Source organism: Podarcis muralis, chromosome 12 (assembly GCF_964188315.1).
Source record: "Podarcis muralis chromosome 12, rPodMur119.hap1.1, whole genome shotgun sequence".
NCBI classification, from domain to species: domain Eukaryota; kingdom Metazoa; phylum Chordata; class Lepidosauria; order Squamata; family Lacertidae; genus Podarcis; species Podarcis muralis.
Window position 1 is genome coordinate 50,929,017 of NC_135666.1, and position 288,358 is coordinate 51,217,374.

General features: G+C 43.0%; 2 protein-coding genes across 5 annotated transcripts; both read right to left on the reverse strand.

The window, feature by feature from the left end:
• Positions 1 to 58,007: 58,007 nt before the first annotated feature.
• Positions 58,008 to 64,592, reverse strand: EIF1B (eukaryotic translation initiation factor 1B). 2 transcript variants are annotated; one of them, XM_028750269.2, is made up of 4 exons: positions 64,288 to 64,592; positions 60,186 to 60,349; positions 59,214 to 59,315; positions 58,008 to 58,426 (listed from the first exon to the last, which is right to left on the reverse strand). In XM_028750269.2, the coding sequence occupies exons 1-4, from the start codon at positions 64,316 to 64,318 to the stop codon at positions 58,337 to 58,339; spliced, it is 387 nt and encodes a 128-aa protein (XP_028606102.1). In that variant the 5' UTR covers positions 64,319 to 64,592; the 3' UTR covers positions 58,008 to 58,336. The 2 variants fall into 2 exon arrangements, with proteins under 2 accessions (XP_028606102.1, XP_028606103.1); XM_028750270.2 differs by having other exon boundaries at positions 58,008 to 58,381; positions 64,288 to 64,583.
• Positions 64,593 to 82,830: 18,238 nt separating this feature from the next.
• MYRIP (myosin VIIA and Rab interacting protein) lies at positions 82,831 to 236,251 on the reverse strand. 3 transcript variants are annotated; one of them, XM_028750615.2, is made up of 18 exons: positions 235,747 to 236,250; positions 216,433 to 216,583; positions 162,954 to 163,175; positions 129,863 to 129,999; positions 125,980 to 126,063; positions 125,097 to 125,194; positions 123,884 to 123,964; positions 121,516 to 121,668; positions 111,094 to 111,271; positions 107,902 to 108,548; positions 102,650 to 102,883; positions 100,058 to 100,120; positions 92,549 to 92,743; positions 90,701 to 90,862; positions 90,186 to 90,290; positions 89,795 to 89,855; positions 86,930 to 87,051; positions 82,831 to 85,461 (listed from the first exon to the last, which is right to left on the reverse strand). In XM_028750615.2, the coding sequence occupies exons 2-18, from the start codon at positions 216,540 to 216,542 to the stop codon at positions 85,429 to 85,431; spliced, it is 2,685 nt and encodes an 894-aa protein (XP_028606448.2). In that variant the 5' UTR covers positions 216,543 to 216,583; positions 235,747 to 236,250; the 3' UTR covers positions 82,831 to 85,428. The 3 variants fall into 3 exon arrangements, with proteins under 3 accessions (XP_028606448.2, XP_077772552.1, XP_077772553.1); XM_077916426.1 differs by lacking the exon at positions 100,058 to 100,120 and having other exon boundaries at positions 235,747 to 236,248; XM_077916427.1 differs by lacking the exons at positions 82,831 to 85,461; positions 86,930 to 87,051 and adding an exon at positions 87,066 to 87,128 and having other exon boundaries at positions 235,747 to 236,251.
• Between the last annotated feature and the right edge of the window lie 52,107 nt (positions 236,252 to 288,358).

Below are 288,358 nucleotides of genomic sequence, written 5' to 3' on the forward strand. Positions count from 1 at the left end.
AATTTCTTGTCCTGTTATAAAAAGCCTTCTGTTTCGACTCCCAAACCTTTCAGGGGAGCGTTTGCAAGCTTCTGGCATCATCTTTGAGTGAATCGCCAAAAGTCAGATTTTTGCTGAAATTGTGACCCCGGGGCTTAGGGATTTTTTCAAAAAAAATATTTTCTGCCGGTTAAGTTGTTGAAGGCTGATTTCTTGTCCTGTGATAAAAAGCCTTCTGTTTCCATCGACAATGCTTTCAGGGGAGCATTTGCAACCGGTTGGCAGCATTTTTGAGTGCATTGTCAAAAGTCAGATTTATGCTGAAATTGTGACCCCTGGGCTTAGGGATTTTTTCAAAATATATTTTCCGCCGGTTAAGTTGTTGAAGGCTGATTTCTTGTCCTGTGATACAAAGCTTTCTGTTTCCATCACCAAAGCTTTCAGGGGAGCATTTGCAAGCTTCTGACATCATTTTTGAGTGAATTGCCAAAAGTCAGATTTTTGCTGAAATTGTGACCCCGGGGTTTAGGGATTTTTTCAAAAAAATATTTTCCGTTGGTTAAGTTGTTGAGGGCTGATTTCTTGTCCTGTGATAAAAAGCCTTCTGTTTCGACTGCCAAACCTTTCAGGGGAGCATTTGCAAGCTTCTGGCACCATTTTTGAGTGAATTGCCAAAAGTCAGATTTTTGCTGAAAGTCTGACCCCGGGGCTTAGGGATTTTTTCAAAAAGATATTTTGCGCCGGTTAAGTTGTTGAGGGCTGATTTCTTGTCCTGTGATAAAAAGCCTTCTGTTTCCACCGCCAAAGCTTTCAGGGGAGCATTTGCAAGCTTCTGGCATCATTTTTGACTGAATCGCCAAAAGTCAGGTTTTTGCTGAAATTGTGACCCCGGGGCTTAGGGATTTTTTCAAAAAAATATTTTCCGCCGGTTAAGTTGTTGAAAGCTGATTTCTTGTCCTATGATAAAAAGCCTTCTGTTTCCATCGACAACGATTTCAGGCGAGCATTTGCAACCGGTTAGCACCATTTTTGAGTGAATTGCCAAAAGTCAGATTTTTGCTGAAATTGTGACCCCGGGGCTTAGGGATTTTTTCAAAAAAATATTTTCCGCCGGTTAAGTTGTTGAGGGCTGATTTCTTGTCCTGTGATAAAAAGCCTTCTGTTTCGACTGCCAAACCTTTCAGGGGAGCATTTGCAAGCTTCTAGCATCATTTTTGAGTGAAGTGCCAAAAGTCAGATTTTTGCTGAAAGTCTGACCCCGGGGCTTAGGGATTTTTTCAAAAAAATATTTTAAGCCGGTTAAGTTGATGAGGGCTGATTTCTTGTCCTGTGATAAAAAGCCTTCTGTTTCGACTCGCAAACATTTCAGGGGAGCATTTGCAAGCTTTTGGCATCATCTTTGAGTGAATCGCCAAAAGTCAGATTTTTGCTGAAATTGTGACCCCGGGGCTTAGGGATTTTTTCAAAAAAATATTTTCCTCCGGTTAAGTTGTTGAGGGCTGATTTCTTGTCCTGTGATAAAAAGCCTTCTGTTTCCATCACCAAAGCTTTCAGGGGAGCATTTGCAACCGGTTGGCACCATTTTTGAGTGAATTGCCAAAAGTCAGATTTATGCTGAAATTCTGACCCCAGGGCTTAGGGATTTTTTCAAAAAAATATTTTTCGTTGGTTAAGTTGTTGAGGGCTGATTTCTTGTTCTGTGATAAAAAGCCTTCTTTTTCGACTGCCAAACCTTTCGGGGTAGCATTTGCAAGCTTCTGGCGTCATTTTTGAGTGATTTGCCAAAAGTCAGATTTTTGCTGAAATTCTGACCCCGGGGCTTAGGGATTTTTTTCAAAAAAATATTTTCTGCCGGTTAAGTTGTTGAGGGCTGATTTCTTGTCCTGTGATAAAAAGCCTTCGGTTTCCATCGACAATGCTTTCAGGGTATCATTTGCAACCGGTTGGCATCATTTTTGAGTGAATTGCCAAAAGTCAGGTTTTTGCTGAAATTCTGACCCCGGGGCTTAAGGATTTTTTCAAAAAAATATTTTGCGCCGCTTAAGTTGTTGAGGGCTGATTTCTTGTCCTGTGATAAAAAGCCTTCTGTTTCGACTCGCAAACCTTTCAGGGGAGCATTTGCAAGCTTCTGGCATCATCTTTGAGTGAATCGCCAAAAGTCAGATTTTTGCTGAAATTCTGACCCCGGGGCTTAGGGATTTTTTCAAAAAAATATTTTCCTCCGGTTAAGTTGTTGAGGGCTGATTTCTTATCCTGTGATAAAAAGCCTTCTGTTTCCATCGCCAAAGCTTTCAGGGGAGCATTTGCAACCGGTTGGCACCATTTTTGAGTGAATTGCCAAAAGTCAGATTTATGCTGAAATTCTGACCCCGGGTCTTAGGGATTTTTTCAAAATATATTTTCCGCCGGTTAAGTTGTTGAAGGCTGATTTCTTGTCCTGTGATAAAATGCCTTCTGTTTCGACTCCCAAACCTTTCAGGGGAGCATTTGCAACCGGTTGGCACCATTTTTGAGTAAGTTGCCAAAAGTCAGATTTTTGCTGAAATTGTGACCCCGGGGCTTAGTGATTTTTTCAATAAAATATTTTTCGTTGGTTAAGTTGTTGAGGGCTGATTTCTTGTTCTGTGATAAAAAGCCTTCTTTTTCGACTGCCAAACCTTTCGGGGTAGCATTTGCAAGCTTCTGGCATCATTTTTGAGTGAATCGCCAAAAGTCAGATTTTTGCTGAAATTGTGACCCCGGGGCTTCGGGATTTTTTCAAAAAAAATATTTTCTGCCGGTTAAGTTGTTGAAGGCTGATTTCTTGTCCTGTGATAAAAAGCCTTCTGTTTCCATCGACAATGCTTTCAGGGGAGCATTTGCAACCGGTTGGCAGCATTTTTGAGTGCATTGTCAAAAGTCAGATTTATGCTGAAATTGTGACCCCAGGCGGGGCTAAGGGATTTTTTCAAAAAAATATTTTCCGCCGGTTAAGTTTTTGAAGGTTGATTTGTGTCCTTTGATAAAAAGCCTTCTGTTTCGACTGCCAAACCTTTCAGGGGAGCATTTGCAAGCTTCTGGCATCATTTTTGAGTGAAGTGCCAAAAGTCAGATTTTTGCTGAAAGTCTGACCCCGTGGCTTAGGGATTTTTTCAAAAAAATATTTTAAGCCGGTTAAGTTGATGAGGGCTGATTTCTTGTCCTGTGATAAAAAGCCTTCTGTTTCGACTCGCAAACATTTCAGGGGAGCATTTGCAAGCTTCTGGCATCATCTTTGAGTGAATCGCCAAAAGTCAGATTTTTGCTGAAATTGTGACCCCGGGGCTTAGGGATTTTTTCAAAAAAATATTTTACTCCGGTTAAGTTGTTGAGGGCTGATTTCTTGTCCTGTGATAAAAAGCCTTCTGTTTCCATCGCCAAAGCTTTAAGGGGAGCATTTGCAACCGGTTGGCACCATTTTTGAGTGAATTGCCAAAAGTCAGATTTATGCCGAAATTCTGACCCCAGGGCTTAGGGATTTTTTCAAAAAAATATTTTCCGTTGGTCAAGTTGTTGAGGGCTGATTTCTTGTCCTGTGATAAAATGCCTTCTGTTTCGACTCCCAAACCTTTCAGGGGAGCATTTGCAAGCTTTTGACATCATTTTTGAGTGATTTGCCAAAAGTCAGATTTTTGCTGAAATTGTCACCCCGGGGCTTAGGGATTTTTTCAGAAAAAGTATTTTCCGCCGGTTAAGTTGTTGAAGGCTGATTTCTTGTCCTGTGATAAAAAGCCTTCTGTTTCGAGTGCCAAAGCTTTCAGGGGAGCATTTGCAACCGGTTGGCACCATTTTTGAGTGAATTGCCAAAAGTCAGATTTTTGCTGAAATTGTGACCCCGGGCGGGGCTTAGGGATTTTTTCAAAAAAATATTTTCCGCCAGTTAAGTTGTTGAGGGCTGATTTCTTGTCCTGCGATAAAAAGCCTTCTGTTTCCATCGCCAAACCTTTCAGGGGAGCATTTGCAACCGGTTGGAACCATTTTTGAGTGAATTGCCAAAAGTCATATTTTTGCTGAAATTGTGACCCCGGGGCTTAGGGATTTTTTCAAAAAAATATTTTCCGCCCGTTAAGTTGTTGAAGGCTGATTTCTTGTCCTGTAATAATAAGCCTTCTGTTTCCATTGACAACGCTTTCAGGGGAGCATTTGCAAGCTTCTGGCATCATTTTTGAGTGAATTGCCAAAAGTCAGATTTTTGCTGAAATTGTGACCCCGGGCGGGGCTTAGGGATTTTTTCAAAAAAATATTTTCCGCCCGTTAAGTTGTTGAAGGCTGATTTCTTGTCCTGTGATAAAAAGCCTTCGGTTTCCATCGACAATGCTTTCAGGGTATCATTTGCAACCGGTTGGCATCATTTTTGAGTGAATTGCCAAAAGTCAGATTTTTGCTGAAATTCTGACCCCGGGGCTTACGGATTTTTTCAAAAAAATATTTTCCGTTGGTTAAGTTGTTGAGGGCTGATTTCTTGTCCTGTGATAAAAAGCCTTCTGTTTCGACTGCCAAACCTTTCAGGGGAGCATTTGCAAGCTTCTGGCATCATTTTTGAGTGAATTGCCAAAAGTCAGATTTTTGCTGAAAGTCTGACCCCGGGGCTTAGGGATTTTTTCAAAAAAATATTTTGCGCCGGTTAAGTTGTTGAGGGCTGATTTCTTGTCCTGTGATAAAAAGCCTTCTGTTTCCATTGCCAAAGCTTTCAGGGGAGCATTTGCAAGCTTCTGGCATCATTTTTGACTGAATCGCCAAAAGTCAGGTTTTTGCTGAAATTGTGACCCCGGGGCTTGGGGATTTTTTCAAAAAAATATTTTCCGCCGGTTAAGTTGTTGAAAGCTGATTTCTTGTCCTATGATAAAAAGCCTTCTGTTTCCACCGACAACGATTTCAGGCGAGCATTTGCAACCGGTTAGCACCATTTTTGAGTGAATTGCCAAAAGTCAGATTTTTACTGAAATTGTGACCCCGGGCCTTAGGGATTTTTTCAAAAAAATATTTTCCGCCGGTAAAGTTATTGAGGTCTGATTTCTTGTCCTGTGATAAAAAGCCTTCTGTTTCAACTCCCAAACCTTTCAGGGGAGCATTTGCAAGCTTCTGGCATCATCTTTGAGTGAATCGCCAAAAGTCAGATTTTTGCTGAAATTGTGACCCCGGGGCTTAGGGATTTTTTCAAAAAAATATTTTCTGCCGGTTAAGTAGTTGAAGGCTGATTTCTTGTCCTGTGAAAAAAAGCCTTCTGTTTCCATCGCCAAACCTTTCAGGGGAGCATTTGCAACCGGTTGGAACCATTTTTGAGTGAATTGCCAAAAGTCATATTTTTGCTGAAATTGTGACCCCGGGGCTTAGTGATTTTTTCAAAAAAATATATTCCTCCGGTTAAGTTGTTGAGGGCTGATTTCTTGTCCTGTGATAAAAAGCCTACTGTTTCAAACGCCAAAGCTTTCAGGGGAGCATTTGCAACCGGTTGGCACCATTTTTGAGTGAATTGCCAAAAGTCAGATTTTTGCTGAAATTGTGACCCCGGGGCTTAGGGATTTTTTCAAAAAAATATTTTCCGTTGGTTAAGTTGTTGAGGGCTGATTTCTTGTCCTGTGATAAAAAGCCTTCTGTTTCAACTGCCAAACCTTTCAGGGGAGCATTTGCAAGCTTCTGGCATCATTTTTGAGTGAATTGCCAAAAGTCAGATTTTTGCTGAAAGTCTGACCCCGGGGCTTAGGGATTTTTTCAAAAAGATATTTTGCGCCGGTTAAGTTGTTGAGGGCTGATTTCTTGTCCTGTGATAAAAAGCCTTCTGTTTCCACCGCCAAAGCTTTCAGGGGAGCATTTGCAAGCTTCTGGCATCATTTTTGACTGAATCGCCAAAAGTCAGGTTTTTGCTGAAATTGTGACCCCGGGGCTTAGGGATTTTTTCAAAAAAATATTTTCCGCCGGTTAAGTTGTTGAAAGCTGATTTCTTGTCCTATGATAAAAAGCCTTCTGTTTCCACCGACAACGATTTCAGGCGAGCATTTGCAACCGGTTAGCACCATTTTTGAGTGAATTGCCAAAAGTCAGATTTTTACTGAAATTGTGACCCCGGGCCTTAGGGATTTTTTCAAAAAAATATTTTCCGCCGGTAAAGTTATTGAGGTCTGATTTCTTGTCCTGTGATAAAAAGCCTTCTGTTTCAACTCCCAAACCTTTCAGGGGAGCATTTGCAAGCTTCTGGCATCATCTTTGAGTGAATCGCCAAAAGTCAGATTTTTGCTGAAATTGTGACCCCGGGGCTTAGGGATTTTTTCAAAAAAATATTTTCTGCCGGTTAAGTAGTTGAAGGCTGATTTCTTGCCCTGTGAAAAAAAGCCTTCTGTTTCCATCGCCAAACCTTTCAGGGGAGCATTTGCAACCGGTTGGAACCATTTTTGAGTGAATTGCCAAAAGTCATATTTTTGCTGAAATTGTGACCCCGGGGCTTAGTGATTTTTTCAAAAAAATATATTCCTCCGGTTAAGTTGTTGAGGGCTGATTTCTTGTCCTGTGATAAAAAGCCTACTGTTTCAAACGCCAAAGCTTTCAGGGGAGCATTTGCAACCGGTTGGCACCATTTTTGAGTGAATTGCCAAAAGTCAGATTTTTGCTGAAATTGTGACCCCGGGGCTTAGTGATTTTTTCAAAAAAATATTTTGCGCCGGTTAAATGGTTGAGGGCTAATTTCTTGTCCTGTTATAAAAAGCCTTCTGTTTCGACTCCCAAACCTTTCAGGGGAGCGTTTGCAAGCTTCTGGCATCATCTTTGAGTGAATCGCCAAAAGTCAGATTTTTGCTGAAATTGTGACCCCGGGGCTTAGGGATTTTTTCAAAAAAAATATTTTCTGCCGGTTAAGTTGTTGAAGGCTGATTTCTTGTCCTGTGATAAAAAGCCTTCTGTTTCCATCGACAATGCTTTCAGGGGAGCATTTGCAACCGGTTGGCAGCATTTTTGAGTGCATTGTCAAAAGTCAGATTTATGCTGAAATTGTGACCCCTGGGCTTAGGGATTTTTTCAAAATATATTTTCCGCCGGTTAAGTTGTTGAAGGCTGATTTCTTGTCCTGTGATACAAAGCTTTCTGTTTCCATCACCAAAGCTTTCAGGGGAGCATTTGCAAGCTTCTGACATCATTTTTGAGTGAATTGCCAAAAGTCAGATTTTTGCTGAAATTGTGACCCCGGGGTTTAGGGATTTTTTCAAAAAAATATTTTCCGTTGGTTAAGTTGTTGAGGGCTGATTTCTTGTCCTGTGATAAAAAGCCTTCTGTTTCGACTGCCAAACCTTTCAGGGGAGCATTTGCAAGCTTCTGGCACCATTTTTGAGTGAATTGCCAAAAGTCAGATTTTTGCTGAAAGTCTGACCCCGGGGCTTAGGGATTTTTTCAAAAAGATATTTTGCGCCGGTTAAGTTGATGAGGGCTGATTTCTTGTCCTGTGATAAAAAGCCTTCTGTTTCGACTCGCAAACATTTCAGGGGAGCATTTGCAAGCTTCTGGCATCATCTTTGAGTGAATCGCCAAAAGTCAGATTTTTGCTGAAATTGTGACCCCGGGGCTTAGGGATTTTTTCAAAAAAATATTTTACTCCGGTTAAGTTGTTGAGGGCTGATTTCTTGTCCTGTGATAAAAAGCCTTCTGTTTCCATCGCCAAAGCTTTAAGGGGAGCATTTGCAACCGGTTGGCACCATTTTTGAGTGAATTGCCAAAAGTCAGATTTATGCCGAAATTCTGACCCCAGGGCTTAGGGATTTTTTCAAAAAAATATTTTCCGTTGGTCAAGTTGTTGAGGGCTGATTTCTTGTCCTGTGATAAAATGCCTTCTGTTTCGACTCCCAAACCTTTCAGGGGAGCATTTGCAAGCTTTTGACATCATTTTTGAGTGATTTGCCAAAAGTCAGATTTTTGCTGAAATTGTCACCCCGGGGCTTAGGGATTTTTTCAGAAAAAGTATTTTCCGCCGGTTAAGTTGTTGAAGGCTGATTTCTTGTCCTGTGATAAAAAGCCTTCTGTTTCGAGTGCCAAAGCTTTCAGGGGAGCATTTGCAACCGGTTGGCACCATTTTTGAGTGAATTGCCAAAAGTCAGATTTTTGCTGAAATTGTGACCCCGGGCGGGGCTTAGGGATTTTTTCAAAAAAATATTTTCCGCCAGTTAAGTTGTTGAGGGCTGATTTCTTGTCCTGCGATAAAAAGCCTTCTGTTTCCATCGCCAAACCTTTCAGGGGAGCATTTGCAACCGGTTGGAACCATTTTTGAGTGAATTGCCAAAAGTCATATTTTTGCTGAAATTGTGACCCCGGGGCTTAGGGATTTTTTCAAAAAAATATTTTCCGCCCGTTAAGTTGTTGAAGGCTGATTTCTTGTCCTGTAATAATAAGCCTTCTGTTTCCATTGACAACGCTTTCAGGGGAGCATTTGCAAGCTTCTGGCATCATTTTTGAGTGAATTGCCAAAAGTCAGATTTTTGCTGAAATTGTGACCCCGGGCGGGGCTTAGGGATTTTTTCAAAAAAATATTTTCCGCCCGTTAAGTTGTTGAAGGCTGATTTCTTGTCCTGTGATAAAAAGCCTTCGGTTTCCATCGACAATGCTTTCAGGGTATCATTTGCAACCGGTTGGCATCATTTTTGAGTGAATTGCCAAAAGTCAGATTTTTGCTGAAATTCTGACCCCGGGGCTTACGGATTTTTTCAAAAAAATATTTTCCGTTGGTTAAGTTGTTGAGGGCTGATTTCTTGTCCTGTGATAAAAAGCCTTCTGTTTCGACTGCCAAACCTTTCAGGGGAGCATTTGCAAGCTTCTGGCATCATTTTTGAGTGAATTGCCAAAAGTCAGATTTTTGCTGAAAGTCTGACCCCGGGGCTTAGGGATTTTTTCAAAAAAATATTTTGCGCCGGTTAAGTTGTTGAGGGCTGATTTCTTGTCCTGTGATAAAAAGCCTTCTGTTTCCATTGCCAAAGCTTTCAGGGGAGCATTTGCAAGCTTCTGGCATCATTTTTGACTGAATCGCCAAAAGTCAGGTTTTTGCTGAAATTGTGACCCCGGGGCTTGGGGATTTTTTCAAAAAAATATTTTCCGCCGGTTAAGTTGTTGAAAGCTGATTTCTTGTCCTATGATAAAAAGCCTTCTGTTTCCACCGACAACGATTTCAGGCGAGCATTTGCAACCGGTTAGCACCATTTTTGAGTGAATTGCCAAAAGTCAGATTTTTACTGAAATTGTGACCCCGGGCCTTAGGGATTTTTTCAAAAAAATATTTTCCGCCGGTAAAGTTATTGAGGTCTGATTTCTTGTCCTGTGATAAAAAGCCTTCTGTTTCAACTCCCAAACCTTTCAGGGGAGCATTTGCAAGCTTCTGGCATCATCTTTGAGTGAATCGCCAAAAGTCAGATTTTTGCTGAAATTGTGACCCCGGGGCTTAGGGATTTTTTCAAAAAAATATTTTCTGCCGGTTAAGTAGTTGAAGGCTGATTTCTTGTCCTGTGAAAAAAAGCCTTCTGTTTCCATCGCCAAACCTTTCAGGGGAGCATTTGCAACCGGTTGGAACCATTTTTGAGTGAATTGCCAAAAGTCATATTTTTGCTGAAATTGTGACCCCGGGGCTTAGTGATTTTTTCAAAAAAATATATTCCTCCGGTTAAGTTGTTGAGGGCTGATTTCTTGTCCTGTGATAAAAAGCCTACTGTTTCAAACGCCAAAGCTTTCAGGGGAGCATTTGCAACCGGTTGGCACCATTTTTGAGTGAATTGCCAAAAGTCAGATTTTTGCTGAAATTGTGACCCCGGGGCTTAGGGATTTTTTCAAAAAAATATTTTCCGTTGGTTAAGTTGTTGAGGGCTGATTTCTTGTCCTGTGATAAAAAGCCTTCTGTTTCAACTGCCAAACCTTTCAGGGGAGCATTTGCAAGCTTCTGGCATCATTTTTGAGTGAATTGCCAAAAGTCAGATTTTTGCTGAAAGTCTGACCCCGGGGCTTAGGGATTTTTTCAAAAAGATATTTTGCGCCGGTTAAGTTGTTGAGGGCTGATTTCTTGTCCTGTGATAAAAAGCCTTCTGTTTCCACCGCCAAAGCTTTCAGGGGAGCATTTGCAAGCTTCTGGCATCATTTTTGACTGAATCGCCAAAAGTCAGGTTTTTGCTGAAATTGTGACCCCGGGGCTTAGGGATTTTTTCAAAAAAATATTTTCCGCCGGTTAAGTTGTTGAAAGCTGATTTCTTGTCCTATGATAAAAAGCCTTCTGTTTCCACCGACAACGATTTCAGGCGAGCATTTGCAACCGGTTAGCACCATTTTTGAGTGAATTGCCAAAAGTCAGATTTTTACTGAAATTGTGACCCCGGGCCTTAGGGATTTTTTCAAAAAAATATTTTCCGCCGGTAAAGTTATTGAGGTCTGATTTCTTGTCCTGTGATAAAAAGCCTTCTGTTTCAACTCCCAAACCTTTCAGGGGAGCATTTGCAAGCTTCTGGCATCATCTTTGAGTGAATCGCCAAAAGTCAGATTTTTGCTGAAATTGTGACCCCGGGGCTTAGGGATTTTTTCAAAAAAATATTTTCTGCCGGTTAAGTAGTTGAAGGCTGATTTCTTGCCCTGTGAAAAAAAGCCTTCTGTTTCCATCGCCAAACCTTTCAGGGGAGCATTTGCAACCGGTTGGAACCATTTTTGAGTGAATTGCCAAAAGTCATATTTTTGCTGAAATTGTGACCCCGGGGCTTAGTGATTTTTTCAAAAAAATATATTCCTCCGGTTAAGTTGTTGAGGGCTGATTTCTTGTCCTGTGATAAAAAGCCTACTGTTTCAAACGCCAAAGCTTTCAGGGGAGCATTTGCAACCGGTTGGCACCATTTTTGAGTGAATTGCCAAAAGTCAGATTTTTGCTGAAATTGTGACCCCGGGGCTTAGTGATTTTTTCAAAAAAATATTTTGCGCCGGTTAAATGGTTGAGGGCTAATTTCTTGTCCTGTTATAAAAAGCCTTCTGTTTCGACTCCCAAACCTTTCAGGGGAGCGTTTGCAAGCTTCTGGCATCATCTTTGAGTGAATCGCCAAAAGTCAGATTTTTGCTGAAATTGTGACCCCGGGGCTTAGGGATTTTTTCAAAAAAAATATTTTCTGCCGGTTAAGTTGTTGAAGGCTGATTTCTTGTCCTGTGATAAAAAGCCTTCTGTTTCCATCGACAATGCTTTCAGGGGAGCATTTGCAACCGGTTGGCAGCATTTTTGAGTGCATTGTCAAAAGTCAGATTTATGCTGAAATTGTGACCCCTGGGCTTAGGGATTTTTTCAAAATATATTTTCCGCCGGTTAAGTTGTTGAAGGCTGATTTCTTGTCCTGTGATACAAAGCTTTCTGTTTCCATCACCAAAGCTTTCAGGGGAGCATTTGCAAGCTTCTGACATCATTTTTGAGTGAATTGCCAAAAGTCAGATTTTTGCTGAAATTGTGACCCCGGGGTTTAGGGATTTTTTCAAAAAAATATTTTCCGTTGGTTAAGTTGTTGAGGGCTGATTTCTTGTCCTGTGATAAAAAGCCTTCTGTTTCGACTGCCAAACCTTTCAGGGGAGCATTTGCAAGCTTCTGGCACCATTTTTGAGTGAATTGCCAAAAGTCAGATTTTTGCTGAAAGTCTGACCCCGGGGCTTAGGGATTTTTTCAAAAAGATATTTTGCGCCGGTTAAGTTGTTGAGGGCTGATTTCTTGTCCTGTGATAAAAAGCCTTCTGTTTCCACCGCCAAAGCTTTCAGGGGAGCATTTGCAAGCTTCTGGCATCATTTTTGACTGAATCGCCAAAAGTCAGGTTTTTGCTGAAATTGTGACCCCGGGGCTTAGGGATTTTTTCAAAAAAATATTTTCCGCCGGTTAAGTTGTTGAAAGCTGATTTCTTGTCCTATGATAAAAAGCCTTCTGTTTCCATCGACAACGATTTCAGGCGAGCATTTGCAACCGGTTAGCACCATTTTTGAGTGAATTGCCAAAAGTCAGATTTTTGCTGAAATTGTGACCCCGGGGCTTTGGGATTTTTTCAAAAAAATATTTTCCGCCGGTTAAGTTGTTGAGGGCTGATTTCTTGTCCTGTGATAAAAAGCCTTCTGTTTCGACTGCCAAACCTTTCAGGGGAGCATTTGCAAGCTTCTAGCATCATTTTTGAGTGAAGTGCCAAAAGTCAGATTTTTGCTGAAAGTCTGACCCCGGGGCTTAGGGATTTTTTCAAAAAAATATTTTAAGCCGGTTAAGTTGATGAGGGCTGATTTCTTGTCCTGTGATAAAAAGCCTTCTGTTTCGACTCGCAAACATTTCAGGGGAGCATTTGCAAGCTTTTGGCATCATCTTTGAGTGAATCGCCAAAAGTCAGATTTTTGCTGAAATTGTGACCCCGGGGCTTAGGGATTTTTTCAAAAAAATATTTTCCTCCGGTTAAGTTGTTGAGGGCTGATTTCTTGTCCTGTGATAAAAAGCCTTCTGTTTCCATCACCAAAGCTTTCAGGGGAGCATTTGCAACCGGTTGGCACCATTTTTGAGTGAATTGCCAAAAGTCAGATTTATGCTGAAATTCTGACCCCAGGGCTTAGGGATTTTTTCAAAAAAATATTTTTCGTTGGTTAAGTTGTTGAGGGCTGATTTCTTGTTCTGTGATAAAAAGCCTTCTTTTTCGACTGCCAAACCTTTCGGGGTAGCATTTGCAAGCTTCTGGCGTCATTTTTGAGTGATTTGCCAAAAGTCAGATTTTTGCTGAAATTCTGACCCCGGGGCTTAGGGATTTTTTTCAAAAAAATATTTTCTGCCGGTTAAGTTGTTGAGGGCTGATTTCTTGTCCTGTGATAAAAAGCCTTCGGTTTCCATCGACAATGCTTTCAGGGTATCATTTGCAACCGGTTGGCATCATTTTTGAGTGAATTGCCAAAAGTCAGGTTTTTGCTGAAATTCTGACCCCGGGGCTTACGGATTTTTTCAAAAAAATATTTTGCGCCGCTTAAGTTGTTGAGGGCTGATTTCTTGTCCTGTGATAAAAAGCCTTCTGTTTCGACTCGCAAACCTTTCAGGGGAGCATTTGCAAGCTTCTGGCATCATCTTTGAGTGAATCGCCAAAAGTCAGATTTTTGCTGAAATTCTGACCCCGGGGCTTAGGGATTTTTTCAAAAAAATATTTTCCTCCGGTTAAGTTGTTGAGGGCTGATTTCTTATCCTGTGATAAAAAGCCTTCTGTTTCCATCGCCAAAGCTTTCAGGGGAGCATTTGCAACCGGTTGGCACCATTTTTGAGTGAATTGCCAAAAGTCAGATTTATGCTGAAATTCTGACCCCGGGTCTTAGGGATTTTTTCAAAATATATTTTCCGCCGGTTAAGTTGTTGAAGGCTGATTACTTGTCCTGTGATAAAATGCCTTCTGTTTCGACTCCCAAACCTTTCAGGGGAGCATTTGCAACCGGTTGGCACCATTTTTGAGTAAGTTGCCAAAAGTCAGATTTTTGCTGAAATTGTGACCCCGGGGCTTAGTGATTTTTTCAATAAAATATTTTTCGTTGGTTAAGTTGTTGAGGGCTGATTTCTTGTTCTGTGATAAAAAGCCTTCTTTTTCGACTGCCAAACCTTTCGGGGTAGCATTTGCAAGCTTCTGGCATCATTTTTGAGTGAATCGCCAAAAGTCAGATTTTTGCTGAAATTGTGACCCCGGGGCTTCGGGATTTTTTCAAAAAAAATATTTTCTGCCGGTTAAGTTGTTGAAGGCTGATTTCTTGTCCTGTGATAAAAAGCCTTCTGTTTCCATCGACAATGCTTTCAGGGGAGCATTTGCAACCGGTTGGCAGCATTTTTGAGTGCATTGTCAAAAGTCAGATTTATGCTGAAATTGTGACCCCAGGCGGGGCTAAGGGATTTTTTCAAAAAAATATTTTCCGCCGGTTAAGTTTTTGAAGGTTGATTTGTGTCCTTTGATAAAAAGCCTTCTGTTTCGACTGCCAAACCTTTCAGGGGAGCATTGGCAAGCTTCTGGCATCATTTTTGAGTGAAGTGCCAAAAGTCAGATTTTTGCTGAAAGTCTGACCCCGTGGCTTAGGGATTTTTTCAAAAAAATATTTTAAGCCGGTTAAGTTGATGAGGGCTGATTTCTTGTCCTGTGATAAAAAGCCTTCTGTTTCGACTCGCAAACATTTCAGGGGAGCATTTGCAAGCTTCTGGCATCATCTTTGAGTGAATCGCCAAAAGTCAGATTTTTGCTGAAATTGTGACCCCGGGGCTTAGGGATTTTTTCAAAAAAATATTTTACTCCGGTTAAGTTGTTGAGGGCTGATTTCTTGTCCTGTGATAAAAAGCCTTCTGTTTCCATCGCCAAAGCTTTAAGGGGAGCATTTGCAACCGGTTGGCACCATTTTTGAGTGAATTGCCAAAAGTCAGATTTATGCCGAAATTCTGACCCCAGGGCTTAGGGATTTTTTCAAAAAAATATTTTCCGTTGGTCAAGTTGTTGAGGGCTGATTTCTTGTCCTGTGATAAAATGCCTTCTGTTTCGACTCCCAAACCTTTCAGGGGAGCATTTGCAAGCTTTTGACATCATTTTTGAGTGATTTGCCAAAAGTCAGATTTTTGCTGAAATTGTCACCCCGGGGCTTAGGGATTTTTTCAGAAAAAGTATTTTCCGCCGGTTAAGTTGTTGAAGGCTGATTTCTTGTCCTGTGATAAAAAGCCTTCTGTTTCGAGTGCCAAAGCTTTCAGGGGAGCATTTGCAACCGGTTGGCACCATTTTTGAGTGAATTGCCAAAAGTCAGATTTTTGCTGAAATTGTGACCCCGGGCGGGGCTTAGGGATTTTTTCAAAAAAATATTTTCCGCCAGTTAAGTTGTTGAGGGCTGATTTCTTGTCCTGCGATAAAAAGCCTTCTGTTTCCATCGCCAAACCTTTCAGGGGAGCATTTGCAACCGGTTGGAACCATTTTTGAGTGAATTACCAAAAGTCATATTTTTGCTGAAATTGTGACCCCGGGGCTTAGGGATTTTTTCAAAAAAATATTTTCCGCCCGTTAAGTTGTTGAAGGCTGATTTCTTGTCCTGTAATAATAAGCCTTCTGTTTCCATTGACAACGCTTTCAGGGGAGCATTTGCAAGCTTCTGGCATCATTTTTGAGTGAATTGCCAAAAGTCAGATTTTTGCTGAAATTGTGACCCCGGGCGGGGCTTAGGGATTTTTTCAAAAAAATATTTTCCGCCAGTTAAGTTGTTGAAGGCTGATTTCTTGTCCTGTGATAAAAAGCCTTCTGTTTCCATCGCCAAACCTTTCAGGGGAGCATTTGCAACCGGCTGGAACCATTTTTGAGTGAATTGCCAAAAGTCATATTTTTGCTGAAATTGTGACCCCGGGCGGGGCTTAGGGATTTTTTCAAAAAAATATTTTCCGCCCGTTAAGTTGTTGAAGGCTGATTTCTTGTCCTGTGATAAAAAGCCTTCGGTTTCCATCGACAATGCTTTCAGGGTATCATTTGCAACCGGTTGGCATCATTTTTGAGTGAATTGCCAAAAGTCAGATTTTTGCTGAAATTCTGACCCCGGGGCTTACGGATTTTTTCAAAAAAATATTTTCCGTTGGTTAAGTTGTTGAGGGCTGATTTCTTGTCCTGTGATAAAAAGCCTTCTGTTTCGACTGCCAAACCTTTCAGGGGAGCATTTGCAAGCTTCTGGCATCATTTTTGAGTGAATTGCCAAAAGTCAGATTTTTGCTGAAAGTCTGACCCCGGGGCTTAGGGATTTTTTCAAAAAAATATTTTGCGCCGGTTAAGTTGTTGAGGGCTGATTTCTTGTCCTGTGATAAAAAGCCTTCTGTTTCCATTGCCAAAGCTTTCAGGGGAGCATTTGCAAGCTTCTGGCATCATTTTTGACTGAATCGCCAAAAGTCAGGTTTTTGCTGAAATTGTGACCCCGGGGCTTAGGGATTTTTTCAAAAAAATATTTTCCGCCGGTTAAGTTGTTGAAAGCTGATTTCTTGTCCTATGATAAAAAGCCTTCTGTTTCCATCGACAACGATTTCAGGCGAGCATTTGCAACCGGTTAGCACCATTTTTGAGTGAATTGCCAAAAGTCAGATTTTTGCTGAAATTGTGACCCCGGGGCTTAGGGATTTTTTCAAAAAAATATTTTAAGCCGGTAAAGTTATTGAGGTCTGATTTCTTGTCCTATGAAAAAAAGCCTTCTTTTTCGACTGCCAAACCTTTCAGAGGAGCATTTATAACCGGTTGGCACCATTTTTGAGTGAATTGCCAAAAGTCAGATTTTTGCTGAAATTGTGACCCCGGGGCTTAGGGATTTTTTCAAAAAAATATTTTCCGCCGGTTAAGTTGGTGAGGGCTGATTTCTTGTCCTATGAAAAAAAGCCTTCTTTTTCGACTGCCAACCCTTTCAGGGGAGCATTTGCAACCGGTTGGCACCATTTTTGAGTGAATTGCCAAAAGTCAGATTTTTGCTGAAATTGTGACCCCGGGGCTTAGTGATTTTTTCAAAAAAATATTTTGCGCCGGTTAAATTGTTGAGGGCTGATTTCTTGTCCTGTGATAAAAAGCCTTCTGTTTCCATCGCCAAACCTTTCAGGGGAGCATTTGCAACCGGTTGGCACCATTTTTGAGTGAATTGCCAAAAGTCAGATTTTTGCTGAAATTGTGACCCCGGGGCTTAGGGATTTTTTCAAAAAAATATTTTCCGCCCGTTAAGTTGTTGAAGGCTGATTTCTTGTCCCGTAATAATAAGCCTTCTGTTTCCATTGACAACGCTTTCAGGGGAGCATTTGCAAGCTTCTGGCATCATTTTTGAGTGAATCGCCAAAAGTCAGATTTTTGCTGAAATTGTGACCCCGGGGCTTAGGGATTTTTTTTTAAAAAAATATTTTCTGCCGGTTAAGTTGTTGAAGGCTGATTTCTTGTCCTGTGATAAAAAGCCTTCTGTTTCGACTCGCAAACATTTCAGGGGAGCATTTGCAAGCTTCTGGCATCATCTTTGAGTGAATCGCCAAAAGTCAGATTTTTGCTGAAATTGTGACCCCGGGGCTTAGGGATTTTTTCAAAAAAATATTTTCCGCCGGTTAAGTTGTTGAGGGCTGATTTCTTATCCTGTGATAAAAAGCCTTCTGTTTCCATCGCCAAAGCTTTCAGGGGAGCATTTGCAACCGGTTGGCACCATTTTTGAGTGAATTGCCAAAAGTCAGATTTATGCTGAAATTCTGACCCCAGGGCTTAGGGATTTTTTCAAAAAAATATTTTCCGCCGGTTAAGTTGTTGAGGGCTGATTTCTTGTCCTGTGATAAAATGCCTTCTGTTTCGACTCCCAAACCTTTCAGGGGAGCATTTGCAAGCTTTTGACACCATTTTTGAGTGATTTGCCAAAAGTCAGATTTTTGCTGAAATTGTGACCCCGGGGCTTAGGGATTTTTTCAGAAAAAATATTTTCCGCCGGTTAAGTTGTTGAAGGCTGATTTCTTGTCCTGTGATAAAAAGCCTTCTGTTTCGAGTGCCAAAGCTTTCAGGGGAGCATTTGCAACCGGTTGGCACCATTTTTGAGTGAATTGCCAAAAGTCAGATTTTTGCTGAAATTGTGACCCCGGGCGGGGCTTAGGGATTTTTTCAAAAAAATATTTTCGGCCAGTTAAGTTGTTGAGGGCTGATTTCTTGTCCTGCGATAAAAAGCCTTCTGTTTCAACTCCCAAACCTTTCAGGGGAGCATTTGCAAGCTTCTGGCATCATCTTTGAGTGAATCGCCAAAAGTCAGATTTTTGCTGAAATTGTGACCCCGGGGCTTAGGGATTTTTTCAAAAAAATATTTTCCGTTGGTTAAGTTGTTGACGGCTGATTTCTTGTCCTGTGATAAAAAGCCTTCTGTTTCGACTGCCAAACCTTTCAGGGGAGCATTTGCAAGCTTCTGGCATCATTTTTGACTGAATCGCCAAAAGTCAGATTTTTGCTGAAAGCTTAGGGATTTTTTCAAAAAAATATTTTCCGCCGGTTAAGTTGTTGAAAGCTGATTTCTTGTCCTATGATAAAAAGCCTTCTGTTTCCATCGACAACGATTTCAGGCGAGCATTTGCAACCGGTTAGCACCATTTTTGAGTGAATTGCCAAAAGTCAGATTTTTGCTGAAATTGTGACCCCGGGGCTTAGGGATTTTTTCAAAAAAATATTTTAAGCCGGTAAAGTTATTGAGGTCTGATTTCTTGTCCTGTGATAAAAAGCCTTCTGTTTCGACTGCCAAACCTTTCAGAGGAGCATTTATAACCGGTTGGCACCATTTTTGTGTGAATTGCCAAAAGTCAGATTTTTGCTGAAATTGTGACCCCGGGGCTTAGGGATTTTTTCAAAAAAATATTTTCCGCCGGTTAAGTTGTTGAGGGCTGATTTCTTGTCCTATGAAAAAAAGCCTTCTTTTTCGACTGCCAAACCTTTCAGGGGAGCATTTGCAACTGGTTGGCACCATTTTTGAGTGAATTGCCAAAAGTCAGATTTTTGCTGAAATTGTGACCCCGGGGCTTAGTGATTTTTTCAAAAAAATATTTTGCGCCGGTTAAATTGTTGAGGGCTGATTTCTTGTCCTGTTATAAAAAGCCTTCTGTTTCGACTCCCAAACCTTTCAGAGGAGCATTTGCAAGCTTCTGGCATCATTTTTGAGTGAATCGCCAAAAGTCAGATTTTTGCTGAAATTGTGACCCCGGGGCTTAGGGATTTTTAAAAAAAAATATATTTTCTGCCGGTTAAGTTGTTGAAGGCTGATTTCTTGTCCTGTGATAAAAAGCCTTCTGTTTCGACTCGCAAACCTTTCAGGGGAGCATTTGCAAGCTTCTGGCACCATTTTTGAGTGAATTGCCAAAAGTCAGATTTATGCTGAAATTCTGACCCCAGGGCTTAGGGATTTTTTCAAAAAAACATTTTCCGCCGGTTAAGTTGTTGAGGGCTGATTTCTTGTCCTGTGATAAAATGCCTTCTGTTTCGACTCCCAAACCTTTCAGGGGAGCATTTGCAAGCTTTTGACACCATTTTTGAGTGATTTGCCAAAAGTCAGATTTTTGCTGAAATTGTGACCCCGGGGCTTAGGGATTTTTTCAGAAAAAATATTTTCCGCCGGTTAAGTTGTTGAAGGCTGATTTCTTGTCCTGTGATAAAAAGCCTTCTGTTTCGAGTGCCAAAGCTTTCAGGGGAGCATTTGCAACCGGTTGGCACCATTTTTGAGTGAATTGCCAAAAGTCAGATTTTTGCTGAAATTGCGACCCCGGGCGGGGCTTAGGGATTTTTTCAAAAAAATATTTTCCGCCAGTTAAGTTGTTGAGGGCTGATTTCTTGTCCTGCGATAAAAAGCCTTCTGTTTCAACTCCCAAACCTTTCAGGGGAGCATTTGCAAGCTTCTGGCATCATCTTTGAGTGAATCGCCAAAAGTCAGATTTTTGCTGAAATTGTGACCCCGGGGCTTAGGGATTTTTTCAAAAAAATATTTTCCGCCAGTTAAGTTGTTGAAGGCTGATTTCTTGTCCTGTGATAAAAAGCCTTCTGTTTCCATCGCCAAACCTTTCAGGGGAGCATTTGCAACCGGCTGGAACCATTTTTGAGTGAATTGCCAAAAGTCATATTTTTGCTGAAATTGTGACCCCGGGGCTTAGGGATTTTTTCAAAAAAATATTTTCCGCCCGTTAAGTTGTTGAAGGCTGATTTCTTGTCCTGTGATAATAAGCCTTCTGTTTCCATCGACAACGCTTTCAGGGGAGCATTTGCAAGCTTCTGGCATCATTTTTGAGTGAATTGCCAAAAGTCAGATTTTTGCTGAAATTGTGACCCCGGGGCTTAGGGATTTTTTCAAAAAAATATTTTCCACCGGTTAAGTTGTTGAAGGCTGATTTCTTGTCCTGTGATAAAAAGCCTTCTGTTTCCATCGCCAAAGCTTTCAGGGGAGCATTTGCAAGCTTCTGACATCATTTTTGAGTGAATTGCCAAAAGTCAGATATTTGCTGAAAGTCTGACCCCGGGGCTTAGGGATTTTTTCAAAAAAATATTTTCCGCCGGTTAAGTTGTTGAGGGCTGATTTCTAGTCCTGTGATAAAAAGCCTCCTGTTTCGACTGCCAAACCTTTCAGGGGAGCATTTGCAAGCTTCTGGCATCATTTTTGAGTGAATCGCCAAAAGTCAGATTTTTGCTGAAATTCTGACCCCGGGGCGTAGGGATTTTTTCAAAAAAATATTTTCCGCCGGTTAAGTTGTTGAGGGCTGATTTCTTGTCCTGTGATAAAAACCCTTCTGTTTCCATCGCCAAAGCTTTCAGGGGAGCATTTGCAACCGGTTGGCACCATTTTTGAGTGAATTGCCAAAAGTCAGGTTTTTGCTGAAATTGTGACCCTGGGGCTTAGGGATTTTTTCAAAAAAATATTTTCCGCCGGTTAAGTTGTTGAAAGCTGATTTCTTGTCCTATGATAAAAAGCCTTCTGTTTCCATCGACAACGATTTCAGGCTAGCATTTGCAACCGGTTAGCACCATTTTTGAGTGAATTGCCAAAAGTCAGATTTTTGCTGAAATTGTGACCCCGGGGCTTAGGGATTTTTTCAAAAAAATATTTTCCGCCGGTTAAGTTGTTGAGGGCTGATTTCTTGTCCTATGAAAAAAAGCCTTCTTTTTCGACTGCCAAACCTTTCAGGGGAGCATTTGCAACCGGTTGGCACCATTTTTGAGTGAATTGCCAAAAGTCAGATTTTTGCTGAAATTGTGACCCCGGGGCTTAGTGATTTTTTCAAAAAAATATTTTGCGCCGGTTAAATTGTTGAGGGCTAATTTCTTGTCCTGTTATAAAAAGCCTTCTGTTTCGACTCCCAAACCTTTCAGGGGAGCGTTTGCAAGCTTCTGGCATCATCTTTGAGTGAATCGCCAAAAGTCAGATTTTTGCTGAAATTGTGACCCCGGGGCTTAGGGATTTTTTCAAAAAAAATATTTTCTGCCGGTTAAGTTGTTGAAGGCTGATTTCTTGTCCTGTGATAAAAAGCCTTCTGTTTCCATCGACAATGCTTTCAGGGGAGCATTTGCAACCGGTTGGCAGCATTTTTGAGTGCATTGTCAAAAGTCAGATTTATGCTGAAATTGTGACCCCTGGGCTTAGGGATTTTTTCAAAATATATTTTCCGCCGGTTAAGTTGTTGAAGGCTGATTTCTTGTCCTGTGATACAAAGCTTTCTGTTTCCATCACCAAAGCTTTCAGGGGAGCATTTGCAAGCTTCTGACATCATTTTTGAGTGAATTGCCAAAAGTCAGATTTTTGCTGAAATTGTGACCCCGGGGTTTAGGGATTTTTTCAAAAAAATATTTTCCGTTGGTTAAGTTGTTGAGGGCTGATTTCTTGTCCTGTGATAAAAAGCCTTCTGTTTCGACTGCCAAACCTTTCAGGGGAGCATTTGCAAGCTTCTGGCACCATTTTTGAGTGAATTGCCAAAAGTCAGATTTTTGCTGAAAGTCTGACCCCGGGGCTTAGGGATTTTTTCAAAAAGATATTTTGCGCCGGTTAAGTTGTTGAGGGCTGATTTCTTGTCCTGTGATAAAAAGCCTTCTGTTTCCACCGCCAAAGCTTTCAGGGGAGCATTTGCAAGCTTCTGGCATCATTTTTGACTGAATCGCCAAAAGTCAGGTTTTTGCTGAAATTGTGACCCCGGGGCTTAGGGATTTTTTCAAAAAAATATTTTCCGCCGGTTAAGTTGTTGAAAGCTGATTTCTTGTCCTATGATAAAAAGCCTTCTGTTTCCATCGACAACGATTTCAGGCGAGCATTTGCAACCGGTTAGCACCATTTTTGAGTGAATTGCCAAAAGTCAGATTTTTGCTGAAATTGTGACCCCGGGGCTTAGGGATTTTTTCAAAAAAGTATTTTCCGCCGGTAAAGTTATTGAGGTCTGATTTCTTGTCCTGTGATAAAAAGCCTTCTGTTTCGACTGCCAAACCTTTCAGAGGAGCATTTATAACCGGTTGGCACCATTTTTGAGTGAATTGCCAAAAGTCAGATTTTTGCTGAAATTGTGACCCCGGGGCTTAGGGATTTTTTCAAAAAAATATTTTCCGCCGGTTAAGTTGTTGAGGGCTGATTTCTTGTCCTGTGATAAAAAGCCTTCTGTTTCGACTGCCAAACCTTTCAGGGGAGCATTTGCAAGCTTCTAGCATCATTTTTGAGTGAAGTGCCAAAAGTCAGATTTTTGCTGAAAGTCTGACCCCGGGGCTTAGGGATTTTTTCAAAAAAATATTTTCCTCCGGTTAAGTTGTTGAGGGCTGATTTCTTGTCCTGTGATAAAAAGCCTTCTGTTTCCATCACCAAAGCTTTCAGGGGAGCATTTGCAACCGGTTGGCAGCATTTTTGAGTGAATTGCCAAAAGTCAGATTTATGCTGAAATTCTGACCCCAGGGCTTAGGGATTTTTTCAAAAAAATATTTTTCGTTGGTTAAGTTGTTGAGGGCTGATTTCTTGTTCTGTGATAAAAAGCCTTCTTTTTCGACTGCCAAACCTTTCGGGGTAGCATTTGCAAGCTTCTGGCGTCATTTTTGAGTGATTTGCCAAAAGTCAGATTTTTGCTGAAATTCTGACCCCGGGGCTTAGGGATTTTTTTCAAAAAAATATTTTCTGCCGGTTAAGTTGTTGAGGGCTGATTTCTTGTCCTGTGATAAAAAGCCTTCGGTTTCCATCGACAATGCTTTCAGGGTATCATTTGCAACCGGTTGGCATCATTTTTGAGTGAATTGCCAAAAGTCAGGTTTTTGCTGAAATTCTGACCCCGGGGCTTACGGATTTTTTCAAAAAAATATTTTGCGCCGCTTAAGTTGTTGAGGGCTGATTTCTTGTCCTGTGATAAAAAGCCTTCTGTTTCGACTCGCAAACCTTTCAGGGGAGCATTTGCAAGCTTCTGGCATCATCTTTGAGTGAATCGCCAAAAGTCAGATTTTTGCTGAAATTCTGACCCCGGGGCTTAGGGATTTTTTCAAAAAAATATTTTCCTCCGGTTAAGTTGTTGAGGGCTGATTTCTTATCCTGTGATAAAAAGCCTTCTGTTTCCATCGCCAAAGCTTTCAGGGGAGCATTTGCAACCGGTTGGCACCATTTTTGAGTGAATTGCCAAAAGTCAGATTTATGCTGAAATTCTGACCCCGGGTCTTAGGGATTATTTCAAAAAAAAATATTCCGTTGGTTAAGTTGTTGAGGGCTGATTTCTTGTCCTGTGATAAAATGCCTTCTGTTTCGACTCCCAAACCTTTCAGGGGAGCATTTGCAACCGGTTGGCACCATTTTTGAGTAAGTTGCCAAAAGTCAGATTTTTGCTGAAATTGTGACCCCGGGGCTTAGTGATTTTTTCAATAAAATATTTTGCGCCGGTTAAATTGTTGAGGGCTGATTTCTTGTCCTGTTATAAAAAGCCTTCTGTTTCGACTCCCAAAACTTTCAGAGGAGCATTTGCAAGCTTCTGGCATCATTTTTGAGTGAATCGCCAAAAGTCAGATTTTTGCTGAAATTGTGACCCCGGGGCTTCGGGATTTTTTCAAAAAAAATATTTTCTGCCGGTTAAGTTGTTGAAGGCTGATTTCTTGTCCTGTGATAAAAAGCCTTCTGTTTCCATCGACAATGCCTTCAGGGGAGCATTTGCAACCGGTTGGCAGCATTTTTGAGTGCATTGTCAAAAGTCAGATTTATGCTGAAATTGTGACCCCAGGCGGGGCTAAGGGATTTTTTCAAAAAAATATTTTCCGCCGGTTAAGTTTTTGAAGGTTGATTTGTGTCCTTTGATAAAAAGCCTTCTGTTTCGACTGCCAAACCTTTCAGGGGAGCATTTGCAAGCTTCTGGCATCATTTTTGAGTGAAGTGCCAAAAGTCAGATTTTTGCTGAAAGTCTGACCCCGTGGCTTAGGGATTTTTTCAAAAAAATATTTTAAGCCGGTTAAGTTGATGAGGGCTGATTTCTTGTCCTGTGATAAAAAGCCTTCTGTTTCGACTCGCAAACATTTCAGGGGAGCATTTGCAAGCTTCTGGCATCATCTTTGAGTGAATCGCCAAAAGTCAGATTTTTGCTGAAATTGTGACCCCGGGGCTTAGGGATTTTTTCAAAAAAATATTTTACTCCGGTTAAGTTGTTGAGGGCTGATTTCTTGTCCTGTGATAAAAAGCCTTCTGTTTCCATCGCCAAAGCTTTAAGGGGAGCATTTGCAACCGGTTGGCACCATTTTTGAGTGAATTGCCAAAAGTCAGATTTATGCCGAAATTCTGACCCCAGGGCTTAGGGATTTTTTCAAAAAAATATTTTCCGTTGGTCAAGTTGTTGAGGGCTGATTTCTTGTCCTGTGATAAAATGCCTTCTGTTTCGACTCCCAAACCTTTCAGGGGAGCATTTGCAAGCTTTTGACATCATTTTTGAGTGATTTGCCAAAAGTCAGATTTTTGCTGAAATTGTGACCCCGGGGCTTAGGGATTTTTTCAGAAAAAGTATTTTCCGCCGGTTAAGTTGTTGAAGGCTGATTTCTTGTCCTGTGATAAAAAGCCTTCTGTTTCGAGTGCCAAAGCTTTCAGGGGAGCATTTGCAACCGGTTGGCACCATTTTTGAGTGAATTGCCAAAAGTCAGATTTTTGCTGAAATTGTGACCCCGGGCGGGGCTTAGGGATTTTTTCAAAAAAATATTTTCCGCCAGTTAAGTTGTTGAGGGCTGATTTCTTGTCCTGCGATAAAAAGCCTTCTGTTTCCATCGCCAAACCTTTCAGGGGAGCATTTGCAACCGGTTGGAACCATTTTTGAGTGAATTGCCAAAAGTCATATTTTTGCTGAAATTGTGACCCCGGGGCTTAGGGATTTTTTCAAAAAAATATTTTCCGCCCGTTAAGTTGTTGAAGGCTGATTTCTTGTCCTGTAATAATAAGCCTTCTGTTTCCATTGACAACGCTTTCAGGGGAGCATTTGCAAGCTTCTGGCATCATTTTTGAGTGAATTGCCAAAAGTCAGATTTTTGCTGAAATTGTGACCCCGGGCGGGGCTTAGGGATTTTTTCAAAAAAATATTTTCCGCCAGTTAAGTTGTTGAAGGCTGATTTCTTGTCCTGTGATAAAAAGCCTTCTGTTTCCATCGCCAAACCTTTCAGGGGAGCATTTGCAACCGGCTGGAACCATTTTTGAGTGAATTGCCAAAAGTCATATTTTTGCTGAAATTGTGACCCCGGGCGGGGCTTAGGGATTTTTTCAAAAAAATATTTTCCGCCCGTTAAGTTGTTGAAGGCTGATTTCTTGTCCTGTGATAAAAAGCCTTCGGTTTCCATCGACAATGCTTTCAGGGTATCATTTGCAACCGGTTGGCATCATTTTTGAGTGAATTGCCAAAAGTCAGATTTTTGCTGAAATTCTGACCCCGGGGCTTACGGATTTTTTCAAAAAAATATTTTCCGTTGGTTAAGTTGTTGAGGGCTGATTTCTTCTCCTGTGATAAAAAGCCTTCTGTTTCGACTGCCAAACCTTTCAGGGGAGCATTTGCAAGCTTCTGGCATCATTTTTGAGTGAATTGCCAAAAGTCAGATTTTTGCTGAAAGTCTGACCCCGGGGCTTAGGGATTTTTTCAAAAAAATATTTTGCGCCGGTTAAGTTGTTGAGGGCTGATTTCTTGTCCTGTGATAAAAAGCCTTCTGTTTCCATTGCCAAAGCTTTCAGGGGAGCATTTGCAAGCTTCTGGCATCATTTTTGACTGAATCGCCAAAAGTCAGGTTTTTGCTGAAATTGTGACCCCGGGGCTTAGGGATTTTTTCAAAAAAATATTTTCCGCCGGTTAAGTTGTTGAAAGCTGATTTCTTGTCCTATGATAAAAAGCCTTCTGTTTCCATCGACAACGATTTCAGGCGAGCATTTGCAACCGGTTAGCACCATTTTTGAGTGAATTGCCAAAAGTCAGATTTTTGCTGAAATTGTGACCCCGGGGCTTAGGGATTTTTTCAAAAAAATATTTTAAGCCGGTAAAGTTATTGAGGTCTGATTTCTTGTCCTGTGATAAAAAGCCTTCTGTTTCGACTGCCAAACCTTTCAGAGGAGCATTTATAACCGGTTGGCACCATTTTTGAGTGAATTGCCAAAAGTCAGATTTTTGCTGAAATTGTGACCCCGGGGCTTAGGGATTTTTTCAAAAAAATATTTTCCGCCGGTTAAGTTGTTGAGGGCTGATTTCTTTTCCTATGAAAAAAAGCCTTCTTTTTCGACTGCCAACCCTTTCAGGGGAGCATTTGCAACCGGTTGGCACCATTTTTGAGTGAATTGCCAAAAGTCAGATTTTTGCTGAAATTGTGACCCCGGGGCTTAGTGATTTTTTCAAAAAAATATTTTGCGCCGGTTAAATTGTTGAGGGCTGATTTCTTGTCCTGTGATAAAAAGCCTTCTGTTTCCATCGCCAAACCTTTCAGGGGAGCATTTGCAACCGGTTGGCACCATTTTTGAGTGAATTGCCAAAAGTCAGATTTTTGCTGAAATTGTGACCCCGGGGCTTAGGGATTTTTTCAAAAAAATATTTTCCGCCCGTTAAGTTGTTGAAGGCTGATTTCTTGTCCTGTAATAATAAGCCTTCTGTTTCCATTGACAACGCTTTCAGGGGAGCATTTGCAAGCTTCTGGCATCATTTTTGAGTGAATCGCCAAAAGTCAGATTTTTGCTGAACTTGTGACCCCGGGGCTTAGGGATTTTTTTTTAAAAAAATATTTTCTGCCGGTTAAGTTGTTGAAGGCTGATTTCTTGTCCTGTGATAAAAAGCCTTCTGTTTCGACTCGCAAACCTTTCAGGGGAGCATTTGCAAGCTTCTGGCATCATCTTTGAGTGAATCGCCAAAAGTCAGATTTTTGCTGAAATTGTGACCCCGGAGCTTAGGGATTTTTTCAAAAAAATATTTTCCGCCGGTTAAGTTGTTGAGGGCTGATTTCTTATCCTGTGATAAAAAGCCTTCTGTTTCCATCGCCAAAGCTTTCAGGGGAGCATTTGCAACCGGTTGGCACCATTTTTGAGTGAATTGCCAAAAGTCAGATTTATGCTGAAATTCTGACCCCAGGGCTTAGGGATTTTTTCAAAAAAATATTTTCCGCCGGTTAAGTTGTTGAGGGCTGATTTCTTGTCCTGTGATAAAATGCCTTCTGTTTCGACTGCCAAACCTTTCAGGGGAGCATTTGCAAGCTTTTGACACCATTTTTGAGTGATTTGCCAAAAGTCAGATTTTTGCTGAAATTGTGACCCCGGGGCTTAGGGATTTTTTCAGAAAAAATATTTTCCGCCGGTTAAGTTGTTGAAGGCTGATTTCTTGTCCTGTGATAAAAAGCCTTCTGTTTCGAGTGCCAAAGCTTTCAGGGGAGCATTTGCAACCGGTTGGCACCATTTTTGAGTGAATTGCCAAAAGTCAGATTTTTCCTGAAATTGTGACCCCGGGCGGGGCTTTGGGATTTTTTCAAAAAAATATTTTTGGCCAGTTAAGTTGTTGAGGGCTGATTTCTTGTCCTGCGATAAAAAGCCTTCTGTTTCAACTCCCAAACCTTTCAGGGGAGCATTTGCAAGCTTCTGGCATCATCTTTGAGTGAATCGCCAAAAGTCAGATTTTTACTGAAATTGTGACCCCGGGGCTTAGGGATTTTTTCAAAAAAATATTTTCCGTTGGTTAAGTTGTTGAGGGCTGATTTCTTGTTCTGTGATAAAAAGCCTTCTTTTTCGACTGCCAAAACTTTCGGGGGAGCATTTGCAAGCTTCTGGCGTCATTTTTGAGTGATTTGCCAAAAGTCAGATTTTTGCTGAAATTCTGACCCCGGGGCTTAGGGATTTTTTCAAAAAAATATTTTCCGCCGGTTAAGTTGTTGAGGGCTGATTTCTTGTCCTGTGATAAAAAGCCTTCGGTTTCCATCGACAATGCTTTCAGGGTATCATTTGCAACCGGTTGGCATCATTTTTGAGTGAATTGCCAAAAGTCAGATTTTTGCTGAAATTCTGACCCCGGGGCTTACGGATTTTTTCAAAAAAATATTTTGCGCCGCTTAAGTTGTTGAGGGCTGATTTCTTGTCCTGTGATAAAATGCCTTCTGTTTCGACTCCCAAACCTTTCAGGGGAGCATTTGCAACCGGTTTGCACCATTTTTGAGTGAATTGCCAAAAGTCAGATTTTTGCTGAAATTGTGACCCCGGGGCTTAGTGATTTTTTCAAAAAAAAATTTTGCGCCGGTTAAATTGTTGAGGGCTGATTTCTTGTCCTGTAATAAAAAGCCTTCTGTTTCGACTCCCAAAACTTTCAGAGGAGCATTTGCAAGCTTCTGGCATCATTTTTGAGTGAATCGCCAAAAGTCAGATTTTTGCTGAAATTGTGACTCCGGGGCTTAGGGATTTTTTCAAAAAAAATATTTTCTGCCGGTTAAGTTGTTGAAGGCTGATTTCTTGTCCTGTGATAAAAAGCCTTCTGTTTCCATCGACAATGCTTTCAGGGGAGCATTTGCAACCGGTTGGCAGCATTTTTGAGTGCATTGTCAAAAGTCAGATTTATGCTGAAATTGTGACCCCAGGCGGGGCTAAGGGATTTTTTCAAAAAAATATTTTCCGCCGGTTAAGTTTTTGAAGGTTGATTTGTGTCCTTTGATAAAAAGCCTTCTGTTTCGACTGCCAAACCTTTCAGGGGAGCATTTGCAAGCTTCTGGCATCATTTTTGAGTGAAGTGCCAAAAGTCAGATTTTTGCTGAAAGTCTGACCCCGTGGCTTAGGGATTTTTTCAAAAAAATATTTTAAGCCGGTTAAGTTGATGAGGGCTGATTTCTTGTCCTGTGATAAAAAGCCTTCTGTTTCGACTCGCAAACATTTCAGGGGAGCATTTGCAAGCTTCTGGCATCATCTTTGAGTGAATCGCCAAAAGTCAGATTTTTGCTGAAATTGTGACCCCGGGGCTTAGGGATTTTTTCAAAAAAATATTTTACTCCGGTTAAGTTGTTGAGGGCTGATTTCTTGTCCTGTGATAAAAAGCCTTCTGTTTCCATCGCCAAAGCTTTAAGGGGAGCATTTGCAACCGGTTGGCACCATTTTTGAGTGAATTGCCAAAAGTCAGATTTATGCCGAAATTCTGACCCCAGGGCTTAGGGATTTTTTCAAAAAAATATTTTCCGTTGGTTAAGTTGTTGAGGGCTGATTTCTTGTCCTGTGATAAAATGCCTTCTGTTTCGACTCCCAAACCTTTCAGGGGAGCATTTGCAAGCTTTTGACATCATTTTTGAGTGATTTGCCAAAAGTTAGATTTTTGCTGAAATTGTGACCCCGGGGCTTAGGGATTTTTTCAGAAAAAGTATTTTCCGCCGGTTAAGTTGTTGAAGGCTGATTTCTTGTCCTGTGATAAAAAGCCTTCTGTTTCGAGTGCCAAAGCTTTCAGGGGAGCATTTGCAACCGGTTGGCACCATTTTTGAGTGAATTGCCAAAAGTCAGATTTTTGCTGAAATTGTGACCCCGGGCGGGGCTTAGGGATTTTTTCAAAAAAATATTTTCCGCCAGTTAAGTTGTTGAGGGCTGATTTCTTGTCCTGTGATAAAAAGCCTTCTGTTTCGACTGCCAAACCTTTCAGGGGAGCATTTGCAAACTTCTAGCATCATTTTTGAGTGAAGTGCCAAAAGTCAGATTTTTGCTGAAAGTCTGACCCCGGGGCTTAGGGATTTTTTCAAAAAAATATTTTAAGCCGGTTAAGTTGATGAGGGCTGATTTCTTGTCCTGTGATAAAAAGCCTTCTGTTTCGACTCGCAAACATTTCAGGGGAGCATTTGCAAGCTTCTGGCATCATCTTTGAGTGAATCGCCAAAAGTCAGATTTTTGCTGAAATTGTGACCCCGGGGCTTAGGGATTTTTTCAAAAAAAAAAATATTCCTCCGGTTAAGTTGTTGAGGGCTGATTTCTTGTCCTGTGATAAAAAGCCTACTGTTTCAAACGCCAAAGCTTTGAGGGGAGCATTTGCAACCGGTTGGCACCATTTTTGAGTGAATTGCCAAAAGTCAGATTTTTGCTGAAATTGTGACCCCGGGGCTTAGTGATTTTTTCAAAAAAATATTTTGCGCCGGTTAAATTGTTGAGGGCTAATTTCTTGTCCTGTTATAAAAAGCCTTCTGTTTCGACTCCCAAACCTTTCAGGGGAGCATTTGCAAGCTTTTGACATCATTTTTGAGTGATTTGCCAAAAGTCAGATTTTTGCTGAAATTGTGACCCCGGGGCTTAGGGATGTTTTCAGAAAAAGTATTTTCCGCCGGTTAAGTTGTTGAAGGCTGATTTCTTGTCCTGTGATAAAAAGCCTTCTGTTTCGAGTGCCAAAGCTTTCAGGGGAGCATTTGCAACCGGTTGGCACCATTTTTGAGTGAATTGCCAAAAGTCAGATTTTTGCTGAAATTGTGACCCCGGGCGGGGCTTAGGGATTTTTTCAAAAAAATATTTTCCGCCAGTTAAGTTGTTGAGGGCTGATTTCTTGTCCTGCGATAAAAAGCCTTCTGTTTCCATCGCCAAACCTTTCAGGGGAGCATTTGCAACCGGTTGGAACCATTTTTGAGTGAATTGCCAAAAGTCATATTTTTGCTGAAATTGTGACCCCGGGGCTTAGGGATTTTTTCAAAAAAATATTTTCCGCCCGTTAAGTTGTTGAAGGCTGATTTCTTGTCCTGTAATAATAAGCCTTCTGTTTCCATTGACAACGCTTTCAGGGGAGCATTTGCAAGCTTCTGGCATCATTTTTGAGTGAATTGCCAAAAGTCAGATTTTTGCTGAAATTGTGACCCCGGGCGGGGCTTAGGGATTTTTTCAAAAAAATATTTTCCGCCAGTTAAGTTGTTGAAGGCTGATTTCTTGTCCTGTGATAAAAAGCCTTCTGTTTCCATCGCCAAACCTTTCAGGGGAGCATTTGCAACCGGCTGGAACCATTTTTGAGTGAATTGCCAAAAGTCATATTTTTGCTGAAATTGTGACCCCGGGCGGGGCTTAGGGATTTTTTCAAAAAAATATTTTCCGCCCGTTAAGTTGTTGAAGGCTGATTTCTTGTCCTGTGATAAAAAGCCTTCGGTTTCCATCGACAATGCTTTCAGGGTATCATTTGCAACCGGTTGGCATCATTTTTGAGTGAATTGCCAAAAGTCAGATTTTTGCTGAAATTCTGACCCCGGGGCTTACGGATTTTTTCAAAAAAATATTTTCCGTTGGTTAAGTTGTTGAGGGCTGATTTCTTCTCCTGTGATAAAAAGCCTTCTGTTTCGACTGCCAAACCTTTCAGGGGAGCATTTGCAAGCTTCTGGCATCATTTTTGAGTGAATTGCCAAAAGTCAGATTTTTGCTGAAAGTCTGACCCCGGGGCTTAGGGATTTTTTCAAAAAAATATTTTGCTCCGGTTAAGTTGTTGAGGGCTGATTTCTTGTCCTGTGATAAAAAGCCTTCTGTTTCCATTGCCAAAGCTTTCAGGGGAGCATTTGCAAGCTTCTGGCATCATTTTTGACTGAATCGCCAAAAGTCAGGTTTTTGCTGAAATTGTGACCCCGGGGCTTAGGGATTTTTTCAAAAAAATATTTTCCGCCGGTTAAGTTGTTGAAAGCTGATTTCTTGTCCTATGATAAAAAGCCTTCTGTTTCCATCGACAACGATTTCAGGCGAGCATTTGCAACCGGTTAGCACCATTTTTGAGTGAATTGCCAAAAGTCAGATTTTTGCTGAAATTGTGACCCCGGGGCTTAGGGATTTTTTCAAAAAAATATTTTAAGCCGGTAAAGTTATTGAGGTCTGATTTCTTGTCCTGTGATAAAAAGCCTTCTGTTTCGACTGCCAAAACTTTCAGAGGAGCATTTATAACCGGTTGGCACCATTTTTGAGTGAATTGCCAAAAGTCAGATTTTTGCTGAAATTGTGACCCCGGGGCTTAGGGATTTTTTCAAAAAAATATTTTGCGCCGGTTAAATTGTTGAGGGCTGATTTCTTGTCCTGTGATAAAAAGCCTTCTGTTTCCATCGCCAAACCTTTCAGGGGAGCATTTGCAACCGGTTGGCACCATTTTTGAGTGAATTGCCAAAAGTCAGATTTTTGCTGAAATTGTGACCCCGGGGCTTAGGGATTTTTTCAAAAAAATATTTTCCGCCCGTTAAGTTGTTGAAGGCTGATTTCTTGTCCTGTAATAATAAGCCTTCTGTTTCCATTGACAACGCTTTCAGGGGAGCATTTGCAAGCTTCTGGCATCATTTTTGAGTGAATCGCAAAAAGTCAGATTTTTGCTGAAATTGTGACCCCGGGGCTTAGGGATTTTTTTAAAAAAAAATATTTTCTGCCGGTTAAGTTGTTGAAGGCTGATTTCTTGTCCTGTGATAAAAAGCCTTCTGTTTCGACTCGCAAACCTTTCAGGGGAGCATTTGCAAGCTTCTGGCATCATCTTTGAGTGAATCGCCAAAAGTCAGATTTTTGCTGAAATTGTGACCCCGGGGCTTAGGGATTTTTTCAAAAAAATATTTTCCGCCGGTTAAGTTGTTGAGGGCTGATTTCTTATCCTGTGATAAAAAGCCTTCTGTTTCCATCGCCAAAGCTTTCAGGGGAGCATTTGCAACCGGTTGGCACCATTTTTGAGTGAATTGCCAAAAGTCAGATTTATGCTGAAATTCTGACCCCAGGGCTTAGGGATTTTTTCAAAAAAATATTTTCCGCCGGTTAAGTTGTTGAGGGCTGATTTCTTGTCGTGTGATAAAATGCCTTCTGTTTCGACTCCCAAACCTTTCAGGGGAGCATTTGCAAGCTTTTGACACCATTTTTGAGTGATTTGCCAAAAGTCAGATTTTTGCTGAAATTGTGACCCCGGGGCTTAGGGATTTTTTCAGAAAAAATATTTTCCGCCGGTTAAGTTGTTGAAGGCTGATTTCTTGTCCTGTGATAAAAAGCCTTCTGTTTCGAGTGCCAAAGCTTTCAGGGGAGCATTTGCAACCGGTTGGCACCATTTTTGAGTGAATTGCCAAAAGTCAGATTTTTCCTGAAATTGTGACCCCGGGCGGGGCTTTGGGATTTTTTCAAAAAAATATTTTCGGCCAGTTAAGTTTTTGAGGGCTGATTTCTTGTCCTGCGATAAAAAGCCTTCTGTTTCAACTCCCAAACCTTTCAGGGGAGCATTTGCAAGCTTCTGGCATCATCTTTGAGTGAATCGCCAAAAGTCAGATTTTTGCTGAAATTGTGACCCCGGGGCTTAGGGATTTTTTCAAAAAAATATTTTCCGTTGGTTAAGTTGTTGAGGGCTGATTTCTTGTTCTGTGATAAAAAGCCTTCTTTTTCGACTGCCAAAACTTTCGGGGGAGCATTTGCAAGCTTCTGCCGTCATTTTTGAGTGATTTGCCAAAAGTCAGATTTTTGCTGAAATTCTGACCCCGGGGCTTAGGGATTTTTTCAAAAAAATATTTTCCGCCGGTTAAGTTGTTGAGGGCTGATTTCTTGTCCTGTGATAAAAAGCCTTCGGTTTCCATCGACAATGCTTTCAGGGTATCATTTGCAACCGGTTGGCATCATTTTTGAGTGAATTGCCAAAAGTCAGATTTTTGCTGAAATTCTGACCCCGGGGCTTACGGATTTTTTCAAAAAAATATTTTGCGCCGCTTAAGTTGTTGAGGGCTGATTTCTTGTCCTGTGATAAAATGCCTTCTGTTTCGACTCCCAAACCTTTCAGGGGAGCATTTGCAACCGGTTGGCACCATTTTTGAGTGAATTGCCAAAAGTCAGATTTTTGCTGAAATTGTGACCCCGGGGCTTAGTGATTTTTTCAAAAAAATATTTTGCGCCGGTTAAATTGTTGAGGGCTGATTTCTTGTCCTGTTATAAAAAGCCTTCTGTTTCGACTCCCAAAACTTTCAGAGGAGCATTTGCAAGCTTCTGGCATCATTTTTGAGTGAATCGCCAAAAGTCAGATTTTTGCTGAAATTGTGACCCCGGGGCTTAGGGATTTTTTCAAAAAAAATATTTTCTGCCGATTAAGTTGTTGAAGGCTGATTTCTTGTCCTGTGATAAAAAGCCTTCTGTTTCCATCGACAATGCTTTCAGGGGAGCATTTGCAACCGATTGGCAGCATTTTTGAGTGCATTGTCAAAAGTCAGATTTATGCTGAAATTGTGACCCCAGGCGGGGCTAAGGGATTTTTTCAAAAAAATATTTTCCGCCGGTTAAGTTTTTGAAGGTTGATTTGTGTCCTTTGATAAAAAGCCTTCTGTTTCGACTGCCAAACCTTTCAGGGGAGCATTTGCAAGCTTCTGGCATCATTTTTGAGTGAAGTGCCAAAAGTCAGATTTTTGCTGAAAGTCTGACCCCGTGGCTTAGGGATTTTTTCAAAAAAATATTTTAAGCCGGTTAAGTTGATGAGGGCTGATTTCTTGTCCTGTGATAAAAAGCCTTCTGTTTCGACTCGCAAACATTTCAGGGGAGCATTTGCAAGCTTCTGGCATCATCTTTGAGTGAATCGCCAAAAGTCAGATTTTTGCTGAAATTGTGACCCCGGGGCTTAGGGATTTTTTCAAAAAAATATTTTCCTCCGGTTAAGTTGTTGAGGGCTGATTTCTTGTCCTGTGATAAAAAGCCTTCTGTTTCCATCGCCAAAGCTTTAAGGGGAGCATTTGCAACCGGTTGGCACCATTTTTGAGTGAATTGCCAAAAGTCAGATTTATGCCGAAATTCTGACCCCAGGGCTTAGGGATTTTTTCAAAAAAATATTTTCCGTTGGTTAAGTTGTTGAGGGCTGATTTCTTGTCCTGTGATAAAATGCCTTCTGTTTCGACTCCCAAACCTTTCAGGGGAGCATTTGCAAGCTTTTGACATCATTTTTGAGTGATTTGCCAAAAGTTAGATTTTTGCTGAAATTGTGACCCCGGGGCTTAGGGATTTTTTCAGAAAAAGTATTTTCCGCCGGTTAAGTTGTTGAAGGCTGATTTCTTGTCCTGTGATAAAAAGCCTTCTGTTTCGAGTGCCAAAGCTTTCAGGGGAGCATTTGCAACCGGTTGGCACCATTTTTGAGTGAATTGCCAAAAGTCAGATTTTTGCTGAAATTGTGACCCCGGGCGGGGCTTAGGGATATTTTCAAAAAAATATTTTCCGCCAGTTAAGTTGTTGAGGGCTGATTTCTTGTCCTGTGATAAAAAGCCTTCTGTTTCGACTGCCAAACCTTTCAGGGGAGCATTTGCAAGCTTCTAGCATCATTTTTGAGTGAAGTGCCAAAAGTCAGATTTTTGCTGAAAGTCTGACCCCGGGGCTTAGGGATTTTTTCAAAAAAATATTTTAAGCCGGTTAAGTTGATGAGGGCTGATTTCTTGTCCTGTGATAAAAAGCCTTCTGTTTCGACTCGCAAACATTTCAGGGGAGCATTTGCAAGCTTCTGGCATCATCTTTGAGTGAATCGCCAAAAGTCAGATTTTTGCTGAAATTGTGACCCCGGGGCTTAGGGATTTTTTCAAAAAAAAATATTCCTCCGGTTAAGTTGTTGAGGGCTGATTTCTTGTCCTGTGATAAAAAGCCTACTGTTTCAAACGCCAAAGCTTTGAGGGGAGCATTTGCAACCGGTTGGCACCATTTTTGAGTGAATTGCCAAAAGTCAGATTTTTGCTGAAATTGTGACCCCGGGGCTTAGTGATTTTTTCAAAAAAATATTTTGCGCCGGTTAAATTGTTGAGGGCTAATTTCTTGTCCTGTTATAAAAAGCCTTCTGTTTCGACTCCCAAACCTTTCAGGGGAGCGTTTGCAAGCTTCTGGCATCATCTTTGAGTGAATCGCCAAAAGTCAGATTTTTGCTGAAATTGTGACCCCGGGGCTTAGGGATTTTTTCAAAAAAAATATTTTCTGCCGGTTAAGTTGTTGAAGGCTGATTTCTTGTCCTGTGATAAAAAGCCTTCTGTTTCCATCGACAATGCTTTCAGGGGAGCATTTGCAACCGGTTGGCAGCATTTTTGAGTGCATTGTCAAAAGTCAGATTTATGCTGAAATTGTGACCCCTGGGCTTAGGGATTTTTTCAAAATATATTTTCCGCCGGTTAAGTTGTTGAAGGCTGATTTCTTGTCCTGTGATAAAAAGCCTTCTGTTTCGACTCGCAAACATTTCAGGGGAGCATTTGCAAGCTTCTGGCATCATCTTTGAGTGAATCGCCAAAAGTCAGATTTTTGCTGAAATTGTGACCCCGGGGCTTAGGGATTTTTTCAAAAAAAAATATTCCTCCGGTTAAGTTGTTGAGGGCTGATTTCTTGTCCTGTGATAAAAAGCCTACTGTTTCAAACGCCAAAGCTTTGAGGGGAGCATTTGCAACCGGTTGGCACCATTTTTGAGTGAATTGCCAAAAGTCAGATTTTTGCTGAAATTGTGACCCCGGGGCTTAGTGATTTTTTCAAAAAAATATTTTGCGCCGGTTAAATTGTTGAGGGCTAATTTCTTGTCCTGTTATAAAAAGCCTTCTGTTTCGACTCCCAAACCTTTCAGGGGAGCGTTTGCAAGCTTCTGGCATCATCTTTGAGTGAATCGCCAAAAGTCAGATTTTTGCTGAAATTGTGACCCCGGGGCTTAGGGATTTTTTCAAAAAAAATATTTTCTGCCGGTTAAGTTGTTGAAGGCTGATTTCTTGTCCTGTGATAAAAAGCCTTCTGTTTCCATCGACAATGCTTTCAGGGGAGCATTTGCAACCGGTTGGCAGCATTTTTGAGTGCATTGTCAAAAGTCAGATTTATGCTGAAATTGTGACCCCTGGGCTTAGGGATTTTTTCAAAATATATTTTCCGCCGGTTAAGTTGTTGAAGGCTGATTTCTTGTCCTGTGATACAAAGCTTTCTGTTTCCATCACCAAAGCTTTCAGGGGAGCATTTGCAAGCTTCTGACATCATTTTTGAGTGAATTGCCAAAAGTCAGATTTTTGCTGAAATTGTGACCCCGGGGTTTAGGGATTTTTGCAAAAAAATATTTTCCGTTGGTTAAGTTGTTGAGGGCTGATTTCTTGTCCTGTGATAAAAAGCCTTCTGTTTCGACTGCCAAACCTTTCAGGGGAGCATTTGCAAGCTTCTGGCATCATTTTTGAGTGAATTGCCAAAAGTCAGATTTTTGCTGAAAGTCTGACCCCGGGGCTTAGGGATTTTTTCAAAAAAATATTTTGCGCCGGTTAAGTTGTTGAGGGCTGATTTCTTGTCCTGTGATAAAAAGCCTTCTGTTTCCATCGCCAAAGCTTTCAGGGGAGCATTTGCAAGCTTCTGGCATCATTTTTGACTGAATCGCCAAAAGTCAGGTTTTTGCTGAAATTGTGACCCCGGGGCTTAGGGATTTTTTCAAAAAAATATTTTCCGCCGGTTAAGTTGTTGAAAGCTGATTTCTTCTCCTATGATAAAAAGCCTTCTGTTTCCATCGACAACGATTTCAGGCGAGCATTTGCAACCGGTTAGCACCATTTTTGAGTGAATTGCCAAAAGTCAGATTTTTGCTGAAATTGTGACCCCGGGGCTTAGGGATTTTTTCAAAAAAATATTTTAAGCCGGTAAAGTTATTGAGGTCTGATTTCTTGTCCTGTGATAAAAAGCCTTCTGTTTCGACTGCCAAACCTTTCAGAGGAGCATTTATAACCGGTTGGCACCATTTTTGAGTGAATTGCCAAAAGTCAGATTTTTGCTGAAATTGTGACCCCGGGGCTTAGGGATTTTTTCAAAAAAATATTTTCCGCCGGTTAAGTTGTTGAGGGCTGATTTCTTGTCCTATGGAAAAAAAAGCCTTCTTTTTCGACTGCCAAACCTTTCAGGGGAGCTTTTGCAACCGGTTGGCACCATTTTTGAGTGAATTGCCAAAAGTCAGATTTTTGCTGAAATTGTGACCCCGGGGCTTAGTGATTTTTTCAAAAAAATATTTTGCGCCGGTTAAATTGTTGAGGGCTAATTTCTTGTCCTGTTATAAAAAGCCTTCTGTTTCGACTCCCAAACCTTTCAGGGGAGCGTTTGCAAGCTTCTGGCATCATCTTTGAGTGAATCGCCAAAAGTCAGATTTTTGCTGAAATTGTGACCCCGGGGCTTAGGGATTTTTTCAAAAAAAATATTTTCTGCCGGTTAAGTTGTTGAAGGCTGATTTCTTGTCCTGTGATAAAAAGCCTTCTGTTTCCATCGACAATGCTTTCAGGGGAGCATTTGCAACCGGTTGGCAGCATTTTTGAGTGCATTGTCAAAAGTCAGATTTATGCTGAAATTGTGACCCCTGGGCTTAGGGATTTTTTCAAAATATATTTTCCGCCGGTTAAGTTGTTGAAGGCTGATTTCTTGTCCTGTGATACAAAGCTTTCTGTTTCCATCACCAAAGCTTTCAGGGGAGCATTTGCAAGCTTCTGTCATCATTTTTGAGTGAATTGCCAAAAGTCAGATTTTTGCTGAAATTGTGACCCCGGGGTTTAGGGATTTTTTCAAAAAAATATTTTCCGTTGGTTAAGTTGTTGAGGGCTGATTTCTTGTCCTGTGATAAAAAGCCTTCTGTTTCGACTGCCAAACCTTTCAGGGGAGCATTTGCAAGCTTCTGGCATCATTTTTGAGTGAATTGCCAAAAGTCAGATTTTTGCTGAAAGTCTGACCCCGGGGCTTAGGGATTTTTTCAAAAAAATATTTTGCGCCGGTTAAGTTGTTGAGGGCTGATTTCTTGTCCTGTGATAAAAAGCCTTCTGTTTCCATCGCCAAAGCTTTCAGGGGAGCATTTGCAAGCTTCTGGCATCATTTTTGACTGAATCGCCAAAAGTCAGGTTTTTGCTGAAATTGTGACCCCGGGGCTTAGGGATTTTTTCAAAAAAATATTTTAAGCCGGTAAAGTTATTGAGGTCTGATTTCTTGTCCTGTGATAAAAAGCCTTCTGTTTCGACTGCCAAACGTTTCAGAGGAGCATTTATAACCGGTTGGCACCATTTTTGAGTGAATTGCCAAAAGTCAGATTTTTGCTGAAATTGTGACCCCGGGGCTTAGGGATTTTTTCAAAAAAATATTTTCCGCCGTTTAAGTTGTTGAGGGCTGATTTCTTGTCCTATGAAAAAAAAGCCTTCTTTTTCGACTGCCAAACCTTTCAGGGGAGCATTTGCAACCGGTTGGCACCATTTTTGAGTGAATTGCCAAAAGTCAGATTTTTGCTGAAATTGTGACCCCGGGGCTTAGTGATTTTTTCAAAAAAATATTTTGCGCCGGTTAAATTGTTGAGGGCTGATTTCTTGTCCTGTTATAAAAAGCCTTCTGTTTCGACTCCCAAACCTTTCAGAGGAGCATTTGCAAGCTTCTGGCATCATTTTTGAGTGAATCGCCAAAAGTCAGATTTTTGCTGAAATTGTGACCCCGGGGCTTAGGGATTTTTTTTTAAAAAAATATTTTCTGCCGGTTAAGTTGTTGAAGGCTGATTTCTTGTCCTGTGATAAAAAGCCTTCTGTTTCGACTGCCAAACCTTTCAGGGGAGCATTTGCAAGCTTCTGGCATCATCTTTGAGTGAATCGCCAAAAGTCAGATTTTTGCTGAAATTGTGACCCCGGGGCTTAGGGATTTTTTCAAAAAAATATTTTCCGCCGGTTAAGTTGTTGAGGGCTGATTTCTTATCCTGTGATAAAAAGCCTTCTGTTTCCATCGCCAAAGCTTTCAGGGGAGCATTTGCAACTGGTTGGCACCATTTTTGAGTGAATTGCCAAAAGTCAGATTTATGCTGAAATTCTGACCCCAGGGCTTAGGGATTTTTTCAAAAAAATATTTTCCGCCGGTTAAGTTGTTGAGGGCTGATTTCTTGTCCTGTGATAAAATGCCTTCTGTTTCGACTCCCAAACCTTTCAGGGGAGCATTTGCAAGCTTTTGACACCATTTTTGAGTGATTTGCCAAAAGTCAGATTTTTGCTGAAATTGTGACCCCGGGGCTTAGGGATTTTTTCAGAAAAAATCTTTTCCGCCGGTTAAGTTGTTGAAGGCTGATTTCTTGTCCTGTGATAAAAAGCCTTCTGTTTCGAGTGCCAAAGCTTTCAGGGGAGCATTTGCAACCGGTTGGCACCATTTTTGAGTGAATTGCCAAAAGTCAGATTTTTGCTGAAATTGCGACCCCGGGCGGGGCTTAGGGATTTTTTCAAAAAAATATTTTCCGCCAGTTAAGTTGTTGAGGGCTGATTTCTTGTCCTGCGATAAAAAGCCTTCTGTTTCAACTCCCAAACCTTTCAGGGGAGCATTTTCAAGCTTCTGGCATCATCTTTGAGTGAATTGCCAAAAGTCATATTTTTGCTGAAATTGTGACCCCGGGGCTTAGGGATTTTTTCAAAAAAATATTTTCCGCCCGTTAAGTTGTTGAAGGCTGATTTCTTGTCCTGTGATAATAAGCCTTCTGTTTCCATCGACAACGCTTTCAGGGGAGCATTTGCAAGCTTCTGGCATCATTTTTGAGTGAATTGCCAAAAGTCAGATTTTTGCTGAAATTGTGACCCCGGGGCTTAGGGATTTTTTCAAAAAAATATTTTCCACCGGTTAAGTTGTTGAAGGCTGATTTCTTGTCCTGTGATAAAAAGCCTTCTGTTTCCATCGCCAAAGCTTTCAGGGGAGCATTTGCAAGCTTCTGACATCATTTTTGAGTGAATTGCCAAAAGTCAGATATTTGCTGAAAGTCTGACCCCGGGGCTTAGGGATTTTTTCAAAAAAATATTTTCCGCCGGTTAAGTTGTTGAGGGCTGATTTCTAGTCCTGTGATAAAAAGCCTCCTGTTTCAACTGCCAAACCTTTCAGGGGAGCATTTGCAAGCTTCTGGCATCATTTTTGAGTGAATCGCCAAAAGTCAGATTTTTGCTGAAATTCTGACCCCGGGGCGTAGGGATTTTTTCAAAAAAATATTTTCCGCCGGTTAAGTTGTTGAGGGCTGATTTCTTGTCCTGTGATAAAAACCCTTCTGTTTCCATCGCCAAAGCTTTCAGGGGAGCATTTGCAACCGGTTGGCACCATTTTTGAGTGAATTGCCCAAAGTCAGGTTTTTGCTGAAATTGTGACCCTGGGGCTTAGGGATTTTTTCAAAAAAATATTTTCCGCCGGTTAAGTTGTTGAAAGCTGATTTCTTGTCCTATGATAAAAAGCCTTCTGTTTCCATCGACAACGATTTCAGGCGAGCATTTGCAACCGGTTAGCACCATTTTTGAGTGAATTGCCAAAAGTCAGATTTTTGCTGAAATTGTGACCCCGGGGCTTAGGGATTTTTTCAAAAAAATATTTTCCGCCGGTTAAGTTGTTGAGGGCTGATTTCTTGTCCTATGAAAAAAAGCCTTCTTTTTCGACTGCCAAACCTTTCAGGGGAGCATTTGCAACCGGTTGGCACCATTTTTGAGTGAATTGCCAAAAGTCAGATTTTTGCTGAAATTGTGACCCCGGGGCTTAGTGATTTTTTCAAAAAAATATTTTGCGCCGGTTAAATTGTTGAGGGCTGATTTCTTCTCCTGTTATAAAAAGCCTTCTGTTTCGACTCCCAAACCTTTCAGAGGAGCATTTGCAAGCTTCTGGCATCATTTTTGAGTGAATCGCCAAAAGTCAGATTTTTGCTGAAATTGTGACCCCGGGGCTTAGGGATTTTTTTAAAAAAAAATATTTTCTGCCGGTTAAGTTGTTGAAGGCTGATTTCTTGTCCTATGATAAAAAGCCTTCTGTTTCCATCGACAACGATTTCAGGCGAGCATTTGCAACCGGTTAGCACCATTTTTGAGTGAATCGCCAAAAGTCAGATTTATGCTGAAATTCTGACCCCAGGGCTTAGGGATTTTTTAAAAAAAATATTTTCCGCCGGTTAAGTTGTTGAGGGCTGATTTCTTGTCCTGCGATAAAAAGCCTTCTGTTTCAACTCCCAAACCTTTCAGGGGAGCATTTGCAAGCTTCTGGCATCATCTTTGAGTGAATCGCCAAAAGTCAGATTTTTGCTGAAATTGTGACCCCGGGGCTTAGGGATTTTTTCAAAAAATATTTTCCGCCAGTTAATAATAATAATAATAATAATAATAATAATAATAATAATAATAATAATAATAATTTATTATTTATACCCCGCCCATCTGGCTGGGCCTCCCCAGCCACTCTGGGCGGCTTCCATAAAAACCAAAAATACAATAAAATATCACATGTTAAAAACTTCCCTGAACAGGGCTGCCTTAAGATGTCTCTTGAATGTCAGGTAGTTATTTATCACTTTGACATCTGCTGGAAGGGCATTCCACAGGGTGGGCGCCACTACCGAGAAGGCCCTCTGCCTGGTTCCCTGTAGCTTTGCTTCTCGCAATGAGGGAACCGCCAGAAGGCCCTCGGCGCTGGACCTCAGCGTCCGGGCAGAATGATGGGGGTGGAGACGCTCCTTCAGGTATACTGGACCGAGGCCGTTTAGGGCTTTAAAGGTCAGCACCAACACTTTGAATTGTGCTCGGAAACGTACTGGGAGCCAATGCAAGTCTTTCAAGACCGGTGTTATGTGGTCTCGGCGGCCGCTCCCAGTCACCAGTCTAGCTGCCGCATTCTGGATTAGTTGTAGTTTCCGAGTCACCTTCAAAGGTAGCCCCACGTAGAGTGCATTGCAGTAGTCCAAGCGGGAGATAACCAGAGCATGTACCACTCTGGCGAGACAGTCCGCAGGCAGATAGGGTCTCAGCCTACGTACCAGATGGAGCTGGTAAACAGCTGCCCTGGACACGGATTTGACCTGTGCCTCCATGGACAGCTGTGAGTCCAAAATGACTCCCAGGCTGCGCACCTGGTCCTTCAGGGGCACAGTTACCCCATTCAGGACCAGGGAATCCTCCACACCTGCCCGCCTCCTGTCCCCCAAAAACAGTACTTCTGTCTTGTCAGGATTCAACCTCAATCTGTTAGCCGCCATCCATCCTCCAACCGCCTCCAGACACTCACACAGGACCTTCACCGCCTTCACTGGTTCTGATTTAAAAGAGAGGTAGAGCTGGGTATCATCCGCATACTGATGAACACCCATCCCAAACCTCCTGATGATCTCTCCCAGCGGCTGCATGTAAATGTTGAAAAGCATGGGGGAGAGGACAGAACCCTGAGGCACCCCACAAGTGAGAGCCCAGGGGTCTGAACACTCATCCCCCACCACCACTTTCTGAACACGGCCCAGGAGGAAGGAGCGGAACCACTGTATAACAGTGCCCCCAGCTCCCAGCCCCTCAAGACGGTCCAGAAGGATGCTATGGTCGATGGTATCAAACGCCGCTGAGAGATCCAGCAGAACTAGGAAACAGCTCTCACCTTTGTCCCTAGCCCGCCGGAGATCATCAACCAGTGCGACCAAGGCAGTTTCAGTCCCATGATGAGGCCTGAATCCCGACTGGAAGGGATCCAAATGGTCCGCTTCTTCCAGGCGTGCCTGGAGTTGTTCGGCAACCGCTCGCTCAATCACCTTGCCCAGGAATGGAAGATTTGAGACTGGGCGATAGTTGGCCATCGTGGCCGCATCTAAAGATGGTTTTTTAAGAAGCGGTTTAATAACCGCCTCTTTCAGCGGGTCTGGGAAGGCTCCCTCACGGAGGGAAGCATTCACCACCCCACGAAGCCCATTGCCCAGTCCTTCCCGGCTAGCTTTTATAAGCCAGGATGGGCAAGGATCCAGGAGACAGGTGGTTGGTTTCACTCGTCCAAGCAGCCTGTCCACATCCTCGGAGGTAACAGGTTGGAATTGATCCCACTCAACTTGACTAGACAGAACTCTAGCACTCTCCCGCCCCGGCCCTGCTCCCACGGTGGAGTCTACTTCTTCCCGAATCTGAGCGATTTTATCTGCAAAAAACTTTGCAAAATCATTGCAGGAGAACATGTGGCCCGTACTGGGCCCCGATGTTGCAGGTGGTTCCGCTAAATTGTGAACCACCTGAAAAAGTCTCCTGCTGCTGTTTTCTGCAGATGCAATAGAGGCGGTGAAGAAATTCTTCTTCGCCGTCGCTATCGCCACTTGGTAGGCTCGACGTTGAGCTCTAACCTGTGTCCGGTCAGATTCAGAATGAGTTCTCCGCCACCGGCGCTCTAGCCGTCTCAACGATTGTTTCATTGCCCTCAGATCCGTGGAAAACCACGGGGCTGTCCGGGCTCCATGCAATCGGAGAGGGCGCTTCGGAGCCAAACAGTCAATAGCCCTGGTTAACTCCACATTCCAGCGGGCCACCAGGGAATCAGCTGAAAGGCCATCAACATGGGATAAAGCATCCCCTACCACTCTCTGGAAGCCATTTGGATCCATTAAGTGGCGGGGGCGGACCATCCGAATTGGTCCCACCTCCCTGCAGAGGGGATGGGTCGCAGAGAAGTCCAGTTGCACCAGGAAGTGATCTGACCATGGCACTTCTTTCGTTTCGCTTTTACTTAGTGTCAGATCACCAACATCCATAGAGGTAAACACCAGGTCCAAGGCATGTCCACGGCTATGGGTTGGGCCAGACTTATTCAGGGACAGCCCCATGGAGGCCATGCTTTCCACGAAGTCCTGAGCGGCCCCTTGTAAAGTCGTGTCGGCATGGATGTTAAAATCCCCTAGGACGACCAAGCTAGGTGTCTCCAGGAGAACATCCGCCACGACCTGAAGCAGCTCGGGCAGGGAATCCTTGGTGCAGCGGGGAGGTCGGTACACCAAAAGGAATCCTGTACTGCCCCTATTGCCCAACTTCCAGAACATGCACTCATGTTAAGTTGTTGAAGGCTGATTTCTTGTCCTGTGATAAAAAGCCTTCTGTTTCCATCGCCAAACCTTTCAGGGGAGCATTTGCAACCGGCTGGAACCATTTTTGAGTGAATTGCCAAAAGTCATATTTTTGCTGAAATTGTGACCCCGGGGCTTAGGGATTTTTTCAAAAAAATATTTTCCGCCCGTTAAGTTGTTGAAGGCTGATTTCTTGTCCTGTGATAATAAGCCTTCTGTTTCCATCGACAACGCTTTCAGGGGAGCATTTGCAAGCTTCTGGCATCATTTTTGAGTGAATTGCCAAAAGTCAGATTTTTGCTGAAATTGTGACCCCGGGGCTTAGGGATTTTTTCAAAAAAATATATTCCTCCGGTTAAGTTGTTGAGGGCTGATTTCTTGTCCTGTGATAAAAAGTCTTCTGTTTCCATTGCCAAAGTTTTCAGGGGAGCATTTGCAACCGGTTGGCACCATTTTTGAGTGTAATGCCAAAAGTCAGATTTCTGCTGAAATAGTGACCCCGGGGCTTGGGGATTTTTTCAAAAGAATATTTTTCGCCGGTTAAGTTGTTGAGGGCTGATTTCTTGTCCTGTGATAAAAAGCCTTCTGTTTCGACTGCCAAACCTTTCAGGGGAGCATTTGCAACCGGTTGGCACCATTTTTGAGTGAATTGCCAAAAGTCAGATTTTTGCTGAAATTGTGACCCCGGAGCTTAGGGTATTTTTCAAAAAAATATTTTCCACCGGTTAAGTTGTTGAAGGCTGATTTCTTGTCCTGTGATAAAAAGCCTTCTGTTTCCATCGCCAAAGCTTTCAGGGGAGCATTTGCAAGCTTCTGACATCATTTTTGAGTGAATTGCCAAAAGTCAGATATTTGCTGAAATTCTGACCCCGGGGCTTAGGGATTTTTTCAAAAAAATATTTTCCGCCGGTTAAGTTGTTGAGGGCTGATTTCTAGTCCTGTGATAAAAAGCCTCCTGTTTCGACTGCCAAACCTTTCAGGGGAGCATTTGCAAGCTTCTGGCATCATTTTTGAGTGAATCGCCAAAAGTCAGATTTTTGCTGAAATTCTGACCCCGGGGCGTAGGGATTTTTTCAAAAAAATATTTTCCGCCGGTTAAGTTGTTGAGGGCTGATTTCTTGTCCTGTGATAAAAACCCTTCTGTTTCCATCGCCAAAGCTTTCAGGGGAGCATTTGCAACCGGTTGGCACCATTTTTGAGTGAATTGCCAAAAGTCAGGTTTTTGCTGAAATTGTGACCCTGGGGCTTAGGGATTTTTTCAAAAAAATATTTTCAGCCGGTTAAGTTGTTGAAAGCTGATTTCTTGTCCTATGATAAAAAGCCTTCTGTTTCCATCGACAACGATTTCAGGGGAGCATTTGCAACCGGTTAGCACCATTTTTGAGTGAATTGCCAAAAGTCAGATTTTTGCTGCAATTGTGACCCCGGGCCTTAGGGATTTTTTCAAAAAAGTATTTTCCGCCGGTAAACTTATTGAGGGCTGATTTCTTGTCCTGTGATAAAAAGCCTTCTGTTTCGACTGCCAAACCTTTCAGAGGAGCATTTATAACCTATTGGCACCATTTTTGCGTGAGTTGCCAAAAGTCAAATTTTTGCTGAAATTGTGACCGCGGGGCTTAGGGATTTTTTCAAAAAAATATTTTCCGCCAGTTAAGTTGTTGAGGGCTGATTTCTTGTCCTGTGATAAAAAGCCTTCTGTTTCGACTGCCAAACCTTTCAGGGGAGCATTTGCAAGCTTCTGGCATCATTTTTGAGTGAATCGCCAAAAGTCAGATTTTTGCTGAAATTGTGACCCCGGGGCTTAGGGATTTTTTCAAAAAAATATTTTCCGCCGGTTAAGTTGTTGAGGGCTGATTTCTTGTCCTGTGATAAAAAGCCTTCTGTTTCCATCGCCAAAGCTTTCAGGGGAGCATTTGCAAGCTTCTGGCATCATTTTTGAGTGAATCGCCAAAAGTCAGGTTTTTGCTGAAATTGTGACCCCGGGGCTTAGGGATTTTTTCAAAAAAATATTTTCCGCCGGTTAAGTTGTTGAAAGCTGATTTCTTGTCCTATGATAAAAAGCCTTCTGTTTCCATCGACAACGATTTCAGGGGAGCATTTGCAACCGGTTAGCACCATTTTTTAGTGATTTGCCAAAAGTCAGATTTTTGCTGAAATTGTGACCCCGGGGCTTAGGGATTTTTTCAAAAAAGTATTTTCCGCCGGTAAAGTTATTGAGGTCTGATTTCTTGTCCTGTGATAAAAAGCCTTCTGTTTCGACTGCCAAACCTTTCAGAGGAGCATTTATAACCGGTTGGCACCATTTTTGAGTGAATTGCTAAAAGTCAGATTTTTGCTGAAATTGTGACCCCGGGGCTTAGGGATTTTTTCAAAAAAAATATTTTCCGCCGGTTAAGTTGTTGAGGGCTGATTTCTTGTCCTATGAAAAAAAGCCTTCTGTTTCGACTGCCAAACCTTTCAGGGGAGCATTTGCAACCGGTTGGCACCATTTTTGAGTGAATTGCCAAAAGTCAGATTTTTGCTGAAATTGTGACCCCGGGGCTTAGTGATTTTTTCAAAAAAATATTTTGCGCCGGTTAAATTGTTGAGGGCTGATTTCTTGTCCTGTTATAAAAAGCCTTCTGTTTCGACTCCCAAACCTTTCAGAGGAGCATTTGCAAGCTTCTGGCATCATTTTTGAGTGAATCGCCAAAAGTCAGATTTTTGCTGAAATTGTGACCCCGGGGCTAAGGGATTTTTTCAAAAAAAATATTTTCTGCCGGTTAAGTTGTTGAAGGCTGATTTCTTGTCCTGTGATAAAAAGCCTTCTGTTTCCATCGACAATGCTTTCAGGGGAGCATTTGCAAGCTTCTGGCATCATTTTTGAGTGAATTGCCAAAAGTCATATTTTTGCTGAAAGTCTGACCCCGGGGCTTAGGGATTGTTTCAAAAAAATATTTTAAGCCGGTTAAGTTGATGAGGGCTGATTTCTTCTCCTGTGATAAAAAGCCTTCTGTTTCGACTCGCAAACCTTTCAGGGGAGCATTTGCAAGGTTCTGGCATCATCTTTGAGTGAATCGCCAAAAGTCAGATTTTTGCTGAAATTGTGACCCCGGGGCTTAGGGATTTGTTGAAAAAAATATTTTCCGCCGGTTAAGTTGTTGAGGGCTGATTTCTTATCCTGTGATAAAAAGCCTTCTGTTTCCATTGCCAAAGCTTTCAGGGGAGCATTTGCAACCGGTTGGCACCATTTTTGAGTGAATTGCCAAAAGTCAGATTTATGCTGAAATTCTGACCCCGGGGCTTAGGGATTTTTTCAAAAAAAAATATTCCGTTGGTTAAGTTGTTGAGGGCTGATTTCTTGTCCTGTGATAAAATGCCTTCTGTTTCGACTCCCAAACCTTTCAGGGGAGCATTTGCAAGCTTTTGACATCATTTTTGAGTGATTTGCCAAAAGTCAGATTTTTGCTGAAATTGTGACCCCGGGGCTTAGGGATTTTTTCAGAAAAAATATTTTCCACCGGTTAAGTTGTTGAAGGCTGATTTCTTGTCCTGTGATAAAAAGCCTTCTGTTTCGAGTGCCAAAGCTTTCAGGGGAGCATTTGCAACCGGTTGGCACCATTTTTGAGTGAATCGCCAAAAGTCAGATTTTTGCTGAAATTGTGACACCGGGGCTTAGGGATTTTTTCAAAAAAATATTTTCCGCCAGTTAAGTTGTTGAAGGCTGATTTCTTGTCCTGTGATAAAAAGCCTTCTGTTTCCATCGCCAAACCTTTCAGGGGAGCATTTGCAACCGGTTGGAACCATTTTTGAGTGAATTGCCAAAAGTCATATTTTTGCTGAAATTGTGACCCCGGGGCTTAGGGATTTTTTCAAAAAAATATATTCCTCCGGTTAAGTTGTTGAGGGCTGATTTCTTGTCCTGTGATAAAAAGTCTTCTGTTTCCATTGCCAAAATTTTCAGGGGAGCATTTGCAACCGGTTGGCACCATTTTTGAGTGAAATGCCAAAAGTCAGATTTCTGCTGAAATAGTGACCCCGGGGCTTGGGGATTTTTTCAAAAGAATATTTTTCGCCGGTTAAGTTGTTGAGGGCTGATTTCTTGTCCTGTGATAAAAAGCCTTCTGTTTCGACTGCCAAACCTTTCAGGGGAGTATTTGCAACCGGTTGGCACCATTTTTGAGTGAATTGCCAAAAGTCAGATTTTTGCTGAAATTGTGACCCCAGAGCTTAGGGATTTTTTCAAAAAAATATTTTCCACCGGTTAAGTTGTTGAAGGCTGATTTCTTGTCCTGTGATAAAAAGCCTTCTGTTTCCATCGCCAAAGCTTTCAGGGGAGCATTTGCAAGCTTCTGACATCATTTTTGAGTGAATTGCCAAAAGTCAGATATTTGCTGAAATTCTGACCCCGGGGCTTAGGGATTTTTTCAAACAAATATTTTCCGCCGGTTAAGTTGTTGAGGGCTGATTTCTAGTCCTGTGATAAAGAGCCTCCTGTTTCGACTGCCAAACCTTTCAGGGGAGCATTTGCAAGCTTCTGGCATCATTTTTGAGTGAATCGCCAAAAGTCAGATTTTTGCTGAAATTCTGACCCCGGGGCTTAGGGATTTTTTCAAAAAAATATTTTGAGCCGGTTAAGTTGTTGAGGGCTGATTTCATGTCCTGTGATAAAAACCCTTCTGTTTCCATCGCCAAAGCTTTCAGGGGAGCATTTGCAACCGGTTGGCACCATTTTTGAGTGAATTGCCAAAAGTCAGATTTTTGCTGAAATTGTGACCCCGGGGGTTGGGGATTTTTTCAAAAGAATATTTTCCGCCAGTTAAGTTGTTGAGGGCTGATTTCTTGTCCTGCGATAAAAACCCTTCTGTTTCGACTCCCAAACCTTTCAGGGGAGCATTTGCAAGCTTCTGGCATCATCTTTGAGTGAATCGCCAAAAGTCAGATTTTTGCTGAAATTCTAACCCCCGGGGCTTAGGGATTTTTTCAGAAAAAATATTTTCCGCCGGTTTAGTTGTTGAGGGCTGATTTCTTGTCCTGTGATAAAAAGTCTTCTGTTTCCATTGCCAAAGTTTTCAGGGGAGCATTTGCAACCGGTTGGCACCATTTTTGAGTGAAATGCCAAAAGTCAGATTTTTGCTGAAATAGTGACCCCGGGGGTTGGGGATTTTTTCAAAAGAATATTTTCCGCCAGTTAAGTTGTTGAGGGCTGATTTCTTGTCCTGCGATAAAAACCCTTCTGTTTCGACTCCCAAACCTTTCAGGGGAGCATTTGCAAGCTTCTGGCATCATCTTTGAGTGAATCGCCAAAAGTCAGATTTTTGCTGAAATTGTGACCCCGGGGCTTAGGGTTTTTTTTTCAAAAAAATATTTTGCACTGGTTAAGTTGTTGAGGGCTGATTTCTTGTCCTGTGATAAAAAGCCTTCTGTTTCCATCGCCAAAGCTTTCAGGGGAGCATTTGAAACCGGTTGGCAGCATTTTTGAGTGAATTGCCAAAAGTCATATTTTTGCTGAAATTCTGACCCCGGGGCTTAGGGATTTTTTCAAAAAAATATTTTTCGCAGGTTAAGTTGTTGAGGGCTGATTTCTTGTCCTGTGATAAAAAGCCTTCTGTTTCCATCGCCAAAGCTTTCAGGGGAGCATTTGCAAGCTTCTGACATCATTTTTGAGTGAATTTCGAAAAGTCAGATTTTTGCTGAAATTCTGACCCCGGGGCTTAGGGATTTTTTCAAAAAAATATTTTCCGCCGGTTAAGTTGTTGATGGCTGATTTCTTGTCCTGTGATAAAAAGCCTTCTGTTTCCATTGACAACGCTTTCAGGGGAGCATTTGCAAGCTTCTGGCATCATTTTTGAGTGAATCGCCAAAAGTTAGATTTTTGCTGAAATTCTGACCCCGGGGCTTAGGGATTTTTTCAAAAAAATATTTTCCGCCCCTTAAGTTGTTGAAGGCTGATTTCTTTTCCTGTGATAAAAAGCCTTCTGTTTCGACTGCCAAACCTTTCAGGGGAGCATTTGCAACCGGTTGGCACCATTTTTTAGTGAATTGCAAAAAGTCAGATTTTTGCTGAAATTGTGACCCCGGGGCTTAGGGATTTTTTCAAAAAAATATTTTCCGCCGGTTAGGTTGTTGAGGGCTGATTTCTTTTCCTGTGATAAAAAGCCTTCTGTTTCGACTGCCAAACCTTTCAGGGGAGCATTTGCAACCGGTTGGCACCATTTTTGAGTGAATCGCCAAAAGTCAGATTTTTGCTGAAAGTCTGACCCCGGGGTTTAGGGATTTTTTCAAAAAAATATTTTCCGCCGGTTAAGTTGTTGAGGGCTGATTTCTTGTCCTGTGATTAAAAGCCTTCTGTTTCCATCGCCAACGGTCTCATGTGAGCATTTGCAACCGGTTGGCACCATTTTTGAGTGAATCGCCAAAAGTCAGATTTTTGCTGAAAGTCTGACCCCCGGGGCTTAGGGATTTTTTTAAAAAAATATTTTCCGCCGGTTAAGTAGTTGAGGGCTGATTTCTTGTCCTGTGATAAAAAGCCTTCTGTTTCGACTGCCAAACCTTTCAGGGCAGCATTTGCAAGCTTCTGGCATCATTTTTGAGTGAATTGCCAAAAGTCAGATTTTTGCTGAAATTGTGACCGCGGGGCTTAGGGTTTTTTTTTGCAAAAAAATATTTTGCACTGGTTAAGTTGTTGAGGGCTGATTTCTTGTCCTGTGATAAAAAGCCTTCTGTTTCGAGTCCCAAAGCTTTCAGGGGAGCATTTTCAACCGGTTGGCACCATTTTTGAGTGAATTGCCAAAAGTCATATTTTTGCTGAAATTCTGACCCCGGGGCTTAGGGATTTTTTCAAAAAAATATTTTTCGCCGGTTAAGTTGTTGAGGGCTGATTTCTTGTTCTGTGATAAAAAGCCTTCTGTTTCCATCGCCAAAGCTTTCAGGGGAGCATTTGAAACCGGTTGGCACCATTTTTGAGTGAATTGCCAAAAGTCATATTTTTGCTGAAATTCTGACCCCGGGGCCTAGGGATTTTTTCAAAAAAATATTTTCCGCCGGTTAAGTTGTTGAGGGCTGATTTCTTGTCCTGTGATAAAAAGCCTTCTGTTTCCATCGACAACGGTTTCAGGGGAGCATTTGCAACCGGTTGGCACCATGTTTGAGTGAATTGCCAAAAGTCAGATTTTTGCTGAAATTGTGACCCCGGGGCTTAGGGATTTTTTTTTATTTTTTATAAATATTTTATTGATTTTCCAACACATAATAAAGACAATACAATGTACAATACACAAACTAACAAACACATAAACACGTATAATTTCAATACCTTCTTTTCATAAATCTTACTTCTCCGACTTCCCCATACCTCCCCTTTCTGCATCCCTACTTCAAACTTTCTTCAGCAAGTCCTCAGGTAATTTATCTAATTACTCATTTTTTCCCTCCTTTCTCTTACATAGTCGTTTACAGCTGTAATCCTCATTTTCCTGTACCCTTGACATTTTAGCACTCATTAATTTTACAACAGTTCTTAAGATACTTTTTAAATTTCTTCCAATCATTCTCCACCGTCTCTTTTCCCTGGTCACGGATTCTGCCTGTCATCTCAGCCAGTCCCATATAGTCAATCACCTTTGTCTGCCATTCTTTCAACGTGGGTAGTTCTTGTGTCTTCCAATACTTTGCTATAAGAACCCTTGCTGCTGTAGTAGCATACATGAAAAACGTCCTGTCTCTCTTTAACACCAATTGGCCGACCATGCCCAGGAGAAAGGCCTCTGGTTTCTTATGAAAGGTACATTTAAGTACCTTCTTTATTTCATTATAAATCATTTCCCAGAAGGCCTTAATCTTCGGGCACGTCCACCAAAGGTGATAAAAAGTACCTTCAGTTTCATTACATTTCCAGCATTTATTATTGGGCAAATGATAATTTTTTGCAAGCTTGACTGGGGTCATGTACCACCTGTAAATCATTTTCATAATGTTCTCTCTTAAGGCATTACATGCCGTGAACTTTATACCGGTGGTCCATAACTGATCCCAATCAGCAAACATAATATTATGACCAATGTCTTGTGCCCACTTAATCATAGCTGATTTCACTGTTTCATCTTGTGTATTCCATTCCAGCAACAAGTTATACATTCTTGACAAATTCTTAGTATTGGGTTCTAACAATTCTGTTTCTAATTTTGATCTCTCCACCTGGAAGCCAATTTTTCTGTCTTGTTTATACACCTCCATTATTTGAAAATAATGGAGCCAATCTCACACTTTAAACTTCAATTTTTCATAGCTCTGTAATTTCACTTTGTCACCCTCTTGTTCTAAAATTTCTCCATATCTTGGCCATTTAGATTCCATATTAAGTTTTTTCACCTCCTTAGCTTCCATTGGCGACAGCCACCTTGGGGTTTTATTTTCCAACAAATCTTTATAACGCATCCAAACATTATATAGTGATTTCCTAACAATATGGTTTTTGAAACCTTTATGAGTTTTTACCTTGTCATACCATAGATATGCATGCCAACCGAATCTATTGTCAAACCCTTCCAGATCCAAAATGTCTGTATTCTCAAGAAGTAGCCAGTCTTTCAACCAGCAGAAAGCTGCCGATTCATAAGACAGTCTTAAGTCCGGCAGGGCAAACCCCCCTCTTTCTTTTGCATCAGTTAATATCTTAAATTTTATTCTGGGCTTTTTGCCCTGCCAGACAAATTTAGATATATCTTTCTGCCACTTCCTGAAACAGTCCATTTTGTCCACAATCTGCAATGTCTGAAACAGAAATAACATTCTAGGCAAAACGTTCATCTTGATAACTGCGATTCGGCCTAACAAGGAAAGTCTCAAATTTGACAATATTTCTAGATCTTTCTTTACCTCTGTCCAACATTTGTCATAGTTATCTTTAAATAAGTTCACATTCTTAGATGTCAAATTAATCCCCAAATATTTCACTTTCTTTGCCGGGATTTTTTTAAAAAATATTTTCCGCCGGTTAAGTTGTTGAGGGCTGATTTCTTATCCTGTGATAAAAAGCCTTCTGTTTCCATCGCCAAAGCTTTCAGGGGAGCATTTGCAAGCTTCTGGCATCATTTTTGAGTGAATCGCCAAAAGTCAGATTTTTGCTGAAATTGTGAAATTGCGAGTTCTTGCGAGTTTTGTTTCCTTTTTCTTAAAGCCGCTAAGCGCCGTGCTTCGCAAGACGAAAAAACCGCAAGACAAAGAGACTCGCGGAATGGATTAATTTCGTCTTGCAAGGCACCACTGTACTGACACTGTACAACCAAGCAGAGCAAGCACAGAAAGGAAAAGTTAAAAATCGGCACCAAGGAACCAAAAACAATTTTTAAAAATAAAAATGCCTCTTTAAAGACAAATACTTGTGCCATCCCCAAATCCCCAGTGTTAGGCATGCGTCAGAAAAAATGAAATGCATTCATAGAGGCTCCTCACGAGGCTGGAGGAACATCGCCTGGCTGTGGGGCGTGAAGGCTGCTCCCTGCAAGGCCCTTTCCACCTGGCCTAGGGGGTGAGACCCAGACTCACCAGCCCCACTGAAGAGGCTCCTCATGAGGCTGGAGGAAGACAAACTTTCCCTTTGCTAGGCTTCGCTCCTGCTATTAAAAGCAAGTGGCATATTATTATTCAATGGCCTCGGTCCAGTATATCTGAAGGAGCGTCTCCACCCCCATTGTTCTGCCCGGAGACTGAGGTCCAGTGCCGAGGGCCTTCTGGCGGTTCCCACACTGCGAGAAGCCAAGTTACAGGGAACCAGGCAGAGGGCCTTCTTGGTAGTGGCACCCGCCCTGTGGAACACCCTCCCACCAGATGTCAAAGAGAACAACAACTACCAGACTTTTAGAAGACATCTGAAGGCAGCCCTGTTTAGGGAAGCTTTTAATGTTTGATGTATTACTGTATTTTAATATTTGGTTGGAAGCTGCCCAGAGTGGCTGGGGAAGCCCAGCCAGATGGGCAGGGTATAAATAAATTATTATTATTGGCTTGCAGCAGCACGTGATGAGAAGCAGGCTGTATTAGAGGCCTCTCTAGCAGTCTAGCTGACTGCTTTGGGGCAAGGGTGGTCATCTTGAGGTAATGAAGGCGTGTGACAGCTTCCTAGCTTCTCCTTTCTCTTCTTTTGACAAAGGGGGGAACAAGACACTATATGATTTTGGGTGGCAATTGGCGGCCACCTTTTTCTGAAGCCACAGGAACCACCAGTTATGATAGCCAATATTCTGGCTAGCCAGGGAAATGGGGATTGACAGCAGCCCACCCAAAGGAATCACAGCATCCACAACCAGTTTCTGGGCCAGGAGGGAACACTGGGTGTGAATGGTAGCAGACACACATTGTGTCCAGTTTGAAGTATTGCTACCTCACCTTGGAGACCTGGTTGAAATGCTACGCAGCTTTGGGGCTTAGTTTAAACCAGCAGGCACCTAAGTCCTTCACCAGTTATAGCCCATTGGGGTACAGTGGTGCCCCGCAAGACAAATGCCTCGCAAGACGAAAAACCCGCTAGACAAAAGGGTTTTCCGTTTTTGAGTTGCTTCGCAAGACAAATTTCCCTATGGACTTGCTTCGCAAGACGAAAAAGTCTTGAGAGTCTTGCGATTTTTTTTCGCTCCCCCCCCCTTTTTCTAAGCCGCTAAGCCGCTAATAGCCTTTTAGCCGCTAAGCCTTTAATAGCCGCTAAGCCGCTAATAGGGTTGCTTCGCAAGACAAAAAACCGCTAGACGAAGAGACTCGCGGAACGGATTATTTTCGTCTTGCAAGGCACCACTGTATTCCTTCCTATAGATAGGAGGGTGTACAATCAACACAACATTCAGTGCTAAACCAATCTAATTAACACATCACTCTTGTATTTGATTGAGTTAATGTGGAACGGAGAAAGCATGGATTCCTCTTCAAAGCAAGCATGTGCACTATTTGCATGAACCTTACAGAAGGGTGTTTTCTGCTTCCCAGTGTCCACAAAACACAGCTACTTGTGCTATTGGAAGTGAAGCCAAGGGGCACACTCAGATAGGCAACTAGATTTAACATGTAAATGACAACACATTTCCCCATAAGAGCTCAAACCCGATCACATTCATAAAGATGCAACATCAGTGACATTTCCTGAGTTCGTCTGCCAGGGGAACCAGAGAAACCAAGCTGAAGCTTTGTAGTGTGTTATTTCATCTCACAATATTTATATGCAGCTTGAATGTCATAAAACTTCAGTGGTTTTAAAAAAGAGTAAAACAATAAATTTACCAGTAAAGGTAAAGGTACCCCTGCCCGTACGGGCCAGTCTTGCCAGACTCTAGGGTTGTGCGCCCATCTCACTCAAGAGGCCGGGGGCCAGCGCTGTCCGGAGACACTTCTGGGTCACGTGGCCAGCGTGACATCGCTGCTCTGGCGAGCCAGAGCCGCACACGGAAACGCCGTTTACCTTCCCGCTAGTAAGCGGTCCCTATTTATCTACTTGCACCCGGGAGTGCTTTCGAACTGCTAGGTTGGCAGGCGCTGGGACCGAACAACGGGAGCGCACCCCGCCGCGGGGATTCGAACCGCCGACCTTTCAATCGGCAAGTCCTAGGCGCTGAGGTTTTACCCACAGCGCCACCCGCGTCCCAAAAATTTACCAGTAGGAAACCATTAAAAGCAACTATTTAAAACATTTTAAAATATTAAAATCAATGAAGCTAAAAACCAAATCAAAACATAATGCTTGTCTAGTATTCTTAGTGAAAACTCAATGTCCAAGTCACAGGAAGTAGTTATATTTTTTGATAGAAAACCAAAGAATTTGAAGAGATTTACTGATTTGCCGAGTGTATTCATTCACAGAATAGAACTCTCAAAAACCTTCCCAGTCAGAAACAGGTCACTACCCAGCTTTTTCGAAATATCTGGTTAATATGTTATAGCAGTGATCCCCTCCATTACAAGGTGGAATTTATTCCGACAATTTAAACAGGTCTGTTTCCCTTGCTCTTTCAGAGTACTATCCTATAGCCGTTTTTTGTAAAAGGTTGCATAATCAAAGCCCGCTACATTATGCACATCTTCCAAAGTAAGTCACTTTCAAGGTCATGCAGCAATCAGCAGAGCCTAATGCCACTTTTTTACATGCAGTAGTTCCTATCAATCTTCAGCTAGTACATTCATTCAAGTAGAACTATGTCATAGGTTTACGAGACACTTCAAGGAATGAATGCTGATAGGCTCTAAACTGTGCATTCACCTTTAGACCCCCATGTGCAATTAGGGACCAGTTTCTTAACGTTTTAGCATATAATTATATGGTGGTTTTACATGGGTCAGGTTATGATCTGGTAGCGGTCATGCACAACAGCTGAAGCTACAGTAATTAACAGTAGCTAGCTACTAATAAACTCCTTGAATCTACTTCAGCTTGAAGTCAGTTCTTCCAAGACTTCCTCTTCATTTTCATTACGGCTCACGGCAACAAGTGTGAATAACCCAGACTGAAAATAACAAAGGGGCTTCATGCAGCCTGGAGAACGAACTGAGCCATGCTGTGAATTGGCATTGTGAGAGCAGAAATTGACAGTATTCTTGAAGAGGTTGTAATATAAATGCCGGCAGCTGCCTAATAGTTTGCAATGTCAGCTAAACCTAGAATGGTCACATGGACGTCCACATTTTTCTGATCAAGCTGAGGTTGGCACCCACCATAGCTAGTAGCATTTGGGAATCATTTCAAAACCCCTTTGTGCCTTCAGACCCTGACGAATAGGATTCACTGTGTTGATCTTGAATTCCAAGCCAACTTAATCTACTTCTCTTGCCAGATTTAGTTTGCAAAAGTGGTTAGATAGAGCACCAGCATTTACTTCAGCATAAATTCAAGCTTACCAACATATACATTCATGAGAACTTATGTTTTGTGTCTTCCAAGTTCAGGTAAGGCCTATATGACAGGTTTAGAGAGATATCAGCAGTTGATTGAATTCTCCAAAAGCTATTTGAATATGATCTGGAATTCCACAGTATACTGTAGGCTCTCCAAGAATCCTTGTTAATTCTAGGAGTCAGCATTCAAGCACCAAATTCTTCATAACACATATGATTCTCCTACCCTGAAGCTAGGAAGGAGTATCTCCCTGATAAAGCAGCAGCAGTTGACATACTACAAAAACATTCAACAGAATTTCCACTGCCAGAGGCCAGGATTAAGGATGATAAACTACATTTTTACCCAATACAGTCTGTTATGTAATCTTTGGCAACGCTTACAGTCAAAGTATATTTAAATATGTTTGTGTTGGCTGTTTTCTTCTCAGATTTTACTTAGTTTACCAGGTAGTCAAGAAGCTACTAACATGCTTATGATTCACTGAAGGCTCTTGTTTAATGCATCCAAAGCAATCAGGAGTTTTAAGATAAGAGACGTTTTTATTTAAGCTGCAACACACATGGTTTTAATACAACATTTAAATCAGGTGAAAAGTAAAACACTGAACTATCAGCAGTAGAACATTTCCATTGGAAATGTGTTAAAATTCTCAAGGATCTTGTGTTACCATCTTACTGCAGTTTTCTTATGTGTTTCTAGCCTACACTCCATATGTTTTCTGTAGTCATGCAAAAGCAAATAAGATTTTGAATGGGAAGTCCATCGACTGCAAAGAATCATTTTTCACAGAGTAGCCAGCTTGGGTAAGAACAAAACCTGCAGAAGTTCTTCATGTAAACACAGACATTTTAGAAGCCATGAACTTTCAGCTGCTCCTCCTTGACAATGCCAACCTGCAGAAGAGAAGGAGATGGCAGTAAGCCCGCAGCAGTTAGAACCTGAAAGTCCAACACAAAAATGTTGTCAATCCCAAGGCAGATGGAGAAAGAGTTAACATACAGATGAAACTGTACCAATGTACAATGGGGGGGGGGGGGGAGAGAGAGAGAGACTCTTTTCGGTCTGCCATCCTGGTGTGCAACTGTCTATGGGTTGCAAGCCAGAATCAAAAATGAGTGGACCAATGGAGGTGAATCTTACCTCTGCTATAGTTGGCTACATGAGAGCCATGGGTAGGGGGAAATCAGACACACACATTCTATCCAATGAGGAATTATTACTGTTCAAGGACATGTTTCAGGCAAGCTAAAGCACTCAAGGAGGGAGTGGAGCAACTCCTGGTACATAGCGTGGACTCAGGGAGTGCTTTTTGGCCTTGGGAGTCCCGAGGGCTGAAGAGAGAAGCCTGGAAGAACACATCTGCTCCCTGGACCAGTGCCCCCTATGGTACAAGAGGATCTACAGCAGCCATTCTTTTAGGTTACATTCAGATAAGTGCCAAGCAGTGCCTTATGCAATTAATTAAGTTAATTTCTTGTGATAAAATCCAGCTGCTCAAATATACATCTCCGACTGCCGAAGTCAGGCCTGTTGCACTCCTCCCCCCTTGCCGCCAGTATGACTCAGCTCACCCCTTTTAGTCCAGGCAGCAATATGGCTCACAGCTAGGGGTAGTGACTCACTCGACCCTGCCATGTTATGTTACATTCAGAGTCAAAAGCGCCTCGCTTAAATAGGCTTCCGAGTGCATTTTCACATTTGAGCAAGCAGCCTGAGCTGACTGACCTCTAGGAGGAATTGGCAAATGTTCTTCCTCTGGTCTCCTTGCAACTGGATCACTTCCCCGTATTCAGGATGCTCAATCACAGTACCATTACAGGCAAATTTCTACAAAGAAAGGTTTAATGCTTTTCAAAACCCAGTAGCAAATTATGTTTAGATCACTTTCAGAAGAGAACCAAAATCCACTATTTTGGTTATTATTATTTTTCCTTCAGAAGACATGCTCCCAAGGTTTTGCTTGCAAATGAGATATATGCTTTTCTAGTGATGGATTTTGGCAGAAGTTCCTAGATGCTTGGAGCTTAGAATTGCAGAGCTCAGCAATGTCCTAAATCAACTGCAGGAGTCAAATCAATGTCCTGGCCCAACTTCACATTTCCCCCTACAACTTGACCACCACCAACTAGATGAGTACACTATATTTTGCTCCACTCCACACCCAACCTCAGATATCTTCCCACGTCACCTCCCAGGGTTTTTCCTCTTTGCTCCAGGCTTGTCTCCCCACTTTTTTTTACTACTGTTCTAGAAATATAGAACTGAATTCCTCCTCCGCAACACAATTGGCATTGTCAAAAACAGGCAACATGGTACTGAGCTATTTGTTCCAGGAACAACTTTCTGGTTACCTTTTGCAGCAATATATCTCCTTATGTGGCTTTTAAGTCATTTTAAAGGGTCTGGATCCATTCCTAGACAGTGACAATTGTAGAAAAGAGCATGAAAGCTGGTTATTGCAACTAAATTGACCAGCACACTGCTCAAACATTAATTTTTTTTCAGTTAAGACTGGCTGCTCCTGTCAGTGCATTCAACATCTGAAATGGTCATATACTGGAAAGCTGTCTCAACCAGAACATTTAACACGCCTGTCGCAGCATTTGATCTTTCACTTCCCCACTGGAAATTTTTAATTTACATGCATTTCTCTTTCAAGCACAAAAGCTTCAGGACCTAGGAGAAGAACAGCGCTACCTTTTTGAAGGCTTTCACAAGCTTCTTTTTGTCATAGTCATCTGCAATTCCCTGAACAGTAGTTAGTGTCTTTCTGCCGTTTCGTTGCTGGATCCTTATATGAATGTAGTCTTCAGTCCCTGCCGGGAGTAAGTCGTCACCCTTAGTTGCATCAGCAAAGGGGTCTGGAGGGGTGAAAAGTCCACATGAGTTAGTCTGATGCAAACCTTCAAGCTCCTACATATTTTGAATGTCTTTTCCAAATGGTAGATAAAACATACTTCTTAGTATTCTAAACTACTTAATCCAGGCAGCAGCGATTCTTTACCATGTCAATACAAACATGATGGTGATATATTGTCACATATGGTAATTTCTGCATATCTGTGGGTGTTGTCTGCTCTCTAAGGCCCATACCTGGGCCCTGTTTCTCATTTTCTGCTACAGACTAACCCAGTCTTCATCTCACCTTGAGAACTTGCTCAAACACTAACCAGGAATACTCTAACACAAATGTATTCAGGACAGACTACTAACTGTGGGGAGAAAAACATACCAGCAACCATAAGTAGTCTGATATTCCATTAGGCACCCTGGTAGTGACAAGGTTTTTTATTTTAGCCTTTGTCCACTAGTGCTCCCAAACCCACCAATTCCTCCATACAACGTTTCACTGCTTGCCTGCTACTAAAATAGAAGCTCTTTTCCACCTATGCCTTGTTTGAGGCTCAATCTGAGGAAGATCAGTTCCCTGCTTTTAGGCCAACCAGCTACCCGGATGAGGAAAAGGTCAATCTACCTTCAAAGAACTCCTTCCACAGCAGTCTGCCATGCAACTCCTGTGCATTGTAGAGGGGAGGTTCTGGGGCCACTTCCAAGGTACACTGTCGGTTCACACCAGGCACTGGAGAGGCCTGTTGGGCTTACCCATTGACACATAGGAGCCCCCCTGCAGCTGCACAATGAACCTAGAGGTAATGCTTTGGCAAGTTAACAAGGGGAGGCAAGGGCAAGTCCAATATAAACACCGGGTACAAGCTGTACAATGAGGGAAGGCAGAGAATTCTAAATGGCACTAGCATTCAAATCGTATCGCATGAAGGAGGAAACTGGACCTATGAGCACCATTGGCTCCAACTCCCATCAGGCTACTTCTGCGTCACTGCAAAAGTTGCAACAACTTGTTCACAGACTCCAATATGTCCAAGTCTAGCTCTGGGAGGCTACAAGTCTGTGCCACACTTCTGGCTGTAGGGAGGGCTAGAGAACCTTATTGTTTTTCGTGTTTTTATTCTGAATGAGGAGCAACGAGTCATATGACCTCCCTCCCTGCAGTCAGAGGTTAGACAAAGATTGACTACCTCCACAAACTCCTTAAAATGGTGCTGTGTTCTGTGAAGGAGAAAGTGGATTATGGGAGAATACGGCACAATTTTAGCTAAAGGATCTTCCACTGCTCCCTTAGCTGCAGAAACCAAGCCTACAAAATCTGCACTCTTCATAGCTACTTGTCACTCCCCATCTGAAATAGCAGAGTCAAAGTGGAGTCATACTGAAAACAGTTATCAATTTTCCACCTTTCCTTCTTTACCAATTGACAAATTCTAAAGTCCTATCCAATTCAGGCATAAACCTCTACGAATGAAAACGTCTTCAAAAAGCTGTTTTCAACAGATCAGGAAGTTTATTTGTGGCAAGGTGGATGTATGTGTTCAATACAAATCAAGGAGTGCAATTTTAGAACTGATGGCTACGGCAAAGATGATAAAATGCAGGCTCTTTGCATAGAAAGAGGAATATCACAAAATAAATTCCCTGGATAGAGGAGAAATTCACCTCAAGACTGGAAGGAGAAAATGGAGAGACTGAGGTACAAAAGCTTTGCCTAGGCCAGGGGGTGGGGGGAGATGTTGCTGGACTCCCATTTCTCATTAGCTTGTCCAGCATGACCTGGGACGATGGGCGCTGTAATCCATCAACATCTGGGGGGGGGGACAGGTTCCCCACCCCCTAAGCCTAGACTGGAGGGGGGGGAATCACTTGACTGAATGCTCCTCAGGAGAATAATGTCAAATAGGTACAGAGTCATTGATCCCTCAAGAAAGAACATGCGACAAGGTAGCTCTCCCCCCGCCCACCCCTCCAAAATACAAGTATTAAGTTAGCAAATGAAAGGAGAGGGAAAGTTTCTGTTATTATAGCACTGAGGAATGAACTGCAGGGCTGGTGATCTCAGCTGCCCAGACAGCTTGCAAGATGTCAAGTGCGTACAGCAAGCCAAATTCCTGAACCGCAATGCTGGGGAGGGGGGCAGGGGGTTCCTTGAGGCAAAGGGGTCCCTCTCCCCAGTCCTTCTGCTGGCAACAAAACTCTGCTGCAGGTGAGGAAGTCCCAGGAGCAAGGGGCACCCTAATGTGTCACTCAAACAGCAAGTCAAGTCGGTGGAAGCTACCACTGGTGTTACATTCCTGCTGTTGATAGCTAGCAGAACACACACTTCCCTAAAAGAAAAAGAAACAAGAGAAGAGCTTGCTGGTACAAAATCCACCGGATCCAGAGTTGGCCCTTCTGCCATCATGTGACAGCAACAGACCCAGTTTGGGCCTCTTCCCATTACCAACAAGGGTTCCCTGCCCCAGCTTCAATCCTGGCAGGGCAGGCAGAAGAGCTGAGGATGCAAGACTTGCTACTACTCCACTAACCCCACCCTTGCTGGCCAGGAGGTTGCATGTTATCCCAATTCTTAAATACGCTGTTAGTACAGCTTTATATCAATACTGGCAATACTAATGTGGAAGGGTCTACCAAATTTGGTCAACGCAGTAATAACAAATGGAAATAGCTGGATCGGGTGAGTGAGTGGGTAAGGTCTTGTGCACTAGGCTAGCTAGCTATATAGAGGGTGTTGCACTGATACCTTACTCAATGATTTGTCACAGAGATATCAGTTATGGGAGCAGGAGTTTACCAGTGAAGACATCAGCAAATGAAGTCTTAACATCGGACTATACAATGTGGACCAAGGTTAATAAAGTGGTTTAACCTAGACCAGTGTTTCCAAAAGCTGAGTCTCCAGCTGTTTCTGGACTACAACTCCCATCATCCCTAGCTAGCAGGTCCGGTGGTCGGGGATGATGGGAACTGTAGTCCAAAAACAGCTGGCGACCCAAGTTTGGGGAAACCCAAAAGCTACACTAAAAGTCCCAGTTAGCAAAACAACGGCCAACTAGCAGAACACAGTAGAAGCCTGTTAAAAAGATACCATAATGAATAATAATAATAATAATAATAATAATAATAATAATAATAATAATAATTTATTATTTATACTCTGCCCATCTGGCTGGGTTTCCCCAGCCACTCTGGGCAGCTTCCAACAAAATATTAAAATACAAGAGTCCGTCAAACATTAAAAGCCTCCAGATGTCTTCTAAAAGTCCGGTGGTTGTTTTCCTCTTTGACATCTGGTGGGAAGAACTCTGGCCCTCCCATCCGCAAAACACAGGCCTCCTGGAAGGCACTTTTAAGCCACTGAACACCCAACATTTTGAGATAGCAGGGGTCAAGCAGACGTGTCCCGGCCCCATAGCAAGGAATCAACTCTGCGTGAAAGGAGAGAGGGTGAAGGGGCAAGCACAGAGGGGCAAAGGCTGGCACAGCTCACCTTCCCTTTGTCAGACCAGGGGCGAGAAGATGCCAAGCCCCGTGCCAACCGGGGCATCTTCCGCAGCAAACCCTTGCAGCTTAACAAAATGGCCTGGGCGCAGCGTAGGAAAAGAGGTGTCTCTGCTGGGACCCCCCCCCCCAAAAAAATCTTGCGCGCTCCATCCATGCACCCATTTATCTCAACCTCCTGGGTGCTGCGCAAAGGGATGCAAAGGCTTTGCCGGGGGGAGAAGAGGATGGCAAGGGGGGCGGAGGCAAGAGAGGACCCCCCCCCCTTATGCGCACCCCGTTTGCTGCCAGGATAACGGACACCTGGGATGGGCAACCCCGAGCCCCATTTCCCTCCACCAAGACCGAGGGAGCCCGGGGCGGAGGTGGGGCGTCTTCGCTGCCGGGCATTTGCGCCAGTCCCCGTCCGATCCTGCGCTAGCTGCGCGGGGGCCCCGCCGCTTCTTACCGAAGGATTGGAGGTTCTGGATAGTGGACATGCGATTCTGTGGCTGGGCGCTGCTCGGGGGGAAAAGGCCGCGGCTGCGTTGGCCCGGGGCTCCCTCAGGTTCAGCAGCGAGAGGAAGCGGGGGCCGAGAAAGAGAGAGAAGAGAAGAGAGGGAGGGAGGGAGGCAAGCAGCCGGCGAGGAAGGCAGGCAGAGCGGACGCGGCGGGACAGAGGAGGAGAAGCAGAGGCAGCAGCAGCAGCAGCAGCTGATCTAACGGCGACGTTCGCTCACAAAATGGCCGCCCGCTCGCCCGGAGCCTCTCCTTCGCCCAAGCGCGGGGCACGTGATTGCAGTAGGATTCGTCCCCCGCCCCGCGCGGAATGCCGGGAAACGGAGTCCTCTCCGCCAGAGGAGAGATCGAGGGAGCTCGCAGGAGGGACTACAACTCCCGGCGGGCATGGCGGGAAAGGGTTTTGTTTTTGTTCTGGCGCTCTCCGCCTCCTCCCAACCGCCTTTTTTTGTGTGTGCTTGCCGTCGAATGTCACGTCAGGACGTGTGCAAACGCGTTTTTATAAATTGATGTGTTATATATTATATATAAATTATATTCTAAATTATAAATTATGCATATTATAAATTAAATTATATAAAAATTATTTTATGAATTATTATATATATAAATTATACATATTATAAATTATATTTTCATTTATGATAAAGTATCAATATTATTATTAATTATTATTATCTATTAATATTATTAATATTATTAATAATTAATATTAATATCATTATGATTAATAATAATAATAATAATAATAATAATAATAATAAATTATCATCATCATACTGCCCTCCATCCGTACATCTCAGGGGCAGTTCACAAGATGGAAACACAAAATACATAATAAAAACAAAAACAGCACAATTTTCCCACTCCCCCAAACACATTAAAAAGGGGTATAAGATGTTAATCGGCCCAAGGCCTGGTCGAAGAGGAATGTTTTCACCCGGAGCATAAAAATATATATAGTGAAAGCACCAGGCAAACCTCCCTGGGAAGAGCATTCCACACACAGGGGCCACTGCAGAAAAGGCCTTTTCCCGTGTCGCCACCCTCTGGACCTCTCACGGAGGAGGCGCACGAAGAAGGGATCGTAGGGTCCAGTCCAGGTGGGTTCATATAGGCAGTCCATGAGGTATTGTGCAGGTGAAGGCTTTATTGGTCAAAACCGGCCCTTGCGATGGGGCCTGGAAACAGCAATGGGCAGAGAGATGTGCACAAGGCAGCAAGCGAATCCTCGTTTTGCAAACATTACAGGCCAGGCACGTGCCTCGCAATAGCATCACATTACTTTGTGCTTGCTCCAACCTGATCCCTCAGGACAATGGATTGCATAAGCCTCTCATTACCCCTGACAGAGTCTGGGATACTTCATAGTGCATGGTACACAGGGTCCTAAAGGTAAAGGTAAAGGTACACCTGACCGTTAGGTCCAGTTGCGGATGGCTCTGGGGTTGCAGTGCTCATTTTGCTTTACTGGCCGAGGGAGCTGGCGTACAGCTTCCGGGTCATGTGGCCAGCATGACTAAGCCGCTTCTGGCAAACCAGAGCAGCGCACGGAAATGCCGTTTACCTTCCCGCCGGAGCAGTACCTATTTATCTACTTGCACTTTGACAAACAATACAATACGATAAGATACGATACGATACGATATCTTTATTGTCATTGTCCCTTGCGGAACAATTAAATTGAAAAACTACATAAAACTACTACAAAACTACATAAGACTACATAAAAACTACATAGGTAAAGGTAAAGGGACCCCTGACCATTAGGTCCAGTCGTGGCCGACTCTGGGGTTGCGGCGCTCATCTCGCTTTACTGGCCGAAGGAGCCGGCGTCCAGCTTCTGGGTCATGTGGCCAGCATGACTAAGCCGCTTCTGGCGAACCAGAGCAGCGCACGGAAACGCCGTTTACCTTCCCGCTGGAGCGGTACCTATTTATCTACTTGCACTTTGACGTGCTTTCGAACTGCTAGGTGGGCAGGAGCAGGGACCGAGCAACGGGAGCTCACCCCATTGCGGGGATTCGAACCGCCGACCTTTTGATCGGCAAGCCCTAGGCTCTGTGGTTTAACCCACAGCGCCACCCGTGTCCCAAAAAAAACTACATAAAACTACATAAAAACTATATAAAACATTCAAAAACCCCTAAAAACTCTAAAACCCCATTTTAAAATACACTATACTACAGAGTGAATAAAAATTGTGGCAACGCTGTATAGTGGTGAGTACCTTCGGGGGGGGGGCACTGCTTATTACTGCTTATTACTGTATTCCACACTTTCAGCTAATAAAACAGTTCTATGACTTCCTTCAGATGTCTTCTAAAGGTTTAATGTAGAGTTACTTATCTCCTTGGCTCAGGGGGGTCACATAACTTCATACCCTCCAACATTCCTCTAATGAAAATTGGGACATCCTACTATACCCAACAACTTTTCTCTGATGAAAATAGGGATGTCCTAAGGAAAAGCGGGACATTCCAGGATCAAATTGGAAACTGGGATGGCTTCTGTAAATCTGGCACTGTCCTTGGAAAATAGGGACACTAGGAGGGCCTGCAGCAGCTGTTGTGTCACTCTGGCTAATGGCTGAGCTGGTCCAATCTGGTCTATTGTTCTGTGTGTCACATCATTTGGGAAGACGGGCGAACTAATGACAGGGCACTAGAAGAAGCAAAGATCACCAGTGACGAAGCAATGATTCTTCAACATCAACTTTGTTGGACTGGTCATGTTCGGATGCCTCATTATTGTCTTCCAAAGCAACTATATTCCGAACTTTAAAATAGAAAGCATAATGCTGGTGGTCAACAAAAGAGGTTTAAAGACTCTCTCAAGGCAAATCTTTAAAAATGTAGTATAAACACCGACAACTGGGAAACACTGGCCTGTGATTGCTCCAATTGGAGAACAGCCTTTACCAAAGGTGTCGTGGGTTTTGAAGATGCTCGAACTCAGGACGAAAGGGAGAAATGTGCTAAGAGGAAGGCACGCTTGGGTGATCAACTCCCACCCAGAAACCAATGTCCCCACTGTAAAAGGATGTGTGGATCCAAAATTGGCCTCCACAGTCACTTACGGACTCACTGTTAAGACTGTGTTCATGGAAGACAATCTTACTTGGCTACAAGAAAGAAAGAAGACTGTTCTGCCCATTAGCCTTAACAGCCCACAGCTCAGTGTCTGCTGTTATTCTTATGTGCTCATAGGCACCTTATATCAATGACAGAGCTACAGGCTGCTATCATTCATTAAGATAGAGTAGCTCCCCCAGCCCCAGTCTTAATAACCTTGCAGTCTAAATGAAGCTGTCTTGAGCTACTCCAGAGATGAAAGACTCTTCCCGGGGTCTTCTGGACTGGAAAGACGTTGAGGAAAAATACACTGCCATTTTCACAAATAAGGGGCTGGCATAAGACGTTAAGACTGCTATTCTGTACGTCTCCTTCCAACGGTTAGTCAAGGATCTTTGCTTCTGGCATTTCCTGCTTTGTCCAAGATGCTCTGATAATCATGGGAAAGGTTATATTGGTCCAGAACAGGCTTGATTTCTTAAACATGCTTTCTAAGAGAATACAGATGATGGAGTTCAAAGCTTCCTGGAAATCATGAGTTTTGACTTGGAAACCTTTAATTCTTCCCTGAGGAGCAGGGGTTTGATTGAAGTGACGCATTTGTGAGACCAGGCACTCTGCACATTCTCTCTTAAATTATTTGCCTTTGCTGAAGATCCAGAACCCTGATTTAATAACGTACAGGGGCTTCACCGTGGCTTATAAAATTGAAACTAAGTTATGATGCAAATCTCAAAACATTTCCTTCTGTTTCTTGACTTTGGCAGCCCATCTTGGGAAAGCTGAGAAACTGCCCATCTTGAGAGAACAGTTTGTACTTTGAGAATTAACAACTGATCTTTCAGACCCTCCAAGTATCCCTTTTTTCGAGGGACAGTCCTGGATTTACAGAAGCCGTCTGGTTTCTGGTTGGATCCTGGAACCTCCTGCTTTTCCTTAGGACGTTCCTATTTTCATTGGAGAAATGTTGGAGGGTATGGAGTTATCCGACCCCTGAGCTATCTGGAAGCAGCCCTGTACAGGGAAGTTTTTCAAAGTTTAATAGGCAGAGTATAAATAGTAAAAGTATTGTTATTGTTGTTGTTTTTGTTGTTGCTGTTATTACTATTACTATTAAACAGAGCACCTCTATTTTCATCGGATAAATATTGGAGGGTTTGAACTTTCCCTATCTTCTTTACATGTTTGACTCCCAGTCAAAAATGCTCTGATGGTTATACTGCTGAGTCTGTACACTAGGTGGTGCTCATCTATCAAAAAACATTATTTTTAAAAATCTTTAAATGTTCTTCCTCTGAACCCGGAGAATTTGTGTTTGTGTGTGTGCCTGAGTCCCCCAATTCACATGCAAAAAACTGTTAATTATGCTGCATTTATGTGATGATTTGCCTATCCCTCATAACTAAACAGTAAACTGGGGGGCAGTTCAATGCAAATAGGAATAATTTACTGCTTCGTTCCCCAAAACTGGTTGACAATCCAAGCAGTTGCTTTCTTTTCTAAACAGCAAATTATGGTAGAATGAGCAAATTTTAAAGTAGAGGCTGGAAGAGACATCACAATAGTGAATTTTCTGCATCGGCAGGGAATTGGACCAGATGACCTTTGAGATGTTTTCCCCCTCTGCGATTCTACGGCTCCCAGTGTGGAAATACGTCTTGCAAACAATGTTGCAAAAAGTAATGCAACTGAATATATAAAATGATGAGACAAGCCTCTCTTGGGAAAGGGCATTACAAACCACCCAGTGTTGGATTATGAATCTGCTGCAGATCCAGCTGTCCTCCTTTAGCAACACAGTTCCTATTCCTCCAAGGAAGAGTAGCTTTCCTCTTTGTTCTTCACATTTGGCAGAGGAATATTTATTTATTGGAGAGTCACAAAATTGTGTCAAACTTTCACGTTCTCCAGAACTCTTCATCGGTCAAGACGATACAAAAAGCAGGCATTGGTGAGACGAGGAATTTTTAATTTTTTTAAAAAAATAGAATAGGTTGGATGTTGTAACCTTGAGATCAGCTGGTAGGGTAACTACAGGGGGAAATGGTATTACTTTGTTGTGGAGAAACTATGTAGGTTTTGCTTTATGTACACATATGACGTTGTTATAAAGACAGCTGACCATTTCTTTGGGTTGTATTCAGAGTAGTGCTAAGGGGAGCGTTCCATCAGCACGACTACATAATTCAACTTTTCTGTCTCTCCTCTCCTCCTCCTCCACGCCCCCTAAAACTGTTCTGGCCCCCCCACCCTCTGAAACTAATATGGGGATGGGGGGCATGATGGGGGGGGCAATTGGAACTCATGCTGCTTGTGCAATAATTTAGATGAATACCACCCAATGTGTGGTTTCTTTTATGGATGATTTTATTTTACTCATCTTTTGGGGACAACTGAAGACTGTAGTGTAGGCCTTCGTTTGCGCTTTGTTGAGTACAGTGGAGGGACGCGGGTGGCGCTGTGGGTAAAAGCCTCAGCGCCTAGGACTTGCCGATTGAAAGGTCGGCGGTTCGAATCCCCGCGGCGGGGTGCGCTCCTGTTGCTCGGTCCCAGCACCTGCCAACCTAGCAGTTCGAAAGCACCCCCGGGTGCAAGTAGATAAATAGGGACCGCTTACTAGCAGGAAGGTAAACGGCGTTTCCGTGTGCGGCTTTGGCTCGCCAGATGCAGCTTTGTCATGCTGGCCACGTGACCCGGAAGTGTCTCCGGACAGCGCTGGCCCTCGGCCTCTTGAGTGAGATGGGTGCACAACCCCAGAGTCTGTCAAGACCGGCCCGTATGGGCAGGGGTACCTTTACCTTTTACCTTTTTAAGTACAGTGGTACCTCAGGTTAAGTACTTAATTCGTTCCGGAGGTCCGTACTTAACCTGAAACTGTTCTCAACCTGAAGCACCACTTTAGCTAATGGGGCCTCCTGCTGCCGCCACCAGAGCACGATTTCTGTTCTCATCCTGAAGCAAAGTTCTTAAGCTGAAGCACTATTTCTGGAGTAGCGGAGTCTGTAACCAGAAGCGTCTGTAACCTGAGGTACCACTGTACTATGATCAGGCCAATGAATGATGAGTTGGTTGGTTGATTGAGTTATTATCTAAAGAATTTCATATCATGTATGTGCAAAGAAGACACTACCATTTGACTCTACCAAATGGACCATCCCTGTTTCTTCCAGAGATGCATAACATCCAGATTGGCAAGAGCTCGGCAGTTGTGGCGGGAAACCTAGGAAAGGCTTCAAACAGTTATCAAGTTTGCTAATTCTGTCTTGAAAGTACTAAACAGGCCTAGGATTACAATAAGAATGTGGTGTAGTAATATGGATTGAAGACAATAAGAAAAAAGTTGAATATAGTAAATTGAAGGAACTAATTAGAAAGATGTTTGGGAGAACTGTTACAAGGTGCTATAACAAAATTCAGTTAGGGGGGATTTGAGGAAGTCACTTAACAATGGAATTTAAAATGAATATGAGAAGGAATATGTGTTTTTGTTTTTGTTTATTTTTTTCTTTCTTAGTATTGTAATGTGTTTTGTTTTGTGTGTTTTATATGTTATATTTGTTATAAATGTGGAAAATCAATAAAAAAAAAATTGGAAATAAAAAGTTTGCTAATTCTGAGAGCTCCAGCAAGTGACAGCAACTTGCTGGTGACCAGCCTGCTTTCTCTCTTTTAGGAAAAAAATAGTAATTGATGGCATCACCCGCAATGCATCAGGCCGGTCATTTTGTCCGTTCAGCCTGACAGTGATGAGAACGCAGTGTTAGCATTCCAATCACGAAGAGAAAGCTATAAAAGTCACAGCCTCCAAGCTGAAGTAGTGCTTTAGAAAAAAAACCCACTTTGTGCGTCTCAGTACAACACAGTACGTCAATGGAGACAAAAAGCTTGCCTATTTTAGCCCTGTGTTTTTTATGGTACCCATTGAATGAAGTGCATGCAGCAGGGAAATGTGAACATGAATAAACCAAGGTATCTGTGTCAGCTTTACTTGCTTGGAATAAGCAAAGGGGTGTTTCTGGGGTCTAGTAACTAGACTCTAGTTCCTACTGAGGAATCTTTTCTCCTCTTCCTCCCCTTTGCCACCGCTTCCAACTCTCTCCAATGTTCTCTGCTTTTTCACTTTCTCCTGAAGCCAACTCAAATATTGAGTTGCCAGTGACCACATTTGGGATTTTGAGAAAGTGCCGTTGGTGCCTGCCACAAAATGGCTCCTGTAGAGTGTATGGAGTAACACAAAATGGCTGCCCCATCAATGGGGGGGAAAGGCTCCTGTATCAGCTACCGCCACACTTGTTCACATAGAAAAGCACTTTCCCCCTCTCCTCTGTTTAGTACAGAAGGGGAGATGGGTGCCCAATCTGTGGGATAGCCATCCTCATATAACCAACACACTGAAGTCTAATTAATGCATGAAGGGGTTAATACCATGGAGTAAGTTGTCCTGCCAGGCTTAGCTCACCTTGGGAAGAAGGTAACCATGCCTTTGCTCCCTTCAGTCTAACTGATGAACTCAGCGTGTGAAGAGGCTAAGCTGGTTGCTCCAGCTCAGCCGCATGGCTCTCACAAGCCATTCTTGTGTTCCTATACCAATAACTTAGGAACTTTCAGACTTTGGAAGTAAACTAAGTTTTACTGCCTGTGCCACCTTTCTGACTGATGTAAGAAACCTTTAAAGAGTTTGTAAGTAAACCTGATTTTAACTTACCAAACATGGGGTCTTTTCCTGTGCTGGGGCAAGAAAGAAGCTTTGGGATGCACAAGGGCACATTTTAAAGGTCTAAGAGTCTATACATCCCCACTTTACTTTGCTGTGGATTTTTGAGGGGATATTTACTGAAACTTTTTTGAGAGTGGTACAGGAGGCACTGTATGTAACAAAGTCTCTTTGGGGGACAGTGACAGGAAGGACAGGTTTAAGCAGTTCCTTCTTTGATGCAAACTGTCCTCTTCTGTCCTACAAAAGAGAGGGGAGCTTTGCAGCTACTTTAGACAGTTGCTGAGCAATACGTGGCTTCGCCCTTCATGTGTGCCTGGGTATGCAATTAACAAGGCTGCTGTGTCTAAATATTGAGTCGCAAATGTTCACCCTTTTGTTCCTGAAGTACAAAAGAAAATGTTCTGAAGCTAAGAAATGGAGAAGACGGGGCTGATATGCATTATTGACTCGGTCATCTTCAGAAAGCAGCATTGTGACTCCCAGTCTTTGAAGGAAGATGATGGCTCATCAATTAGGCAGACTCTCCGTGTTGGGTGATGGCTTCCTTAAAGCACACACTCCACAACCTGAGAATGATTCTCTTTTTAAGTTAGGGAAGTGGAACATAGCCAGTTGCTGCCCCACTGCTAAGGGTGAGCTGTGAGCAGTTGTCACAGGTGGGTTGAGAAAGAGGGATGTGGAATACATCAATGGCAGGACATCTGCTTTGTCTGCAGAAGGTCGCAGGTTCAGCATTTGGCATCTCTGGGAAAGAACTGGGAGTATCTCCTGCCAGGCATCTTGCCTCTCAGCCTACCCTACCTTTCAGGGTTGTTGTGAGAATGAAATGGGGAGGGGGAGAATCATGTACACCACCTCAAGTTCCTTGGAAGATATAAGTGTAACCCTAAAGAAAATATAAATATTTGTTTTAACAAGCTGCTCTGAACCAGGAGCTTTGGCTGAAAGGTAGCTAATGCATTTCTTGAACAAATAAACTATGTAAACAAAATAAATCCAAACTACTGGGAGCGATGGACAGCATTCTTGCTCTGAAAAGATCAATCGAGCAGAAGGATAACTCATCCTCTAGAATCTTGCTGCCCCTTTCTGGGCGGCGGTGGCTGAGGACTTTGCCAAAGTTGACTGTTCCTTGCTAATAAAGTGCTCCCAACACGTACTTTGTCAACACCACTTCCAGCTAGCCTCTTGATCTGCTTTTAAAACAGCACTACTAGAATGCATGTCCCTGTATTTAAATGTTGCTCATCGATGCAGCTGACGTGTCCTCATCCATTTCCCCTCTTCCCCTCCCCACGACCAGATCTATAAAGACTCTAGCTATGGTTGGCTTGGAGCATTGGTCACCTGTTGAGCAGTCCCTGAGGAAGCAGGTAAGTGGGATGCTCTCGCTTTGCCCATTCCTCTTCTCTGCGTTCCTGGGAGGGAGAGAAAAAGCAGCAGAAAGGCTTCTGTCCTTTGAGACGGACTGAATAGAAAGAAAGAAGTCTGAACCATGTTATTTGTTGTGGGCAGGTATGAAGGCAGCCAAGTTAGACTGTTTATTCTTATTTTCCTCCTTTCCCCCTTTCTGTGGTGATCTCCCTTTCCTGCAAGTCTACCTGTATAAACAAAGATCTGCTTCCCAGTTATTTGATTTTGTGAGTGTATATTATTTTATATAGCCCAAGCAGCTCTAAGGTTTATGTGCTGTGCAGTACCATGCATCTCACTGCAAGCAGTGAACTTTATTTGCTAATAAGTGTGTTTAGGATAGCAGCCTTATTCATCATTTTACCCCACCTGTTCGATCTTAACGAAGCTCTTCAGGCAGCTAGTTCAATGGCATTTACTTTTGAGTAAGTGTGTATAGGATCCCACCCCTAAAATGTGATCCCTCCTCACTGAATGGCTTATTCCTAAATTCCACTGATAAGGAATAAGCCACAGTGGGTGGCACTGTGGTCTAAACTACTGAGCCTCTGGGGCTTGCCGATTGGGAGGTCGGTGGTTCGAAGCCCCGCAAAGGGGTGAGCTCCCGTTGCTCTGTCCCAGCTCCTGCGAACCTAGCAGTTCCAAAGCATGCCAGTGCAAGTAGATAAATAGGTACCGCTGCGGCAGGAAGGTAAACAGTGTTTCCGTGCGCTCTGGTTTCCATCACAGTGTCCTGTTGCACAAGAAGCAGTTTAGTCATGCTAGCCACATCGCCCAAAAAGCTGTCTGTGGACAAACATTGGCTCCTTTGACCTGAAAGCAAGATGACCGCTGCAACCCTATAGTTGCATTTGACTGGACTTAACTGTCCAGGGGTCCTTTACCTTACCCACTTTGGAAACAGAGAGGTGGTTTTTGCACACTTGGTTTTCTGTGGCATTTGTCTGTGCCTCATGGTAATCATGTGTAGCAGTAGATTCCCACCCCCCTTAAAAGTTCAATATTCATAGTTTAGGCCTGATATCCAAATCAAGTCTTGCTCACTGTTTGCCCAGCAGGCTTAAAAAGTCATTTACTAAATATCCTCACAGCTGACAGAGTAAAATGCACAGCCCAGTCTGCTGAAAATAATCAGGTGTTCATCTTGTAGCCAGAAAATCTGATCTTGTGATAGTGCCCTGTTCTCTTGGTGGCAACAGTCCCAGAGAATTCATTGCCTCAAATAAGCGGGAAGGACTTGAGAAGTGGGAACATTTGCATTCCACTGGATAATCGGTGAGTGTGGAGGATTGTCCTTCTGATGTCCTTCAGTAACTGGAATCCTGTGCACACTTACTAAGGAGTAAACACCACTAGTTGCAGCGAGGAATTACTTCCGAGTAAGCATGCACGGGATTTTGGGGAAAGGGATGAGGGGATGCTTGCATGCACAGTCCTGAAGTTAGTGCATATTGTAGAGGGATGAGGTGTCAGAACCCCCAAGTGTTCCTATTTTCCAGGTATAGCCCCAGCTTTACAGACGCTGTCCTGGTTTCTGATTTGATCCCATAATGTCCTGCTTTTCCTTAGGACGTCCCTATTTTCATTAGAGAAATGTTGGAGTGTATGGAACTATGCGACCCCCGAGCCAAGGAGATACCGTATTTTTCACTCCACAAGGCACACCTGACCATAAGGCGCCCCTACTTTTTTTTTGGGGGGGGGAATTCCAGAAAGAAAGAAAATGCGGCTCTTGGGGGCTTTTGCGGGAGGTGGGGGGAGTGAGAGAGCCTCGCTCTGTCCCTTCCCCCACCTTCCACAAAAGTCATGGATAGCTGTGCGAAGCCTCCCCAGGGCAGCGGGACGAAGGCTCCCTGCTGCCCTGCGGAGGCTTCGCAGGCTACCCCAGAGCTGCTCAGGAGCTTGTTGGGTTGGCGGGGAAAGCCTGGCTTTTCCCCACCCCAGCCCCAAAGAGCAGATCAGGGCTGGCAGGGGAAGCCCGGGTTCCACCCCCCCCCCCAGCCCCAGGGACCACACATTCGCTCCACAAGACGCACAGACATTTCCCCTTAGATTTTAAGAGGAAAAAAGTGTGTCTTGTGGAGTGAAAAATACGGTAAGTAACTCTACAACCTTTAGATTAAAGACATCTGAAGGCAGCCATAGATCTGTTTTATGAGGTCAAAGTGTGAAATATGGTAATAAGCAGCGAGGTTTCCCCTCCCCCAGGGTACTCACCACTATACAGCATTGCCACCATTTTTATTTGTTTGTTTATTTGCTGTCCACAGCAGCCATCTTGTGCTGGCACCCACGGCACTTGTACCAAGATATGAATACCTTTTTCTTTCCTTTCCCCCCTTTTCCCCCAACCAAAAACCCAACTAGAAATGAGGGAAAATAAAGAGTGCACCTTTGAGCATATGTAGAACAGGTGTTCATCCCCGCAGGCCTGGCGCAGCAATAAAACTGCCAGCACATTTGCCAAGCTAAGCAGGGTCTGTTATGGTTTCAAACTGGATGGGGAACTATATGTTGAGATTCCTGAATTACAGGGGGTTTGACTAGATGACCCCACAGTAACTTCCAACTCTATGATTTTTATGAACTGAAATCGGCAGGCGCAGGTTATATAGACAGAGCAAGCTTTTTAAATGTTTAATATTTTGTTTTATATGTTGGAAGCCACCCAGAATGGCTGGGGCAACCCAGTCAGATGGATGGGGTGTAAATAATAAAATTATTATTATAATGGAATAGGAAGTCTCTATTTTCATCAAAGAAATATTGGCAGGCATGAGGTGTTCTGACCATGAAAGGAGGGGAGCGAGTTATCTTCTCCTTTGCCTCAGGCAACGGGAATGGTTGCCTTAAATCCCTTGCTTGTACACTTTTGAAGGCATCTGACTGTTTGGAAACAGAATTCTTGACATCCTAGATAGTCTTGGTCTGATTCAGCAGTAGATGAACCCCAAATTGTTTTTCTTTTTTAAAAGAAGTATCTCTATTTAGCCAGCAGTCAAAGAAATAACACATTCATGATTTAACTTTTTAAAAGTGTACATATTTATTTCTTCATGCCCCGCTTTTCTCAGAGACATAAACAATGCAAATAATGGATTCCACATGGAAACTTTCAAACTGTGTGTGTTCCTGTTTGCTAAGGCTGTTGGGAGTTGTTTGGAGACCCCACATGGCACCACAATTCTCAGCACCCTTAACAAACCACAGTTCCTACGATTCTTTGTGGAAAGCCATAGCCACTACAGTGTAAAAGAGGGCTTTCAATGTATGGTGTGACCAGCATAAATCAATCAATCCACATGGCAACGCTCCTCTGGGCCCCATTGCACTGACTGGGTGCATCTTTTGTTGTCCATAGGGATGCCACCAGCTACTATGGGCTTAGCCACACGTCCATTTGTTCCACCGCTTTGCTCTGAGAATACCTCCTCTTTAGTGCTGAATCGGAACAAACGGCAATCGGGTTTCTCGCGGGTTGCCATTTGTTCCAATTCAGCACTAAAGAGTGTATTTCCCTTGGGAAAGTGGTGGGGGATGGCAGAACCACTCAGACCCATGCGTAGAAAGCGCAGAAACCTTGCTTAGACCCGTGTGTGGTCGAACCCAGAGGGTCTAGTAAACCATGATGAGAGTGGGATTAGGGCAATTAAATGGAAGGAGAAGGCATTTATATGTCAAATTCTTCAGTTGGATAGTAGTTCCAGCAACAAAATAAGGAAAAGTGTCAGTAACGCAGGACCATAACAGTTGGCAATGACTCCGCTGAGAGAGCAGGGCTGGCCCTTAATAATCTTATACCACACTATGTTATGTATTGATGAGTGAATTAGTTCACAAATATGGACTATTTGGTTCTGTTTAAGCCTTTTAAGCTTTGTGTGCAGCTCTCAATTGCCAGTTGGTGACTTTTCTCCTTCTCAATGATGCATTATAATTTCTTGAAAGCTGGTATATTTCTCCTTATTCTTTCTTTTCCATGTTTATGCCTCAGGTTTCTAGAGACGACTCATCATGTGTGGTCTTGCCTTGGGGTTTCCTCCGTATCAGTTTTGTCCTCGACCCAAATCATCAAAACTGATTACAGTCTACATCTTGGTGCTGATTCTATCAGTCAGTTTCACTTCCGGCCAAAGAAGCTACTTTAAACACCAGATTGACAACCGAAGTGAGTAGCAACTTCTCTGCTTTTCATATTCTTACTCTTTTGCTTTTACTTAAAAAAATAATAATCAAGAAAATCAAATTTCAAAGGTCGTATTAAAGGGTAAAGGGACCCCTGACCATTAGGTCCAGTCATGGCTGACTCTGGGGTTGCAGCGCTCATCTCGCTTTATTGGCCGAGGGAGCCGGCGTACAGCTTCCGGGTCATGTGGCCAGCATGACTAAGCCGCTTCTGGAGAACCAGAGCACTGCACGGAAATGGCGTTTACCTTCTCGCCAGAGCGGTACCTATTTATCTACTTGCACTTTGATGTGCTTTTGAACTGCTAGGTTACCAGGAGCAGGGACCGAGCAACGGGAGCTCACCCCGTCACGGGGATTCAAACCGCCGACCTTCTGATCAGCAAGTCCTAGGCTCTGTGGTTTAACCCACAGCGCCACCTGCGTCCTTTTAAAGGTCATGTTAGGTCTGTGTGAAATGTCAGAATGATGCTAGCAGGACTAAATTAGGAGTGTAGGAAGAGGAAGTTTTCAACTTCCTGTCTTGCATTTTGCCCAACTATAATTCCACCTCCAGGGTACTTACCGTAAGCTGTTAAAAGGGTTTGAGCCAGGTCAACAGCTCCTTCTCATTTTTCATCCCATCTTCTCTCAGCCAGTGCTCTCAGCAGTCTGTGGCTCAACTGTTCTCAAGATTCCTTATGTTTTGGAAGCTCACAGAGCCATTTTGAGTAGTTTTAAAATAGCCAAACAAATTTAATTTTGGATAGCCCAGTTTTGCTACTAATGAAAAGTTGGTTATTATAGAGGGAAATGATAACAAGGAACTGAATGAGTGAAACAAACTCTGGAACCATGAAATAAGCCTACCTTAAGCCAGTTTGGGTTGTTGTTATTTTGTTCTCAATGAACAGTCTGTCGGGGAGCAGGGAGTCTTCTGGCAATTGAGGTGAAGATCATGAGAGACAAAACTAGCTTCTGCAGAGCATAAAGACTCATTCCATTAAATGTTATGGAAATTTGCTGTTGAGATGCATGAGAAATTCCATCTTTGCAAGTTTCTGTACCAGATGTCCTGAACTGCCTTTTTCAGACTAATATCTGCATTGGGACTTAGATGTTGCAACTCTCCAAATATTGTGATATAGTTCTTGGGAGTTTAAATAAGTATTTGAGTAATTTTTTTTTTTTTTGGAGGGGGGGTAAACATTGCAAATTAGTGTGGACATGTAATTGTCTTACGAGTAAAGTCTGTGTGAGAGAGATGGACATAAAATAGATTCATCTGTCCCTAATCCTAGGTATTTTACAGAGAAAGAAATAAGCAAGCTGCTATAGATTCTTCTGTATTGGCCCCCAAAATGCAAAGCCCTTAACAAAACGAACAAGAAAATACAGGAGCCCTAAAATACCCAGACCTATATGTATTTCATCTTCAAGCAATGCTGAGTGCTGTGACTTGTAGTTGTGCTGCAAATTGGGCAAATTCCGCTCTCATTTTGTATTTGCCCATTTCTTCTGTATTTGTGTTGCTATTTGTGCATCGCTTATTCTGGTCTTGCAAGTCATAGGGAGGGGCAATGCCCTATGGAGGACAGTGGGACTCTTCACCTCCTTCTCTGCCCCACCAAAGATCTGTTTCAGCCACTACTACTAATATACACACCTCATGGGCACTGCAAGTAGGCTAGGCAAGAGAACGGTGTTGAATCAGGTGAGAGAGTGGTCTTGTCCGAGCTGTAAGTTGTTTAGCCTCACCACAATACATCTATCAGCAACAGGATTGTGGAACTACTCTGGCTGAATTCCAGATCCTGAATCCAATTAGGCCAACATGGATTGCTTTAGGATTGGGCTGGAGTGAGTTGAGGCAGCCCCAAGTCACACTGAGTTCACTTGGAGTAATCTGGGGCTGTCAAAGTGGGTGGAGGCTGGGTGGCACAGGGAGGAGACACAGGCAGGGCTTAATTAAATTAATTAATCAATGTGCAGCACCTTGATTCAGTTTGGGGCCCAGATCTGGGCTCGGACAGCTGCGGATCATCCCGGGTTGTGCTGGAGCCATTCCAAAGTGCCACATGGTGATGTGCAGTCTTGATTTCCATTTCAAGTTGCATAGTGAATATATCACCTGTCCTTTGACTCTTGTTGATACTATCCATTTTATGATATGCATTATTGGTAAAAAATATTGAAGGCATGTTCTTCCCTTGGGTTTGTTTTATATACCGTCTGTCAATAGCGACAAATCTTTGAGTGTTTTCCAAGAGACCAGGGGATTTACATTGTTAAGCCAAGCATTGCTAACCGATAAATGGGTTGATAGGTCTATGTTCACCAACTGCTTTGAATTCCAGGTCCTGAGATCGATCCATTTTGGTATGTGGGGCGTGGAGTTCGACCCATTGGCCGGTTTGGGAAAAGGCAGCTGAAGTTCGGTCGGAATAATCTGCGGTCTAGAAGCAGAAACCTGGAACTTATCTTGACTGCTTTACAAAAACAAGCAGCACTAGAAGCAGATGATGATGGCTGGTGACTTTCTTTCTGCTCATTATACTTAACAGAAACAAACTTTCTTTTCTTTTTTTCACTTTAAGTGCCATCTCCTTTCTACACACCCATGCTCATTTGCCTGGTCTAGATTTGCTGCCTTGTACTTATTTCGTGTGCAAATGGCATGTACTTAAGATTCAAAATCTTGAATCCAATTCACGTCCAATTCGTGTAGTGAGCACAAATTCAGTCCCATCTTCCACCCCATTACCTTAGTCAGGAGACCAACAGTCTCAGAGCTGACCATGAGAGCTGTTTTTGATGGTCCATACAGCATGTGCCATAATACACACATTACCAGAAACTGGATGCAAGGGGACTTTACTCCATGGGGCACCCATTTGTATGCACAGGAAGCAGTGGTCACTCTTGCTAAACTGGGATAATTTTACTATTACACTGGGCAAAAGATGCCTGCATTGCAGGGCGCTGGACCCTCGCGGTCACTTCCAACTCTATAATTCTATGATAGTTCGACCAAAAAGATATGCGCTTGAAATAAGTTGTATAAAAAGTTATCGGCTGCATCCTCTCCTGCAATATTTCACAGTGTGTTATAATGAATGAAAGCAACATTGATAAAAGCATTATGTAATGGTCGCTATTAAAAAGAAAGAAAGATGTGAAATCTGAACTCTTGTCTGCTTTTAGGCTGTAACCAATACAGCAGCCTGGCTGCATATCTCATCGGCACCGGCAAAGCAAGGCGATACCTCATGAACTGGAGTTGGTTACTGGAACCGGTCATTCCACAAGTGTACAAAATGTTAAGAAAATTGGATGACATGAGGTTAAAAAAAAGTTGGGTCACTTGATGGAATGACCCATACGGAGAGCCACTTGAGATTTGGGGTTCTGTCAAACTCAGATCCATAGCCTGGGATTAATGGAGGGGACATAACAAAAATATGCGGATGGGAAGCATGTTGTATGAGTCTCTACTAGTTCTCCGTGTATTGGGCTGTGGCCTAGTTCTCTTTGAGATGGACGTCTCGTTAGGGCATGGCTGGAAGCATTCTCAGGTCAATGCAGTCCTCCAACTTACGAGAGGAATGTATGAGCAGCAGGTTCATCTACTACTAGAGCGTATACTGTATTGTAATAGCTGGCCTTAAATCCCATACATACATCTGGTCAGCAATATATATATATATACAAATCCAAACATACTGAGTACATTACATGTTTTCTGTATCAATCAGGGCCCCTAAAAACCACGTATTTTTCCGTAAATCATTTGTTTTACTCTCATATCATTTCTCTTCACAATAATTCCTGGCAAAAATGCAGATAACAACAGCAAGGCAAGCATTAAGTTCCACTCAGACTGAATCATATTATCTTAACCATTAAAATATTCTTCATTTATATATATATAAAAAATCTAAATATAAATATTGACACTAAGGATTGAACTCACTGGATGACAAAATAATTTGTGTGCTATAACATATACATTTTATGGTTTTCTTTAAAACGGTAAATTAAATCTTTGCACATTTGGCACAGGTAAACCTTTGTAAAAATTGAAATGCCATACAGCAGGCAGGGATTTGACCTTTTTTTTTTTTGCAATGTCTACAAGTACACATTTTTGTCAAAGATGACTGAATAGTTTAACATTTGAACACAGTAGTTGCTTCTCATGCCTCTTATGGAAAACATTCTATTCCAAACTCAGTTTTGTTTTATATCACACCAACAGAACAAAAGTCAAAGAGTTATCTATTAAAATTAGTCATGTTGGATTGAATATTACATACACAATAGTAGCTAATAATATCATTGGACAATTATGTAGACCAGCCATCATTATTGACATTTCGTTAACACACACAGACCTGCAGAAACAAGAATCTAGGAATGTATCTTGGACAAGTACAGAAAGAGTGGTGTGAATGGAAACCGACACAATTGTATTAGACCCCTACTTTAGTTAAGTAGCTTAGTTTATTTGATCATATACTATATGGATGTTTTTTATATACTGCAGAAAAAAACCCTGCCATCTGAATAGTCAAGTTTTATAAAACTTAGTAAGAATTTCATGCATGTATATAATAGCATCATTTTGTCTGCAGCATTTTAAAAAAGGGAGTGAATGTGGATAGGGATTTTAGATAAGGGCCTAGGAATACACAAACCCAAACGAAAGTAATGAAACTAACATTGTTGCAGGTACACAATTCCATTGTAGTGCAATCCTAAGCCTGTTTACTCAGCAGTAAGTGACATTAAGCTCAGTAGGATTTACTCCCTGGGATTGCAGCCAGAATCTGTTTTAACCAATCTTCTATTCTTACAATTAAAGAGTGGTAAAGGCATTAAGTCTAGCCTTTTAATGCATGCTTATGAATGAAGTGGGGGTTCTAATGTGTTAGCATTTGTCGCATAGAACCTGGGTTGCTAGTTGTACGAAGATGATCAGAGAAAGAGCACGAGGCTGCAATCTTGTACACAGTGTCCTGACCACAGTAGGGCTTGCAGCAACAAACATATTTGCTGTTCAGACACATTCCAATGTGCCCAGTGTTGCTGCCTGGATTTTAGCTCACATACTCAACCAAATCAACTGTGGCTCAGCACCAGTCTTTGCCAGCCAAGTCAGCCATAATGAGCACATAGTAAGCAGTACAGACTGATTGATGGACCTCACTTGTCTAGATTGTGGGGGGTTGAGAGCCCTGAAACAGAACCATCCATCGAAATTATGACTTTCTGAAAAGGACCAGTGATTCCAAAAGCCCCTTCCGCACACTTTGGTGGGAACAAAGGAATCAATAATAGACTCTCAATCGAGGGACTATCAAAATCTGATCATTAAACTGCAAACACACACTTCTAAAAGTACCTATATATATATTGTCCCATATTAGGGTGATCACCTACACTTTATGGCTAGCTCACTTTTGTAACTGAAGGTGAAGCGAATGTACATTAATCTGAATTTTATCATCTAGGAAAGGCTCTGAAGTTACAGATTCGGAGACCAGTTCTAGCAGTGGAAAGACTAGGACTGATTTCAGCTGCACGTGCCTTTTGTTGAGAATGGGAGAGATTTATAATTCATCCAGGGGGAAGTTCATTTAACAAGCAAATATAGGGTGCTTCGAGATAGGAATTTATTGTGGAATCAGGGCTGCTCATGAACACAAGGTTTGCCCAGCATCTGCCTGGCACGGTTGTCATCAAAATGCCAGTCCATACCCTTTTCTACACACACACCCCAATTTCCTTAACATGGAAGGTAAAATACCTCATTGAACATGCACAGCCATTGCTGGTGTGAAAGTTCTTTAGCCCAGTGGTTTGTTAGGTATGAGTTGGTATATTGGTAAACAGCCTCTACCACCATCCTACCTATGAGTGTGCTCCTCACATGAGCACAACCTAGCCATTTCGTTTCTGGTGGCCATGGCCCAAACAATACGAGTGTGCCTGTTTCTGCAGATTGCCATATGCGGAAGGCCTGTCCGTATTTCAACAGCCTAGTTTGGAGCAGCTGCTCTCTCAAGATCCTCAAACAGTACATGCAGGGAATTACTGACTCAACACACAATTTTAATACAGAGGTCTTTGGATGAGCATTTCGGTTCTTCGTTGCTGATGTGCTGCTGTTCTTTTCAATGGGGGACTGTTTGTTTATGCCGCTGATGGTTACAGGGGTCTGCAAAGTATTACATTATTAATTGTTTTGGATACTGCTGCATCCAAATCAAACAGCGGATTGATTTAGCTAAGTATCACTCTTGCAAAAGACCTCAGTATTATTATTATCATTATGGAAAAGAACAAATGAATGGAAATTGATTCCTGCCCCCCAAGCCCACCCACCCTGAAAAAGAAAGTACAAACCTCTGTTTCCTGTTGTGAATTAAGATAAATAAAGGCTTGTAATAGCACTTCTGGTGATTTTTTTTAATGAATGCACAAAAGTACCTGCACATATGCTCAGAATGGAACTGTAGTGGGGGAGGGGGTTTGATGGCAGGGACATAAAAAGCCCAGCACAGATGCATTCTTTCAAGCTCTGTGCATTGCTAATAACTGAATAGCAACAGATGTCCATAACCGGGGGGGGGGGGGGGATGGAAGCTAATTTGACAATAGGTAAAGGTAAAGGGACCCCTGACCATTAGGTCCAGTCGTGACCGACTCTGGGGTTGCGGCGCTCATCTCGCTTTATTGGCCGAGGGAGCCGGCGTACAGCTTCCGGGTCATGTGGCCAGCATGACTAAGCCACTTCTGGCAAACCAGAGCAGCGCACGGAAATGCCGTTTACCTTCCCGCCGGAGCAGTACCTATTTATCTACTTGCACTTTGAGGTGCTTTCAAACTGCTAGGTTGGCAGGAGCAGGGACTGAGCAACGGGAGCTCACCCCGTCGCGGGCATTAGAACCGCCGACCTTCTGATCAGCAAGTCCTAGGCTCAGTAGTGGTTTAACCCAGAGCGCAACCCGCATCCCCTAATTTGACAATAGTGTGCACATAAAAAAAAGAATCTGAGCTACCTTTTAGATTTATAAAGCTCGTATCTGGAAGCACCCATATCTTCCACTTACAACACTCATGGAAGGCAAGCACAGATCACAAACGGAAAAATGCTTTCCCTCCCATTTAAGCTCCCCAGGGGCCATCCTTTTCCAGCATTTGCTTTGTGATTTACCCAGTTACTTTTGGAGTTCCTCTTATTGCTCAACAATACAGACATGACTATGACTGTGTGAACAGTAAGGTCCCAGCAAATCTGGATGACGGGGTGGACAGCTTGAGTTTTTCCTTGATCTACACGTGGGATATTGGCTGACGTTAACGGATGAATTAGGAATACAAAACATACTGCATTTTAAAGACAACGTATTTTAGAACAGTTGACAATGTGGGGAGGAGGGGGGAGTGCATCTTAAAACACGGAGCCTTGCTTATATGAAACTCGACGTCCTTTTTGGAGTCTCATGAGAACTTTAAGGCAGAGCTTCCAACAGCAGACCACAATGCTGAAGACTTGAACAGCTTTCTCAGTGAGGTATCCAAGCAAAGCCCTATTACGGAGGCATTGTGGGTTCTTGAGGGTCCATTTTTTTATTGGATGTATACAATGGCTGTTATATAAAGGCACTCGAGTGTGTAGCCTCAGGCAGTGTGTTAATGGCAGTAGAATTATAGAATTCTAGTACATTACAGCAGACCCTATTGTTGGTTCCTAAAAAGGGGAAATACAGAATTAAAGAAACATTAAAGTTGATAACGAAATAATATAAATATACAGCAAAACTTCTAACAGGCAATTATTTAACTCATGGGATCAGACTATTTATAGGCTCAACGATCCAAAGTCCACAATGGCGAAAGGGTTATTCCAAAAGTCTCTTGGTCAGTTAGACCTCGCTGTTCTCCCCACAGCTGAACAAAAATTGTAATTTAGCCTTAACATGTTACTCATTTCTAAAACTCAATTTTGGCTTTGAAGTTCAAAAATTTTTAATTTAGAAACTGAGATTTTGAAGTCATTTTACAACCAGGATGACGTATCGCAAAAAAGATGGCGTTAAAAATACACACGTGTTTTTTTGAGTCACAGCATGAAGTTCCTGCTTGATTCAATACATTTCATTGGTAAACAAATTTTAGAATTCAAAACTTGCAATGAAGTTTGAAGAACGTTTTGGGGTTTTTTCCTCTTAAGACCTGGGTTTTGGGAGAGAAACAGCAAACCCAGGAACCAATGGGATGAGTGAGTTTGGGAGAGGTGGACCTTGGGCTATCTCAGGGCTACACTGGCCCCCCTCAAGCAACTTATGTTGGAAGCTCGGCTCTGCCCTCGCCGGTCCTGGAAGGAGCCTTTTAAAAAGTCCCATACGCTCAGAGACTTTGCGCCTGTTCATTGGGGGATACAGGAAGCCCAGAGCACTTGTTCTTTAGATGTCCCTTTTATGAAGAGGCACGTAGTGAGACCATTGATCCCCTACTGGTGAGGCTCGCTGACCTCCCGGAAAAGCAAAAATTCAACCTTTTCCTGTTAGGCAAAGATCGGAAGACGACTCGGATGGTCGCCAGATTCTGTGTACAGATCTGTAGGCGCAGACCACCCCCCGACCCAAACTAGTGCGTTAAGAAAATCCCCAAACTTGGTTTTATGGGTGACTCTGGGTCAGCTCCCTGCGGTAGTTTATTGTTGTACATTGTTTTTAAATTTATTGTTGTGCATTGTTTTAATTGTTTGCTTTCCTTCTGTGACTATAACCCCACATGTGTTTTATAAGCTGGTCTCCGACTGTAATAAATCTATCTATCTATCTATCTATCTATCTATCTATCTATCTATCTATCTATCTATCTATCATCTATCATCTATCTATCATCTCTCTATGTTGGCATAAGCCCCCAAAGGGGTGTTGTGGAGGGTGAGTAGAGTATTACATCTACTCCAAACCTCTTTTCACTCGGTCACAAGACCTGGCAACCCGGCATAAGTTATACGGGCAAACGGGGAAGTGTAAGTCAGACTGTATTTCAAAGGCTTGTTTTCTTCCTGCCAAACTCGTTCTGGATCAGCTAGCAATAACCTCACTCCTGAACAGAGTTTGGAACTGGGGTAACTTAAACCAGCATCAACTTATGCCGGCTTCCTATGCTTCAGGTTGCTCTGTAAGCTTCTACTTCGTACTTACCTTCTTATCCTTGGCAGTGCTTTTCCTCTCCTTTTTGGTTCTCTGCGTAAGAGATCCTTGGAGTATGAAATTCCTGTTGAATGTTCTAACAGGTGTAACCGGAGATGCGTCCATGTCCTCACCTGAAAAAAGAGTCGTCACCAGCGTTCTGCATAAATTCAAGAGAATGATGGAGGAGGCAACATGTGTAGCTAAGCTCCTACAAAAGAAGGGGGGCAAGGTTCAAATCTGGAAGATGCAGTATGAGCCATTCTCAACCTGGTGGCCTCCAGACTGCAGTGCCTATCAGCTCCATCAAGTGGTAGTCAATGATGATGGATGGTGGGAGTTGTAGTCCATCATTTCTGGAATGCACCCATTTGCGAAGGTTGCAGTGTGTCTTCCAATCGTGAGGCGACACTACCTCTTTCCTGTGGAGTTATCTCTTGCTGAAAGTGCACTGCGTAATTTCCCAGGCTTCCCTCTGAAGTAGGAAATTTTGGAAGTGGCAGAAAGAGACTTTCAACCAAGTATTTCTTAGGCTGCGTACATCTGAAGCACATTCAAAGAAGGTTCTTTCCCTCGAAGAATTCTGAGCACTGTAGTTTGTTACGGTTTGCTAGGAACTGTAACTCTGCAAGGGATAATGTACTGTGCTCAGAATTATTAGAGGAGGGGCAGATATGCTTAGAATGTGCTATACAGTTATAGTGCATATGCGAATAATCAATACAAATGACATGCTTGTTATAATGACCCTCAAGAAGAAATGGCAAAAGATAGTTAATATCAATTTCATTCAGCTTTAACGACAAAAAAGCCCAGAAAAAAATCCTGTCCCAGCTCTACCCAGATATGGGAAAAAATGGGAAGATTAGGGTGGGGAATGTAGCTGGCAACCCACCCTCTCAAAATTGTTTCTAAAATGCTTTTCTAAAATAAAACTGTTCCTGCTAACTTCCATTCATTTGCAGTGCTGTATATTCTCAGATGGAAGGGCCAGTGAATTCCATGAGACACTCCCAGGTAAGTATACACAGAAAATATTTTAAGGCAGCAATTTTATTTATAATAAAGTTATGATTGTTTGTTTTTAATCTGGCTTTGAAATATCCAAAAAGTTAACATGTATAATAAACTCATAGTTAGTGATGTGAGGTGAGAATGTTCTTGAGAATTCTCCGGAGAATATTATTCACAAACTGTAAATTCTAATGTAAGAACTAGTTTTACAACCCACATTTTAAAAAAAATCTAGTAAATAATAAGTCAAGTTATGATATTGCCAGTATAAGTGATGAATAATTATTTTTTGATCCAGTTATATTAATGGGCATTGTGTCATTCACCATTGGCAGTTCTGAAATGTGAGCTACAAAAAACATTTTTATTTATTTTTAGTTTTAAAAATGCTATTCATTTAATTTGATGAACATTTGTATTCGTATGTATTTCAACTATATGTAATAGCCTTTTTTCTATTTTGTTGTGACCTTATTCTTTGCAATTCTATACCCTTGACCAGTGTGATTCCCCCCCCCCCCGAAAGCACATTTAATGCTTTATACACTTAAAGTACCTAGGCCTATACAATTCTGTGTAACAGCATGTGAGGTGGCCTTGATTTAAACAGTTGACGTTTCTATATTTTTATTTAGTGCCAGTTGCTGGTTTTTGCAGTGCCATTTACCAGAGATTGACATACTGAAATATATTATCATATAATGAAAATATATTTAATGTTAATGGCTTCTTTATTATATATATGCATATATAGCCTTGTTTATCAAGCTGTGTTTTAGTCACCAAAACAGTTATGAAGTGTTAGAACTATTAGAAACACAAGATAGCCTATTACTGAATTTACTTGTATCAAACGTTAACATGCCAATTGTATATTTTGACTTGTCCTATATGTACATGTTCTAATGGAAGAATAAAATATGATTTAACTACTGAGTTTCATTACACCAAACCTTAACATGACAATCACTGGTGCCATCACCTTAGAATGGTTTGGTGCAAAAAATCAACGAATGTGAATTCACTGCATTGCCCCATTGCATAAAAGTATCTGTACAGTTTTTGGTTGCCATCTGAACAAGTTTATCTATGAATAAACATGTATATTAACTAATTATATTATTTTCAATGCATTAAAATTATATCATTTTCAATGAATTAAAATGAATATTTTCCTATTTCGAATGAAAATTCTCTAATATTCACATTAATCGAGAATATTCTCCAAAAGATCATTCTTGAGAATTTAACATCACTACTCATAGTATAATTTTCCATTGTTCCTAAATTGGTCATATTGGCTGTTGATGTTGGCACCCATCTTTCTTGAGAGACAATGGAGTGCACCCCTGGGGATGAAGTCAAACCACTGTGTTAGCAGCACTGATGTGATCTCCCTGGGGCGCCAGCCTGGGCAGAGTGTCTGGAGGTCCTGGGCTGCCCAGACAAGACCCCCCTCTCAGCCTCGCTGATGTGTTCCAAAGGAAAGCAGAGCAATGTGTTTGGCACCAGGTTGGCTGCAGAGTTGCTGGAAGGAGACAAACAAAGGTGCCACCCAACCGTCTTAGGGACTCCACTCTGGATTTGTGTCTTTTCTTCTCCTGAGGATACCCCACAAGGCAGCAGAGATTTAGGATCAGAGTTTTCCTTCTCCTAGATGGGCTCCCTTCCCAGGTTGACAGGCCCCATCCGCCCCTCACTTCCCTCTAACAGCATGTGCAGAAACCGCCTTCTTGACCGTTTGGACCCATTCTTGGTCTTATCCACTCAATCTGCCAAAGCCTGAGCTCAAGTGCAGGGGAAGTCAACATGTACTACAGAATCAAGATAAGCATACTGTTATTTTCCACTGTTTTTCAGTACCTGTCACTGGTGGAGCTGGAAGCTTTCGTCTCTGCTGTCTTGATGTGTCTATCGTGTGCATCTATGGGATGAAAAATGCCCCACAGTTTATTAGTAAATAATTAGCACATAACAGGGAACCAATACTGGCTCCAGTCCAACTCTGGCTACATACAGCTGGTCAAATGCAAGGGCTAGTAGTCTGGACCACAGTGGACCAGGGACATCCATCCCCCACCTGCCTTACAGACACATGGCCAGCTTAATGAGGACTAGGTGAGGATTATGCTGCAGATGTTGACACACATTTCAGTGGGCATCTATACCAGCTTTGGCCATACAGATGTGTGCCTGCTTCACTACACAAGTCTGGTTGGATCAGTGGGGTGGCTACTGGTTTAATTTTCCTCACCTGGTTTGTTTGCTGTTGGTCACGTTTCCTTGTCAGATGAACACACGGAGCTACATTCAAGCCTGCCACTGTTAGCGCTGAAATTCTGCTCTCTATATCTGAAATCTTTAAAAGAAACATTCAAACAATAATTCAAATCAGCAATGAAAACAGATGAAAACACATATCCGGGTAGACTTGTTCAAACAGAAATGTTTTTAGTAGGAAGGTGCCTGCCTGGTGTCAAAAAGCAGGGAGTCCCACGCTGCCACACTAAAGAATTGATTTCTTACAAATGTGGAATGAGTATTATGCGACATTTACAGCAGTACTAGTTCCACAGATTGAAATGGTCGAGCGGGAATGTATGGGGAAAGAAGATATTGCAGGCAAAATGCCTGCAAGTTGCTAAGGGCTTTATATACAGTATTGTGATGAATGTAGCTGAGTCCATCTCACGGGTGGTTGTTTAACACAATGAAAGAATACGAAATTATCTGGCAGGTACGAACTGGGGAGCTAGCTGTTCATCTCACCTGAAGTTCTGCATGATGAACCTGTGCTGCTGCTGTTGCCACTTGGTCTTCCAGGTCAGCCAACTCTGATTCTGAACTAATGCTGTTAATTCTGCGTGCTGCATCCTCAAGGTCATTGAGCTGACTCTCCAAGCCATACACACTGCCGGCTGTTAGGTAGACCTAAGCAGTACATGTGCCAGAATCCAGTTAGGTAAGTCTACAGCTTTGGGGCCTCTTCAAGTACTAGGGCCTGAGGTATCTGTTGCCACCCCACTGACCACTACTGACCAACACTGCATTAATCATTCATTCATTCCACATTTTAATGTGTTTTCCCATCACATTTGGAAGTGCAAAAGGCAGTTTTTTTCCTGTTTAAAGTGAATTTGTTGTGGTAGGGCACGCTAAATTTCCTCCCTTCTGCAAAACACTAACAGTCTGGCAGAGGTGCTTTAGAGACAAATGCGTAAGTAGAAACATTGCAGTTTGGGATGCCAGTGTCTGCAAAACATTGCTTTGGCCAAAGATCATACTGTACAAGCAAGAGGCACTTTTGCTCATGCAGGTGGGGAAAGGGAGAAGTGATTTCCCTCTTCTCCAGCCCCAGGTCCTGCAATACCAAAAGTGGTTCCAGAGCCAGTATTTCAGGGAAATACAAGAGGACTCTTGATGTTGAGAGTCCCCACCAAGAAGCAGGTGTGCTCTTCACTCACACAGTGGTATATTTGGATCCAAGCCAATGACTCCAAATTGGTTTACATTCATGTAACTACAGTGGTGAGTCTGTGTGTGATCATGAGGCTATCTTCAACATGACAAGTCTTAACTCAAAGGATAAAGGTAAAGGTAAAGGGACCCCTGACCATTAGGTCCAGTTGTGGCACTGGGGTTGCGGCACTCATCTCGCTTTACTGGCCAAGGGAGCCGGCGTTTGTCCACAGACAGCATCCGGGTCATGTGGCCAGCATGACTAAGCCGCTTCTGGAGAACCAGAGCAGCGCACGGAAACGCCGTTTACCTTCCCGCCGGAGCGGTACTTATTTATCTACTTGCACTTTGACGTGCTTTCGAACTGCTAGGTTGGCAGGAGGTTGGCAAGGATACAGCCCTTTAAAAAATGCTTTGCCCCCCCCCCCCCAGTGATTTTACATTCATTTTGTCCCCATAGGAGCTTAGGGCAGAAATGGATGAATAAAAGATGAACATTCCGATTTAAGAAACAATATGCTTGGATTGATTTTGGAATATTAATGAGGACTAGTGAAAATTCACAGACGTGCTCTGTTTGTAAGTTAACCTTAGAGAGCGTACGTGTGTGCTTGATTTTCTCCGCTAATCTACTTGTTCCGTGCTTTGGTTTGAGACCTCATTTATCTCTCCCTGACTATAGAAAATGCCCCAACAGCTCATCCAAACCTGGCTTCAACTTTACTACTACTGCATAAATGTGTTTTCCTGAATCAGAGATAAGTAAACATGAAGGAAGTGATTCACACTGAGGGACAGATATTATTATTATTATTATTATTATTATTATTATTATTATTATTATTAATTATTATTATTATTCTGCCCTATACCCGCAGCTCTGTCTCTGTTGCTCTGTGTCTGTTGCTATCCCATTCTTATGCTGTCAGATGCATTTTAGAACCCTGATTCTAAATCTCACAGGGATAACAATAAGAATGGGGGGCTTTGCTCTGATTAAGAATACCTAAACAGGGCTTTTGTCTTTTAGTTTGCTTGGGTTTTTTGTATACACAATTGCCATTCAAAACCAGCGGCTCTCTTTTCCCACAAGAGTAAGCTAAGCAGGACTACCCACAGCACAGACAGATATAACATGAAGTCTTCTGCCACTCTTACATTTTCTTCCAGTGTGGTGAGCTGCTCATCAAGTCTGATAGGGTCTGCACCCAGGGGGAACTCTCCTTTGCCTTTGTCAGACACATCTGCTGCAAAATCACAAGGACCTGTAGATTCTGCTATGAGCTCCTCTGTTGCATTGATGACTTTTAGGACCTCAGTAGATATGTTGCAGAGAGACACTGCAGAATATTTCTGTTGTAAAACAGGAAAGTTTCTTGTTAGAAGGAAGAGGCAAATGTAGTGAAATTGTTTTGCTTCATGAATACACAAAGGCTCCCGCTTTCCTTTTTTGATAAGCTCCCGTTTAGCCACATAATCTGCTTACAACATGGAAACCATAATAATAATAATAATAATAATAATAATAAATTTCTTGTCCTGCACTTTGCCTAGCTAAACAAAAAACTGTTTGGGTCTCTTGCTCTTTCAAGTCACCATCTATCTATATAATGAAGCTGAATGTTGCAGAGATTTTTCCATATGGACTTTTTTTTTAAAAAAAAGCAGATTACGACTAAACATTATGATTCAAACACATGTGAAATTGAGTGAAATAGAATAATCTATCCTGAATCATACCCACCATCTCCCTAGTCTTGGAGTTGATTGGGGTTTGAAGAATAGACAGGGAGATTGGCAAAGCCATGGTGAAATCTACTCTCACCAGTGATCTGTATCTCCCATCAGTCAAGTTGGTATAAAACACCAAATCCAGGCCATGGTCTACAATGCGCTTTTGAACATGTTGCCATTCTCCTTATCTACTCATGCATGAGCTTCATAATTTATACAGTGGTATCTCGGGTTAAGTACTTAATTCGTTCCGGAGGTCTGTACTTAACCTGAAACTGTTCTTAACCTGAAGCACCACTTTAGCTAATGGGGCCTCCTGCTGCCACCGTGCCACCAGAGCACGATTTCTGTTCTCATCCTGAAGCAAAGTTCTGAACCTGAAGCACTATTTCTGGGTTAGCAGAGTCTGTAACCTGAAGCGTATGTAACCTGAAGCGTATGTAACCCGAGGCACCACTGTACTGGCAATGTTATTCAGCACTCACAAACAAAAATCTGATGTAAATAATAATAAAAGCCAATAGTTTCAAGGATGGTTTATTCTTTTACAACGAATCAGATCCCATTGTATTTTGAGCTGCACAGGGAACGAGTTGCAAGAGAACTGACATGACAGAATGTTTGCTTATTGTCGAGGACAACAATAAGTAAACGTTTTGTCATGCCGCCTGAGACAGTCGGCTTCAAGTTTGGTTATTTGCAGACTATAACAGGGTACAGATAAGAGAGAGCTCTGCTGGCTCTGACCACGCTGTAATTGCTTTCCTAGCAGGTTATGGTTTCCTATCCACAGAACAAGCAGTGTTGTACTTTAGCTATTTGGGAAGTAGACATAATTCGGTGGTAGTGCATTTGCTGTGTACACAGAAGGTTTCCGGTTTCATCTCAGAAGGTGTGTATGTAGCAGGTCTAGAAAAGATCTCAGTTTGATACCTTGGACAGCTCCTGCCATTCAGAGTAATTAGCCCTGGCAAGATAGGCCAGTGATCTGACTCAGCGCAAGGCAGATTTGTATGTTCGCATTCTTCACATGCCAGTTCGTCAGTAAGATGTTTACCGAATAAATGCTCTTTCAATGCCTTCATACATTGATCTTCCAACATATGGTTGAAGCATCATGATTAGAGAGACACTCAGGCAGCAGGTTAGATAGAATCAGGTCTTTGGCCTGTCTGGCAAGAATAACAGTGATAATTAAAGCAGCCAAATGTTTCCTGTCTTCACAGACTGGGAGATACTTGAATCATGAAGAGCTGCTCAACCTCTCATGATGTTTCCAAGTTTCCCATTTACTCTTGCAGGTGCCAATTAGTTTGAAGGAAATCAATAATATTTAGGGAGAAATCAATGCTGTAGAGGGGCTTGGTAGTTATTTTAGGTATTTTGCTTTCACTGGCCTCTTTTCCATGCCCCATTATTCCATTAATTATATTTTTTATTTAAAACAAAAAGCTGCCAGAGCTATTACATTTTCTTCAAAGTATCTACATAATGACAAATGTTTCAGTCTTCAAAGAAATGTGCCCGGAGTTCTTCCTTCTTCATAATCCAGAGAGCACTTGAAAAATATTTATTAAGTCTTAGATCTTTATGTCTTGCTGCAATCCTTTATAAACAGGTCACAAATGATGTGAAACATTCAGAGCTTATGCACACAACCCGAATATCACCAGTTGTTACATAGACCAGCAGTGATGATGGTTTTACTTTATTGACTGTGTAAACACTTCCAAAAATATGTACAATCGTATCTTGGTTTTCAAACAGAATGCATTCCAGAAGTCCGTTCGACTTCCGAAACGTTCAGAAACCAAGGCGTGGCTTCCGATTGGCTGCAGGAGCATCCTGCAGCCAATCAGAAACCGTGGAAGCCACACCAGACGTTCGGCTTCTGAAGCAAAGTTCGCAAACCGGAACACCTACTTCCGGGTTTGTGATGTTTGAGTTCCGAGTTGTTCGTGAACTAAGCTGTTCAAAAACCAAAGTACGACTGTACCAGTGCCTGACTCAAGCAAAAAGATGGCTATCACGGGCATCCCACAATGGATCATTGGTCAGTGGCAAAACTTCAATGGCAACTACCGACATGGATGCTCTCATTCCTTAACCAGCAATATTATATTTGATTTCCCATGAATTACTACTGCTTCCTATCATGAGAACACCAGTTGTGGCAAGTATTAGAACTACTGTAAAAAGAACCCATTGCATTAAAGTGGATTAGAAGAGACTCATTAGTGAGGGCTATTCAGAAGAATAGCTCTATCTGATAGACTTATTTTGGAAGCAGTGACACAAACTCTCTCTCTCCCCCTTCCCCTGTGCAGAAAGCAGGGATAAAGGGCATAATAGAAATAATTGGGCACATGGCCATGAGAACCAAGAACCACAAACCACCATCAAGCTGTAGCGCTTTTACAAACAGATCTCTGTGCTATCATATCTCTGAGTTGCTGTTTTAAATCATGGCCTATATTCAGCCTCTAACTGCCCAGTCTATAATTTCAATCATCTGGATGATTTGACTCACCAGGAGAAAGTGGGTTTTTGGAGGTAATGGAAGAACCCTGAATCAGGAGGCTGGCTCTGATTTTCCTACTATAAATAAAGTAGGTCTAGCCATCAGAATAATGTTGAAATGTTTAGGTGGAATAGGGGTTCCCTTATAGTCATAAGAATGTACAGAGAAAGGTCAAGTAAACAGGTGGACAACTGGTACTGGGGAGAAAGCCCTTTTGACTGGCATTTGCTGTATCTGACTCTTCATATTGCTGAAAACTCATCCTTACCTGCAACAGGCAATTCTCAAAGATAGCTGTCACATCTATTCTGTTTCTCAGCTGAGCAACAGGGAAGTGACAGACATTTAGGCAATCTAGCTGTGCTGTTGCAGTTATAGAGCTAAAGAGAACCGAAATCCAAAATATTAGCTAAAGCTTCTGCATCAGTTCTGCCAGCATTAACTTTAAGCAAATGGCAATTACTAACATTTAACTGCAGTAGCATAGCATAGGTTGCCAGTGTCCAGGGCAAGGCAAGTATTCTTGGCATCGCCCACTGATAGGCTGGAACGAAGAGCCAATAGCTTGGCGACCTATCCAAGTGGCAGCTGTGGCACCCTGTGAGCATCAAGCATGGTGGAAAGCAGGATGGGGGATTGGTTGGCAGCACGTATCTTTCTAAAACCCATGCAGAGGGCGTCCTAGGAACTGGCTGTCATTGCAGAGATAGGAACATGGGAATGTGTCTTTGCATCATTGGTCTATTTAGCTCAGTATTGTCAACATTGACTGGCAGTGGCTATCCAGGGTTTTAGGAAGGGGATTTTCCAGCCCCTCCTGGAGAAGTTAGGGATTAAACCTGTAATCTTCTCTTTTCCATTGAGCTAGAGCCTTCCCCCCTCTGGAACTAGCTTTGACTCGGAGACCTTCAGCGACTGTTGATGACCTGACAGTAGGGATGGAGGAGACATTTTGAAGTGAACTAACCTAATTTGCTGATCACAGACAATTTAAATGATGGGTTTTTTTATGCTTAAAAGGGACTGGCCCTATGATTGAGAAACTGACCTGGGGAAGGCAGAAACCGATTCATCTGTTCCTACCTACTGGTAATTCCACTAATGACAAAGAGGCTGCTCATGAATACAGGAATGTAGCAAATTGCATTAGGCTGAGATCTTTCCCATACATCCTTTCCCCCAGTCTGTTCTTGTTACTTGCCAGCTGAAAGGTTAATGGTGCTAATTTGAACACTGAGATCCCTTAAAATTGGTTCCACTGAAACTACGGGGTGATACATTTGTGAATGGCAACCAGTAAATTCAGGAGGAGATCCAGCAAAGAATGGGACAGAAGTAGAATATGAGAGGTAGTTTAAGGGAAAACCAGCACTTTTGCTTTCTGTACTAAAAACCTACATTAGTTCTTGTTAACTTCCTCACTTATGTAGTTACCAATATTTAAGTGGTTGTGGTACTGGTATATTGTATTTGCATGCCTGATATTGAACTTCCATCATACATTATTGCACTGGAACCTGATTTTAAAGGGTATTTGAATTCTATGAATATTTCCATGCTCCACTCCAAATATCCTACTTTTAAGCAGGTTTTTGTTCTTTTTTAGATGAGGCTCAAAAAGGGAACAAGTGGAAGGGGATCTTTGTTGCCAAAGCAGTTGGGCTGCTTTTTTTGAGCTCCAATTAAGATGCAGTTGTATCAGAATGTGGATAGGGGTGTGCATTTGTATATGAATCTCATTGAAAAACCAATTCAATGTGAATAAGCAGCATCCGCATTCAGATGTGCACTATTTTGTACTCACATCCAGGATGTCTCCTATCTAGACACACTGCACTGCTAAGCAACGGTCTCATGGCAATATAGTGGGCACCCCAGTATGGCGGCCTCAACACCCTCCCCTCCCGAAAACTGATGGTCTCTCCCCCCTCCCTAAACCAATTTAAACTGAGGACAGACTTTTGGTTTCATTTGCACCTGTCAGTGATGCTGTCACTTTTAAGTCTGATTGATTTCAATGGGAGAAATAAACTTGCGCTTAAATTTAACCCATTTAAATAAACTGGACAGAAAAGTGCTTAACTTTGACTGGGCCATTACTTCTAAAGTTTTGGTCATAGCTGAGTGAGATAGTAGGAACCTTGGACTCTGAATTCAACGGTGATTTATGCAGTGACTTATGCTATCTCTGAGGAAACGTCAAATCAACATGAGGCACACAGAATGAGTGCATAAAAATCTTTTCCATCGCTAATGGTTCTTGGCAGTATTGACCACATCCTTAAATCACCATGCACACATTACAAGCTCCATTACTGAGGTGCTTTATCATGCTCACAGCCGTGTGGCTGTTCTTCAGTCAATATCTGTTGTCTTCATCTAAGGGGTGGTAACAGGTTGTACATTGATTCATCATTGTTGGAGTTACGCAATTCACTTCAGACTTCACAAAAATATTGAGGGGAGGAATTGAAATGTACTTCATACCATGCCTTTGACTCTCTTTCATTCCTTCAATTTGCATTCCTTTTAAGTCTCACAGTAAAAAATGGCTGTGCCAACTAGTTTCTTAGAACTTATAGTAAACTTTCTGAGTGCTGATTCCAATACTCTGGGGGCATTTTTTCAGCTGGAACTCACTGGTACCCTGTTCTGGCACCTCTCAGGTGGGCGCCATTGCCATTCTAAGAGAACAAAGGAGGTGTTTAAGGAGGCATTTTCTAGAAAAAATAGCACTGCTTATACTGCCAAAATTGTACCATATAAACACAACATGGAGGTATCCACAGGCTTTAGCAGTGTTTCCCAACCTTGTGCCTCCAGCTGTTTTTGGCCTACAATTCCCATCATCCCTTGCCACTGGTCTTGCTAGTCAGGGATGATGGGAGTTGTAGTTCAAAAACAGCTGGAGGCACAAGGTTGGGAAACACTGCTTTAGGGAACCCATATAGTCTGCCCTTGGATAAAGCAACCTCCTACATCTATATTATTGTGTTTCTAAGCAGTTTTCTCCAAATTTCTGACTGCAAGGCACACCTTTTCTAAATTAAAATTGGAGTCACACTTCTCTTCTCCAGCCAAAAAAACACATATTATTTTTACTATGTAGGAGCAAGAATAAGCTGCCCCCAGAAGAGTCCAACATTGTCACTGTCCCTGTCTTAGGTCAGAAGTCAGGCTGACCTAAGACATTTAGCTGAAAGCAAAGGACAAGATGGTATTCCAGCATATTTGGGAAGGGGGAGAATAATAATAATAGTAATTCTATTATTTATACCCCACCCACCTGGCTGGGCTTCCCCAGCCACTCTGGGTGGCTTACAGCATATCTAAAAACATAAAACATCAAGCATTAAAAACCTCCCGATACAGGGCTGCCTTCAGATGTCTTCTAAAAGTTGTGTAATTCTTTATCTCCTTGACGTCTAAAGGGAGGGCGTTCCACAGGGAGGGCGCCACTGCTGAGAAGGCTCTCTGTTTGGTTCCCTGTAACTTCACTTCTTGCAGTGAGGGAACCAGCAGAAGACCCTCAAAGGGAGGACCTCAGTGTCTGGGCTGAGCAATGGGGGTGGAGACACTCCTTCAGGTGTACTGGGCCGGGGCCGTTTAGGGCTTTAAAGGTCAGCACCAACACTTTGAATTGTGCTCAGAAACATTCTGGGAGCCAGTGACGATCATTTAGGACTGGTGTTATATGGTCCCAGCAGCCACTCTCAGTCACCAGTCTAGCTGCCGCATTCTGGATAGTTGTAGCCCCACGTGGAGTGCATTGCAGTAGTCCAAGCGGGAGATAATTAGGGCATGCACCACTCTGGTGAGACAGTCTGTGGGCAGGTAGGGTCACAGCCTGCATACCAGATGGAGCTGATAGACAGCTGCCCTGGGCACAGAATTGACTTGTGCCTCCATGGACAGCTATGAGTCCAAAATAACTCCCATGGTGTGCATCTGGTCTTTCAGGGGCAAGGTTACCCCATTCAGGACCAGGGAGTCCCCCACACCCACACATACCCTGTCCCTCCCCGCCAAACAGTACTTCTGTCTTGTCAGGATTCAACCTCAATCTGTTAGCCACCATCCATCCACCAACCACCCCAAGACATTCACACAGGACCCTGACTGCCCTCAAGCCCAGAAGTCTGGCTCATGTTTTATGATTAGGGAAAATGAACAGGTTGACTATCAGCAGCATACAAAGCAAAAGTTTGACTCCTTTGTTATTGTTTTCTTTTGCTACAATAGGTTTTATCTGAATGGTGAGCAGAACAGTTAAGAAGCAACTTAGAAATGCATTATTAGAAGTGCTTTTTATCATATCCAAACTCTGCAAACCTCAGAATACGAGTAAATGCATGGAAGAGTGATTATTTCAGATGAAGCTCACTAGCGCACATAAAATCGTCCAGTCTCACCTGCTGAAGTGCTGAGGTTAAAAACTGGAGTTTAAGATGGAGATCAAAAGCCTTTTGTTTTTCCTAGGTAGTTGGAAAGCAGTTTAGAAAAGAAGAGGAGAGAGAAATTAGATAGTGGTAGACACAATTCACTGGGCAAGAGCTATGGAGTGAAGAGAAGACAGAATAAAAAGATTAAAAAAATGTGTACTAGTTTGAACCTACCATTAAAGGTTACTATCCTGCCCTCAGCTGCACATGGTTTGGGGAAATGGGAGCTGTTCCACCATGGAGCTATCCCACACAGTTGCAGGTATATCGTGGGCACAAAGTAGAGTAGTGTTGTGGGTCTTCTCCATCTGCTTGTTACCCTCCCCCCTCCCATTGTCACTTGCTGCCCCATTACAGTAATAAATGTAATTAAAATGGAAGATCATTTAAAGGGTTCCCCTGCTGTTGTTTGAAATACTTGTTCACTCATTAACACAGCAAATCAACTTTTATAGTGGATGAAATGCTCTCAACCAACTGAACAATTTATCACTAGACTATGTTAGATTAAAAAACCACTATCTATGAAGGCAGTTCTTTGAAGTTTCTACAGCAAAAGAGGACTTTCTCTCTTAAGCGTAAAATGTAATAGGCAAAAGCTCATTCATGGCGAGGATGAAACACCTAACTTGGATACTTTGTAGTTAATCAAATTTTATAAAGTGAAGTACTTTCCAACACAACATCACACCAAAATGGTTTTTCAAATAAACAAGCTCAAGGTTAAGCAGTGTTGCAGCACAACTAGGCCTAAAAGATCACAATTTCAAATGAGTACTGCTTGCTTCAGTTGTCTGATTGTCATTAAGACCCTTTTTGTCACATGTCAGAATTTCAGTTGCTGGGTGAGGTAATTGGATTTTCCACTGTAGCACCCAGTTTATGAAACAACCTCCCCAGAGTGGTTTGGTGGGTGCCTCATTGATCACTTTTAAGCAGGCACTAACAATCTTATTATTTTCGCAAGCATTTCTGAGAGAAAAAATAAATCATTGGTTTTGCTTTTCCGTTTCACCTCTGTTGATTGCTGTTTTTTTGTTTGATTATAGATAGATCGATAGATAGATAGATAGATATACAGATAGATAGATAGATAGATATACAGTGGTGCCCTGCAAGACGAATGCCTCGCAAGACGAAAAACCCGCTAGACGAAAGGGTTTTCTGTTTTTCGATGTGCTTCGCAAGACGGTTTTCCCTATGGGCTTGCTTCGCAAGACGGAAACGTCTTGCGAGTCTTGCGATTTTTTCTGCTTCCCCCCCTTTTTCTAAGCCGCTAAGCCGCTAATAGCCTTTTAGCCGCTAAGCCGCTAAGCCTTTAATAGCCGCTAAGCCGCTAATAGCCTTTTAGCCGCTAAGCTGCTAAGCCGCTAATAGCCTTTTAGCCGCTAAGCCTTTAATAGCCACTAAACCGCTAATAGCGCTAATCCGCTAAGCCGCTAATAGGGTTGCTTCACAAGACGAAAAAACCGCTAGACGAAGAGACTCGCGAAACGGATTATTTTCGTCTTGCAAGGCACCACTGTAGATAGATATTTAAAGTCACATTGAGTTGGTATTTAGCCTAGCAAGGTGGGTTACACATTTTAATAATAATAATAATTAAATGATTAGCATTAGTATCTTAAAGCCACAGTCGTTCCAACCTGAAAGGCAAACCATGTGCTAGTTTTGCAAACAAGCCAGGAATAAAAACAGAATTTTCATGTTTCATAAACTCTGGAGCAGGAAAGAGGAAACAGATCCATCTGTGCGGACTGCACGATGACAGGAACTTTATGAGTCATCCGTTCCAGAGTTGTTACTTGTCATCAGTCTTGGTAACTAATTAGTGACTAAACTTTAATAGCCAATTGAATGCTATTTGCTTAATCACACCAAATGATTTATCAAAGCTTGAACTTCTACAGATCATAGAGTTTACTCCTGTCATCTAACTGTATGAAGCTGCCACTTCTAAAACCACCACCATTTACCACTTAAAATATCTCTATGTTCTGCAGGAACGGAGATTGGAACAATATACCAATGGGAGTTCTATGTCTTATTTGATTCTTGTGCTTTTGTATATACCTTTGAAGCACTGTACTGCCCAGATCATTGAAAATGAACCAGAAATATATTTGTTTTTATCTATCTATCTATCTATCTATCTATCTATCTATCTATCTATCTATCTTTTAAAAACAAATCTTTGAGTAAGGCTTCTATCCAAAAGAATGAACAAAGAGCACAAATCTGAACACAAATGTTCCCAATCACCTTCTTGAGTTGAAGAATAATGTTGCCATCAAATGGGGACGTCACCCAAAACACTGGCAGTCACTCACCCAGTCATAACATGCTAATAGCAGCTACAAGGAAATGAGGTGGAGACTTAACAATGTAATGCCACCACAGCCACATGGTGACTGCATATACATTGGCTAGGATGTGGATGCTGGCAAATCACAACTTGTACTCATGGCAACCGCTGCTTCTAGGCACAACACAGCGTGTCTCCTGTTCCAGTAGCATATTCACCCGTGTTTGCAAACCGTTCAACCACCAGGGACTACCTACCTTCTTTAGCTCCTCCTGAATGCATTTGCCACTGTCTTCTGAAGATAAGCACGATTTCTGGTTCTCAGATTCTGTTCTTGGCTCTGACACCTGTTCCTCTGAAGAGGTTTCCCTATTGTCACTCATTTTTGCAGCCAGTTCATATAACCTTGACTTCAGCTTTTCTTCCATAGGGTCTGCCTTGGTCTGATGGTCTTCACTGCTTATGTCAGTTTCTGATAAATCATCAGATGCCTTAAATATATTTTTTTTAATAAAAAAAAGAGGGACAAAGAAAAAGCATCTCAAAGAGAAGAAAATCAAAGTTATATATATACAAAAGCTGTTCAAAAAAGCTGTTTATACCACAGGAGATCTATAAGCGTGTCACTCTGATGACAACAACATAAGTACATATAGTGGTACCTTGGTTCTCAAACGCCTTGGTTGCCAAACATTGAAAAGTAAGTGTTCCTGTTTTCGAACGTTTTTCGGAAGCCAAACTTCGGATGCGGCTGTCGGCTATTGTTTCCGGGGCACCTGCGCCAATCAGAAGCTGCGCCTTGGTTTTCGAACATTTTGGAAGTCAAATGGTCTTCCGGAATGGATTAAGTTTGGCGCTTTTGTTTTTGCTATTTATTTTGCGTTTTTGTTTTTGAGGCTTTTTTGGTTCATTTGTTTTTGTGACTGTGTGGAATCCAGTTTAGCTGATTGATTGATTGATTGATTGTGTGACTGCGGAAATGGATAAAAGCTGACTATCATCAGTGCAGGTAAGGGGAAAAAATTGTAATTTTTATCATCTACAATACTGTCTTATTTATTTTATAGTACAGTACATTGATTATTAGGGATGCGGGTGGCGCTGTGGGTAAAACCTCAGCGCCTAGGACTTGCCGATCGCATGGTCGGCGGTTCGAATACCCGCGGCGGGGTGCGCTCCCGTTGTTTGGTCCCAGCGCCTGCCAACCTAGCAGTTCGAAAGCACCCCCGGGTGCAAGTAGATAAATAGGGACCACTTACCAGCGGGAAGGTAAACGGCGTTCCATGTGCTGCGCTGGCTCGCCAGATGCCGCTTAGTCACGCTGGCCACGTGACCCGAAAGTGTCTGCGGACAGCGCTGGCTCATGGCCTATAGAGTGAGATGAGCGCACAACCCTAGAGTCTGGCAAGACTGGCCCGTACGGGCAGGGGTACCTTTACCTTTACCTTTACATTGATTATTGCTTTCATTTTATGGATCAATGGTCTTGTTAGATAGTAAAATTCATGTTAAATGGCTGTTTTAGGGGGTTGTTTTTAAAATCTGGAATGGATCAATCCATTTTGCATTACTTTCTATGGGAAAGCAAGCCTTGGTTTTGGAATGCTTTGGTTTTGGAACAGACTTCTGGAACGGATTAAGTTTGAGAACCAATGTACCACTGTATGGAGAAATAGGTTTTCATTTCTGAACAGCATGTGCTCACTACAAATCCATTCTCTAAAATAAATAAAACAAACCTCAGCTTCATGTTTGATCTTGTACCACAGCTTTTCAGCTTGATGTGATATCTTACATATCAATTTTTTCATGACAGAACAGGAACAGTATTGTTTTATTTGTGTATATGTTGTATACTCCTCTGAGATATGTGTAATGCATTTTGTACAGTGAGTAATCTGTTGGATACATCCAGGGCTTAGGATGGGAAACATTTCCTTATTGTGATATTACACACACACACACACACACACACACACACACACACACACACACAATTTAAAGCAGCTTTCAACAAGTTAACTGTGCAGACAGAGGTAAGACATGGTTTGTTCAGACTGCTAGGGAATCTCTGCTCAAGCACTAAATCAAATTACTCTGAAAAAGGAAAGTATTGTCCTGTGGACTGTAGCTGTGCTAGTGTCAGAAATGCTTTTTATATAGCACCTTTTGACATCAGTGCAAGGAATGTCACCTGTCCGTGTCTGTGCTGTTTTGAATGTTCTGTTCTTTCAGAAAACTCTTTCACACACACACACACACACACACACACACACCAATTTTTGTCTTTGTAAAACTGTGAACTTCTTTCCTCCAGAGATAGAATGGTGCATTTCATAGAATCATAGAATTGTAGAGTTTGAAGGGATATGAACATTAAAAACAATCTATTCTCCTTGACTGCCCAAAGGGAATATTTCTAATTAATTATTTCTTTAAAATTGCATGCTGCTTAATCACAGCCATCTCTAAGCAGTGTATGGGAGACCCAATACAATAAGACTAAAAATGAGTTGAAACTATAAAATCAGAATTAAATTAAAACGCCTGTTGGAATAACAAAATCTTCAGCAAACACTGGAAGTAAGTTCAATAGGGAGAGGGGCTATCTGACCTCAAGTGGAAGGAAACCCCACAAAATTTGGCCCACATGCATGGCTTCAAGTCCTTCTGAGTTGCACTTTCATAGGAAAAATAACAAGTCAGAGTGAAATATACTCAGAGTCGCAAAGTGATTTCATGCTCTTTATTCAGCTCATAGTGGTGAGGAGGAATGAATGAATGTCCCCTCAGAGTATCTGCTTTATATACATTATTTACACAATGGGCTGCACATGATTGGCTAATTCCGGAATTCTACTGTAAGCCAATCAGGTTGTGGATTCACTTCTATCTGGAGCATGATTGGGTGGTTCCTGCCAACCAATCATACTGCTGCATTGTTCTAGGACCAATCAGACTGCTGCATTCTGAATCCTATTGTTCTAGGACCAATCAGACTGCTGCCTTTTGGATCCTATTGTTCTAGGACCAATCAGACTGCTGCAGTTTGGATCCTATTCAACTCAGTACATAACACAGAGAAATAAAAAGTTGTGATCTGAGTAGTGAAGGGCACAAAGGAAAACCCCAAGACAGAATCAAGTCACCCAATAATGGCATCCGTTCATGGTACCTATGACTATTCATGTGATGTTTTTATCTACATATAAAACTTTTCAAAACTACATCATCTAATTTCACTTTCTTTCATTTAAATCTAGTAAGTGAAAAGATAGACTCTTCCCAGCTGGATCAGCTAAAGTTATCGTCACATGAAAAGTTTAATTTTTTCTTAAAAAACTACCTCTTGAAATGTGATCTGAACTTTGACAAAATGTACATTTGATTTACTAAATGGCTCTTGCTTGTTAGACGCTGCAACAACCATCCTGTATGTGATAACAATACGGCAAGAGATGCCAGCAGCTCTCTTAGCCTTGAGCATAACAACATCCTAAGCACAAAGTGGAAAAAGCTCTGAATTGGCTTGCAGTTTAAAATTTGATTTCCCCGCAGTATACTAGCTAAAAGCACCATCTAGTGGAAGCCGGGGAATAAAAAAATTGAGTGTCCTAATTGTAGCAATCTTGCTAATAGGCTAACGTGTAAAATAACTGATGAGGCCATTAGCTCAATATTGTTACTTACTAAGGAAAGGCTTTATTAAAATATGTGTGCCAGCTCCCTCCTCTCTCTCTTTAAACATAACAAGCCTTTTATGAATAATAGTAGAATGGACCGAAACTTTGCGTTGTAGTAAAAAAAATAATGCAGAATGGGTGTAATATTGTGAAGTATTAATAACATCTGTTTTCCATACTATGCTTGCCTGTGGCTGGGTGGCTCATTGGAATATGTTGGCCCTGCTCCACTGTTAGCAGCAGACTATTTTAAATTAGTATACATTTAAATAACTTAAAGCAGCCTTGTTCTTACCCCCAGCCAAACACTCAACGATGGCTCTATGGGTAATGCTCTCCCCTCTGTCTCTTTCAGCCTCAAGGGGCTACAAAGGGCCGAACTAAACGTGCCATTGAATTTAATGGGCAGGTTTTTAAATTCCACATTTCATCAGTGGGAGTGGCTGAAAATTATCAGGATCACTGCAGGTAGGGCCACTAATACCAGATTCAGGGATTTTCCCCAGGACCACAACAGGGGGCAAAAGGGTTGAATCCCCCTCCTGTTAGCTGCTATTCTGATAAGTGTCACCCACAAACACACACAGTTCATGCTGTCTGCCTTAAACAAAACCTGCGTGCTAAGTACAAAGACACAGTGAAAATCGTATCAAGACTGGCATATCAGCTTGGCCATTCACCAAACAAAAAGCAGTGCCATCCCAACCCACCCCCCACATTCCCACTCTCCAAGCCATTAAATTTTACGAGATGCCACATAGTCAGTTACATATGACAACATATGTAACTCCAGCGGGTGCAGAATGCTGCAGCGAGACTCCTTACGAGGTCTTTGCTGCGAGATCACATTCACCCGGTGCTATACCAGCTGCACTGGCTCCCGGTGGAGTACAGGATCAGGTTTAAGGTGCTGGTTTTAACCTTTAAAGCCCTATACGACCTAGGACCCTCGTACCTACGGGACCGCCTCTCCTGGTATGCCCCACAGAGAAACTTACGGTCTTCAAATAAAAACATCTTGAAGGTCCCAGGCCACAGAGAAGTTAGGCTGGCCTCAACTAGAGCCAGGGCTTTTTCGGCTGTGGCTCCGATCTGGTGGAACACTCTGTCACAAGAGACCAGGGCCCTGCGGGACTTGACATCTTTCCACAGGACCTGCAAGACAGAGCTGTTCCACCAGGCCTCTGGCCAGGGCACAGCCTGACTCCCTCCCTCGGCAATCTTCGCGGAGCTCTGGCCCAATGGTTGCCAGTGGCTTGAATTAATTAATTTTATAATGAATGATTTTAGAATGTTGTTTATGCTGTACTTTTGTACTGTTTTATTGTTGTTAGCCGCCCTGAGCCCGGCTTCGGCTGGGGAGGGTGGAATATAAATAAAATTTATTATTATTAACATGGGTCACTTCTTTGTGATCAAGGTTACCAAAACCAGGGGGTGCATCCTGTTTTCAGAGTAGTTTCCACAGCCTATGAGTGCCATTTTGGGAATGAGAATGAAGGCCAGAATCACTGTAAGTATGCAAGCCAAAATGGGCATTGTTACACAGCATGGCTGCAAATACGGTATTCATTTTATGTAGCAAGACTACAAATACTGTACTCATTACTAGGGAAGCCATCCTTGAAGTTTATATATCATATGGTTCCTGTACGGAAAAGTACCAGATTAACTTAGTTTATTTACTGCAATTGTCCTTGGCACAATCCTGACCATGACATAAAATGTGAGCAATGAGGATTAATACCTTGTTCTTGTGTCTCTGAACAACAGAGATAGATTTGATGCTTGCAGGCAATACATTGCATTAATTGAAGCCTAATTACCTGACTTGTGCTCAATTTCTTCATGTGCGATTTTGTGCGGTTTTTGCCTTTGCATAAATCCTCTGATTGAGTCTTGCCTTTTTTCCACCTCCTGGACCTCTTTTCCAAGTCATGATAGGCTTCTTCGCTTTCACTGCTATCTGAATAGTCTAAACTGGTAGCTTGTGGGTTAAAGTTCACATCGAGTTCCTCCTGGAATTGTGCTTTTTCCTCTCTGGGTTTACTGTTACAAGTTCTCCTCTGCATCCAAGAAAGACAGCTAGGCTCCCTAGCCTCCCTTGAAGAACTGACTGAGGATGTTTCAGAATCAGAGTACACTGCCTCCACGTTGGTAAACAGCCCAGATGATGGGGAGGCCACAGGCTGGTACAGTTCATTGCCACACTCCCATTCAGCATTGCACTGAGAGCCAGCGTAATTTGACAGCTGCTTGGGTCTCTGTCGCAGCTTGTTCAAAGCCACGTTCCAGTCATAGTCGTCTTCGCTATCAGAGCCCATCTCATCATAAGCAGATACAACGCTGGATTCACTCTCCAAGGCTTTGAACACTTGGCTCTTTGGTTTGGCGAGCATTCGTGGGCGAGGCAAGTTGACGTTTTGCAGGGCCACCCAGTTTCCATCTGTGCTTTCCAAGACAGGGGGGAAAGCTAAGGAAACACAAGAGGAAGATACAATTCCATCATTATTGTGTTGCATTACCCTAAAACGTTCTACCATACCTGGGTCTGCTGTGTCAGCACAAGAAAAGATTTGCACAGTATTTCATGTCACAGATCTTGGGTGGGAATAACAGACACTTGCAAGAGGCTTGCAGCCAAGGTCTAATGATAAGGTAATGAGGAGTGGACCAATCAGGATTTGACCCAATGCATCTGAATTTGTTAGAAATTTATTAGAGCAGGCACCCCCAAACACGGCCCTCCAGATGTTTTGGGACACGGCCCTCCAGATGTTTTGGGACTACAACTCCCATCACCCTTAGCTAACAGGACCAGTGGTCAGGGCTGATGGAAATTGTAGTCTCAAAACATCTGGAGGGCCGAGTTTGGGGGTGCCTGGTTTAGAGGGCAAGGGACAAAAGCAGATCAAATCCCATCTATCAATATAGTTAGTGGCATATTTAAGTTTTAAGTTATATTAGTGCTGACAGCAAACATATTTCAGTGCATATAAGCACTGCACATGTGCTGGGATCTGTGATTTAAAAAAGGCTTCCCGGAATGTGTGCTTGAAGTATCACAAATGTGTTTGATTGGCACTCACGCTTCTTCTTGCCCAGCTGTTCCTGCTGACAGTGCTGACTCTATGCAAGGTGCCAATTCATAAAAGGATGCACCACTGATTTGCATTATGTGTGCAAAAAATTAATTTCAGGCATGGAGGACCATTGCTAGATCATTGTACAATAAGCAGCACGCTGAATATACATACACTTTCTAGCACACTGTAAGAAAATCTGTTGTATAATGTCACCTTATAAGAACCAACCATCTGGGCTGCAGTTTCACATTGCCATAAATGACTTTCAAAGTGGACAGATTAGATGGCCTTGAAAATACTAAAGCTAGAAGCTTTATCTGTCCAAGCCTTAAATAGCCTTATTATGTGCATATTCAGCTAAATGTAGCGATTTTATGTTTTGTTAGGTGAAAGCATGGGTCCCCAGTAGTTTAATGACCATAAATAAGTTCTGGAAACTTTAGATAATTTCACTTGCAGCATTATCTGTTCAGCACAGCATATATTATTAATAGATAAAATCTACAATATAGTAGCGACAATGATTGTGGGACGGCTGGAGCAAAACACGGCTAAAATCAGGGAAAGCACAAAATGTGAATAAGCATTACTGTCAGGTTCTTATTTAAATTACCACAGCCTATTTATGCTTGCAAATTGCTGCTTATGTCAAAGACACCGTGAAACGCCTTGGGAGATAATTCCTTCATGCTAAAGAGGTCAAGGTCTTTCCCAAGACTGAATCTTTTGAAGTATTCAGTGCTTGACTAGTGAAGTTCACATAAGCATCATCTGCCAGTGCTTATTCAAGCCACCTCACACAAAATGTGTGCACGAATTACCTTCTTGGGTTTCTGGAAGAGCTGCCTGGTGGTTTCTGCCACCAGTGCATTAGGTAGCCATTTAAGAAAAACTATCATTAGCTACAGCTGTCCTGATTCAACCAGGGTCACGCATGCTTGGAAACTGCCTTTCATGGATTTATCCTTAGCTGGATAAGGAGCAAAGTGTGTAAAACAAAAGGCAGGCGCCTATAATATTAGCATTTAAAACTGATCTCTTCACTCAGTCTTTTTCTGAGGGGTGATCCATCTATGTTTATGTATAAAGCTGATCCACTGATTTGTGATACAAATTTTGTACTTAGAAATGTAATTTTACTGTTGATTTTTATTTTTGTTATGTTATTCACCACCATATTTTTTATTTTTATTTTCTTAATCTTGATGGATTTTAGGGTTTTGTTTTTGTTTTGTTTTTTGCAATTATAAATAAATAATTGTTGTGATTACACACCCACACACAATCCAGATGTCAGGGACTAATAATGAGCACTGGTAAGCAGTTTAGCTTTAACCCATGTAAGACATAGCTTTTATAACAATTTAACATAATTATATGTTTTGAGGAAGTCTCCTTTCCATTTGACATTAGAATCATATGTTTGTGTCTATGGCAAGAGGTCAGATACCTCTTCTTATGTAGGCTACAGGTTCTGATTGTCCAAAATTGGTTCATATAACATGGTAGGCCAAGCTATGCCTTGGTAAGGCTGTGTAAATGTGCAGGTTCCCAGAGAAAAGCTCACGGCCATCTTTTTAGTGTTTTACATCTTTTACAGCTCTTTTTACTGTTACACCAAGCTACGGTTTTGCCTTCGCACGTGGTTGCATGTTTGCACAGTCTTTGCTATGCCAAAGTCTGGCTTCCTGTGTCATGTGAAATAGGCCAGTGAGTCAGAATCTTTAGCCAAATTACTATATTTTTTCTTCCTAATCAAAGATAGGTGGTTATTATGAGCAGAAGTTTCAAGTCAATTTGTGGGTGGCTGTTCCTTTATTGTACCCCTTTAAGAAGTTCTTCTTCTTCTTGGTTTCAGCCTAAAACCTTAGGGAGAAGTAGCTACTTTCACACAGAATACAGAAATGTTATGCAGGCATCACAGTCCTTTACTTGGTTCGTTTAGTTGGTCCGCGCTCTTCCAGCTGGGCAATGCAGAAAGCCTGTCCTCTTTCTGCTTTCCGCTCGGGCCTTTGGGTTGTCTCCAGAGAGATTCGGGCACAGAAGATGCACGGTCCCTGTCTCTGCGTGATGCGTCTTCGTTGGTCAGAGAGAATGCAGACTGAGACCGCTGTTAGGGGGAAATATGGAGAACAATATATTTAGCAGAAGCCAGCTATGGAGATGTTAAATGTTAGTTACTTGCAAGGGCAGCACTGAGGTAAGTGCAAATCACTGAAGGGAAAGAGAACAGAATTTTGTTACTTCCGTATCAAGAGGTAAACTCTTTAATCCTTCCATTGTTAATTCCTTTTCAGAAATGCATGCGAGTTAATTACTAAGGTCATGTCATTATATATGGAATAGTAATTCACAGAAAACAAACCAACAAGATAACTAAACTTATTTCAGGACTGTACTGCTTTATGCTTTCCCAAACAGATAGAAGACATCCCTCCCCTTGTCATGGCCTCTGTGTTGCTGCTTTCTATTTCAGTATTTTCTAATGAAGTAGTTGTTCATTCTGATCCTAATCAGCATACACAGCCTCCTCCTTTCATCCCCATAAGGTGAATAAAATAGGGACTTCCTATTCCATAACAACAACAACATAATTACTTACACCCCATCCATCTGACTAGGTTGCCCCAGCCACTCTGGAAATCTTCCAACATATATTAAAACATAATAAAACATTAAGTATTAAAAAAAATAATCTGTATATGGGGCTGCCTTCAGATGTCTTCGAAAAGTTGTAGAGTTACTTATCTCCATGGCTTGGGGGAGGGGGTCATATAACTCCATACCCTCCAACATTTTCCCGATGAAAATAGGGACGTCCTAAGGAAAATAGGGACGCGGGTGGCGCTGTGGGTAAAAGCCTCAGCGCCTAGGGCTTGCCGATCGAAAGGTCGGCAGTTCGAATCCCCGCGGTGGGGTGCGCTCCCGTTGTTCGGTCCCAGCGCCTGCCAACCTAGCAGTTCGAAAGCACCCCCGGGAGCAAGTAGATAAATAGGGACCGCTTACAAGCGGGAATGTAAACGGTGTTTCCGTGTGCGGCTCTGGCTCGCCAGAGCAGCGATGTCATGCTGGCCACGTGACCCGGAAGTGTCTCCGGACAGCGCTGGCCCCCGGCCTCTAGAGTGAGATGGGCGCACAACCCTAGAGTCTGTCAAGACTGGCCCGTACGGGCAGGGGTACCTTTACCTTTACTAAGGAAAAGTGGGACATTCTGGGATCAAATCAGAAACCGGGATGGGTTCTGTAAATGTGAAACTGTCCCTAGGGACAATTGGAGGGTCTGGATTTCAGCACAAGAGCACTCTCCCCCCCTGTGGTAGGTAAAAGTTCTTAAAGAAAGAAGGAAGCTATACAAAACTGAAAGGAAAGCAATTATATTTGCCATGCTCAAAATGATTATGTCAGCATTTGAATGCAAAGAAATTGTCAGAAGCAGCTGAATATTATTTTCCTGCCAAATCAACCCACATCGCTCCCCATCCCCACCCCGCCACAATCTCGCCACAATTCCATTTACTCCATGTTCCTGGAGAGATTTAGACGAGATGGTGCTGATTGCATCCTCAAAAAGCCCTTGTAAGGCTATTTCTCATTGCTGATGTCAGTTTTGCTTGGGGGTTTAGGCTAGATAATCAGATTGTGTTTTATTCTGATAACCCACAGGGTAATTGAAATTGTTAAAAGTCAGAGTCACTGGTGCAAGCACTAGTAAGTGAGAAAGCAGCAGACATAAAGGAAAGCAATCAATCATGTTCAATATACTGTAGGAGGAAAATAGAAGGAGGGGAAAGGGCTGAATTTGCTAGAGAGGCATTACAGCTTGAGGCATTCAGACCTCTTAAAAGGTAGGCATTTAGCTACAACATTTGACTTCTGAGAGTGCTCTTTTGCTGTCAGTGCAGGGGGTTCATTTTGGGGGCTTTCATTTTGACCAGAAGACTATCTGAAGCTCTCATTCAATGGGTGGTTTGCTCATTGAGGAACCTACGCAAATTTTATCTTGGGGGTGGGGGAATGCTGTTGCCAATCCCACCTGCCATTGAACCAAGTGGGTTTGACCATACACCATTTTGGCTTTAAGCATGATTCCTGAAACTTAACCCCTGTGTATGTTGCAGGCTTACTGTATCAGACAGCTTACAGGGCAGGAAGAGGGGTTTAATGGACTGGAGTGGCTAGAACTCTGAAGAGGGGACACCCCTCCACTGCAACATTTTGTGGTAGGTCAAACTTAACCCTTAAGTATGCCTGAAATTTTATGTGTGCACAGCTGGGAGTAAGTTTCATTGAACTTAGTGACAATTACTTCTGAGTAACCACGCACAGGATCACAGGATACGTTCATGAAAAAAGGTGGGGAAAGTGATAAAGCTACATTTTGGTGGTAGTGGCAATGGTGGGCTCTGGTAAGTCAACAAAAACAACCAGTAATAAATATAATATCTAAACCCAAGCACTGTAATAAAGTTAATCAATTTCGATAGCATACAGTTACATTTGACATTGAAGCAAGTTAGTTCTAGCTGAGCTACTGAATAACATTTCTCCTTAACAATGCCTCTGCCTCTGTAAAAGAACAGAGACACTGTTTAATTAAAATTGAACACTTTGGAAAGAAGCATAGGGTAATATTGGGAGAGACTGATTCTCCAATGACACCACACACCCACACACACACACCGTGGCTATGGCCCCTGCAGAGATACCTGATTGCTTGGGGCAGTTACAAGACATCTGCAGAAATGCAGTTGGTGAATAGTGACAGTAGGTGAACTTGAGAGAAACGGAGGTTAACGATTGTTGGAGGGTAACCAAGATACATTTCTATTAGTTCTGACACACTAGATAGCCAGAGGCCACACAATCATAAGCAAATTGCCTCCAGGTGACCTAATGTAAAGCGCGGGCCAATTGAAGCTGCTCTTGAGCAATTAAATGCTGCATTTGGGAAATGCCAGTTAACATTATCTCCACCGCACCTCATTCTGCAGCGCTCCAGAGAAGGCTGCAACTTGAGCCAGCTAAACCCGCCAGGGATTTTCAGGGCAAGTAGCCTTAAAGGTGCATTTCTCTGTGCCCTCACAGAATACATAACCCACAGGCAACTTTTAAGCTTGAAAACGTAAGGTATTAGGGTGGCTGGCGCTGAAAAGCTAATGTTAAAATTAGGCCTCCGTCAGCTGGCAGCAGGGGAAAACAATTAAGCATTTATTTTAAGGTTCCAGTGTGCCTGCTTCACTTCAAAAACATTTTTGACCAGTTTTGAGTATATATCATGGATTTTATCCAATGGTGTCCCTCTGCTGGCCAAAGACTCTTTGATCTAGTGGAGACTCCCATAGGCGGAATGGGGAGGGAGACTATTTTTGCCAATTCAGCCCCTCCCCACAAGCTTTCGGCACGATCTGCCATGTTATTCCTCAACCTTGCCCGTTGTTTGAAAATTCTTTCAAGCAAGTAAAAGTCTACATAGTGCAATAAAGATCTAGCAAAAACAGATTATCTGAAGACCACAGAATCTTTATAGTTTATATAACAAACTGTAAGATGCAGTTTGTTTGTCTGTTTCAGCCAATAAAGAGAACTACTGCTATATCTGCAGTACTGCTATTCATGGCAGAATTACAATTTAAGATATTTTTTTAAAAGTCAGGAAGTAGATTACTTATATATCTGCAGGAAATATTTTCTAAATTTGTAAGAAAACTAAAGTATTATCTACCCACAAACTACTCTGCAAACAATTTCCTCTCAATTCATTTATTTCAGTGTTCATTGCAGTGAAAAGCTACCTCAGCAGGTGGCAGCAGAAGCAAATAAATTACTCTCCCCACCACCCAGCCATGCAAGTTTATTTATAATCTATGCCAGCCGTGTCACAGTGGACCTGCCCAAGACGAAAAAGAAAAAGAAAGTAAAAATAGTTTGAGTATTGCTAGACGGAAATAAGGTGAAACAAGTAGACAAACATTATTAGGCAACCATTTTTGCATTTGACTACTGCTAGGAATGGAATGGGTGGAACTGTGGGTTAAACCACAGAGCCTAGGGATTGCCAATCGGAAGGTCAGCAGTTTGAATCCCTGCGACCGGGTGAGCTCCCGTTGCTCAGTCCCTGCTCCTGCCAACCTAGCAGTTTGAAAGCACATCAAAGTGCAAGTAGATAGATAGGTACTGATCCGGCGGGAAGGTACGTAAACGACATTTCCGTGTGCTGCTCTGGTTCGCCAAAAGCGGCTTAGTCATGCTAGCCACATGACCTGGAAGCTGTACACCGGCTCCCTCGGCCAACAAAGTGAGATGAGCGCCGCAACCCCAGAGTTGGCCACGACTGGACCTAATGGTCAGGGGTCCCTTTACCTTTACCTTTTAGGAATGGAATATCTATTCTGGTTTTGCTCTCATTCTCATTTCTCCAATCTTGCATTCAGTCCTCCTGAAAATTAATCAGTACATTAGTACATAGAATGATAGCCTTGGAAGGGAACCTGAGCGTCATTCAGCCCAATCTCCTGCAATGTAGGACTCTTTTGCCCAACATGAGGCTCAAACCCACAACCCTGAGACTAAGAGTCTCGTGCTCTAGTGACTGAGAAGTGGCTGGAACTTTGTCCTGGGCCATGACACATCTCCCTTAGAGAATCACCAATAGCATCACTGCCCCCTAAGGAGACCTGAGGGCTTCAGACAGAGAAGGACTACCCTAGGTCCAAATGACTGCAAAAATTATGGGTACTGAAAATGAAAGTTGAAGGATTCTTCCAGGCACTTGTAACATATTTTAATATGAATTATTGTACCTAAAAGCTGGCAGGGGCTGATGGCAGCTGCAGTCTAACAACATCTTTAATAATAATGATAATAAATATTGAGGATATCACTTTAGCTAACTCTGCAATAAATGTTTCTCATCGCAGTACTTCAATTTGACTTCCAACTAGGCAATCAGGCAATATATTTTTAGCTCATTAAACAGGTACAAGATACTCCAAATGCATATAATTACTGCAAGAAACAAAGTGGCACATGCATAACATGATGCTATTAGAGCGAAATTCGTTATGCACATCTAATGTATTATCATCAATACTTTCCTTTTGGTAAAATTTAGCACTATGTTTCCTGTTTTACTGTTAAATATGAGCAATTCCTCTTAAATGCAAGAACGTAGAACCCTCCTAGCCTTGAGTAAACACTTTGGCACAGACTGTTAGTTCAACTTAGCTTCCACTGAAATACATTGGACTTCAAATATTTGATTGTGATGAGACTTAAACTCAACTTAGTCTGGATCCAGCCCCATGTAAGCATCACTGAGCAATGAGGAAAGCAGGAGAGACTAGGTAAAAAGGTAAAGGTAAAGGACCCCTGGATGGTTAAGTCCAGTCAAAGGCTCATCTTGCTTTCAGGCCGAGGGAGCCGGCATTTCTCCACAGACAGCTTTCTGGGTCATGTGGCCAGCATGACTAAACCACTACTGCCACATGGAGAATTGTGATGAGTGCCAGAGTGCACGGAAATGCAGGTTACCTTCCCGCTGCAGTGGTACCTATTTATCTACTTGCACTGGCGTGCTTTCAAACTGCTAGGTTGGCAGGAGCTGGGACAGAGCAACGGGAGCTCACTCCGTTGTGGGGACTCGAACCGCCGACCTTCCGATTGGCAAGCCCAAGAGGCTCAGTGGTTTAGGAGAGACTAGCACCGCCCCCAGACACATTAATTTCCCTGTTAATAAAAGCATGAGTTGGGGCAATGATGAAATGCACACTGCATGGATGAGGCTGATGATACATTCCATTTCTTCATGATCTATGTCTTTACAGCCAAAATGATATTGATTTCAAGTATTTCAAAATACATTCTATTCTGACACAGAAAATGTTATAGAAGAAGACTCCACTGAAGAGAAGAGATCTGAAGAACAATTTCCCAGGCAGCAGTTTAGCACTCCTTTCTAGAGAATACTCTTTTTTAAAAAAACTTTTTCTATATCTATAAACTCTGTGGCAGTAATGTTTAGCATTAGTGTAAATAGATCAGTTAAAAATTAATAGCCTGGAATGCTGAACTAAAATATTGCATTTTTATCACAGGTTTCCTCCAAGGAGCTCAACGTGGCACAAACATTTTATTTTCATACATTTTAATAGCAACGTATTTGCCCCATTTTATCCACTTTTAATCTCATCGGTTAAAATTCTAATTCCATGGAAACCAAGCAAGGCTGAAACTAACCATGCTTTTAAAATGTGCATATATAACTGAAATATTACTTTCTATTTACAAATATTCACATCTGAATGCACAGCATGCACATTGTGAATTCAGGCTTTGCTGTGAATATTTGTTTCTGTTCCATAGTCAATGGCACTAAAATAGCCATTAATGTAAATGAACCTATTACTCAACAGAATTTTCCATGCTAAATAAGTGTGCGATGTCAGGGTTAGAAGCACTGGAGCCTATGTGTCAAGTCACAGCTAATGAATATAGCTTGAACATCAAATGCTAATGAAGTTCTGGTAATGAACTCAGCATGTACTTATTTGTAAGCTAAAAATTATTCATGAAAAAAAATCTAATGGTATGTTTCCAATTGAAAATAAATGTGTGGAACAAATACATTGTTTATGGACAAGCTTCTGCTTGAGGTCTGGTCTCTGCTTTTAAACGCAGGTGGACAGGTGTTCTTCTGCATAATATTATCTCATGCATATGGTATTACAACTCAAATCTGAAAATGCTTATTTGCTTAATTTTAAATCCAGCCCCCCCAATAAACCCACGTACTATAATGTATCTGAGCACCCTGCAATTAAAGTAAGCTGATGTTTAAGCCTACTTCTCTGTTGACATTAATCAGCTTACAACCAAGTAGTTCGGCTGAACTCATTTGTGGATTGTGATGCAAGGGCAGAATTAAACGCAGGCTTATGGGGGAGTTTTCCATTTCTGAACAGCACATTTGACGCTTTAATTGGCAGAGCGTTTTGAAGAGGACCGACTTCTCAGTGCGAATAGTGTGTACCTATGTGCATAACCTCTCTCAACAGAAGACTGCTAAGTGCTTCTTAATGATGATTAGTTATGCTTTGCAAAACACCGAGGAATTGTGTTATTGAAATTATTTTGCAGTGGTAAATGGGGCAATTAAAAATTTGGAATAATGACTGAACTGGTGAATCCAGAAGAATTGGATGCTCCACGGTTGGCAAGACAGATGTTAAGATCACTTGATCTCAGTCATAAAAGTATACCAGATTCACAGAAAGAAGTTGTCACCAGGTGTTCACTGGAGTACCACCTTTATAAGCAAGCCAAAACTTGACCTATTGCTCCAGTGAAACTACCGTATTTTTCGCTCTACAAGACGCACCAGACCACAAGACGCACCTAGTTTTTGGAGGAGGAAAACAAGAAAAAAAATATTCTGAATCTCAGAAGCCAGAACAGCAAGAGGGATCGCTGCGCAGTGAAAGCAGCGATCCTTCTTGCTGTTCTGGCTTCTGGGATAGCTGCGCAGCCTGCATTCGCTCCATAAGACGCACACACATTTCCCCTTACTTTTTAGGAGGGAAAAAGTGAGTCTTATAGAGCAAAAAATACGGTAGATATCACACACCAGCTCGGCACATCCTTCAAATCAGCACTTCCCTTGTTAACAATACGAGGTTTGCTTTTGTTTCCTCGCTTGCTGTCCTCGGCTGTGCTTTTAAAAGTCCTTCACTTTCCAGTCTTGCTCCTTCCTGATGTGTTGCACTCAGAACAGCACCCATCACAGCTAATCAGAGCATATTCCCTGCTTCTTTGACAGAAAAAGCCTATAGGCTTCCTTTTTTAAAAATAAAAAATGCTTTTATGTGAACAACCGCACAAATGCACCAAACTAAAAATACCTTGCTAAATACTTCAGTACAGCAGGCTCCAGTTATCACAGATTTTTAATTAAGCCTTAAAAGTTTTAAGATCTCTGACAACGAGTGGAGATAACATGCTGTTTCACGGAAATAAATAAATACACACTGAAGCTTGAGTAGGAGAAACTGACAACATGCCTTGTTTCTTCTTTTGGCCTATGAAGATCAAGGCTTTCCCTGCAGATCATTGATTTTTCTCTGCCATGTTCCTGCCATTTCACAACCTTCTGGCTTTCCATTAGCTGGAGCGTCTAAGGCAGTGTTTCTCAAACTTGGGTCTCCAGCTATTTTTTGGACTACAACTCCCATCATCCCTAGCTAACAGGCCCAGTGGTCAGGGGTGATGGGAACTGTAGTCCAAAACTGGAGACCCGAGTTTGGGAAACCCTGGTTTAAGGGCTCATCCAGACTTCCTTTTGTGCCACACTCCTAGACACAGATGCATACTTTCCCCCACCCCACACAACACTTTCCCTGTGAAAACCTGTTCTATACTGCTGAATCGGAGCAAACAGCAATCCACAGGAAATCCAAATTGCCGTTTGTTCCGATTCAGAGTTAAAGAGCGAGTTTTCCTGAGGAAAGCAATGGAGCAAAAACAGGAAAGGGGGGGGGCGGGGGCTCAAGGTGGTGTACATCATTCTCTCATTCTTCATTTAATCCCTACAACAGCCATGTAAGGTAGGTTATGCTGAAAGGCACCGATAGGCGCAAGGTCACCCAGTGAACTTCATGACTGATTGGGGATTTAAACCCTGATTTCTCAGGTCCTAGTCTGACATTTTACCACTATATTACACTGGCTCTTTTTATTTCTCTCCTTATGGAACTGTGCAGCTGGCAGGGACTATGGCGGTCATCTAGTCCAACCCCCTGCAATGCAGGGATCGTTTTGCCCAATGTGGGGCTCGAACCCTCAACCCTGAGATCCAGATGTCCAACCAACTGAGCTATCCCACATAACATTTATACCATGGGCTACTTAACAGGAGGGTTCTAGACAGGAGGAATAAATGGTCTCCATTGAACGTGCAAATCCACATGCATGGAACAAAGTTCTGTAGAACTATGTGGAAGTAAGTCCCATTTACATGAGAAAAAGCAAATGCTTAGGATCTTTTGCTTGAAATCACAAGTGGGGAGACTTTTGTCATACCCCTATGCTGTTTGTGGGCTTCCTGCGAGCACTTGCTTAGACACTGTGAGAACAAGATACTGGACTAGATGGACTTTGGGCCAGCAGAGCACTTTTCATGTTCCTATGCTAGTTTTATAAAAAGTGAAAAGAAAGAACATCCACACCCCTAACATTTATTCTTAAGATAAGCCTTCAGTGCCCTCTGAGCCACCCTGTCCACGCAAAGGGTGCCCCCCCGTTTTAAGCGGGGAGCGGTCATTTTACCAAAATTCTTCCATCAGTCTCCCCGTTCTGCGGAAAGATTCCTTTTCACCCCTCCCTGCCATGAATGGCTGAAAGAGGCAGAAGTTATCAGAACAGCTGTACCTTGGTCCTGCTATGTTCAACGGAGTCTATACAATTATCTGCCAGTGATAATAATAACGTTACTGAAATGTCCACATAGCGCACCATGTTCTGTGGCATTGCTGTGGTATAACCAGTTTATAAGACAAACTTGTGCTCTGCTGAAGAAAGGGACCCCTCAATCTCAGTCTGGAGAAGGAAACATGGGTTATACATTTTGTCATTTATAAATAAACATGAGGAACCGTGAAAGTATTCAGTCATTATTATTATTATTATTATTGTCAACGTAAAATACACCACAAAAGACTTTCTTTTATTATGCTTTTCCCTTGCCAATCCTGCATCACATCACACTTTACTGCTGTTTGTCAGATTTTCTGCAACAGTCTAGCAGGCTATAAAGGCTTTATGCTGAGAAAAGAACCCAGGGGATGTGGGAACAGTCTTAAATATAACATGATATATAAGTGGCTGTTAAATTTACCTGGGGAAAGACAGCTAAGAAGCAATTTTAAAAGCCAGCATTTTAAATTGAATGTTGAACTGACACCTTAAGTTCTGAGAAAAGGGACTGCAACAACACATCAGCTCGCAAAGTGGAAGTGCTTTACACTAAGCCTCACTGTTCTCAAAGCCAAATTGGGGCTTGATGCCAGTAAAAATCTATATCCTCAGCTACGAACACAAAGGCTTCCAATGCTGCCCGACTTGCCTTGCCATTAAGTACTCCTGTCCAATTCTGTTGTTTCCAGTGGTTTGACTCTTGGTTTATGAGCAAAATCGGGACCCAGTTCACTACCCTTTGTATGAAACAAACAGCTCTTAAGTTCTGATGCCAGCTTCCTATAGTTATATTACTTGACATCCCAGCATCCATGTACCTTCCTTGTTCCTATGTATCAGCTTTCAAGCAGCTGAGGAAAGTGTGATGGGTCAGATCTGGTAGCTCACCCATAATGTGTACGATCCCCTGCGACTCCCCGGGAAAGTCAGCATGCTCTGATCTGAGACAGTAGCAGATGTGAGGCCGCTGCTGCTCCTGGACTGCGGCCATTCGAAACCAGCTTCCACCTGCTCACGTTTGGTTTTCTGCTTCCTTATGATCTGCAGCACATCGAAAAGGAAACAAGGAAGGGTTCAGTGCAGAGCAGTGCCAGGGGAGCCATACCAAACTGACTTGGGACTGAGTCATCAAGATGTGAGACAGAAGCCTTAACATGGCTTCTTCTTTTCCTCTAGTTCCCGAAAGGTTGATGTTTGGGCAGGTTGTGTGCAGTTATCTGAATTCACTGTACTTATAAAAAGCCCAAGAGTGAATTATAACAACAAGGTGTGTGTACACACAGGCACACACACAAGTACTTCTATTTGCATTGAACAATTTTATCCTTCTAGAAATTAACCTCACGGATTAATTTCATAGAGAATTAGCAAAACTTAGGAAGTGGGCTAAGACATTAGGTGCTGATTATGTGCAATGTCTGTGCAGTCTTAGGGCTTTTCCACACTTGTCCCATGCCTAGAAAGTATGGGTTCCGTTTGCCCAACCGCTTTCCCCAGGAAAACCTGCTCTTTACTGCTGAATTGGAGCAAACATCAATCCATGGGAAACCCAATTGACGTTTGCTCCAATTCAGCGGGAAAGAGAGGGTTTTCCCTGGGGGAAAGCAGAGGGACAAGCAGAAGTGTGGACAAGCCCTTAGCCACTAAAGCAGATTTAGTAGAGGCATTTTAAAGAAGTATTAAAGGTACTGAAGTCATGTGAATGATATAAATAAGAGAGGGCTATTAGCACAGCATGTTCAGTGCTTTTCTCTGGCCCTAACTTAGCAGACCTAAGCACTTCAGTTTAATAGAGCTCATGGTGCTCTATGGCATATTACAGTTTACCTGGGGAAAGAGAATGAAGAAGCAGTTTAAGAAACTGGTATTTCCCCCATGCTTTCTCTTGTTAAGAGAAGACTTGTTTTCACATGCAACGAAGAGGCATATACCTCTGCTGAGTGATACATTTCTCACTGGGTTTCATTTATACTGCCTTACTAAATCCAAGTGCATGTTGATGTACACAGCTATAAGCCCTTACTGCAATGCAGCACTGATTTCATATATAGAACCAAACAGCCCATGAAGAGGTTAGGGAAACACAGGAAAATACACTCTGAACTAATAATACGTTCTAGTGAACGGAGGGATCCTGCAGTACGAAAATAAACTGGTTGTCCCCAGTGTAAACGGCAAGAGAGGGAAATAGTTTTTTTACTATCAGAACACGGGGGTGAAAGTAATCAAATAGATACACCAACTTGTGCAAAAAAACAACCCACAAGCACCACCACCATACCATTGGGCAGAATAATGGGGTGAGGTGGGGAAAACCCTTGATTGCCCAACAAATAAAACAACATACCCCCTCCTTCTGAGCCAGGAAGGACAAAGATCTAGCATGCCTTTGGTAGCTCTCATATTTCCAGGGATCTGGTCCACACCCTTGGGCTGTGCAAATTGGGGGGGGGGGGCATCCATTATCATTGGACAAGCAGGGGCCAGAGTTACATCCACTTGACCAGTGTCAAGTATTGCATCCAAGTCAGAACGGATCCGAGTGATTTTGTCAGCAAAGTGCTGAGCAAATTGTTCAAAGAGGGCTGTTGAGTAGTCAAATTTCTCCTCCAGAGTATAAAAGATTCCTGACCACTCAAAACAGCTCTGCTGGGTGGCTGCTTGCTGATGCAATGGAGGCAGAGAAAAATGTTGGATTTTTTAATTCATTTTTTGCTGCCCGCACTGCCACAGAGTAGGTCTTCATGTAGGCTCCAGCCTGTGTTCAGTCAGACTTATCCCAAGTATTCTGCCACTGTGGATCAAATTATGAGTTACATTAATTGCATGGCTAGGAGCCATGTTAGGGGTTTTAAGAAATGTAATCCAACCTGTTTGGGTGGGGGCAATTTTCACTGGGACACCAGCGTGGGGGGAGTGTTGCTTAACCATTCTTTCTGAATCTGTGATCCTAATGAAAGTTGCCACTAAGCTAGAGTTAGGGCCAATGGGAGCCCCTCCAAGCTAACTTTAGACAGGTGGGGTGCTTTTTTGTTGGGATCATGGCTGGAGAGGCAAGTGTCAAAATTCACTTCCCCATGCATTGTTGCCCTGATGAAAACTTCCACCTTCCATGCCTAGGATTACATTAAAAAAAAATAAAATGCTGGCATGACGGCTAGAAAATTCGACAAACATATCGATAACTGTTCAAAGGTTTCTATACGTTATCATTCCTAGTAGTCAAATCACCTAGTAGCGAAGTCTTGAGTCATACCTTCTGGACAATGGTGGTAGCAAGCTCTTCTATCAGCTCCTCCTTATGGTCCCGTAAGTAACAAGCTTCGTTCTGTTTGTCCTGCACAAAAGGCATGCACGGGTAAGGACTGCATAAAGCAACTCTAAAAATGCACAGAATGCCAATGAAGACAAAACTGACAGCTGTTGACAAAGCTCAGAAACACCATGGCCCTTCTACTTTGCTCCTTTCATTAATTTCTGTGTGGTTAGAACTTAGGAGGACTGATTTTAATAGCCTCTGGAAAGGTTACAGGGAGTGGACCGACTGCTTTCATACTCTGGACTTCCCAAATGTTTCTGGCTTAATGCCGCAGGAAAGATGACAACAGACTAGATCAGCCTTTGGTTTGATTGAAGATGATGCTATCACTTGGCAAACCAGTCACAAACCCTCCAAACAAGCAATAGGAAATGTTGCCAGCGGAAAGTTTCCAGCACCTTTGCCATCTCCTAAACTCAGGCAAGCCTAAGGCTTGCCAAGCCAAGTGCCTATGGTTGCATTTGAAGAGGTGTGTTGGCTGGAGGAGTTGCCAGTAGATGGTAATCTGTTGCTTGGGGGGTGGGTTGGGGGATAGACTTAAAAGTAAGTTATTGTCATCATTCTTGGTGCAATAAAAGGTAAAGGACCCCTGGACGGATAAGTCCAGTCAAAGGCGACTATGGGGTGTGTCGCTCATCTTGGTTTTCAGGTCGAGGGAGCCGGCGTTTGTCCACAGACAGCTTTCCAGATCATGTGAACAGCATGACTAAACTGCTTCTGGCACATAGAGGACCACGACGAGTGCCAGAGTGCACAGAAATGCCATTTACCTTCCCACCACACCGGTACCTATTTATCTACTTGCACTGGTGTGCTTTCAAACTGCTACATTGGCAGAAGCTGGGACAGAGCAACAGCTCACCCCATTGCAGGGATTCGAACCACCAACCTTCGAATTGGCAAGTCCCAGAGGCTCAGTGGTTTAGACCACAATGCTACTTGTGTCCCCTTTTTGGTGCGATAATGAGGATATAACTACACTGCAGAGCTTTTAAATAATGCAATGAAATATCCTATGATGGTGAAGATCAGAGTCTTCTCTGACTACACTGCTCCTGCTAATTAAGCAGGAGCTATATTTTTTCGGGGGGGGGGGGAGAGGATGGAAATATCATTATCAAAATAATGAATGTAATTACAGTATTCTTACCAAGCTGTCTCCGTACATCTCTGCCTTAGAAATAGCTTCTTCTATTGCTTCTTCTGCAACACGCAAGGCCACAGCAAGGGTGTCCATCATGCTGTGTCCTAAGCAAAGAATGCATTAAAGCATGTTTAGCATTTATGGAACGGAGGAGAGCAGTGAAGTGGAGCGGGGCAGCGGTGAGAAATGCCTGTTTTCCAGAACCCCCCTCTTTCTAGGAAAAATGCATCCATTCACCATTTCCCTTCCAAAAATTATCAGTCTGTGCAGATAAGACTGCACTGTGTTTCAGGTAGAAAGCAGAATTTGCTTGCAGGGCAAATAACTCCAATTGACTACAAAGGAAGGCAAATAAATACTTTACATATGATATATAACAAGAGCAATCCCACATCTGAGCTACTCCAGCTGCAGGGTTATCGGATATGGAAAACCCCTGTTACAGCCATGATAGTCAGATATGAGGATAGAATACCACAAATATGGCAGTAGGACACTGTTGTTGAGCTATAGCTCCCATCATCCCTGGCCATTGGTCATGTTTGCTGGGACTGATGCGAGCTGCAGATCAGCAACAGCTGGAGGGCCAGAGGTTCCCCACACCTGCCCCAGAGCAACAAGTATACATAAAGATACACAAAGTTAGGAAAGTGACGGGGAAAGGTGCGGGGTGAAAAGTGGGGGATGAACAAATGATTGGTGTGAAGATGTATAAATATTCTGAAAGCATATCAGGATGAATGCACAACAGACAGGGTGTGTGGAGGAGCCCTTTAGGCACTATTATCATATGAGGGAGATCCATCTATGGTCCAGGTCATTTCATCCAGTAACTCAATTTGCAACAATGTAGTTATAGTAAAACACATGCACTTTTGAACGTAATTACCTTCTGTCTGTCTGTAGAAAGTAGAGTCACTGCCACAAATGCTTCCTTCATTTTCTATCGTTCCCTCACAGAAGCTTCCTGCTTCTACTCAAAAAGAACATCATTGTCATCGTCACTGTCACTGCCATTCACTAATGCCATATATAACTTCAGAAGAAAAGGGTTCCCTCTAGAATGTGGCCGTTATTTCTAACCACCATTACAAAAACAAGCAAACGGGGGAGGGGGGAAGTGAAATATCCTTAACACAAAAGACATGCGGCTGAAAAATAAATCCTTTTTAAAAAGAAGTTATTGTGCTTCGTTTTTCAAAAATATTTCTTTCCAGAGGAGAAAAATTTATCACACCTGGCTAATCCCTGGATTCAGACAATGGCTGCTGGAGTAAGAGAGAGAACTATGAAGTTAACAATAAGCAGAGATTGCACGCAGAATGCCAGTGCAGAGGACTTGCTTTGAATGTGACATTTTGGGCTTGAAATAGATAACGGATTCCAAAGGGCATCATTTCGTATAAGAAAAGGAAAATTAATCCTGCTTCTGTATCAAATGGAACAAGAGGACTATCTCACAGTCACAGTGGAAAGAAACAAACATCAGTTGCCTGTGATGGAAAAAGAGAGGACTTGTTTCTCTGAAGCCGATATAAGCTCTCACAAACCCTGAGGGGTAAAATGAGGTTTTATCAGTATGGTTAATAAGCCAGTTTTCTGCCACGGACATTATAATAGAATTAGTAGCAACGTTTCCATCATGCCTGATGGGAGAGGAGGAGAGTATGCTAAGCAGCTAAGAGGCAGCCTTGCTCAGCTCTTGGCTCATTTGTCATTTCCTTCCTCCTTCTCTCTCAGCATTGGCTTGGTTCCTGGGACGAGAAGGTAGCTCTTCCCCTGCAAGCCCTTCTTCCCAAACTGCAGCTCCCTACCTAAACTGCTGTTGCAGGCAGTGGCTTGAATCAGGAGTGGTTAGGCAGCCAGCAGACTCAAGAGAGAGAAATAACCGTAGTTTATTAATATACAAGTTCCATGGAGGAATACAGCGCAGGTACTGCGGCACAGAGATTGAAATCCACATGGATTTTTCAGAGTGATTTGTGAGCAGGATACTGAAAGGAAGTTTTGGGGAGGTGATGGGGTGGTGGTAGGGGGAGACTGGGCATGACACAGGAAGGCTGGTACAATTTAGATGTTCCTGAATTACTCTGACCAAAGAGGAATACTCATCCACCACCCCAAATCATTTCAAACTTTCATGTTTTATATCTCTTTGAGTCCCCCTTTTCTGTTCATCACTTTCCTGGAAGGGGCTCTATCCAGACCCAAAGGATACTTGGCAGTTCAGTGCGGTCAGAGGCCAGAACTTCCTCAGCAATGACAGCTCAGGCTTATTCTGGAATGTGCTTTGGAAGCAGCAAAAGGGGGTTCTGGACATGCTAGTGTTCTTCTTGCCAACAGCCCAGGCTTCAGGCGTGAATGCTGGCGATTATAAGCTCCGGGACCCTGTAAGATCCCCCTACAGCCAATTGGGTTACATCAGGGGTAACCAACATGGTACCCCTCTATATGTTTTGGATCAGGGATCAGACCATCAAGGATCATGGGAGTTGTACTGCAACAACCTCGTAGGGCTCCCCGTTGGTTTCCCCTGGGTTACAGAGGAAGCTCATATAAAGACAAACAATAGACTGAGGTCCTTGTTTTTGTTGTAATTGTACTAACAAATATGATGGATAGAAGACTGATTTCTATCTGTCCTCTGCTGCTTGGAGTTGCTTGGAAGCAAGGGTACCTCTGGGCTGCATTATGCTGGCAGTCTATAGTATGAAAGCACAGATGATGAGTAGCCTCTTACTGCAAGGTTTCTGCTACCTTCGGCTCAGAGATCTTTCCATGCTTTTTTGTTTTTTTTAACCAACATAATGTTTTCCATCTCCATAAAGACATTCCCTGATGGGAATTAATACAAAAGGAGGAAAACGTTCCAGCAGAAGTTCGCTAAGATGACCTAACATATAAAGAATGGTACTTGCAAAAAGCAAAAAATAAGAATTGTCGGTTAAAAAATAGATGTAAGGATTTTAATTGGATTAGAACAAAGCTAAAATAGAGGCACCCTTAACAATTGATAGCAATTTTTCTGTATGTGCTAATTATGGGCAATGGCACAGCCATGGGTGCCACCTGCATGGCTTCACATTATGCACACTTCTTCCTTAACTCTGCTGTCAAATGCCTCTCCCCTTCCTGAAACACACTGATGACATCTTCATCATCAGCACCCATGGGCAGTAAATCCTTGAGGAATTGCAAGGAGGCTTCTATAAGTTTCCACCCCAACTAGTTCATTCTGCACATTCATATTCTGGACACTACTGTGCAGCTACACAATGGACATATATAAGCATTGCTTAGACCAGAAACCACTGACACATATTTGCACAATTCTAGCTTCCACCCAGAACACACCACAAAGCCCATTGTTTATTGCCAAGTCTCATGATACAACTGCATTTCTCCCAGCTTTGTTAGGACACAGATTCATGCCTTGATATACACGAGACATTACAGATCAAGAGCCAGTAATAACTTACTACAAGACAGATCCAGAAGAAAAGGTGACAGGATACTATATCATGTCCCATACTGCTCACAGCTAAAATCACTCCAATGCATTTTCAATTTTCCTGGATAATAACACTTTTCTCCCACAGGCCTTGGATAGCAAACCGACCTTTGCCTAGAGATAGCCCACTAATTTAAAACAGCTGGTGACCAGCAACAGGACACATAAGAGAGAGATAAACACAGAGGCTAGATCAGAGGTCGGCAACCTAAGGCCCATGGGCCGGTTCCAGCCCATGACTTCCTGAATCCGTGAATCGGCGTGGGGATTCGGTGCTTCTTTTTTCCCGCAGCGCCATTTTTTTTCTCACCGCAGGGACCGACTTCCGGCGTATATGCTATTTCCAGCACACACACTATTTCTGGTTCTCTTCCGACCCAGAAGAGCGCCGGAAATAGCTTCAGCGCATGCTCCAGCCCACTGAGAGGTCTGCCAGGGAGTGGACCGGCCCAGCCTCAAAAAACGTTGCCAACCCCTGGGCTAGATCCTGCAATAAGCCTAGATGCATCTTTCTGTCCCTGTATACACTCAGGCAACACTATTACAGGTTCTAAAGTCAGCTGCAATACCAGGTTTCCACCCATCTTCCAATGTGATACATGATCTCATCTGCAAGCAAAGCTCTTCTGCATAGACTGAGCAGGCTGGTCTCTACACATGTGAGTACAGGCAACACACCCACACCCAATTTATGTTCTGGGTGATCGTGGGCATAAGCCTCGTCCCACCCTGCCTCGTCCCACCCTCTTCTGGTGTCAAACATGGCACGCACAGTTGTGCATGCATCAAACAAGCGCAAATTAAGAGTTGCCTGTAAATGGACACAAATCTGACATCAGAAACTGCAGCAGTGGAAGAACATTTCAGTCTCCCGGAATACCCCTATTGCTGACCTGAAAGTTGTCATTCTCCAGCAGAGGAATTTCAAATGGAAACACCAGTTTGAAATTTATAAATCAGACCTAATCAATAACTTTTATTCTATTTGCTTTAATCTTGAATGCAGACAATAGTTTACAATCCCACTACAGGTAGCAACTAGCATAAGAAAATGAGGATAATGCCACCAGTTATTGCTGTTAAGAAAAGCAAAATAAATATTCATAAGCTTTACACAGAATTCTCACAGATTTATGCTTTGCATTCCTGCCCTCCATACCCAAGTATGCACAGATGTGATAAAGTGGACTTGTACCCATGAACATTTATGCTACAATAAATCTGTTAGCCTTTAAGGTGCCACAAGACATTGCCTCTATACCTAGTATATCAGAACAAGCTCCGGTCTCCAGCCGATGTTTTCTGTATAAATTCTTCAGGACTTTAGCACTTCCAAAACGCTTGAAGCGGCTTTTCACATTATTGTAGTACCATTCCAGCGACTGAGCTCGTAAAAGTCTGGAAGAAAGGAAGAAAGACAGATTTCAGAAAATTTAGAACCAAGCTGGGGTTTCTTTTAAAACAATTTCTCAGTAGTTTTAGGAAGGCTGGGCTGGGGTAAAAATAAGGAAAATATATAAACTCTAATCACCACCCCTGGTTTTAGCCCAGCTCTCTATCATGCTGTTTGTTGTAATTTGTCTAATCTGCAAACTGAACACATTTTGATGCTCTTACAACAGATAACATTATGGTTTTAGGTTTGCACAAGCAAATAATTATAGTCATTGTTCAGGTGCTTTGAATTCTTCTTTTCTCTGTTTCGCAGAGGTTTTGAGAAAACATTATTTTCATAACAATGGAACCCACCAGACAATTGGATTCATGGTATGTTGATCACATCTTCCCCTGCCCCTCCTCCCTTCCTCTGGTGATCAGAAACAATTTTGAAATTCACTTTGCTATGCTTCTGGTGAGTTTTTAATCTGACATTTGTCCGATATATTAATTTCTACCATGAAGTCTAAATCTGTGTATCTTTTCTGCATGAATTCCCTAACAGATTGTGATGAATCTTCTAAAGCTTTTCAGCCTCTTAGCGTTATGTTAAGTCACAAATGTCCCTCCTGATTCCTACTGTATAGAAAGAATCTGGAGGGGAAGGAGCGATCCCTGTTAGAAGGTATTACAATAAAGGGCCCATTCAAAAGAGAAATAAGGACACAGTCTGCTTGTTTCAGAATCCTTTAATGTTGACCTGCATTTTGGAAACCACAAGTAACCGTGTTCTGCAAATGCAGCCTTTCAATGTATGTAGAAAACTGAATAAACTCTACCTCCAGATCTATATACAGAATCATTTTCTTTCACTTACCTATAATGCAGTGTATGCCGATTCTCTCCATGAAATACAAATGCTCATTTAAAGAACACTGTCACTCTCATTTTAAAGGGGAAAATGGCTATAGCTATTTTCTTCTAGTTTCCGTGCTACAAGGACAGCCATATTAATTGTTCACAGCCTGAAATCCCAAGGCCATAGATTGTGTTATGTAAAGTCAAATCCCATTAACAGGTGGTTTAAAAAAAAATCCACAGAAGCAATATTGTGACTGAGTATCAGGATTATGTGTCATGTGATGATTCAGTCCATATTCAAGTACTGAAAAACTGACTGGTTCAATGAATGAACCCAATGTAAAAGTGTTACTACAAACCATGAACTGATGAGATCACACAAAAGGTGAGTGTAGAGGCAAGAAAAGTAAGGGAAGAAAGAAAGAAAGAAAGAAAGAAAGAAAGAAAGAAAGTTGCTTCCACAGAAGCTCTTCATTCTGAAATGAGAACAGTAGGTAGCAAGCCTGGCCTTAAATCTTGAGTGGTGCCCATGACCTGGTGCAAAACTGGTGTCGAACCTGGTGCCCATTTCCCTCCAAGGTGAGAGGAAGTGACATAGGCTAAGCCTGGCAAGACAGCTTACTTTATGGCATTAACCCCTTCATGCTTGAATTAGACTCATGCACGCTGGTTATATGAGGCTGGGTCCCTAGAGGCTGATGAAGCTACTCATCAGCCATGCACTTGAAACTGAGCAGTAAAAGAGGCAGAAGCTGCAATGAAGAAACAACTAATTTAAGGTATGAAAACCTTGAAAAGACTTCTGAGCGCTTTGCCAGCACCACAATGGATGCCGCAGTTGCATTTTAATAATGGCCCCAAATCTTCTCCGGAAAAGACCATAGGATGGCACAGGCAGACTGGAGTGCAACATGTGTTGGCAAGAACATTGTCTGGATTCTCCTTAAAAAGTGAGTGATGGCAATTCCAGGCAAGAAGTGTAAAATATGTGTGCGGGACAGGAAAGAATGTGTGGCTTTGAGATCTGCGGTGTGTGTTTGTTTGTGTGATAGTTGCTTGACATTCTCCTTGGAAGCGCTGTGCCCCAACTGCCCTAGTGGACCAGCCTTCGCAGAGAAAGATATTCATGAGAATCTGAAGATACTGGCAACATTCCTTGCAAGCTTCTAACATTTCACAGATTAAAATAGATGATATGCTTATAGCACCTTTCCCACCCCTCAAAAACCACTGCTCAGGCACCATCCCTCTGCATCAGACATTGCTCAGTGCTCTGTTCCATCTGCTATATTCATTTGCCCTTTGATATCTTCCACTATTTCCCACTCACTGAAAAATCCCAACACAGTAGTGCCTTTTTTTAAAAAAAAAATCTACCATCACATACTTGTCCTACACCAGGCTATATCAGCAGTCAAAAACAGATCTCAGCATCTGCAGCGTGTGAAATGTCAGACTGTGATTCCTCAGTGTACAAATACGCATGCATGTGTGTTAGAGATTTAATGCATCCATCTACCCACCCAATCAATAATGTAATATCTAGAGATTCTGAGAAAGGAGTGGAACTCTGAAGAGTGACAATGCTAGCAGCTCATTGCGTGGCAAGGTCCCAAACCCTCCCAGGAAGTGGAATAAAGACACACAAAACAGTATTTTAGGTTAGTGGGCGAAAAAGGCCACAACTTTATTGGTTACAGAATGTGAGTGGTATTGGCTTGGGCATTGGAAACCACACGACTATATCTGACTCCTACCTGTCTGCAGGAAGTCTTGGAAGGGTTAACCACCTGCCGATGCACATCAACTAGGGACTCCCCCAGGGTCACCGCTAGGGGTGGTGCCATGGCCCTAGCCCCCCTGTCTGGGGCTTCGGACGGAGACCATGCCCCCAGATTCCTTTAACGGACTACCCTTGAATTAGGAAGGGTAGGTGATGGCCACTACCTCCCCTCCCCTTCAACCTAATACTCCAATGCCTAACCGCCTAGCCTTACAAAGTTGTGATGATTTGCTATGAGGTAGGAGAAAAAACCAAATGGCCGGTGCTAATTTGCCAAGTGGAAAAATTCCTACCAGGCCCCTTGGACAACCAACCAAGGTTCATAGCAAGGTCAAGAAATAAAAGAGCCTAACCTAAGGGAGGGAGGGTGGGAAAACTGGCCAAGCAGGGAGAAAAACAGGGGCGAGGATGGCCTAAGGATGACGTGGCCGAGGACCATCCAATGGCACAGGGGCGATCCCACCCTGCGCACGTGAGGAGGACTTGCTCCCAGCCCACAACATCATCTCTCTGGGAATGGGAAATGTTTACTAACACTATTTTAATGAAGCATCCTCAGAAAGCAAAAACAGGGGAGAAAATGAGGGCAGTGATTTATCATAGAACTGAAAACAAGGACTGGACCAGGTAAGCTAGCTAAACACTTGGAATGCATGCAGCAAGCACTCAAGGGCTAACCCTTTAGAAACTCCAAAGAATTCCAGGTTTCTTTTTTAAAACCTTTAAGCTCTCGTACCTGCAGAGGAAACCTGGAGAACAGCAGTGAGTGGAATCAACCTTAAATGCTCCTATATCAGAAGCTTATTTGTAAATATAGCAAAATATAAAACAAGTTTAATTCCCCCAGCTCATCATTTTAAAGACAAGTTTATTATTCTGAGAATATTCAGGTTCTAGGACAAACATACAGCCCTATTCATTTCACTAGCTGTGATCCAATAATTCATCTGATTTTGGAAACACTGCAAAAACCTGTCAAGAGCAAGCCAGAAAACCAGTATTGCAACTGCAGTCTTTCCACTCTGGCTGGTGCAGTGCTAGATGCTGAACTAATGCTGATACCAGATGGAGGGAAGATATCTTGTCCCAGGGGCTAAAATATCTCAGTTTCATTAGTTTCATAAAATAGACACATCTGCCCATTACGGTTTTCTCACCTGTGAAGGAACAGCTTTCTAGACAAAATGAGTAAATGGGTTTCAAATGGAAAATTTAATATATTTTGTTTTCAGTCTCCCAAGTTCAGTTTTTCCTCGTTTTGCTTATAAAACCCTGTGAAAACCTCTCTTCACTGATGTTGCCAGCTACTCTTTCAGAATGCTCCTCAACAATCATTCGTATCATGCCGTCTTGACTTAATCCATGTTCCCCAGTGCTCTTGCGGTACACCCCCAAGGACTTTTCTTCCATTCCCATTTCAATGCTTGATGTCACACAGTCAGGAGACATACCCCCCCCCCCCCACAAACGAGACACCCCTCCATCATGGTGCTTTAGACAATATATACTGGCCCTATCTCATATGGTGTGTTTTGCTGCGCAGGGCAGTTGATTAAGGGACCTTTGTAGCACATCTCTGTAGCAAGTATACACTAGAAAAACAGTTATATTTAAAATTGGGAAGCTGACAGATTATTTGGAACATCAAGCTGGCATATGTTCTGCATGCATGACCCGCCCCCGCCCACCCCAAAATGAACTAGACATGAATAAAGGAGAACATTGCTTTCAGGTTACCTGTCCACAATAACTATTAAATATTAGCAGATCTCTGTTTCCACATATTTGTTTAGTTAGTTAGCACAAACACTTTAAACTAACAATATGCAGCTCCCCCAATTGCTACAATTATATGTATGATTTAAAGCCAACTCACCTGAAGAATTTTGGCTACTGACTTTTACACAGAATATTGTGAATTGTAACTAAAACTGCTCTGGGATTTATGGCAGTGAGGGCTTAGCCACACTTACCTTTCCTCCACACTTTCCAGGAATGGCTAGCTTTTTAAAGCTCTGTGTCTGAATGCCCCCTTTTGTTTTTGCTGCAGAGCTCCCCCCCCCCCCAAAAAAACCCCCACTCTAAAATGCTGAATTGGAGCAAATGGCAGTCCACAGAAAACCCAGATAGCAGTTTGCTCCGATTCAACTTTAGAGAGCGGGTTTCTGCAGGGAAAGCTCTGGAGCAAAAAGGAAGGTGGGGGGAGGTCTTTGGACACAGAGTTTTAAAGTTCAGACCTGTGCCTGGACAGAGTGGGGCAAAAGGTAAGTTGTGAGTAAGTCCTGAGTTTGCTACCACTAGACATCTATGGCTATTCCACTTCGAAAGCAGGGATTACACAGAAGAGTAAAAACCTAGGAACAGGTCTATCACACACACACACACACACACACACACACACACACACACACACACCCCTACCTTTTTATGAACTGTCTTTTGAATCTCACCTAGGGCCTGTCCTTCTTCTGGCTAGCACTTGAGTTCTAGGCACATGGAATTATTTCTGATCTTGCTCAATAACACTCATTTAGACTAGAGCAATTAAACCCAAGGGTGTATTTGTTGGTAAACATACAGTAGTCAAGCTCAAGGCAGATAAAACTGAGGCACTATTAGTGCGTAGTTCCCTAGACTGGATAAGTGGGGTTCAACCTGTCTGGATGGGATTGCACACACCCTAAAGGAGCAGATACACATCTGGCTCCACTGCTCTCACTAGAGATATAAGGCAGAGTGCCTTATATCAGCTTCAGCTGGTGGCCCAGCAGTGACACTATCCAGACAGGGATAATCCAGCTTCTGTTGTTTATATCCTATGGTAGCCTCTAAGTTAGATGACTGCAATGCATGATATGTGGGGCTGCCTTTGAAGATGGTTCAGAAATTGCAGCCAGTGCAGAATTCAGTGGCCAGGCTGCTGACTGGGACCAGAAGGTCGGACCGTATAATGCCAATCGCATGCCCAGCCACAGAGCCCCCCCGCCCCGGTGCGCCTGATCTGGAAGGGGTAAAACAAATGGACACAACAACTGTCTGAGATTTAAATTGACCACGACTTGTGTTGATTTCAGATGTAGGAAGCCAAAGGCATTGGGCATGTATCCCTGTCAGCCCCCTCCTGGGGGTCTGAGGCATGACAGGGTCTATTTGGGAGGTGGGTCCATCGCAAAACACAGGTTTACACAGATGGCCCCCCAAAAGCTGAGGGAAACTCTATGGCCCACTAGCCCTAAGCAGCTGGCTCTTTGGACAGAGACTTGCCTCCAGACCCCTCTAACGGGGGACCCTGTTATTGCCACCGCAGGAAAAAAGGGGGAAATGAGTCACCACTTCAAACCCCCCCCTCCACTCGAATGGATGAAAGAATACAGGATTTTACCCAAGGCCTAAACTGCCAAAGTTGTGACTATGGGGAAGGCGAAACCTGCAACGCAAGGAAAATTCCTTCCCAGCCCTGAATACGACAACTGTCAAAAGACCACAGCAAAGCCCTCCTGCCTGAAAAGGAACAGTTAAAGCAATAAGCAACTATTAATTAAGGGAGGGGGCAGGGTAGATGACACTCAGCAGTGTCAGCCGGGATAAATAGCCGGTGGGCGGACCTGAGTGAAGCCTGCTTCCTTTCGGTCCGTTCCCCAAGCCACACCCCCAGGCTGTCACGGATTGGCCCATTTGAATTGCCCGGTTTGGCAGGAACCTGTGAGCCTCTGTGGTGGCCAAGGGGGATGCTGGCACTGTCAGAACATGGCGCAGCGGAGTGGGGCGGGCCGAGGGAGGCACTGCGTCAGGCCGCCACCGCCACTCTTTGGGAAAGGCCTGAGCGTGTCACACCAGTTCTGGCCTGGCTCCACTGACTATTGATGGGTTTTCCAGGCTCAACTCACATTGCTGGTTTGGATCTATAAAGCCTTATGCAGTTCAGGAACCCAGCACCTCAGGGACTGCCTCTCCAGCCTGAGCTTGTTACCAGAGGTTCTTCTCTGTGTGTCTCCTCTGACAGATGTGAACTATTTCAGTGGTAGCTCCCAGAAGGCTTACCCCAGGCAAACCCCAGTGTCTAAGGATCTACTTAATACATTCCTGTTTGCAAGACATTATTATTATTTAGAAAAGAAAGCAAAAGAGAAATGTTCTAACATCTATTCATGCATATTCTATTGCATTATTTGGAAGTTTGATAACTCACTAGCTCTAAAACTTAGCTTAGCAACTATCTAAGATTTAGCATACTCTTATGTTGTCATAAACCATGTTGTTTCCCTAGAATGGGTGATTTATGACACTGACATTCTCTATCTCTCTCTCTTTTTAAAGGGAAACTTTTGGAAACAGACTTTTGCTTTGCAACTGTTGGCCAACCGGGAACGAGAACTGTGATTTGCAAGTTTGGGACCAGCCAAGCAGGAAGCTAGTTTTGTTCATGCCCCCTGTAGGTGTTCTGTTAATTACTAAATTGCAAATGAGGCAGGAAAGGAATCTCTATCAGAGTCGGGAAATTTTACAGTTAGCTAGGTACTCAACAGGTAGGCAGGACATGTGTTATGTTCAAAGAGTCAGTGGCTATGGATGAAACCTTGGGGACACATTTAATGTTTCTTGAGATGCAGCATGTTCTCATAGCAATCTCAGAACCAGTTATAGACAGTTAAAGTATCAAAACAGTGCATTTCTGGCCATTTGTGTTCATTTACATTCCAAATAAAAATATTGTAATCATAATAGCAAGATAATGTAAAACTTCTGCAGCTGTTCCGTTGATGAGTGTATCAGCATATGAAATCTGCAGCTGAAACACAACAGACTCTCTGTATAATAACTTTTGAATTGATCTGTTTCAGGAGACATTTTAAATGACAACAATTTTCTGTTAAAAATGACAGAAGTACAATAGCACATGAATTGTGTTGTGCAGTATTAAATATTTCATTAAATAATGGCATGCACTGCTGCATTTCAAAGCAGATTATTGATAAATACCACTTGTCCTAATATAACCTGTACACAAAACCTAACATAAGGTTATGAAATGTGGTTACTGTGTATTTCTATCCTGCTTTGTCAAACTGGAATGACTTGCATGCCAATCAGAAGATTCCAGTTTAACAGACAAACCAAACATTCTATGATACCTAGCAGATATCAAACAAAGCAATGTATAAATCATAAATTAGCTATTTAAAATTACCTAAGAGGAGGTTTCTGTTTCTGCAAGCTTCACATCTGTCCAAGGATTCTCGAAAAATAGCAGAACAAAAATCTGCAGTTGCTGAAGCATAAAAAATATTCGCAAAAGAGATACAAGGTCATCTCTATTTGAAAAAATAAATAGCACAGGATGAACCATGCAAATTAATTCTGTAATCCTGATTATTAAAAATGTGCACAGCTTTTTATTTATAATACGAACAGCAAAAAGTCAACAACCTGATCCGAGATCTGCTCCTCACTTCAAGAACACGTTGCAAACAAACAGCTGGAAAATCCGAGCTACAGAGAGGAAGAAAGCACTCACCGCTATTAACAAAAAAAGCAATTGAAATTCATTTGAAGCTCTCTTAACAAACCACATTATTACCCACCCACCCCTTGAATTTCTTATACTACATCTGCTCAGATTCAACTTTTATCTCTAAATGGTTAATCCTTCACTCTGGAAGTCTAGCCTTTGCAAAAAATAGAGATGTGAAGCCTTCTTATAGAAAGCACGTACGTCATATTTCATCCTCCCACTCGGAGAAGCTGTGGATATTTGGAGATGTGCAAACTGTTCAAGGCAGCATACTGCATACGTGTGGACAGAGGAGGTATCAGATAAACAACTAGCTCTACAAATGCAAGTCTCAGCCCTTAGTTACATTGCAGTTCTTAAGAGAATTTGGGTACCTCTAAGGTGCCTTGTTGGGGCAAGATTCCCAGGATATGGGAAAGTATACTTTATACTATATATGTACTATATAATGTACTATAACATAGTATAATATGATAATATACTGTCATAGCCCAGAAAACCTCAATTACTATCCAGGGTCATCTGAGCTGGCCACAGCTGCAGAAATGTGACTTGCTTAACACACTAGAAGCCACTTCTAGCCTTGCTTGACTGGTTAAAGAAGCAACATGGGTTTCCTTATACTTTCTCCAGGGAATGCTAACGGTAGTTTAAATGGAGTGAGGAGAGTTCCTACTGCATGTGGCCTATATATTCTGCTATACTTTTTATGGTATGCATTTTATATGCAAATAAACATCTAAGCATTCTGTGCAGCCAGAGTAATTCTGGTTTTGCTCCCAGGAAACACAGCAAAGTAATGCCTTCAATGTTTTATGCACTTTGCAAGCGGAATATGATTTGAAACCACCTGGGAACAGTTACTTTTGCTTCTTTATTTATTTTCCCTCCTATGAGCCACTAATTGGAAAAGTGATGCATTTAAATGTGCATCTTTTTCCAGCAGTGCTGCTGTGTTCATACAGTATGTTCAGCCAGGAACCAGATGCTAGAAATTTTAATTTTGCCAGCTGTCCAGCAGCCGACCAAAAGGTAGAGGCCAGTTTAGGAGATTAGAAGAAACCACTCCCCGCTCTAAAAACAGAATCTACACATTATACAAATGAGATTTTTAATCCAAGTTTACCTAGCCAAAAGGGGTTAGAAATCTGAGCACAAATGCCAATGAGTTTTGGATGCCCATAGGCACTTATCTGAAAAACTGGAGAATTTGGAAAAACAAAGCCTATTCCGTTGCCACTTGCAATTCACTTCCTGGCTCTTCTGACCACATTGTAAAGCAAACAAGTGTCTATCAGCTACCCGGCACAGCATTAATTTGGAGTCTGTTTGTCAGGAGTGCGTGCAGGAGCCAGGCCCTGTGACCGGTAGGGCTTCGCAGGACTGGGGCTTTCCTAAGTTTGTTCTGAAGAGGCAAGGCACAGGTGAGGCCGATTGGTAACTCACAGCAAGAGCCGGGAAGGGATATAAAGTCAGCATTTCCCTTTGGCTCTTTGCCACAGCAACACACGTCCTGCCTTGCTGCATTTGGCTTCTTGACTACTTGCTTCCTGACTCTCGGACCCTTGACTCCTGGTTTCCTGACCCTTGGACCCTTGGCTTCTGGACTCCTGTTCCTGCTCCCACCCCGCCGTCTTGCCCCCGGTCCCGACGTCCTCTGCCAGGACTTTGACAGCCTGTAAACTGGACCATAACACTGTTTTTTCTTGAAAATTTTGGGCAAACTTGACATTCGGCATGTGTCAGAATGCAGGCATTGGGCCTGGGAGGCTATTTTGGCGAAGCTACGCCCATCTTTCCTGCACCTGATGAAATGTAAGGATGCAGCTGCCTGCCGAAAGCAAGGATTGCAGGCCCTGTGTCTTTGCTCATGTGGTTTGATTTTATACCACACAGATAAAGGAAAATAGGTTGCCTGAGTGGACTGTGACATCAAGTGATAGGCGTGTTCCCCATCACTGCTATAAAGGGAGAGCATTTAAAGTGTGGCATGGCTGAGGAGGAGATGGGTACTAGACTGTTCCCCTACCCACACTTCTCCTCTCCCAAAGAACAAGCAAACCAACCAAGCCAGGTTATTCCCAGCAGCTGTTTTCAGAGATCAGTATAGTGAGAGCAACAGGGATAAGCAGTACTTAGGGGGGCAATGTGGACAGCACCCTCCCTGGATAATAATTTAATTTGTCCCTCAACACACACTTTTATGGGAAATGGACAATAATTCAATGCATAGATCTGGAAGTCAAATCTAGCATGTTTCACATAATTTCCAGGCTGGCTACCAAGTGAAACCAACAAAAACTTCCATACGGGTCTTCATGAGACCAAATATTCCAAAGCTCTTTTTGGCTGAAACCTTTTTCTTGCCTCAGAGAACTAATTCCCCTTGCACCACCTGTTAAATTTCTTTATGTTTTAATTATGGGTGAGGTCCACTGAGACCTCACACGGTCACAGCAAAATGCAGAAGAAGCAACCGGCTTACAAAAAAGTGTGGTGGCATCTTGTCATGCCCTTTACTCTCTTCCTGACTCTCAAATCTTTCCTACTGCCATCAGTTTTTGAGAGGTGCTGACTTTATTTAAGGTACATGGTGTGCTGCTGAAGAACAGCGCCAAAAGTTAAAATACATTATCAACCCATCATCAATCAATAAAACAATAAAGGGCAAAGTTAAAACATCAGCAAGGAAATTTAAACAAATAGTCCACACATAATAAGCTCATCACATTACGAGCTGCTTTGCCTAATGATGGCACTGCATTCTTGCAAAAAAAAAAAGTCCCCGCTTCAGATATTTCACACCACAAAGCTTTTACAATTATCATACGTATAAACTGGGCCAAATACTCAGTCGAGAACACTCTCCCCTAAATTAAGCAGATCCTAAAGGTCAGTAGGAAGGACGCGGATGGCGCTGTGGGTTAAACCACAGAGCCTAGGGCTTGCCGATCAGAAGGTCAGTGATTTGAATCCCCGCGACAGGGTGAGCTCCCGGTGCTTGGCCCCTGTTCCTGCCAACCTAGCAGTTCTAAAGCACGTCAAAGTGCAAGTAGATAAATAGGTACCACTCTGGTGGGAAGGTAAACGGCATTTCCGTGCGCTGCTCAGGTTCGCCAGAAGCGGCTTAGTCATGCTGGCCACATGACCCGGAAGCTGTACACTGGCTCACTCAGCCAGTAAAGCGAGATGAGCGCCGCAACCCCAGAGTTGTCCACAACTGGACCTAATGGTCAGGGGTCCCTTTACCTTGAAAGGTCAGTAGAAGAATGGGCAAAATAGATATTTCAGATCATCCATGATCAAACCTCAGACTGTTGTTGAGCATGTGAACAACTGGGAAGAGAACTGGGTAAGCAAACTGGGCTGGTGGTGGTGGGGAGGTTGAGTGAGAGTAGCATGATCATGGGGCGAAGGGGCATGCTGAGCTTGCACCAGTGGGATGACTTAAGGGAGGGGGAGGGGCAGCAGCACAGGTGAGCTGGGGAGGTTTGGGGAGGCGTAAGGGGTTTGGGCAAAGAGTAAGAGAAAGGGGGCTTTGAGCAAAGTCGGTGGGGGTTGGTGACCAAAAGCGAGCAGGGGTACCAGCCCCATGTATCATATACTTTTGTTATATGCTTGCTCATCTGCTACATTTTGGTGTGTCATGCTGTTGTTAAAGGACCCAAAGTGGGACCAGGGGCAGGAAACACATTCCTAATGTTTAATTCTGTGACATTAAGCAACAGAGTAAACTATTATGCCAATATTTAATCTCCACTTAAATCTAACATAAGAAATTAAAAAACATTAGGAAAAGCCCTCTTGGGTCAGCCCAAAGGGCTATCTAGACAAGCATCCACAGTGACCAGCATGCATATAAGGGAAGCCTGCAAGCAAGAGTTGAGTGCTACAGCACTTTCCCCACTTGTGAGAATAGTGATGGTAATAATAATAATAATAATAATAATAATAATAATAATAATAATAATTTGTTATTCATCTGACTGGGTTGCCCCAGCAACTGGTATATACAGATGCGTACTGCTCCCAACACTGGTGGTAACACACAGACATCATAGCAAGGAGCCGCTGGTAGCGTTATCCTCCGTGAATTGGTCTAAATGCCTTTTGAAGCCTCAGATAAGGAAGCTAATCTTACGGGAGAGCCACACATTTATGTTAGAAGATCAGCATTTTCACATTGGAGCTCTTGAAGAGGAAGGGTGGGGGTACAGCTTTAATAAATAATAGGTTTCTTGGTTCTCCTTGTTAATCACACTGGAATCCTCTTGGTCTGGGCAATACATCTATTCGAGATGTTATCTGTTTGGGCTTGTAAACATCTCGCATCCAAGGATTTTGTATATTTTGGTTAGCCACAAAGGCAAGCATCCTAAATAGCTGACTATACGAGGAGAGCTGAACTGTTTGATATAATATAGTGATAATCTGCATTAAGTATACTTAGTATTCATTCCGATTAATTCAGCTAAATTGAATTCAGCTGAAACAGTGGTAGGGCAAACAATAAATCCTTACTCTACCACCAGCTGTTCACAAGTACAACATTGTACATTACTCATGCAATCCTTTCCTTTTGTACAAAAGCTAGACTCTTCTAGCCAAAACACTGGGAGTGTGGCTGATTTTTTTTTTTAAATGACTGCTGCTTTTATGAAAAGATAAAGAGCTGTCGGGCAACACCTGCTTGTTCCCTAGCTAGGATTTTATCCTTTTTTTATTTTTCAGAAACACACAGATGCTGCACAGATTGCTGTTTGTCCTCTTATTGCTAAGGCTGCATTTTTAGTTTTTAAAAATGCTTTTGGCTAATGTGATCAAAAATACCTTCACATGGCCAATGAAGACTAGGTTGTGTGACCAGCTTGAAGCTTTTAGCTTAAATCCCGGAGTTTATAAACAGAACTGCAATATTCACATTTAAGCCTGGGATAACTTGAAGCTCAAACGCACTAAAGAATGCAAGGACAGAAAGCAACATTCACAGAGGAAGTCTTGCTTAACGTAAGGTGGGGACAAGGTTTTATATTAGAGCACTAAAGTGTTCATTTTTATGATGGGGTGTGTGGGCTTGCAAAGGCCCTCAGAGAGGGTTCTGTGTTTTCCTGTGTGTTCTACAAAGAGACACTTACAGGGGGTGGGGAAAATACTACGGATTGTATTCCAAATTTCTGGCTTTCTTTTGTGACAAGAACACAAACTGCTTTCCTCAGGGCTGGCTCAAGTCATTTGCATCTCTGTCAACTTTTCCCTTTTCTTGCAAGGAATCCTATTCAGAATAAGGGAATTTCCCTTTAAAAAAGGGAAACGTTGACAGCTATGATCATTTGTTGCCTGAGGAAAAGGATGGGGAAGCACAAGCACCCGAATTCCACATACGCAAGTGAACCAGATTAGCTGCTGAAGTCTTGTTTGAAGGCAGGAGGCTAGTTTAATTTCTTTTAGTTCTCCCCCCCTGCCCTAAAATTCAACTTTAAAGGTGCCTAGTATAAAAGCCCCTGATTCTATTTGTGTGCAATTTGGTAGGTTTCTTATTCAGGAGTACTCTCTCAAGTCTGAAATTTTCAAACCAATTTCCCATAACCACTGCAACTCAGAAATTGAGCAGGGTTAATGCTCTCAGCAGGGAATACCTTCCCTATGAACTTCATCAAATTCTGCCCCAAAATGAAAGGTTATGAATGTGTATCTGAAGATGTGTGCATGCACACGAAAGCTCATACCAAGAACTAACTTAGTTGGTCTTTAAGGTGCTACTGGAAGGAATTTTTTTTTGTTCTTAAAAAAAGAAAAAGAAAAAAGATAATCAAACTTTAAAGGCGCCCATCACAAAAAACCCTACACCTATTTGCCTGTAATCTGGCAGGCTGTAGCAACAACTGTGTAGCTATAATGCCTACAAATTTCATCTACAGTGGTACCTCCAGTTGCGCATGGGATCTGTTCTGGAGCTCTGGTCGGATCCCAAGGAATTCACCCCCGGAGGTGCCTGTTCTGCACATGAGCGCGGCGCAGTAGAGTGCTTCTGCGCATGCCGTGAAACCCGGAAAAATACTTCCGGGTTTGCCGTGTGTGTAACCCAAAGGATACGCAACCAGAGGTGTGCGTATCCAGAGGTACCACTGTATTTCTGTCAAAAGGAAATTAGTTATTGCCTTTTAAAGTTTCTCAATACTGAATTAGCAGGGGTGGGGGGTGGGGAACAAAGCAGGTGCGGCCTGAACTGGACCAAATTGGGCAGACTATAAAGTGCCTTGGATCAGGGCCAGCTGCTTTGTGGTTTTGATCCCAAACATGTGATTGATGGGCATTCCTAGTAAGTAGCCACATTCTCTCTTTTGAAGTGTCCTTGTCTCATGCATAGTACAATAAGCAGAACGACTAGTGCCAAAACTAATATACATAGGTTTACTTCAGTACTAGTCTTCCAAAAATCTGTAAATGTGGAGTTTAGACTTGACAATAAAACAAGAAGACTGTGTTCAATTTACAAACGTATTTAAAGTTTTAATGTGGATTTCGTCACCTCCTAGTTTCCATTTTTCAACATCTGTCCAGCTTAAAGTTTATGTGAAGGGGCTTCTGATATTTGTGATGTGCTCCTGGGCAAATATTTCTGCTCCGTGTCAGCTTCTTGCATTTTCCTATGCTTTATGGATACTTATATTCCTAAGGAGCTACTTTGCCTTTGCTGAAAGGGGAAACTATCACATATGTGACAGATTACAAAGCAGCATGGAAGGAATTTAGAATGTCACTTGCAAATGAAGTCCTACTTCATTCCAGAGGTGAATCTCCCTGACGAAAGAGGCTGTGGGCTTGACATCTCCCCACATGCCATGGTCTCCAATCTGCAATCTTTTCTCTTTGATGTCTTTTTAAAAAAATCTCTAACATGGGAGAGGGAATTTCAAAACCTAAACATCCCAAATGCTGTGGTTGGCAATATATAACCAAAACTGTATTTGGCACTTCCATATTTGCCAAAATGGCTTACCATAAACAAATCACAAGACAAGCAGAAAAGAAACTATACAAACTAGAGTATGAATTCCATGAAAGGGAATGGAAGGAAATCAGAAATAAAGAGGTTCTGTAGCCAAGTAAGTTAAAAGTTGCTATCCTCTGCTTTTACTTCCCTACACTAGGAAAAAAAGAAAGCATTAAATTCAAATCTGATAGCTAATGTTTTGTCAGCACACCATTGATTCTATGCTCCGTTATTATTCATTCAAGCTCTATACATGAGTAGTTGAGAAAACCAGCTGCAAAGTGCTTAACTAGAGCTTATCATTGCAAAAAGCCAGTAGTCAAAAGCAAAAGCTCACTCCCAGCCTTGGGAGAGATCCATAAGATTATCAACATTTCATATAAATTAATCCATCAAGTGGACAGTAATGGATCTTATCCTCCAGCAGAATAAATATTCAGACATTACATAATCCTTAGGTAAACACTTGTACATATTGTGGAAATAAATATTCCCCCAGCTATAAAACCTTGTCATACTTTGTGCTGGGCGAGGTGGGGGCAGAGGCAAATGCAGCTACACTAAACTTGCCATTTTTTAATTATTCAAAGTAAGAGTTAGTAGAGGGGGGTGTTGAATAATAAGGAACATGCTTATATTCATTGTGACCAAAGTATTTGATAACTCCAGTGTGGAGTAAAAGTACAGTACATGTTCAGTCCCCTCTACTTTGTTTCTTGTCTACTGGAGAGAAAAGCGCTTGCAAGGCAGGCAAGGGATACAGGATAACTTTATGCTCGCCAGGTCCTCTGCTCCTGCTCACAGACTCTACTACCTCTGTGAATTGAGGCATGTATGTGTCTACTCTACCCAGCAGAAGGTACGGTGGAATTCACCCTCATCTACATGTAATTAGGATTGAGGCATTACATACTTGTTATGTTGTCTTCGTTTAATTATACGGTTGTATATAGTTAGTTTTAAACTGTGTGTCTTACAAATTAAAAAGACAAACACAACTTTTTGAAAGCAGGCTTCCTCAACCTGGGGCCATCAATAAGTTTTCGACTACAGACCCCATCATTCCCGATTATTGGTCATGCTGGCTGGGAGTGATGAGCGTTGGAATCCAAAACATCTTGCCGGGGAGGGAAGGGGTAAGGTTTATTTTAGGTTTATTTATTTAGGCTGGGGAAATCTGGTTTAAAGGAACTTGGCTATACCATTTTATGGAAGACCAGCAGCTAGGCTACAGGATCCAATGTATGGACAATTTTAATTTTTTCCTTCCCCGCCTGCTGTTGATCTCTTGAGGTTGAAAATTTTCAATTCATTAATAGCAAAAGGTGGCTGCTTGGTGGAAAACAAAAAGGAGAACAAATGAAGATAAGAAACCAGAAATTCAAGCCCCACACACAGGAACAGAAAATGGCACTGGGGCACTAAGAGATGCTATTCAAAGGCCAATTAAAAGGCTGTCCCCTTCTCATTACTAATTCCCCATCTCATAACTATTGCTCAGGCTCCTAGCCATAATATTCATCACATTGTGGAAACAAGTCACATTCAAAAATAGGAAGTAATAGGTTTTGCACCATGCGTATAGCCAGGATTTATTGGTGGGGCAGGCTTTATGTTGGGGTGGGGGGGGGCCAGAACTGATTATCTGCAATGCAATTGGTCAGTTAGTTAAGTATTTTTATTTATTTACTTGATGCGGGGGCAGCTGCCCCCCCTGCTATGCCCATGGTTTGCACTATGCTTACAGCAGATGAAGAGAAGATCCTCCGTAGAAACAAACGGATACCATGGAACACTGTAATTGCTGTTGCTAGTAATAGTTCAATAAACACTGACCCTAAAGCCAGCAATGCCATCCATTTATTTGTTCATTTATGCCTGCTCTGGATATTTCATTAGGCAAAATGATATAGCAACTGCAGGCTTTATGTTTTCACATGTTTTCAGGATTGCTCCAGGTTCTAAAAGCGTAATATGGTATTGTTTGGGAGTTCAATACTGCCCCAAAATGTTTAAGCTTGGTTTTAAAAAATTATCAAATGCAAAAAACAAAACAAAACCAACAACTTTAAAACCCATTCTAAAGCCTATTATTATTGCCTTGGAAACCTCTCCATTTCATTCACACTCTCTGTTTAAATAAAGCAAATGTTCATTTGGTGCAAAAATGTCCACATGGAAACATCTTCTAAATTGAATATATTTAGCTGTATTAAATTCAGTGAATCCTGCAGTTCACTGAAATACATTAAATCTGTATTTTGCAGCACTATAGCATTCAGCAAGATGATTTGGGTGTTCTGCAATGAAAATATTTGAAAGCTGTCCACCATACTGTTTCTCAGTGCCTCAAAAGGGTGGCCTATATTGTACTGCGTCTCAGGAAGCAGATGTTCTGGTGGAGATGAGGTGAACAGGTGTGATGTTGCAGAGTATTTGCAATCTCTTCAAAGGAGTGGACAACTAGCTTCATATAACCAATATGCTTAAGTTTAATTAATGCATGAAGGGGTTAATACCATAGAGTAAGCTGTCCTGCAAGGCTTAGCTATGTAACTTCCCTTACCTTGGGAAGAAATAGGTTATCAAGCCTATTGTTTTCCCTAGGCTGGCCTTGAGAACTTAATGAGGAATATTTGCATTTGAGCTCATCATTCTAGAATCTTTAACAGTGTCCCACGCAAACCCACACGCTAGCCTTAAAGGCAGGCTTCCTCAAAATCGGCCCTCCAGATGTTTTGCGACTACAATTCCCATCATCCCTGACCACTGGTCCTGCTAGCTAGGGATCATGGGAGTTGTAGGCCAAAAACATCTGGAGGGCCGAGTTTGAGGAAGCCTGCTAAAGGGAACTCTATCTCCACAGTCACTGAGGTACCATATTTTTCCGTCTATAAGACGCTCCCATGTATAAGACACCCCCTATTTTGGGGGACTCCGATTTAAGAAAATGGGGGGAGATGGCCCCCATATATAAGATGTCCCTAAATGTTGGACATTATTTTTAGGGGGAAAACCTAGTCTTATACACAGAAAAATAGGGTAAGTTTTACTGGCTGTGCAACTTTTCTGAAGCACATGAATCTGACCTTTGAAGAGTTTGTAAGCAAAACATTCTTTTTTTAACTTACCCAACATGTGGTTACTTTTACTACACTGGAAGAAGAGTGAAATTTTAGAACTCAGGGCATATTTTAAGGGGTCTAAAAGCCATGTGTGTGTGTTTGTGTGTGTGTACACACACCCCAACACTTCTTTGCATGTAATTAAGCATGTATGGGGTGGGAGGCATGGAGATGAATGCACCAGTTCCATCTGTTGAACTCACATGTTTGAAGGCTTGTGAAGCAGGGAGTTTCCTATACTTGTGGAAGCTCCCAGTACTGTTTAGTACCCTGCAGTGGTGACGGGGACAGAGATAGCATGCTCATCTTAACCACTCATATATTTGCTTACATGGAAAGAAAAAGAGCCAGAGAGGGAAATGTGAAATGCAAACAAAAATGCAGATTTGTTATGATTATATTAAAGTTTAAATTGAACACACAGGGATTACTAAATTAATTAACATCTGTAATCAACCTGCCCCTGTATTGGTTTGCTTTCCATTGTCCTACTGATTAAGGCTGCAGTCCTCATCCCTCTTACCTGGGAGGAAGCTTCCTTGCATTCAATAGGACTTATTTCTGAACAGACATGATTAAGATTGCACTGCTACTCACTAAGGCTGAACTGTGCTCCTTCATGACCCCAATCCTACAAAGTATTGTCACTAAAAGAGGACCACGGCATGGGTGAGTCTTCACCCCCATGCTCTTTTGTAGAATATCCTGCAGGATTTCTGAAGTGCTAATCAGAAAATAGGTGGCAGCATTGAAGGGAGGTAGTAAAGTGACTCTGCTGAAGCCTCTCTCTTTTACATCTGAGGACTGTTCAATAAACCACCTCAACTGACTGAGTCAATACCAAATTAAAGGGGTAATGCAGTGTTGAAAATGAATAGGCGAAATAAATGAGGTCATGAAATGTAGGTGCAAAGACTGCAAAAGCTACTTCAGTTCAGTCCTTTGAAATGCTTTGAGTAGTTATATTAAAACAGTGCTATTAAGGTAGAAAGAGGGTTTTTTAAAGAGCAACAGAGAGAGAGAGCGCAAGCATCTCTTTGAAATAGTGCATATTTCAACCTAAAATTCCTTTGGGAATTTCAATATACAAGAGGGCACACATAAAAAAATAAAGGCTTTTTCCTCCTCAAAAGGGTTTTCTCAGTTTTCTTTTCCACTCATTTATATACACACACGCACACTTACATAGCCTAATTCTCCTATTTAGTGTGTGGAAATTGAAACACGAGCAAAATGGCTGCTTACCTGGTCCGAAGGGTGAGTGGCTGTTGTGACCCGGCACAGCTTCTCTGGCACCCTCCAGAGCCCCACCATGTTGCTTGAGGCCATTTGCTGCTCCCCCAGCTGCTGCAGAGCATCACGGGTTACCCCCAGACCCGTTTTTGAATTCTAAGCCAATCTGCAGTGGCCTGGGGGTGGGAGCAGGGCATCAGGAGCAGACCTGGAGTCCACAGTCTTCATTCCGGTCCACTCCCTGGCCATAAAACCCGGCCAACGCTGCATGCTGCAGCTCGGTCAGCCCAGGAGTGCCACCCACCCGTCCCACCCTCTATTATAGGGTTGTGTTTTTTGATGCCATAACCTTTTCCTTTTCAGAGTGTGCAGGCATTACTATGGTTGCCATATTCGGAACCAGGAACGAATTTCCCCTGCACTGCAGGTTTTGCCTTCCCCATAGGATTAATCACAACTTTAGGGCTTGGACAGAATCCTTTAGTCTAACACCTACCAGGGGGCGAAGTGGTTACTCTCTCACACACCCCTTCTTGCAGAGGTGGTAATAGGGTACTCCATTAGAGGGATCTGGAGGGAAGTCTCTGTCCAAAGAGTCAAAGCATGTGGCTAGCAGACCATAGAGTTTCCCTTGGCACCTGGGAGGCAGAGGCGAAGCTAGCTGTTCCGGCACCTGGAGTGGCGCCCATGCTGTGTGGCGGGGCAAGCATCCCATGGGGGGCAGGGTGAGCCACTCATGGCAGGCTGCTTCCTGGTTGGTGGGGGAGGGAGCCGCGCCATTTGCCAGCAGCCTTCCTCCCTTCCCTCTTCCTTCTGACAGCTTGGGGGAGCCTCCCAGGAAGCAGCCCAGGAGTGGGGGGCAACGGCCCACCGCCCACCCGTGACTCCCAAAACTCCCCCGAGCTGTCAAAATGAAGGGGGATGGCCACTGGCAAGGCGGCACAGCTCTGCCCCTTCCCCCGATGGCTCGGGATAGGCTTGGGAGTTGCGGGTGGGCGGCGTGCCGAATGTCACCCTCCTCAGTGATGTCACCTGGGGCAGCCCGCCCCCACTGCACCCCTTCCTCCGCCCCTGCTTGGAGGTGGGGGGTCCATCTGCGTAGACCTGCGTGTTGTGATGAACCCAAGATTGACCCTGTCGTGCCTCAGACCCCCGGCAGTGGGCTGAGAGAGATACATGCCCAATGCCTATGCCAAGGCTTACCTACATCTGAAACGAATAAAAGTTGTGGCCATTTTAAATCCCAGATTGTTGTTGTGTCCTTCCCTTCTCTTAGCTGGCTGGGCTCCCAGGGGCAGGGACTCAGCACCTGGGTATGCAACTAATTCTGCTTTCCTCCTTTTCTCACATTGTGCATGCACTTGTTTATCAGCAAAATGGAATGGGAATTGCAACACAACCAGTAATAGTACATATTAAGATAGTGAATATGATAATGTAAAGCAGGCATAAGGAACCTGTGTTGGACCTTAAGTCCCATAAGCCCCAGCTGGCATGACCAGTCTTCAGGTATGAGGGGAGCTGTAAGTCCACGGCCATGGGTTTCTCCACCCCTAATGCAAAATGTCAGCAGGCATCACAATATAATACACATTAGTTTGTGCAACTGCTTCAGAATAGGGTGGACGGAACCCAGTAGTACAAAAGCTGTTTGAAAAGCAAAAATATTTTGGCTTCTTGTGTAAAAGTGCTGCAGAAATAAAGGAGCAAGTTTGCACATTCCCAATTGCATGTCATTCTCTGGAGTAAAGGATGGAAAGGACATCAAGGGGAAAGGAAAAAAACACATTGTTTGAGAGTGCTTACAAGTAAGGTACAGAATCAAACTGCAGGAGATGCTACTAATATGATCCCTGAAAAATGTATATTCTTTCAACATGCATGAACCCTGCAGATTTTATAGAATGTAAGCTGTGTTTTCCTCCTTTTGTCTAATCACTAAATGGCAAACTGGGACACTGGGGTGCTTTCACATGCCATGTTTATGCCAAGCAGCTGTCCTGTATATCTAGGAGAAACATCTGAAATATTTTATTATTCACTGCCACGAATGCTCTAAAATTACCGCTATGAATGCTCTAAACATTAAACCTGTCAGATCATAGGAAATCTCTTATGAAGAATGCTTAAAATTCAACCTTCTCTACAGTGCAAGGCTTCTTTGTTCCTACGTTGACACTTTACAACCAAAATGTAGGTGTTTAGAATATCACAACAGCTTAACTCCCCATGGCCAAGGTATCTCTAAGCTAAATATGTTTGAAAGGATATGTCAACTTCTGTGTATGAAACTAGACATAAAGGTAGGTGGGAATTGCTCAATATGTTTCTGAAACCACGAAAACATTTTATGTAGCCCATAACACATGTTCACGATGAGCTGATCCAAATGTTCAGCAAGCCATGGCATACGATGCCACCTCACAGTAAGGCTAGTCCCATCATTAGGTAGGGTGGGGCACCAGATTTTAAAATACAATGAAAGAGCATAAAATTGTCAGTTATTTAGGTTATACCTTGGAAGTACCTTGGAAGTTGAACGGAATACGTTCCAGGAGTCTGTTTGATTTCCAAAACGTTCGGAAACCAAAGCGCGGCTTCTGGTTGGGTGCAGGAAGTCAGACGTTCAGGTTCCAAAGAACGTTCGCAAACTGGAACAATCACTTCCGGGTTTGCAGCATTCAGGAGTCAAAATGTTTGACTTGCAAGGCATTCGGAGTCCAAGGTACGACTGTACCAGGGGGTGAACATGATTTTGGTTTTGCATCTCAGGCATCAAAATACCTTGAGCCATCTCTGCTCCAGAGGTGCACAGGTGAGATTGCTTGCTTGAAAGCAACCTGACATCAAACTCTTCCTGTGTTTATTGTGTTTATTAGAGCATTAGTTTATAACACTGCACATGCAAAAGATTTTCAATATGTGGGAAGATGTTAAAACATGTGATACCTCAACATGCATTCAAAGGTGTCACTTTTACTTCAGCATGAATGAATTAGGCCTGAATTAATTCATTAATGCTGAAGTATAAATGTATAACTGTTCCTCTTCAGTCAAATCTCTCATAAAAGTGTATATTAGAATGTATATGCAACTGGACATTCTCTATTATAACGCTACCAAATTTTGTGGGGGTGTGAGTGAGTGCATGTGAGTGCATGCATATATCATATTATATATCATATTAGTGCATTAAATGAAATAAATCTCAGTCTACTAGTATCTTTCCTTTAAGTGTGGGCACCTTGCTGAAGAAAAAGAGTAGCAAATAATATGTGTGATAACAGAATGCATATAAGAATGTAATAATGTCAGCAGCCTTTCCCCCCATTTATACCTTCTTCTTCTGCATTATGCAGCTTCACTCTTTTGATTTCCTTCCCTCCCCTCCCCCCATCTTTGGAGCTCATGATATTATTTATGTGCTATTAACGCTCATAAATAATTTTGAATTATTTGAAAAATAAACAGAGCTTCATTTATTTATTTTTTACTACTTAAAATTCCATTAAAAAATTCAATCAAACAGGGCCACTGCTATGCATGAGCTGTGGGACTTTGACATTTCGGACAGCAGGGGACTGAAAGCTTTTGCTTCCATTTTCAATTGACCGCAGTTTGGCATTATGTCCAAAGCAGGGGGTGCAGACCCTATAGAACATCACTAGGGCATCTGGTGATTGTCAGGTCAACTTTGGCCTGCCTCGGGTGGGAGAAAGATAAAGAGCTGGCCCTCCAGATATAAGAAGAAGAGGAGTTTGGATTTGACTACCCGAAGGAGTCTCAAAGCAGCTAACATTCTCCTTTCCCTTCCTCCCTCACAACAAACACTCTGCGAGGTGAGTGGGGCTGAGAGACTTCAAAGAAGTGTGACTAGCCCAAGGTCACCCAGCAGCTGCATGTGGAGGAGCGGAGACACAAACCCAACCGGGTTTGTGTCTCCGCTCCTCCACATGCAGCTGCTGGGTGACCTTGGGCTAGTCACACTTCTTTGAAGTCTCTCAGCCCCAGATTACGAGTCTATCGCTCTTAACCACTACACCACACTGGCTCATATAAATGTTTCCCAACCCCTGATCTAAGCCAGAGGAGTTTGGTAAGCTATAAAGGGAATGGGGGTGGAAAGCTGTAAGGGTCAGGGGTGCGCAGAAGTGTAGTCCTTTGGCAAGGAGTGGCGGCTTTGGGAGGGCGGCAAGAGAAACAAGTAGAGGCAGTAGCCCCTAAGTATTAGAATCTTTTCTTAATTTTGTTATTGGAGAATTTGCACCATTGCTCCTGTGTACCCATTTACTGAAGAAACATTGTTCTAATAATATATTTTTTACCAAAAGCTAATCCTGGTTATATACACAATTCATAAATACTGCATGATGCTGTCTCAAGATACGGCCCCTCCGGTTTTTCAAGAAACTGCATCAATGTTCTGCAATGTTGTTATAAAAGAAAGTACATTGGTGTAAATGTACTAACTATTCCCTTGCTGACGACTGCAGCGCCTGGAGACAGACAGATTGTGTATCCACAGCAGTCACCAGAGGAGGAATGACCACCGGGAGGACTGCAGAGCGATGAAACGCCATGGTGCACCTGTAGCAGCACAACCAGACACCTTAATCTGCTCCACTGGCAACAAAACATGTCTCTCCTATATTGGTCTCTGCAGCCACAGCAGGCTCTGTAAGTCTCTGTTTGACTTCACCCCCAAAGGCACACTCCTCCATTGTCTCCTGAGATAGACAGCTGCCAACAGAAACATATATGCTGATATGCTCCGTTTATTTCATCTGAAATAAAACCAAGCTTGGCAGGAAGGCAAGCTGAGTTGCTTCATAGATCTCGTTTCCTTGACGCTGGAGGAAAAGGGAATGATTTTCTATTTTAGCCAGAGCCTATGCAGAGTTTCATGCCAAGAGTACCAATCATGGATTCACTGTTTTTCATCCAAGTTACACAATTCATTTGTGCTGCATTATATACTGAAATACAAGGAATGGTTTGGAAGAAAATAGAGAGGTTTGTGGTTAAACTCTCCAAAATTACAATATGAAATGCCCATTTTGCTTCCTGTGGAAAAAACAGGAGTTTTTAATTGATGTTGTTGCCCCTGATTGCTAAAGCACATTAATAACAAAGGAGGTGTTCGTTTACTATTCTATTCTAGTTCGTTTACTATTGCTATTCACAGCCAGCAATGTCTCCAAGTCTGGAATATTTCCAGTGTTAATTATTTCCATTAATAAGATACCAATGCCAGTCATAACATTTCAGTTTATTTCTAAAGAAGGATAAATATAGTTTTGGACGAAAGACTTGAAAGGACACGTAAAAGCATAACAAGGGACTGTTGGAGCAGACCAAAAGCTGCCCGGTGTAGCATCCCGTTCTCACAGTGGCCAACCAGATGTTTATAGGAAGCTTGCAAGCAGAAAATGAGCACAATAGAACATTTTCATTCACCACCTTAGAAGACACAGATTTAAAAAAAAAAAACACTCCTTTGTGAGAAAGGGCTGTATAAAAATCTATGATTGGTAAAAGTAACCCTTAGTCTGGATCACAATTCACCAAGCCTTAACTCCAGGATATATTTATAATGCCAACATTCAGCCACAGATAACAAAATATGAAAATAAAAGCACAAACCTTTGAATATCCTCCTCCACATACCTACTGAAATTTACAGAAGGTGCTCATGAGCATGAGCATGAGCATCAATTAGTCTTTTGCAACTAATTGATATAAGTCATCCTTTGTGGTCTGATGGCCGTGTGTTGAGGAACAAGAGGCCATTCCATGTGTCCACAAAGCTGAACTACAAAGTTTGCTCGACAACCAAGGGACAGAATAACATTTCTGGCACATCACTGCGAAGTGCTAACCTATGTTTTCAGTTTTCAGTGGCAAGTTCTCTTTATAGGAGTTCCTGATTAAGCCCAGATCACCACGGGCAGGAAGCCAATTAGTACAGCCATGTGGATTTCTAACTGCCGCAACACACAGAGAAGTCATTTGAATCGGTCATGAGGGATATATCAGAGAGAGCGGTGGGAGGGAAGCGATAAGCCCCCTTACTTTAGAGGTTACTTTAAACTACCTCATTTAAACCTGCATTTTAAAAGCTAAACATCCTTTGCCATTTTAATTTTCCATTCTAGTACTACTAGAGCTTTGTATATTAAAAGGTGTGGATTTTGACCTGCTCCCTCTGAAATCAGACTGCAATATTCCCTGCCCATGATTTCCATTTTCAGAAGAATATTCTCTGCACACCGCACAGTATCAGGGCACAAGGATGCGCCAACCCTGTTTGAAATTACTCTGCCCATGGCGGCTGTTTGCATGTGACCAGCAACTGCTGTGCATCACATCGAATGGCCTATTTTCTCCACGCTGCTTCAAGGCAGGGCCATGGAGAAAAGCCACTCCATCTACTTAGCGAGCTGTTGCACATAAACAGCTCATCATGTAGACACAGGCCCCATGGGAAGCAATTTAACACAGTCTCAACGTTTCATCCATTCAGTGTACACGAGCCCTCAATATTTGGTCCAAAGAAGTTATGGAAATATTGCTTCCTGCTACCTAATGGGATACTAATTGTTTTAAGTGTATGATTTCGCCATATGGAGAATATGCTTATTCAGTTGGGCAGCAAAGTATTGCTAGGAACCTTAAAAAAAAATCCCATATAAGGCATATTCTCATCTACTGCTTTTAGATATACAGTGGGATTGTCTATAAATGTTACGTGTAAGGACATTTCATATATCATTTAAGCATCTGAAGAGAGACTGAAGTACGAGAGGATACAGTGACACATCTTTGTGCTGGTGACTTCTGAAACCATTAGTGATAGCCTTGTGTGCTATTTCTGACCTTTTATTTTAATCGGCACACAGAACATTCTCCTACTGTCCTCCTGAAGTGCCAGAATACTAATGTAACAAAAAGGCTACCTTCAAGGGTGGACTTTGGACTCTTCTTGCCCTTTACGAGGCAAAAAATTGGCACCACCACCCCTGCCTCCCGCTTTCTGTTCAATTCACTATGTTATAGTTGCAACAACCTGCGGCTCCTCCGAGGTTCAGAGTCCAGTGTGGTGGGAACTCGTTGCACTGCCCTAAATACGCCTCTGCTATCTACTATCCCTGCCCTCTCCATATCTATCAACAACCCTCTGTCAGTAGGTAGACTTTCTGCTTTATTCTGTCACCATTTAAAGGTAAAGGTACCCCTGCCCGTACGGGCCAGTCTTGACAGACTCTAGGGTTGTGCGCCCATCTCACTCAAGAGGCCGGGGGCCAGCGCTGTCCGGAGACACTTCCGGGTCACGTGGCCAGCGTGACATCGCTGCTCTGGCGAGCCAGAGCCGCACACAGAAACGCCGTTTACCTTCCCGCTAGTAAGTGGTCCCTATTTATCTACTTGCACCCGGGAGTGCTTTCGAACTGCTAGGTTGGCAGGCGCTGGGACCGAGCAACGGGAGCGCACCCCACCGCGGGGATTCGAACCGCCGACCTTTCGATCGGCAAGCCCTAGGCGCTGAGGCTTTTACCCACAGCGCCACCCGCGTCCCCTGTCACCATTTAATTGTGCCTTAATCCCCAGATACTAATCTTTCACCTTTTCAGGAGTGGAATGCGTGTTTCTCCTAATTTTTTATTCTTTTTAAAGCAGGCAAAGTGAGTTCCCCAACTAATTTTTGAAGAGCTCCTATTTTCACTTAGGAGTAGGGCTTCAGAACTAATAATACAAATACGTTGATGATTTGAAGTAAATTACATTGCAGACAAGAGGGCACTAAGTCCACTTAGACTGCAATTTCTAAACACAAAAACTTGAGAGTAAGTCTTCTTGAACTAAGTAGACATCGGTGCACTTGCCCTGCAACATAGGTAACTAATAAAAGTAGCTTTCTTCAGTCCAATTTTAAATTGGTTTTAATGTCTCCTTTTTGCTTCTCCCACTTCAATCTTACATGCTGTTTTAGTGTAAATCGGGGTTTCTTTTTTATTGAAGTATGTTAGGGGTGCTCTTGAATAAAAGGTCATTTGCCATGACCCCGAATCATAGAATTTTATAGCTGGAAGGGACCCCAACTACAACCCTCTACAATGCAGGAGAAAAAGCCTGAGAGGAAAGCAGAGAAAAGCATTTTAAATTTCCATTATTGAAGCCAAATCTAGATGATTACCTAATGGATTAAGCAATTAAAGTAACATTTGAAAAAGGCAGTCAAGGAAAGGTAACTATTTTACATAGATAAGTCCTTAATCGATACAACTCCAATGCAAAAACAAGCAAACAAAACCACTCTGGATCACAACATACTGAGTGCAGCTAAGGAGAATAACAATTATCTTACCTGAAAGAAAACAATCTGCTTATCACAAAACGTCTATGAATGTATCTTCCATTGCAAGACCGTAACAGTGCAACATGCATAATTTAAACACATTCAATGTGTTCAAACATTTTTTTTCCAGAACTTTGCAAGGCACAATAAAGGTGGATAATGACTGTGCAGTTTCAGCAGAGAATACTGCAAGCAGTACATTTACAAGGTTTTCTAAAGCACCAAGAGGCCAACTTTTTCCTATTGTCCCCCCCCCCCATACGACTTTGTGCTAAGTGCACAACAGTCCCTGGGAGAGCGAAGAGTGAATAACTGAAGACAAAGCTTTCCACAGGCAGCCTGGGGAGAAGAACTGATAGACTTTGTGTTATTGATAAGGCAGGCTGACTGTCTCCAGGTCTCAGTTGTGTTTTATATCAAAATACACCAGTAGTAAATAGCAGTGCCTCTTCTTACTGGAAGCTTCTATTACAGCAAACTGTAACTGACTTAATCCCAGTATATATTTTTAAAATGGGAGGGGGGATAACACCCATCCAAATGTCATTTGTCTAGAGATTAATCGCTTCTTCTCAGATTCATCAACTGAATGCGGCTGTCATGTTTCAATTCTAATGCATTCTAGAATCATAGAATCATAGAATTATAGAATCATAGAGTTGGAAGAGACCACTAGGGCCATCGAGTCCAACCTCCTGCCAAGCAGGAAACACCATCAGAGCACTCCTGACATATGGTTGTCAAGCCTCTGCTTAAAGACCTCCAAAGACGGAGACTCCACCACACTCCTTGGCAGCAAATTCCACTGTCGAACAGCTCTTACTGTCAGGAAGTTCCTCCTAATGTTTAGGCGGAATCTTCTTTCTTGTAGTTTGGATCCATTGCTCCGTGTCCGCTTCTCTGGAGCAGCAGAAAACAACCTTTCTCCCTCCTCTATGTGACATCCTTTTATATATTTGAACATGGCTATCATATCACCCCTTAACCTCCTCTTCTCCAGGCTAAACATGCCCAGCTCCCTTAGCCGTTCCTCATAAGGCATTGTTTCCAGGCCTTTGACCATTTTGGTTGCCCTCCTCTGGACACGTTCCAGTTTGTCAGTGTCCTTCTTGAACTGTGGTGCCCAGAACTGGACACAGTACTCCAGGTGAGGTCTGACCAGAGCAGAATACAGTGGCACTATTACTTCCCTTGATCTAGATGCTATACTCCTATTGATGCAGCCCAGAATTGCATTGGCTTTTTTAGCTGCCGCGTCACACTGTTGGCTCGTGTCAAGTTTGTGGTCAACCAAGACTCCTAGATCCTTTTCACATGTACTGCTCTCAAGCCAGGTGTCCCCCATCTTGTATTTGTGCCTTTCATTTTTTTTGCCCAAGTGCAATACTTTACATTTCTCCCTGTTAAAGTTCATCTTGTTTGTTTTGGCCCAGTTCTCTAATCTGTCAAGGTCGTTTTGAAGTGTGATCCTGTCCTCTGGGGTGTTAGCCACCCCTCCCACAGGGAGGGCAGTTCACACCATTTAAGCCAACATTGAGAGAAATGTATAAAAGAACAAGCAAAACAAATCAAGAAAGACATTAATAAATAACAAAAGAGATGGAGCTGAGAAAGCATCTACCCAAGATTCTGCCCAGTGTCTGAAGAACAGTGTACCCAGTATGTAAAGTACTTGGTTCCTTCTGGTTTGTGTGTAATAAGAAGCAGCTAAAATGTCAAAAGCAATGGAACATTAAGTAAGGGGAACAATTACTTGAATTTATTCATGAAATTTAAATTATCTTGTTCTATTTATGTTGTCTTGAGTAAACAGATAAAAATTAACTGTTTTTAAATCACAAAATAACAAAGAGTTGATCCTTCATGGAAAAATCTTGACTCAACTGTACAAAAACTTATGCCTGCATATGTCAACAGCACTTGGAGCTGTGAGAAGGTATACTGAATAGAGTGTTTTGCTCAAGGCTGGTAGTTTGTGTTTTAAGACCCATTTTTATGCTGAGTGCCAGCTGTGCAAAGAGACAGTCCTCTGCACCAGTGACAGCATGTCATCTTTTGAGTAGGTGAGGCTGCCTCCCTTTCCAACCACAGAACATTTCAGCCCAGTGCAGCACCCAAATGCAAGGGTCAAACGCTTTTAAAAGTCTTCCTGAACCACTGAGAGACCATTTCCCCACCAACAGCACCTGAAGTGGTTGCCGTCACGTGCTGCATCCCTGCTTTTAAAGCACTTATGAAAGAAAATGTAACTTTAACCATGCCCTGGTTCACCCCACTGAGAAATATCAGCCATTCTCTCTACACACCCATGGATAAAAGGAAGGGATCCCGTGCGAGAGAGTAAGGTAAGCTTGACTTCCAGTCAAAGTTCCAGCACCTCCCATAGAATCCATGCATTTTAAGGGAATGTGGACGCATTGTCATGACAAATAGAGCAAAAAATACACCAAAGTTTTTGAAACATCGGGGAATGTTTGCTTCTAGTTGCATGCAATCTGGTTTAAAAATAAAATAAAATCAACATATAAACCCAAATTACATCTTTCGCTAAAACTGAAAAAATACCGTATTTTTCGTCCCATAGGACGCTCCGTCCCATAGGACGCACCTAGTTTTTTTTTGGGGGGGGGGAATAAAGGGGGGGAAATTCCTTTATTTTCCCCCCAAAAGCAGGTCGGGGAAACCGAACCAGGTCGAGGAACAGCAGGATGGCAGCGCTGCCCCTCCCTGCTGTCCCCCGAGCTTGTGGGGCTGGCCGATGTCTGCCCGGCGCGAGGGGTGCCCTGCTTCAGGGCGCCCTGCCCGCCGGGCGGCAGGCTGCTATCCGCAGCATGGGGAGCCCTGCTGGGAACTCCTGCAGGGCTCCCCACGCTGTGGATGTATGCCCGGCACGAGGGGCGCTCTGCTTTCAGGGAGCCCGACGCTCCGGGAAGCAGGCTGCTGTCCGCAGCCTAGACATCCCTGCGGGACCTCCCACAGGGCTGCCTAGGCTGCGGATGTGTTCCCGTAGCGCCGGGCACTCTGCTTTCAGGGCGCCCGACGCTCTGGGAAGCAGGCCACTATCCGCAGCCTAGACAGCCCTGCGGGAGGTCCCACAGGGCTGCCTTGGCTGCGGATGTCTTCCTGAAGCCTGGAGAGCGAGATGGGTCGGTGCGCACCGACCCCACTCGCTCTCCAGGCTTCAGCGAAAGCCTGCATTCGCCCCATAGGACGCACCCAGATTTCCCCTTCATTTTTGGAGAGGAAAAAGTGTGTCCTATTGGGCAAAAAATACGGTATATCTTTCAGCCATACAAATGTAGGAGTTTAATATGGGCCTGAGCTCCTTAGCGCTCTCTACTATTTCCAATGGTGTGGCTCAGTCCTACGTTCCAAAGAGAAACAAGGCATCAGTGACAGTCTCACCTCACCAATGCCTCTGCAGATTTGAGTTAGCACTGAAGATTAGCTTGGATAACCAAAATCAATAAGCACAATGATGCAGTTATATTTAATTGTATTTTTCTCTCTTCCCCCATCCTTAGGGAGACCACTACCCTTCAAACCACAATGTTAGGGGTGCTGCAGGGATAATAGACATACAGCGTTCTGTGCATGCCATGGCAGAATGACCCGCTCATGGCTCCCTTCAATCATAGCACATCACAGAAATAATGCTTTAAATGACCGTGAGAATCAGCTTTTAAAAAGGGATAGGTCCAGTCAGAATGGAATGATGGAAGATGTGACTATTAACAGAGCACAGGTCTCCAAGTATTTGTACGATTGTGGGGATGCTTTAGAATGACACTGGGAAGCTGCTAAAATATGAAATAGCATTATTGTATTCATTTGAATGTATTTAAAGTATTTCTTAAATGCCCTTCATCAAAATATTTCAGGGTGGTATACGACAGCACAGGTAAAATTCACACAGAAGTCTAATTTAAAACCAACAAATATACTTAACAAAATACAAGAAGACAAAAAAACAACAACCCCAAAATACCCAAAGCTAAAAGCAGGAAATAATACAATTTCCCTTTTAAAAAATCTACATTTAAAATGTCTGGGAAAACAGGAAGGATTTCAATTGGTACTAAAAAAACTTGTAATGTTGGTATCAGGCATGTTTCCTTAGGGAGAGAATTCCAAAATTGCGGCAGCAACAGTGAAAAGCTTCTTTCCTTTGTTAAAGTAAAAGCCCAGTTCACATGTCACAGCAAGCCAGAAAACCACATTTTACTGTGAACAAGCACTATACTATTACACACTGCTGAACTGCTCCTGTTTACTTCACCCTGGAGCCAGGAGAAGCGAATCACAATACTTATGGTTTGATTCGCTTAAACCATGATCAGGAAGCCAGTACCGAAGTTCGGCTTCAGACCGTGATTTGCTTGGAGAGAAACAAACCATGAACTTGCTTCACACACCAAACCCTTGTGGTTTGCTGCTTCCAATTCCCAGAATGGCAGAGTGAAATAGTAGTGATTCGGATTGCGCATGCAGTCATATAGTGAACATCTGCTAAAGAGGGTAGTTGGAACATGGCCTTTCCCAAAGATCTTACGGCAAAGGCAGGCTAGCATGGGTCAAGGCAGTTCCTTCAGGTATTCAAATAATGCTACCTGTTCGTTATGCACACAGGGCATCACACTTTGTAGAACTTGTATGGGACTTTGCACAAAGAAGTATCTGAAGAAGTGTGCATGCACACGAAAGCTCATACCAATAACAAACTTAGTTGGTCTCTAAGGTGCTACTGGAAGGAATTTTTTAAATTTTGTTTTATCACAGTTGCCAATACAGAGGTTTCATATGTCTCTCTAAAACCCTGTTATGCTGATTTGACATTTGGTCAAAGCAACTTGAAAACAAAGCTTGGTAAAAAGAAAAGAAATGAGCCATATGTTTCATGAATGAAGCAAGATTAATAGAAGAATGAGTAGGACTCTCCAGAGAAGCAATGGACTAACAAGTCACACAGCAAAATGTTGTTTTAATGGAGTAAAATTTTTGTCTCTCTTTGTCTCATCTGTGTCAACGGCTTGCAATTTAAAATAAAAAATTAAAAAGGTCAGAAGGCGGCACCAACCCTGTTATTTATTAGTATCGCAAAATGCACTCACCTAGCTTGCTGGCAAACACTGCAGAGCCAACCTTTCTCCTTCCTTTGATAGGAGCTGCAGTTCTTGCAGATGTTGTATTTGCAATCCTGGCACTGCCGCTTGGTGTTGATGAGAAACGTAAAAGGGGAGCAGCAACGCATGCAGCAGCGCTCGTTAAACCTCTGCTGCTTGGAGAGAATGCTGCACTTGTTACCCTCTTCATCGAGCTTCTGCTTCATTTCACTGGAACCCCGGAAGAAAGAAACGAAAGAGAGAGAATCAAAATAATGCCGTTTCCATTCAGCAATCGGACCAGTCTTCAAAAGCACAGGGACAGACCCTCCAAGTGTCTGTATTTCCTCAGATTAACAGAAGCCATCCTGATTTCTGATTTGATCCAGGAAAGTCCCGCTTTTCCTTAGGATGTCCCTATTTTCATCAGAGGGTATGGCATGAGTACTCAGGGCCATCTTAAGCATATGCAGCGCCAGGGTGCAAAGATCCGCCCGACGCTCCCCCAGGTTGCCCAGAGTTGTATACCTTTTTTTAGAGAGCTGACACCACGCTTATCTCTGCTCAGGAAAAGAAACATAAGGAGCCCAGCGCAACAAACCAGCCTGAGGCACCAGCGTTGGCAACTGAGCAAAGCCAGGCACCTCGTGGTGTAAGCAGCATGCGCTGGTGGGCCTCTCCATGGCCCTATGCCAATCCCAGGCACACAGGAGGTCACAGCCTGCCGGCCACCTCAGCGTTTTGCTGCCTTGCTCGCTCGCTCGCTCACCCCTGAACTCACGGCGCAGAGCCGCCTGTAGCAGAAGAGATTGACACGGTGCTCTGACCGATGGGCGGGCTCTTCCCCGGACTCTAATTCTCAGGCCTGGACTCTTGGCCTGGCACCCTTGAGAGCCTGGCACCCCTGGCGCCTATGGTTAAGACGGCCCTGCAAGTACTGCAGGTTTGAGGGACCCCTGGGGCAAGCTCTCATTGAGAGGGCTCTCCAGTTCATGCTGCCCTGGTGGCCATTCCCAGGTTCTCTACCCTGCCAATGCCATGCCTGCTCCTTTGCTTGCTTGGCAGCCCCACACTCCTGCGCTGCACTGCCATCCATCCAAGGGCAGGATCACCCTTCCTGTCGCAGGCTTGTTGTTGTTGTCTCACCTGAATGTTCTAGTCCAAGTATTCATCAACCCAAGCTTCTTGGCTTACCCATCTAGGCAACAGGCTGTCTGTCCGCTGGCCATCTGAAAATGGCAGCCAGAGCATGTGCAAAGAGAACTACTCTATATGATTAGATAGCACTGTTGCCTTCCCATTTCCTCTGAGATCCATTTTCAAATTGGCAGCTGGTGCTGACCTCCCACCCATCCCACATGCTTTGTGTGTAGGTGGGCAATATCAGGTTTTCATTGTCATGGTATATCACCAGCTAAACATCACTGATATACTGATATATCACAATGTCTGAAATAAGGAGGCATTGCAAGAGGCTGCCTTCATGGTTTTTACTGCATTGTGATTTTTGCCAGCGCCTGCTCTTGTGATTTTCTGCCCTGTGCACGAGGCAAGGGAGGGCAGAGCTGACAGAGTTAACAGGGGCTGCAGGAGGCGAGGCAAGCATTTGTGGCTTTTCCCGCAATATGATTTTTGCATAGCGCGCATGCACACACACACACACACACATGTACAATGCATCTTGGAATGCTATTTTCACTAACATATGCCTTTCTGTGCACACTTTCCCCAATATACTCATTTTTCTACACATTATTTGGTTGGAGTACTGAATTGCAAAAATTTGGAGAAGTGTGAATTTTGAAGGACAACTGTGTTTCACTTCACTTCTTGCTTGGGGAAGTGTGAGCTAGGTTTCTTTGCATTAAAATGTAAACAGAACTGAATTGCTCCCTCATTCCTGGATTAGATTTAATGAAAGACTCTTAAAAACTATACTGGAATGTTGTTTTAGAATCACAAATCTGTGAGGTATAGTTATTTTTAGTCAATACTCCCCCACCCCATGCCTTGAGGAGGGATAAATGAGGTCTACTGCAATGTGCTTTGAAGATTCCAGAAGCCTAGGAGCAGTGAGCCATTAAACTTTAAACAGCCTAACTACATTCTCTAAAGAAGTTATAAAGGTTTAATGCCAGTTTATGTAATGTTTATATAATGTCATATATTATTGCTCTTCTGTTTAATGCTCACTAGAACCTGTTGAGTGGTGTCCTTCATTCCATTTGAGTGGCCCCTGCTTTTATAATTTCCAAAACTTGTATTTTATATTTCCCACAGTACTAGCCTAATAAACCACACTATCAGTCTGTGTTACACATGGCAGTCACTTTCCTCCTTGCTGATTAACAAAGGACTGTCTTCTCTGCCAAAGCAAGCATCCTGAAGCCCTGAGAAAAGTAATGCAGTAAGGGGACAAAGTAGCAACTGGTCTCTCTAATGTAGTAGCAGTAGTAGTAGTAATCATCATCATCATCATAACTTATTATTTATACCCCACTCATCTGGCTGGGTTTCCCCAGCCACTCTTTTTTAATGACCTTGATGACATTATTGATTTCATCTTCATAGCCTCAGAATCTGTTCACACCTCTGCTCTTTCCTTCTCAGAACATTTCAACCATTTGCTGCATTAGGTCAACAAACGAGAGAGAGCTAGTCTGAGAATGCTACCTGCTATCCTGCCAAATCTTTACCTAAAAGTTTCTAGTGTAATGCTATCTGTCTGTCTATCTACTGCTTGCCAGATCCCAGACCAGGATACAAACACATTTAAATGCATAACAAGACCATAAAACAGGAGGTGATAACAAATCGATATGAGATAAACCATCCGCATTATAACCAACATGCTAAGTTCTAATTAATGCATGAAGGGGTTAAGACCATAGAGTAAGTTGGTGTGCCCAGCACAGTTATATATATCTCTCTCACCTTCGGTGGATGGATTATCAAGCCTTTGTTCTACTCATGTGAGCCTTACCAGTAAGGAGGTCTAAGATGAATGCTCCAAGCTTAGACCACATGACTTAAGCAAGCCCCCCCCCCCCCAAGGAACCTGTGTCTTTTGCCTAAGGATACAAACCAGGGTAACAGCTGCGGCTGGTATTTCCAGACATGGGGAATCAGCCATTTTTTTGTTTCTTCTTCCCAAGCAGATTTGGTGTAGTCTGGAAGCTGCATAACGCCTACATGGTCTCATTTGAATGTCTGCTAACTCCTTCCACATTCCTACTTAAGTCTTTTACAAGATGTAGAGTCCAGCCAGCTCCCACCTTACCACTGCTTTGGTTACCATCTAGCCCGATGAAGAGTTCTGAATACCTCAAAAGCTTGCACATTATTTTGTGTCATTTTGGTTGGCTTAATGAAAGTATTGCTCCAATATGGATTTTGGAATCGGCCGATTCTGAAAGCACTACACTTAAAAAAAACTTTAAAAAACACTTTTAGGATAAATAGACTAAGAGAAATACACTTTAATTAAACATGCCAGAAACGTTTACTGAATAGAACTTATCTGTGAGTAGGCTTTACAGAAATATCGTGGCAACTGGCAAGGGCACTGCTAGTTGTTAATTCAGTGTATTAAATACTCTGAGGAACTCATGTTCTAATTCCGTTGCCAGCTAATTGAGAAAAAAACACAATGCACCCTTTGAGAATATAAAAGCCGGAAGTTATTTGCATCTGTCTCTGGCACTAATTGCACTAAGAAAAACATGGAAGGAAATCTGGCATTGGTAATGCATTGAGCATAGCAGCAATAGAATTCATGGTCCCAGGTAATATAGTCTGAAGGCACCTGAGTGAAAAGCTACCACCTGAACAGAAGTTAAGTAGTTCTGTTCAGCGCTTGGATGACTGCCATGGAATCACATGTATGGTGCTTGGGTCTCCCTACATTGGGAAATAAATGTAAGGAAATAACAATGCTGTCTTATGGTTACATTATGACACTGTTCATAATTTGGATTTATTCTAACAGAGGAACACAACTTGCATTCTAATGAATAATGAACAGTGGAAACTCACTTTCTAGAAAACATCCCTAGACAGTGCAGAGTTGGAATTGTAGGAATAAAACAGAAGATAAGTCTTCAACATTTGAAATGATAAAATATTTATTTCCTCTACTTCTAAAACTCCCCAGATTTATTATTTAATCAGCAGAACAGAGGGGATATTTGTTAAAGTTCAAAGAATAACAGATGCATCAAGGAAAGCGGTAAGTTATGCAAATTGGACAAACATTTCAAATTACGCACTGTGATTGCCACTACTCAGTTTTAAAAAGACTGCACAAATAAATATGCACACACCCCCCAAGAATATTGATTTTATATTTGTCTCATCTGGTTTCATGAACTGATCAAAGTTTGCTTTTTAATTTCACATTGCTAAATTAAGCTCACCTTTAAAATCAACAGGGGCAAAAATTAATGTATTTTATTGCATGTTGAGATGGCATGTGAGATTAATTCACACTGAAGTCTAGTTCACATAAACAACAGATGAGGTGTTAAAACTGTGCCTGGATGATTCCACTTCAAAGGGAGATGGGAAATTGCATGATTGAATGCTTTCCCAGGAGAAATATCTCCTGCTCTCATAAAGTGGGTAATTCACACATGCAACCCTGACACCCAATTTCAGATCTTTTGACCTTGAACCTCCAGAATGTGGCACCTCAAGGGTGACAACCAAGATAAATCAAAAGTAATTTTATCCTATCAAAAGGGAAATACCATACTTATGAAAAGATGTAACATGGAATCAATAAACACAGACTTCATAAGCTACACACTAACAATAGGCTAAATTTAAAAGGGTTTGCAACTACTAAGAGTTAAAACTAATCATATAGCCTATGAGGTCTCGGACCACTAGGATCATCTAGTTCAACCCCCTGCAATGCAGGAATTGTTTGCCCAAAGTGGGGCTTGAATCCAGAGTTAGGAATAAGCAAAATACAGGGTGGTTCAATTCACCTTAACACACAGAACCTAATAGTAGTATTTGCTGGCACTGTATGCATGCATGCACAGAGTACACAGTCTGACAAAATGCATGAGAAAATAAATATATCTAATCTTTGGGCTATTTCTTATATGAGGCAGAAACTGGTTTAACATGCCCCATTAGATGTACAATTTTAAAAGCAAATAGCTCTTAATGCATTTTCCCTTGAGCCTCAACATTTCGTTATGATTTACTGTCAAAACTGGTGTTTGCTTTCCATTGCCTTGTGGATCCCTCTGGCAGTGGGGCAGCATACAAAGCTGAAAATGAAATTGCTATCATACAATAAAAAGTTTCAAAAAAGTAATAAAGCCATAGCCGCACATCTTCAGCAACTTCATTTGCTAGGAAATGTTGATATTTATCATGAGCATCTAGTATGGAATCAAGTACAAGTATTTATTTAGATTTATAGTTTTATTTACATGCCCATGGCTAAAATATCTCATGGTCCAAGTGTGGCTTCCAATAATATGCCTGGGCTACAGACTAGCCCCAAACTCACACAAGACTGAGGCTCTCATTCTGTTAAAAGATTTTGCAGTCATCATGTACGGAGCCAAGTGTGCTGCTAAAATGTTACATGGTTCATGGAAGGAGGGCAGTTAATTTGTGCTAAGGGGCCTTAGTGGATTAAAGTTATAGAATTTTGATTTCTTCCTCCTCTTTGTATCCTTTCCCTCTTTCTCCTTTGCTCCCTTTTCTTTGCTCCTTACTTCTAGTTTATGGTTTGAAATATTGATTTGAGGATCTCTTTGTTCAATGATAGATAGGGCTATGAAGAATTCAATATGCAAAAGGTTCCTTTCCCCATCATTTTTTTCCTTTTTCCTTTGGCTGGTGCGTTTCCATAGAAGTAGAGGATATTGTTAGGAAATAATGGTATATGATAGCCCTTAGGCCTCTCCCTTTGTATGCTGAATGCATGATCTACTCTGTTTTGGAAATGGGTTTGTCTGTTGGTCCATATTCCCACCCATCTGCCTCCCCATATGTAGATATTCAAATGCCTTTCACAATATTGCCATCCAATCTGTCACAAGGGTTCCAGAAGTGGAGCGGCCATTTTTCATCTACATTTGGAAATGTGGAAATGGTTGGAGACCACTTTGAATCAAGATGACGAACCGAACAGTTCCGATTTGGACGTCTCTGAAGATATTGTCACCCAATTTGGCACCAATAAGCCAATTTCCAAAGATGGAGAAGGATTGAGATAGCACTGGATGCCATTTTGAATCAAGATTGTGGGCTGAACTTTTCAAAACTGTGCTGATTTTAATCAAATTTGACAGTAATCTAATAGGGTTGTGTACCATATTCAGATAAAGCCTTACTTCTGAACCAAATTGGGCAGATTTGGGTAGATTCAGGCTTGGGCTGAAGACTTTCAGCTAATGAGCAGAGGGTACAATATTGGTGGCTGTAGGGGTCTTAGTCACCAACATGTTACCCACAAGGAGCACACTGGGGAAGTAGACAACTGTAATAAGTTTAACAACAACAACAACTATTATTATTATTATTTCCAAAATAAAAAAAATCAGACTATTTGCATTAAGGAAAGTGATTGGGAATGCACTAGGAAGTATGGAATAACAATTGCTTGACATGATCTTGTACAACCTCCCCTCAGAAACAAATCAGAATGAATGCTCAGTAGACAGTGGACATCGTAGAATCTCCCAACAAAGCTTCTGCAAACTAATCAGGCTGAATGCTCTGGGCGAATGCAGCCAATATTGCAAATGGGGAAGACTGCTTTTCAAAACTTTCTTGGGTTTCCAACTTGTGCAAAATTTGATAAGAACCCACCCTCTGTTGCAGCCAGGTTTTGTTGCTGCCACACTTAGTACCACCACCAGCATTATGTAAGTATTTCTATAAATATTAATAAGTGAACTTGATGGGACAATAATTGTTCGGGTTTGTCCAATAATTTGCAATGGTACAATAGTGAGTCACAGTGGATGTGCCACACAAGAATTTTTATGTCATTTCATAGCATAAAATTGTCCTGCAGCAGTGGTTTAACATTTGAAGTGATGTGGTAGACTAAAAGCATTTATTATGTAATGTACAGACATTATGTGAATCTCATGATTTGAGTAATGATTAAAGCATCCTTTAAAACCGAAAATAAATGAAGGGGAAACATGAGAGCAACCACTGTCAAATATAGCTTTCGGGTTTGGCATGTTTCTTGCAAATAGAAAGGAACAGAGATCTCTAGAGCTACTCTGATAGTCTGAGTGCAATATACCAGCAAATTGGCTGGCAGGTGCCAAGCCTTACAGATTCCATATGGCTCAGTACCGAGAGAGATAAACTTTAATGCAGCCTCCAGAAAAGAGAATAAAAATATTCAGTTTCTTCTTGATGCACAGAAGTCAAGTAACTTATTTCTAATCAGAGCCTCTGCAAGATTTACAATCCCAAGGTTCATCACAGAACTGATTTCGAAGAAGCCAAGTTATTATGGTATTTGTTTGGTGCAACCATTCTATACCTTCCTGATAAATGCTTAATCAAATAGTTCAGAAGTAGGTGATCCTATAATGGTCACTATTATGCCCAGTGGCTGCAGGCTTCTGCAGTGTTTATCACAGTTCTACTACTGATAAGAACTGTAGAGAAGTAGGGTAGGGCGACTTAAACCTGTCCCCAACTTTTGGGTGGACATCTCTAGGTTTATGGTATTTGATCCAGAAACATTGGTGAGGTATATAGCTAATCCACAAACGGCTCCTTAGAAACCTATAAACTAGGGTATATGGCATGCAGCACAGATACCTGCTATGCTAACACTAATGTTCAAAATGCATTCTGTAGGGGCTTGGATATACCAAGCTGATATTAATGTTAGTCCAGGCAAAGATACCTGCTAAAACAAGAGTTTTCTTTTTGAAATCAACTCCACTCTCCAGAATAGAACCATCTACTTCTTCTGCCAACCTAGCAGTTCGAAAGCACCCCCGGGTGCAAGTAGATAAATAGGGACCGCTTACTAGCGGGAAGGTAAACGGTGTTTCCGTGTGCTGCGCTGGCTCGCCAGATGCAGCTTGTCACGCTGGCCACGTGACCCGGAAGTGTCGCCGGACAGCACTGGCCCCCGGCCTATAGAGTGAGATGAGCGCACAACCCTAGAGTCTGTCAAGACTGGCCCGTACGGGCAGGGGTACCTTTACCTTTACCTTACTTCTTCTGAGTGCTACATTCTGGCCTCTAATACTATCCTTATTGGAAAGTTTATATTCTCCTTCTAAGACAAAGCTGGTTGTAGAGTAATTAAGGAAAATAACATCTGTACATTAATCATATGGTTTGAGCAATGCCAAACTAGTTCTCAGGGTGATGTATTTAATGGAATAGTCATCTCTGCTGTGAATGATTAAATGTATTTCCTGCGCTGGTGTTTCAAACTGGATTATCTTGTGTTAACTGTTTGAGAAATACAATTTTACGCCTCTCTATTAGCCGCCCCACTGCCATTAGTGCAGAGTGAGAGAAGGGGGGCTAGGTGCAATTTGGGAACCATGGGCAGACACCCTTTTCCTCCTAAGATACATTACCAAGGAATCAAAGTTTGAGATCACGCTCAGATTCCATACTGCTACTCCCATATGAGCAATCCTAATGACTTAATGTTGAGGGGAGGTGGAAATGTTCTATGGGAATTCTCAGCTAAGCTTTTTCACCAATTGCCTTAGAGATTTCTTCTACAATCAAATGCAAGAGTGGACATTTCAGTTTACATTCAGCTGCCTTTCAGCTCAGATCTCACCTGGCCTTTGGCAATTTATGGCTGAAGATGTACCTTGACACAGAAACAAACAAAAATACATTGCAGGATAGGTTTCAGCAGTTTTTGGGGATAAATGATATACATTGTTAGATGCTGAAAATCCAACAGCAGAACCACTAAACGTATAGGATAGTTTTCCATTTGGACCCCACAAAACACCACTTGAGCAAGACAAAGTAACTAGCATATAAAGCCTGGATTAATGACTACCGTATTTTTCGCACGATTGGACGCACCGGACCATACGACGCACCTAGTTTTTTGGGGGGGGAATAAAGGGGGGGGGAAATTCCCTTTATTTCCCCCCCAAAAGCAGGTCAGGGAAACCGAACCAGGTCGAGGAACAGCGGGATAGTGGCGCTGCGCCTCCCTGCTGTCCCCCGAGCTTGTGGGGCTGGCTGATGTCTGCCTAGCGCGCGGGGCGCTCTGCTTCAGGGCGCCCCTCGCGCCGGGCGGCAGGCTGCTATCCGCAGCGTGGGGAGCCTTGCGGGGAACTCCTGCAAGGCTCTCTACGCTGCGGATGTGTTCCCGAAGCGCCGGGCGCTCTGCTTTCAGGGTGCCCGACGCTCCGGGAAGCAGGCTGCTATCCGCAGCCTAGACACGGCTAGCGGAGCACTAATCCCGAAGCTTGGGGCGTGCTGAGCTCCGCACGCCCCAAGCTTCGGGATTAATACAGCGCTCCGCTAGCCGTGGGAGAGCTGGGTCTCCCACGGCTAGCGGATAGCTTCCTGAAGCCTGGAGAGCGAGAGGGGTCGGTGCGCACCGACCCCTCTCACTCTCCAGGCTTCAGCGAAAGCCTGCATTCGCTCCATAGGACGCACACACATTTTCCCTTGCTTTTTAGGAGGGAAAAAGTGCGTCCTATGGTGCGAAAAATACGGTAATACTTTTCACTGAATTATGACAGTGTATACAATACTATTTTTCCTTTAAAAACTCAATGCTGGGTTTGTTACAAAACAAAACAAAAAAGTGAACTGCAGAAAGGGATTAACAGGCACATGATAAGAACTAAATAAGGTAAAAACCCAGCTTTCCTGCTTGGTCAGCCTCCGAACAAATTAGGTCATCCAAGAAATGCCAAGAAAGTTACGGTACATTGTACATCATGCAAGCAAGGCTAGAAGACAGGTACCAGTGGTCATCCTCACCAAAGAAATCACCATACAAAGAATGGGCATTATGCAGAACTTATAATGAATGCAGGAAAATAGCAACATTTAAATGGTCAGTTGTGGTGATAATGACCTCTTTAAAAAAAATCACCCCTGCCTTCTCTCCGCATTGAAAGCAGCTCACACATTTAGTAATACTGGAAACGTCTGAATAACAAGAAGGAATAAAATAGATTAAGGCTGCAAGCTTAACAATGTCTACCCAGTAGTAAGACCCATCAAATACCATGAAACTCACTCCCAAGTAAATGAGAACAGGAGTGCAGCAGAACTCCTCCATAAAACGTTCTGAAGTGGTTGCTCATCTAGAATGCCTTTCCAAATTATTCCAGGAAAGGCAGTCATGAGCTTCATTAGGAAGTACATTTCACAAGGTCATGGCTACAACCAAAAAGACCTTGCTCTACCAAATCATTATTCTCGCAGACGTGATGGTGGCAGACCATATTGTAAAGGTAAAGTAACAGCTAAGTATAGTTGGTGCTCAGTGACACAGCAAACCTCTTATCATTGTGCTGCATAGACCTGTCCCACTCTGCTTTGTATAAGCTGCAATACTATTGCCACATTTTATTAACAAGCGGAGATGCGTTGATGTAGCTGGCTAGGTTTAATCCACAGCATCTCTAGGTAGGGCTGGCGATATTCTCTGCAGAGCCACTGCCAGTCGGTGACTTTTTTAATGTGTAGCATTGTGTTGTTGTTTTTTAAAAAATATAAACAACAATACTTCTCTCCCTTCCCCAAACAAAGATTGGCCAACATTTATTAAGAAAACAGTATCTTTAAACATGTCAAGATTGGCATGGTCTCAACACCTTAAAATATTCTCTACAGTTAGTGTAGACAATAATGGGACAGAATTACCTGTAGTCTAACAGGGACAGTTGGAGCATATGTGACCATCACCATATTCAGGCCTTTTTGACTTTATAAATTACACCAGATTATAGAAGTACAAAGTTATATAAATGACATAGTTAAGAAGGCAGGATAATGAGAGTTGCCATCAATACTGCGGTAAATTCCGCTCTGAAGTGCATTAAAAGTCGCTGCGGGAAATGATTTGAAGGGTGAAGAAGTAAATAAATACATAAATAAAAGATGTAGACCAGGATGCAAATAATCACATTGCGCTAGGTTCTTGCCCAAAGGTACTTTACACTTTAATTTCTCAAATCAAAATCTGCATAGCAAATGTGTTTTTTTGTTTTGTTTTTTAAGTCTTCCTAAAGTTTCAAAATAAGTTTGCTATGCAGCACAGAGTGGATGGGGCTGATGTTCAGTAAAAAAAACCAATTTAACTGGCATGTGTAAGCCTTTGGTTGAATCTAAAGTGCTTTGGAATGTGACAATAGAAAATGCTCAGGTTGTATATATGTGTAAATAAAACCACATATTCTAAAGACACCACAGTCTCCACTGCCGTTCATTCCAAGGAAATTGAACTCTGGGTATGCACTGGAACCTGTGAAATCTCACTGCTGAGAGACTGGGGTGACTGTGACAATAATATTGCTTCACATAAGTCACCAGTGGCTTTACTGCCAGTTAATATGGAAGCAAACCACTGCTGTTTAAAAAGCTGGGTGCAAGCACAAGTGAGTTCTACCAGCACAGCAACTGATTTGCACACTTCTACCTTTTACTGCCCCAAGCAAGTAACATAAAACAAAACAAACGGTAAAGCTGCTTCTTAATTGCAGTTTATTTTCCAGAAGGCTCTGTGCTTTTTAGGTACCTTCTGTTGTTTCATATTCTGAACATCTGCTTAGAGGAAGGAAACTCAGGAAATGCTAACAGCTTAGTTATGCAGAGGTGCTGGGAGGTGTCAAGAGTTTCTCCACAAGTGAACACCTCCATGGTGATATAGAGACTATTAACAACACCATCCCATTCATATCAATATAGGGCCAACTGAATTCAGTCACTTAGCCCCACTAACCCCAGTGAGGCTTACTTCTGAGAAGGCATGTATAGAATTCCACTGCAAGGTAGTTAGCCAGGAGTTATTTGCCCAAGGCACCTGATTATCCTAGTTCAGTGGTGGCGAACCTATGGCACATGTGCCAGGGTGGGCACACAGAGCCCTCTCTGGTGGCACACACACTAAGAGCCCTGCCCCCTCCGCCACTGTTTCCCTCCGGCGCGGCCGCTCCTCCACCAGCCAGGCGCTCCTGGGGCAGCTCTCCAAGCAGGCCGCGCTCAGCCGGCCCCTGTGGTGGCCCCAGCCTCAGCTGCCGTGCCAAGTCGGGAAGCACCACTGACCGCTTTGCACCATCTTTACTGAGGCAGCAAGCCAGAGAGTGGGGCTGTGCTGTGCTTGGGAATCTGCCTGGAGCACAACCCATCCTTCGGGGCGCTGCAAGGACGTGGCTCCCATCCAGGTTCCGGGGCCCCACCGGAGCACCACCCAGCCCCTTGCCTGAGCCATGTCTTGCCACCGCAGCGAAACAGCGGAGCCTATACAGGGTCCAGGGCCTCCTCCCGGGAAGAAGGATACCTCAAAAGCCCAGCCGGCCCACGCGACAGAACTTTGGGCAACGTGCTTGGAGTGGGGTTCCTGGCTGGGGTGGGCCTTCAGCTCTGCTGGCGGGGATGCAGCTGGTGGCTGCTCCTATGAGAAGTCTTCCCCAAAAACCCCTCCACAAAACAACAACTCCCCAAAAGGCTCAGCAAATCCGGGCAATCCAACCCCCCCCCCCCAAAGCTCAACAACTCTGGGCATATTGTGTTGGCACTTTGCGATAAATAAAGGGGTTTTGGGCTGCGGTTTGGGCACTCGGTCTCGAAAAGGTTCGCCACCACTGTCCTAGTTCTTAGTTTCTGGGTCCTGAGAAGTTCGGAGTCCTCAGAGCAAGAGAAACTCAAAATACTTAAGGTAGGAAGGTGACCTGTTCTACATACTGTAATGGTAATGGTATGATGGTTTGACTATTAATTCTGATGGGCATTTGGTATTGGTTGTCTTTGTATGAGTGATGCTTTAGATAGACTGTGGGCTGTTGTGGTTTTAATAGGCTATGGCTTGATTTCTGTCATGTCATTGTTCTGTTTTAATCCTTTGTATATTCTATATTGTCTGCAAATTACCCTGGTATTAGTTATGTGGAGACATCTGCAAATGTAATCAATGATAATAAATGTCTACAAAATTTAACGAAGAATAAATAATAATGTATGTCTAGATACAAGTTGTTTTTGTTCTGGAGCAAAAGTAACTTACATCAGGCAGCAGGGAAGTGCTGGGTGGAGATTTGGAAGGTGGGAAGAGACCTGCCATTCTGCCAAATGCTCTATGCCTACATACACACAGAGGGTGCAAAGGGGACGAATGAGTCTTCATCAACTGTTATGGTAAACAGGGACTGAGTTGTCTCTTCTTGGACTCCACTGGATGTCATGATCAGTACGGAATGGCCAATGACAGCCATTAAGAACCAAAGCAATTTTTTTGCAAGAGGAATACTTAATTAGAAACAATTAACTAAGGCAAGTCAAGGTTTCTCCCTTGAAAACCATTACCAATTCTATTGGGTCAAGAGATTACAATCCCATGCAGTGGAGCAATTAATCTGTGGTACTATCTCAGTTTCTGTAGCACCATTCCCTTATGAGCGATCCCAAAATTTTCTTCTAGAAATGCAGGTATCCAAAGTATAAATGCATAAATATCCAAGCACTATTATGAAACTGAATATATATGTGCTAACCTTCCTTCTGTGGAGAACCATTTAAATGAAGCTTTTCGTGGATCTTTCACACATTCTAAGCACAGATGCTACTGTTGCCCGTCCAAGTTACTTTTTAATTTGCTTCCAATTATTAATTCTATTAACTTTTATTAGCTAGAGGTGCAGAGCTTATCCAGTGCCATTATGGAAATGGCTCAGCGGAACCTTCATCCAGATACCAACAAACATTTGGGATGCCATCTGAAATCCACTTCTCCTTTCCACAGACTGGATTCTGGTAGCTTCTGTCTGGTAGATGTGTGCACACATGCAGAGACTTCCCGTGCAGATATGTTGATCATCACATGCATCAAGAATAGGGAACCTCGGGCTCCTTCCCTCCCTTAACCAGCTTTGGGAAGGTGCCATGAGGGTTGGGGAGAGTCATGCTCTCACACAGGGCACTATATTACCAAGGTCCACCCCTGCAAGTAGACATGCATAGAACTCAAGTGACTCAGTAGCTTCAGCATTTGCCTTCTTTGGGGGGGGGGGCATTTTGTACTCGAGACCTTTACACAAAAGATTATTGCTATGTTTAAGCATATAGACTTTAGTGTTGTTTTCCATCTTTTGGCTAAAGATCCAAAGGATCCCATAGATCTGAAGCTGCTGGAGCCCCAGTGCTACCCTAAAATGCCCACTATCTGTAGGTTATTCCCGAGTAGAAGAACTGCTGGCAGTGGCTTTCTACCCAGCTGGTAGATGCTGGAAAACTAAATAGATTACCATGGCATTTGCAATCGGTAAGTGCTGCAGATAAGCTAATGGTGTTCAGGAAACACCCACATGCTCTTTTCCCACTGCAAACCATTAAGGTAGCCTTGGAATTTTCATTCCAAGTCATATCTTTCTATAGTTCTTGTTCCACTAGATTTTAATTCTGCACTTAACTCTGTCAAGTTTACTCTGTCAAGAGGGCCTTTTCGGTAGTGGCGCCTGCCCTGTGGAATGCCCTCCCATCAGATGTCAAAACGATAAACAACTACCTGACATTCAGAAGACATCTTAAGGCAGCCCTGTTCAGGGAAGTTTTTAATGTATGATATTTTAGTGGGGTTTTTGGTTTCTATGGAAGCCGCCCAGAGTGGCTGGGGAAACCCAGCCAGATGGGCGGGGTACAAATAATAAATTATTATTATTATTATTATTATTATTATTATTATTATTACTTACAGGCCTCTCAGAAATAATGTTGCAAAGGAGTAACCTACAAGAATTACCTATCTTCTACTAATTTAATAAAGAAACTTCATCAAATTATGCAACTGCTTTTAGAAAATGTTCTGTGCAACCAAAGTAGAATTGAGACCTGTGCTGTGCCAAAGTTCTTAGCCTTTTATTATCACACTTTTTCACTGCTTGATTTTCCAAGGTATATGTATGTTGATAGACGTAAACTGCTATTCAAAGCCCTAGACAGCATATTATGTCTTCACATCGTCACACAGCTTATTCACATATTCTTTGAAGCAGCAATTTCTGAGCTCTTCCCGTAATCTCACAACCTGAGTGAGTGTGCAGGACTCTGGCTGCGTGGGATTGGAGAAATCTTCCACTGGTTAGGGTTGCATATGCAGAGAGGACACTGATCTGGAAATTGGCAAGTGCCTTACAGGCTGGGTGTTTACTGCTGCATTAATGGGTTCCTTCCATGCTCTGCCCACCCACAATGGAGGGGAAATCAGGTATCCCCTTTCTTCTTTCCTATTATCTGCTGAACAGTGAGAAGAAAGCAATGGAGCTGAGGGGAAATTTGAAGTTTGGTGCTCATCAGGACAGCCTCTAGCAGGAGAATAAAAAGTGCCGGCAGTGCATATACTGTACATAATGGTACATGCCTAATTTATGAAGATCAGCATGACTGAGGTTCTATGCACAGTTGGCTATGGGTGAGTTCCAGTTGTGCTTACTTAGTGAGGCTTACTTCACGTAGGTTCAACTTGACATTTAACAAACTATATTTCTTGTAAAGAAGTAGAAACCCGGTCAAAGAAAAGAAAATCTCTCTACCCTTTGCCAGACTATCTCCCCATTCTCTGGCTTCCTCCTTGCTAATCCGTCACAATCAAACTTGAAAGCCTCAGGATCTCCTCACTGAGTTGTGAGAGGCAGGAGGCTCTGTCCATTAACCTGGTGCTAAGGCAAATAGTTTTATTTTATTTATGTAACACATTTTTATCCTGCTCTTCAGCTTAAAAAAAGACTCCTGGAGAGGTTTATAAAGGCCATGGATAAGACAGCCATCAGGCTTACAGGCCTCTCAGAACGGGACACAAAAAGAAAAGGAAAGGAGGAAGAAAACAGAAAATTCAGGCCCAGTTTTGTGGTTACAGAAGATGGGATTGCTCCTGCTCTGAAAAACGCCCTGGAGCTGCACTCCTCTGCATTCCCATTCAGTTGGAAAGAGGGCAGATCTATGAACACAATAGCAATCTGCAAGCATAGCAGCAGGAAGTGTGCTCACTGCTACATTCTTAGAAGTCTGCTTTTGCCTCTGCTTGACACAGTCCAGACATTTCTTCCCTCTCCTGTGCTGCTAGTTAGAAGATATCAAAGCACAATCAAAGGCTATATCCATGACCCACTGCTATGTTTGCGGAGCTCCGCTTGCTTCTCCCATTTCAAGAGGGAAAACTAATTCATGCTACCAATCATCTGTTTGGTGGGAGAAAGATTTATGAATTAGAGTGGATTAACACAGCATTAAAATGTAGCTTATTTTTTATTTCATTTCGTAACTGGTGGTGGGTTGAGCTCAAGATGTGCAGTACTCAATCTTCTGATTTTCAACATTTAGAAAGCTAGAGCCCTTTAAACACTGGTTCAAATGACAAAATTAAAAATATTTGCAATCATAACTAAATAGCTAGATCTGATGTAGAAAATTACAAAAGAGGGTTGTTGCTTTTTAATCAAACACAGTAAATAAATAGCCATTGCTTCCATATGATCTTCTAGCCTGCTCCCAACATTGCCCCCAATAGCTGCTTTAAAAAACCTGTGTTCTAATTTCATAGCATCAAAATTATTAAGCAAACTCTAATTTATGATTCATTAATCCAGTCAGGAAATTGTTCTACAAATGTCAAGTGATATCAATACTACTGAAAATGAACCAGCCACATTATTGATGCACATTATAAATAATCAGCTGCATCTCATACAGACCAAATAGTGAAAATAATGAATGCTTGGGCAGAATTTCCTCTATTTTAATAAAAACTATCATTTCAAAGTGACATTATTGATATTAATCATAATAAAACCTTTCTGAATATTCTTCTGGGTCCATCTTCCAAACTTACAGATACCAGAGTAATCTGCACCACAACATATCAGCTTATATTCCTTTAAAGCAGGAGTAGGTAACCTAAGGCCCATGGGCCACAAGCAGCCCATGGGGGTCGTTTAACTGGCCCACAAGCCGCCCCCGTACCAAGCCACCCGCTCAGCGAGTCCCTGTGCGCTGCACTAAACCGGCACAGCGTGGCATGAGGACTCGCTTCTGCAGTGCCGGAAATCGCGTCTGTGTATGCTCAGACACCGGAAATTGTGCAGATGCAGGAAATCGTGGCCACGCGCTCTGGCCCACAAAAGGCTCTCTGATGGAGTGAACCGGCCCAGGCGAGGTAAACCTTGCCAACCCCTGCTTTAAAGTATTTAAGTAGGACGATAATTTATTGACCACTATTCATACATTTCAAAGAGAAAAATAAGTATCTTTACACATATTCACCATTCTCAATAGCATGCCCTAAGCATATTTGTGATATATCTATATAGTTCCGTGGTTCCCAACGTGGGGCACACACCCCACAGGGGGGCAATTTGTTTTTTAAGGGGGGCAATTCAAGAATGAGTTAGACCAAGTTATTGGCCTTTTAGGCTTCCTCCAAGTGAATAGGAGTTCACTTTTTGAATACTAAGAATTATATGTCGGGGGGGCACCAGGATTTTAGAGATGCTTAGGTGGGGCATGACCAAAAAAAGGTTGGGAAACACTGATATATAGATATAGATATAGATATAGATATAGATATAGATATAGATATAGATATAGATATAGATATACAGTGGTACCTCGGGTTAAATACACTTCAGGTTACATATGCTTCAGGTTACAGACTCCGCTAACCCAGAAATAGTGCTTCAGGTTAAGAACTTTGCTTCAGGATGAGAACAGAAATCGTGCTCCGGTGGCGTGGCAGCAGCGGGAGGCCCCATTAGCTAAAGTGCTGCTTCAGGTTAAGAACAGTTTCAGGTTAAGAACGGACCTCTGGAACAAATTAAGTTCTTAACCTGAGGTACCACTGTAGAGAGATACATAGATATACACCCAATACATAGCAGCATGAGAAGCCTCCCAGATAATGCAACATATGCATTATCAACTAAATATCTGACACATGGCCCCTTTGGGAAAAAGCTATCACCCAGGAGGACAGCTCCTGGAGAGGTGACTCACAGGGGAGCCCTGGCTGGAGACATTTGTCACTGCTCTCGCGGGCTCCAGAAACAAAGTGTATTAACCATTAAGTCAGCTTGTAGTGAGTTTCTACAAAAACAGTTGACAACTCTGGAAAGGTCAGCACAAGATGTCAGACATGATTTCCGCAAAACAGACACCTCCAATAGAAAACCACATGAAACCTCTTTTTGTCAATGGGCTCATTACAAGGTTTAGAGAATCACAGAGTTGTAGAGCTGGAAGGGACCACAGGGATCATCTAACCCAACCCCCTGCAATGCAGGAATCTTTTGCCCAATGTGTGGCTTGAACCCACAACCCGAGGTGCAACTCAGTCATATTTGGAATAACTGAAAGAGCATTCCTGCTAAGACACGACAGGCACCCATGATCTACATCAGGCATCCCCAAACTTCGGCCCTCCAGATGTTTTGGACTGCAATTCCCATCATCCCTGACCACTGGTCCTGTTAGCTAGGGATCATGGGAGTTGTTGGCCAAAACATCTGGAGGGCCGCAGGTTGAGGATGTCTGATCTACATTTTCTGGAAACAACTGAGCATGTTTTTCTTCTGACAAGGTTTTCCAGCTGAATGAATAGATCTCCGCCATGGTATTGCTTTTAAATTTATCTGCTCTTATTTCCTGCACTATTTTTTAACTGTTTTTATTGCATCTTGTACGTTGCCTTTAGACATTCTGTATTTGTTTTTAGAACTTTACTGGGTTGTATCCGATTAAGTCTCACTCAGAGAAGCTGCAGATCAGCAGCAACAGTTGCACACAAAGAGAACAGTAGTAAATTAGCCCTCTAATGACATATTTTGTCTCTGTGCATCCAACCCTCCTTCTCTCCCAGTGCAGATGGACACAGCAGCAGCGTTTAAAATGGGTCAAAGCTATTACCTCACCAATCCTTATAGCTGCCATTATTCTGCATAAGTGGAATGGAAAAGCTACGGCAGTCTGGATGCTGCTAACTCCTCCATCAGCCTCAGATAGTTGCAGGTTTTTGTTTCTGCCTTCCGGGCCAATAATGATAAGCTGTGTGGCCTTATTGAAAATGAATGTCCACTCTAAGGACACTGTTCAAAAATTACATAGTGGAGAAAATGTTTGTGTGCCCTCCTTAATTCTGAAACTGGCCTGGCTGTGGCATGCATTAAATAGTTTGTGGCTGCACCAGGCAATTTAGTTAGAAAGCTCAACCCAAACAAGGGACCAAGGCTTTCCTATTTACTTCCATTGCAGCTTCACCTCTGCAGAGGGATATATCTAACTGACCCTGAAGTGAAGCGGTAAGGAAGTCCTTGCTTGTGAGAAATTTCTTATGCGCTTTGCAGCAGCCACTGGATAAGGCAGGTGGCTGAGCCACTTTTTTGTCCTAGGGGCCACATTTGCTGTTGTCCAGCTCTCTGGGGGCCACATGTCAGTGATGACTGTGGCTAAAGTTTACATGCATAGGTATGCATGCACACACACACACACAGGAAAAAAATATTATTCATTCATTTATATACTGCTTAATATGCAGCTGGCATCTAAGTGGTTTGCACAACATACAAAAACTGCACAACACCATGTGTGTTTTTAATACACCATAATTAAAATATGCAATAATACAATCTCATTTAAATATTAAAATATAAGCATCCATGACTGAAATATGTGATAACACAATCTGATTAAAATGGTGACTAAAAAAGGAGACTCGGGTCAAGAGAACAGAGGAATGCCTGTGTAAATAGGCAGGCACACACACACACACACACACACACACACGTACGTAGACAGGGAGGTGTGCATGTGCAAACACCCCAACATAATTTCCACCCACTTATATGAAAATTCGTCTTGAGTCTATCTATATTTCCTCCCTCAACCAAATGATGCAGGAAGACCCTGCAACATAAAATGCAAGAGTGTGGCTTTCTTGTTCCATGCATGCTTTCCCACACTACAGGGAAGCTGCAGCACCTGTGCAGAAAAGAGATAAAAGGGACTGATACAGGTAAAGTAGCTACACTGTTCTACTGTCAGCTTTCATTTTTGCGTGAACAAGCCAAAGGAGACTGAGAGGATGAGAAAGACATTTAGGGAGACAATCTCTGCGATGGCATTTCTTTAAAGAAAGGTGAAATCAAAAACTGGCATTGAGCTATTTTCCTATAGTTGGATTAACATATTACACAGATTTTTCAAATGAGATGACAAATCTAGTATAATAAAGGGCGATAGCTACTTTTTTGTATTATTAGCTAGCTATATTAAGAAAGAGTCATAAAGCAACTCACTCTCCATGCTCTATGGAAGACCATGACACCATGAGATCAGAATTCAGGCTAGCACGAATCATATTTACAGCTGGACGCTTGATGCTGGTATCCAGTACGTAAACAAGACTTGAAAAGGCAATAGCCAGATGTATGGCAATACCACTTGAAAGAAGTGTCCAAAACAACACCCACCAGAGGGCAGCATTGTATGTATACTAAAATTACTAAATGCACCATTCATTATTTATGATATTGCAAGCAATTATAGTTTGAAAACTAAAGGAAGACAATGATCAGAATCAGGTTTAAGAGTCCCGTCCCCCCCCCACGAATTTTAAACTTACTATTTTTTATGTTTTCCCCATCATTATTTATAAAGATGTAAGTGATGGTAAGTGGCTGTCTAGAAAAACCATGTTTAATATAAATTTTGGACTCTTGATTGGATGGATTCATTTCAAAGTGCAGTACAATATACACAAAGGCCTGTTTTTGGAGGAGGGGGAAATCAATGCAATCTGCAGAGTCAGAATTTTCCTGATTAAGCCAAACTGGATGGATCTCATGATTTGGAATTTGCAAGCCTTTCCCAGTATAACCACTGCAAGGGAATGGCAACTCCCAGGCAAAATGATTTCGGCTGCAATCCAAATAAAACTTACTAAGCAGTGAGCTCCATCTGTCACACTAAACCATGGCTTATCATGGTGGGAATAAACTGCAACAAGCCTTTGTGCAGCCTCCCCGCCCTTGCTTCCTCTTCTCCGCAAGGAGATCGTAGGAAGAAGAAGAAGAAGAAGAAGAAGAAGAAGAAGAAGAAGAAGAAGAAGAAAAAGAAGAGTTTGGAGTTGATATCCTGCTTTAACACTACCCTAAGGAGTCTCAAAGCGGCTAACAATCTCCTTTCCCTTCCTCCCCCACAACAAACACTCTGTGAGATGAGTTACAGATAGGTAGCCGTGTTGGTCTGCCATAGTCAAAACAAAAAAATTTCCTTCCAGTAGCACCTTAAAGACCAACTAAGTTAGTTCTTGGTATGAGCTTTCGTGTGCATGCACACTTCTTCAGATACACTGAAACAGAAGTTGCCAGATCCTTCTATATAGTGAGAAGGTGGGGAGGGGTATTACTCAGAAGGGTGGTGGGAATGGGTGATTGGCAGATAGCTGTGATGAGCCTGTTGACGACTCTTAACGACTGCAATAGGTCTTACAGGAAAAAGCATTGTCTCCTGGACAATGACAGTTCTCTTTCTCAAGCTCTGGGAGGAAGACCTTTCATTGCCTACAGACAGCCACCCAATCTTAAACAACTCCTAACCCACAATAATACTACAACCAGACTTAACACGGACACTGGCACCAGAGCCTGCAATAAACCCAGATGCCAACTTTGCTGCCACATACACCCGGACAACACCATTACTGGCCCCAACAACATCACACATACCATCTCGGGACTATTTAATTGCTCATCATCTAACATTGTGTATGCCATCAAATGCCAACAGTGTCCTTCAGCTCTCTATATTGGACAAACAGGCCAAACCTTACGCCAAAGAATAAACGGACATAAATCTGACATCAAGAATCACAAGACAGAGAAACCAGTAGGAGAACACTTCAATCTCCCAGGACATTCTATACAAGATCTCAAAGTAGCTGTTTTACTACAAAGGAATTTCAGAAATAGACTGGAAAGAGAAGCTGCCGAATTGCAACTCATTACCAAACTTAAAACCATGGAGAGACCTGGTCTGAACAAAGACATTGGATTCTTATCTCATTATACATGACAAAGCCATTTTTCACCTTCTCACCCCTTGCTTTTTCCTGTAAGACCTATTGCAGTCGTTAAGAGTCGTCAACAGGCTCATCACAGCTATCTGCCAATCACCCATTCCCACCACCCTTCTGAGTAATACCCCTCCCCACCTTCTCACTATATAGAAGGATCTGGCAACTTCTGTTTCAGTGTATCTGAAGAAGTGTGCATGCACACGAAAGCTCATACCAAGAACTAACTTAGTTGGTCTTTAAGGTGCTACTGGAAGGAATTTTTTTTTGTTTTGTCTGTGAGATGAGTGAGGCTGAGAGACTTCAGAGAAGTGTGACTAGCCCAAGGTCACCCAGCAGCTGCATGTGGAAGAGCGGGGACACGAACCCGGTTCACCAGATTAGGAGTCTACCGCTCTTAACCACTACACCACACTGGCATCCACTTCGACTTTAGATTAACCACAACTTAGTTCTGGCATTAACACTAAGTTGTGGTTAATCTTAATTAACATTTGTTGAAACAAGCCAACTTCAAATAAGCCATAGTTGGCTGGATTCAGGATAAACAATAAGCTGCATTTAATCAAAGATGAAAGAAAAATGCTTCCCAACTCTTCATCGGAGTCACACTGGAGGTCCACACTGTGGCTTGTTCCAGGCACAACAAACAATGGTTTATCATGACACCTAAACCAGCTCAAAGGTGCCTTTAGGTAGCGCACAACGTTCTTGGAGGATATGGATTACTTGACACCATTTCAATTTGGGTTCCAATGTGGTTTTGGGACTGAATCAGTCTTAGTTGCCCCGATGGATAACCTGTATCAACAGCAGGAAAAATGAGACTTTGCTGCTGCTTCTGGATCCGTCCACAATATCCACTGTATCCTGCTGAACTGCATCTGTGGGATGGGCATTGAGGGACACTTATTTACTGTGGTTCTGCTCCTACCTAGAGGGCCGTATCAAGAGAGAGTATAGTTGGGAGACTATGTTTCAGCTCCGTTGGGTTTGAAAGTATGGGGTACCACAAGGTACAGCCTTGTCCCTAACACTGTTCAACATCTAAATGAAGCCACGGGGTTTGGTCATTATGAGTTCTGAGGCAAAGTGTCATCAATACACTGATGACACACAGCTCGACTTCTCCATAACATCTGAGTCAGGGGAGGCTATGCATGAAATGGCTATGCATGGTCTGGGTGCAGTGGTGGACTAGATGCAGGCTCAAATCCTGGGAATACAGAGGCACTGTGGGTTGGTGGTTCACATGCACTGGGAGAACAGGTCACTCGCCTGTTCTGGATGGGTTTGCACTCCCTCTGAAAGAACAGCTTTAGAATTTGGGTGTGCTCCTGCATCCAACTTTGTCACTGGAAGCTCAGGTAGATTCAGTGGCTAGAGACAGTCTGGTCCTGGTGATCCATGCATTGGTAACCTCAAGACCTGATTACTGCAGTGTGTGGGGCTACTCTTGAGCCTAATCTGGGGGTTCCCGCTGGTGCAAAATGCAGTGGATAGACTGTTGATAGGGACAGATCATCACCACTACATAACCGAAAACTTGAACTGGCTGCCCATACATTGCTGGGTTAGATTCAAGGTTTTTGTATTCATTTACAAGGCCCTTAACAATTTGTGTCCATGATACCCCAAGGACCACCTAATCTCTTGTATCCATGCCTGAACACTGGACTTTGGAAGAATCACTGTTAGTGGTCCTCCATGGCTTGGCTGCATAGCTCATATCTACCAGGAGTTGTGTATTTAATATTGTGGGCCCAATTTTATGGAACTCCCCTTCCAGTTGAATTCACATAGGTCATCTCCCTATTGAATTTCTGCTGCCTATTGAAAACTTTTTTTCATTCCAACAGGCATTTAATTGAAGTTTGATTTCATAGGTTTAACTCATTTTTACTTTCCTTATTGCATCTTCGTAAACTGCTTTGAGACAATTGTAGTTAAGCAGAATAGAAATTGTTTCAGTAAATAAAATACGTAATAAATAAAATAAAGAGGGCATTTATGTAATCAGAGGACGTGAATTCTTAACGAACAATAAGTATTTCTATAAATGTCTATAAATGCTCAGTTTCAAAAAATACAGGCAACAGCAGCAGCTGATGATCCTTAGTGTGGCTTGTTATGGTGGGGGAGAGGGGGGAAGTAAGTTGTGTGTAAGATCCTTCTAACTCCTGGTTCCATCAAGGGTTAAAATAGAAGCCATACTATTTTCCTGTGTTGAGGTGAAAGCCTGGGCGATGGGCCATTAAGGGAAACCAAAGAAATGGGCTCTGTGTGAGACAGCAAATGGGTGAGGCCCCTCCTCCAGTTCGCAGTTAGTTAGAAGGACAAAGCACCAGAAACTCCTGGAATCTCACACTGCTCAGAGATTGGGGTAGCGTGCAGCAGGCTAATGAATCTCTTCATCTACCAAGGATTCTAAATTAGGTTCAATTTAGCATACACTGGTATTTTTAGAATCTACAGTATAATACATAAAAACATTAATATCCATAGGCATACTCAATAGCTGCCAGCGTCTTGTGATCATAAAACAGGAACGCATCGAACTTATAACCACCAGAGCATAATTGATCGCACATCAACTTAATAGCATGTAAATGTTCCCAGCTGTATTTGCTCTCCATTACTTTGCAACTAGGGATAGGCGTAAAGCTGTGCTAGTGCACTGAACATTAAAAATATACTAGAACACTGTTCATAAGCATACAAAAGGCTCAGTGAAGGTTACAGCATTTTAAGAACTAGAGTTGCAAAAAATAAATTTGTAACAACTTGACTCTACGAAGTATCAAAATACCGCATTAAATCCCAACTCAGACCAACTCACCAAGGCCAGCTGAAGTCTATGCAGACTTCCCAGTGATTTTTCCAGTGTTTTGAGGGACAAATAGAATCACAGAATTGCAGAGTTGGAAGGGAGCACAAGTGTCATCTAGTCCAACCCCCTGCAATGCAGGAATATTTTGACTTCCATTTTTGTGAGTCTACAAGCTCTGTAGAGCCAATAAGAACATCTCTTTATATGTTCTTGCCACATGGCTCCAGCAAATTGTATGCACAGGGTATTTTTCTTGGGTGGTCTTAAAGAGTGCCGGGAGAGCGGGAAGGTTTTTAATTGTCAACTTAAATAGTACCACTGATGGAAACAGAATACAAATTAGGTCCTTTTTCTGAGGAGCTATTCTGGACTGCAACTTTCATCTGCCCCGGTCAGCCCAGCCAAGCTACTCATGGCTGATGGAACTTGAAGTTCAAAACATCCGAAGGGCAAGTCCATTGGCTAACATTGGTAATAAAAAGTATTTTAAATAAAGACCATAAACATGTTATAGAACCCATGGGCAAAAGCACACACTAGACCTAGAACAACAGCCCATTTCTCAAAACACGCAGTAGAAATGGAAAAATCTTTCCAGAAAAACCACCACAGTAAAAACTTGGGGAGAAAAATGCACAATACCTTGTCAATATGCCAGTCTCCAGTCAAAACATTTAATGTCCCTGAAGTAATCTGTTTAATCCTTTCTACCCTCATTTAGCATGAACCATTCTCAAACCTTCTATACTACCAAGATTCAAGTCAATTCACTGTGCCATTTTCCAGCTATATAGAATCATGGAATCACAGAATCTTAGAGATGGAAGGCATCTAGTCCAGTCCCCTGCAATACAGGAATCTCAGCTAAAGCATACATGACAGATGACCAACCAAAACCAACCTGTTTAAAAACCTCCAAGGAAGGAGAGACCTCTCGTGGGAATCTGTTCCACTGCTGAACAGCTCTTACTGTCAGAATCTCCTTTCTTGCAACTTGAAGCCATTGGTTCGAGTCCTACCCTCCAGAGCAGGAGAAAACAAGCATGCTCCCCCCCCCCCATGTGACTGCCCTTAAGACAGTGTTTCCCAACCTTTTTTGGGCAAAGGCACACTTGTTTGATGAAAAAAATCTCGAGGCACACCACCATTACAGCCCCGTGACGTCAGCGCGCAGCGTCGCGCCGGGAGGGATGCACGAAAGTGTAAGTTTCAATTTTTTCCCTCCCCTCCTGTGTAAAGGGGAATGCACTCTGCTAAGTAAAGGCACTTGCCACAGCAGCGTCAACGTCACAGCACCCACCGGCACCCAAGAGAGAAGGGGTCTCAGCAGCCCTTTTGCCAGGAAGAGGAGCAAGAACGAGAGGAGGAGGAAGAGGAAGAGAGTCCCCCCCCCAAAAAAACATTCTCCTTTTGATCTTCCTTATTTGCAATTCCTCATTGCAAAACAGCGGTTGATATAGAGCTGATTTTTTTGTTATTACAGTCCCCACCCCCTCACCTAGAAAAACACCCCCTGTCAATTTTATTATTATCATTATTATTATTATTATTCCCCACCACTCTGGGAGGCTGAAGCCCTTTAAGGCTTCCTTCTGTCCACTCTCTGTGAATTACCTGCCCGGAGCGGGTTTCTGGGGGGGGGGCGCTGCTGCCGGTGTCCTCCCCGTCGAGTCTCACCTTGCCCGGCGCGTGGCGGCCGCCCTTTCCCACACTCTGCCGGCTGCGCTGCCAAGCCCCGCGGCTCGGCCTGTCAGCGTTACCGGGCTCGGCGGGCGGTAATTCCCGAAGAAAGCCGGCGGCGCTTGAAGAGCTGGCAAGCCCCCATTTGCATGTCTGTTTTCCCGCAGCCCTTGGAGAGGATTAAGTTCCCTCCTTCCTGCCGGGGAACCTCCAAGCTTTGGGGGTGGGGGGGGGGAGGAGGCAGCAAAGCGAGGCAGGAAGGAGAGCGCGGCTTGGCTGGGTGAGCTTTGGCAGGGGCAGGGAATGAGAGCCGCGAGGCGGGTGCTGCGGGCGGAAGCGCTGCCCGCCGAGCTCTCAGGCAGCCAGGCAGGCAGACAGCGAGAGCCCCGCGCTGGGCGGCCTCTCCTCACCGCCGCCGCCCCGCCTCTCGCCGCCCGACTCGCCTGCCTCCCTCCCACGGAGGTAGGCTGGTGTGCCGTGGGAGGGAGGCGGGCGAGGCGGGCGGCGAGCACACGCAGGGCGGCGAGTGAGCTCCCTCCCACATCCCATCGCCGCTCGCTTCGGCCGGCCTACTGGGCTGTCGCAGGCGGAAGGCCTGCGCATGCGCGAGGTTTTCGCGCCTTCCTCCAGTAGGCCAGCCGAAGCGAGCGGCGATGGGATGTGGGAGGGAGCTCACTCGCCGCCCCGCGTGTGCTCGCCGCCGCCGCCCCGCCTCTCGCCGCCCGACTCGCCCGCCTCCCTCCCACGGACAAGGGCGCCGACTTATAAAAAATATTGGGGGGGGGGCCCATACCGGGGTCCTGCCGCTGGTTCGCTCGGGTAGCCGGGAGAACGCAGTTCGAGGTGGCGGTGTTGGGGAGAGACCCTCGCTCAGGGCGCCACGAGACTTCGCGGCCGGCGGCCTATCTGGGGGGTTTTGGAGCGTATTTCAGCGGAGCGATTGGGGAGGAGGGGGCTTGTTGCCGGATTCTTCAGCTGGGCCGGAGATCCGCTGCTGGGGGGTCCCTGGGCCGAGTTGTGAGCACGGCCTGCTGAAGGGAGATCCAGCCGATTGCGCGACGGGGACGGCCGGGGCTCTCCGGCTAGGGCGCGCGGCTGGCTGGCTGGCTGGCTGGCTGGCTGGCTGGCTGGCGAGGGAGCAGGTGGGGAGGAGGCGGGGGTGCATCCCTTTCCTTTAAGGCTTCCGCCCTAACCCAGCATGGAATTCAAGGCGATTTACTGCCAAGTAGACATGGGGCTGCTGCCCAAAAAGTTTTACTTGGAGCAGGCGCAGTGAAATTAATGCACTTAAGCCAGTAGCGTCTACTCCGAGGAGGACTAGCCTTGGAGAGGCGTGAGAACGCAAGTTCGGCAGTGGGCCACTTTAGGGCTGCAGCCGTTCTGTGCGTCGGTGGAGACGCGTCCCCGAAGGCACTCTGCCTATGCCTAGAGGCCGCGCCTCTGCCCACGCCACGCAAGCCTGGGAAAAGAAACGAGAGAGTGTCCGGCCGACTTTCACTACCCTCTGTGGCGGCCAGGAGCAACGGGACGGGCCAGCGCGCCGGGGTGCAAAAGCAAAAGGGAGGGAGAGCAACCGGGCTGCGGGCCGGGGCCTAAGGCCGGGGAGGCGCCGCCCCAAGCAGGGCAGCTAGCGGGGAGCCCCGACGCCCGCCCACCGCCCCCAGATCAGGATCGGTCCCCCTCCGCCTGCGAACGGGGCTCGCATGGTGACGTTGGGGCTGGTGGTGGCGCAGCAGCGGCTCTCTCCGAAGAACTTCTGCTGCTCCGCGGGCTGTTGCTGTTGCCGCTTCGTTGAGCAGAAGTCAGAAGTCAGTTGTGGATCAGAAACCAGGACAGGGCCCTGTTTCAATGTATTCACCTTCATCAGCTAATTTTTAAAGGGTCGGGTAAGTTTGAAGACTTTGGATAAATATATCCTGTTATTTTCTACGTTTCTCAGAGATAACAACTACGTGTGGGTAGATCAATGTGTATCTTGAGCTTTTCTGTGCATTTACACTTTGATCTACCCACACATAATTATTGTGTTATACATATCTTTATGAGTTTGAGTTTGTAATCTCTGTTAGAGTTTGTAATCTCTATTTGAGTTTGTAATCCTTGTCAGAATACATACTTTTGAGTGGATTAGTTTTTGTTACAATTGACTATTGATTTGCGAGTAGGGACTACTCCCAATATTGAAACTTATATTGGCCTGAGTTCTTGGTGTCCTTTTTTCTTGGTATATTTAATAACAAGAACTCCAACTTATTTAACAAGCTACAGGGTGTCATATCTGTGTGGATGAGGGGAAATGTGAGTTTGCAAGGGGTTTGGTGGGCAGCCTTTGTCTGACTGCAAGTGAGTGTAGCTTGTGAAAGCTGAGCAGTGCCAGGATTTGTGGGGGTGTGGCTTGAGCAGAGCATCCTCAATGGTGACCCCAGGTGTGGGTGGGTGTGCAAACTGTTGGCCTTTTTGGGTGCCAGCTGCAAAGTGAGATTGGCAGGGCTGGGGGGCATTGGGTTGGGGAGCTGGCCTGGCCGGATACCCCTCGCTGCCCGCCCGCCCGCCAGCCCACGGGGGTCAGTGGGCGCCAAGCTCGTGGCCCGACAGCGGCTCACCTTCTGCGGGGGGCTCCCCACCGTCATTTCCACGTAGTAGCCCTGCCCGGACTTGCCTCACAGGTTGTCCAGCATGTCGGCGAAGACGCCGCCGCCGCCGCTACCGGAGCGAGGCTCGTCCTGCTCGTCGGCCGAGCGCTGCTCCCGCGACTGGGTCGGCGCTCTCCGCAAGGGCAGCCGGAGCCCGACGGGCGCCTGGACGGGGCCTCGCGCCACCCCGGAGCCCAAGCACAGCAGCAGCCCCAGCAGCGCCCGAGCCATGCTCAGCTCCGCCGGCTCCTGCTCGAAGGCCGCGCGGGGAGGAGGAGGAAGACGAGGAGGGAGGAGGATGGGGAGCGGGCAGCGGCGAGGCGGACCAGGCTACTTCCCAGCGGCCCGGCGGCGGCCTCGGGAGGCACCTCCAGGCCGCGGCGGGAGCTGCAGCTGCATGGGGCGCCGCCGGCCTAGGCGAGATGCAGAGGCTCCTGTTGCTCGGCGCCGCGGGCCGTTGCTGTTGCCGCTTCGGGCTGCAACTTTTGCAGGCACGGCCGCTGGGTGGGGCCCTGGGAAGCTCCGCCCCGCCGGCCGGGGAAAGCCCCCAGCTCCAGGAGCCGGAGGCAGAGGAAGGGACGGCAGCGGAGCTCTGCTGGAGGGGCGCCCGAGATTATTGGGGGGGCGGAGCCCCCCCAAACGAATTTTTGAGGGGGCTCGGGCCCCCTCAGGCCCCATGGAGTCGGCGCCTATGCCCACGGAACACAAGGCAACGTTCCGCGGCACACTAGTGTGCCGCGGAACACCGGTTGGGAAACACTGCCTTAAGATACTTGAAGACGGCTATCATGTCTCCTCTCAGTCTCCTCTTTTCCAAGCTAAACATACCCAGCTCCTTCAAGCATTCCCCATAAGCCTTGGTTTCCAGACCTTTGATCATCTTGGTTGCCCCCCTCTGCACACGTTCCAGCTTGTCAGCATCCTTCTTAAACTGTGGCACCCAGAATTGGACACAGTATCCCAAGTGTGGTCTGTCTAAGGCAGTACAGATTGGTACTATTACTTCCCTTGATCTAGACACTATGCTTCTGCCGATAGAGCCTAGAATAGCATTAGCTTTTTTCGCTGCTTTTCTAAAAAACAGGTTTTAACCTATAAAACCTACTACTGCTTCGAAATTTTCATTACAGTGGTGCCTCACAAGACGAAATTAATTCGTTCCGCAAGTTTTTTCTTCTTGCGAGTTTTTCGTCTTGCGAAGCATGGTTTCCCATAGGAATGCATTGAAAATCAATTAATGCGTTCCTAGGGAAACCGCTTGCCAGGCTTTTCTCCCCACCGCAAGCCTTCACGACAGGTACGGGAACAGAGGGGAAGGCGCGCAGCGCTTTCCCTCTGTTCCCGGGGCTTGCGTGGGAGGAGGGTTTTTCCTCCCCACCGCCAACATTCAGAACAGCATTCTGAATGTTGGCGGTGGGAAGGAAAACCCTCCTCCCACCCCAAGTCTTCAGGAAAGCCATCCGATGCCGGGCGGCGGGAGAACGCGTTCCCGCCCCCCCCCCGCCCGGCATCGGAGCTTCGTTCCGATGGCGGGCGGTGGGAGAAGGCGTCCCCGCCCCCCCGGCATCGGAGCTTCGTTCCAATGGAGGGCGGCGGGAGAAGGCGTCCCCGCCCCCCCGGCATCGGAGCTTCGTTCCGATGGCGGGCGGCGGGAGAAGGCGTCCCCGCCCCCCCCGGCATCGGAGCTTCGTTCCGATGGCGGGCGGCGGGAGAAGGCGTCCCCGCCCCCCCGCCCGGCATCGGAGCTTCGTTCCGATGGTGGGCGGCGGGAGAAGGCGTCCCCGCCCCCCCGCCCGGCATCGGAGCTTCGTTCCGATGGCGGGCGGCGGGAGAAGGCGTCCCCGCCCCCCCGGCATCGGAGCTTCGTTCCGATGGCGGGCGGCGGGAGAAGGCGTCCCCGCCCCCCCGGCATCGGAGCTTCGTTCCGATGGCGGGCGGCGGGAGGAGGTCCGAGGACAGTGGGGAAGACACGCTGCGCTTCCCCGCTGTCCCGGAGATTTCCCTATGGGCTTTCGTCTTGCGAAGCAAGCCCATAGGGAAATTCATTTTGCGAAGCGCCTCCAAAACGGAAAACCCTTTCGTCTTGCAGGTTTTCCGTCTTGCGAGGCGTTCGTCTTGCGAGGTACCACTGTATTATGGCACAATTTGATTCAGCCAACTCACCTTATCAATAAGGTTACAAGTGGGGCTGTATAATATATCTCTATTCTCCTCCCCCCACATCCTTTTCTGTTCCTTTCTGCCTGACACTTACTCTCACTCCAGCCAGCATTTCATTCAGACCCCCCACAGTAACCTTCTCTCACAACAGGTTCATGCTAAACCTTTTATGATGTCAGGTGTAGGGCAGGTGGGTTTGGTTGCCTCAAAATGGTCTGATGGGCCAAATGAATGGGCCTAGTGTGCCAAGTCTGACCTGTTGACTAGAGGTTCCCAACTCCCAGGTTAACTATCAGGTTGTACAATATTAGATGATAGTGCACTAAATGTTTACAGTGACACATGCTGCCAGATTCACACAACCATTTGACACCACAATCATCAATAGGCTCCAAATCTCATTCATGGTATATTCTGCCTAACTGTTGTTAAGGCTATGTGCAGGGCCTAAGTTTCCATTTGCAATTTTCAAAGCAGTATTGGAAATGCAGAAAGGAAGTGCATAGGGGGTGGGGTGCAACAGTAATCACAAGTTATTTTCAAAAAGAAGTCAGCCAAGAAAACACATTCAAAAGAAGGTCAAAGGGTTCGAAAATGTCAGAAGGTGAAATACAGCCTAGAGACAAATAGAACAAAACTGTAAAAAGAAAAGGCAGGTTACTAGCATAGAAAACAAAAGCATTCCTAGATATATAAAGCTAAAAGCAGCCCTATTTTTCATGATAACCAGATTTTTAGATACAATTTATCAATTTTATTTTTTGAAAAATGAGTTTTCCCACTTTACATGGCAGCATAAGTACTGTAGTGTCTGAAACATAAAAAGTGTGAAGAAAAGTAGACAAAGTCCAGGCAGCCATTGCCAAGTTTACCTTCCCATTGTGTATCTATCCATATAACTGGGCCACCATGAAAAGTCTGAAGTGGACTTTAGCAATAAGAAAAAATTAAAATATTTGAAACCAGAATTGACTATAGGAGGTTTGGCAGATGTCACCATTACAGCATGCATCTTTGCCATAATCCTGTACTTTTTATAACCATTTAACCATGATGCTTTCCCCCAAATAATTGGATAAACTATAGTTTGGCATTGGTGTCACAAATTCCTTCAACTATTCCTATCTTGCCTTGCAGAATTACAAACCCCTAGGTTCGCAGGCAAGATGGAATGGCTACTAAACCAGTTACATTCTTAGGGTACAGTGGCAGAAGAGAGAGGAAAAAAACCATGTGGTTTTTTTTTACTGAAAACAAGAAGTTGGGGCTTATATGATGATAATGAGAACTCACTATGAAAGAGAATTCAAAATGTATTGAGTTCCTCAGAATTCTCTACTAGCCAGAAGCAATTCAGACTTGCTATATAACACTTTTACTTAATATCATATTTCAGGAAATAGCAAGAAATTAGCTTGACCACAGCATAATGTGATCTCTTACATATAAGGGGTTGACATGAAAACTGAATATACAATAAAAGAAAAGCAGAATGTTTATTTGATGTTGTTGTCATTTGTTTACTTACTACATCTATATTTTGCCTTTTTTTGCAAAGTGCCCAAGGCACAGTTTAAAATAAAAGCTAATAATCAATATAATCAATGTAATTCTTACAATGTAAGGCTGAAATCCCAAAAACATTTATCTGGAAGTAAGCCCCATTCAATACTGTGGGAGTTAGTACTGTTGAAATGTTTGGGACGAGATACAAAAGGTGGGAACGAACATCTAGCCTAGGAGCTCTCCAGAGAGATGTACATAACCCTTATAAACAAATCAGTGATATTACTAACACCTGAATTTAGTAAAGGAGCTATATCAGCCATTGGCCTGGTGTGCATGTCACACTAAGCCAAACCCTGGCTTTGTGTGAACACTAAGCCAAACCCTGGTTTGGTGTGAAGACATACGGTATGTAGCTCCCAGAGAGAAGCCTGCAGTTGCTTTGCTTCTTCTTGGTCCTTTCTGCTTCCATGCCATGCTGAGCTAAGTTGTTTGATCCAGAGCTCATTGAATCATGGTTAAGCTATTTCTTCCCTTGGTTTGTTCTTGGTTACAGTTCATGGTGGGCTTAACCATGAGCCCTGATTTGGACATGCTAAGCCAATTATTTCTCCAGAGTTTTATTTACACTACTTTGGATACTTTGTAAATCAAGAACAGCACCATAAATTAATAATATTAGCAACATATTCTGTTTATAATTAAGTTAAGAGAAAAGTCAAGTGGGGGGGGGATCATCACCGGAAACACTGGATTTCTAAGTAATTTTACTTTTTAATTACATTTGGGCTTACAAAATGTGATGGTAAGAAAGGCTGCATCAAACATTCCTTGATGTCCCTTTTAGTAGGGTTTTCCATTACTAATAATGACTGCAATCTCAAATTCAGTTACTGAGAGGTGTGGAAATAGTCATATGTTGCCTTCTTTGTGAGAAGCCAGAAAGCATCTGCTTTGTTTCTGATCAGTTCTGTAAACATATTAAATGCCCAAGAAACGAACCGTGAATGTGCAAGAAATCTCACAGGTTTTGTCATGCCATTTTGTTCCTGTGGGAAATGTGTTCAACTCAGAATTGCCAAGTCTCTTCTCCCACCCCTCACAGATGACCTTTTCTATGGAAATTTCCATTTGGCCTTAGAAATACTTGAACAGAGTCTACCATATCAGATACCGTGTTCGTGGAAGACAATCTTACTTGGCCACAAGTGATCGCCAAAGAAGAAGACCATACCAGATATTTTAAACATCTTCAAAATAATCAGAAAGATTAGGATATTGCCGCCTTGCATTTATGTGACTCCATAGAAAGGTTTTTTAAAAAGAAGGCGGCAAGCCAAAGTGCATTTGGTTCCTCTACTGGGTGCACAGTTTTCTATCCTGTGTGCATGGATTGTAGCCAAAGGGAAGAAGTGCAGCATCTTTCCTAGGCATGCCTACTCAGAAGTAAGTCCTGCTGACTTCAATACAACTTACTTCCAGGAAAGCGTGTAGAGGATTTCAACCTCATAAGTCTTTTAGATATAATCCCATATGATAGCTGTAAGATACAGAAAACGGGAATCTCTGCAAAGAAGGAGAAACCCAGAGATGTGGTGGGGGAGGGGAGAGTTGTAAAGCATAACCTGAGATCTACTAGAGGGCAATACATACATAATATCTTATCATGCTCTCAGCAAAACATAAGCATGCTAGGCAGTCCTCTTCTGACAATTCGAAGGATAGGCTCGCCAAAATGAATGCAAGAAAGAAGTAAACCTAGTCAGCCACCTGTTTAAATATTAGACAATCCATTAATTATTGTAACAAGCGCCATTTGAATTATGCAAATATTTGATTTCTGCCCTTCAGTTCAGGAACTGTATATAATCTTTATAGAAACTATGATCTGTAATCTCCAGAAATTAGAAGATACGCCTTTTGCAAGATACATCTGAAGGCAGCCCTGTTTAGGGAAGTTTTTAATGTTTAATGCTAATTTGTGTTTTTAATATTCAGTTGGGAGCCGCCCAGAGTGGCTGGGGAAACACAGCTAGATGAGCGGGGTATAAATAAATTATTATTATTATTATTATTACAGTGGTGCCCCGCAAGACAAATGCCTCGCAAGACGAAAAACTCGCTAGACGAAAGGGTTTTCCGTTTTTTGAGTCGTTCCGCAAGACGAATTTCCCTATGGGCTTGCTTCGCAAGACGAAACGTCTTGCGAGTTCTTGCGAGTTTGTTTCCTTTTTCTTAAAGCCGCTAAGCCGCTAACAGCCGCTAAGCCGCTAATAGCCGTGCTTCGCAAGACGAAAAAACTGCAAGACAAAGAGACTCGCGGAACGGATTAATTTCGTCTTGCGAGGCACCACTGTATTATTATTATTATTATTATTATTATTATTATTATTATTATTATTATTATTTTGTGGTCTGTTAAAACACATTAGATAAAGTTGATGAAATAATTAATAACCGTGAAAAACGATTCACTAGATAGGCAGATCATCACAAGAATTTGAGAATTAACAGCATGGGTATATCATACCTTTTATATTTTCCCAACTCTCCTCATACTTCGCTGGCTTTTCCTGAACCTTCTCTGAGAACGCTTGCAAAATATGAAGTCTTTTTTTGTTACAGAGAGTTTTCAGAGGAAGATTGCAAATTTACCCTTGTGCAGTTATGAAGCATTTATTGGGAGGAGAGGACAGGATGATTATGGTGGTAGATACTGGAAAAACCTTCTTGGTCTTAGCCAATTCAGCTTCTGGTAAGCCATGCACCTTCAGTTATTCACAGGATTCAGCTTTTGATTGTGTGAATATGTCCCAACAGGGCTTTAAATCAAGCTGGCAATGGCTGTACATCTATGATGTGATGAATTGTTAAACTATCAAGCAGCTCTCTTATAAAACTCATTAGAAATGCAGCTCAATGTCATCTAAAGGTTGCAAAGTGCCTTAAAGAATTCAAACAACTAAATCAATACTTTAATTAAAGGAGATTGAATTAAGTGTCAAGGGACCTTACCTATTACTGGCAAAAGAAAAACAACCCTTGCACACATCCCCAATTTTTGATATTAAATAAGACTCATTAATAAGATCTAGCAAGGTTAATTAAGAGATAATGTCAGTGGAATGTGATGGCACATAATTGTGGTACCCAGCTACTTGGTAATGAGAAAAAGAATGTCTATCGGAAAGCAAAGAGAAAAACACCGCCTTCTCCAGATGTCCTGTTTATATTGAGCATTCATCCTGATTTGCTTGCACAAAGCTTACATGGAGGTTAGACTATGTCTTGTCTTTACTGAGCATCTGCTCTGGTTTCTTTTGTGGGGTGGTTATACAATAATAAGCATTCATCCTGCCTTACTGGTGGGGTGTTTACAGTATATGTCTTCTCATTAATCATTTGTTCATAGCATGTTTTAAAATGCATTTTCCAAAACACAATAGGTCTGTTTCTTTTTAAAAGCGGATTCATTGTGCTAGGGCAGCTTAGTGCTTTAATCCACTTCAATTCCAGCATGCCTAAATTTACAGTCTGTGCTTGAATACCTTCCACAAAATATTTAGACTGGGGGCACCCACTGTTAAACTGAGCAGTTTTAAAGATAGCATGAGGTGGCTAAGAACTGACTCAACACTATGGACCCCTGTACAGAAAATGGCCTCCACAAGAGGACCACTACAAATAAAATCTGTATTGTGAACTCTACACACGGGTCTTAATTTATAGCACCACATACTGCAGGGGCTCCACATCACTTTATGGCGTTCCTGACGACAGCTTATGGACATTACAAGTAATGGCTCCAGAGTGGAGAAATCACTTTGTATCTGACTTTGAGACCTGTTGCCATTGCAAACACACACACCACAGTAATTAATCTGCTCCTTTTTATCCTGAGTTTGGCTGCTGTCCTTGAACTTTTATGTAGTTATGTCTCTGCAATACAAAATACATTTCTCACACGGTAGGATACAAGAGTATGATGTGCCACAAAAGAGGGGGAAATATATAACTGAAGCAACTGAGAGGTCATGCCACCAACAGTATTTTATTCATGTCTACAGTAAGAAGGATGGTTCCAAAATCCTTAAAACGCTTCCGTGATAAATGGAGAAGTCTTACTTTCCTGTCTAAAGACAATTATCTTTTAAGAAAACCAATATAGTCCTTATGAATAATATATATTAGGATGTCACACATCCAGGAAGCACCACTTTTTCAGTTAAAAAAATTGGGCGTCTGTAAGAAGAATCCTATATAGTAGCTTAGCTCCATGTGAACGTGTACTCAGACTCATAGCTACTAACTTAATGACAAATATGATTTTTATTCACTTCTGTCAGTTTGGCAAAAACAGCGCACTCAGACAAATAGACTGTACTTCCTGGCTCACTTTGTCAACGGAGCTGTTGAACCAGTTTCAGCTGCACATCAAGCCATAGGAGAGATGAAATAAAAGTGAATGTAGCAATAGAGACCTGCTTGGGAAGGGGGGGAAACGCCACCTTGGGTTCAGATTTCCATTTTCATATAGACAAAAACAATTTCTTCTGTTTCTCCCCGCCCCCAATGCTGAAGCTAGCACAACAGAAGTGAGTTTCTGGGGGAAGACCCTCCTGCCTGCCTTTTGCCCTTCCCCAGGAGGAAATTGTGGCCTTCCAGATGTTGTTGGACTCCAACTCCCATCACCCCCATACAGGAATGATAGGAGGTGTAGTCCAACATCATCTAGAAGACTGCAGGTTCTGTACTAGTACAATAGCTAAATCAGCTTGATTATTTACTAGAAAATATCTGTTATTACTAATGGAAGAGAATGGCTCACTTGTCATGTATTCTCATAAGTCACTCACCAGGGCCAAAGCTATGTACTTAAAAGACTAGGGTACAGGCCAATGGCATAAATTTTCATGTGCTGCATTGATATATCATGATGCATATTTAGGTCAACTTTCAGAGGAGAAAAACAAGTGCTGGCTCTTACTGTTAAGACTTATTCTGGGCTATGGTTTGCCAAGAGAATGTTCGGGATATGTGGATTGGTCCCTCCACCCCACCCATAATCTTTTGGCAAGAGATGCTGCTTATGTACACTAAAACAAGCCTTGCTCCACCATCTAATGTAACCCCCATCTCTCTCTCCCTCGCCCCATACATCTTCCTCACCCAGCGACTGCATGTATCACTCCTGTGACCAGTCAATGATATCCTCACACAATATCCAGCAACCTCAAGTCAGCACTATCTGTGTTGAAACTGGAAAGCAAATTAAGATGTTGGGTGACTGGGGACTCAGATACAAATAAAATGTTTTACATGTGTTGTAAAGTGCAATATACAAATGTGACATTAGAGGGCAAAAGTGAGCTATACAAAAGTCAATGTGTTTTTTCAAAACGTATTAAAATAAAGCATTTTCACAGCGTTTTTTAATATGTGTGTAGAGTCCACCTGGGATACCAGCACTATGCATTATAGTGTGCCCAGCCATCCTGCAAAAAAAAAAACCAAAGGGGAAGAGGCAAAAGAACAAGCGCCTGAGCAAAAGACCTTGGTCACTCTGGGACACCCCCTAATAATACCCATGGCACTGATCTCCCAATGATAAAAGTGATACAGGGAAAAGGGGCCAGCGCTAACTCAAATCCCTGAGGCAACTACAAAAAAAAGGATCATGGAAAGCTGCAACGGGGAGAAAGGCAGATGAAAGGAGACTTGATCAGGTCCATAATTTGGACATCCCCACCCCATCCACCACAGCGCGCGCGCGTGCGCGCACACGCACGCACACACACACACACACACACACATTGAATTATATCAGTGTTCTGTATATGTACTCTTGCAAGCTTTTTTGCCTGGTTACTATGTTTTAGAACAAACATATACAAAACAATGGAAGGGCCCTTTTTCTTTTAGAGCTGCAAGTCAGGAAAGAGGAAATCCTTTGGGCACAGACAGAACATGTTGCCAAGTCACAAAAGAATTTATGAACTGAAAACAGGGCAAGAACTTCATTACTTGAAAAAAAATAAATCAGTTTGTGGGCATGTCACTCCGGTGTTTCGTTTTGCTCTGTTTGCATCAAGTTTGTAAGACACGGCTGAAATCTATGTATGTTAAAGATACAAAAACTTTAAAAACAGGTTGCAACAGCTGATTGTGACAGCAGGCTTCTAAGAAATTCAAAGCAAACATTCAATGAGGTAGCCTAAAGCAGTGCCAATCAGGACTTGGCCAAGATCTTACGGAGGTGCTCAGGGAGGTGAGCTAGAGAAGAATTATGGGAGATCAACCAGTATAATGTCTGATAACGTATATTTAACATTTAACATTTTACTGATTTTGTTAAAAAGTGCAAACATGACAACAAGTAAAATAAAGAATAAAAAATGTAAAGCATAAAAGCACCAGAGCCCGGAAGGACAAAAGTACAAAGAAGCACATGAATAAGGGCCTCAGATGATGATTTCAGGATTCGGGTAGGTTCATATGGAGAGAGGCGTTGAGGTCCTGAGACATTTAAGGATTCATAGGTCAAAACCAGCACTTTGAATTGGGCCTGGAAACTAATTGTAGCCAGTGCAGTCGGACCTGGATTGGTGTAATATGCTTGAACTTTCTTGCCCTGATGAACAACCTGGCCACTGATTTCTGCACCAGCTGAAGTTTCTGAACCATCTTTAGAGACAGTCCTGTGAATAATGCATTGCAGTAATCTAACTTAGAGGTTACCAGAGCACAGACAACAGAAGCTAGAGGGAGGGAGGGAGGGAGGGAGGGAGGAAGGAAGGAAGGAAGGAAGGAAGGAAGGAAGGAAGGAAGGAAGCTGATGGAAGGCACTCCACTGAGGCCCCTGAGCCCCAAGCAACAGCAAAAGACCCAGAAGTACCACCATCAACAGCAGGCAACAATGTTACTGTCCTAAAAGAAAATAAGATTAAAAATTAACAGGAATTTTGAGGTTGTTGAGGTTCAAAGAGCATCAGCCAAGTTTGTTTATGTTTGTTTAAATTACAAAATATTTAAACTTCAAGACAGAGAAAAGAACTGGAATTTACAAGGTGAGCCTCTGTATATAAAACAGTTTATAACTTCAGTGAATATAGGAATCAGATGCACAGTCTACTCTTTGTTTTCTTTGCAACATGGGACTGACGCCATAATCATTGGGTTTATTTCTTTATTTTAAAAAATATGTTCCTAGCTTGGATCAAAGCGGGAGGGGAGCAGATCCTAATCCCAACAGACATCTTGACACTTGTCAAACTATTTTTAAAATGCCCACTATCTGTATACTGCATACTGAATTTGTCAGAGTACTGTTTTTCACTTGCAGGTAAAAAAAATGTACGTTTGTACTCATTTCCTAATTTACTACTAGAGGATAGAAGTTGTCCATGGAAATGTTATTTTTACCTTGGAATCTTAGAGGTTATCGTCTGGGACAAACAATGCCATCCCAAGAAGTTTAATTTCAGTTCCAGATAAGCTATAAATACCGAGGGCGATTCCAGAGGAAATGCCTCCAAAACTTTAAGATTTAATAGGAGGCACTAAAGAAGGCCAATCTGCCTAGTTAAAGAACACAGGACCTGCAAACAAAGAGCCTTGATGACATCACTTAGTAAAATGCAAATCAATTTCCCACTTCTCACTCCTGCTCACAATATATTGTGCCAGCACAAATGTGAGTGTAGTTTTTCAGTAGATCAATAGCTGCACTGTGGGTATCACCTTGACATGTTCAGCCTGTTTCTTTTTAAAGGGTACATCTGCTCTCCGACTGTGAGGAATGGAGCTATATAACCAGACGCTAACTTTTAAAACAGCAATAAAAAGTATCATTAAAACGGCTAGGCAGTGTTATAGGGGGGAAGTGGTTGTACCCTGAAAATAAATGGGGGGGAGCGCAAATCCCTTTCCAAGGGGTGTACAAATTGGTTCAGCCATGGGGTGAGGAGGAGTATCTGTCACAGATAATTTATAGTAATTCCATCATTGCTACACATCCATCCATAGGGAAACAATGCTCATTAAATCCAATTAAAAATCCAATTAAAAGCAACATTTTTTATCTGATATAAACTGGTTTGATTAATCTAGAAATTAATCTGATTAATGCTTTCAGCCCTAGAAAAATATAGTTCTAAACAAAGATAAATTGAGAGGGAAACACTGAAAAGGACAACCAAAGGTAAAGGTAAAGGTAAACCTGTCCATTAGGTTTAGTTGCAGACGACTCTGGGGTTGCGTGCTCATCTCGCTTTATAGGCCGAGGGAGCTGGCATACAGCTTCCAGGTCATGTGGCCAGCATGACTAAGCCGCTTCTGGCAAACCAGAGCAGCGCATGGAAATGCAGTCTACCTGCCTGCTGGAGCGGTACCTATTTATCTACTTGCACTTTGACGGGCTTTCGAACTGCTAAGTTGGCAGAAGTGGGGACCGAACAACAGGAGCTCACCCCATCGCGGGGATTCGAAACACCGACCTTCTGATTGGCAAGCCCTAGGCTCAGTGGTTTAGATCACAGTGCCTCTATTGCATAAAAGTATGGGAAAAGCGAAATAATGCCAATGATTTGAACAGGGTTTCTTTACACCTAAACTTATATTGTACACTATTTGAAACACTGAAGACACCATGGAAAAACCACAGGGTACTGGAACCAGCAGACTCATAGAACATTCAAATGGTTCAGGGATACCAGAAGTCCCTGAACTTATTTTACAAATAAGATATAGCTTAATGGTGAAACAGATGTGCTACAGGTAGGAAGGGGTATATGGGTTGCTTCTGGAATTTCAGGCTGAAAGCTTTTCACGTAACACAGACGGAAAGGGGTCTTGCCAGATGTCCTTGATACTTATTGACATATTACACATTAGGTTAAGCAAGCGATTTTTAAAGCCCCACCTTCAGGCTTTCTACTCGTGCAAAATCACACATGTGGGGGCAAATGAGTGCAGAAGGCGCCTCACTTCAGAGGGCAATGGAAAAGTACATAAGAGCCTGCTGAATCAGGCCAATAGTTGCATTCGTTTATGAACAGAACTAAATAAAACAGAATTGTGCACAGTTGTTTCCTTCTCCTGTCCCCTGGAAGAGCAGCATGTGCGTGTTTTGCTGATTGCCATTAAACAATTTTAAACAGCTGATATTAGGAATTGAATGCCGCAGTCTTGCCAAATGACTTGGAATAAACAGATAAAATATTTATGCTAACAGGCCCAGATCTTCCAGGCCAATGAAGCTGTGCTTGGCTCCAATCTGGAGTCAGAGAATGGGAGCCAGGGTGTGATGTGCAGCCGGGAGAAGCAAGTTTCAGAATGCCAGTCCAGGCAAATATAGGCCCAAGGTGAAGGGCCCAAGGTGGAAATTATATCTGACTGCACTAAGCATTGACCATAGTGCCCTTCTGGAAGGACTCTGGGGTGGGAGGGAGATAATGCTCTGCTCCTACCTATAGGGTCATTGCCAGAAAGCAGCACTAGGGGGCTGTTCCTCAATCCCATGGCTTTTGAACTGTGGGGTCCTATAAAAGTCCATTCTGTTTCCTACAGCTATATGAAACCACTGGGATTTGGAGCATGGTATAATCAGTAAGTTAATGACACACAGCTATATCTGAATCAGGAGGTGCTGTGTAGGGTGTTGTTTCAAGTTATAAGTGCACCTGCTTCTGGCCAGAATTATATCTGTACATCACCAGCATTCCTTACTGCCCTTGGTTTTCACCATCCCTTCTTTCTGTCATAGTCCAGCTGTTCCCTTTTTTTTCAGGGGCCATTCAGAGTTCTATTCTTTTATTTCTTCTGCCCTATTTCACATATTAATGCACTGCCTTCTCTGCCCTGCACTTGTCCTTGCCTCCACTCATCCTGCTTTCATCATTTTCTTTGGCCTCTGAAAACAAAAGGAGATGAAAACATTTGGTTTTGTTTGAAGCAAAGAAAGAACAGGGATTTTAAGACAACCTCAAGCTGCTTCTCAAGATTTCCTCAAGAAACCTCAAGATTTCTTCTTCTTTGGCGATCACTTGTAGCCAAGTAAGATTGTCTTCCATGAACGCAGTCTTAACAGTGTGTCTGTAGGTGACTGTGGAGGCCAATTCTGGATCCACACATCCTTCTACAGTGGGAACATAGGTTTCCGGGTGGGAGTTGATCATGGTGTTTGCCAAACATGCCTTCCTCTTAGCATGTTTCTCCCTTTTGTCCTCAGTTTGAGCATCTTCAAAGCCCATGACACTTTTGGGAAAGCCTGTTCTCCAACTGGAGCACCTGCAGGCCAGTGTTTCCCAATTGTCAGTGTTTATACTACATTTTTTTAGATTTGCCTTGAGAGAGTCTTTAAACCTCTTTTGTTGACCACCAGCATTACACTTTCCATTTTTAAGTTTGGAATAGATTACTTGCTTTGGAAGACGATAATCAGGTATCTGAATAACATGAGCAGTCCAACAAAGTTGATGATGAAAAATCATTGCTTCGACACTGATGATCTATGCTTCTTTCAGTACACCATACACAAAGCGCAACAGGCTGAATGATAATAACTGTGAAAATTTTACTGGTTATTTCCTATCGTAAAGGTCTAGCCCAGTATGTGCAAAATATACAATTCATATGTACGGTGTATAACCTATGAGGCTAATTCCAATATTAATACAATTTTTCTTTTCTTATATGTTCTTACTGCTTGTTCTTGTAATTTCCTGTACACAACTGTCCCGGATTTGGAGGTACTGCAAGCTCATTTCTAATTTGTTTTTGCAGAATTTATGAGAGGACTTCAGCAGCTACGGGGGAGTTGTGGTTAAGGAGATGCTGGTAATGTTCTTTCCAGCACAATGCAATAGCTTCTTTATGTTTCAGAAGTGTGGTACCATCTGTTTAGGCATAGGGGGCGTATGCCATGATTTATTGGCTCATAGATGGTCTTTGTGACTTTAAATAAGTTCTTTGCATCATGAGTGTTGGCTAAGTGCTGGATCTCTTGAGCTTTTTTATCCACCAGGTATTCTTTAGTTCTCTGGTTCTTCTTTGAAGCTCATCCTTAGCGTTGGCATACATTTTTTTCTTCGTGGTGCAGTTTCTATCTCTTTGCCAGATCTGAAAGGCCTTCCTTTTCTTGTCAGTAATGTGTTCAATCTATCATTCTCACCAAACCAGTCCTGGTGTTTCTTGGTTTGGTAACCAATAGTTTGTTCACAGGCTACAATAATGGATGTTTTTAGCTTGGTCCAGTATTCCTTAATGTTATCAGGGAACTCTGAAAGCAGATTGTCAAGAGTTCTTTGGAAGCAATCCTGCTTAATAGGATCTTGAAGGGCTTGAGTGTTGATTTTGTGCCTTGGTTTCCTTCCTTGAAGCGTGTGTTTAGATATATTCTTGACAGCCATCGTGGAACATATTAATCAGTGATCTGTTCAGCAGTCGTTGGCACTCGTCATAGCTCTGGTAAGGAGCACATCACGGCGATCTTCAGCTAGGACAATTACATAGTCTAAGAGGTGCCTAGCAGTTCGAAAGCACGTGGAAGTGCAAGTAGATAAATAGGTACCACTCCGGTGGGAAGGTAAACGGCGTTTCCGTGCGCTGCTCTGGTTTGCCATGCTGGCAACATAACCCGGAAGCTGTACGCCAGCTCCCTTGGCCAGTAAAGCGAGATGAGCGCCGCAACCCCAGAGTCGTCCGCGACTGGACCTAATGGTCAGGGGTCCCTTTACCTTTAAGAGGTGCCAGTGGTTCAACTGAGGGTGCCTCCATTATGTTTTTAATTTATTTATTTTGTCGAAAGAGTGTGTTGGTAGTAACAAGGTTGTGCACTGCATATATAGTCAAAAGTAAGATTCCATTCTGGTTGCTGTTGCCAGTTGCTTCTTTCCTTGAGAGCCAGTGTGGTCTAGTGTTTAAGAGCGGTAGACTTGTAATCTGGTGAACTGGGTTCGCATCTCTGCTCCTCCACATGCAGCTGCTGGGTGACCTTGAGCTAGTCACACTTCTTTGAAGTCTCTCAGCCCCACTCACCTCACAAAGTGTTTGTTGTGGGGGAGGAAGGGAAAGGAGAATGTTGGCCGCTTTGAGACTCCTTCGGGTAGTGATAAAGCGGGATATCAAATCCAAACTCTTCTTCTTCTTCCCAATAGTCACAGGCCACAGATCGAAATCTCACCAAACTCTTGCATTAAAATTACCCAGGGGGCTTGACAGCATCGTTCTGATGAGTCTGCTGCTGTCTGTGGCAATCACACATTCCCCTTGGGACTCCGCTACCTTAATTCATCACTTGGGAGACAAACAAAAATAAACCTCCCCCATTGCAACTTGCTGTGTTGTGCAGTGATAATGTTTCTGCTCTGCTCAGCAATGGGTGAAGGAAATTGGGGTGGGGTGGGGGAGATATTGTCCCATTATGTACTGAAGCAGCTGCTCAAGACTCCTTTGAAAGTTATCCCATTCCTACCATTCCTCCATGATTTTCAGATTTTGCCTCATAAGAGTCCTGTGAATTAGGATAGGCTGAGAAATACTGATTTGCCCAAGTGAGGTGGATGTCAGTATTAAGATGAGATACAAACATCCAGACATGGTCAATGAAGAGAGAACTTAATGCTTTATTCTGTTAAGTGGTTTATAACATTCTGATTAACAGCACTAACTCAAAAATAAATTAATTTACACATTTAAAATGTGTTGTTCTTCATCTAATGTTGCTTAATCTAATTTAAAATTACAGAAGAGGAAGGAGCAAAATGGTAGGTTTGTTTATATGAGGGCAATGTAATAATATTTGGCTCAAGAGACAGTGACTGAAATAATTTTGTTTTCTTGGAACCAAAAATATACTGGTTCTAACTGATGTTTTGTTTTGTTTTGTTTCATTGCCGTGCAATTAAATAGAATTTACCTCCAGAACCCAGTGCTTCCGAACAGCACCATGTTTGGTGCAACATATCAAATAATAGCATTTAGAGATGTGCTATACATAGAGGTTTGCTGTAAAAGGAACTGTGTCGGGGGAGAAAACCCATGAAGTATGTGCCATTTCCGTATTGTCCTTTTCTATATGTGAAGTTGATTAAAAAGAAAAAAGAAAAGACTAAAGTCATTCAATTTTCTAGAGTTTTGGAGCTAGAAGAACTATTCCAGAGAATTCTATGCAAATGTGATATTGTAAACTGGAAAACTCATTCATTTGGTTTCTTTAGGTCTTATACTAAGTAATATCTCATGCTTTGGGTATTATGATTTAAGAAAGATGGGGGGGGGGGACAACTAATCATAACGGATCAAGAACGCTTTGCAGACTGAAAACTAGGCATTTAAAACATGGGGACAAAGGTTATTACAGCCAAGCACAACATTCATGAAATTATCAAGCTCACACAGAAGTTGTATATGTTCACCATTGGCAGTTTTCTTAGCCTCTCTTCTCAGAATATGCAGGGTCTCTTAGAGATCTTATTTCTCAGTTTCAGACATCTTACATAAAGTAATTTTCACAGGAAATGGGGAACAACCTTATTTGGCAAGATTAGGAATTTCTGACTCATTTCATTTCACCCCAGGATAAACAGCAGTGGTATTATCTACGGTCAGGAAAGAGAAATCATGGAAGCTGAAACACCCTGGAATTCTTTGATCATGGGATCTTAGGAAACAGCAGTACAATAACTTTTTTAGTTTAGTCTAGGTCCAGCTGGTTGGACAGTGTTCTCGAAGCTACAAACATGAGCCTGACCAAACTGCGGGAGGCAGTGGAAGACAGGAGTGCCTGGCGTGCTCTGGTCCATGGGGTCACAAAGAGTCTGACACGACTAAACGACTAAACAACAACAAGGTCCAGCTATTGTCTCAAACCTGATTCATGTATCTTTCATACTGGAACTTGTTGCAGGAAAGCAGAAATATCAGTTCTACACAACTTAAGCTTTACTGAACTTAACCTCTATGAAAGTAAACAGCCCAAAGCATCTCTACCAGCACAACTGTAGCTGCGAGTACAAGCCGTAAGCAAGGTTTGGTTGGGGGTTTGCAATCCATGGTTTGTCTGGAGTGAGGCAAACCACATGCCACAAACCACAATCTCCTTCCTTGGAATCCTCACACTCATGCATTTCCACTAAGCCATGGTTTGGCATAACATCATGTGTGAACCAGTTTATGCATTCTGAGGATATATGTCCCATTTTAAAACTGGGGGGGGGGGCACTGTGGCATTGCAATCAGCGGCTAGCCTAAGGTCAATTAGTGCATCTATAGAAAATAATTCTTAAGCAGAAATAAATAAAAGAATCATTATAAGCATGTGCAGAATCCTCTCCCAACAAAAATAACTGCATTAAGAAGACCGAGTTCTTCATTTATCAGAAAGGGACACCTGATTGTGACGTCAGACAGAGGATTACAATTTCTGATAGACTGTGGAAGAGAAATGGAAAATATGCTCTTGTTCATTGTGCATACCATTTGTCTCCCTTCATGGCCCCACAGCACAATCCTAACAGTGTTGACCCACACGTAAGTCCTATTGAATTCAACCAGACAAATATCCAGAGGTACCCACTACTATGTGATACATCCCAGGATTCCATCCTGCTTTTGAAAACGGACTCATGGTTTGAACTCTGGTGAATCTTGGCACAAGGATCTAACTAAATTGGAGCGTGGAGGATGAAGGAAGATTACACAGACCAAAAAAACGCGGGGGCGCGAGCCATTTGTGGAAAATTTTCTGGAAGGAAAGAGGATACGAAAATCAGATGTAAACCATTGTAAGAAGCAAAGCAGAAGGTATGTTTTAAAAATGTAGCTGTTTTCTGACAATGGAGATGCAGTCAGTGCTTAACATATTTAAAGAGAAAACAGCGCTGGGGCTTTAAGCCATGTGCAAGACAGGATAGATAGATGATAGATAGATAGATAGATAGATAGATAGATAGATAGATAGTACCCCCTGCCCGTACAGGCCAGTCTTGCCAGACTCTAGGGTTGTGCGCCCATCTCACTCAAGAGGCCGGGGGCCAGCGCTGTCCGGAGACACTTCCGGGTCACGTGGCCAGCGTGACATCGCTGCTCTGGCGAGCCAGAGCCGCACACGGAAACGCCGTTTACCTTCCCGCTAGTAAGCGGTCCCTATTTATCTACTTGCACCCGGGGGTGCTTTCGAACTGCTAGGTTGTCAGGCGCTGGGACCGAACAACGGGAGCGCACCCCGCCGCGGGGATTCAAACCGCCGACCTTTTGATCGGCAAGCCCTAGGCGCTGAGGCTTTTACCCACAGCGCCACCCGCGTCCCAGATAGATAGTACTACCCTATAATCTGTTCTTCCATCTTACACTTAGAACAGAGGAGCAGGTTGCCTCTGAATACTTGCTAGCTCAGTTTATTCAAGGACCAAGCCTATAGTATCCTCCCTCCTGGTTTTTCCTCCTCTCCACCTTCCTTGTTGCAGCAGCCCAGCTTATGAAATAAAAAATTTATTTTTAAAATAAATATAATGATGATGATGATGATGATGATGTGCTGTCTTCTATTATGCTGGATTTCCCCCCCCCCCAAATATTCATCCTGTTTTGTGGAACGTCCATTTTTTATTATACAACAATCAATAATGTATAGGAGTGAAAAATGGGCTGAACACATTTTTCTTGCATAAGATCCTCCTTGTCATGCATCCACAGTAGGAGGGGAGGTTCAGAGAAAATGGGTCAATAATAATGCGTCTAATACTTAACATTTTACACTGAGGATTCTCGGAGGGAAGTTAAAAAGGGAAAACAGCGTTTTAAATTTTTGGAGCTTGTCTCACTGAAAAGTGTATGTCATATAGCTGATTACTGTAGGTCTTCAATAATTCTGCTTCTTCGTAAGATAAAGAATGTAAACAATTCAGAAGTTCGTTTACAGATTTGATGAGTGTTTCTGTTTGGATACCTAGTCTATGGACCCCAGTTAGCATAGGCATCAGTGCATAAGGAAATGTAGCTGCATCGTGTCAAAGACATAAATTTGGCCTGCTAAGAGCATTTGCTAGAGTGGAAAAGTAAAGCATCAATACAGGATATAATGGGATTTGGAGCTCCAAAAATCAGAGCACCATTGCTGGAGCCTTTTTGTTCAGACCTGCTATTGAGCACTATAGACTAGAACAAGCATCCAAACAAAATTAGGCCTAGCTGCAGCTGCCCTATGCAGATCTGCCTGGAGATTGCGATGTTAATAAAAGCTCTGTAAAAGCATTAATGAGAATTTCCATAATTTTTGTTCGTAAAGGTTTTCCTTCCTCTTCGAGATTAGCTCTTTATTGCTATAGAAACTAGGAAGGTGACGGCTCTCATCATTCACCAGAAACAAATGTAATACAAGGTTGTCTTGCCACGTCTTCCAGGCTCCTTATTTATTAAATTTGTATATTGCCCTTAATCCAAAGATCACAGGGAGGTTCGCAACATAAAAATGCTAAATGGGAACACAATGTGCATCATAAACAGAAAAAATCCCTTGATGCAGCCCTACATTTCCTTAAAACATTTAAGTCCTGGGCTAATCTGGTTTGACCCTTCTTGATCTGGAACATCTTGTAGGCAACAAAAAAATTGCAACCCAGTTTATGAGAGGAGGAGGCCAGTGCCTTCAAAGGCAGCAAGCCAAGGGAGAGCTATGGCAGGATGATTAGTTGGGGAAAGGCCACCAGAAGGAAGAGGCCTGAGGAGGCAAGAAAAATTGTGATGGTAAAGAAGGCAATGCGAACCTTTGGTTGTAGCCCTCTAATGCATAACATTTATTTTATTTATTTAAAGGATGCATGTGAATACATAATCTTATTTGTATGCTGCCTTTCCACAGTTCAAAGCACACTCAAGGCAGCTTGCAACATGAACAAATACATCACTACAACGTAACAAAAGTGGTCATAAGCAATAAATTTAACATTTTTAATTGTATATATATATATATATATATATGCTTTCGTAGCATATATATATATATGGTTTATATATATAAACCTGCAGGTTTGCAGGTTTATATATATAAACCTGCAAACCTGCATATATATATATATATATATATAAACCAAACCGAAAAATTTCCACATAAATCACAACAAAATCTAAAATAAAGATACAAAAGAAAAAAGGCAACAACCGCACTCAACAAACTCCTCCAAACAATACCCCTGACCTTCATAAAACACAGAAATAAAACCATGTTAGAGAGGGGCTACAATCCAAGGCATGATTCTTCCTTTGTTTTTCGGAAACAAGTCCCATTGAAATAAATGGAACATAGGAACTTTAGTGGAACCTGGTCCATCTGGCCCAAAATCCTATTTCCAAAATGTTATATCAAAGGTCTCCGATGCGTAAATCAAGAAAACTTATCTTACATAATCTCATTTGTGTTACCAGCCTAGGAAAGTGAATAATACTCCTCCTATAAGGCTATCAGGCCCAGCTTCTGAATACACAAGATATCCATAATTAAATATTGATTTTACATTCCAGCTACTCATTATCTCATAGTATGCCACATCCTGTGAGCTAAGCAATAATTATTAATTTGTCTAGCGGATAGGGTGTTGACCTACAAACTTAAACCAGGTTAACTCAAGAGATCTTAGAACAAACTTCACAATGTTTTGTGCAAACATTGTATTAGTTTACACAACCTGATGTTCTGGGCATGTAGAAACATGTGGTTTTGATTCAGCCTTTATGGGATTTTTTGTTGTTTCTTCTGACAGAATACTATACTGGTACTGAATGCACAATGTTCCAATAAGTGAAATAATAGAATAGTCTCCCGCTACCTACTGCCTAATTCCAATTCACCCCTTTTCTGTTCTTTACCCTTTTTTCTGTTTTTCAACTATTTTCCCCTGCAGTCAGGAACCCACCTTTATCAAGAACCAAGAACACAGATATAAGATTATAATGTAGATACTATACAGGAGCAGATGGCACAGCGAGTCAGTGCATCTAGCTGGTAACCAGAAGGTTGCTGGTTTGAGCCCACCCAGAAATGGCAGTGGGTAGGATTCCTGCATGGGAGAGGGTTGGACTAGATGACCCCCAGGGTCTCTTACAACTCTACAATTATCTTTGATTCTATAATCTGAATGATCAATACAAATCAATGTTCCACAGTATACCTGGAATTCTGCTGCGCATAGTGGAAATAAAATTGAAATTCCAGAAATATTTAATGGACATCTGATACAGTATTCAAGATGGAGAACAACAGTATTGAAATATTTATATTTTATATTGCAGTAAACAACAGCAATGAAATAGTCTTACCATAAACTTCAAAGCGCCAACAGATTCATCTGATAACCTCTAGAGGCCAACCTTGGAAAACCCTATTCAAATTTTTCAACTGTAATCAAAGAATGCTTCTTCCTGGCTTGCCGATTTTCTAGCATACCTTTTTTTTTTTTGTGGGGAGTATAATTCAGTTGTGAGAGCTCCCCCTGCCCAGTCTGAAGTGGGAGAAGCCAGACGCAAGCTCACCATTCAGTAAGAACCAGAACCAAGAACTACTGTCATGATGAAAAGTGGGGCCAGAACTGCTATGAAATAATGTCAAACTTGTTTCTAGGTGCATCACTTATTCTTTGGCATACGATTAGGCACTGAATTATGATGAAAACTGCAATTACTCTCAATTGTAATCAGCAGCTGCCACATCCTGCCATCCAATGTGAAGTTGTTAAGGTGCCCATCATTCTAACTTGTTGTTTCAGGTTGTCATCAAATGGAAGTACAAAACAACAGTTCCAGGTCCATTTTTTCATAGCTTCTTTGAGCTCACCTCTGTCTATTAAGCGTCTTATGTATGGACACAGAAATGAGTCACTTGGTAAACACAAAGCCATGGGAATATTCCCACCCCTTCTCTAGAAGGAGTGCTTAAAGGAAACACTTTCAGCTTCTTACTGTAGGTTGAATATAAACTAGTATTATATAGGAGGCATGTGGGAGTAATTCATGTCATCGGTGACATCTAAAGTTCCAAACTCAAATGTTGCATTAATTAACATAACACATGTTTTAATATATTCCAAATCTGTTGACAGCTCATCAAAACACTCCAAAGCTGACCTTACAACATATTTGAGAAACAAGCTTTAGAAATATTGCCCTATCACAGAGTTCAACTGAGTTATTAGCTACATTTTCACATGCTACTGGCAGAAAAGAACCAAAGGAATTTCAGTTACGACAACAGTACGGTTTGCTCTTTCAACACGGCTCTAAACCACCGACCAAATGAAATACATGAAATGTTGCTCATTGCCAATCTCTAACACGGAGATGGATAGTGTTGCAATAGTCTTGCATAAAGTATGTAGCAATGGCATGGCAATTACTGAGTTTTAGATTAAGGTGGTATGGTTTTAGTGCTCTCATCTCTCAGGTGGACTTCCACATCTGGACAAAAAAATGATGAATCCTGATTAAGTAACTATAATTTAATTTTCAGTTAACATGAATGGTAGGCTAGGTGGTTGGGAGAAATCCACAGCGAATGAGGAGTATTAACAGCCACTAATAGAGAAGATAGCTTAACTTATGGTTTCCTGCCTTATTTTTCTTCATCGGCTATCATTTCACTTATTACTTTATGCTTAAATAACTATCTGAAGCAAAATAGTTATAACAGGCCAGGGCATTTGTAACCTCGGTTCTCTGGAACTCTTGCCCTTTGTCTCAGCTCTGAGCAATAAGCACTGGCAGAGGAACGGGGGTGCAGGGGGTGCGGTCCGCCCTGGGTGTCATCCCTGAGGGGGGGTGACCCTGGCATGCCGCCCCCTGGGATGCTCCCCGCAGGCAGCTAGCCCCATCCCCATGGGTGGCTAGCCCCGCCCCCAGGTGCGCAGCCTGTGCGCCGCTCCAGGTGCCGGAGCAACTAGCTCCGCCTCTGGCAATGAGCACGGTACTATTACAAGGAATTAGAGGAATCCAGAATAGCCCAATCTAAGTATCAGGTGCCTACCAAATATCTTCCACACCTTGACCAGAATGCACAGCCTTGGCCACATCTCAAGCAAGTATATACCTCCATACTCTTAATGAGACATTATGCAAACAAGTTACAGAGGGATTTCTCTAGTGAGTACCTTGCCCTCCTCCCTCCCCCAACTAGAGCAAGGTGCCCCAAATCAGTCTCAGCTTCCACTAAAAAATTGCATTGGTGGTTCAGTGGTAGAATTCTCGCCTGCCACTAAAAATTTGCTTAAGCTTTGTAAAACAGAAGTGTTGGATTCTTAATTAATTCAATCACATCAAAACATAATGAATTCAGATTACAGATGGTGCAAAATGTATACCACTCAACAGTTTTCTTATCTAAATGCTTACATGTTCCACTTTCACGGGTCTTACCTCAGTCTATCTTCTTCTTTCTTGCGGAGGGTGAAATCTCGCTGGACCACCTGCAAGACATGCTCCGCTTCATCGTCAGTCAAGCCAGACAAGTCTAGCTTCCTCCCCATGGTTAGTTCTATCTTCAGGGCAATCAATTAACAAAAGGAACCTAAACCACAAAAGGAAACAAAATAAAGAATGTAAAAACTAAAAACTCACTGCAGGTCTCAAGTTGAGCTCCTAAAAATTAAAAAAGAATACTCATTTAAAAACTGGTATAATTCACAAGAGGATGAATCTTTTTTATATATGTAGAATCAATCTACATCTCAGGCCTACAGTTCTTACGAGTCAAACTGAATGTCAACTTCCAGCTCAGGGAAAATATTCACCAGATTGATCAACAAAACAAAATGTACCTCAAAGCAGTTTCAGGGAGCTGCAGTTTAGAGAAGTTTGCATGGCAATGGCAGGTAGATGCTCATCTCTTTCTCTGCAGTTTTGTTTTCTTACCCCTTCAAGCTGCTTTTCTCCCCATGGTGTGGGGTAAAAAGGTACAGATAGCTGTCCTTTTTCATACCAAGAGCAAAAAGTAGTTTGAAGTGTGTGCCAGCATGGGGGGTGGGGAGCAAAATGTATGGCAAAGACAATATTTTTTAAACCTCTTTTGTTCTCACTAAGGTCCCGTCCGTACAACCTGTTTATTGAGCATTCATCTTGATTTTTTTGCGGGAAGCTTAGATGGCATTGCATTGAGTGTTATCCGACACTTTCCAGTGCATTTTCCTGCCATTTTGCTTATCCTAAAAAGTCCAATCTTTTCGCCTAAAGGGTTTCCCTTTCCACTTCAACTGTGGAATCCACTTCAACTGTGAAACCGAGTTCTGGCACAGTCTAGAACTGCCCTGCTGAATCTGTTTCTGAAATGTTACAGTTCAAAATGTCTAATGCTCCTCTCTCCCTCTAAAACAAAAAAAAAACAAAAAAAAAGTCACATAGAAAACTAGTATGTTAGGATTATGTTCAGGATTATAGGCAACCATTTCCCAAGATATTCCATTATACTGTACAGTGGTACCTCAGGTTAAGTACTTAATTCGTTCCGGAGGTCCGTTCTTAACCTGAAACTGTTCTTAACCTGAAGCACCACTTTAGCTAATGGAGCCTCCTGCTACTGCCATGCCACCGGAGCACGATTTCTGTTCTCATCCTGAAGCAAAGTTCCTAACCTGAGGTACTATTTCTGGGTTAGCAGAGTCTGTAACCTGAAGCGTATGTAACCTGAAGCGTATGTAACCCGAGGTACCACTGTACTACCACCCAACTCAATCAGTACTCTGTATTCACTAAGCATGCTGAGTCTTCATTTGTGTGTGTGTGGGGGGGGGGGTCCTTTAAAAAATAATAATCACCCAGCTGCAAACCTTGTATATTTTGCTGGAAATTATTATTTAGTTATGGGCATGTGGTTTAAATACTTATGCATGTTGTATTTTATTGAATATTTTTATGCCACCTTGAATCCTTTGAGATGAAGGGCACTTTTAAAGTGTAACAAACGCACGATTTGGGGGTTCCTCCAAGCCTATTGAGACCTCCGCCTTGCAGGTGGACGGACCTGTTTCAACTATGAAGAGATCCACACTCGAAGAATGAGTTTGCTGTTAGTAAACAGGAAATGCTACATTTGGAAAGTGGCTTAGAAATTTCCTTACAATCAGGTGCTAGATGCCAAATGCAAGTTATTACATGCAAGATTTGGAGGACAGAAGTAATCAAAGCTACTTAATTCTGAACAAGGAACTGAGACTGCTCAAGCACTTTGAGTAGTGCTGCCTTAGCCTTTGATCCTCAAGGCAATTCAATAATAAGCCTGTCCATAAAGCTAGAACTAATGAACAACACACAAAACTCCAGTAAAAATGCACACACACACACACACACACACACACACGGAAATGAGCATGAGTTGTTTAATTACTCTGGGGGGGGGGGAAACCAAACCAAATTCCCAGTTCCCATTTTTATTTTCCCCACAGTACTGGCTATTAATTTATGTACATAGCCAACAGAAGAAGGCACCATGAGTGAAATTAGCGGGGGTGGGGGGGGGGGTTGGATTTCAATATTACTGGCAATACAGTGTTCCAGATCTACACACAAAAAAGCATGAAAACAAAAGAACAGGCACATTAAGCAAACACTAACTTTAGCTGGTGAAAATGGGAGTGACCAGATAATCTGGTCCACCTAGGTCAACAGTTCTGCCAGCCATCATCATTTAAGTTCCATGAACATTATTCAGCTTCGGCTCATGTTTGCAGGGCCAGACCAGGACTGATGCAGTAGCTTATGGGTCAGAAGATAATGAGATGCAGAGCTGACCATGTGAGGTAAATGGCTAATAGGCTAGGACAGTGGTTCCCAATTGGGGGTCTGTGTAACCCACCCAGGGGGTCTGTGGCATCATTCACATAACAAAAACTACCACAGTGGTATCAAAATTTTCAGAAGTTTGGCTTTTGAAAAACAGGGGGTCTGCAGTACTTAGCTAATTGGGAACCACTGGGCTAGGATATGGGAGAATAAGTGAGTCATCTTTTTCAAAAGTCTCCTAGCTTACTGGTCATGTACCTGCAACCATGCCCTATTTAACAGTAGTAGTAGTAGTAGTAGTAGTAGTAGTAGTAGTAGTGTATTTATACCCCACCCATCTGACTGAGTTGCCCTAGCCACACTGAGCAGCTTCCAACATATATAAAAATATAATAAAACATTAAACATTAAAAAACTTCCCTATACAGGAAGTATATGGTTTTCCCAGTAGTGATGTATGGAAGTGAGAGCTGGACCATAAAGAAAGCTGATCGCCGAAGAAGTGATGCTTTTGAATTATGGTGCTGGAGGAGACTCTTGAGAGTCCCATGGACTGCAAGAAGATCAAACCTCTCCATTCTTAAGGAAATCAGCCCTGAGTGCTCACTGGAAGGACAGATCCTGAAGTTGAGGCTCCAATACTTTGGCCACCTCATGAGAAGAGAAGACTCCCTGGAAAAGACCCTGATGCTGGGAAAGATGGAGGGCACAAGGAGAAGGGGACGACAGAGGACGAGATGGCTGGACAGTGTTCTCGAAGCTACCAGCATGAGTTTGGCCAAACTGCGGGAGGCAGTGGAAGACAGGAGTGCCTGGCATGCTCTGGTCCATGGGGTCACGAAGAGTTGGACCTGACTAAACAACAACAACATACAGCGCTGCCTTCAGATGTCTTCTAAAGGTTGTATAGTTACTTATCTCCTTGGCTCAGGGGAGGGGGGGAGTGTGTCACATTACGCCTCCAATGAAAATAGGGATGTCCTAAGAAAAAGGATCAAATCAGAAACTGGGACAGCTTCTGTAAATTCAGGACTGTCCCTGGAAAATAGGGACACTTGGGAGGGTCTGCGTAGCTTCCCAAACAAAATATATGTCTTGGTAACTCTGCCACTGGAAGAGTCAATAATAATTAAGGGCAATTATGGCTTGGGAGGAAAGACTTAAAAGGAAACATAAGAAGAGCCCAGTTGGATCAGAACAAAGGCAGGCCTAATTCAGCTTCCTGTTCTCACAGTGACCAACAAAATGCCTATTGGGAGCCCAGAAGCAGGACCTCAACATTTGGAGGACAGTAAGATTTTAATAGGGAGCTGCCTCTCTCTGGAGATCTGATGTGAGACACTGGATTCAGCTGCCTGCTCTTCCAAGTTGTGCCTCCACCACCTATGCTCTACCTATATATTTGTAAAACAATTGTTTGTTTGCAGATAAACTCAAATATTATAAAACACTGCTAGCTGCCAGTAACTGAAGGAAATGGAATCTGGGTAACTGCTTTGCCCCTTAAATTCTCTTGAAATCTTTTAATCTGGCTGCTTTGCTCCTACAACTCCAGTTCCTGAAGTTAAGCTCTAAAGGAACACTCTCCAGAACTTTAATCTAGACATGCCCGTTTCTGCACCTTTTCCAGCTCCACAATATTCTCATTGGGATGCAGTAATCAGAACTGTACATGGCATTCCAAGTATGACTGCACCATAAGGCATTATGCTACTGGCAGTTTTATTTCTGAACCCCAAAATAATCTATCTTTTTCACAGCTGCAGCACACTGGGTTAATGTTTTCATTGAGATCCACTGTGACTACAAGATCCATTTCCTGGTCAGTCAGCCACTAGTTCAGCCCTCATCATTCTATATGTGATTGTTTGCCCCAATAAGCATCACTTTCCTAGAAAAAGAGGTGCCAGAACTCACCATGAACACCTCCCTTGTTCTCTTATAATGGCAATGGCACCCACCTGAGAGGTGCCGGAACTGAGTCCCGGTGAGTTCTGGCTGTGGGGGGGGGGGGGTGCCCTGACTTTGCACATACTTACATTGAAGTAAATGTTAATGCTCATTCACCCAGTCAAGAGAGATTCTTTTGGAGCTCTCTGCAATCCCTTTTGCAATCCTGCAATCCTGAATGATTTAGTGTCATTTGCAAATCTGACTATCTGCTCTGCTCACCCTTAGCTCTGAATCACTTCTGACTAAGTTAAAAATCACTTGTCCCAATACGCCCATTATGGCTTCACAGAGACAACATGCAGTTCCTACCTTAATACTACTTTACTATAGCTGCTGCACTTGAATAACTCACATTGGACTCCACCCACAAAGCAAGACTTCCCCTATCTGGTGCCCTCCAGATGTTTCAGACTCAGGCCAAAACATCTGGAGAGCATCAGGTTGAGGAATACTGCAGAAGATCATGATCTGCCAACATAATAAAATGTAGTGTAGTTTTGCAGAAAACAACAGGTGTATGTACTTTTCTAGCCCTTGATTCCAATATGTCAAAACAGTTTACATGTATTAATTCTGCTTCAAAACCATTGTGACTTAATTCTGAAGAATGTTTCCCAGGTTTTGCAATGGCAAATTTACTGGAAGAGACACATTAAAAACAGGTAATTGACTCAGGGGTTTCTGAACAGCACAGAACAACTTTGCAACTGCAAATAGTCATTAAGCTTTACCAAAACAACCTGCTGCTGGTGCAGTATTTGGCCAGTAAAGAGCTGATGATCAATACATGGACTTGGGGAAAGTCAGATCATCAGGATTGCCATTAATGGCTATGACACAGAATAGAAGTCTGAGCTACTGGAGCTAAGGCAACACCCCATAAATATGATGAGTACAGTTGCTACTGAATTTCAGTCAAAGCAAATTTATAATTGAAGGAAGTCAACGTATTTTCAATAAGATTAAGACATCTTGTAAAGGAAGTACTGTTATCTGCTCTTGCCAGGTTGACCATGAGGCCACCCACACTTCCTCTCATTCCTGTTCAGCCTTTAAATGAATAAGCCCTTTAAGAAATACCAAGTAATTGTTCCTTACGTCTATGAAGGGTTGAATTAGAGCTTCACAGTACAGTGGTACTTCAGGTTAAGAACTTAATTCGTTCCAGAGGTCTGTTCTCAACCTGAAATTGTTCTTAACCTGAGGTACCACTTTAGCGAATGGGGCCTCCCGCTGCTGCCGCAACACCAGCGTGCAATTTCTGTTCTCATCCTGAAGCAAAGTTCTCCAAGGAACTATTTATGGGTTTGCGGAGTCTGTAACCTGAAGCGTCTGTAACCTGAGGTACCACTGTACTAGAATTGGAACCCAGAACCTAATGATATAATGTCCACAATGCAAAAACAGTTGACAATAACAGGGGGAGTTGGCAATCCTTGGAGCACCTGCTCAGTGCCCTGAAATATTGATACACATTCATATGTATTTTTTTTTAAATTTTGACATTAATTGATTAGATGTGTGCTAAATTGAGTCCAACTGGATGCATTCAACACTTGCAATTCACACAGGGTGGGAGCTTTGGTGATCTTCATAACGATTTCTGTTCATTCTAAACAATCTAGCAAAGTAACTGCTGGTGATATATAAACTATGCTGCAAAAGCACTGATGATCCTGAGAAATCCATGCTAGTTGTTGCTTCCCCATTCCCCAAAATGTATGCCACTCTTTGTTTAGATTTACTACCACTGGATTGGCAGGAACAGTTCTAAGTAATTTTAGCAATTGATCGAATTTCAGGGATTGTTTTAGAGGCTAGAAGCAAGCAACATTTAGTTTTATTATTACAACGATTGCATACCTTTATGTGCAGTCTAAGAAAAGTGCTATGAATAAAATTATTGGGTAAATGGTTTCACATTATTTTATCAGCAAAATGTGGCACGCAAAATTCAGGAAAATGTCGTAATTCTTTCCTTAAGACCTGAACTTTCAAAAGAGTATAATTATCCAGGAAAACAAGCTGATAGTGTTAGCAGTCAAGACAGAAAAATGTGCAGTATCTAACTAAGCAGCCACATGAATGAAACAGTGCCTGTTGAAATGGTCACATGAAATAAACACGAGACAGCGCTTTCACTGAGAACTGCCTGCGAAAGAGAGCAACAAATAGCATATTGTTCCTTATTAACACAACATCATTTTCTTTATTATAGAGATCAGCTAACCATACCATACCACTTTTTTTTAACAGTTGGACGTTATCAAACAACTGTTCTAAAAACCTATTATTTGCACAAAGATCTTTTTTTACCTTGCAAAAGCAGTTGCATTTTGAATTCCTCCAAAATTATGCCGACGCTATCAAAAACTATTTGTACCTTCCCTTTTAATCCCTGATGTAGTTCTGTACAGAAAGTTGGACCCAGAGAATTAACCTGGATTGAAACTTCACATTTTTTCCAACTTTGCTGACCTTCTCCAGCAGCGTAGAGACATAGGAGAGGGATGGGTGGGTTCTAGGGTTAAATCATAGCTCAAACAGAGAACTAGTAAGACCAGCAGGATCCTACCTGACCTTAATGTGCAGCCCAGGATCTCGTGCAGCACATAAGAGTTCTACAGTAAAGGCTATTAAGCAAACCAATCAGCATGGAACCGGCATTTCAAGATATGCTGGAAAACCACCAGTTTAGAACCGATGTCAATTTCAGACAAGTTCCTTATACTACTCATGACAACTGTTTTCATGGCATTTGCCTTCTCAAGGGAAAACAGTTATCCAGTTCATAAACCACAGAAACCTGGAGTTAGCTTGCAAAACTTCACTTTCTGCTTTTGGCAATGATAAATCAGCCATCCCATTCACCACAAGCAAAGAGTGGGCCGTGGGCATGGAGTCAACACAAGCAAGTTTATTTGTTGAACCATGACATTCATAGCTTCCCTTTATTTCATCGTGTAACTACAAGGCGACCCAACCAGACTTAGACCTGCTTAGTTTAAGCAGTGTTCCTTTGTCCTTTTGAACATGTCCTCAAACCAGTTTGGAATCTGGATTTATTCTGACTTATCTCTAGAGCAACTCAGGAGGGTGCATGCCTTTGTTCAGGTCTGGGGAATAACAGAAGAGTTAACATCAGCAGAACAAAGAGTCTCTCAAAATTGTTTCAGAGCTTCTTTCTAAGGAGAAAACTCACTTCAGGTTGTAGTTTTATTGGGACTGCTCATGGTTTGGGGGAAATCATCTTTATATTTCTAACACAACCTTTCAGGTGTCATAGGAACATGCAAAAAATCGTTCTTAAAAGAGACAGTAGATCAAGCAATGTCAATATTACTTTTTTGATAACTAAAATTGATCCTGATGGCTAATTATAGGGTGCCTTGGTTTATATCCCACCTCTTAAATAATGGCATTTACTATTCATTACCCATCTGTATTCTCCACTTACATTACCAGGACTCACATGATGGCAACTGTGTGCAGAATCGTGACCTGATCTTATGCAGCAAAACCTCACTTGTTTACTGATACTGTACTTAGCCCAAGTAAATGTGTACAGGACAGCAGCCTAAGTATAAGCACAGATTTGTCCCTTTTAAAATAGGGATTAGAGACAGGTGATGCTATGCAGCAGCTAAGAGCAGCAGCAGCTATGCCCTCAGAAGTCCCTAGTCTGCATACCCTAATAATAAATTATTCTTATAATACTGTTTTCAGCTATAAACCCCTGGGCAGCTTTGGACAAGTTGCTGTCTCTCAGCTTCACCTTCGCCTGCAGTAAAAAGATTGCTTACCAGCTATTATAAGCTTTGAGCACTTGAGAGAGTGCCAAATGAAGACTGAATATTACTCTTGTTGCTGAAATTTTCAAAGAATAATAAAACCTGAAACATAGGTGGAATCTACACACATATAAAAAAACACTGTTAAAAAGGCTTTTAAAAAGCATTTTGGAAAAAGACATTGAATTTTGCATAGCTCACTGTCATCATCTAGTGCCACATTTGTATATCGCACTGTACAGAACATTTAAAAGGTTATATTTGCAGCTGTATAGCTGAGTCCATAATAAACTATTTTAGCTCCTTTGGTTCACATATTTTATTTATTCTTTTTTAAAAATAGTTATTCTGCTGAAGCAATTTAATACATTTATTGTTGTGTTTGCCTTTGCTCCAGAAGTTCCCCAAATACTAAAGATAGTTCTTTTGCCAACAAATGGAAGGTGGGTCTATGGTTTAGTACTAAGGAATCAGTTCCCAGAGTAGAGAAGTAGTCTGGATTTGAAAGGCCATTTTAAAGTCCCATGTGGAAAGAACAAATTCCAAGTAGTAGTGAATCCCTCCGCAGATATTCAAAGGTAATATTTCTTCATGATTTGCATATTAGAGCCGGCCCTGAAATTGACTGGAAGAATTGCCGCTTGGAATGTGGGGTGTACAGTGGTGCTCAACATTGCAGTGCCTGCATGTGCAACAAACACCAGGCTGGCAGTAGCACAACATTAGTCTCAGTCCCATCCATTCTCTCGCTTAACTGTCTAAAAGAAAACATGCTTTAATTTAGCAGGGGGTTGAACAAGACAGTGTTCTAGCATGATCTGCTAACTGTTCAGGAGAAGTCGACAGTCAATCAAGAGTTAGATCCAGATGAGGTTTCTGAGGACAGCACAGAGAGAGGCATGGTCAAGAACCAACCAGGCTGGAACAAGAATTTTTATAAGCTGAGATCAATGCAGAGTAGCTTTCTGGTGAAAAGGTTACCTTGGGAGGTACCCAAGGTCTGCAACGGCAAATGAGCAGAATTTATATGTAGGAGTGCTCAGCCAGAAGTAGCTAAGGAAGGTACAGGCTTTTGCAGGCTTCTTTTTCCTCTTTCCTTTCTTTCTCTCGTTTTCTTTTCTTTTCATACAAAAGTGTGAAGGACCAATGGCAAATTAGATTGGCTCCAGTCCCTCACTTCCAGTTCAGGACTGGCACATAAAGATGCATGTCCACTGTTATAAGCAGAGAGAAGGGAAGGAGAAAGTAGCAACCAAAATGCAGAAGGAAAAGGGCCAAAAATACAAACACTACCAACACTACCTAATAATCATCCTAGGGCTGAAAGAGTTCCAGAAATCCATCTATCTTTGTTGTTGTTGTTTAGTCGTTTAGTCGTGTCCGACTCTTCGTGACCCCATGGACCAGAGCACGCCAGGCACCTCTGTCCTCCACTACCTCCCGCAGTTTGGTCAAACTCATGCTGGTAACCTCGAAAACACTATGCAACCATCTCGTCCTCTGTCACCCCCTTCTCCTTGTGCCCTCCATCTTTCCCAGCATCAGTGTCTTCTCCAGGGAGTCTTCTCTTCTCATGAGGTGGCCAAAGTACTGGAGCCTCAGCTTCACGATCTGTCCTTCCAGTGAGCACTCAGGGCTGATTTCCTTAAGAATGGATGCGTTTGATCTTCTTGCAGTCCATGGTGCCGGAGGAGACTCTTGAGAGTCTCCTCCGGCACCATAATTCAAAAGAATTAATTCTTCGGCGATCAGCCTTCTTTATGGTCCAGCTCTCACTTCCATACATCACTACCGGGAAAACCATGGCTTTAACTATACGGACCTTTGTTGGCAAGGTGACGTCTCTACTTCTCAAGATGCTGTCTAGGCCTGTCATTGCCTGTCTCCCAAGAAGCAGGCGTCTTTTAATTTCGTGGCTGCTGTCACCATCTGCAGTGATCATGGAGCCCAAGAAAGTAAAATCTCTCACTGCCTCCATTTCTTCCCCTTCTATTTGCCAGGAGGTGATGGGACCAGTGGCCATGATCTTCGTTTTTTTGATGTTGAGCTTCAGACCATATTTTGCACTCTCCTCTTTCACCCTCATTAAAAGGTTCTTTAATTCCTCCTCACTTTCTGCCATCAAGGTTGTGTCATCTGCATATCTGAGGTTGTTGATATTTCTTCCGGCAATCTTAATTCCAGCTTGGGATTCATCCAGCCCAGCCTTTCGCATGATGTATTCTGCATATAAATTAAATAAGCAGGGAGACAAAATACAGCCTCGTCGTACTCCTTTCCCAATTTTGAACCAATCAGTTGTTCCATATCCAGTTCTAACTGTAGCTTCTTGTCCCACATAGAGATTTCTCAGGAGACAGATGAGGTGATCAGGCACTCCCATTTCTTTAAGAACTTGCCATAGTTTGCTGTGGTCGACACAGTCAAAGGCTTTTGCATAGTCAATGAAGCAGAAGTAGATGTCTTTCTGGAACTCTCTAGCTTTCTCCATAATCCAGTGCATGTTTGCAATTTGGTCTCTGGTTCTGTGGCTTAACTATCTATCTATCTTAGCTACCTGCAAATACAGCAAAGGCTATCCATTCACTAGACCCATCCAATCTGATCAAATGCGGCAGTCCAGGATACAGAATAGCACAGGGTGAGAAAAGCTACGCTAAGGAAGCTGGATGTAGGGCAAGTGGTCCAGATGACTGAAGAATATAGTCATGGCCTAAACTACATCACAATTTTTCAAGTGTAAAATTATTTCTATCTCACTCCCCCCCCCCCATGTAAATCAGAGTGGCATATAGCAAAACTCTGTAAAATATACACAAACAATAGAACACAGTATAATCTGTTCCCTCCTGACAGCTCTGCTAGCTGCAGCCTCGAAACAGCATCCCAAAGCAGCTAAACGTGATAGTGCACGCAAATAAGGCAATAAATTTCAATTGCTAGTGCAACTAAGAAATAAATCAATTTTCCTTACTGTAAAAGAAAGACAGTCACAGTTTGGGGTTGCGGGAGAGAGATCTGCCTAATTTTGGAACCACGATTACTATTGGTAATTACGTCACTACATGGTCCATAGGCGCCAACTCTTAGGGGCTTGGGGGGCTTCACGTAGCCCCCCCCCCATAAATTATATGAGGGGGCTGGGGCATCCCCAAAGTTGATGGGCATTGCCATTCAAATGGTGTAAGTGCACTGTGTTATGAGATCAATTATCTGGGGCGGGGCTTACATCTCTCCCTCAATATTCAAGTTGGCATCCCTGACCCAAACCTTACCCAACAGCAGATTAGGGTATTTACCTAATCTTATCTCGAGAAAGAGTGTCTTCAAAAATAAAATATGGCAACAACTTGAGATCATGACCAAAGAGCTACCCAGCCACCCTTAAGCAATGCATGCAAGTCCAACCCACTCATCAGCTGATCTTTGCTTGTGGTAGTAAAAGGAAGGGGCAGCACCAAAAGGACTACAAGCAAAGATCCAAAAACATCAAAATGATGCTCAAAATAAATAAATGTATTAGAGAATATATGCTTGTGTGATTTGGTGTGCCACATTCTTCAGAGGCAAATAAATTGTTATTCATTTAAAGCATGCTGCCTCAGACCTAAAAAGACAAGATTCCAAAATGAATTTGAAATGTTATACTTTTGCATAAACTTCTCAAGTTCAAGCATCATTTTGAATCTTTTCCGGGGGGGGGGGGGGGGGGGCCTTGCAGGCCCCGGTGTCCCATAAAATGTTTGTTTGTTTGTTTAAAAGCAAAACTTAAATCATATACCCAGAAAACACAACCTCCCTGACCTTCTGGCCTACAAGTGAAACATCATCAATAGCCATAATTCTTTGCACAGATTTCTCTAAATCATTTTATTACTACGAGTTAATTGCAGGACACAACTACAAGCTTATTTTAATTTAGTGCCAAACTGGCTTCCACTGAATCAGCTGTGCTTCATCACTGGAAAGCTGGCAAACTTATTTGTGTATTTCTTTATGGAAACACATTAAGGTAAAGTTGGCCTCTTGCCTTGGTAATAAGCTATATCCATTTTTAAAAGCTTTCAAGGAACTAACACAGGGCAGTAAAATATATTGAATCACTCGTTTGATCATGATACACATACCAGCATTGTTAGGCTAGCTTTGACAAATTGCCGTACTACAAACAAAATGTTTTTGTAAACCACTTTGGGTTGTTGTTGTTTTTTACAATCAAGCATTGTATATTTCTAAATAAATAAATTAAAAGTTTAGGTGTCATAAAGGAAATATATCGATATGCTCACCCTATTTCTCCAGGTGGTACAATGTTTAGTGGAATGTGGTTTCTTTTGAAATGAGGCAATTGGAGGCTTATGGCATTTTGTAATATTTTAAGATTATTTAAAATAAACAATTTGAGATTGCAAAGCGTGCAGTTTAAACGCTCCAACAGCAAACGCCACTGCCCCACAACAGGTATGCAGATGAAGACAGCTAGCACCCTAAAATGTTTACACAGCCTGAGCTCAGCCCTCTCTCATAGCTCTCCTAGTCTCTTACTCCATGTCTCAAAACTGCAGTTTATATGTATTTCTTCTTTTCGCACACTGACATAGATTACATCATCCTTAGCTGGGGTGTGGGGGAAGGTAAGCCACATATCCCCTTCTCCATTTTTTTTTTTAAGTTCAGAACATTGCTTCTTGATGTAGGACTATTTTGCAAACTTCAAACCATTAGCTGCCATTGAGAGACATCACTTAAATGCTCACAGCTGTTGAATGTCAAATCCCAGATTCTGGCCAAGTATGGCCTTAAAGCAAAGTGACCGCTATTGGCCTGCCCAAAAAAATCCAATAACAAATCCAATAGGTTACATAGGTTTAAAATTATTGAATTGTTGGATTACCAGTATCAATTAATTTAATGCCACCTTGCAGCTGAAGCAGTTGGACCTTTGAGATAATGTTCTGTAGGACTTAACTCCAGCAATATCTTTCAAATAATTCATAGAGTCTGTTTTATTAATAAATCACAGATTTATATATATATAGTGTGTGTGTGTGTGTGTGTGTACGTGTGTGTAACACATATACACACTTTAGTACTGTAACTGGATATTCTTCATAATAATATAATGTTTTGGTATTATGAAGTTGTCCACATCAGTTATGATAACTGTGAAAGACCAACTTTTCTATGGCTTTTACTCTTCTTCAAAATCACAAAGCTTTTCCTCTGACTCTTCTAGAATATCTAATTCTCAATTCAGTATAAAAAGCCTATCTCCAACTAGAATCTAGGCCCTGGATGCTTGCAGAACAATTGCTTTGTTGCACTAAAACTGTAATTTCTTGGAAATGCATGTGCAGAACTAATTGAGTAAAGAAAATGCTTTTGCTAATCAAGTTTGCAAACATTATTTTTAAAGAATAAATAGCAAGTAAAGAGTAAGGCATAAAACGTGCTGTCATCAAGTATAGCTGTGAAGCCCAATAGATTACTATTATGTTGCTAACATTAGCAGAACGTCCCAAAATCAAAAGAGTGTGCCATGGATCTTTAAAGTGTAGGCAAACTTTCTTCATAAGGATGACTTTCATTTCTCACATGCGAACCAAAGACTGTCTGCATCGGTGCTTGTGTTTTTGGAATGTGTATGCATAATAAAAATCATATTATCCCAGAACTGCAGTGAAATTACATCAGAGTCACTTGCAGCTAACCCAGCACAAATGCTTAGGAACAGGCTCACTTTACAAGGTAAATAAAAAGCAAGGATTTCCCATTCCTGAATATAGTAAAGCAAACAGTCAGCCAAAAGACCACTAAATAAATCAGCAAAAAAAAAAAAAAAATCCAACAGCAACGCACACATTAAATAGGAAAGGGGTGCTGTCAGAACAATTAACAAGCTTTTGATGAAGTCACCAGAAAGTAAGACAGGCGAAGAGTGCCTGAAACCAGCATTTAGACTGACAGTTGCTAATATGCTAAGCAGTTCTTGTTTGCAGGTACTCTTAGCATAAGATATACTTCATTAACAGTTGACCTTTACACAAACACAAAAACTCAAAACACATTGAAAAGTTTCAATCACTGCTGCTTCTGCTTGTTAAATAGAACTTCCATTGATACAGCTTGAAGGGGGAAAAACCTTTAAAATTCGGATTAATTTCTTATCTTGTATAATATTCCATTGATTATTTCAGACCATTTTAATGAATGGTGTAATGGGAGGATGCCAAATTTAACTTGCTGTAACATTAAACATAAAAGAAATGGACATCTATTATTTATTCATAAATCTTCTGAATGACAATGGGGTAGTCTGAGAATACCCAAATATAATAGGAAAATATCCCATATTGGTCAATAGAAGCAGATGATATATCTGATTAACAAGAGCACGTAACAACTATCTTTGATTTCTACTAGCTACCTAATTTAAGTGTAATCTGTATACCTTTGATTCTCCAAGTCTGTATTTTGACCCCTAAGGTTCTCTTCCTTCCAGTCATCAGAAAAAAATACACTTGTAGTTTACAAACTTTGAATAACCAGCATACATACTCGTGTGATTGTGATTATATTTTACTTATACATCAATTGTGCTTTTCGAAGTCAAGGTTTTCCATAGGATAATTTATTTTAACGAAAATATATTGAGCGCATAACACTTTTCTTCAGCATCAGTAATTAATGCCTGTTCTGTCCTTTTTCATCTACTGCAAATCCCATAGCCTTCTTAAACATCCTTATTTGTTCAGACATTGTTACGGTGTGGAAACTGCTTCCCTAGCTGTGTGTGTACAAAAGCAGGATCTTTCAACATGTTATTGTCAATGCAAGTCAAAGTCAAATGCAATAGAAGCTGCTTTCTAGTAAACATGAAGAAGCTATAAAACTCCCCAAACGTTTCCTTAATGTTTAGATGTGCTCACCATCAGTTACAATCCTCTATAAATCTAATCATTTCAGGTACTTCTAGGCATGCAACCTAGAAGGGGTCAATGACCCTGTTTTACTAAAGTCCAATACAATAATAGCAAAAAGTACTCCTGGACTCTAAATTGTTTTTAATGGAAAGTGTGTGTGTGTGTGTGTGTGTGTGTGTGTGTGTGTGTGTGGTGTGTGTGTGTGTGTGTGTGTGTGTGTGTGTGTTCCATAATTCTTCTCTGTTATAATTATATGTTCCTATTCAATTATCAAGAAATGTTGATACCAAGGTCATAAGCATAACATAGACAACAGCACTTACAGGGCAATCCTAAGCAGCAGTCATGTACAGCTGCAGTGACAGAGCCAGGAACACATTACTGCCAGTCCCCAAGCTTCTCTCCAGGTAGGGACTCAGATCCCCATATACTGCTCACAACTGCTGTTTTACATCACAATGCACCAGGAGAGCTCACACAGCACAGCCCTCCCCCCCATCCGTGGAGGAGGATATTTGCAGTGCATACCAAAACCCTGCCTAAGGCAAGGGTTCAAGAAGTGGAAGGGAGGGATCAGGATTCATAATACAGTGGTACCTCGGGTTACATATGCTTCAGGTTACATACGCTTCAGGTTACAGACTCCTTTAATCCAGAAATATTGCTTCAGGTTAAGAACTTTGCTTCAGGATGAGAACACAAATTGTGCTCCGGTGGCGCAGCAGCAGCAGGAGGCCCCATTAGCTAAAGTGGTGCTTCAGGTTAAGAACGGACCTCCAGAACGAATTAAGTACTTAACCCGAGGTACCACTGTACAGGGTAGTGGCAGAGACAGAAAGTGACAGCAACAACCTCCAGTGGCTCTGTATACAGGGGACAAAGTTAGGAAGCAGGAGATGGGAGTTTGGCACCACTCACTTTTAGCAAGCCCAACAATAACAGCAGCAAAAACCATGAGAGGGGCAACTGTCAGGAAACTCATAATAACAATAATAATTATACCCCGCCCATCTGGCTGGGTTTCCCCAGCCACTCTGGGCGGCTTAGAGCACATAAAAAATTGTAAAACATTAGACATTAAAAATTTCCCGATACAGGGTTGCCTTCAGATGTCTTCTAAAAGTCAGATAGTTGTTAATTTCCTTGACATCTGATGGGAGAGCGTTTCACAGGGTGGGTGCCACTACCAAGAAGGCCCTCTGCCTCAAACTCAGACTCAAATTCACACTGCAAATGGCACAGGGCAATTCCCTACCACTCAGCCACAGGAAACAGATACATCACAGGGCATTTGCCTCTTCTCTTACCCACAATCTGCACACCAAGTCATCTATACCAGGAGCACCAGACTGCAGAAGCCCTTGCCAGGTGGAGCAACTCAGATCTTACATTCAGGAAGTATACAGCCCCCACACTAGGAAAGGTGGGACTGTACACCTTTCCACTTAAGCCAAGCAGGAAGGGCACTACAGGGCCTGTAGGCTGCTCCCTATATGAGCCAACCGGTGCTTTATTATGACATCACACCTCATTGTTCTTCCCTCACCACACCATGCCAGATGACTGCCTCATGTACATTAGCTCCCATCCCACTTATGGACCCTGAAAAGTCAGTCTTGTCTCAGGAGTTTCATCCCAATGGGGTCAGCTGGAGCCAGGTCCCAGAAACAACAGCAAAACAAAGCATATGGCAGTGTGAAATACTTTATTGAATAGCTTCTGGCATGGAGGAGACCCCGAAAAGAAATGACACACATCTGGGGTTGCCAACCAGTCACTCCAGTAGGTGCTTTGCAGGGCGGGAGGTGTAGCGTCCTGTGTGACACCAGCTCCACATCAAAAATGCCTTCATGTGTTGTATAACTACCATGGAGCTTGCCAGGGCACAGTAGCCTGCCTACAGGGAGCAGGAGAAGGAGTAGGAAGTATCCTGGCCACTAGTGCCGGTCAATGGCTGTGCCTCATAATATGCATAGAGTTGGTTGCAAGATGGTTCCCCTACTTGTGGCAAAGGGAGACACTGTGAAAGAATGACATGCGCTACAGCCTAAATCTGTGCCACCCCAACCCTCCCATGACACTGTTCATTTTAGGCATTCTGCCAGCGTATTTGTAGTGTTGTGTCAGTGTAGCCACCACAGTGATGGCATCTCCCTCATTCCACCAGTTCCTGACAAACCCTGTAGCCCCTCAACAGGCAGAACTCATGGACAGAACTGTGGCCCTAGTATGAAATAATCAGACAAGTCACTTCCTGGCAGTTAATAGAAGCAGGTATCTTCCTGGGTGCAAAAACCAAAATTTCTTCCCAATATCTGGAAGAGCATTTTCAAAGGAAGAGTAGGGATGGGAAGCCTGACCAACACAGGACAGATTATGCATTTTTAAGCCTTGCAATGTTGGTTAAAGATAAGCACATAATTAATGGACTTAAAGGGGCTCAGCTTTGGCCTTGCACCCCTATTTCTGTAGAAATCAAGAGTTCTTGGCTCCAACAGCCAATTTGGAAAAGGAAAATATGTAAGCTTTTTAATTCGCATGCAGCATATTCATCAATATAATTCCCTTAGGCATGGTTGTATTCCCTAGGATATACTTAACAGCACAGCCACATTTTAAAGCATTTTGCTTCAATTTTTGTTCCAATTTGGTTACATTAATTTAAAAATACAGCTCAGCACAACAGCACTGATCATTTTAATTAATTTGCTTAAGACAAGTTAACTTTGACCAGATGGCATTTTCTTGCATAATTGCAATGTGCTGTCCTCACGTTAATGTTATAGTAACACATGCTCCTTCCTGTGATTTTGAAAGGTGCTGCTGTATATACTAGCAGAAGTAATGCAGTCATAATATTGCATGTATAATATTGTGCACTACGGTTTCCAAAATCTATTGGAAGTTACTGCAGAGCAAAACATTGTGTTGCTTTCTAATAAGAAATAATAGGAGCAATTATTTGTGATAATGATGTTTTAATAAATCTGCCAAGTTATTTGAGCAGCTGGCCATCAATCCAAACTAAATAAATCTGATTAGTGTTTTAATGTAAATAAATGAAATGAGCAGAAAGGGACAATGGCTTCAAGCAAGTTGACACTGCTCGGGGCTTTTTTCATAATATTTTTAAAAAATAAAAAGATGAATTCGGGTATGATGGAACTGTGATTTCCAGACTGTTACAAATTCACCTTTTTAATGACGTCAAACACAGACATAAAACCAACTTTTACTACGCCCTCAAGAGAAGTTTATCTTTGGCACAGAGCAAGTAACACACACCCATATACACAGACACCTTTGGTTGATTCAGCAGCATAGAAGGCCATCATAAATTATTTTTCAAACAAACCCAAAACCCGGGTACAGTAGCTAGCAACACAATAACTTATTCAAAACAGTGTACCAACATATTGACTTCTAGGCTAGCAGAGAGGGATCAGCTGAAGGGTACAAGCCTAGAGAGCAATCCCTGTTGATCTCTATGGGACTTACTTCCCACTAAACATGCATAGCTTGGGGCTTCACATCCTTTAAAGCAATAGCAGCCTTTCCCATTTCGTTCATCATCCCTGCTTGCTCCATCTTCACTTAATGCCAAGCCAGTTGTGTGCCACTCGGCCCCTAGCGTTGGAATTACCTGCAAAGGCAGTTAAGGAGCAGCACACACGCCACACTGGAGCCCAAACTCCGGCAGCCAAGGGGGAGAGAGAGAGAGCTGATCTTCAAGAATATATATATCCCAAGGAATCCCAGCCCTGTTTTCCCTCTAAGCCACCCTGGCGCCGTCCTAGCGTCAAAGTCAGCCGGGATCTGCCTTCCCCGCATGACCCAGCTGGGAAATTGTGGGCATATATATTAGCAGCGTGTCCAAGCGAGCAATCGCCTCGAGAGCAGCAGCAGCAGCAGCACCAGACACATTCTCCCTTCCCCTGCAGCAGCAGCAGCAGGCACTGCGATAAAGGAAACCGGCAAAAAAAAAAAGAGGTGGACAATTATCAGTCCTCGCAGAACGCCAGAAAGAGAGAGATGCACCAAAATGGAAGCTGGCGGGCAACTTCCCCCATCGATTCTGCCCATTTACCGACCCCCACCCCCATCTCCCCCCCCCCAAAAAATGACGTCCCCAGAGCCAAAGGCGGGTCCACAAGTCCTTCAAACCGCGTCTCCCCCCCCATTACACCCCCCAACCCCCCCCCCGCATGCATAGGTCGTCAGGGTGCGGGACACCTTGAGGCGCCGGTTCTTTTTGGCGCCCAGAAGGAGAAGGAAGGAAGGAAGCCCACCTTCAGGCTGGGCAGCTGCGCGCGCCGAGCGGCTCCCCGACCTCCCGGACCCGCAGAGGCGTCGGCGGCGTGTCCAGCTATGAGGCGGGAGCCTCCCGGCGTCCCATGAGGAGACCGGTCCGTCGAGAAAGAGAGCGGCGCTGCTGCTGCTTCCTCGGCGCTACCCGGGCGGCTGTCACGGGAGAGTGACGGCTTTCCACCTTCGCCGGCTCGCTCTCCCGACAGGGGCTCCTCCTTCTCCTCAGAGAGCCGCGGCGGAGCCAAAGCGTCGGGTCGTAACGGCAGCGACGGCGACGACCCCGGCCAAGCCGTTCCCGCCCTCGTTGCCCTCTCCGGGCGGCTGCGCTGCCTCCCGCCGCCGACACCTGGCCGGGACGCCCGGCGGCCAATCAGAGGGGAGCGGCGGCTCCTGAGGGAGGAGGAGGAGGAGGAGGAGGAGAGGCTGAGGCGGGCGGTTAAGGGAACGCGCGCCGCGCTCGCGCTTTCCGGATCTCGCCAACGAGCTGTTCTTGCCTCTCCGTTGGGGTGGGGTGGGAGGCGCGCGCGGGCACGCGCAGCGCTTCCCCGTTTGCGCGCGCGCGGCGCGAATGCCCGGCCGTGGCGCGCGCCCACGTTGCAGCGGTTGAGGGGAGTTTTCGTCAAAGGAGCGGCGGGGAGGGAGGCAGCTGCTGCCCCTCAGGAGAAAGCAGCAGCCAGGGAGGGGCTTTGAAGTTAAAGCACAAAGGCGGACACCCCCCCCCAAAAAAAAAAGTATTGGAATGTTATAGCATAGAGGAGAGGGCTCTTGAGCATGGGCAGAGTGCACTGGGGGACCGCAGGGAGCACACAGCTCCCATGTGGGTTCAGGGAAAAGGTTTCCAATTATTTTTTATTAAGTTTCTACCTTTTTAACATACACGATCCAAGCACAATTTCGACTTTTCTCTTATTTTTGTCGACTTGCCTCCCCGTTTTCCACAGAGTCGTCGTTTCTCCCCTTCTGCCGCACCCTATCTTCTACCTATTAAATCATAACCCCAGTTTTATAATCTACTGTATTTTTCGCTCTATAAGACGCACCAGACCACAAGACGCACCTAGTTTTGGGAGGAGGAAAACAAGAAAAAAAAATATTCTGAATCTCAGAAGCCAGAACAGCAAGAGGGATCGCTGTGCAGTGAAAGCAGCAATCCCTCTTGCTGTTCTGGCTTCTGTGACAGCTGCACAGCCTGCATTCGCTCCATAAGACGCACACACAGTTCCCCTTACTTCTTAGGAGGGAAAAAGTGAGTCTTATAGAGCAAAAAATACGGTAATTACTTCCGTTTCCCGTAGCTCAAATCCTGCGTGTGAGTTTGTCATACCATAATATTTATTTAAGTAGTCCGAAAAAGGCATCTCGCCCTTAGATTCTCTTGAGTTTGCTGTTAATTTTGCCCATTCTGCTAGGAAAAGGGGTTTCCTTGGCAAAGGCGCTCGTCTGCATGTAGGCCTCTGCCACGGCATCTTTCCTTTTCTGAGATGATGCATGGGAAGAGGTGGCTTGTCAGTTTATTGCATTGTTTATTATTTTCCCCACAGCTCAAGTGCGTTTTATAGTCCAGTATGAAGAACAGGTATGTTTTAAAACGCCAAAACAAATGCCATATAGTAATAGCATTAGTAAAACCAGTGTGTTCCACGTAGAAAAAGGAGAGAGGCGGGAAGTGGTGGTCGATTTTTGTATTTTAGAACTCAAAGGGCTTATGTTTATCATTCCAGAAGCATCATTTCTGCATCTTCAACCTTCAGTGTTTTCGAAATATACTGCAGACTGTGGAGAAGTTAGTATTCAGCGGAGCTGGCTAGGGGCCGGCTCCTAGCACCAGAGTTGGCAAAGGAGACACTTTGCAAAGAAGGGGAAGGTGGCGCCTGCAACATTTATTCTTGAAAGGCTTAGAATCGAATTGTGGATTGCTAAAAAGAAGGGCATGGATCGTGTGCTGTAAAGTTTGTTTTATTCTCAGCTGAAGACAAGGAAGATGAAACTGCAGCGGCTAAAAATAAGAGAGTCTGGCACTATATTTTGCCAGGGGCCAATGGCTGGATGGACTGCTTATGATTTGTTTATAAAGCACATCACAGCTTTTGTGTAGCTTTCATACCAAAATATGGAGGGAAGAGAGAGCGAGGAAGAAAGCAGTTGCCTAAACCGTAAAATGAATCTGTAGAAGTTGGAAAGTGAGCAAGGTCCCAGCTAATGAGAACTGGCAACTTAAGTTGACAGACTACGCACAACTTGCAAATTCAACATACAGAATCAGAGAGCAAGAAGAACATACGTTTAAAGAAGATCAGAAAATGTTTATTGAATATATGGAAAATAACTGTGTACAGCTGAAAACGCAGGCAGCATTAAGATAAATTCAACAGAGTAAATAATTTTTGATGGATGTAATAGCAGAAAACTGATTGGAGTGGTTATTGTAAAATATGCAGGGATGTAAAAATTTGCAAAATGAACCATGGAAAGAGAAGAGGGGAAGTCACTGGATGTTTTAAAGTTTATAAAATGTTTATTTGAAATTGTGAAATAGAAAATTTAATAGAAATTATTATTATTTTTAAATGAATCTGTAGAAGTAGAAGTGGGTCTTGAATACTCAGCTCTCAGATTAACAGTACAATCACAGAATCGTAAGTGTGGGAATCACATGCTATGCTCTCTAGGGTTTCCCCAGTTTTTTCTCTTCCCATTGTATTGTGTTTCCCCATCCCCTTTTTATTATTATAATAAAACTCCTTTTAAAAAAATCCTGTAGAATCACTTTTAATAATTGGTTCTTGAGTTTAATCCCCCCCCTTCTCTCCCTGTCCCATTTTCCTCGTGTGTTGTGGTTTTTTAGATTGTAAGCCTACGGGCAGGGACTGTCTTGTTCTAACTGTATGTAGGCCACCACACTTGGAGCATTTTTGGCTGAAGGGTGGGCTACCAAATACTCTAACGTATTTATTATAATTTAATACTTTTAGTATTATTTAGGGACGCGGGTGGCGCTGTGGGTAAAAGCCTCAGCACCTAGGGCTTGCCGATCGAAAGGTTGGCGGTTCGAATCCCCGTGGCGGGGTGCGCTCCCGTTGCTCGGTCCCAGCGCCTGCCAACCTAGCAGTTCGAAAGCACCCCCAGGTGCAAGTAGATAAATAGGGACCGCTTACTAGCGGGAAGGCAAACAGCGTTTCCGTGTGCGGCTCTGGCTCGCCAGAGCAGCGATGTCACGCTGGCCATGTGACCCGGAAGTGTCTGCAGACAGTGCTGGCTCCCGGCCTCTAGAGTGAGATGAGCGCACAACCCTAGAGTCTGTCAAGACTGGCCCGTACGGGCAGGGGTACCTTTACCTTTTTAATACTTTTAGAGTTGAGATGATCCCTGGAGCTAGTCCAGCTCCCTGTTCAGTGCGGGAATCTTGCAGCTACAGCAGGAGGTTTAGCTGAGTGCTTCAGCGTCCCCTGAATTGCTGGAATAACTGTATCCTTGCAGAAAACTAAATCCATCACTATTGTTTCTAAAGGTTTATAGGAAGCCCGTAAAGCAGATCACCTTAGGGAAGAGTGGAACAGGGAGTTAGAATGTACTAATCAACCTTAAAAAATGGGAAGTGGTTGTAGGATCCATATGAAACGTTATTCTAGATTTAAAATTTGTTGAGCAAAAATTGTTGCTTTGGGTGTACTGGACTCCACATCTCTTTATGACAGCATTGTTTAATTTAGATAGATTCTGGAGATGTAATGCTGCAAGTGGCTCATTGAGGCACATGATGTGGCTTTTTCCAGTGATATTGCCTTTTGTTGTCCATATTAATTTTGTATTGGCAAACTGATATTTGTGGCTGTCCATGTACTTTTGAATTATATCCCTGTCATATGACGATTAAAAACAGGGCAACAAAAATGGACTTTATAAGCCTTAATGGTTGCTAAGAGACATATACACTTTGAGCCTGGAAGCATAAATATTCACCCTCTATTGTGCAATGAAGACAATGTCCTTGCTACATTAGAACATACTTTTATAAACATTGATTTTGTTTAGATACCTATTCAGACATTTGAATGGCACATATTCATTTGTATGTGTACATTAAAATGGATATGGTGATGTTTATTGTACAGTTAATGCGAGCTAAGGGGGAGTTCTTAGCAATAAAAAACAATTTTGAAAAATTGAAAAATTCTGAAAAAAACAAAGAACAAGTCTGTTCCATCTTCTGCATGACAGCTTTCAAATATTTTTAGAGCATTATCATGTCTCCCCTTATTCTTTCGTTCTCCAGGCTAAACACATCCAGCTCTTTCAACTGCTCCTCATAGGACATGGTTTCGAATACAGTCCTATACACACTTAACCTAGAAGTTTGCCCCACTGAGTTCAGTAGGACTTATTCCTAGGGAAGCGTATATAGGAATGTAATTCCTAAGTTCCCTTCTGTGTGCATTAGACTCACGCTGGCTTTCTTGCTATCACTGTAAAGTGGGAGACAACCTTCAACACCCTTCTTCTGCAGGCTAGATTTACCATTATGCTGTGTTGTAGATTCTAGCCAAACTTGAGAGCCTGCTGTGGGGAAAATATTTTGTGGAGATTGCAGTATTCCAAGGTTTGGTTTTTTTATGTAGGTCATCCTTCTGCATTCGCTTCTGCTCAAGTGGCAAGTCTCGGACATAAAAGTATAATTGCTGGTAGCCGGGTTAGTCTGAAGATGTGTTGTTTGTTTGCTGTTTCAAATTTCAGTTGAGCAGTTGTCAGGAACAGTAGCTCACAGATTGCCTCTAGGCCTCCAAACAGCTTTATCTGGCCCCTTAGTGGACCATATCAAATTTAATCAAGTTATGATACACAAATAGAATGCCAACAGTTACAATTCAATTCCTTCAGGATCCTAAGAAAGGCTCCTTCATGCTGTGTGCGTTCATATGCAGATGTCTTTAAACTTAGAATCATAGAATTGTAGAGTTCAAAGGGACCCTGGGGGTCATCTAGTCCAACCCCCTGCAATGCAGGAATATTTTGCCCAATGTGGGGCTCTAACCCACAACCCAGAGATTAAGATGTCTCATGCTCTACCAACTGAGCTACTCAGTAAGTTCATGGAAGCAGTTAAAAGCCAAAGTTTCCATTTTCTTTCTTCAACTGATTGAAAGCTCCGTTGTGTCTTTGGCTAATGAGTCCTCGCTGGACAGATAGTACCTAATTAGGTAACAAGCAGAAGGCGAAGATCCATATTTTGTGCTGTGGAGCTCTTGCATCTGAATGCTTTGCACAGCAAGCTGGCGTTACAACTGAGGTATGCACTCCTGCCCTAATATCTCAAAGCTCTCTTCTCCTTTATTATGTTTACCGTACTTTGCATTACGAGCAAGCAGGGAGAACAGAAACAAGACAAAGCAACTGTCAGATTTATGAGAAAGTCAAGTACTTGACAGAAGGAAAAGGACAGAATCAGGAGAAGAACATATCTCCTTAGGACAGGACGTTCTGTAATATTTCTCAGCAGAAGACCTAGAAAAAAGAAAATCTTGATAGGCTTTCTTATTTGTTGCAACCTCTGGCCAGTGGTAGGGATGTGGGTGGCGCTGTGGGTAAAACCTCAGCGCCTAGGACTTGCCGATCGCATGGTCGGTGGTTCGAATCCCCGCGGCGGGGGGAGCTCCCGTCATTCGGTCCCAGCTCCTGCCCACCTAGCAGTTCGAAAGCACCCCTAAGTGCAAGTAGATAAATAGGCACCGCTTTATAGCGGGAAGGTAAACGGCGTTTCCGTGTACTGCTCTGGTGCCGGTTCGCTAGAGCAGCTTCGTTACGCTGGCCACGTGACCCAGAAGTGTCTGCGGACAGCGCTGGCTCCCGGCCTCTGGAGTGAGATGAGCGCACAACCCTAGAATCTGTCAAGACTGGCCCGTACGGGCAGGGGTACCTTTACCTTTTACTGGCCAGTGGTAAAAATTCTATTCATCATGAAGTCAAGAAGATCTGTCCTATTGTTATTAAATTTGTCATGAATTGTCTGCCTCATAATCTGACCATTTTTCAGAAACATCTGATGGGGAAAACATCACTGAGTGTGATGGAGTTACAAAGGTCCCATTGTTTGCAACCATTTTTCTTTAAAGCAAAAGCATACTGTAGTGTATTTCAAGATCCACATTTTAAATGTTGAATAATTACATTGTGCCATGAATACTAGATATAAAAAGAGAAATGAAAGACCAAGGAAAAAATTGGGTTGGCGTATGTCCAGAATTTCCCGGACATATCTGGAATACTGCAGTCTGCAGCAGTGTCCAGGTGGAAATCTGTCAAATGTCCATGAAAATCCCTCAGACTGGGAGGGGGGAGTTGCATCTGTTGGCCACAAATATTTCTAGAAAAGAAAATCCTAGCCAAGAGGTTAAAGATGTTGAAGTTTCTATTTTAAAATCTCACAGCTACATGTTTTCCATGGCATTTGGACCGATCATATGTTATGACCTATACTTATGTTTCATTTGCTGTAACAAACAGTCCGACCATAACTCTCTCATAGTGATAAAATGAACAGTATTCTCTAGAGCTTCATTGTAGTAATTGCAAAAGAACCCAAGATATTGATTTATGAAGAAAGCATGCTATCTTCAACCTGAAGCATTCTATTTTCATTCCTCAATATTGGCTATATTTCCCAAATAGCAACTGCCATCAGACCGGCTTTATTAAAAACTAGCAAAATGCCCATCAGAATGATATGTGGAGAGGAGAGTACATTGTGCTCTCTCTTTCCTGCCCTCAGTCAGTCATAGAGGTGACTGTTGGAAGAGCAGCAGTAGAATTAGGTAAGTTTGATGCTGTATTGTTTTTAATATTCGGTTGGAAGCCGCCCAGTGTAGCTGGGGAAAGCCAGTCAAATGGGCGGGGTATAAATAAATTATTATTATTATTATTATTATTATTATTATTATTATTATTATTAGGCCTGGTGAGCAATGTATTTTGTTCCATGACAGCAGCAGAGGCCTAGGAGAGCCTAATGGGCCACTCCCCGTAAGCTGACAAGGTGGCTGCTAGGATTATGTACCTATTAGCATTTTGCTTTCTGAAACTAGAACCTGGAGCCACTAAACCTTACACTATTCCTTAAAGATCCACAAGGTCATATTATTAATGGCACAGGATGCTTCAGAGTCTGTAAGTATGACGTGGAACAGTCATGTTCCATGAATACGAATTGCCATTCAGGGAAGGAAAGTTAGGATCCAACTCAAAGCCATTAAAGTTTATCCAAAATTTCAACCTAATTCTAAAATCCACTGCTTCTTGTTTCATTAGGCAGGAAAGACCATTCTTCTTCTTCTTGACCTCATTTCAAGTATATGATAAATCCCATAACTTTCCTTTCCTTTGGCCTAACTGGACCTACCTTATCAAAATCAATTGCCTCCCAGTGGACTTAGCATCCTCACAATTCTTCCCCAGTTTGTCCATGTGGTGGCCTGCAGATTCATCTTGAAAGGAGAACATTAGCAATATTGTTCGCTCATAATATATGATCAACCATTGGGAGTGGGAGTTCTTCAAGCTGATCTTTGATCACCCAAGGAGTGCTATTATGTGTATTTCTAAAACAGGTTTGTAATAAATGGTAGTACCAATCGGCATCACTGTGTGGTAAACAACAAAGGTCAAAACTAATTTGCTGCATCACTAGGCACATAGTAATACAACAGCCGTGCCTATAAATATTTAAAGGGCTTAAAATATTTAATGTGCAGTCCTAAAAATACAGACGCTATTTACAGACTTATTATGCACTTGAGGCCTAGAGTCAAATTTCCACTTAATTCAGTTTTTCTGTAAATAGCTGCTTCTGGTCACTATGTGGACGAGGATGGTAAATCACATGATGGATTGATGGATGTGATTCTTCAGTAGCATTCATCTTCCTGACACCATGCAGAATCAGGCCAAGGATGAATCCAGCATCCTGCCTACAGTAGACGATGGAAAGCCCAAAAACTTCCAGGAAGTCCGCAATTTGGGCACAAAAGCCAACACCCTCCCCAGTTCCTTGTCCCCTCCAGGACCTGGTGCCGCCATTGTGTGAATTCCAATCCTCACAAGGTGTAAAGCTCCCCAGACAGAGGTGTTGTTCTTGGTAACTCCCTTTGTAGTTAGGCCATTTCTTGACTCTGCAACTTGCTTTGCCTCTTGCCGTGTTTCTTGGTTCTGCCTTTTCTCTTTGACTACAGTTTCATCCTGAACTTTGGGCTATGCATCTGCACAAGCCTTCCACAAGCTGCAGAAGGTGGGGACAAGAAGCCAGCCAGGCCACCCACCCAGGGATCAAGAAATGAAAAAGGCACTGAAAGAGAGCAAAGAAAAACACTTGCTCTACAAGGAGGTGGTTTTAAACAAGGAAATTGCTCTTGGACTGCAGCCAAGGACCAAGGCTGTCAAGCCTGTTATGCAAAAGTGAGGAGGAAGGTGTTTGTTCTGGGTTTCCACAAGAGACGTAAGAAGGACACCTCTGAAAAGCTGAGGAAGAGAGTGCGCACTCATTTCACCTCTGGGATTCCCAACCTAGGGAGCAGGATTCTTTACATTGGCAATGCTGCTTCTGCTTGGTAACTGTGATCTTCATATACTTCCTCCAGTTGTGGCCTTTGCTTTTGTCCCGAATCTTCCACGCCAGTGCCAGGAGCGTATTGTTGCAAAAGTTGGGTGCCACCCCCACTCTCTGCCAAGCGATAGTAAGATCCCAGAGTGTTCCAGGCACTCACCCACGGTCTGTGTTCCTTTGGAGAACTGAGACATGACAGAGATTGTAATAGCTTTAAGAAATGTGGTTTATTCACCTATTTACACCTTCAGCCTGCATGAAGGGAGTCCAGATCTTACAGCATGGTCCTTTCAAGAGGAGCTTATAAGCCACAGCAGTGCAGCCCTAGAGTCCAAGACATCTCTCCCAGCCAGCCTGCAGCCAGCCTGCCCAAGATGGATACTAGTATTTCTTCTCCCCATAACACCTTGCTAAAAGACTCCCTTTTGGTGGCACCTCACACCCAGTTACCCTGACACCATCTGTCTCCCCAGGCCAAAGGATCCCTCTCTGATGGCCCACCAACCCCTTTTGTCATATTAACAGATTTGCTCTTTGCTCGGCCAGCCAGGCTGGTTTGCATAAGTGGCACAGTGGTTTAGATCACAGCGCCACCTGCGTGGTATTGTTACCTTACCAGGGGGGGGGGGCTAGTTCACACTGGTTCTCCAGGCCAAAAGAAGACAGCAGTGCATGGAAATTATTCGGTTTTTATTCAAACCACAGTGAGAATAATGGTCCAGAGAATTCTCCAAATTATGGACAGAGAATACAAAATTCAAGACACCTTTCTAACTTCTTACCCTGTGCCCTGATTCTTCCAAACCCAGGAGCCAACTCCTAGGGGCTTTGGCCAAACAGATCATAGAGTTCTCTTGATGGTGGCTGCTGCCTCTGGCTGGCTCTCTTTGTCTCTTGCATTGAGGGAGCATTGCAACGTGACAGACATGCCTCCAGCTCAATCTCCACAGATTAGTTCCTTCTGTGTGTGATAGGTCGGCATCATCATCACCTCTACCACAGTTAGCAATTGTAAGTGTTTTTCTTCCATTTTCGGATTTCCCAAACAACTTGTTTCCTCTCTCCTCCCGCCTGCCTATCGCATATCGCAGCCTTTCCACTCAAGCAGTGGTAGTGCATCTTCAGACCCAACATAACTGGAGTACAAAATTGCTTGGCCCATCATGGTAGTCTTTCCAGCAGCCTTTTCAGCAATGACAGATGCAAGGAATTAATTTAGCTTTTCTGCAGACTCACTATCATTTCCCAGTCATTCTTTCTCAGGTTTGTCATCCAGCGCTAGAATTGCCTCTCTGGCCAATTTCTTGATTCGAATGCATTTGAAGAAATGTGCACTGTTTGTTTTAAGCAATATAATCCTCAAATTATTGTGCTTTTTACAGAGTTGTGCTCCTCTTATAGTTTTCTCATTTTGGTAAAGCCTCCACCATTTACAAGAAGCTTTTTGCCTTTCCTCATTTCCTTGTTTGTTCTTTGGCTTGTTTATACCTTTTCGCCATGGCTGTGCTCTGAGCTGAAGTCTGGAGCAGGTGAAGACCAAACAGAAATCAGAAGAAGAGGGCAAACCAGAAGAGCAAACCTGGAAGTACCAAACACAGCAGAGCTCAGATAGAACTTGTTTCGCAAGCAAAGCTCCAGCGAGGCAGGAAGTCTTATCCTCCTTCCTGTCTAGGAGGAGCCACACTTATCTGTGCCTAGAAAGCCAGAGGCAAAAGGTCTGTGCTTTCAAGTGGCGTGTGGGAGTGTTGTTGGGGGTTTTTTTGCCCAGCGCTTTCCCCATGAAAACCCATTCTTTACCGCTGAATCGCCACAAACATTATTCTGCTTCTATCATAGTAGTTTAAGGCTCTGTACACACTTAAAACACATGGTGCCCTCTCAAAAAAATCATGGGAACTGTAGTTTAAGTTGCTGCCATTTATAGCTCTGTGAGGTGTAAACTAAAGTTCCCAGGATTCTTTGGACTAAGCCATGTGCTTTAAATGTCTACTGTGTTAAAAAAAAAAGGGTAAAGGACCCGTGGACGGTTACGTCCAGAGAAAGATGACTATGGGATTGCGGCGCTCATCGCTGCTTTCAGGCCAAGGGAGCCAGTGTTTGTCCACAAATAGCTTTCCGGATTATGTGGCCAGCATGACTAAACCACTTATGGCACAACAGAACTCAGTGACTGAAACCAGAGTGCACAGAAACGCCGTTTACCTTCTTGTCGCAGTGGTACCTATTTATCTACTTGCACTGGTGTGCTTTCGAACTGCTAAGTTGGCAGGAGCTGGGACCGAGCGATGGGCGCTCACTCCATCACAGGGATTCAAACCACCGACCTTCTGATTGGCAAGCCCAAGAAGCTCAGTGGTTTAGACCACAGTGCCATCCGCGTCCCTACATACTGCGTTCACAGCCTTTGATAATATCCAAGCTTCCTGAAGATATTTGAGACTCCTGACTGTCCCCTTCCAACTTCCTTCAAACTAATCCCATCATGATTTTTAAGAGTTTTCTCTTCTGAAATTAAATATGACTGTGATAGACTTTCTGGACAAGTTTTCATATTTCTTGAATTTAACAGAACTGTCCCAAGTGATTAAAAAACACACCATGAACCAAATCCTGGGCATCCCTGACTAAATGTACAAAGAGACAACCATTTATCTAAAAGTTTTGTCTTTTTGTCACAAGCTGCTCTCTTAATCTCTTTGTTAGGTCCTGTTCTCTTAAATGACTCCACCTAATCTCCTTTGCTTCCTCCTATGCCTGCCACACTATAGAGCTTTTACACAATGCCAGTTCACTCTCTTCCTCCATATTCCTTGCCAATAATCATTTTTTCCTTGTAGGTTTCTCCCCTTAACTCCTTAATCCTCATCTGCAGGCATTTTGCTTTTAAAGTACCATATATTGAGATGTCATCCTCATTTGTTCCAGGACCGAACACAAGCACAATTTCCAATGCCTTAATTTCCCAGCTTCCTTGGCCCAAACAAAAGCTTACTCAGGTTTTTTCCTGGCGATAATATTGGTACGCATGTGGATAAACATCTTTCAGTAATTGGAAATTGTGATTAGTCTTTTTGGAAAGATTGCCAAAAGTTCCCGTAATGTGTATGCTGAGAACACCATGCTCTGAGAATGAAATTGTGGTGTGGTTAGTAATTTCAGCTATCACCGAGTCATGCAAAATTTGAAGCATGCAACCCTTAGCCAGAATCTGCTGCAAAAGGGTAACTTCCTTTTCATGTTGGCCTGAAAACGTAAGAGCCCTGCTGAATCAGATTCAAGGGTCTATCTGTACACCATCCTGTTTTACACAGTGGCTGGCAAATGGTATTCTGAGATATACTGCCTTTGAATCTGGTGGTTCCATTTAGCTATTTGGGTAATGCTCATCAACAGACCTGTCCACCTAGGTCAAAGAAAGACTTCTGGTGTTCTTTACAGTCTGCTTTGAATATTACCACCCTGAACAAGTTGGTATCATCTGCAGAATTGGCTGCTGAGATCGTTCCCAATACAGATCCTTGGGGACCCACACTGCTTCCTTCTCTCTGCCGTGAAAACTGCAGCAAGATATGTTGTTGATTGATTTTTCTTGTTGGCTTTCCAAGTTAAACCCTAGGTGTTTTTGTTTTGGAAAATATGGATAATGTATTCACAAAGCTATACGGCAAACTTTCCTCTTATAAATTTAAATAATGGAAGTTACATATGCAGGATGCTAACACCTTACCTACACACACAATTGTTCTTAAATTGTCTCTGTGAAATATCTCCGGAGGCACTTTTCATGCATTAGTAGCCCTGTTTCAAAAATGTAAAACATCTCGTTTTTCTCATTTTCTTAGGGAAAAGGTTAGTCATACTCAGTTGCAGCATTGTTCACACAAAACATGGCCCGGTAGAAAATAAATCTGGAAAACCTGCAACACAGGCAAAGTCTAAAAATCAATTATTTGCCTCTATTAGAACATCATTTTTTTTAAAAAAATCCTCAAATTTGTTTGAAAGCAGGGGGTGGAGTTTCTTTCCCAGAGAGCCATCAAAATAACTTGTACTTCTAGCTAGTTCTTCTTGCTTTGGAAGAAATAGGTTTTCAAACTTATTAAACATCTCATATGAACTGAACGATATCAGGGATAAAGGGCGATAGAGCTAACTTTATATAGCCACATTATTCTTGCAAATCTGAAAGAGCTGCTTCACACAAGGGCTTTCTGCTCATGCCTGGGGTATTTGGATGCTAAGGTATAAAAGATGCAATATAATGGATCCACCCATACCAATGTTCAAAGAGTTGCTTTGGCTTAGCAAAGTGTTAAGTATAGAACAGAGTCTCAAGTGCAAGATGCTCAGTCAAAGATGCTAAGTCAAAGTTCAAAATAATAGATTGTCCAGGACAACACTGCCTGCGATTAGTAGGCAAGCCTGAAGAATCTTAACACGTTTCCACTGAACCTGGCTAACAGATACTATCAAAAAGGATTTTGGGAGGAACTATTTGACACTCAAAGAAATCATAAATAGAACAAAGTGATACATGCTATTGTGCTACGTCTCATTCCTAGTATAATTTTCAGGATTTCAAATGCAGTTGCAGTTACAGGGAACCAGGCAAGAGGGCCTTCTTGGCAGTGGCACATTCAAAGTATTGGTGCTGACCTTTAAAGCCCTAAACGGCCTTGGTCCTGTATACCTGAAGGAGCGTCTCCACCCACATCGTCCAGCCCAGACACTGAGGTCCAGCGCCGAGGACCCTCTGGCGGTTCCCTCGCTGCGAGAAGTGAGGTTACAGGGAACCAGGCAGAGGGCCTTCTTGGTGGTGGCGCCCTCCCTGTGGAACGCTCTCCCAGCAGATGTCAAGGCAATAAACAACTATTTTACTTTTAAAAGACAACTGAAGGCAGCCCTGTTTAGGGAAGTTTTTAATGTCTGATGCTGTATTGTTTTTAATATTCAGTTGGAAGCCGCCCAGAGTGGCTGGGGAAACCCAGCCAGATGGGCAGGGTATAAATAATAAACCATTATTATTATTATTATTATTATTATTATTATTATTATTATTATTATTATTATTTACAAGATATACTAAAAGATGTTGATACAAAATCCAATCACTCATATTCACCATGCAACTACGGTAACTATTTTCAGTCATTCAACACAACACATTCAATACAAGGAGGGGAGAAGCAAATGATGAAAACAAAGCAAAGCAAAATAAAGAAAAGCATTGAAACATCCGTTGGGAATCTGCAGAATCTTTAAATGATGTACTAGGATGCTGCTGAATGACAAATCGCATCCCACACGTAGATAAGAATTACTCCAGACTGAGTCCCATTACAGTTTTCTGGCATAAAGTTCCCATTTATGTGAGTTGTTGCTCGGTCCCTGCTCCTGCCAACCTAGCAGTTCGAAAGCATGTCAAAATGCAAGTACCAGTAGATAAATAGGTACTGCTCTGGTGGGAAGGTAAACGGCATTTGCGTGCGCTGCTCTGGTTTTGCCAGAAATGGCTTAGTCATGCTGGCCATATGACCCGGAAAAACTGTCGGCCAGTAAAGCGAGATGAGCACCGCAACCCCAGAGTCGCTCACGATTGGACTTAACTGTCAGGGGTCCTTTACCTTTACCTTTTTAGCCTTATCCATGTAGACAAAAATGCCATCACAAAATCCAAATTTTGAAACATGCCACTGCCATTCAGTAATTATTTGAGTCTATGTGAATTCAGCATATACATTGGATCTTATTTGTATAGGTCTATTTCTCAGAGAGGCAATGAAGATATAGCTGGGCAGACCACTTCACACCTGCAATCAGAAGTGGCCAAGACACAGATTTACCACCTCAAAGAGAAATAGGCCATTCATAGGTTCCGTCATTTGCCAAATAAAGAAGGCATAGAAATAGCCATTTGTTATGTTTGTTCCTCCCTATGTAGTCCTTGGTGCAACCAGATATCTGTACACATACCCTCCAACATTTATCTGATGAAAATAGGGACATCCTATTCAATGATGAGGATTATTATTATTATTATTATTATTATTATTATTATTATTATTATTTATACCCCATCCATCTGACTGGGTTGCCTTAACACATTGAAAAACCTAATAAAACATTAAACATTAAGTAAAACTTCCATATACAGGGTTGCTTTCAGATGTCTTCTAAAGGTTGCATAGTTGCTTATGTCCTTGGGGGTCGCATAACTCCATACCTTTCAACATTTCTCTGATGAAAATAGGGACATCTAAGGAAAAGCAGGACATTCTGTGATCAAATCAGAAACTGGATAGCTTCTGTAAGTCTGGGAATGTCCCTAGAAAATAGAGACATTTGGAGGTTCTATGCACAGCACCTAAGAGCCTCATTTGAATGTCTGCTGTCACCTTTGCCTTAAGGCTCTTACCAGATGCATACTAATGGGGCTTATCCACACTTACTTTTCCTCTGCTCTTTCCAAGCATAAACCAATTTAAAGCTCTGTGTCTGAGCACCCCCAACTTTATTTCTTTATTTTTTTGCTCCAGAGCTTTCCCCGCAAAAACCCACTCTTTAAAGTTCAATTGGAGCAAATGTCAATCAACAGAAAACCCAAATAGACGTTTACTCCAATTCTGCTTTAAAGAGCAGATTTTCACGAGGAAAGCTTGGGGGAAAACAACCAACCAAACACACTTGGGACATGGAGCGTTAAAGGACGGGCCTCTGTCTGGAAAGAGGGGGGCAAAATGTAAGTGTGGATGAGCTCGCAGCCTTGTCACCACAAGTCAAAAATTTTATTCCACCTGAGGGAAGAGTTCTGGATAACATGAAAACATGCACATTATTTTGTGATATTTTGGTTGGCCCTGGTGGGGATTTTGGAATTTTCATTAGGGGACAAGATGGCTATCTTTACTTTTTGCATAGCATGTTTTTAAAAACCGTGTAGAACACCACACATATATCAACTCTATAAAAGCCATTATTGAAATAAATACTTATGTGTGGTGCATTTTAATCTGTAAGAACCAAACAAAATGAGAGCTAAAAAGCTAGATTAGTAAACAAATTATTTGCTTGCAGATGAAGCAGGTCAATTAAAAACAACTTGTTAATTTCATGGTTCAAGCACATGCTCTACAATGATATTTTATTTTCACTGGAGAATGAACATAAGACTATGCAATTTGGTTGCAATGTTCACATAGCTTCGCTCAGTAATCATGACAAACATCAATTATGTCTTGTGTTGCTTATTAGAAAGCAGACATTTGTGTTACAAATGGGGTATGTGCACACTCAGCAAATGTTTAAATGAATTGCCAATATTGCAAAAATTATTTCTGTGAACAAATATTAAAATGAACAGAAGACATGTGAAGTAATGACCTTAACTAAAAGGGAAGGGGGGGGGGAAGCTAACCGTACAATCCTATCTGTGTCTACTCAGAAGTAATGTCCATTAAGTTCAACTGGGTGTACTCCCAGGTAAGTTTCTGCGGCATTCTAACCTAATGTAGTGAACAAGTTAGGCTGCAATTCTAGCCCCTCTTACTTGGAAGTAAACCACACTGAATTTAGAGGGATGCATTCCTGCGTAGACAAGAGAGTAGACATACATCATTACCTGGCAATAAATCCCATTGAATTCTAAGCATTAATCATCTTGCACATGCATAGGGTTGCACTTTTAAGGAAACAAGAAGGTAATGTGCTTCTGTCTGCCTCATTATTAACATTCAGACTGAATTTTAAAACATCCCTTTTCACATAGGCCAGTGGTTTTCAAGGTGTGCCGCGACACCCTGGGGTGCCTTGAATGATGGTCAGGGTTGCCGTGGGCAACACTGGCCTCTGTCCCTCTTTCCTTCCCTCCCTCCTCTAATGCCTGTTCATGTCTCTGGCCCCCAAAGGCTTGCACAGCTGTTTGTTGCAGCAGCCCTGGCTACGAGCTCCCTAGGCGAATGGTGCCTCTGGGGCTGGACAGGGGGTGCTTCTCAGGCCCCTGTGGGGCAGTGTGAGGAGGCACCTCTCTTTGGGGCAGGGGGGCAGCTCAGAGACCAGGGGCAGCAGCTGCGGCAAGGGGTGACCTAACTGGACTCCTGAGCCCCACAGGGCTGCCGCAGAAAGCATATACAGTAGTACCTCGGGTTACAGACGCTTCAGGTTACAGGCGCTTCAGGTTACAGACTCCGCTAACCCAGAAATAGTACCTCAGGTTAAGAACTTTGCTTCAGGGTGAGAACAGAAATCACGTGGTGGCAGTGGGAAGCCCCATTAGCTAAAGTGGTACCTCAGGTTAAGAACAGTTTCAGGTTAAGAACGTATTTGCAAAATCATATTGAAAAATCAGAACTCCTATTAGAATAAATTAGTTCCGTTATAAATACTGAAATACTAAATAAGATGGATAACAATGAGAAACAGAAAAAGAAGTAGAAAGTTGGTAGATTGGAAGTCTAACACAAGGGTGGGGTGAGGGGTGAGGGATGGTTGTGGGAAAAGTATGTGTGGGATTGAGTGTGGGTATGTATAAATATCTTTAAGGATTGTATGAAATGTATGTTTGTCTGTATATTCATAATATGTATGTATTAATGTTGAATTATTTTAATCAAATAAAATTAATATATATATATATATTTTAAAAACGAACAGTTTCAGGTTAAGAACGGACCTCCAGAATGAATTAAGTTCTTAACTCGAGGTACCACTGTAGTTGATCAAGTGAGCCATGGACACAAAAAGGTTGATAACCTCTGACCTAGGCATTTGACCTTTAAATTTTTAGCTGCAGAAGATATTTTTTTAAATGCTTTTTGTTTTGTTTTTCCTTTTTTTGTTTTTGGCCACCCAGCAGTCCTTGAAATTAAAGGTGCAATAGAAATTTAAAAAAGAACAACAACACAGGAAATAGACAACCAATCACTTACTTTCCAAGCATTTAGAGGGAAAGGAAGCCATTCTTAGCAGTCAGTGTAACTTTAAGCAACAGAAAAGTAGAACAGATAAACCAAATGATTCTTCTTCAACTCTGTAAGCTTATGAAAAAGTTATGTTTGCTTGAAGAGCTTACCAGTTTAAGTTAATTGTGAGAAGAGAAATAGATAAGATACAACTATTTAGTTGTTACATTTCTAACTCAGTGGAAATGAAACGTTATTAAATTAAAAACAAAGTTATGTCGGGAAAGCAAAAGCAAACACACACACACACGCACATATACTCTACCAATTGCAAAGTCACTGCAGTGAGCTTATAAAATGAAAAAAGCAGATATTAATCGTTTTTTATTGGGTTTTTAGCCTGATGCGAGCCACTCAAACATAATTCAGACTAAAGAGAGGGGTATGAAAGTGCATGTAACAATTACAACCGATTCACAAATAGGTCATTTTTTCTATTCTCCCCCTTAAAAGGGTTTTTGAAAGCATCTGATGGCTTGTTACCAAAAAGGAAGCAATTCCACAGTGTTTTTTCGGTAGCATTAGATTTCACTAGACAATCACTCAAGTAGTAAATCCTTCATCAAATCTATTTGCTTCTCTGGAGAGAAAAACTTCCAGTTGAAACAGCAGCAGCTATGACTTCTCGCTCTTGCTTATCTTTTAATAGTACTCAGATAACAGAGCATGGAGAGAGAGAGAGAGAGAGAGGGAGAGAGAGAGATGCCTTTAGGTTTTCTGGCAATATTGTTGGAAATGTCTACTGGAGCAACTCCCAAAGGCTTTAATTAGAATCAGTCCTCCATTGTACTAGGCACTATGCAAACACTTGCGAATTCATTTTGCCCGTCCCTGCGAGCTTATGCCACAAACCACTCCAATTCCCTTTTCACATTTGTATAATCAGTTCAACCAGCTACGTTGTAATAATAACAATAATAAACCCTCCTACTCAATAATAGCATTATCTTGATGAAGAATTGCATTTGCCGACAAATGCAAAAAATAATCTTGTCATTTTAAGGAACTCGAATTCTCCAAGGATTGCCCTAGTTTTGCAAAACTGTACAGTATATTCTATGTTAATATTTGCATTGAGTTATGTATATACTATGAATATTGTTCCATGCCACGCCAATCTCCCAGCAGTATGAGATTCCAGGGGTTCTGGGTGCTTACCAAAAGTTTGCTTTCCTCAGCATGAGGGACAGCAGAGACTGTGTAAATCTATGGTTTATTTACACATATACCGTGAGGGGGGAAAGTATTTGATCAACCAGCCAGATGTCAGGCTACCTGGTATCTTCACTGTATGTAACGAGCTGAGATTAGAAGCACCTGCTGTAAGGGAGAGGTCTTACCTGTAATCCCAGCTTGTTACAGTACCTGTACCAAAGACACCTGTCGACAGAAGCAATCAATCCAGCAGATTCAAAACTAGCCACCAAGACCAAAGAGCTGTCCAAGGATGTCAGGGACAAGACTGTAGACCTGCACAAGGCTGGACTGGGCTACAAGACTATTGCCAAGCAGCTTGGTGAGAAGGTGACAGCAGCTGGTGCAATAATTCGCAAATGGAAGAAACACAAAATAATTGTCAACCTCCCTCGGTCTGGGGCTCCATGCAAGATCTCATTTTGTGGAGTTGCAATGACCATGAGAACGGTGATGAAGCAGCCCAGAACTACATGGGGGGAACTTGTCAATGATCTCAGGGCAGCTGGGACCATAGTCACCATGAAAACAGTTGGTAACACACTACGCCGTGAAGGACTGAGATCTTGCAGAGCCCGCAAGGTCCCCTTGCTCAAGACAGCACATGTACAGGTCTACAGTTTGCCAATGCACATCTGAATGACCCAGAGGAGAACTGGGTGAAAGTGTTGTGATCAGATGAGACCAAAATTGAGCTCTTTGGCATCAACTCAACTCGCCGTGTTTAGAGCAGGAGGAATGCTGCCTACGACCCCAAGAGCACCATCCCCACCGACTTCTCGCCGGGCTCCCTAGGCTTACGGATAGCAGCCTGTTCTGGGGGCTGGGGTCAGGGGAAGCTCAGGCTTCCCCCACCCCAGCCCCACACCTGGGGGGAAAAAAAATAAATTGTTTTTCTTTATTTCCCCCCCAAAAAACTAGGTGCGCCCTATGGGCCGGTGCGCCATATGGGGTGAAAAATACGGTGTGTGTGTGTGTGTGTGTGTGTATATATATATATATATATATATATATATATATATATATATATGGGATAAGTAGCTTCCTGTGTTTGTTCACATGCATCACAAAAGCCCTCCAAGTGGCAGCAAAGCCCAAGTGACAGCAAAGTCCAAGTGGCAGCAAAGTCACAGGGGTAGGCAACCTAAGGCCCAGGGGCTAGATGCGGCCCAATTGCCTTCTCAATCCGGCCCGTGGGTGGTTCAGGAATCAGTGTGTTTTTACATGAGTAGAATGTGTCCTTTTATTTAAAATGCATCTCTGGGTTATTTGTGGGGCATAGGAATTTGTTCATATTTTTTTCCAAAATATAGTCCGGCCCACCGCATGGTCTGAGGGACGGTGGACCGGCCCACGGCTGAAAAAGGTTGCTGACCCCTGGCTTTAGCAGTTCCCTTCGAAATCTGAAAATGATGGGTTAATTTTTCTGAGAAAGGTGGGGGTTTTTGGGGGGGTTACACCAACAGTCCACATTAATAACAGAAACATCCCTGTGTTGCAACCAGTCTGGCTGCAACTAAAAGAGAAATCACCAAAGGTTTTAAAGGGTAGTCAGCCTTAACTCCTGGGAAAACAGAAAGAATATACAATTTGCAGTCTAGGAGTGGTGAATGGCCAATAACGATGCCAATTTCCTTGAGAATTTGTGCCGCTTCTTGGCCTTTTGCTAAGATCATGCAAAACCATTATCTAATGACTAGGTGATTTGTGCGACTGCTCAGTCTGGCTGTCTAGGTGCTAACTGGAGTTGGGCAGCTTCCAAGGCCCTTGCTATTTTTGTACCAGTCTTGGACAGCACAGCTCTTCAAATAGTAGATGCCTTCAAAATAGAGGACTCTCTTCTGTAAAGCAAGGTGCACGGCCACCTCGTTTTGAGCCATTCCGCTACACCAAGATTACGACAGCATTTTTCTGTGTAGTGACAGCTATGGCATTTTTATCCTTGAGGGACTTCAAAGTGACAGCCATGTGATATTGAAGAATAATAGGTAGACAGAAAGAGATGATGTTTGTGAAAACTGATGGACCACGCTGAAACAGAGAGAGAGAGAGAGAGAGAGAGAGATCTGAAAGATGTGGTGGTAGAAGTGGACTTGGACAATGACAAAGACAAGAGGAACTATGATCCATCTGTCTAAGTGTAGCACAGATCAAGATAGGACAATATATTATACAAAGACTGCAAAGTTGTAAGTGGCCTTTACTAAGCCAAATTAAATAAAAATTAATAGAGACCTACGTACCAAAAATGGCACTTTAGAAAAGTGACATAAATCATTCATTTACTACAATTTTGAGGCTGGGGGAATCTGCTTTTAATGACTTTTTGGGGAGGTTTCAGGCTGGAGGGTTATTTAATTTTTAAAGGCCGCACAGGTCCATATATTCATTTAATGAGGAGATTATTTGATTGCTGAATATTTGATACAGGTTATTGTATTGTACTGTCAGTTTCATGTGTTGGGATTTATATAGACTGCAACTACTCTCTTTATCGACAGCTGTTGATTGAAGTATTTAAAACACTAATTTACAGATGTACAATCAAAATAAACATTTCATAAAGATCTGGGTAATCTAGGGGTAGAGGGATAGAAAAAGGTTTTAAGAAAACAGTGGATAACAGAAATTGAATCCTAACAGTATTCTTACATATAACCTCAAATATAATTAATGCATAAGAACAAAGACGTCAATCTTTTTTTTTTTTTTACTGTTAAAGGAAATTAAATGAAATATATTCACATTCTCTTATTCAGAAAATATTTTCCTTAAGACTGCATTAAATATTATAAAGCATAAGTCTCGGGATCACTTTGACCCTCTACTAACCTCTTAATGGAATGAGAAATCATCCCCTCTACCCAATACAAAACCTTTTCTGTTAAAAATTGTAATTTATGACTGAAACAAGTTTCACCAAATGCTGCCAAGAACACATTGTTAGCAGGATTTCTAAATCACATGCTACAGTAATTCATTTGAAAATCGCAAAGACGTCTTTGCTACTGTAACCATGTCCACATTATCCCATTTCAATATACTGCCATTGTACAAGGTTTTAACTAAGTTAGCCACGTGGTGTCAAGAAACCTAATCATAAATCCAATTCTAACTGTTTGCATTCTTCTAGTAATAAATGCACTTATTGTATAAAGAGTTGCTGTACTGAGTAATAAAGGTCAAGCACAAACAACAACAGTTTATCTCCATTAGAGCTAAGCTCTGCTGTTGTCCTTGCTTACTAATGGAAGTAGTAGTCTTCTTTCAGGAACATCATCTTTTTTCAAGGTTTATTTCTTATCCAGGCCAAAGGTACCAGAGTTACAGGAATTCTCCAGTGGTTTTTCACTGGACTGTCAGGCACGGAATGTCCAGAGTGAGGAATTGATTCTTTATTGTCAAAAGTAAACCTAAAAGTTAGGGAAAGGCCTGTCCATCAGACCAAAGTCTCTTAGCTACTCCTAGGTGTGCACCAGATGAGGCGGTTGCTGCAACAAAGCTCTGACCTCAGCTTGTGTAATTTCCCAAGCCAAACTGCGTGCAAACAGTCTAAGACTTTGTCTGTGTATGACCTGCTTCTGCTCCTTCCACGTCAATCCTTGCCTGGTCCCAGGAGAGGTGAGGACAGGAGGAGGAGTGGTGGAAGCCCATGACTCTACACCAGCCTGACCTCTCTCTCTCCTTTCTCCTCCACCTATTATTCACCCTCTGTCAGGGCTGGGGAACGCCCCCTCCCTCTCCTCTGCTTCCCTCAGAGGAGGAGGGGGTGGGGGAATCGCCCCCCCCTTCCCCAGTAGTTTCAGAAGAAGAGAGAAACAGGATTGAATTACAGCAGAACGCAGAGTTGCCAAGTTATGAGCTGTTAGGAGAAGGAGGGGGAGAACTGCCAGCAGAGACGTCCTTGGAAAGCAAAGAAAGCATAGAAGCACCACCATCCCTTCATACTTGTCGCTCAATCAGAATTCAAGAGCAAAGGGCTCAATGACAACCAATTCCCGAGGCCCCCCGTAGAGCCAAGGACAATTGCTGGGGAAAGGAGGGAAGGAGCTCAGAGTGAGCAACGTCACTATGGAGTTAGGAATGGATTCTTTGTCTTGCAACACAGGAACTGAATAAAACCATAAATACGAACTTTCTAGTTTCTTCCTTGATCCTTGATGCTAAGGGGGAAGGAGAGAATTCACCAAGCCTGACACCTTCCAATCCTGCAGCTTCTCTAGCCTCTGACTCTCGCCTCTTGGCTGTTATAGGTTCCCCTAGTTCACTGATCCCTTCTTCCAAGTCAGTCTCCAACCCCACTTCTCCCCACTCATCAGTGCCCAGCCACCATGCCTCTAGAACCAACCAGTCCCTTATATAGTTTGACAAAGCACAAAATACTGGAGTCCACCAATGCATGGTATCCTCCTGATGTTGTTGGACTCCCAGGTCCCATCAATCCTTGTCAGCCTGGCCAACAGTTGGGGTGATGGGAGTCGTAGTTCAACAACATCCGGAGGGCACCACTTGGCTACCCTTGCTTGAGTCCTAGTTCCATAGCTGTCAACTTACAGATTTGAAAATAAGGGGCCAGCAGCCTTGAAAATAAGGGACCAGCAGCCAAAATAAGGGACCTGCAGCCTCACCTGCTCCAGGAACTCCAGTCTTCCTGTCCTCCTGCAGTCTGGTCAAACTCATGCTGGTAGCTTCGAGAACACTGTCCAACCAACTTGGTAACCAGAGGTTCAACTGACTAGAATCTGAATCACATGCACCACAAGGCCTATGCAGCCTCAACTTAAGATGGCTCCCTGGCCTGGCTTTGCACTGCAAAGTTTGCAGCAGCACATGCAACAAAAAGGAGTCCAGCATACAAAAAACCCCTCAGCTTGCATTAACTAGCCACACACAAGGCATGCAAGCTCCACCCCCCAGTCGTTCTTAGACTTCTTATTGGGTAAGCAACACAGCCAAGCAACACAGTTGGAGCCTCCCTCCTCCCTGGCCGGCAGGGAGGGAGGGAGAGGAGCTGCTTCCTTTGAAATTTAAGGGGCATCCTTTAAGGGACATTTAAGGGACATCCATCAATAAGGGACAGCAGCGGGACATGGCGCTGGAATAAGGGACTGTCCCTTCAAATAAGGGACACTTGACAGCTATGCCTAGTTCAACAGAGCCTCACCATTTCTGCACCTACAGAGCTCATGGATACAGATGGGAGTTAGGAGGCAGGTAAAATAAAGACAAGGTTAAAGATGGCTAGCTCCAAAAGAAGCCAGAGAGTCCTGTGGCAAATAAACAAATCCAGATTGTAGATAGCTTGGGTCAAGGCTACATGCTGACAATAGCAAGGAAATGAAGGACACGTGAATCTGGCTTCTGTTTTTACCCGTTTAATTAAATGGGTTAAAATCCACTTGCGACTGGATGTCCTACGCTCTGCAGTATAGATTCTGGTGAAAAATCATGACTCCTCCTTTTAGTGTCTGGCATCGGTGTGCTTTGGTATTTTGCTGAAACGTGCCTGCTGAAGACACAGAAAATTAAGAATGCATTGGAGTCAGAAATAGGAGTAATCAAGGTCTCCCTGCACAGCTCCCTGCCGCTTCTCATCTATCTTAGGCCTTGTTGCCATTGCCACTGGACTGTCACCATTACTCACTTCTGGCATGTTTTCTGGTCGTGATCCTCCATCAGGCTCAAGGGCACCCTCAGAGTTAGAGGAAGCATCACCTGTGGAGTCATCAACCCTCCCCTCTCCCAAACCATCCAAGCCAAAAAATGTGGTCTAGTCAGACACCTCTGGCTCAGAGGATACCCCTCCAATGCACACATCATTACCTCCTTGCTTAGGAGCCAGTGATTGCAGAACAGAACAGACCTTTTAAATGAACAGACAGCTCCTTGCAGGGGGTGGACCCCCAAGTATATGATCAGCCAGCTATCAAAAGGCTCCAGCATGCTGCGGAGGCAACACTAGCCCTAGGGAGCTCTCCAGGGTCCTGAACAAGCTATCTTTTGCCCTGTCCTGCATAGGACAGCAGCTACCTGGAACGAATGAATGGGTTTGATGTTACCACTAGACTCAACTACACTACTGGACATGCCTTGTCCTCTCCCTGCTCTTTGAGATAGTCCAATGAGTATCCTGGCTTCAAGTTGGGCTCCACTGGGACACCAATCCAGGAGAAGACCGGACAACTTCCTTGCTATATCTATCACGGCGCAACTATTCTATTTCAGCAAAAGCCAGGTATTAAAACTAGAAAAGAAAAACCAAACCAAGCAAAGAGCACATATGGGATTGTCAAGGTGGTGCCTGTAGTTGCAGTGGTGTCCTTGAGTACTTCAACTGAAAAGCCTCTGGAGCTTTTCATTTACTGTCTACGTTCATGACAACGTGGTGAGGGTGGTTACCTCTTTTCCTCTTGAAAAGGGGAGCTGAATGAGAAAGTTGGAAAAATGATGCCTTATCCCACTTCTCTGTATGCAGCCCTGTATGCTTTTCAAAGCTCTGATAAGCACCTGCGTAGCTGAACAGAGCAACTGAGAAGACTGGAAGTTTAAAGGAGTGATTTGGGAGACTGGGGGATGGGGAGAGAGAACAAGACAGTGGACAAAGGGCAGCTGTGGGTGTCAGGGGAGAGGCGGAGAATGATGTGCAAGAAAGAAAGAGAGATAAGTGCATGCACCTTGCTCCAGTAAAATGGTACTTCTTGAAATTGTGTATTTTCCCCCTGCCCCCAATCAAAATACACATAACATATGTCTCCATTGACTGAACTGTAAAAAAATCATTGATCTGGCACTTTCCAGTGATCTGGAAACGTAGATCTGAGACACAGATCCTTATGGATCCTCATAATTTTCATAAGGGATGCCTTCGAAACATCAGGTGCGTTCTGTGATATGTTGGTGGTTTTGTTGTCATTCTCTGTAAAAATCATGAAGTTCCATGATGATCCATGCCTTAGAGCAATATTTTTGTGGAGCTGGCAAGCGCCAGATTTACAATTTTAACTGTGTCTTCCAAAGCAAGCATTAATTTTGTGGTGTTTGAGGGTGGGGTGGGTGTGGAAGGACCCTGTGTAAAATCATGCAAATTCAGGAGGGCCCAATTTAATTGAAAAACAAAGTGTGCGCACTCATGCACAGGCAAGTGGTCTGGTGATCCCTGCAGTACAATTTCCACAGAATTTAGAGCTCTGTGGTGCAGAAATGATTATTCACCATTCAGAGTATATTCAGCACATGCCCAGAAGATGGACTTCAAAATAGTTTCAGTTAATAAAGTAGTAAGATTTTTTTTAAAATGTTGACTATAGTATCTCTTGAACTGGTAGTAAAATAAAATAAAATGATACTGTTGAACATCGCCCATTGGTATGATTAAAATGAAATAAAGCCTTTCGACTTTTGTCAGCGTACAGCTCACATCGCAATCCCTGTTGGACACCAGAACTTCAACGAATTGTTTGCTTCCTTTCGCCTTTGCTCTTCAGTAGCTTAGATGGAACCCTGTTTCTCTTCAAGAGACCCCTGTGGGGGAAGAGCTGCTGCCTGGCTCACAACAGTTTGCTGAGTTTTAGTTTCACGTTTTGTCTTGAAGTAGAAATCTTCTGGCTCTAACTCCATGCACAGTTGTATTGGGGAGCTTGGATTCAGAAGCCAGAGTGCAGAAGCATCTTCAGAGACTGTAGTGTAGCATTGCTTCTGATAGGCTCATCATAAAGCCACTTCCGAGCTAGAGAGGAGGTGGGGTTGCGGGCTTCACGCCCCTCCCCACACTCGCGGGGGCTGCCTCCAGCCCCCACGATGCCAGGGAATCCTTGGACGCGTCATCCCTGGGCCAGCCAATGGGCTGGCCCGGAGGGCGTGGCCTCACACATTTAAGTCTGGCGCGGCCGAAGCTCTCCCTCTTTCCTGCACCGCAGCTAGCCAGGGTTTTTTCCCTTCCTTCCCACCCGTTAGGATAGGCGCTATGACGATGCTATGGGCTTTGGCCGGTCGCCGTCAAGGGGCCTGGTAGGAATTTTTCCATTTGGCAGATTGGAACCAGCCACTTGGTTTTTGCCTACCTCATAGCAATCCGTCACAACTCCCCGGTATTGGCAGTTAGGCATTGGTAGGGGTATTGTTCTATTGTTATGCGGATGATAGGGGGGAAGAAGCGTCATCACCTTCCCCCAAAGCAAAGGGTAGTCCGGTAAAGGATTCCAGGGGGTGAGGCCTTGTCCTAAGCCTATGGAGGTGTGGGCCCACGGCACGCCCCCGAGCGGTAACTCCGGGGTGAGCTCCTAGTTGACGTGCCTCAGCAGGACTCCTCCTACTGGTGGTTAACCCTCTCCCGTCTTCCAGCCAGCGGGCTGAAGCTGGTTAATTGTTAGGACCAATGCCTAAGCCAATACCGCTCAATTCTGTAATCAATAAAGTTGTGGCCTAATTTGACCCATTAACTCAAATTCTTGTGTCTCGTGTCTTTATTTCTAAGGGGGGAGGCGGGAACTCGCCACACAACCAGTTCTCTTTTTTCCAGGGGGTACTCAAGGATACGCAGTACTGGCACCTCTTTTGTTGTGGTTGGTGTTGAAAAGTGTGTGTGATGGCCTGGGATTCCGAGTCTGAGAGCGATCCGGAGGAATCTCAGCCGGCACAGGAGTCCCCGCCTCCATGGCCGGCTGAACTGGGGCAAGGCCTAGATGCTGAGGAAACTCAAGAGCAGGCACCAGGTGAAACCATTCTGGCCCCAGAGGTGCTGGAAGACTCAGTGACTACAGGTGAGCCTCCCCCGGGGCCCAGTAACCCTTCGGCCTCTCCTGATCTGCAGAGGCTTAGGGCAGAGAGGCGAAGGGAACTGGTGTCTCCCAGGAGGAGTGCTCGCCTTAAGGCCAAGAGAGGCAGGGCTTCTGGGGGCCGGGACCGCCCCCGGCCTTAGAAGAAGATAAAGGTCAGGCAGCCCGGTCCCAGGTTGCGGGAGCAACGTCGTTGTGAAGTATCTGCTTTACCCAGTCCTTGTTCGGCACTCCCAGTGTGCCTGTTCCTCGCCCGGCTTCCTGTTTCTGACTCTCCGGTGTTCCTGTTCCTTGCCTGGATTCCTGCTTCTGCCTTACCAGTGTTCCTGTTCCTCGCCTGGCTTCCTGCTTCTGCCCTACCATCGTTCCTGCTACCCCGCCCGGCTCCCTGTCTCGGACCTCGCGTCTCATCTAGTGATCATCTACCCTGCTAGAGACTCTGGACTGATCTTGGCCTACGGTAATAGTACCTTATCCCCCCTGGGACCAGCACAGTGTGACACTGACTGTAACAACTTCATGGTGAGTCCTGGCCATAACCTTCCTCTTCCCAATGCAGGGCACATTTGTGTAGGGGGAGAAGGGAGAAGAGGCGGCTGTGGGGAGGGAATCGTTCTGTTATTCAGAGTTACTGGAACAGCAGTCCTTCACCAGAGCCAATAAATTTACCAATTTAATATGAAGTAGCAGAGGACTGGGGTGAGGCTGGGAGGGGTGGAGGAAAAAACAACAATAATGAAACATCACCAATCTTGAAAAACCAGATTCTTCCAAATGACATCAATGCATTCAATGAATAAAGTGAAAGTGGTGCTTCTTCTATTTATCCTTTATAAAATACTTTCGATTTGCAAGTTCATTTACTATCTGTATTGTGATTGCCTGCAACATATGCCTGTGTTGCAGATCAAATACTGCCCACACTGAGCACAAGGTTAATTGAGGGAAATCTGTCTTTCGGTGATCCTTTACAGCTTCACAAATTTTTGCTCATTCTTTCTCCACATTAATAGGTGTATTTTTTAAAAACAAAACAAAACACCACACCTCTCAAAATGTATTATATTTCTCTCAAAAGCAACGTTTAAATGCATGCTTTGATATGTTTATACTGCCAAGAACATTGAGAGATGTGCGAAACCAGGGGGATAGCTAAGTTCCAGTATACAGATTGCTCCAGTATCAGGTTGTTTCATCTAGGAATTTGAAAAGATTGAAATCCTCAAATATGAGACAATGTGGCTTGGCCAAGGCTCTTCCACATCTAGAAGCAAATGGTAAGTTATCCAAAGCAGGCTCTACTGAATAATAACATCATGTTCTTACACAACTATCAATCATTTCAATGGGGCTTGTTTGGAAAAACTTACTGGTGGATTGTGACACAGGACCTTACAAAGCAAAATAAAAATAAAAAGTTCTCACTTTTTTTTTTACTGAGAAAGCTTGCTTGTCTCTACATGAAATTATATAGCCCAGCCTTTCCCAGCCTGGTACCCTCTGGATATTTTGACTACAATTCCCAGCATCCCTCACCACTGACCATGCTGACTAGACTGATGGGAGTTGTAGTCCAAAATATGGGAGGAGGGGCAGGTTGAGTAAGGCTGACATAACTTTTAAAACGAAAGGCACACCATAGAAGGAAGCTACGACTGGTTCCAAGGAATAGCTGACAGAGAATATAGAAAGTCGAGAATAACATAGAAAATCAATAAATTAGGGCCTTGGGGCAGCAGGGAGAAGAGATGACTCCAAAAATGTTTGAGCAGTTAATCAATTGCTCTTTCACAACCCCCTTTCTCCTGTTGATGATTTTGAAAGACTCTGTTGTACTTGGTGCCTATTTCCACAAGGGCTATGCTACTTTCATATCAGTCTGAAAAGCATCTATCTTTCCTGTTTTGTGTATCTTTGTATATCTCCGAACAGTTCCTTACTGTGCAGATGGATCAAGTGTTATAAGCACTGGTTTACTTCTAGAAGGAGAAGAACACAGTGCTTCTACCTGAACTTTACACACACACAAACACACACCCCTTCTGTCATTGCCCCCTGCTCATAACCTGGGACAGGAGGTCAAATAATTCCCAAAAGTGTAAATATGACTTTGGTGACACTAAGTAACAAGCATTCATAAAAAAAGATTTCTAACAGTGCAAGGCTGTGCATGCCTACTCTCAAGTAAATTCAATTGATTTATATGATGTAAGAAGTGCAGCAGGAGTGCAGTCAACATTGCTAACCTGATTTGATAAAAAAAAAATGAAAGAAAGAGGAAAAGTTGAGACTACATTAATGTTCTAGATGAAATCAGCCAAATTCTGCCACATCCATTTTATTCAGAAGGGCTTCTGTGGGCAGCATAATTATTCATAGTCTTCGAATTTGAAGATTCCCACCCCCTTCCATTAACCAAGACAACCATTCAAAGCAATAGCCCTAAGGGCAGAGGGGTAATTGCAGGCAATTGTACCGGAACAGGCATTCCTATTTCTCCTTAATACGATACAATATGAAGGTTTTCTTTGCTCTGCTCTTTTCTCTCCAGTCAACTAAGCTGTGAAAGCCCTCTTAGTGTTTGAGTGTGTTGCGATATCTTCACATCTGAGAAAATGAGGCCCTTCTTGCAAATGGTTTGCCTATCTTTGGTCCCCAGGTGCCAAATCTATGCACACATCTATAAGATGAAACAGTCCACCGTCAAGACACAATTTAGGTATGTCAATTCTTCACACTTAATAATCAATAACCCTCCAGGATAACTAGGCTGGGGGCTCTTCAGATCTTGCAACCTAAATGCTTGTTTTCCACACTTTGGCTCATTTTCCCACCCATCATCATAGTATATCAACTTTAATTTCCTGGGCCAACATTTCTAATGACATTTTGGCAAGGTTCCCAGTAATGAATTTGCACATGCTGTCATTTTGCTGCTAGGGCGCACTGCCTCATGATCAATGTGCATCGCCCATCAATCTGTCACACTTAAGTTGCCTCGCCTTAAGTGAGGGACAACATGGGACCACGTCACTCTTCTTCCTTCCAAACACGTCCATTAATGATGCAAAAACAAACTTGTTCCATTCAGCTGGAAACTGTCAGAGTGGAGGCGGGGGGTACGCAAAATATTCTACCTTCTACCTTTAATAGTTGCAAACTGTGAAGTGGGCAGGTGTCAAAAGCAAGTCTGTCGAGAGTTTTTGCAAGATCATGGCTCAAGTGTAAATACAGGGGGTGGTATTCAACTGAGTTTTACTCAGAGAAGACTCATTGAAATTAATGGCCCTAATGACACCCTCTTTCTTGATTTGCATAGGTCTGTTTGCCAGAAGCGGCTTAGTCATGTTGGCCACATGACCCGGAAGCTGTCTGCGGACAAACGCTGGCTCCCTCAGCCAGTAAAGTGAGTTGAGCACCGCAAACCCAGAGTCGGCCACGACTGGACCTAATAGTCAGGGGTCCCTTTACCTTACTCTAAGTAAAACTTTGTTGAATTATTATTTCTATACTTCTCTTCACCTAAGGATCACAGGGTGGTTTACAATATAGAGACACAAAAATAAATGCCATCGTAACAAACAATAACCATCCCTCCTACAGTTTAAAAGACCATAGATTGTTTAATTAGCCAAAGGCCTGGAAGAAGAAGGTTTTTGCTTGGCACCTAAGATAGGTAATGAAGGGGCCAGGTGAGCCTCTCTAGGGAGAGCATTCCACAGGTAGGGAGCCATCACAGAAAAGGCCCATTCTCATGTTGCCACCCTCCAGACCTGTCATGGAAGAGGCACATGATGAAGGGTCTCAGGTTATGGTCACAGATGCATACCACCCTTGATCCATAAGCTGGTGGTATCTTCCAATGGCTCAGCCATTGGCAGGAGTCTGATGTGAGCCAGGGGCTGAGAAGCATTCTTGCAGTCAGGATTAAAGACCAAAGCAGGAGGCGTGTTTGAGGAGCTAGCCAGGAGTCCGTGGACCAAAGACAACAAGGAATACAGAACTCAGCAGTAAAAAGGAAGATGTTTTTGCTCAAGCAAGGCTCCATTGGAACATGACGTCCAGCTACACCTCTACCTAACTAGGAGGAGCCAATGGCTAACCTGGGGGGGCAGAGTCAGTCCAGGGCTGACCGAATGACTTCACTGAGAAGGCAGTTCAGTGGCTCAGCAGATGGGGCAATTGTCCACTGATTCCTTCTCCTGACTGCGGAAAAATGAAGACACAAGAGCACTGCCAACAGTGGGCAGTGTCAGACACCCAGAGAAACAGTCCAACTACCGTACCTTAATTGGAAGAAGAAGAAGATTCTCTTTGTTTATCAAATGACTGTCATAGGTATTAAGTATAATAGAAAGTTTGGTGATTCATGTGGAGTCTGTGCCAAACAAAATGCAAGAAGGCAGCCATGCTTACGTATTCACACACCTTCACCATTTAAAAACCATAAAATGTAGGACAGGGGTCTAGTTTTTATATGTACAGTGGAACCTCGGTTTTCAAACTTAATATGTTCCGGAAGACAATTTTCGGCTTCCGAAAATTGTTCAAAAACCGGAACAGTCACTTCCGGGTTTTCGGTGTTCAGGAGCCGAAACATTCCAAAATGGAGGCATTCGGGAACCAGGGTTTGGCTGTAATAGAATGAGCAGGGAAGAGGAGAGACTGCATCTCCTTTCTTTATTCTTTATTGCTTCAAACAAGGTTTACCCAAGCCATTTCTAATACCGGGAATGAGGGAGGCCATAGCTTGAAGCAATGAAGCACAGCTAGGGAAAGTGGAAGAGACCAGCTAGCTTTACACCCTTTCTCTCAAACAGTCCCTTTTGTGCAAAAACAGAAAGAGGCTCCACCACTCACTTTCTATGTCATCAGGACAGACCCTCCTCCACCACCACCACATCCAGCTTAGTTCTTCTGGGCAAGAATAATTACAGAATCTTAAGAGTTGGAAGGGGCCACAAAGGCCATCTAGTCCAACCCTCTGCGATGCAGGAATCTTTTGCCCCAATGGCCCTGAGATTATGAGTCGCATGCTCTACCAACTGAGCTGTCCCGCCCTCAGTGTTTGACACCTTCCTAATAAGATTTTCTGAGTGCACCTGCAGACATGGGAGAAAGCGGCAAGAGTCGTTTTATGCTTGAAGGGGCCATTAGAATATTGTTCTCTATATGATCCAAAAGAACAAAAGAAAGAAAACTGTTTAAGGCATTTTCTTCTCTCCCATAGGTTTTTCCAAAGGGGGAAGGTAAGAACAAGGCTTTCTCGCCTAAATGTTACAGGGCCCCTTGGAATGTCTAGCTTCAGCAGTAAAGATAAGAGCAATGTTGAATAGGCTCCAGTCGGGGGGAGACTGAAGACTAGAAGGCGAGGGGGATAATAGTGCAGGAAACAAAGCCCCATTTTATTGCCACTAGTATAAATCACATGTTTTACATTTGAGCACGTGTTGAGGTTCATGGTGCGGAGAGGTGGTGCAGGAAGGAGAAGGGGGGCAAGCAAGCCCATATAAGGTCAAGCCCATATAAGGACATAGGAAGTGGGTAAAATTACGATTTCCCAGAAACCAGGTGGCATTATTCTGCAAATGTATAAAAAGGGCCGGCAAGCCCAGAGAGGGCGGGCAGACATTGGGTAACGCGTGTCTGTACCATTACTTTGTCATGACAAAATAAAAAGTAAATATTTTACTGCTGTCTGATTGACTCTTTGAAGCGAATTCTGATACTCCAAAGGAAAGGTCTGTCATGAGTAGGACCCCATGGGGAACAACTGAAAAGGAAAAACAAGCTTCCATGAGAGAACATCCCAATGTCAAGGCAGCACCTTGGATTTTAAACCGAGGTGCAGAAGCAGACAATTTGGTAAATATTTAATGAAGTGCTCTGCTCCTAGATGCTACCAGAAGCATAAATCTTCCCCAGCTGCAGACCCCCAGCCTTCCTCTGAACTGTCAAATGGGATAATGTGCCGGCACAGCATTCGTGTAAGAGAACAAGGGCAAGCTAATCAGCGGAAAGTGCAGTAATGTCTGGAGCGCTCGTGTGCTGCGGAGACTGGCTCCCCAGAGCTCTTCTTCGCAGGCAGCTCGTGGCTTTAGCCACTGCCAGTTCCGAAAATATGCCACGCTTCTTCCCAACCTCCAAACAATATGACAGCTGCCAATGTCAGCCATGCGCCTTTCCCCATTTCCCCATTTCACCCAGCTGAATCACAGACTTATCCCTGCCTTTGATTTCAAAGAGGCTCGCAAGCCACCTTTTGTATGTTCTCTCTGGAGGGAGGGAAAACGTTGTGTTTGGGCAAAGGCAAAACTGCTACACTTTTCTTCCAGCTGGAAAAAAATATATATTCTTCCACTTGCAAGGATGCATCTTCTTATTTGTTTCACTGATGCCCCACTTCCCCCCCCCCCAACGAGGAAACATCGTAAGACACATCATGCTCCACCCACCCCCTGCCAAAAAAAATCATCTCTACAACAACCCTGTGTGGTAGGTTAGTCTAAAAAAACCCAACTGTCTGGCTCAAATGCACCTGTTAAGTCTCTTGGCTGAGTGGGGATTTAAAACTGGGCTTCCCCTCTGTCTTGGCCCAGCACTCTGAACCACTAAAACACACACCTGACCATGTGCACAGCCTGGAGAAAGGTCAATGGAAATAAAGTTATTCCAGTGTCTCTCTTAAACATACTGAACACAGCTTGAGGCCAACAGGGATTTCTGCTTTTCATAGAATCATAGAGTTGGAATAGACCACAAGGGCCATCGAGTCCAACCCCCTGCCAAGCAGGAAACACCATCAGAGCACTCCTGACATATGGTTGTCAAGCCTCTGCTTAAAGACCTCCAAAGAAGGAGACTCCACCACACTCCTTGGCAGCAAATTCCACTGTCGGACAGCTCTTACTGTCAGGAAGTTCTTCCTAATGTTTAGGTGGAATCTTCTTTCTTGTAGTTTGGATCCATTGCTCCGTGTCCGCTTCTCTGGAGCAGCAGAAAACAACCTTTCTCCCTCCTCTATATGACATCCTTTTATATATTTGAACATGGCTATCATATCACCCCTTAACCTCCTCTTCTCCAGGCTAAACATGCCCAGCTCCCTTAGACGTTCCTCATAAGGCATCGTTTCCAGGCCTTTGACCATTTTGGTTGCCCTCCTCTGGACACGTTCCAGTTTGTCAGTGTCCTTCTTGAACTGTGGTGCCCAGAATGGGACACAGTACTCCAGGTGAGGTCTGACCAGAGCAGAATACAGTGGCACTATTACTTCCCTTGATCTAGATGCTATACTCCTATTGATGCAGCCCAGAATTGCATTGGCTTTTTTAGCTGCCGCGTCACACTGTTGGCTCATGTCAGGTTTGTGGTCAACCAAGACTCCTAGATCCTTTTCACATGCTTTTCATCTATGAGGCAGAATACTTTTTAAAAACAAACTTTTCTTTTTTTCCTTTCCAAAGGACATAGTACAAAGAGCGAATGTGAACACAAAATATACCTTGACAGTAGGGTTACAGTACTTGGTGTTGTGTTGTTTAGTTCTCATTCAAATCAGGAGACTTTATTTGCCTCCAGAGCAGAAAAAGGAAGCTCTGTGGAGTTGTGCATGCACAATGGAACTGCTACATGGCCACAGGTTGCATATAGAAGTAACTGCATGCTAGGCTGTGGGTGCCCCATTTGTTAAAAGCTCTGAGCACATAACAGTTAAGTTTTCTGTCAAAGCGAAGCTCAGTTATTTTCTGTCTGCTCCGATGAGGCCCATAAACTCTCACAGACTAGGGGGCAATACTAATTGGGCTTTGCTTAAATGGCAAATCCCTTTTCAACTTGTCTGATTTTATAAATGTCACATTTTTATATGTGTGACCTTTACTGACTTTTCTCTCAGACTTGGAAGGAAAGAGGGAGAGAGAGAGAGAGAGAGAGAGAGAGAGAGAGAGAGAAGTTCAAAGATGGGAAGGGGAGATCTTTTTGATAATAACAGGGAGATGCATTTATTTCATCATCAACAACAACATTGTTTACTTGACATTCATAGTCCACCCATTAACCATGCCATCTGGGTGGTACACAGCTGTGTGGTTTTATTTTTTAAATAAAATATAAACAAAGAAATCAAAACAATAAAAGCAATGCAACTATGCACACAAAGCCAATGCAAGCATCATAAAATCATGCTAAAATGGCATTAAAAACTCGTAAAGACAATATATTCTAAATATTATTTTATTATTCAGGTGGAGATAAGCTCACAAATAATGTCTGCTCTTTCCATTGTTTCTTTTACATGTCAACCCCAAATAATTAATTGGGGAGGAGGGACAGAAGAAGACAAAGAGGAAGACTCCTTCCCCTCCCTCCTTACCTTCCTTTCCCCATCTCCAACAATTTCTCACCTAATCCACTAATAAGGAAATCAAAGCAGTTTTCTGCCACCTATCACTTGCTAAATGTCCTGTGCTGGCCAAGGGTACAAACCAACATGGCAGGACAAAATTCCCAGGGAACTCCCACAGAAAGACACACAAGTTGCTAAATTGCTAAATGCCCTTTTTATTGCAGTTTACCAAATAGGTATGAAAAATGTGTAGGTACAGCAAGGCCTATCAAGCACAGAGAGGGGGCCAGATTTTACAAATATATATGAATTGAGAGCGGGGGAAGAGGGCTAGCTTTGGCCTCACCCACTGCCAGCACTGCCTGCCCCCCCCTCCTTGAACACTTTCACCCACAGAAACACAGCCTTTGATATCAAAATTTTTCCCCACTTCTGATTTAAGGAACTGAGTAATCCTGTCAATTTTAAAAAGCACTGAATATTGCAGGCTTGTATATCACTTAATTCCACTTAGCAAAGGAGCTTTTGATCTGCTTAACCAAAGGGAAAATAACAGCTTAAGGACTCATTGACCGAAAGAGATGGCATGCTGATTGTTCCAGAGAGCTACATTTTATTTTAATTTGGAAATAAAGCAGCTAGATAGCTAAGAACCCAAGTCTATTACAGCCCACTCTTCAGCTACTGCATAGAGGGAGGGCAGGAGGGGGAGAGGTCTGGGGGACAAGAGGATGTTCCCTTCTTCCCAGCTATGGAGCAAGGAAGGCCAAATGAAGCAAACCTTGTCACCATTTCCTGGTCTCTCGCATCCCACTGAAGGAGCTTGCCTAGAGCAACTCAGGCAAAGGTTTGTCTTTTTTCCCCAGTTGTGGCTTCCATCTTGTCCAATGCTCTTTCCTGTCAGGATGTTGTCAGTGGCTCCCAGCTGGTTGCCCGGGAAAATATAAAGACAAGGAAAAGTTTCTTACCCTCCTTTTTTATTTCAATTTTTACAGATTACTTCAAATCACTTCAAAATATGTTTAATCGTATAACTAGTGAACGATATTGCTGGAATTATTCAAATGCCGCTACGGATTTTAAGTCAGTATTATTAATTTTCAAATATATTTTAAATACTTCCCATTTTGAAATGAATTCTTTTCTTGGTTTGTTCTTTAATTTTTTGGATAGGCTATCTAATTCAGCATAATTAATCATTTTTTTGGACCCGCTCTTGTCTTGAAGGAACTTTTTCACTTTTCCACATTGTAGCTCATCCGTCACTTCTATGGGTGCTGCTCTGTGCCCTCTGTCTTTGAGCTCTTTACTCTCCTACTTTCAAGGCTCACCGGGTTCTGGGAGATGGAGGGTCTGGAATGCTTTCGAATGACAACATGTCAGCCGGGTGTTGCTCTGGCTCTCCCACGATTTCCCAACTTTCCCCCTCATCTGCCTCTGAGCTGCCACCTTCCTCAAACCCCTGTTGTAATCTATACTGTCTTCTTCTTCCTCCTCCCTGGAAGGGTCAGGATGGGGAGGTGGTCTCCACCATTCCTCCTTTGCCCAGTCCCTGACATTTCCAGCAAGACTCAAGGCTGTCTGGAATCCTGAGCATGAAATTTTCACACTAAACTGTCCTGTTATGAGTTTCCACTTGTCCATTATTCGTTAAGCTGCTTTACCCAGAAGGTTCTCAACAGTTTGTCCAAGGATATTGCAAGTTAAAATACATGAAATGTTGGAGAAGGTTGAGTATTTGTCCTGGAACAAGAGTCCATTTTAGGCATTTGTAGATGAGTGCTTGGGTCTCCAGGCACTGAGACCCAACAATCCTGGACCCCCGTTCCTTGACAGTGAGAACCTGAATGCAAAAAACGGACAACAATGGACTGTCAACTGTGAAGGGTAAATCCAAATTAACCACATTTTTGTTTTAGCTATGAGATCAAATCTAAACATGCTGCTTCTGGTTAGCAGAGCCATTGTGTCAGCTGCTGAGTTCTGAATGCTAATTCTGGAATCCAGGAGCTTATAAGAAAAGGTTAAATGTATTTAAGAGCTCAGGAACAGAAATCGGATCAGTACAGAAGAACGGCTTGCCATCCATCCACTGGGATAAACGGAACATATGATTCTCCCTCTAGATGGTCTTTGTTATGTTGGATTTGATTTAATTATTTGAACCAGTGGTTTCAGAGCCTGTGGTTAGTTAAATAATAAACGTTTCAAAATAGCGCCATCCAGTTAAATCAATCTACATGGGGCGAATCATTCTCATCTGCCATCAGCAATCAATATGAAGGTCTTTGGCTTAATTAGAGCATTACAAAGAGAGGTTAATATTCTTTTATATCAAAATGAGACTTCAGTGAACAGACTAAGCAGTACAGACATCTAGTTAAACAAAAAATAAAAGACAGACTTGCATTTTTGCCTACATGCAAATGGAATTTGTATGGGCCAAAGGTAAAGGTAAAGGTACCCCTGCCCGTACGGGCCAGTCGTGTCCGACTCTAGGGTTGCGCACTCATCTCGCTCAAGAGGCCGGGAGCCGGCGCCATCTGAAGACACTTCCGGCCACGTGGCCAGCGTGACGAAGCTGCATCTGGTGAGCCAGCACCAGCGCAGCACACGGAAACGCCGTTTACCTTCCCACTATATAAAGCGGTACCTATTTATCTACTTGCACTTAGGGGTGCTTTCGAACTGCTAGGTGGGCAGGAGCTGGGACCGAACGACGGGAGCTCACCCCGTCACAGGGATTCGAACCGCCGACCTTTCGATCAGCAAGTCCTAGGCTCTGTGGTTTAACCCACAGGGCCACCCGCGTCCCTCGTGTGGGCCAAACACCTTGTGAAAAAAATTCTTCATCACCGAGTGCATAGTTAAACTATGGAATCCATTCCCACAAAAGGAAATGATGACCACCAACTTAAAGTGATGGCTTTATAAGAATATAACACATACCGTATTTTTCGCACCATAGGACGCACTTTTTCCCTCCTAAAAAGCAAGGGAAAATGTGTGTGCGTCCTATGGAGCGAATGCAGGGGGGGAGGCAGGCGGGAAAAGCCCCCAAGAGCCGCACACAAGCTCCGTGCGCTCTTGCGGGCTTTTCCACAGGAGGGAGAAGGGACTGACTGGCCGCATCAGTCCCTTCTCCCACCTCCCAGGAAAGCCAGGAGAAGCCGTGCAGCCCTTTTAAAGTGCACGCGGCTTCTGCCGGTTTTGCGGGAGGTGGGGGAATTCCCCCACCTCCCAGAAAAGCCAGGAGAAGCCGCACAGCCCCTTTAAAGAGCTCACGGCTTCTGTGGGCTTTTGCGAGAGGTGAGGGAATCCCCCCACCTCCCAGGAAAGCCAGAAGAAGCCGTGCAGCCCTTTTAAAGTGCGCGCGGCTTTTGCCGGTTTTGCGGGAGGTGGGGGAATTCCCCCACCTCCCAGAAAAGCCAGGAAAGCCCTGCGCAGCATCTCCCGGCAAGGAGGAAGGGGAAGGCAAAACAGCGAGCGGGATCCATCCCGCTCGCTGCCTTGCCTTCTTCCATAGCCGCGCGCAACCCCTCCGCAAGGAGAGGCTGCGCGGGGCTAAAGGGGAAGGCAAAACAGCGAGCGGGATCCATCCCGCTTGCTGCCTTGCCTTCTTCCATAGCTGCGCGCAACCCCTCCGCAAGGAGAGGCTGCATGAGGCTATGGCTTCTTTAGCCCTGTGCAGCGTCTCCCGGCAAGGAGAGGCTGCATGGGGCTAAAGGGGAAGCCAAAACGTGGCTTGCTCCATAGCTGCTCGCAACCCCTCCGGCAGGGAGAGGTTGTGCGCACCCTGTACGCTGCTCTTTGGGGCGGGGGGGGGGGAAAGATTTTTTTCTTGATTTCCCCCCCTAAAAACTGGGTGCGCCCTATGGTGCGAAAAATACGGTAATTATGGAAGTTAAGGCTAGCAGGGGCTACTAGCTACAATGGCTATACTCTGCTCTATGGTGGGAGGAAGTATGCTTCTGAATACAGTGGTACCTCTGGTTATGAACTTACCGTACTTTGTTCCAGAGGTCCGTTCTTAACCAACAACTGTACGCACATAGAGTCCAACCAGAAAAATCCAAGGGTCCTCAGTTTTGCAGTCTTCAGATTGTCAGTCAGCACCTATGAACATTAGACCTAAGTTCAGCTTTCCCCAGGTGTGGCCTCTGTGTTTTTATCTGTGAGACAGGTTTTGTTTGAAAAGAGACTGCTAAAGTGGTCCACACAGTCTCTTTACTAAGTTAATAGCTCAAGGCAAGTCTGTTAACTGTCTCTTTGCAGGTCTAAAGAGTTCTAGTGACTAGTTGACACAGAAGGTACTAGCTGGAGATGCTTCCATTGTCGTGTACATATATAAAAATAAAATTTGATGATATACAGTGTCCAGAATCTTTATACTGTATTCAAAACAACTTTACTTTCATAAACACATAACTGAGAAGAATATAGGGTATCTACAATCTTATGCTTATTCACTTTGTTCGTTATAGAGAGCACAGGTTTCTCCCTATTAACATTTAGGGATCTTCCTCCCTCTGCTTCACCCCAAACTGACCACACCAACACACACTGCCTCAGCGGCATCCAGAGAAACCTCTCTCAGTAGCCATTCTCTCTCGCTCTCTCTCTCTCTCTCTCTCTCTCTCACACACACACACACACACACACGAGCAGAAAGCAGTTAAAAATGACAGTTGCTTGAATAACAGTCACAACAGAATGGAATGCCTTTCTCATGTGACTCACAGTCAGCCAATCACATGAGAGAGCTACTACCAAAGGAAAAACCCCATGCCAAAAACACACAGCAGTTCAGCATAAGCACACTTTCCCATTTCAGGAAATTAAGCCATTATCCTTAACATCTAGAAGCTGGTCTATAGGGACCAGGCTTCCCCTGGCTGGTGGTGATATCATTAGTAAGGGTAAAAGAGCTGTTATGGGTTTGGGGGGAGAATAAGGAGAGATCCATCTTGGCTAAAGACTGGCTTGGAGAGATGCCTTGGGCTCCAGGGCTCCACTGCTGTGAATGTAGCAAAGCAACATATGCCAACTGCAAAAATCCAGTCCTAGGCACCAGAAGCACATGAATCACACACAAGGAGCACTTGCCTGGAGGGGCAGCTTATATATTACATGCTAGACTGAAAGTCCCTGATTTGAATCCCAGGGTATATCCTAAACTAGGAAAGTTTTTTGAGGGGTCATGCACAGCTGAGGAGGGATGCGGGTGGCGCTGTGGGTTAAACCACAGAGCCTAGGACTTGCCGATCAGAAGGTTGGCGGTTCAAATCCCCGCGACGGGGTAAGCTCCTGTTGCTCGGTCCCTGCTCCTGCCAACCTTGCAGTTTGAAAGCACGTCAAAGTGCAAGTAGATAAATAGGTACCGCTCCGGTGGGAAGGTTAACGGCATTTCCGTGCGCTGCTCTGGTTTTGCCAGAAGCGTCTTAGTCATGCTGGCCACATGACCTGGAAGCTGTACGCCGGCTCCCTCAGCCAATAAAGCGAGATGAGCGCCACAACCCCAGAGTCGTCCACAACTGGACCTAATGGTCAGGGGTCCCTTTACCTTTTTACATGGCTGAGGCAAGCAGGAAGAAGGACAGACACAAACAGAAGTCAAGAGGAGGGAAATGCTTTCACTAAAGCTTGAATGAATTTGAAGGTTGAACGAATCTCAGTTCTGAAGCTTGAATGAAATTGCTCCACTGACTAGGGTATGGCCATTGTTTGAAGGAGTTACAGTGTAAGTGTTTTCCTTCCTTGTGTGGCCCAAGCCCCAGACACAAGTCCACCCCTTTCCAGCCATTCTGATAGTGTGTATGAGGCATTTCACTCAGAAGCAGCCAGTGTGGTAGAGCCCTGCCATGCCACTACTCTCCTGACAGTGGCAGTGATGTTGCTGTCAGAGAGGAGCTCTCTGCCACAATGGCCACCGCTTAGTTCCACCTGTGTACCTGTTATGGTGGCAGTGTATCTGGTGTTCTTCTGGCACTGAGAGAAGGATTCCGTCCTTCAGCTGGTGGGTGATGAGTGCAGGATTACGCCCTGAGGCATTTGTGATTCCTTGATCACTGTGTTCTTTTTGAGCTCACTCCGTCACGGGGATTCGAACCACCAACCTTCTGATCAGCAAGCCCAAGAGGCTCTGTGATTTAGACCACAGCGCCACCTGCATCCCATTGCTCTGTCCCAGCTCCTGCCAACCTAGCAGTCCGAAAGCACACCAGTGCAAGTAGATAAATAGGTACCACTGCGGCGGGAAGGTAAACAGCGTTTCCGTGTGATCTGTTTTCCATCACGGTGTCCCATTGCGCCGAAAGCAGTTTAGTCATGCTGGCCACATGACCCAGAAAGCTGTCTGTGGACAAACGCCGGCTCCCTTAGCCTGAAAGTGAGATGAGCGCCACAACCCCAAAGTCGCCTTTGACTGGACTTAACTGTCCAGGGGTCTTTTACTTTTACCTTTACTTGCTCCTTTTGAATGGGAGGGAAAACCTCCAGCCCATTAGCTCCCCAGATGTCCATCATTCAGGCAGACTGCAAAGCAGCAATACTTTTATATCATTCCTACCTAAAGTCATGCAAACTTTGTCAAATCCCAATACCATATTATTACTTCAGATAATGGGTCTTTCTCCGGTTACACAATTATTTCCCCTGTCTATCTGGCTGTCTTTTTATTTTTGAGGTTTTAACACTGATTAAAGACAAAGGTGTGTGTCACTGCTAATTTTAACTTTAAATTACTTCAAAAGAAGAGCTTTTACACTAGGGCATATTTGAAGGAAAAAGAATGTCTCTGCTCAAATAAATTATCTTTTCTTTTTATATTTTTTCCCCCTTCTCAATATGATTTAATATCTTTTGAGTTTGAAATTGAGCTCTCATTTCTCTCTGTATACCCAGAGATATAACTTATTTGATCCTCAGCGATAAAACTAAAGATACTTGTAATTCTCTGAACTTTATCGCAGTTCCACTGGATTACCATTCAAAGGAGATTCTTCCCCCAACACCCCCAATGGCTTTTATTTGAAAAAGAGATTGAAAACAATATTGAGTGAGAAGCAGGGCCAGCCCATGATGCCCAAGGCAAAACAAGAAATAGTACCCCACCCAGATACAAACTCCCCAAGGCAGCTGTGCAGGGTCGTATTTAGCAGAAGCAGCGCCAGGGTGCAAATATCCACCCAGTGCCCCCAAATTACCACGGATAGGGGGGAGAGCTGCACACTGCCAGCCATGGGGGGGGGGCAACTCTCCCCCATGCCACTGTGGGAGAGCAATCCCCACAGAGGCTTGGGAGGCAAGCTGCACGCCCGCCAGTCATATGGTTCGTGGGGCACAGCTGGCGGGCATGCAGGGAAAGTTGAGGCCACCAGAAAAGCCGCACAGCTCCCCCACTCGCTGGGGCACCCCTGAGAGGCTGGCGCCCTGGCACAACACACCACTAAGCCTGATGGGAAAGACGGCTCTGCAGCCGTGTCCAGGGCAGTTGTCTACCATCTCCATCTGGTACTCTGGCTGAGAACCTACTTGTCCGCAGACTGTCTCCCCTGAATAGTACATGCTCTGGCCTGAGTGGTACATGCTCTGGTTATCTCCTGCTTGGACTACTGCAATGCACTCTGGGTGGGGCTACCTTTGAAGGTGACTCGGAAACTACATCTAATCCAGAATGCGGCAGCTAGACTGGTGATTGGGAGCGGCCGCAGAGACCATATAACACTGGTGCTAAATGAGCACAATTCAAAGTGCTGGTGCTGACCTTTAAAGCCCTCAATGGCATTGACCCTGTACACCTAAAGGAGCATCTCAACCCCCATTGTTCAGCCTGGACATTGAGGTCAGACCCTCCAAGTGTCCCTATTTTCCAGGGACGTCCTTGATTCAGAGAAGCCATCACAGTTTCTGATTTGATCCCTGAATGTCCCACTTTTCCTTAGGGTGTCCCTATTTTCATTGGAGAAATGTTGGAGGGTATGAAGTTATATCACACCCCAGCTGTCTGAATGCAATCCTGTAAGGGGGAGGGGTTTTTTTTAATGCTTAATGTTTTAGTGTGTGTGTGTGTGTGTGTGTGTGTGTGTATGAAGCTGCCCAGAGTGGCTGGGGCAACCCAGTAAGATGTGTGGGGTATAAGGAGTAAAATTATCATTATGGAATAAGGCATCCCTATTTTCATCGGAGAAATGTTGGAGGGTATAGGAGGTCCAGCTCCAAGGGCCTTCTGGTGGTTCCCTCACTGAGAGAACTGAAGTTACAGGGAACCAGGCAGAGGGTCTCCTTGGTAGTGGCGCGCGCCCTGTGGAACGCCCTCCCATCAGATGCCAAGGTGGTAAAGGCAGCTGAAGGCAGCCCTGAAATTTTAAAAGTTTTTTAAAGTTTTTAATGCTTGATGTTTTATTATGTTTAGATATATATTGGAAGCTGCCCAGAGTGGCTGCCAGATGGGCAGGGTATAAATAATAAAATTCTGGCAGTTCCCTCATTGAGAGAAGTGAGGTTACAGGGAACCAAGCAGAGGGCCTTCTCGGTAATTGTGTCATCCCTGTGGAACATCCTCCCTGCAGATGTCAAACAGATAAATAACTATATGACTTTTAGAAGTCAACTGAAGGGAAGTTTTCTAACATTTGATGTTTTCCCGTGTGTCAGGGACTGGACAGAGGAGGAATGGTGGAGACCACCTCCCCACCCTGACCCTTCCAGGGAGGAGGAGAAGGAAGATAGTATAGATTTACAACAGGGGTTTGAGGGACGTGGCAGCTCAGAGGCAGATGAGGGGGAAAGTTGGGAAATCGTGGGAGAGCCAGAGCAACACCTGGCTGATACGTTGCCATTAGAAAGCATTCCAGACCCTCCATCTTCCAGAACCAGGTGAGCCTTGAAAGTAGGAGAGTAAAGAGCTCAAAGACAGAGGGCACAGAGCAGCACCCATAGAGGAGGTGATGAGGATGACGAATGAGGACGTGGGAGAGATGGGGTGTTGGGATTCACTTGGGACAACGCCATTATCCAAGAGGCTGAGTTCTATAGCCTCTCTCTGTAAAGACTGAAATAAAAAAGGACAGTAAGAAACATTCCCTTCTTTGTACTTTCCTGGGCAACCAGCTGGGAGCCACTGACAACATCCTGACCCCGTGTTTGATGTTTTAATTTGCTAGAAGCAGAGTGGCTGGGGCAACCCAGTCATATTGGTGGCATATAAATAATACGCTGTTGTTGTCGTCGTCATCACCATCCTCTCTCCATTTCAACAGTGGGAGCAGTGCTGAAGAAGTACAATAGAATGGTTGGCAGTGATGCTGGATTCTTAAGCCAATGAGCCTAGAGCTGCCCTGGCCAAGGAGATCAGAACTGGTGTCTTGTTTCTGAGCATCATGGCCAAGGATAATCTGGTTCTGCGGACTTGAAAAGTTGGCCTCCCGCAATTTAAGCTATACATGAGTTATAGCTGTAAGGTGGCCTTCCCCTCCAGATTCTTTGGACTTTAATGCCCACCCCTACCTCCAATATGGTCAATATCCAGGATGATGAAGCACTCTCAGCCACTTCTTAAGACTGTTGAGGGAACGGGATTTATTCAGTCCATCAGCTGTTACATCCCCCATGCATGACCATGAAAAATACATAGGGCATCATGCACATCAGTATGCAGTGAATACTACTACTAATACTACTACTAATAATAATTTATTATTTATACCCCACCCATCTGGCTGGGTTTCCCCAGCCACTCTTGGTGGCTTCCAACAAAACACTAAAATAAAATGACCTATTAAAATTAAAAGCTTCCCTAAACAGAGCTGCCTTCAGATGTCTTCTAAAAGTCTGGTAGTTGTTTTTCTCTTTGACATCTGGTGGGAGGGTGTTCCACAGGGTGGGTGCCACTACCGAGAAGGCCCTCTGCCTGGTTCTCTGTAACTTGGCTTCTCGCAGCGAGGGAACTGCCAGAAGGCCCTCGGCGCTGGACCTCAGTGTCTGGGCAGAACAATGGGGGTCGAGACACTCCTTCAGGTATACTGGACCGATATAAATAGCTAGCATGCCCACAATCTCCATGAGAAAATCCCTAATACTCATCACAGAAATACTGGCACTTTCAGATTGTGACAGGTCAATGCTCAGAACCAGTTTGCTGCATGCGCACATTCTGTTTTGTACAGCAAATTGAAAAATACCCCCCTGCACACACACAATGGCCACATGTCTTATCTCTTACTGCCATCTGCATAAGAAATCTAGAAGAACGGTTGTTTAGGGAGATTTGGTGGGGAGGTGGAGTTGATGAACATATTACTTTAAACAGTATAATAAAACCATCATCCTCCACCCGCCTAGAAGCATCAAACTGCCGTTTAAACCCAGGCTTGTTTGTGAAGGAGGTTTCTGGCAGAAGTGAGCATGGGATGCTAATGCTCTGATTTGTATTCCAGTCACAAACTGCGCTAAAATTGCCACCTACCATGAATATTCCATCAATAAAAGTTCAGCCAGCATTTCTCACTCGCAAGTCAATAATCACAATAATTTATTTACTAAGGAGACCCATTGGCAATAGTTCCCAGGCGCTACATGCATATATAAAAGAAATGGGAAAACTTCAATAACCAGTAGAATAATAAAGCCTCAGAACATCTTCTTAGTGACTGAGCTTCTGTGAACTTTTACAAAGATCATTTGGTTGGTGATTAAATAAAAGCAGGGGAAATCTGCAAATGGTAGCAGTGAACAGAGGTACATTCTACAAGGTTTAATCTTGCATGGGGGGGGGGAGCTGATCCAGAAGTAAATACAGTGGTGCCTCGCAAGACGAAATTAATTCGTTCCGCGAGTTTTGTCGTCTTGCGATTTTTTTCGTCTTGCGAAGCACGGTGTCGTGAAAGTTTTGGAAAAGCTTCAAAAATCACCAAAGTCTTCAAAAACCTCAAAAAAGGCTACCACACCGCGTGCTATGAGTTGCTCCTCGAAGTCAAGTCGCAACTGTATTAACGGTGTTAAGAAAAAGGAAACAAACTTGCAAGACGTTTTCGTCTTGCGAAGCAAGCCCATAGGGAAAATTGTCTTGCGACGCAGCTCAAAAAACAAAAAACCCTTTCGTCTAGCGAGTTTTTTGTCTTGTGAGGCATTCGTCTTGCGAGGTACCACTGTGGTGGGGAGGGAATAGCTCCAGTGTATAGCTACATGAGAGAGTATAGGATAATCTCAAGTTTGCTTCCACCTGTAGCTAATGGGTGCAACAACTGTCCACAATAAAAACAGAATGAGAAACAGTCTAGGAACTCAGTTACATAAGTAAAAACATACAAACAGTGTTTTGAATGGGTTATAAACATGCAACACCAGATGGTGCTGTAGAGCAGAAAACTTTTCTACACAGTTTCACATAGGGTTTTTCCCTCTTTTGTTATAACGATCTAATTTCTGATTTATTTAAAGCGTCCCCCCCCCCATGTGTAGATCCACCCCAGGCTACCTATACCATACCATCCAATCTTGCAAAATCCACACCAAGCTCTAGTTTCAGATCTGGTTCATAGTAAAGTTGGAAGAGTCCCCACCACTGCTGCCGCTCTGCCCTCAGACCCAGACCCACAGTTCATCTCAGCCCTGAGAGAAATGCCATATCTCACTTCAAATCCTTGTGGGGGGAAAGACACATGCAACTATTTTGTTACATACCCGCCAACATTTCTCTGATGAAAATAGGGACGTCCTATTCCATCATCAGCATCACCACCACCACCACCACCACCGCCATATCCTGCCTGTCTGACGAGGTAGCCTCCAACATTTATAAAAACATAATAAAACATTAAACATTTAAAAACTTCCCTATGCAAGGCTGCCTTCAGATGTCTTCTAAAGGTTGTATAGTTACTTATCTCCTTGGCTCAGGGATCGCAAATTTAATTAAAAAAAATTATACAGTATAGCATATTTTTAGTTACAACAATCCTACAAATTACTTCATCGGCATGATCCTTCCTTTACCCCTCAGGTGAGGTTGAGAAATAGTGGCTTATCTTAAGGCCACCAGTGCATGTTTACTTGGGGAAATGAGAGGTGTTGCCAATGAAATGAGGGGTAATGATGGTGAACTGGTGCATGCATGGCCTTGAACCTTTTCCAAACTGGAGATTATGTTTCCTGCCTTCCGGCTGCAACCCTTGCTTATCCTTTCAGTTTCCTCTAAGCATTTTGCTGCACTGTACTGAAGCTGCTGTTATTTATAGTAAAATAAGCAGACACTTCAGGCAAGTGTTTCACATTCCATTCTGTATGGTTATCAAAACCTTTGCACTGCGCTCTCCCTCTCTGTCTCTCTCTCTCTCCCCTTCTCATCTAATATAATCCTTTCAGCATTGCTTTGGAGCACTTGATCATGCAAGTCTGCAATCAATGTAATTTTGGTGTGTAACACTTTGGATATCATATGGATTTTGATACTTGTTCAAACAGGTTGCCATTATCTTTCAAGCACATGCTTCTAAGGAAGATTACTGATTTCCGATTCACGCCATCATATCTGCTGTTCTCAGAAAACGAAACGACAGTGGAACGAACTCCCTCAGAAAGTGATGGACTCCCCTTCCTTGGAGGTTTGTAATAATTGTAATAATAATAATAATAATAATAATAATAATAATAATAATAATAATAATAAATAATTTTATTTATACCCCGCCCTCCCCGGCCAGAGCCGGGCTCAGGGTGGCTAACACCAGAAAAATTAGAGTAAAAAGATAACAGGGGGGAAAAACCCAATTTAAAATACAGGTTAAAATGCAAATTAAAATGCAGCCTCATTTTAAAAGTAGCCCATAAAACCATAAGGGGAGGGAAACATAAGGGTCAGACTGAGTCCAAACCAAAGGCCAGGCAGAACAGCTCTGTCTTGCAGGCCCTGCGGAAAGATGTCAAGTCCTGCAGGGCCCTAGTCTCTTGTGACAGGCCCTGAAAAGGCCCTGGCCCTAGTTGAGACCAATCTAACCACCTTGTGACTTGGGACCTCCAAAATGTTGTCATTTGTGGACCTTAAGGTCCTCTGCAGGGCATACCAGGAGAGGCAGTCCCATAGGTACGTGGGTCTTAGGCTGCTGAAACGAGCACTGTTTGTATATACAAGTCATTATAGAGGGAGGGTCTGTCTCCAATTAAGTAATCATGCTTACAAACAAAACCAAAAATGCTCTGAAGGATGCGGAATTAAATCATGTTGCCAAAGAAATTTAATTCAAAGCCTCTTGTTCATTTCCATGTTTGTCTCCCATTAACATGGGTGCTGCCTACTAGGTGCTGAACACTTGGCAGGACCTGTGACAGAGCCTTCTCAGTAGCATCTCCATGGTTGCAGAACGCCCTCACTGGTGAGGTGGGTTCATTGTTAACATTCAGGAGGATTTTCAAAACATTCCTGTTCACCATGTTTGCTCCTGACAACCTTGACATTCTTAGTTGTGAACGTATGTCCTTGTTTTTAAATGTTTTTAGACATTTTTAAATGTTCTTAATGTGTTTTAGGGTCTTTTGCTGTATTGTTTTTACTGCTTTGTTTTTCGCTGCCCTGGGTGCCTTTATGAGGCAGTATGGGCTAGATATTTAATAAAGAATATTGGTTATTGGTTTGTTTTTGTTTTCGTTGTTATGTTATGTAACCCGTAAGGCCTATTACGGGTAGAAATCAATCTTCTCTCTCTGCTTCTCATCAAGAGGTTTATGGGTTCATAAATCCTCTCACTTCAGTGGAAACAGAGTGTTTGTATTTGAAAAGAATAATGAAACAGTGCAGAGTGAGGTTGAGGTCTTTTATCATAGCAACGGGGTACAGGCTCATTCCTACATCTTTCCTTATAAGGACCCCAAATGAATACTCTGCCTAGATTCAGGCTTCAAGGTACAATTGCCACCAGGAGCTCAGTCCATTCATAAAAGTTGCACTTTGATGTATCAGCTATCGTTACGTTCCTTTACTCCATAGCAATTGACTTGTCTTCTTCTGTTTACTTTATTTTGCAATAACGGGGACAGCAGATTATAACAGCTTTTCTGTAGCTATTTCTCAGCAAGTCTGATGTTGAAATCTCAGGCAGATAAGGCATGTTCTTATAGTTTTGCGGTGTTCATTTCTGAGCTGTGTAACAGCACCGTTTCAGAGAAGACCTGAGGTTCTGGTTCATCATAAGCACGGCCACAAATTAGTACTAACTCTGAAAATCAGCGCTGATAAATTGGAGGGGACTACTACTAAGATGGCGCCGAGGTAAGACGCTCTTATCGGAGCTCAAAGAAATCTTTTAACTAAATGCCTTTGTTGCTGGCTCTCCTCCTTCTTTTGGATTTTATTTCCTTTCACTACTTCGCTGTGCTTTTGAACATCTTATCTTATCCTCCTCGGTGCCGGGACTTAATGAAGTTAATGAAGTTTTAACGAAGGCTCTCAGACATTCCCTCCCGGGCATTAAGGCACTCCCTCCCAGTTTCTCGTTGACTCCTCGTGACAAACTTATTCCAAGGATCTTTAAGGACTTCTAATGGGCTTTTAACCCTAAAAACTACAAATTCATAAAACCACAAATTTCTCCCACCACCTCTAACTTCGTGGACCCCCAAACATCTCAGTTGTTTTAACAAACTGAGAAGAAGGGGGGGGGATACTTCAAAGGAGTGCTCTAATTGGACCCAGTTTTTAAACCCCTCGCAGCAGCCCAGCCAGGACTGAATGAGAAGTGAATGAGATTGCGACCTGAGAACTTTAGCACTCTATCACTCTATTTAGAAGTCTGATCTCATTGATTTAAGAAGAATCTAGCAATGAGAAGAGCCAAAAGACTCAGGTGTTCTGATACAGAAACTGACGCAGAGCCCTCTGGTTTCAAACAGAGTAATTTAGATAATTACCTGCTACCTCAAAAACAGCACATATCTCCTCCCAAAACCTTCCTCAACTCTTTACATGGAAAGACAGTTGAAGAGATATCCCTAGGAATAAATGAGGACAAGGCTACTACTCCCATAATCGAGGCACAAGCACTAATTGATAGAAAGGTGGAGCTGCTGGAGGAATGCTGCCTATTGACTGCTCAAACAGTTCAAAAAAATCTTTGAACAATTACAAAACATCTCCAAGAAGCTGGATAACCCAGATGAAAGGAGGCAACTTACTCCCTTTTTGCCATCCTTAACAAGCCTTGGAGATAAACAGAACAAATACAAATTTATACCTCTAAACCAGCCAAAAACCAGAGGAAGCCCCCCTCACTCAGTCAATCTGATACTGAGGCCATGTGAGATCGTTCTCCACATTTTTCCATATAGAGGGCCCCTACCTTACTGGGAGTCATCCTTCTGGGCCAGACATCATCTAAATCTGCTCCTAGGCCTTGAGGGTGGAAGCATCGACTTAAAAGCAGTCAAGAGGCTCACTAACGATGGATACTCCAAAAAAGTACTACTAAGATTTGGTAGTCATAGAATTCCAACCAAAATCTTAAGGGAAAAGGCTCATTTAGCCCAGAAAGGAATTATTCCGCGTCGACACTTTGAAGATATATCACTCAGACCATTGATTGCATCTAAAAGACAGAACAAGATGAACAAGGCCATTCCACCAGAAGCCGACATCTGCCCTACTCCCGTGGAAGAACCCAGTAGATGGGAGAAACCGCAGCCAGCTACCCGGGAAATCACGCAAGAAAAATCCAAGCTCCCAAACCATGCGACTGTAGCATCAAATAACAGCCTCGCCCTTGACACAATAGACTGGACAGTCCCAGAAGAAGAAGATCTGCTGAGTAACTTTACCAAGCTACCAGATAAAGAACAAATAAACATACTCAGTAAATTGACGAAACTACAGGCCAGATTGACCGAAATTCACCAACAAGGTCAACAAAATGCAGTAGAAACAATACACAATCAAACTTTACACTTACCAGCCTTCTCCCCAAAATGCATAGTCAAAAAGAGAGCTACTAATGGAACTTTCAAATGTATAGATGCAGAGCTTCAAATCCAGCCTCCTTTAGAATATGAAATGGCAAGGAAAAACTCCAGCAATGAGACCACAAATTCCTGGCTGAGATATCAAATACTAGCTCCAAACGAAATAGGTACCCCTTATTTAAGTACTACAAAGGACTCTAACATTGCCGAACAAAAGATGACCTCCAACAGACCTGACACACTGAGCTCAACACCAAATGAGGCCAAAGAAATGGAAGTAGAGACTGAAAACAGTCCTACTGTCCATAACAGTCCACCAACCACAGAAATTTCTCAGGAACAAGGAACAGCTAAGGAAGAAAATCAAGAAAGGGAGGAAATTTTAATTTCCCGCACTTTAAAAAAGAGTCTAAAAGATCCACCATTATGTTCCCCACCGAAAGCAGCGACAAATGGCTGTATCTGCACAAGACAAAATCCCTCGCTGGACTCAATAACAGAACTAGAATGACTAAATGCTGTCAACCAGCCACCAACTCAAAAACGGATCCTACGCTTGCTGTCCTGGAATATTGCAGGGTGGGGAAACAAAGACGGAGATCCAGACCTAATGAACTTCTTTAAAGATTTTGAATTAATACTTCTACAAGAAACATGGTCAACTAGAGATATTAAAATCAATGGATTCACCTCCTATACGAAACCCGCACTGAAAACAAACACGAAGGGCCGGCCGAAAGCAGGGTTCTGTTGTATGATCAAAGACAACTTAGGGTTTGAAATCAA

Bases quoted from the DNA above. Each gene is read 5' to 3' on its own strand.
- MYRIP (XM_028750615.2), bottom strand. From the start codon at position 216,542: ATGGGGAGGAAGCTAGACTTGTCTGGCTTGACTGACGATGAAGCGGAG. The intron at 111,272-121,515 runs GTGAGCTACCAG...TCCCCCTAACAG, and splicing joins GGGGATCGTACACATTATGG to CGGTCTCAGTCTGCATTCTC. The intron at 102,884-107,901 runs GTAATTAGGCTT...AATATATTTAAG, and splicing joins AGAAATTGAGCACAAGTCAG to GCATCTGATGATTTATCAGA.
- EIF1B (XM_028750269.2), bottom strand. From the start codon at position 64,318: ATGTCCACTATCCAGAACCTCCAATCCTTCG. The intron at 60,350-64,287 runs GTAAGAAGCGGC...TCACCCCTCCAG, and splicing joins CCAGAACCTCCAATCCTTCG to ACCCCTTTGCTGATGCAACT. The intron at 59,316-60,185 runs GTAGCGCTGTTC...CTTTCTTTGTAG, and splicing joins TTGTGAAAGCCTTCAAAAAG to AAATTTGCCTGTAATGGTAC.